Raw genomic sequence first — 235916 nt, 5'->3', positions numbered from 1 at the left:
TATTTTCATCTATTTTCATGAATTTAAATATACGCTCAGCATAAATGAGTACACACTCATGTTTACATCCCTCCCAGCTCCAATGCAAACAACAGGAGTGAGGCACTAAATGACCTGTACCTGCACCTGTACCTGCACATTAGTGAGCAGCAGACAGGCCACCCCGATGCTTTTCTCATCCTGGCAGGGGACTTTAACCATGCAGACCTTAAGAGTGTGTTTCCAAAAATACAACAACACATAGACTTTCCAACACGGGGCAATAACACACTGGACTTTGTTTACACCACACAGAGAGGAGCTTACAAAGCCCTCCCCCTCCCCCACCTTGGTGCCTCAGACCACTTAACTGTCATGCTAATGCCTGCTTACAGACCGATCGTTAAAGTCACCAAACCGGTTTGCAAGGAGATACAAGTGTGGCCAGAAGGTTCTTCAGAGGCTTTACAAGACTGCTTCAATACCACAGACTGGGATATGTTTAAACAGGCTGCCACTTACAACAACACCACTGACCTCCAGGAGTATGCTGAGACTGTTACAGCCTACATAAACAAATGCACTGAGGATGTAACAGTCACCAAAACCATCACAGTCCGTCCCAATCAGAAGCCATGGCTAACAGGAGAGGTCTTCAACCTCCTGAAGGCTAGGAACACTGCCTTTAGAGCTGGAGATGAGGCGAGCCTAAAGTCAGCTAGAGCCAACCTTTCCCGTGGCATCAGAGAAGCTAAGAGACAGTACTCCAGAGGTATAGCCCATCGCTTTAATGACAGCAGGGACACACGGAGTCTGTGGAGAGGAATACAGTCCATCACAGACTACAAACCCCAACCACAGACATGTGACAGCTCCATCCCCCTGCTGAACGAGCTAAACAAATTCTTCGCTCGTTTTGAGGTACAAAACAGCACCATTGCACAGAAGATGCCACCTCCCCCTGGTGACCAGGTGATGACTCTGTCTCCGGACAGTGTGAGGAGGTCTCTCAGCAGGATTAACGCACGCAAAGCTCCGGGCCCTGACAACATCCCAGGTCGTGTACTGAGAGACTGTGCATCAGAACTCACTAATGTCTTCACAGACATTTTTAACATCTCTCTAACCCAGGCTGTTGTCCCCACCTGTTTTAAAGCCACTACCATCATTCCGGTCCCAAAAAACTCATCTCCCTCCTGCTTTAATGACTACCGTCCAATTGCACTGACTCCTATCATCATGAAGTGCTTTGAACGGCTTGTTATGCAGCACATCAAGTCTGTCCTCCCCCCCTCCCTGGACCCGTTTCAATTTGCTTATCGGCCCAACCGCTCGGCTGATGATGCCATCTCCACTGCACTTCACACAGCACTCACACATCTGGACAAAAAAGACTCCTGCGTCCGTATGCTGTTCATAGACTTCAGTTCAGCATTCAACACTATCATCCCCCAACAGCTCTCTCAAAAACTGCTCCAGCTGGGGCTAAACACCTCTCTGTGTAACTGGCTGCTGGATTTTCTCACTGGAAGACCACAAGCAGTACGGGCCGGCAGTAACACATCGAGCACCATCACTTTAAACACTGGGGCCCCTCAGGGATGTGTTCTGAGCCCTATCCTCTTCACCCTGCTCACTCATGACTGTGCACCATCACACAACTCCAATCTGTTCATCAAGTTTGCGGATGACACAACTGTGGTGGGTCTCATCAACAAAAACGATGAGGAAAACTACAGAAGTGAGGTGAGCCGTCTGGCCGAGTGGTGCAGAGACAACAATCTCTTTTTGAATGTGGAGAAGACGAAAGAGATTGTTGTTGACTTCAGGAAAGAGCACACTCTCCATGCTCCCCTGACCATCAACGGTGCGACTGTGGAGCGTGTGAGCAGCACCAAGTTCCTGGGTGTACACATCACTGAGGATCTCTCCTGGACCAAAAACTCCACTGCACTGGCCAAAAAATCACAGCAGCGTCTCTACTTCCTCCGCAAACTCAAAAGAGCAAGAGCACCAGCCCCAATCATGTACACCTTCTACAGAGGCACTATTGAGAGCATCCTGACCAGCTGCATCACTGTGTGGTTTGGAACCTGCAATGCATCCTGCAGGAAAACACTTCAACGCATAGTGAGAACAGCTGAGAAGATCATTGGTGTCTCTCTCCCCTCCCTTCAGGACATTTACAGCACACGTCTTACCCGTAAAGCCCTCTGCATAACAGCAGATGCCACCCACCCAATGCACAGCTTCTTCAGTCTGCTGCCATCAGGGAGGAGACTGCGCAGTCTCCAGGCCAGGACCAACAGACTGAAAGACAGCTTCATCCATCAGGCTGTCAGGAAGCTGAACTCTCTCCCAGCTCTGCTCCCCGCTCCCTCCCCACGCACCTCCTCCCCTCGCACCTCTGGACTCTGACACACACACACACTCATCTGCACTGGTCACTTTATGCAGACACATATACTACCTCCCAATATGTCACTGTCACTTTATCACAATTATCATGTTTACAAGTTCTTTTTGCACTATACTGTTTTTTATCTGCACAACTCTGGTTTACTTTGCACTCATTGCTATATGCCCTTAATGTCACTGTATTGTTTACAATTTTTTTATTACATATGTATATTTCTTAGACTACATTTATGTGCAATGTGTATATACTGTAAATTTTCTAAATTTTCTTTTTTTCTTAAACCCTACTATTTTTTATATATATATTTTATATTAATGTTAAGCACCTTGGGTCTGAGAGTAACGCAATTTCGATTCTCTGTATGTCTTGTACATGTGGCTGAATTGACAATAAAGCTGACTTTGACTTTGACTTTGACACCTTTTTGAAAAGGAATATTTTAAAGTCGGTGAATATTGTGAACACGTTTAGGTGCATATAAACACAACAGTTTTATTAAACAGTTATTATATATATATATATATATATATATATATATATATATATATATATATATATATATATATTAAATTAAGTGTGGGTTACCAAACATGTTTAGAAAGATAATGCATTTAAATGAGTTATTGCAAAAATAAATAAATAAATTTGATATTTTTATGTTTGTCTTTCCCCACTTAATACATTTTTTTATTTCATATTTTTTCCCAACATATTAATTTGGGTGTTTGAACTCTGGTCTTAATATTTTTAGTTTTTATATTATTTCTAGTTTTGGCTTTGGTACTGACTAATCGCACACATATATTAATGTAAAAACATTTTTGAATATGGAATTATTGCCCTTTTTTAAATCTTTTTTTTTTCTTCAGGTGCTGTGCATATGTGTTAAATTTCAGGTCATGTATAATATTTTACAGGCTTAAATGACAAGAAACATGAAATATACTGTCACATATACAGTTGAAGTCATAATTATTAGCCCTGCTCAATTATTTGCCCCTGTTTATTTTTCCCCCAATTTATGTGTAACGGAGAGCAGATTTTCTCAACACATTTCTAATCATAATAGTGTTAATAACTCATCTCTAATAACTGATTTATTTTCTCTCTGTCATGATGACAGTAAATAATATTAGACTAGATATTCTTCAAGACACTTCTATACAGCTTAAAGTGACATTTCAAGGCTTCACTAGGGTAATTAGGCAGGTTAGGGTAATTAGGCAAGTCATTGTATAATGATGGTTTGTTCTGTAGATTATCAGAAAAAAAAAAGCTTAAGGGGACTAATACTATTGACCTTAAAAAAATTAAAAACTGCTTTTATTCTAGCCGAAATAAAACAAATAAGACTTTCTCCAGAAGAACAAATATTATCAGACATACTGTGAACATTTCCTGAATGATTCAATTCCTGAATCATTTGGAAAATATATTATCAAATTATATTACAATGTAATCAACAATGTTTCGCATACAGTTGAAGTCAGATTTGTTAGCCCTTTGAGTTTTCATTTTCTTTTTACTTTCCAAATGATGTTTAACAGATTCAGGAATTTTCACAGTATTTCCTATATTATTTGTTCTTCTGGAGAAAGTCTTATTTGTTTTATTTCGGCTAGAATAAAAACATTTTTTAATTGTTTTAAAGCCATTTTAAGGTCATTATTATTAGCCCCCTTAAGCAATATTAGTTTTGGATAGTCTACAGAACAAACCACTTGCCTAATTTCCCTAACTTTACCCTAATTAACCTAGTGAAGACTTTAAATGTCACTTTAAGCTGTATAGAAGTGTCTTGAAGATTATCTAGTCTAATATTAATTACTGTCATCATGACAAAGATAAAATACATCAGTTATTAGAGATGAGTTATTAACACTGTTACGTGTAGAAATGTGTTTAAAAAAAACCTGGTCTACATTAAACAGAAATTGGGGAAAAGATAAACAGGGGGTCTTATAATTCTGACTTCAACTATATATTTCAATGCATTGCACTTCTTTATAGGAAGAGAATAAATCACTCCAGTTCTGCTTATCCCAGTGTTTAATCAAAACCCCCTACCTGAATCTCTCAGGCCTTCATCTGAACTATAAAGCAAGTTTATTGTAGTTTATTGTAGTTTATTATTTCTTCAAATGAGTTTTTATTATTTTAATACTATTTTTAATTTGCTCAAATTTTCAGTTTAGTTTGTTTCATAAATGGGTTTGTTTTAGTTTAGTTTTTACATTGCGAACACATTTTTTATTAGTTTATTTATTTAGTTTAGTTTCTAGTTTATTAGAGTGAGCAGAACTCGTCCAGTGCTGAGTTTAATGTTTGCAAAGTTTGCATCAACTCTTATTCAAACCTCATAATAAAACTATTTAAAATGAACCTAAAACCACAAGTGCAATTTCAGTTCAATTAACTTCTTTATATAAGAGTTACATTTATATGTGCAGTTAAACATGAAAAAAGATACTTGACTGTAAATGTGATTTATAATGTCCAATTTATTAAATTAAAACTAAGCAATTACATAAATATCACATTATCTTAAGCTCAAATATTATTTTTAACTCATGCAACACAAAGTCAAGTTAAGGTCTCAAAGCACATATTTACTTCACCAGAGAAAAAGTTCCAGCATCCTAAATACAGGGTGTGGGTGGATAAATATACAAACAAAAAAAATCTATTGTAACATAAAGTGCAATAAAGCAATATCAAACAGAAGAACTCCTCAGAATTGTAATTTTAGCTAACATTTACTGCTATGCAACATTAGAAAATGGTGGTAAACAAAACATTAATAAATGCATAGATATTCCATATATGTTTTGTCAAGATTGATCTTTAATAATATCAGTCATTTACAGATAATTTCATCAGCATCATTGAATGAGCTGAGAAAACACACTGATCACTGAGTCTGCGAATCCTGAATGTTGATATCTACAGCTTTTGTAGGATCACAGCAAATGAAGAACTCAGTGCTTGTTTTAGTCTTCACATTATCACCGGTGACTCAGTCAAGTGTACTTAAAACAACAGAGCAGATACCTGAACAGCCAGGAAACATCTTTTACCATCTGCAGTGTCTGTGAATTAGTATGTGGATTACACAACAACAACAAACATTTTAATATCAGAGTACCATGTAATCCTTCAATAATATTATAAACTAAATGGCAAGTGGCAACTAAAACTCCAGTGTTTTGTCACAAACACACTCATGCTTTACTCTCACTACTATAATCTTTAGTATCAGCATGATTTGTACAAATGTCAGTCAAAATATGTCAGTATTAGTAGAAAGTGAAGTTATAGTTAGCAGAAGATGATGTACTTGTAAAGATAAAGATATTAAACAGGTAATCTACTGATACTCTAATCAGCTTGGCATGGCATTTACTTGGCATGAGGCTGCAATGTAAGGTATAATCCACAGAATGTGCAAAAGAGACCATCAAAATAAAGTGATACCAATATATTAAATACATATAGTGCTATAAATAAAGACATTTCCACTTGAGGTGTATAGTAACAATCCCTCTCTGGTTTTAAATATAGTTTGTGTATAGTAATATTACAATTATGCACTGTTTAAAGACACAGTTCTGCCAAAAAGGAAAATTGTCATGTTTTTCTATCATTTCACTTGTTCTGAGTTTCTTTCTGTTGTACACAAAAGAAGATATTTAGAAAAATGCTATAAAAAACAGCCATTGACTTCCATTTTTGTTTCTACTATGGAAGTTAATGAGTGCCAGCAACCAGCTTTCTTTAAAATATATTATTTGTGTTTAACCAAGGGAAAAGAGCTCAAATGAGGGAAAGTAAAAAATGATGAGTTAATAGTTTTTTGTAAACTATCCCTTTAAATGTATATTAGCATGTAGTTTTTTTATTAAATCTGACAAAGACTAAGAGAAGAATCAAACAGGCTGAATCCAGCATGGATTGCATCAGTGAATGTGGTGTTGAATGTGTGTAAGTGTGTGAGTGTGTGTGTGTCAGAGACACTGTAGAAGGACAGAGAACCAGACGGCACGTCCACATACACTCCTACTCTGTTAGACCGAGGTGAAGAAGCTGGTAAAATTGTGCTCTTGAACTTGTGCCATAAAGTGAACTGCTTCTCAGTGCACTCCAGCCTCCAGGAATTTTCATTGTAGCCAAAAACACATTCATTGCTTTTTCCTTTCCTGCTGATTCCCTTGTAGGTAACAGCTATATCAGCCTCCCTCCCGCTCCATTCCGCCTCCCAGTAACAGCGCCCGGTCAGACTCTCTCCACATAGAATCTGTGGATAATCCTTAAACCTGTCTGGATGATCAGGATATGCCTGTTCGTTACTCACATGTGTCACCGTCCTGTTCTCCTCAGACAGAATCAGATGAGCATTTGCTGTGTTTGAATCCAGTGTGAGAAAACAGGCATCTAAACATGTAAGATTAGAGAAGAAAATGTTCAACCATTGCGCACACTACTCTGTCATTGTTTAAGATACTAGATCAAAGCTGTTCAATTAGACATGGGTTACAAAATGAGCGATGACACAACAGCAACATGTTACCACCATAAGAATCCAAAGTAGGCTACTTTTGTCCACTAAAACATGCTCATGCATGAGCATCAATGCATATCGGAGTGGACGTGCCTTCATTGCTGGAGATCCCAGTCTTGTAATACAAAATTTACAATGCAACAATAATAATAAAATCCATGATATGCTTTTTCTACATATTCCAATTTTGAATTCTGCATACCAACAACTAAGAGACATGCAGTGCATCTGGAAAGTATTAATAGTGCTTCACTTTTTCCACATCAACAGTACATCAGTACTCACAGCCTTTGATCAGTACTTTGTTGATGCTCCTTTGGCAGTGATTACAGCCTCTAGTCTTTCTGAATATTACGCCACAAGCATGGCACACCTGTATTTGGGAATGTTTGCCCATTCCTCTTTGCATTTACTCTCGAGCTCGATCAGGTTGGATGGGAAGCGACAGTGTACAGCCATGTTCAGTTCTCTCTAGAGATGTTCAATAGGATTTAGGTCTGGGCTCTGGCTGGGCCACTCAAGGACATTCACTGAGCTGTTGTGAAGCTACTCCATTGATGTGTTGGCGGTGTGCTTTGGGTCATTGTCCTGCTGGAAGATGAAGCGTCGCCCCAGTCTGAGGTGGAGAGCACTCTTGTGCAGGTCTTCATTCAGGATGTCTCTGTACATCGCTGCATTCATCTTTCCCTCTATCCTGACTAGTCTTCCAGTTCCTGCTGCTGAAACACATCCCCACAGCATGATGCCAACACCACCATGCTGCACTGTAGGGATGCTGTTAGCCTGATGATGAGCGCCGCCTGCTTTTCTCCAAACGTAACGCCTGGCGTTCACTCCAAACAGTTCAGTTTGAGTCTCATCAGAGCAGAGAGTTTAGTTTCTGATGCTCTGAGAGTCCTTCAGATGGTGAACTCCAGGCGGGGAGTGTCTTCCGTCTGGCCACTTTACCATACAGATGCCTGATTGGTGGATTGCTGCACAGATGGTTGTCCTTCTGTAAGGTTCTCCTCTCTCCACAGAAGAACGCTGGAGCTCAGACAGAGTGACCATCGGGTTATTGATCACCTTCCTGATTAAAGCCCTTCTCCCCCGATCACTCAGCTTAGATGGCCGGCCAGCTCTAGGAAGAGTCCTGCTGGTTGAACATCTTCCACTAGCGGATGATGGAGGCCGCTGTGCTCATTGAAACTTTCAGAGCAGCAGAAATGTTTCTGTAAGCTTCCCCAGCCTTGTGCCTGGCGATAACACTGTCTCGGAGGTCTACAGACAATTCCTTTGTCTTCATGCTTGGTTTTTGCTTTGACATGCACTGTCAACCCTGGGCTCTTATATCGACAGGTTTATGCCTTTCAGATCGCGTCCAATCAACTGAATTGAATACAGGTGAACTCCAATGAAGCTGCTGAAACATCTCAAGAATAATCAGTGGAAGCAGAATGTAGCTGAGCTCAATGTAGAGCTTCATGGCAAACGCTGTGAATACTGATGTACAGGTGATTTCTAAGGTTTTTTATTTTTAAGAAATTTGCAATAATTAAAAAAACTCTTTTTTTCACATTGTCATTATGTGGGATTGTGTGCAGAATGTTGAGGAAATCAATGAATTTAATCAATTTTGGAATAATCCTGTGACATAAAAAATGAGAAAAAAGTGAAGCGCTATCAATACTTTCCGGATGCACTAAGTACACATACTAAAAAATTGCTGTGTAAAAATATGTAACACTGTTCTAGTAATTTTTTTGTATTTTTTGCAATGTAATACATTTAATTCGTTAACTAGGTTAATATTCATAACCTTGAGTATAACAGCCATCTCAATAACTAGCAAGCATTTAGGTTTTCCAGTTCTGCTCCTGCAAGAAATCTGTTATTGTTCACTTCTGCCAACAAAATCCTGCAGGTAAAAGCACACATTTCTTTACACAACACTTACTGCTTCTTCCCTCTATTTTGATATTTGGTTCATGTATTGCTTCTAAATGTTAAGAAATGAATAAAAACTAATGGATAATTAACATCTTATTTGTGGTTAAGTCAATGGAACGATCATTTAAAATCAAATAGACTACTGTCAGAACAGCCAAAAAATGGGCTAATAAGAATTTAGTAATGTATAGAGTTCAGGTTTCTAGTAATACACGGAATACATGCATAATTTCAGACATTGGGTCTGTTGTTCAACAGTATTGTATTCTAGATGTATTTTACAGATGGCGTTTCACAATACGCTACTTGTTTGCCAATTGTATAGTTCTGTACTGGATAAGGGATTTCAATGATTAAGGGATTTCAAAAAGATGCTAAACTACATTACCCAAACAAACAAACATGTCAAGTAAATAAGCTTTATAACTAACTCTCTCTCAGTTCCCGCATAGATGGAAAAAGATTTCAGCATTTAAATCAAGTACACCTACATTTTTGCAGTCCAGCTCTTATCCTTATATCTCCACCATGCTTCACACTGTGAAGAAAAAATGTCATAAAGAAAGACAAAAATATAAAACAGTTCCCAAATATTCACATTCAGTTAAACACACAGGTTGATCACTCCTGGACACTGGAGTGATTTTTTTACAACGGCTGAACAGATTAAGCAGAATTTCAGGAAGAATTTAGTCATGGTTAAATCACAACTCAGATTTTGCAATCTTGATACAGTGCGACCATTTTTAGTAGCTGCAGTTTTAAAGTACCTTATTTGATCTGATACCATATGATGGAGTCACTATTTAGTTCCTATAAAAGTTGGATAAAACAGGTAAATACAGATGATTCTGTGTTTACACTGTGACCAGTTTTAAGTTCTGCTTGCTACAGTATAATAGGACACACTCACACTCATTTTCAACATTGGGTTAAGAAGCAGACCATGCAAATAGATGTAAACATGCTGTACATACTTGAGTTTCTGCAGTGTGTAGTGTGGATCCTCCAGTGAGTGTTGGAGCAGCTGGACTCCTGATTGTCCTGGGTGATTGTAGCTCAGATCCAGCTCTCTCAGGTGTGAGGGGTTTGAACTCAGAGCTGAAGATAGAAAACCACAGCCTTCCTCTGTCACCATACAGCCAGACAACCTGCAGAGACAGAGAACAGGAGCATGGTTGTTTTAAAGTAGTCTTTTTTTCCTCTGAAATCCACTTAGGTCTATTACTTTGATCTCTTATATGTCAAAAGTTCAAGGGAATTTTGATTCCTGAAATCATGGACCCTTCCTGGTAAAATGTACTTGGAGGCTGTGCTCTGCATTTAACATATATAATTTAAGACCGGCTCACACTGTGCGATTTTGGCCATGACCTGGTGGTATGGAAAAAAAAAATGGTTAAATCGTAAAAGATTCCTGTGATCATTGGCTAAAATCTGTGGCCTGTTTTTGTTAGTTTGATATGTTCACAACTGCTACTTAATGGCAGTTGTAATAAAATGCTTCCTAAAATTAAGTTCAAGTAGGGTCAGGAGATTTCAGACACTTTCCTGTGATGTGGCTTCTTTTAGGACAATGTCAAACCAAGAACCAATGGAAGTGGTAAATCGGTTGACCCCTTCTTACAGTCTGACATGCAAGTCATGTTTGTAGTCAATGCTGAAATCCCACCTCAGTATCTCCAGCTGACAGTTTGGACTCTTCAGTCCATCAGAGAGCAGCTTCACTCCTGAATCCTGCAGGTCATTGTTACTCAGGTCCAGCTCTCTCAGGACACAGTTTGAGGATTGAAGAACTGACGACACAATTTCACAATCCTGAGTTGTAAGATCACACAAGGCCAATCTACACAGAATGGAGAAGTAACAGAAATACATTTAATACAAATTCCAAGACTAAGATTCCGATTGCAAATATGTGTAGAATTTTTTATGTAGTAACATTGACACTGTCAGACAAGACTGGTAAAGATCTACTAGAGGCTAAATTAAGTCATCGTCTACATCCTACAGGTCTATACTTTGGTAGCAAGCTAGCAGGTGGATTAAAACTTCACTGCTGAATGCTTATCAAAGAATAAACACTAATATCAGAATTGATATAGCCATATTTGATGATATATTGGGCCAGGAGGCCTTGCTTTAGTTTTCCAAATATTAGCAGACTACTATGTATTTGAAACCGCTCCTCATCCACTACCCAAAATTAGGACAGATGTATTTTTACTCCACTCAGCTCTTCAAGACATGGTGACAAGTGCATGTCTCTACCATGGAAATACTGGCCATTTAATCAGACAGTATGCCATAAAAACTCTGCGTCCAGTAAATACAGTCTACATAAAAACTGAAATAACCTCTGTCAGTTACCAGTAAAACTACTCATCCCCACATCAACACTATGTGTCTCTGCTCTTGTTGACTTAGATTCCTCTAGTGACTACATCTCTCAAAATGTCTAACGCTGATCTGTCCAGTGAAAGACTTAAATATAAACTTGCAGTTCAAACAATTCAAGGAAAAGCACTTAAGACATGGAAAGGTGAAGTTCTGTGCCCCTGCCATTTACACTAGTATTTGGATCATTCCATCGAGAGGAAATTTCGATTCTGGTACATGAAAACTCCACCGTCAACATCATCCTGGGGCACCCTGTGCTCTCTCAATATATCCCATCTGTTCTGTTGAACCCCTATGATGTCATTAGCTGGAGCAAAAAAAGTCTCTGTCTTCAAGATTTACCATGCAACTCCTCTATCTACTTTCTCTGGTAATGGAAGATCTGGAAGAACTTTGAGAAGCTCACATCTTTTCCAATCTGGACCATGTACAACCTTGTTCACATTCGAAGATGAAGACGTCTAAGATCCATCAGTGCTCTGCCCAGGTTCTGTGATATAGTATGTCATCAACACAGCCTGTGTTAAAATGGACCAGGGAAGGATGAAAGCAATCAAGCATTGGCCACAATTCTCTACTGTGAAAAAGCTTTCTTAAGATTCTATTACTGATTTATTAAGAATTTCAGTCTAATCACTGCCATCTCACTTCTTTTCCACAAGGTAAACCCAAACCCCTCTTCTCAACTCCACTGCCACAAATACTTTGTTCTTGACCTTAAGAAGACTTTTAGCACTGCCTCTTTTTATTACACCATCCAGTCTCACAGCTCTCTTTAACTATTGAGATTGATGCTTCCACCAACTGGGTATTGGGATTTGACTATCTCATCATTTATTGTCATGGCTTTAAGAATGAGAAATCTGGGCCTCTCTCCAGAATGTACTATCAAAATTATCCCACCAATCCTGAACCCATAGTCCCCTCAACCACTATCAGTCCCATCAAAAGGAGTATGGACTAGGATATATGTGCCACAACCCTTACAAGCCTGCTCTGCTAGAATGACCAGAAGGAAGGACCTACATACCATCTTCATGTCACCACCACCTTCTAAGCACAGTTCTTAAAATTTGGGCTCTGACACCTAGGGAGCTTACCGACCCTCTCACTAATCCAATTGAGTTACTGGTGGCACAGTATGACCAATGACCTCAAATCAAATCAAATCAGGCCTTTATTTGTCACATACACCTTCGTATAGTGAAATTGAACCCCCCGACCATACACAAACATCACAATTTTCAGGGGAAGACAGGTCACAGGAGGTAGAATTTAGAAAGGAAAGATACATCTGAAAAGTTAGGCCAAAAAAACATACTCTCCGATTGCTCTTAATTATGGCAAAATGAGAACAAGGGGAAAAACAGCCCAATCTTAGCATAAGCACACCGGCAAGACATTGACACAGGGGATGGGAACAGAAGATATGGAAACAATCTGATGAGTACGGGCAGCCAACTGGTCCTGCAGCCATGGAGGCACCGGTCGCAGTCCCGCCCACTCCCCTCGTGGTTGAAAGCACACAAAGGCGTTTGGATTAGGGGATCGGTGGTGAGTGTTTATCTGTAGATATGATTGTGTGTGTGTGTGTGAGCCTGTATAGTCCAGCAGGTGTCCTTTGCAAAGAGCAGGAATTTCAGAGCGTCTCCTTATTTTGTTATCCAGGAGAGTTGTTATCCTCTAGCTGAGGCCATCTGGCAGGAGAAAGAAGAGAGCAGCAAACAGTAGGAAAAATACTTCAACTTTAGGTCAATATCTGCCAATTTCACAGATATTTAATATCCATCACGCGTCTCCTGATCTGGCTTAATCTTGTTGCATAACCGCTAATTTCACCTCAATGTTTTCCAATTTGCGGTCTAGGACCATAGTCTGATTTCCCACCCTACCCATATGCGTTTCAATCAAGCCGGCCAGCGAATAGGTAAATATCTTCAATATCCTCCAGAGACAGAGCAGCCACCCGTCCATCATGTATCCAGCTGCGAACGTCCACGCAGGATAACTGGGCTCTCCGGAGCCTAAACTTCTCGTCGAGAAGATGGTGTCAATTGCATTCAGAGACCAGTTGATCAAATCCATAATTCCTTTTTTGTTAGGATAGCAGGGCACAGAGAGCCTCAGAGATAGAATAAGATGAGACAAGAGGTACTAGCAAGGAGAGATATGGGACGGACAGGGAGAAAGAGCGACCGCCTTTGCCGAGAGCCAAAGAAAGGGATCACCAGGTACATCCATATTAGCTCACTCTGTGACATATTCACGACACCAAGACATTTGCCTGTGGGAAAGCTTGAGGAAGCATTCAGCTATTTAACACAAAAGAAGCAATGCACACAGTGCTAAAAAGTGCTAAAGCTGGATTCCTGATGCTGGGCCTCCTGATTAGAATACCTTATAGATATGGAAGGTTATGAGGAGAGAACATTTATTCTTTGTAATGATAGGCCCAGCACTCCTGAAAGAATTCCATCATACACAATCCAATTGTCACTCCTAGAGGTTGTGATTGTCCTTGGCATCGCAAAAGGGTGTCAGGAGTCACAACTGGAAGAGAGGGTAACATTCACCAGCTATCATGCCCCCACGGGAATCTCAACACTCACGTTCACCTGACTTTTGATTCACAATACTGGTGCACTCCCTGGTGTAATAGTGTCTGGTCAACTTTTTACACACATGACTCACTCCTGGGTTATTCCTCATTTAACTTCTCTGTTCTCCATGTTGTCTCTTAGTTGTTACTGATATCCTCAGGGAGAACCTCAGTGTTCAATGTACCTGGTCTTCATACAAACCTCAAGATAAGGAAAGACTATATAATCTAGATCTGCACATCATATCCATTGTTGTCAGTAAACTCTTTAATAAATACAATAGATAAAGTTATATATTATATTTAAATATATTTATTTATGTTTATTACCACCTGACTGTATGTTATGCTTTATATGTGCTTATTACCTCAGTATCTCCAGCTGACAGTTTGGACTCTTCAGTCCATCAGAGAGCAGCTTCACTCCTGAATCCTGCAGGTCATTGTTACTCAGGTCCAGCTCTCTCAGGACACAGTTTGAGGATTGCAGAACTGACGACACAATTTCACAATCCTGAGCAGAGAGATTACAGAGCACTAATCTGAACAGAACAAAGTGGGGAAAGAATTATTCACAATGTAGTAGTCATAGTATTTCATCTATAGTAAATGCCAGGTTCGGTAACAAGCTGGATGGCAATTTATTCTAACATATTTTTTAAAATACCATAAATCATTTACCTCAGTATCTCCAGCTGACAGTTTGGACTCTTCAGTCCATCAGAGAACAGCTTCACTCCTGAATCCTGCAGGTCATTGTTACTCAGGTCCAGCTCTCTCAGGACACAGTTTGAGGATTGAAGAACTGACGACACAATTTCACAATCCTGAGCAGAGAGATTACAGCCATCCAGCCTAGAGGACAACATAAACAGTAATATTTTTCTTATTAACAAAAATAATACAATCCAACGGCATTTTTGTAATATGAAAAGTAGCAAAATTTACAGTGTTAGTGTGCCATAACTCACAGAGCTCTTGTGCAGTTGCTGACGGCTGGTATCAGTCTTCTCCTGCCCTCATCTGATGTGTTGTATTTCTTAAGTTCCAGCTCATCCAGCACCTCCTCTGACATCTGAAGCATGTAGGCGATTGTTGAGCAGTGAGCAGGAGAGAGATCAGTTTTTGATATTTTACTCATTTTTAAAAACTCCTGAATCTCTCTGGACAGGGTCTGATCTTTTACTTCCAACAGACAGAGGAACAGATTGATGGATCTTTCAGTGGAGAGACTGCATGGAGCACTTCTTATGTTTTTAATTTTGTCTATAACATAAGTAATTGTTTTTCTGATGCTCTCTGAGCTCTTCTCTGTGTGTGTCAGTAGATCCTGTAGGAGTCTTTGATTGGACTCCAGTGAGACGCCCAGCAGGAACCGCAGGAACAGATCCAGATGGCCGTTTTTATTCTCACAGGCTTTTTCTATCATTTCTCTATGGAGATTATGTATAACATCGAAAAAACCCAATGTGTCCACATTTTTCATTACATAATGGTAAAACACATATAATGCAGCCAGAAACTCCTGGAAGCTCAGATGGATGAAGCTGTAGACTTTCCTCTGCTGAATCACAGATTCCTCCTTAAAGATCTCAGTGCAAATCCCAGAATACACTGAGGCGTCAGAGACGTCTACGCCGCTCTCAATCAGGTCCTCCTCATAGAACATCACATTGCCCTTCATCAGCTGTCTGAAAGCCACTTCAGCAAGTTTGACAATCACTTCTCTGTTGGACTGCAGGAGTTTCTCTGGATCTCTCTCTTCATACTTCTGATTCCTCATGTTGATCTGAATCAGCAGGAAGTGGATGTACATTTCAGTCAGAGTTTGAGGGATTTCTGCACTCTGATCTTCTTCCAGGAGCTTCTGAAGCACAGTGGATGAGATCCAGCAGAAGACGGGTATGTGGCACATGATGTGGAGGCTTCTTGCTCTTCTGATGTGTGAGATGATTCTGCTGGCTTGATGCTGCTCACTGATTCTCTTCCTGAAATATTCCTCCTTCTGAGGCTCAGTGAATCCCTGAATTTCTGTCAGACGCTTGATGTATTTGGAGGGGATCTGATTGGCTGCTGCTGGTCTGGAGGTGATCCAGATGAGAGCAGAGGGAAGCAGCTCTCCTTCCATCAGCTTTGACATCAACACAGCCACTGATGAAGTCTCAGTCACATCACAAACTTGCGGAGCGTCTGAAAACATCAGTGTGATTCTGCTTTCATCCAGACCATCAAAGATGAACACAACTTTACACTCCTCATAAATCTTGGGCTCCAGATCTTCAAGTTCAGGATGAAAGTCCAGCAGAAGTGTGTGGAGACTGTACTGATGATCTCTGATCAAGTTCAGCTCTCGAAATGGAAGCACAAACATGAAATCTACATCCTGATTGGCTTTTCCCTCGGCCCAGTCCAGAATGAACTTCTGCACAGAGACGGTTTTTCCGATTCCAGCGATGCCTTTAGTAAGAACAGTCTTGATTTGCTCTTTCTCCTCTTTAAAGATGTCATTGCAGTAGATTGGAGTGTGTTGGGAGTGTTTTGTTCTGGCTGTTTTCTCCATCTGTAAAACCTCATGTTCTTCATTCACTCCTTCACTCTCTCCCTCTATGATGTACAGCTGGGTGTAGATGCGGTTCAGGAGGGTTTCATTCTGATTGAGTTTGTTTCCTTCAAATATTTTCTCATACTTGTTCTTCATGCTGGTTTTGTGCTGGTCTTTAATTTTTTGTAATTTTATTTTCAGCACAGAGTCAAATGTCACTGGTTCATCATCACTGAAGTCTGACGGTGGGGTCATCGGTCTGCTTTTCTTTTTAGAGACATCACTTGGTTCTGGAGACTGTGATCTCTGTCTTTTTCTGTCGCTGATGATTACATAAGAGCAATTTAAAACATTTTACACACACTTACTATTAAGCTTTATAATAATAATAATAATAATTCGTTACATTTATATAGAGCTTTTCTGGGCACTCAAAGCGCTTTACACAATGGGGGGGGGGTCTCCTCATCCACCACCAGTGTGCAGCATCCACCTGGATGACGCGACGGCAGCCATTTTGCGCCAGACCGCACACCACACACCAGCTGATTGGTGGAGAGGAGACAGAGTGATGATATGCCAATCATGATATGGGGATGGTTAGGAGGCCATGATGGACAGAGGCCAGTGGGCAGATTTGGCCAGGATGCCGGGGTTAAACCCCTACTCTTTTTCGAAGGACATCCTGGGATTTTTAACGACCACAGAGTCAGGACCTCGGTTTAACGTCTTATCTGAAAGACGGCGCTCACTGAGCAGTATAGAGTCCCCGTCACTATACTGGGGCATTAGGACCCACACAGACCGCAGGTTGGGCGCCCCCTGCTGGCCTCACTAACACCACTTCCAGCAGCAGCCTAGCTTTCCCAAGTGGTCTCCCATCCAGGTACTGACCGGGCGCAGCCCTGCTTAGCTTCAGTGGGCGACCATGTGAGAGTTGCAGAGAGCTAGCTGCCGGCCAATACTCTATAGTAATACTCTATAGATTAGTTTATTCATTAATAAGTGAAGAACATTTCAAAATCATGTGATGAATCCTGCAATACTAAGTTGAAACAGTTATTTAGTTTACAGATTGCAGAATTAATACAGAGATTTGTTAATGTAACTATTAATAGAGACAAGAGCTGCATTAATAGAAATTAGTTGGCTTTTTACTCATTGTGAAAAGTGCCTTTATTTCAGACAAACTCTTCTGTCAATGCTGAAAATAACTTACCCAAGGTTAGGAGGAGTTTTCTCCATAGACCAATCACTTTTTAAAGATTCACATGCTGATCCAGGAGATACAGAATTCATTTCAGAGTCAGAATCAACATCTTCACTCTTCTTTTGACTCATTTTAGTGTTCACCTGCTCTCATTTACTGAAAGAGTATTGAAGACATTATATGGAGTAACACAAGAGTTCTCCTGACACAAGGATACATCTTAATGTGAATTACACTACAGTTAAATAATTACCCACTCCATAATTACAAAGAAATTAGGGATGCATCAATAACATTTTTTTAGATCCAATCTAATCCAGATACAAAAGATTCTGAGTATGCACTGATGCAGATACTCTTTTTAAAAACTTATACAGTTTCTATAGTTCTGTGGATCATAAACACAAATAATATATTTTCTTCACAAACAATAACCCAACATTCTGAAAATGTACCAATATACATTTCTGGAGATTGCAAATTATGTAGTCAGAAGTACATATGGCTGCATTTCGTCTTTAAAACAAACGCTATGGGGCATTATGACGCTGTTCCATTTCACGCTCACTAGCTGAGCTCTTACCTTCGTATGAATGCTTTTCTGCTGTTTTCTACAAAGCATGTTGTATGCTGCTAACTCGCAGACTTATTTGTCACATCCATAACGCATGGTTATTTTCCTCATTTAAAAAAATATGTTCACAGATTGATATTTTTCTAAACCCATAACTCTTTGGCGAGTAGTTTTGGGAAATTTAAACAGATGTTTCAATATAATGTCAACGTATACTTTCTCTATGAATTTATGTTTTGAGTTTTTACTGCAAATGTCACATCCATAACGCTGATATCGCTCCTTTATATTCTATGTTTTTGTCTTTCTTTAAGCCATTATAAAAGAAGCGGTCTATTCATAACTTCTTTTGGCCTTTGCAAACATTAATGGCCTGTCTAAAATTTTACCTTAGATGAAAACAAACATCATAAAAGACTGCAGATTTTGCTTTCTTTATTATAATAATTACAAAAAAAAAATGCTAAAAGAAAAAATGACATGGATAAAATATAATTAAATCTTTATAGCATCATTATATATAGCAAATATATTTCTATTTCTGTTCATACAGAAAACGTTTATATGTATGTATGTATATATATATATATATATATATATATATATATATATATATATATATATATATATATTTACTACTTTAGAGATAAAGTTCACAAGTCTGTGACATGGAATGCAAAACTAGACATAAAAAATATTAAAATACCTTATTAAAACTCGTGGTCATGTGAATGCATTTTAACAATGATGTTGTAGTGTCGAATTTAGACATACTAGTACTACTACTAATTAATATCAAGCTTAACGACAATCCTCGATCTCTTTGGCAACAGAACTAGCATTAGCATATTTATTAAAATATCTCTGTGCATGCAAGTACACAATACTAAATTGTTTTTGAATACTATTATAAGAATGTGTGATGTTACGTACCGGAATCCTCATATAAACCTCCTCACATATAGGGTTTTGTTGAGATCATATACCTTAAATTTATGTTTAGTATTGTGTCTTTAAGTACATACATTTTATAAAACAAAGAGAGCGGGATAAAAACATTATTAACAAGTCGAACGCAAACACTTCCGCCATTTTGGTTAACGCTAGTTTGCAAAAAGAAATACCAAAGCAGGTTATATGATTCGCGTTTTGAATCCCATGCAGACTAAAATAAATAAATAAATAGCAGCACATTTTACATGACGAGATTACATTAAGTATAGGCCATTTAAACTTACCACAAAATGTGTCCGTCCAGGTTTACTGAGAGGAAAGCATTGAAATGGCGACTTTTCCTTTTCACTTTCACTTTACCTGGTTTAAGGTGTCTTTAACAGGATATAAAAATTAAACTTAGCTGCTCCCTCTAGTGGTGCAGAGCATCATCACAGGCTCAACAGAAGAACTGAAAAAAAAAAAACAGCTTAACCAGGCTGGTTGGCTGGTTTTAGCTGGTCGACCAGGCTGGTTTTTAGAGGGGTTTTGGCCATTTCCAGGCTGGTTTTCAGTCATTTCCAGCCTGGTCTTAGCTGGACAGGCTGGAAGATGACCAGCTAAAACCAGCTTGACCAGCCTAGCCAGGATGAGAGCCCAGCCAAAACCAGCTATGTCCAGCTTAAACTAGGCTGGTCAAGCTGGTTTTAGTTGGTTTTAGCTGGTCATTTTCCAGCCTGACCAGCTAAACACATTAACATCTGACTTTTTATAAATGGTTATGTGCCTTTTTATACAGTGTATAAACTTCTGAATTCAACTGTAAGCATTAATCAAAATAAAAATAAAAAAAAGAACAGTTTTTGGTCCAAGTTGGCTAAAATGACTTGAAATGCTGGTCTTCTGCACACATTTTTCAATAACGACAATTATTACTAAACTAGTACAGTCTTGTGTTTGGTTTTGAGTAAGCTCAGTCTCCACAGGTGAGGGAAATACTGTATTTTGTGGTTTTTAATTACACAGAATGAGGATGTGAAGCTGTACATTTCCTAATTTGCTTTGCTGTAAGTAGCCTGGTTGGGTTTGTACTTGACAGATTTAACATTTTACATTCACAACTACTGTGTTCATGAATGCACTTAGAGCTCCTCTTATTCATTAAGGGTGGCAAACTATCTTCTTTTCTTTATTGGTGAAAAATCATGCTGGCGGAAGCGTGCAAAAAGAAAAAAATGAGGAAAAAAGCACTGCAGGAGAGATTAAAAAAAACTGTGTGAGAGTTTACAGGAGAAACCTTTTGGGGTGGGGTTTAGGACAAAAGTACAGGGCAGTTCAGACTGAGAGTCACAAGAACACTCCTCAAGAAGCATGTAAGTAGAGCACGTTTATTTTCCTAGCGTTTTATGAGATACAGATCACTTAAAGCTGCTTTACTGTTGGTTAATGCAAATATTAATTATAATTAAAGCAGCATTACATGTACAGTACATCGCTATTAATGCACAGATATTCAGTGAGCTCAGCAAAAGTACACAGCTTGATCTTTTTGTAAGGGCAAATTCATGTGCTTGATGATTTGCTAGGCCATAACTCATATCAGAACTGAACAGAAGCTCGATTTTGAGATAAGATATAAATAGTTAATAAACAACACAATTAAAACAATTAATAAACAAAAAAATTTTAAATTAAAAAATTAAAATCTAGGCTGGGTCTGCAGGGAGTGTAAGCCTAAAGAAATGAAGCTGCTGTACATTTACTTCAACAATTTTTAATGAATTAAAAATATAATTACATGATGTATTGATCTGAAAGTCTTTCACAGATTAGTCTGTTTACTTTCACTTTATTTAATAGGTCAGTGAAATTGTGATTTAGCTTACTAAACAAAGTTTGGAAAATGCTTTCGAGGTTTATTTGGCCTCGATGTGCTTCCTTAATAGGATACAGTACAAATGTGATCATCAAGAAATTAATTTAACGTAACTGTCCATCACTGCAGTAAAACATGCACATTTTACACTTGATTAATTTAACATGAACTAATATACAGCCTACGTGCCAAATGCAGACTTGGCGTGCAGAAGAATCTCAGTGCATATCTTGGAAATCTTAGAAAAAGACTAGTCTGGACCGTATTCCATGAAGGCAAATAGTTTAAACAAGCCAAACTTGTTTTTTTCAGAAGCGTCTTTTCACCGACAGCCTGAGGCAAAACTGAAAACAGCAGTAATATGCAAATCTGATCCATGTCCGTCAACAAAGCAGTGATGCTCTTTAGCAAAGTTATTTTACACTCAGAGATGCTTGTGCTGTCTGACTGCACACACAGAAACAGCACATACAGTTCAAGTCTGAATTATTCGCCCGACGGTTTATTTTTCCCCAATTTCTGTTTTACAGAGAGCAGATTTTTACAACACATTAAAGCACATAATAGTTTTAATAACTCATTTCTAATAACTGATATATTTTATCTTTGTCATGATAACAGTAAATAATATTGGACTACACTGTAAAAATAAATCCGTAAAATTTACGGTGAAATACCGACAGCTGTGGTTGCCAGTACTTTACCGTTAAAAACACGATACAAACCGTAAAAGTAATTTCTCGTTTTTACGTTAACTACCGTATTTTATGAATTTATAGAGGTAATATGTCTGTATTTTGAATGATCAACATCTACACATCTTTTGTAACACATTTAGACATGTTAGCACATCCACACGCAGGTGGTGAGGAGGAAGTTACATAATGAGCCAATGCTCATCACAATCAACTTTTCCCACAAGCAGAGAAGAGTATCAGCATATAGAAGGTGCTCAGTGTCATTCACACAGCTACTGAACACCAGTATGGTAACATGCATAAAACTAAAGTCATGAAATAAACATTGTTTATCAACATTAGATGCAAAATAAATCTCTAATGTGCATGAATGATGGGGAAACAACTAAAAATATCCATGTTAATGTCAACAAAATGCATAAAAAGTGATGTGCCGTGCAGGGAAAAGTCAATTTACGGTTATTCGCCGTATATATTAAGGAAACATACAGTTAACCAGCTTACGTATTTGTACTGTAGCATTTTTACAGTTTTTTACTGTTAAAATCATGGACATTTTTTACAGTGTAGATACTCTTCAAGACACTTCTATACAGCTTAAAGTGACATTTAAAGGCTTCACTAGGGTAATTAGGTTAACTAGGCAGGTTAGGGTAATTAGGCAAGTTATTGTATAATGATGGTTTGTTCTGTAGACTATCAGAAACAAATATAGCTTAAGGGGGGCTAATAATATTGACCTTAAAATGTGTTTAAACAATAAAAAACTGCTTTTATTCTAGCCGAAATAAAACAAAACAAATAAGACTTTCTCCAGAAGAACAAGTATTATCAGACATACAGTGAACATTTCCTGAATCTGTTCAACATCATTTGGGAAATATTTAAAAAGGAAAAAAAAAAAAAAACGAAACAAGGGGCGAATAATTCAACTGTACATCTGAATTAGTCGCTAATCTCTCACCAAAAAACATAAAATCAGAAATCGTGTAGACACATGTACTTTTTGAAAGGGTTAATGCTCTCGTTGGTGCTGTTTTTGCCACATTGACTTCCATTATATTCAAATTCTTGACTGTAAAGCCATGACAGCAGATAATCCTGCATTCTTGAGTGTTGCTGGTTTTGTGACATTTTTGCTCTTGAACATCAGTTTCAGTGCAAAAAAAAAACAAAAAAAAAAAACAGTTTCTTGCTTTATATGGAGTATAGTGTGTGTGTGTGTGTGTGTGTGTGTGTGTGTGTGTTAGGCATGGGCGGGCATAAGATTCTGAAGGTATGATAATCTTTGATAAAGATATCACGGTTTTATGATGTTGTGATCACTGCTCTAAAATATACTCTAAAATATAAACAGCTTTTATTCTAGCCAAAATGAAACAAATAAGACTTTCTCCAGAAGAAAAAATATGATCAGACATACTGTGAAATTTTCCTTGCTCTGTTACACGTCATTTGGGAAATATTTAAAAACAAACATAAAATTGAAATGGGGGCGAATAATTCAACTGTACATCTGAATTAGTCGCCAATCTCCCACCCCAAACATTAAAATCAGAAATCATGTAGAAACGTGTACCTTTTGAAGAGGTTACTGCTCTCGAACATTTATTATTATTATTATGTTACGGTGTTGGAGTGTTTGATTCAAACGCCCAGAGTGGAAACGCTCTGGGCTGATTTTGAGTCTTAATTTGGCCTCAACTTTCTCTGTTTCAGCAAATGCAATGGATTTTGCTGATAAATCTTACTTTGACACATAATTTAGGAAAATGCTTTTGAATTTCTCAAAAATTCACCACCCCAATCTGAGCAGATTGACTCCCCTTTTGTTTATTTTAATGGCTGTTTTCGCTCCATTGACTTCTATTATAATCAAAGTCTTGACTGCAAAGCCATGACAGCAGATAATCAGGGTTTCTTGTGTGTTGCTGGTTGTGACATTTTTGCTCTTGATCATTAGTTTCAGTGCAAAAAAAGCATAGTTTCTGGCTTTTATATGCAGTATAGTGTGTGTGTGTGTGTGTGTGTGTGTGTGTGTGTGTGTGTGTGTGTGTGTGTGTGTGTGTGTTAGGCATGTGCTGTATAAGACTCTGATGGTATGATAACCTTGGAAAAAAAAAAAAACGATTTCACGATATTGCGATTTCTGCTCTAAAATATACTCTATTTTAATTTCTGGGTAAAAACTAAAACTTTTTCCCCTTTTGAACACAATTTATTTAATTTTAAGAAACATTTAAAGATTTTTTTGGGGGGGCAGTAAACATGTCAGGCTAAATAATTCAAACAAATCATTGACTTCTGCGGGCTTCATTAGTTTCCATAAGCACAGATTTCTTTACAATTTAAAACGGCATATATGCATATCTCTTCAGCTGGAGATACTTCTGTCCTAATATAAAAACCTAAATAAATAAAAAAAACCCTCACATACTTTAGGAACGATATAAAAAAAAAAAAAAAAACGTTTCCAGACCACAGCATACCTTGAAAGCAGTTATCGTCCCATGCCTAGTGTCTATATGAGATGAAGAGACTTGTGCACTTGACATGTCTGAGAAAGTCAAAATAACCCCTCAGGAGCTTCTCTGCACAGGCTTATCTAAAGCAGGCGAGCCCAAACTCGTTCACAGCATATTTTAGCTACAACTTTCCTTAAACACACCTATTTGGAAGTTTCAAGTACATCTAGAAAGAGCTTTTTGTTCTTGATTTTAGACGGCCTCGTAAACAACAGCAGGACACACGGCAGATACTGCTCCTCTTGGCTTTGTGGGTGTTCATTAAAACGACAACAAGGTGTGTTTGAGCTCAGGTTGACCATGGCTCGTTATTATATGTATATATTAGCTGTGTCTCATTTCAGAGGCTGCATCCTCTAAAGGAGTCCTACGAAGTTCACACAGGCTGAACCGAGCGTTTTGAAATGAGATGATCGAGCCTACAGAGGACAGATCTCATCACCAGGAAACCGTAACAGCTGCTGTTTATAGGCGATGATCAAAATTTGTAATGATGATTTTAAAACTTATTTTAAGTGATCTGAGGGCAAAACAGGGTTTATAAAAGCTGGAAATATAATTTATTTGATCCATACACGAACACATATTAATGTACACTGTTTATAAAATCACTCTTTAGTAAGACCCGTCATGCTCTTTTTGCTTTTTAACATGTGTTTAGATATCCAATTAAAATAAAACCTATTTCAAACATTTAGTCCGGAGTTTTCTTTTAAAACACCCTGCCGTTATCAGTGCGCAGTGAATCTTGGGACGTTCGAGGTTGCGAAGGATCCACTGGTTGGGTTCTTCATTACTTGGGACGCATTTTGAAGCTGCATTTGAAGGTGCCTTCGAATTTCTTTGAAATGAGTCAGCCTTCGTCACGCCGCGATAACGAAGCGCACTTCGAATGCACCCTTCGGAGAATGCAGCCTCTGAAATGAGACAGTGATTAGTACGGTGTAATGCCTCGGCTGTGCATTTAAAAATGGCCAGCTATCAAAATTCATGTGGCTCGAATTCGGCCCACACCAGACACTTACAACCGACCCACATACCATATGAAATGATGGCACCTGGGCGGTCCGCTCCTGTTTGCCAGATCTGAGCCACAATTAAGCCATAGCAGTATTCAGCCAGAATTCAACCTAATGAACCAGAACTGACCCTATTCCGGGCCACAGTTTGCTTTTATATTGGCCTAGATCCAGCCCACATCAGACACTTACATCTGGACCACATACTGAATGGGATGATGGCTCTAGGGCAGTCCGCTCCTGTTTGTCAGATCTGGGCCACAAATAAGCCAAAGCAATACCACATATCAGCCAGAATTCAACCTAATGACCCAGAACTGACCCTATTCTGGGCCACAGTTTGCTTTTATTCTGGTCCAGATCTGGCTTATTACTTCTAATAATGAATTAAACATTGGTAAACACCAGTGAATTATATTATTTCATTCCAGGTTGTGCCTCACTTTTTTACTTGGCTTGTTTGCTGCAATGAATAAACTTTTCAAGCAAAGTTTTTAAAAGAAAACTTATATTAAGAGGTTCAGGGCTATGAGCCCAACTAAAGCAAACACTTTTCTCCATGATAGTGACTTTAGTCTATGTGGCCCACATATGTTTTAAGGTAACTTTTGCCTCATCTCCTCTGGGCCGATATAGGCTCATAGCCACATTAGCCAGAACATTAGCCGAATATGTGGGCCACTTTTGGCGAATATGTTTTACGATAACTGGGCCACATTTTTCATATCTTCTCTGGGCCACTGTAAACAAATGGCTCCATTAGCCAGAGTTTACTGTACTGAATATTTGCCAAAAGTGGTTTTTAAAAAACCTGGGCCACATTTGCCATATTTTCTCTGGGCCACATTGGGCTCACAGCCGCAATAGCCAGAGCTAACTGTGCCGAATATTTGCCAAAAGTGGCCCACGTATGTTTTAAAAAACCTGGGCCACATTTGCCATATTTTCTCTGGGCCACATTGGGCTCACAGCTCACAGCCGCAATAGCCAGAGCTAACTGTACCGAATATTGGCCAAAAGTGGCCCACATATGTCTTAAGATAACTGGGCCAGATTACCCTTAAATGACTAAGCCACTATTTTGCCAACTGCGGCCTACTATTGTCCTCCATCATTTGGCCCAAATGTATCATTTTCCACATGGGCCACTTCAGGCTCACATTAATTTTGTCTGGGCCGAAGGAAGACCACCAGCGCCGCATAACTGCCTAAAGTGGCCCACGATCGTATGCTATCTGGGTCCTGGCTTGTACACGCGCTAATGACGTTTCTCTGTAAACCAATAGCATTCAGCTGTGCTTCAAGCTCCGCCTTTTGGTACGCATTTGTTGTGCTGGTGCCCTTTTGGAAAGGGAACCCAAAAAGTGGTACAGTACAGTTTCTGTTTTTGGTACCCCTTGACAGTGAAAACAGACATAAACGCATTCTGAACCATACTGTACCGTATCACTCAGTGGAAACGGGCCATATGAGGTTGCATGGAAAGTTCTTTGTGACCCAATTGCTTGTCGGTGTGTGTGTGTCCGAGAGCAAGGCAAAAGCAAAGCTTTATAGTTGCAGTAGGCTTTTAAGTGATGTGATTTGTCTCTGCAAAAGTGTACATCTAACAGGATGGACATGGAGCACATGACCCAGGAGTCATGCAAAAGTGTGTTGTGAGGCACGGTTTGCTGTCGAAAGGCTTGTAGAGCACCATTGTTGGTCAACCACATTACCAAATTTTGTGCCCAAATAGGGGTTCCCCAGAACATCTACTGTAGACATATCAGCAAAACTAGTCAAACAAACTAGCTCTTGGTTCTTCTGAGATGGGTTCTTCTGTGTTCTCTGTTCTTAAATGAGTGACACCAGACAATATGGCACCTGATCAAGCTTTCAGATTCAGTATCGGACTGGTTTTAATTCTGCAATCTGCCAGTGCGTCCCTACACTCACAGTGATTGTTTTTCTCCTAGTAAAAGAAAATGGAGGATATTACCCAGCTGCTGTCTGATGTGCTCGAGGATCTTGTGGAGGCAGAGCTCAAACAGTTCACCAGGCAGCTGTGGATCGGTGTGAAACCAGGCGTCGAACCCATTCCTCGGGGAAAGCTGGAGAATAAGGACCGTCAGGATGTGGTGGACAGCATGGTTCAGCAGTACAGCGAGGATGCCGGGACAATCACAGTACAGACACTGCGCAAAATCAAGCAGAACGAACGTGCAAAGCGGCTCGAGTCCAATCTGCTGAAAGGTTAAAAATAAAAATTGGTTTGGTTTTAGTTAAAGAGACAGTTCACCCAATAATGCAAACATATACGTAAAGTTTTTAGCAGCGCGGGACACATATATGACTCTCAACAGTTCAATTATTGTGTTCTGGCGTTTCGTGACCCTTTAAGCACTCTTTCCATATATACATTTACATAAATATTAATGAATAACATGCATGTTTTACAATCCACAACAACAGCTGTGCTTTCTGTCTTTAGTTCAGTCGCAGGGGCAAGAAAATAAGCAAAACTCTGAAGAACCGCAGCCCATCCCGCAGATCATCTCGCAGCCCATCCAGCAGATCATCTCGCAGCCCATCAACAATGCCGGGTCTGAGGATCTCCAACCCATCCAGGCTGACTGGCAGAGACCACGGCAGATCATTCCCTGCAGTCAAGAGACTAAAAACACGCTTCTTAAAGCACACGGAGACGATGCAAGTATTATAATAAACTTTTATAAACAGAGCACACTCAGAATCGTCCGAACTGCTTTCAGACAGCCACTTTAGTGAAGTTCCATCACAATCTCACGGCAATTCGTAACTTTTTCATTTAGTGGCTAATTAGTATGAATTCGTACGATCTAATTCGTACAATTTAGTACGATTTGCTTATGCCCCAATGACGGTTAGGGTTAGGGGTGGGGTCAGGTGCCATGCCTCCTTGTTAAAATCGTACCATTTCGTACGACTGAACTCGTACGAATTCGTACGAATTAGCCACTAAACTGTCAAAACGTAAAATACTTACATTTTCTCGTGAGTTCTGCTTTAGGTGACAGTGGGAAATGAAAACATCTTACTTTATTACTAATATTAATGATGATGATGACGATTATTACAATCATTATCAAGTAGGATATTGTTTATTTTATTTATTTATTTGGTCCCACTTTATATTAAGTGGACTTAACAAATATGTACTTACACAGGAATTAATAGTTTGTTACAATGTACTTATTGTGTAAATACATGTATTTACTGTGTACTTATGCTTGATTAAATACATGTATGTAATTACATCTGTAACTAACTTTTGTAATTACATTTGTAAATACACTGCTGACCATTCCCTACACCTTAACCCACCCTTTAACCTACCCATGCCACCAAACCTGTTCATAACCCAACCTCTATCCCAACTCAAAAGCACGACAAGTGTTCTCAAATACATTATAAACACAGTAAGTACATTGTATTTATTTTGTTGATGTAAGTACATAGTAGTTAAGGACACTTAATATAAAGTGAGACCATTTATTTTTTTGATAAGTCTACTTTTACAATTTGACACATTTAACCACTGTAGAGATGTTCTATCCAGCAGGCCCATGTCATATACAGTACAGATACTTAATAAATAACCTACTATAAATGAAAAGCATTAACATATGCTGTGTGTTTTTTGTTTTCACAAAATTTCGAGACGTAACATACATTCGGCTTTTAAATAACAGGTCACCTATAGCTTTCATCATAAGTCACGGCTGTGTTCTAAATGACATCAATGCTTTCAGAGTGCACTGCGAAGGGAGCGCAACTGTAAACATAAACTTTAAAATACTTTGAAAGCAAATTACACCTAAAAGAGATGACTTTAATGCTTTATTTAAAAAATAAACATGTTTAAATGTTAGAATGTTCTGAATGAATAGGGCATAGGGGGGATAAGTGGGAATAGAACACATTCAGGAACTCTCTTTCTAACTACAGCTCCAGAGGTGTAGTTGCAAGCGTAGAAGTTTGCGAGGCAGTTTGCGAATGTTCGTTGGAATGACGGATTTGGGAAATACTAATTCAACATAATATGTTTGTAACGACACAACTTGCGACTTTAGTTGGCTAGCGGTGGTTTTCGGAAGCGTATCCCAGCTCAAGAAAAACACTTCGGTGGACACGTGTCCTAAGAGCCAGGACACACCAAACCAACAGTCAGCCATTGAGAATTTCGCACAAAAAACATCCGAGGCAACAACACAGTCGGTTTTCATCACCATTATTTTTGTGGGTCACGCTGTATTTTGAGAATCCGGTTGGTGAATTTAAGTGACATTGCATCTACATGCCAGGTAATTCTAATTAGATTATAAGTAGAGGAAGCAAAGAATTCTGGCCAAGATTTGGCATAAAGCCGGCACAGCAGATGTTTGTCTGGCACTGGCATACAGCATGTGGACCAAACATATCCCGGGTTTGGTAGAGGTGGCGCCGTCTTTAAGGAGGCACACAAGACTTAGGCCAGATATCAAAAGTAGTATTTAGACCAGATGTTAAAAAAAAATTTAAATGTGAGTCACGTAAGTTTGACGTAGAATGACCCACTTTTCAAAAACATTTAATTTATTTTTGAGGAAAAAAAAAATTCCAATTAGGTTGCTTCGAGAAAAAGCACATCAAAAGTGAAACGCTTCATTGGTTTATCAAAATTCATTGCAATCATGGCACACCAACATATTTAGCCCAGTTATGGGTTCCCACATAGCAAAATTTCTCTGGCCCAGCTCTGGCCCACACAATCAGGTTTTGCTTGGCCCACATGCGGCAGTGAATTACGGTACATGACTGGACCAAATCTGGCTTCCAGACAAGGGCCAAACATAGACCATATCTGGGCCAAGTCTCAGCCAAGTTAATAACTCATAACTGGGCCTGAACTGGGCCAGATAGGTTGGTGTGTCACGATTGCAATGAAATTGATAAACCCATGGAGTGATGCTCTTTAGGCACACTATGGGCACACTTTTTCCTGACCTGATAGGTAGAATTTTTTTTCTTTACTCAAAAATTATTTTAGTGTATTTTAAATGTGGGTCAAGACTGGCCAAACTCACATGGCCCACTTATCAAATTTTTAAATCTGGGCCAAATACTACGTTTTTCATCTGGCCCAAATCTTGTGTGCCGCCTTAAAAACGGTGCCACCTCTGCCAAACCCGGGCCATGTTTGGCCCACATGCTGTATGCCAGTGCCGGATGAATGCCTGCTGTGCCAGCTTTATGCCAAATCTGAGCCAGAATTCTTTGCTACTAGGGTTGTTAACTTGGCTGAGACTTGGCCCAGATATGGTCCATGTTTGGCCCTTGTATGGAAGCCAGACTTGGTCCAGTTATGTACCGAAATTCACTACGACATGTGGGCCAAGCAAAAACTGAATGTGTGAGCCTGAGCAACTTTGCTATGTAGGCTGTTTAGCCTCCTTTCCACTGTACACGACAAGCGACAGATCGGAAGTCATTCATTTCCAATAGAGAGTAGTACGGGAGTTCCGATCATCATACGGAAAATTTGGATCCGATTTGATTTGCGGATTCGTTGAAATATTTGAACTCCTTCTACAAGACCGTATGCGATCGGCCGACGGGATGTGATGTATTTCAGTGTTGTCCAAGGGGATCCGTGCGCGCGAGATGAGATTTTTTTGAGTCAGAAAAAGTCTATATTAAAAACTGCATTTCTATTCATAAATGAGTAATAAAGCATATTATTTTATGTGTTGTTTCCACATTCCCTTCAATATTTTTAGCTGTTTAGTTTCTAGTATTCATTCATTCAACCATGGTGCACGCACAGAGAATAAAGGCTCTTGCTTTTGCACTCCTTTATTTCTGACACCACGAGAACAGCTTCTCTCCCATGGTGCACGACAAAACTGAAAAATCGATTGCCACAAGGGGGCGTATTCCGACAGTCATATCCAAATGTTGGAGAAAAGAAATTTATTTTTATTATTATTAGAAAAATGTTTAGACTAACAACGGATTAATCAATCTTTCTCTTTTGTATTATAAAACATCTTGACCAGACACACTTCCTCTTTTTTACTGTGCTGCATACTTAGAAGAACTGCTGACAAGTGGAAAAAGCAGAATAAGAATAAATTTAGGTTTGTTCCAGACTGCTGTCTAGACCAGTGGTTCTCAAACTGTGGTACGCGTACCACTAGTGGTACGCGGGCTTCCTCCTAGTGGTACGCGGAGGAATCGCTGAATAATGAAAGAAACAATTAACACTTTTAATCCTCAAATGTGTAATATAACATCGATGTGATCAGCATTGGCTGTTTTGTGAAGTGTACGATCACAGCGCTGTGCTTAGAGTGTTTATTTTAGTGCATTGTGTCATAAGCTGCTATAAATCAGTTTCCGAAGTTTAAGAATAGATTCTGAAGCGTGATTTGACTGACATGAAAAGTAGCCAATCACAGTCGACCTTGTCTAGTTGCGTGAAACGTAAGGGCGGGACAAATGCTTTCTGTGTTGCAGAGACAGAAAAAACTACTTAAAAACAAATGTTTTGTTGGAATAATGCTTCTCGGATGTTTTCACTATAGATATGTCTAGCAGAGTAATTAAACCGCGGACATATTTCCTGCCTTTTTGATGATCAACAAACAAGTTTCGCTCTCCGACAGCCAGTCGACTCGCCTCTGACCTGTCACTCCTCTAAATACATTCTGAATGGCGGCGCGGGAATGGAGGTATTGCGCAATTACTTATTTCTGCAAACGTGGCGAGTGCTTTATTTTAACACGAGAGCCCATTCATGTACGCAAATCACTAAAACAGATATGCGAGCTCTTAAATAGGCTTTTTTTCAAATGAACTGCAAGTCCTCTCATGATCGCCTGTGTGCTCAGATTGAATACAATCGCGATCTTTCCACTATTAAAGTAGACATTATTTATCTTTGCTCCTTGACTAAATTTAGTCAAAAGTATTTAAAGTTATGAAGTATTTAGAAATAGATTGATGCATGATCGATAACAATGCTAATGGTCTTCTTATTTGGCTGTGTTGTCAAGTGAAACTTTAGCAAAGGTGGAGCTTTTTTGTTTCTTTACGACAAAAGAATTATGCTGGAAATGTTTCTGGATGAGGTATATGTGTGATTTATACATTTAGCTGTATTCTGATCTGTCCTAAAGCATTACAGATCAAAGCAATCCATTGTTACTTATTGTTTATTTATCAAAATTTACAATAAGACTCTTAAAGCACTGCTTTGATAAATGTATTGTTGTCACATTTCAAATACCTCAAGTAAAATAAAGTCATTTGTTTTATTTTTTACTGACAGTGTACTTGTATTTTTTTTACGTTTCTATTTTAGATTAAGATCAAGTGTAAAATAAAATCTACATGTGATGTACAGCTATTGAAGAAACAAATTTGCCATATTGTAAAGAAAAATAGTGTAAAATATGTAAATAAAAGGCTAAATAAAAATCTTTTTACCATATACTTTAACCTTTCAAAGCTTAAAAATATATTTTTTAAAAAATGGGCAAAAAGTGTCTCTATGGCCTTAAAGATTATTTGGTAGTTTTACCAGTGCTATTGAAAAAGATTAATTGTCATGAAAGGAAAAATCGACCATACTTCCTTTGTTAGTGCATATTCCTATACACGTAGCTTTGGGATTTAAGCAATCAAACCATTAAATCAGGTTTACACTTAAAAAAAGTGATTTCATAATGAAAATCTGATTTTTTATTCAAAAGTAACCAACTAGTACTTTTTAAAAGAGTACTTTGTACTTTTACCAAATATTAGCATTATTTACTAAAAATGTTGTTATTTTAGCAGTGCAATAGTATTTTTACTTGAGTACAAAAAAGATTTCACAAGCATTTAGTGCAGGTTTATTATATTATTAATATATGATTAATAAATATTATTTTTAATGTTTTTTATTTGTATCTATTCCTATGCAATATTTTATGGGTTGCATACAGAATACATTTCAGGTCTTCAATACATAGCATGTCAGTCTTGAAAAAAAAGAAGGTTCTGGAATTCATTTTCATTAGGCTGTGCCTGTATGAACCCTGTCATATACATTTAACATATATTTCAAGATTTGTCTGAAAGTGTAGCAATATGACATATAGCCTATATTTATAAGGTCCAAGCAGCATTTCCAGCTTTTGATGAATAGGCTACTATGAATACTTCAGATTTAAGTACAGCAGTTTTCTTTTTACTTTTTAAGAACAGCGCCATTTTTTAATGAATTTTTAAAAGCACATTTTAACTAAAACTTTTTTTTTATCTGCAAGCACAGTTAATGTTCAGACTATTTAAAATGTTTAAAGTGACTGACAATAATACATATTCTTAATAATAGGAAGTAATCTGCATCGTTTTTAAACTGTGCACACCTGTAGCTGCTTAATTAGGCCTACGACGCTATTTTTTAATACTGGTTAAAAAAATAGCGTCGTAAGGTGGTACTTGGAGAGACGATTTTTTTCTAAGGTGGTACTTGGTGAAAAAAGTTTGAGAACCACTGGTCTAGACTATGCTTGTAGAAGTGTGAAATATATGAAAGATGCACGTAATTGTTCAGTTCTGGTATGCAGAGAAGCGTTGCAGAAAGAGAAAGTAATGTCTTGGGGTTACAAAGAGCCAAGGGACTGAACAATGACTGATAAGTGACGTTAAACCAAAACTCCACCTGTTAATATCAGTTGTGTATATATGCTGGAGTCAGGAAATGTATGTTAGTTGCCTCTTGAATGTAATTCTTGTATTGCATTGGGGTAACGTAACCCAGAGCTCTGTCATCGAATTATTCATTTGTATCTAATAAATTACTAATATTTTTGGCATTGAAGAAAACCCTCTCCAGACCTTTTCTTATTGTACACGCATGGCATTGGCAAGATATTCCAACACCAAATGTCATGTGCAGTGGAAAGCTGGCTTTAGGTTGGGGTTAGTGTAAGTTGGCATGTACTTGCAAAGTTTCTTATAGTCTGTTAAATGTCATCAGTATCAGCAGATATTAAGCCGACAGTCTACTAATACTCAAATGGACCAACAATAAAGTGATATCATTTTTTTGAGCTGGCAGATTCATCAGTAATCCGCCAGCTCTGCACACTGCCAGGCAATCTTAAGGGTTCTGATTCGGTTTATAGAATGTAATCTTGTGTAATTCTGATTTGTTTCTGTATAGATTTACACGCCGAGGAGCGGGACTCAAAGGAAAGGCTTGGCTCTGTTGATCACCAACATACAATTCGCCAATACACAACACAACCGAAACGGAGCGGACAGAGACGAGGAGAACGCGGAGTGGCTGCTGAGATCTCTGGGCTTCGCTGTTATAAAATACAGAAATCTCAGTGGAAAAGTGCGTAAGATTTATAAAGCTCCCTGATAAAAGAGGGAATGAATGAATGTTTGTTGTTAACTCCCCCTTTTAAAGTGGGCTGTTTGCTATACCAAGCATTATTAAAATATTATATTAATTTTCAGGACATCAGGAGAGCAGTCGAGAATTTCTCTAAACGTCGTGAACATGAAGACGCAGACAGCACCTTTATCGTCATCATGTCTCACGGGACTAGAATTGACAATAAAGATGCCATTGTAGGTGTCAGTGACGATGTCTACTTTATTGAAGAAACTTTCTCCCATCTGAACTCTGTGAACTGTCCGGCTCTGATCGACAAACCCAAGGTTATCCTGATTCAGGCCTGCAGAGGAGGTACGACACCGCTGATCAAACGTAGATGTTTTTTGCTTGCGCATGTCTGTGTGAACAGTAATTTTGTGAACCGTTTCTGTGTGCAGGGCAATCCAGTGGCGTGCTTGCTCAAGATTCTGTGTTCGCATCGGACTCGTGGGTGCACATGGAGAAAGACTTTGTCTGTTTTATGTCCACCATGCCTAGTAAGTTTGCTAATAACACACACTGACCGCTCTGAAAACACTGATGTGTGACGTCTGTTCATCTTGCGCATATTCTCTGCCTAAAAAAGCTTCTATTACTTTGAGTTTGGGTCTTGTTTCTAGTCCAAATATCAAACAATTCTAATATCAAGAAGCTATCAATGCTTTCCGGACGCACTGTATGACTAAGAGCAAAGTTTGCTTAGTGAATTTATTAACCTGCCGTTGTGTCATTTCCACAGATACTTTCGCATACAGGAATCCAATCGAGGGAAGTTTTTTTATCAGCTACATAGTGGATGTGTTCTGTTCGTCAGCCCACAGGGATGACATTATGGAGCTGTTTAGGAAGGTAAATGCTGAACTTGCCATCTAATTTCCCTCAGATTTCCCTTTTAGATTTTTTTTCTTCACTCCAAGTGCTCTGCTCAGGTAAAATGAATGGATTTGCTGCTTTTTAAGTCTGTGTGAAACTAAATTCAGTATGTTAGTGCGCTTCCAACTGAAACTGAATATTGAGTAGGGGGCGGAGCTTTTCTTTTGAACGTCGTTCCTTCATAGCAAACTAACAGGAAGGCCCAATCCCAATTCTACACCTTAGCCCCTACCTATGGGTGTCCGAATTCTCTTTAGCTTGAAGGTGTAGGGCTAAGGGGAAGAGGTAGATACCCCTTCGAACGAAGATTTTTCAGGACCACACTCGAAACCAAGGGGTAAGACAATTTTCCAGAATACACCAGCCACAACAGTAGAATCGGCTTGTTAAGTGTGACGTCACACTGAGCGGCTTCCGGGTCCAAGAGCTCTATTCAACTGAATGGGGAGACTCATGAAATGGTAATAATAAACGTTTACAAAGCGATTTAATACTTTCGAACATCACGATCGCAGTATATATGTCCGTGCCAATAATATCCGATGGCCAGAAAGTGATTCATTTTTTTATAAATTGTTAAAATTTTGGTATTTGTTATGCAGCAAGCCCAGAGATTGTTGTGTACACTATATAAAATTAACTTTAATGTGTGATATTAAATAAAAGTGATCATAAACGAATGATTTCTCAAATGAATGGCGGCCTGGACCCGGAAACAGTATGACATACGTCACAAACACGTCACCACTGAACAAGCGGATAGCTGCACCCGGAAGTAAGGAGATCCACACATTAGTATTTTTTGTCATTATTTTGAATGTTTACAACAAACAAACACATGTTTTAATGTATTCATAACTGTGTTTGTGCTTTAAATAAAAACACGCTAAAATAAAAATCGATATCTATAATTCCTAATCATAACTCCTGTACAGTAGTCCTACAACATGCTGACACTCGATGACACTCCAATACCCTGACAGAAAGGTCTAGTGGCTGGGAATGAGCTGTTTACAGTGTCTGCTATAATGTTAACGTTGTTTTGGTGTGTTTACATTGATGAATATGTCCACTGTGTAAAAACACAGTACAGTATTATGATCTTATTGCCACATTAGATCGTTATGATAACATGATATATGCCTTTAGTGATGTCCTAAAGATAAATACCAATAAATAAAGCAGCTGGAATATCAACAGCAGTCGCAATCGTCTGATCTCATATGAAGCAACAGATCGCGAGGACATATGATGATGTGTGCAGCTGCTGTAGTGCTGGCCCAATTCTTAGGGGTACATTTTGAAGCCCCTCCCCTTCACACTCTGTTTTAAGGGCCAAGGGGTAGAAATATAGAGTTGGGATTGGGCCTAAGAGATGGTATCAAGGACCAGGAGGTGCCAAGTCAGAGCACTCACTCTGGTTCCCTGGGCTCTGTGATTGGTTGGGGATATTCCAAATTGAATCAAAACAAACCATTTCAATTGGCTTAAGATTGGCAAACAAAATTTGGGACATTCTGCAACTTGCAGAACCTGGGAAGTTCACAAAAAAATAAGAGAGGGTATCAATCATAATAATATGCAGTCGCTATGGAAATCCTCAGGTTCATGTCAACAAAAGGACCGCCACTCCAAGTGAGGAAGCAAACGGTCAAACTGTGTTTGAAGATCACCAAAATAAACTATTAATTTTTCAGTGGATTAACTTGCACGGATTAATTATTCGCCTTAAGAATAACATTGTGATTTCGCATAATAAATGCTGTACATTTTGATTTCACCAAGCAGCATCCTCCCACTCTCATGTGAAGCAAATACGCAAGCGACTAAAACTCATGGAAGTTCCACTAGTGCTGGCTCCATATAGAGCAGATTTCTATTGAACCCACTGTTAAAATGGCCGACTTTACAGCAGATAAAGGTGTTTACAGCCCAGTACAAAGAACCATTTTGGTTCATATAGCTAATATTACCCTGCATGACAACTGTGAGGGGGGTGAATTTTCAAACTCATCCTTTTCCTTTATATTAGGTTATATTAAGTCCGCATAATTAAGGGAGTGGCCACTTGAGGGACAGCTAGGTCTGGCTGTTTGAAGTCACTTCACCTCAGCTGACTCCGGCTGATTAGTTGCTGAGCTCTGCATCTTCATCGTATTTCTGTGTTGTTTTATGTGGCTTTACACAGTCAACTACCTTTTAGAATTGTTTCCTGTATGTATCAGATGGCATGGCATGCTGTGTGCACTTAATTGTGCTCACAAACCATTCACGTGGCCTCCATTTCCCAGCTGAGTGAAATTATATGCGTATATACCATCTCTATAAATGTATACGTTTTATTTAAGATCATTTATAATGTTCTTTAGACCTGTAAAACACTCCAGAATCTGACAGATTGATTAGCTGTAGGCTCTAGATCAGTCATCTGACGCGTTGTCATACAGTGTTATGCTGGAGTTCATCAATAGCCTTGTATTAACTAACACAAACTATATCTGAAGTGTTTGGAAGTCATTTGGTTTTCCTCTTGTTGAAAAATGTCATAAGAACAATGTTTAGTGGCTCAATGTATTACAGCAGTGTTTTTAAAAGACTTAACACTTTATTAATATGGTAAACAACCAAGCACAAGTGGTCAGAACACAAGCGAGTCGCATAATCAGCGTTTCTCCCATATGAAAGCCAGTCTAAGCTAAATGCCAGCAGGTGTCTGTAGCTCTGCTCACGCTTCGCCTCTTTGCCCTTATTTGGTATCCCCTGGTTAGTACGATGACGCAAAAACAAAATGAGGACAGTTGGCCACGCCTACTGCTTCTTTTGGGTTCTTCAGCAACCTATGGGTAACGTCATGGACACTACGTCCAAATCTTTTGCAGTCTATGGATTTCTCACACACTAAAGTCTTCAAAATCTGCCCATCTGCTCCCCCTCTGGAACAGCTGTCCTTCTCTGATGATGTAAATTATGCCTAGCCACGCCCCTTTACCTGTTAATATGCTGTGAGTGAAAGAATAAAGGAGGGGCACTAAAATAAAGCCCCGCCCCCTACTCAATATTCCATTTCAGTTGGGAATACATCATCACACTGATATACAGTCTGCAGCAACTCCTGCTTCACAGACGTTAATATTAAAATATGAGTTGATAGAAACATGTTCCAATATATTTTTAATAGGTCACCTTGCGTATGGAGAAAGATCAACGTTTCAAAGGTCAGGCGAAACTCTTGCCGTGCATTGAAAGGACGTCCATTTCAAAGAGGTTCTACCTGTTTCCTGGACTGTGAAGACATGAAGAGTAAACCTGCTTCAGAGAGAAACAGCACAGGTGATCAGAGTAAAACATGTACATCACCATGCTGAAGGGCCTTTTTACCTCAATACAAGTCATTAATAAAAACACAGGTATTATCAGATTTTATATTAACATACTGATCTTTGGAAAGGTCTTAGAAGACGGTACATAACTTGATTATTCAATCTACTGTAAACACTGTAATGAGGGGCGTTCTCTATTCATCTGGGGTGTTTTCTTATTCTTTTCTTTAGTCATTTGTCATGTAATCATTTTTATTACATTTAACAGAAATTAATTCAACCATATTATCGATTCATTTAATGATCAGTAATGGTATAGCATGTGTTATCATTCACTGTGTTATGATCGGATGATTGTGTGGTTTCCAGGGGATCAGTCTGAAATCTGTAGGAAAATTACTGTACTTCAAGGTGTTTAATGGTTCTTTACTCTGTTGTTAAACAGTTTATTTGTATTGCTTGGGCTTTAATATCACTGGATGGATCTGTCCTTGTCTGCTCATTCAGTAAACTGGTAAATCAAATCAAATTGATTGGGTTTTGAATTCAGTAATACACACGCACAAACGCACAATCATTTCTTATAACTGATTTACTTTCTCTTTGTCATGATGACAGTAAATAATATTTTACTAGATATTTTTCAAGACACTGCTATACAGCTGACATTTAAATTTCACATACAGTGACATTTAAAGGCTTAACTAGGTTAATTGGGGTAACTAGGCAAGTTATTGTATGACGATGGTTTGTTCTGTAGACAGTCAAAAACAAATAGCTTAAAGAGGCTAATAATATTGACCTTAAAATGGTGTTAAAAATTTAAAAACTGCTTTTATTCTAGCCAAAATAATACAAAGAAGACTTTCTACAGAAGAAAAAAATATTATCAGACATACTGTGAACATTTCCTGAATATGTTAAACATCATTTGGGAAATATTTAAGAAAGAAAAAACTATTCAAAGGGGGACGAATAATTCTGACTTCAACTGTAGATATACACACACATAAATACATATACATACATACATACAGTATACACACACACACACACACACACACTATAATATACCAGGTGTTAAGTTTGGAGAACAGCAGGCAGCGCTCATCACCAGGCTGACAGCATCCCTACAGTGCAGCATGGTGGTGTTGGCATCATGCTGTGGGGATGTGTTTCAGCAGCAGGAGCTGGAAGACTAGTCAGGATAGAGGGAAAGATGAATGCAGCGATGTACAGAGACATCCTGAATGAAGACCTGCACAAGAGTGCTCAAGACCTCAGACTGGGGCGACGCTTCATCTTCCAGCAGGACAATGACCTGAAGCACACCGCCAACATATCAATGGAGTGGCACAACAACAACTCTGTGAATGTCCTTGAGTGGCCCAGCCAGAGCCCAGACCTAAATCCTATTGAACATCTCCGGAGAGATCTGAAAATGGCTGGACACCGTCGCTTCCCATCCAACCTGATAGAGCTTGAGAGGTACTGCAAAGAGGAATGGGCAGAAACTCCTAAAGACAGAGCTTGTGGCATCATATTCAACAAGACGTGAGGCTGTAATCACTGCCAAAGGTGCATCAACACAGTATTAAGCAAACGCTGTGAATACTGATGTACATTTGATTTTATAAATTTGCCACAATTTCAAACCCTTTTTTCACATTGTCATTATGGGGGATTGTGTTTAAAATGTTGAGGAAATCAATGAATTTAATCTATTTTGGAATAAGGCTGTAACATAAAAAAAAAGAAAAAGAGAAGCGCTATAAATACTTTCCGGATGCACTGTATATATATATGTGTGTGTGTGTGTGTGTGTGTGTGTGTGTGTATATATATATATAAATAAAATCTAACAAATTAATAAATTCCAATAAAATACCCCTTGAGATTCTATTTTAGATTTCTCAGAAGAAATGCAAGCAAAATAAAAAAAAAAGTATCACAGATGCAGTTATAGATATTTATTTGTCCTTTTTAAGTGAACTAAGAACAAAAATTAACAGCTTGATTTTATTTTAGTGCTGTGAAAACAAAGTCCCTCCTCCAACACAATGTGAAAACTGAACAGAAGACAGGATTAGACTGAAACTGCCCTGTAATGTTTGACAGTACTGAGCTGCAGCTGGAAGGGCATCCACTGTGTAAAACATATGCCGGAATAGTTGGCGGTTCATCAGGGATAGGGATGCAATTATAAATTTTGGGTATACGATTATAGTCTAAGAAATAATCACAGTTTTATGGTTATCTCGATTATTTGCATTCATTGATTTCAAAACCCCGCTAGTTTAAAATTATTTTAAATTTGGATTTGTAGTTCAGGCCTAAATAAATATTTGTTGACGTTTTTAAAGTTCATTTGATTGACTATATAAATATCAGTGAATATTATTATTATTATTATTGATGCATTTATAGGGTAAAATTGCTACTTTTTACTGTCATTCAATTTGTTTTTGGTCATTATCAATGCATTACCACTTTAATTAAGCGCGTGCAGCACGGCAAAAATAGACCAACGCCAAAACTGTCACGGCACTGCAGCTTCAGTGACGCTCACGCTGACGTGCTGCTGTGTGAAGTATGAAAGCTCTAATCTGTTAACATGAAGGCCAAAAAAAACACTAGCTTCTCACGCTTGCGTAGTGAAACAGGCTTGAGTCTTTCAGCAATCTCTCTAAAAACACTCGATTGATCTCAGCTGGTGGATCAACACACGCACATGATCGCTCTCATCGGCGCCATTATTTGTAAGTGGGTTAAAGTGGGTGTACTTTCCACTGCTTATTCCTCAAACTTCAGCCGTATGCAGTTCTCCGGTCACAAAAGCCCCCTTGTCATCGCAATTAGGTGCACCTGAAAAGCGTGAACGCGTTGCGTGCACATCCCTCCATTGGAAATAACGAACTTCAACGAGCTTGCCTTAATTAATGGCCTCAGTCATAGTTAGTCCAGTGTGGTTATTAGTCTCGATGTACAAACTAGCTTGCAGTGGGCATAACTTTGCTTAGTTGCTGCAGTTTTGTTCCGTGCAAGAACACGGTGTTGAGAAGCCTTTACGATTAATTAACCGTGACAAAGTAAATCGCGGTTAATAGTGAAATCGGTTAACCGTCGCATCCCTATTCAGGGGTCGCCAAAGGGAAATGAATGAATGAAGGCCTTGTAATAGTGACACCACATATGCGATCACATACAGTCATCAACATCAAAAAGTTTTTCCTAAATTGTCCTAAGACAAGAAACGAGTGTTGTTCGAACATTGTAGGACAACTTTGATTAAAGGTTTTGATCCACTTCAAATGCTGACTACTGTGTATAAACCAGAGGAATGCTTTAGGATTATTTTTAGGTGCAAAGCACGTCTCTTTGTAAGTTACCTGAGCTACATTCACAGTATGTGTGACTATTACAATCATTTCTTTTTTTATTTGCCTTGCTGCTCATTCTTCCATGCGATAACTATTATTATAAGCATGACAAAACCAAAACAGACCCTAATCAAGAGTTCATGTCTCTCCATGAAGGACATTTTCTTTTCAACGGTCAGAATAATGTTAGCCGGAGTGATGCGCAGCGGGATGGACTGATCTTCTGGGATCACAAAGGGAAAGAGTTTATGCTGCAGCGGCACTCTAGAAAATCTTTCAATAACCGCATCACAGCTGGCATCAAAAAAGCTCACCCTCCTCCAGCGTTGTTTTTCCATTGTGTCATCACATACATAATCAAGCTTTACTCTCACTACCTCAGGATTTCTCTTAATGTTTATTTCACACCCCTCAGCGGTCATCAAGTGGTACATGTATCTCTCACGTTTGAGACCCCAGAAGCCATTTGCAGGGATCAACGGTTGCATAATAGGATTTCCCTTCAATTCAAGACACACTCCAAGGCTCCAGTGTCGACTTTTTCCCACCTCAATCTCCCATGTGTGATCTCCATCACTGTATCCCACGCTGCCCAGCACCACACGGCTCCTGTGCAGAGGAAGATCGCTGGTTTGGTTCTGTCGATGGGTTGAAGAGGTCACAGAGGTCAGATCGTCTGACACAGAGAGCTGTGGTGCAGAAGTGTTTGGGTTCAGGATCACCGGGTCTGAAGGAAAGAGCGAACAGTCAGATATGCAAGTGCATAACTAACCATATTGAAGTTGTTAGCTCATATCGCTAGTTCTGTGGTGAAAAATTCATCTGTGCAGGCCATTAAAAACAAAAACTGTTCGCTCTTTAACTGAAATCTGAAAATGCTCACCCTGTTTGTTTACAGTTAAATTCTCAGATTAGGTCTGTCTGAGGTATTGGGTGTGGCTAACACACTTAACCACGCCCCTCCAGCTGTCAGTTTTAACATTAAACAGAAATGCAGAGCAGGAGGAGTCTGTTAGGTTGTAATAATGCTCTCCAAACCCTTTTCCCCTTCTTTCTGAATGAAACACCTACTTTACTTTTTAAGACTCCGAGGACACCCTGAACCAACAAGCGAGGTAAGCATCAACTTAGAGCCCCATGAAGTCTGGGGGTCCCTAGTAAATATCTAGAAGCTTCTATAAATGATCTATCAGATATTCTATAGTGAGGGTCTTACAAAAACAATTCTAACGTGATTACTGCGTCAATGCAAATGTGTCCCCAAACTCCCAATCATGGAGCAGTTCAGCAGTCAAAAGAGGTGAAGATTTAGTTTTAACACAGTGACTTTAGATTTAGTTAGAACACAGTGCTAAACACTGAGCAGTCCTTAAAAACGAAATAGTTAATTTAATATTTTATAGTTCGTTTTAAGAAAACAAATCATTTAAAATGTAGAGATACACGCTGAACCAGGAGACCCTTCTACTGACATGAGTCCAATGAGAAACAGACTCTTGGTGTAGCAATAACACAGCAATAAACAGTCTAGAACTCACAGTAGGGGCAGATCTCCTTCATCTTCTCCCACACTTGATACTTCAAGTTGCCCAGATGTTTGGAAACATCGATAAGACTTTCTGAACTCAGTTCCTGTTCTGGGAGTGTGTACTCACTCCTAAACACACACACACACACACACACACACACACACACACACACACACACACACACACACACACACACACACAGATGAAAGACTTAAAGAATCAGCTTTTTTATGTAAACACTCATGCACAATCAAAAGGGGAAAACAGAAATCAAAATACCTGTTCATAATCCTCTGATAATTCTGAGAAAGAAAAAAGCACAAAAATACAAAGAAGTTATATTTATTAAAGATGAAAACCATCACCTCAATGCAAGCTCATCACCTCATGCCAAAACCATTCTCTCATTGTAATACTACATATACACCAGGCCCGGATTGGCTAATCGGGAGGACCGGGAGAATTCACGGTGGGCCGGTCCTTTTTTTTGGCCGTGAGGGTCAGTGTCTCTAGCTGCTTGCACTCTCAGCAGTCACACTTTTTTCATTTATTTCTTTTTTGACCATAGCCTCACTCTTTTTAATTATTATTTTGCAGCATTTCCCCTCTTTTTATTTATTTTCTCGCAGCCACATGAGCAGAATGCAGCCTGCAGGGTAATGATGACGTAACTATCATTCCACCCCAAACAGCGGCACCTTAGTGAATATAAGAATTCGAATAATTAATATTAATGAACATTACACCTGTTTAATGAAGATCAGATGATTCACTACATTAATAAATCTGACATAACTTGATTAGAAATCCAAAAATAGGAGAAAAAGTTTAAGCCATCAATAGAAAGTAATACTGTGGTTAAAGGAGTCTTGCAGTGCAATACCTTTTTTTTATTCTAAACGTAGCAGCGTAATAGCACCATTGTGGTCCAGTGGTCAGCATGTTGCATTTACCTCACCTAAATATATATATATATATATATATATATATATATATATATATATATATATATATATATATATATATATATATATATATATACACACACACACATATACACACACACACACACACACATACACACATATATATATATATATATATATATATATATATATATATATATATATATATATATATATAAATTTTTTATTTTATTTATTTATTTTTTATTTTTTTTTTTTTTTTTTTCATTTTTAGTGTTAATACATATAAAACTGTTTGGGTTACTTATATGGGTGTAAATATTTTATTTTTATTTTTTGTGTGACCACCTTTACAAAGGACTGAATATCTATAAAGAATTTAGCACAGAATATATATTTTTGATATTGCAGGAAAGGACACTGTTGTGCTTTAAAGAATAGTGTTTGAGATTTAGCTACCTTTTAATCTTCTCATATTTCTGAAAAAATTTGAAAGTTCTTAAGAAGCTGTTTCCTTGAAAAAGACATGATAGTGTCATTGCAACTGAATTGGAAACGTCGTGAACTGAAGGGGGCCGGTCAAATGCTTAAACTCCAGGGCGGAAAAGGAGTCTCACTCCGGCCCTGATATACACTCACCATAAGATTAAAAATATATAAGAATGTAAATGTAGTATTTGCATATTTGATATATCTCTCCACTACACTTCCTAATCTGCAATTGCCTCTCTGAATATCACACTAACTGTACCAAAAATAATAATAATAATAATAATAATAATTAATAATAAAAAAAAATACTAATACTACTAATACTTCCCTTCTTAGACTTTACAGACCTGAAACTTGCCTATAGCACTTATTCATTGTTGCTCTTAGTTGTGAAAATTGCTTCCTTGTCCTCATTTGTAAGTCGCTTTGGATAAAAGCGTCTGCTAAATGACTAAATGTAAATGTAATATCTAAATGAGCTGTGCATTAAAAATAGCACTGTTAAATTGGAGGCGGTCTGAGTTTATGAAATAATTTCTTACAGTCATTAAACACTTTTTTTACATTCACAAACTAGGTCCCACTTTACAATAAGGTTTATTTACTAACAAGATCTAATTATGAAACTTTTACAGCATTTATTAATTATAGCTCAGCATTTACTAATGCATTATTAACATCCAAATTCACGCTTGTTAACATTAATGCACCACGAGCTTGCATGAATATTGAACTGTATTTTCATTCGCTAATGTTAACTAACATGAACAAACACTGTAATAAATATATTGTTCATTTTTTGTTCATGTCAGTAAATGCACTAACTGATATTAACTAATACAACCTTATCAGGTATATGCAGAAGTATGCAAAAGGACTTTTAATTTGTCAGTAACCTGGGTCAAGCGCTTCTGGTGACAGTATGCTTTTACAAAACGGCACGTTTAAGGTCTGTTTTCTTTAAAAATCAATGATCTACACTGCCTGATTCACAGGCCCGGCGCCAGGAAGTCAAAACTGAGGGGGCACTTTAAATCCATAGGGGGGCACTAGACCTGGTGACTGATTTTGGTCTCTTGTTTCTTTCATTTAGGCTATTTATTCGCATTTATTATTACTTTGCATTACTGCCTAAGTTACTGACCTAAGGCAGTAATATAGGCTACGTTTTAATAGTAATAACAATACGCAGTTTCGCTATTACGAATTTTATTAACGATGGTAATGCATACCGCTTATTATTGCAGACTGATGGTGGCTTCAGTGCCAAACGAGTGCTTTAAATCATATGTTATTCTCCTTATTTCCGTTTTATTTCAAATAACAGCCCTATGAATGTTTAAAGTTTTAGGTAAAGACGTCAAATTATGCCCACACATGCAAGCTGACCCACGATCAGACAATTCATTTAACCGGTAAATAAATATAGTGAAATCAGCTTAACCGAGTCATCACGCTTCACAACCAACATCAGTGTTGGGGAAAAGCTAAATGTGACAATCTAATGTCATTCAAAACAATTACTTAGTTACATTTTAAGGCATTAGTGTAGCCAGAAAAATACCTAAAAAAGATACAAAAATTCACAGTTATTACCGTGAAAATTGGTTAAATTTTTATATGCTGTATAACTTTTTTTTTCATCATTTTAAATGTAAAAACAAAGATTTGTCTAAGGCTATTATAAATGTGCTTTTTTCGTGATATAGTAAACCATCATAAACCATATGTACCATAGTTTCTAGGCCTACCCGTCATTTTATTTATTAATTATTTTATTTATTAGGCCTTTTTTAATAGCTTGTTTTCAGGTTATTTTCATTTTAGGGCCATGAGCTAATTCAAAACAAACTCGATGTGTTGTATTTTAGCTCTCAAAAAAGATCTACAATATATTTTATGTTGTTTAATTTTGCATGAGCAAATAGCAGTATAGCCTAAGTTACATACTTTTAAAAGATTATCATTCTGCCTACCTGCAGCGCACGAGATTTCTCGGTTGATCCGCGGTAAATCCACTTAAGCACTATACCTATTCCATTTATAACACTGCAAACTTGACTTCGCAGGCCGATCATCTTTAAACGCAAAATGCATTTATTATGTGTTATACCTTGACTGCAGTTGCATAATGGGATGTTTCTCTACGCAACTGTAAAAGTGCACTTTTCAGCAAAATGAAAGCAAACATTCAAAGGGTTCTGCGTTTTGTCAATTTTAGCTTAATTGTAATAATATTAATAATAATATTAATAAATAAATTAAAATATTATTTATAGTGTAGCCTACTGTGGGACTGTGCAGTAAACTATTTATTTTTATAAAACATTTTTATTAGGCTACATCTTCCCGAATAACTAATAAATGACTGGCAGTTGCGTCTCTGCTAAAATTAATTTAACAGCAAATTTCTTATGTGTTTTTTCCTTTTAGAGCTCAAGAGAGTTGTGTTTAAATAATTAGTTAACCAAAACATGTAATGAATTAAGCTGCTCCTATCATGTCACCCATTTTCTCCCTTGTGAGTTGAGTGCGCCTCCATCGCCGTGTGCGCGTTTTAAAGGCTATTTACGGGCGCACCAGACCTGACGCGGGGACCGGATCTCTGGACTATAGGACTATCTTTAACCTCACCATTTTCATAATTTAATTGCTATGTCATATATTTTAAAATATTTAAATGTGTGTTCTGAAGGTTGGAAGGACGGGAGTGTTAATAATTAATGACAGAAAGAATTTTCAGTTTGAGTGAACAATCCTTTATAAAAACTGGGGGGGCACAAACTCTGTCTGAGGGGGCAATGCCACCCTTTGCCCCCCCGTAGCGCCGGGCCTGCTGATTCATATACAATATAAAGTGGGTCTCAGATTGTACAAGAATCACTGCAATAAATTACCTGTCCCTGCACCATGCCTTTAAAATATGAACATTTATTTTACCTCAGTATATTCAAATGGAGCTTCTGTGCTCGCCTGCTGATCCTGACAGTGCTCGTGTGTAAACGGCTTTTCATCTTGGTTTCCATTTGATCAACTACATGAATGCTGACGTCTATTTAACTTAATTACATTTGTCACGGGTAAACAAAGATACTGAGAAGGTACCGTCATAACACGTGACCTACCATAACAAATACACACGGACGACCTAAACAAAACAAACGCACGTGACAAAACAGACACTCTGAAGGGCGTACAAACCTGCAACCGTGACAACATCACAACATGGATGCATTTTAGCTCAAGGGCCGCATGGAGTGAAATCTGTTCTCAAGTGGGCCGGACCCCAAAAGACCCCAAAAATTAAATATCAGAAAAACTAGATATTATTGCAAAAAATAATAATAATTACTAGAATAAAAAGTGTATATTATTTAAATAAGGCAGATTAGTTGATTAACCATTTCTGATGGTGTACAAATATTTTGCAGCCATTATAGATGTCATTTTGTTCTCTCCGAGTATCAAGTTTATCCGAGTCGTTTTTTTAAATGATTAATCATTAAATGTTTCTCTCGCGGCTGTGCGCGCGCAGTCAGATGTGAAATGGTAATGCAAAAACGCATACACATAACGGCAACTTTAGAATGCGAAAGTAAAACCTAAATCCCTGTCATTTTAGGAGATTCAGATTCGTCTGTATGAGTGACAGATCGCGCACACACTAAACCAGCAGTAGGAAACGTGTCGAGCGAGAGAAAATTTTCCACTGGTTAATCGATCGCGAATGTTTAGTTTTCTTGGACGGATACAAAAAAAAGGTATGAGGTCTTTCTCTCCGATTCAGGCTTCTGAGTGGGATGAAATTAAGTTTGCGCCATCCAGTGGACACAATTGGAACAGGAGTGTATTTTCTTAAAAAATTTCAGCGCACAGAATTATCTCGCGGGCCGCATTAAATTAGTTTGCGGGCCAGATCCGTCCCGCGGGCCGTATGTTTGACACCCCTGCTGTAAAAGGAAACTTATAAAATGGAAAGAAGTCACATTAATCGTTCACCGGAAGTGTTTCGGTATGGATAGAAACTCTAGCTCTGCATAAACCTTATTGTAAACTGCTCCAATAGTAATTAAATAAACCAAACTTAAAGTGGAAAAATACCTTTGCACAAATCATAAACATTAAGCGTTATTTAATAATTACGAGACTTTAAAATTTAGTCCGACTTATTATTACTGCTATTAAAAGCTGATCAAAATGAGTTTGATTGTGCGAGAACCAACCTGCAGAAAGCTGATGTCGTCGTCTTCAATTCCTGCTTTCAGCTCTTTGATTCTGTCACAAACGGTCAGTATTTCTCCTTGTATTGATCGGTCAATCGCTCCTCTTTTTTCGTCCTCTTCTTCATTCAGAGACATTATTCTGCTCTCCTCTTCCTTTCTGAGGAACTGATGGAGCTTCTCAAACTCCACCTTTATTTTCCTCTCCGTCTCCTGAACCTGAGACTGAGCATTAAGAGAAAAACTTAATAATGGACATGCAAAAAATATCTCAAAGTCAATGGTTACAGGTTTTTTAGCTTCAAAATATCTTCCTTTCTCTCTTCAGAAAAGCCGAACATCAGAGAACTGATAGATCCTTATCTAAATCTTTATTTTTAAGACTTCATTCTCACCTGAATGTACCTAGAGATTTTGGGATCCCGCGCTGTACCGTTCTGTAATGACAACAAAGTCTTTTCGGCGGATCGAAGAGCTGCTTTCTGCTTCCCCTATGAACATAACACACAGTCACAACTTCATTTGAAACCCACTATCCTTTGTATGTTGAACAAACTACCATTTTTATATGCATTTCTTTAATTTCATTTGTGTGCTGTTGGGTTGTTTTCATCCACTCTGGGGTGATTTTGAGTCTTAATTTGACCACAACCTTCTCTGTGTTTCAGCAAATGGAACGATAATTGGTATCAGTAACACATCATATTTGGACACATATTTTGGGAAAATGCTATAACTTAAACTCAACAATACACTCTAGGCAAATCGACTCCCCTTTGGTTATGTTGGGGGCTGTTTTTGCCCCATTGACTTTCACTACAAATCACATTTTTGGAAAAGCCATGACAGCATATAATCATGCATTCTTGATTGTTGCTGGTATTTCCTCTTGGAAAGAGATAAAATTCGTCATTTTTACTGATGATTATCAGTTGCAGTGCAAACAAAGCACAGTTTTTGCATTTTGTATTGAGTATACTGTGTGAGAGAAAGACATTTCAGCACGTTGATATGTTTGAGAACATCAAAATGTACCCCTCTGTATGAATGCACAGATCAATAATGAAAGCATTTCATTACTTTAGAAACTGTTTGTGCTCGTTTAAGAGAAAATTAGCTGTTTAAAATAAAACATGCAGGACGGAGATGTTTCATATTATTCAGTGTATTTGTCTGTTTAAACATACACCCGCTCCTCTGTAAATGGCGTGTACAAAAGCTGATTTGGGATCAGTTTATTGTAAGGAGCGCGTCTGTCAGTCAGCGCTTATACATGCATTCACTAGTTCAGAGGTTGCACAGTGAAAGGCGACGATTGGCGCACAGTATTAATGTAAAGAAAGTGGGATAGAATGGTAAAATACGGGAGAATTGGCAAAAACAGGAGGGTTTACGTGAGTGAAGTGAACAGGAAGTGTTTGTGGAGAAACAGTTTTGCGAGAGAACGCAAAACTTTGCGAGGGAACGCAAAAACTTAAAAATATATGTTTTCCTCCCCCCCATTTTTTTCTTTCACCCATTTTTTTTTTTTTCACCCAGCCAATTTTTTTTCTTCTCCACTACGTCCCTTCCGGGGTTCTGTAAATGTTCACAGTAGCTGCGTCCCAAATGGCACACTATACACTATGCACTCATGCACTATGTACTTATGCACTTACACACTCAACAGGAAAGTATATGTAGTGTCGTCCCAAATGGCACACTAATTTTTTTTACTAAGCGGAAATTCAAACCGTTTCCCTGATGACGTTTGACAGTTGCCAAATCAGTGAAATAAACGACCGAATGATCAAATAATACCTGCCGTGAGTATTGCCGCATTCACCATCGGGAGGCGCTATAATCACTCTCGTAGGAGAATTTTGCTTTCACCATCCAAAATAAATAAAGTTATCCAACATGTGCGTCCGATAGCTCCGCCCCTTCCGCTACGTAAGCAAACCTGCGGTCGTTGAGTGCGTGAAGTGTCCATCATTACACACTTCATTTTAGCGGCTGAATGAGTGCATCATCCGGGTAATTAAAGTGCACTTATTATTATTAGAGTTTTCAGTGTGAGCACACTACTTACTCACACTATACTTACTCACACTATTTATACTACAAAATGGCGTAGAATAGTGCATAAGTATGCGATTTGGGACGCAGCTAGTATGTCTGATAATATTTTTCTTCTGGAGAAAGTCTTATTTGTTTTATTTCGGCTAGAATAAAATAAGTTTGATTTTTTTTTTAAAAACACATTTTAAGGTCAACATTATTAGTCCCGTTAAGTTATATATATTTTCTGATAGTCTACAGAACAAACCATCGTTTTACAATAACTTACCTAATTATCCTAACCTGCCTAGTTAACCTAATTACTCTAGTGAAGCCTTTAAATGTCACTTTAAGCTGTATAGAAGTGTCTTGAAGAGTATCTAGTCTAATGTTATTTACTGTCATCATGACAAAGATAAAATAAATCAGTTTTTAGAGATGACTTATTAACACTATTATGTTTAGAAATGTGTTAAAGAAATCTGCTCTCTGTTAAACAGAAACTGGGGGGGCGAATAATTAATGAAAGTCAATGAGCCAAAAACAGCCAGGAACAAAACGAAAGTGTAAACACCACACAAGGGTTAATTATGACTAATCAGCCTCACCCTGCGTTGTCGTACAGCCTGTTGTAAGGGCATTGTCTTATGCCATCCGTGTCCACATTTCCTACACCTCGCACATAAAAGCTGCTCATCGTTTTGACAGAAGAGCTCGATCTTCTCTCCGTGTACCGGACACTGCTGTTCATCCTCATCTTTGCGGTCTGTCCTGGTGTTTTGCTCCCGCAGCAGGTAAGACTCGCAGGTGTTTCTCAGGCTAACATTGGCCACCGGGCGCTGCCGTGAAACCTGCCGACAGATCGGGCAGTTTCTGGTTCCGCTGGAGGACCAGTGATCATAGATGCACTGACGGCAGAAACTGTGCCCACAGCCCAACAACACCGGATCACGGAAGACATCAGTGCAAACCGCACACGACAGGTCATCCTCAAGCGACATTTACACGGAGAATAACGAAAGTGCGCTGAAAACTAATCGAGACTAAACACTGGCGAAGACAGAAACATGCAAACTGCTTACTGATTTCAGCATACACTTCGTATGAGGAAATGACGTGCCAAAATTCAATTGGAAGAAAGTTTGGGACTGACTCAATGGCAGGCTTGTACAGCAGAGGGCGCTGTGCAATGTTGATATGATAGTGATTTATTTTTATTAATAAACAGTTCATCATCTCAGAGAGCTAACAACATAGTATAAAACCAAGTTTTCCTAAGACCATCTGCAAATTAAACAGCAGATCAGTTGTTACTGGTTTTCTTATAGTCATAAACAATCAGGAGCCTTACCATTTAAGGTCTTAGTAAACAAAGCTGCTTAATTGTAAATACTTGTGTATATTTCTCATTTATACAATTTAAAAAAGTCAGCAATGCACATAAACCATCTGTATGCATATCATATTCTTTATTGAATAGGATATGCATCTTTGTTTACTGTATTTAACCCTCTCAAGGCAGGCGTTGCTGATTTGCAACAGTTAAAAGCATAGACTTTGCCTGTTTCTAAAATTAATTTGTGCCTGAAAGGGTTAAATGTAATTCTGTTCTTGTGTTATGATGTAATCTATACTGTGATCCTGAAAGAAAAACTCCTTGTGTTTGCACACACTTGACAAATAAAGCTGTATCTGATTCAGAGTACAACAACAGTCAGCATCAAACAGGGGCGGACTGACAATTCTGGCAAATGCCAGAAGGGCTGGACCATTTTTTTTTTTAATGTGGGCCGGTCAGCTATTTTTATTTATTTTTCATATATTGTTTTCACATGTAGGCAGCTTTTATTTCTTGCAAGATGTGAATTTTATGATGATAATGATACTAGTAAGAATAATAATAAATGTTAAGCATTGGCCCAATCGGCAACGACCGGCTGGTTTCGAGATGGGCCGACCCAATCTGAGGTTACGCGGACGTAATCAAAATCTGGCAAGAATGTCAAACAAACAGTAAGTGCAACACAACCTGATTGTCAGAAATGGACCATATAAAGGGAAAAGCAGTCAAGTCAGACACTGGGGGCAGCGCAGTGGCATAGTGGGTAGCACTGTCACCTCACAGCAAGAAGGTCGCTGGTTCGAGACTCGGCTGGGTCAATTGATTGAACGTGGGTTTCTTTCTGGTTTACTTCACAAGTCCAAACACATGCTATAGATGAATTGGGTAACCCAGTAATGTGTTGCAGCTTTGAGGGCATCCGCTGTGTAAAATACATGCTGGATAAGTTGGCGGTTCACAGGGACTAAGCTGAAAAGAAAATGAATGAAATGATTGAATATATAAATGGGTTGTTTTTGATGCCGTCACCTACATTGAATATTTAAATATCTCTTAATTTTGGTACTGCGTATACAATTTTACCATCTGTACACCAATATAAGAAGTGAATGTGTGCGTCCATGGGTGGACCTGTGTCGGTGTGGTAATGTGGGCTGGTGTGGCTACAGTGGCTGATTTTTAGACCCAGTCCACCCCTGGCATCAAACCTTAAAGGGATCTGTATTACAAGGCAATAAAACAATTAATAAAATGTTAATTAAAACACGAGACCCTTATACATGTCCGGTAATATTTTCTGGGTTTGACCATTAAATAATCTCAGTCTGGAGTAAACAAGTTTAAATTGGTTTAAGAAATGTTCAGTTGCAACAGTGTCTGTCCAGATACAAAAATGTATATGATGTTTAACAAGTAGGACAACAATATTCACAATGTCTGATATAGAGTTATCTAAACCATCCACATAGCATACACAGTAGTTGATGTTAACATCATAGTGATGATGTGCACGGTAACTTGAAGTAATGATGTTAAAGCAAGAACACAATGTGAATATTGTCTCTTCTATAATTTATGGTTGACCATATTGTTTGCACATGACTGTGACCAACGTTTACCATTGTATATTGTAATTTATATTATCCCTAACACTATTTTTGGTCTTCTCTCTCGTTTTGCTTTGTTCTGTTCTCTGTTTTTTGTTGTTGCTAGGGTTTATACATTTTCTGTATATCTTTGTATTTCTTGTTGAACATTCTAAAAACAAAACAAAACTGAGCAATGTTGCTGGGTAATTTTGTTTGGACATACATTGTTGGGTAAAGTAAAGTCAAACTTTATAGGTTATCATTAATGTATTTACTAGCATTACTTGTACAGCATTTATTAACCACAGTTTAGCATTTACTAATGCATTATTAACATCCAAATCATGCTTGTAACATTAGTTACTGTGAGTTAACATGAACTAACAAATCAATAACTGCTTTTTCATTAACTATATAATTATATGAATACTGTAATAAATGTACTGTTAATTCTTTGTTCATGTCAACTAACATAATACAACCTTATTGTAAAGTGTACTCTAAAGCCTATACCTATTTTAACCAATTTAGTAATTTTTTAAGTGTCTTAATACCGTCAAATGTTTATTATTTTCCCCAACATTCCATATAAATAAAATAGTTTTAATTCTCACAACAAAAATAATGGTTTAGGGGACATTTTATGATTTTATTTTTTTAGACATGAAAGTTGTGACCAGCAGATGTCCTCGGTTAACTCTGTAAACTCCGAATTAAAGTGTATCTCACTTTTTAAGGAAGAATTCCTTTACCTGTTGGTCGTTTTTGTCCTTTAACTATGTTCAACGCCTACAACCGATATACTGGTGCGAATCACGTTAGCTCATTACATTGACATTTAGCATTACACATCTACATTTGTTCACTTGCATGCGTGTGTGTCTGTGTGTGTATGTGTGTGAGAGAGAGAGAGCCACGCCCACAAACTTTCTGGCAGATTCCAAACGAGCGCAGTTTCTCTTAAAGGGGCCGCCGCGAAATTAAAGGCGCACACACCAGATTAGCGGTTTGTCACTCATAACTCTACATTCGCTGCAGTTCAATTACCGCATATTATAACATCTCTGTCATTTACTAGTCGATCGAGTGCAGTAAATCTTTCCGACTTCTTCCCTAAGCCAGCTTTTCTCTATTTAGAAACGGCCCTCCCCTTTAATTCTGCACCGGGGACCACCGTGAGTCTCTCTGTATTTAATGTCGGTGGGCATATTGGCCACTGGTCGCGTCAGCGCTCCACGATCAGTCTCTCTGCCAGATCTTCCGCTTTTTCTCCGGCCATGCATCTGCTGTGCTTCTTCTTCCTGCTGCTGTGGACCGGCCCGGCGCGCTCTTATTTCCCGGAGGAGCGCTGGAGCCCGGAGTCGGCTCTCCTGGCCCCGCGGGTGCTGGTCGCGCTGGTCTGCCGCAACTCCGCGCACTCACTGCCGCATGTCCTCGGCGCAATCGACCGCTTGAACTACCCCAAAGACCGGATGGCTGTTTGGTGAGTTATGGAGGATTTTATGAAGCATTCGAGTAAACAAAACAATAATAGACATCAAGTCTTTCAGATTATTATTGTAATTTAATAAATGCGCATCCACCGCCTCGACTAACCAACTCTCAAATTGGATGGCTATCTGGTTCTGGAGGTTATTTGAGTAAACAGTAAGATTGATAACATCATTTCTTTGTGATTATGATTGTAATTTAATAAAATGAGCTTCTGCAAAGCTGATTTGCAGTGATAATTATCGCGAAAAGCGCTAATAAACCTGAATTTATGCGATTATACGCTCAGAAATGCTGTTGTTAAACCAAACTTTGGGTCAAATGTTGATAAACCTAACATTAAGGTTAATAAATAAGTTTAATAAAAAATAGCAGTTGGGTTGTCCATGTTTTACGTTGGGTTATTAGAACAACCCAGCATGTTGTAGATGCGCGTGTCGCAGGAATGATGCTTCGTTGTTTAATCCACACTGAGTGCTTTGTTGTGTTTAACCTGGCGATGGGTCAAATATGGACAAACCAGAGAGCCGGGTTAAAAACGTAGTGTAAATTACCCATTTAAAGTTAACGCATAGGCTTTTTATTGTAGAAAGGTTATGCTAATACATAGTGACTTTCACACTAGTCTCTGAGAAGGTTAACAGCAGTCAGATGTGTGTTTAGGGAACTGAACTGGCGCAGCTGTGTTTAGATTTAGCTTTGAGATGCATTAAGATCAAGTGTTTCTCTGGTGACGTGTGATTTATTTCTGTTTGGAGACGAGAGAGGGAGGTCTGGATGTAGTTTATGCCGTGAATCGGGGAGAAATGAGCGCGTTCAGACGTGTCGAGGGCAGACAAACGCCCCTTCATACCCACAGATCAGCTCTGCCCCTTCCGATCCCATCAGCCGACGTGTCTCTCTCTCTCTCTCTCTCGCTGTGTGTGTGTGTGTGTGTGTGTGTGTGTGTGTGTGTGTGTGTGTGTGTGTGTGAGAGAGAGAGATCGGAGAAAACAACAGTCTCTGCATGAATGAGGGTCAATGAGCTGAAAACTTGCCCCGCGGCGACAGAATGCTTTTATGAAGCACCTCTGAGAGAGAGAATGAATGAGACTTTGTGTATTTATTACCGGGGGACGCGTCTTTAGCACGCTATAACGCATATAATACAATTATTGGTGTAGATTGGTAATTTCATTATACAGTTATAACTGCTTTATAATGAATGAATTAATGAATGGAGGAAACATGTAAAGGGTTTACGCTGTATTTACTGTTAAAACTTTTATTAATGATATTTTTATATTGCTGAATAAATGGAAATGCAGTCATGTTCCATATAAAACTGCATTCAAAGCGTTATACTGTAATGTCTCATGTTTAAGAAGGCATTTTCATTCATGATTTTATTCTGTGCATGCTAGTAATGTTACTGTTGGGGCTGTTGTTTTAATGTGTTGAAAATAAATCACACAATATACTCCTTTTTACTTAATGGGCCTCACAGCAAGAAGGTCGCTGGTTCGAGTCCCGGCTGGGTCAGTTGGTGTTTCTGTGTGGAGTTTGCATGTTCTCCCCATGTTGGCGTGGGTTTCATCCATGCTCTGGTTTCCTCCACAGTCCAAACACATGTGCTATTGGGGAACGGATGAACTAAATTGGCCGTAGTGTATGAGTGTGGGTGTTACTGGGTTGCAACTAGAAGGGCATCCATTGTGTAAAGCATATGCTGGAATAGTTGGCGGTTCATTCTGCTGTGGCAACCTCTGAAATAGAGACTAAGCTGAAGGAAAATCAATGAATGAAATGTGACTCCTTTTTACCCGTAATCCAAATTTTTTTTTGTTTATTTTTTGGCTTGTGTTTTTAATAAAGGATCTATTTTAGTTCAAGTCTTACAAAATTACTTTGTAATTTTTTAGAATAAATAAAAAATGAATACAAAGCATTTTTGGTTTTCACCCAAGTCCTTCAAGCATTTAAATCTTGTTTTCAGTGCATAGATCTTACTCAAAGGATTGTACACATCAAATCAAGGAAGAAGTTTAAGCATAAGATGACCCCTTTAAATTAAATATGACAGCAAAATTTACATCTGTAAAAAATATCTGTTAATGAACAGTTTCCATATTCTGTGATTCTGAAGTGTTTTGTGTTTATTTCCTGGTGTGAATTGCATTATGGGATGTTGATCTCTGCTCTGTCCACGTTTGATGTTAAAAATTAAACTCTACAGTTTAACAAAGTGACTTTTATTCACTTCAAATAATATTATAATGAATAAGAAATAATATCTAGAGAAATGAGTCCGTAAAATAACAGAAAATGTGCTGCAGTTTATTACAAGATTTTTGTAAAATAATAAACAACTTCAACCCAGACAATAATGCACTGCACACCATTACACGTGCAGAAAAGTCACTTTATACAACTTTAAGATTAAAAGTTGTTGGGGAAAAAAGGCCAAGATCCCAAAATGCATTTCAAAAACAGAAATAAATGAGGAAAATTAAAAACATGAATCACAAAATATGGAAAACTGCTTATTCAGAGATATTTTTTTAACAGTGTAGATCTGTAAACAGGGTTTATGCACATTTCAACTACTAAAATTACATGTTTTTTTCAAGACTTACAAGTAAATTTTCATGGCCTAATGTTTCATGCAATGTCTACATATTCATTCATTCATTCATTTTTTTTTCCGGCTTAGTCCCTTTATTAATCTGGGGTCGCCACAGTGGAACAAACCGCTAACTTATCTAGCGCATTTTTTACGCAGCGGATGCCCTTCCAGCTGCAACCCATCACTGGGAAACATCCACACACACACACATTCACTACGGACATTTAAGCTTACCCAATTCACCTGTACCGCATGTGTTTGGACTGTGGGGGAAACCGGAACTCCCGGAGGAAACCCACGCAAGTTAGTTAGTGAACCCACACAGTTAGTTCACTGTGGTCATGTGAATGGTCCATGAACATTTCCTGTTCTGTAAGAGACAATTCAATCATAACCTAATGTTAAAACAGCCATCATAACCATATCAGTCAGTCATTATTAATTTCCCGAAGGCAATTTGGTTGTAGCATGTCACACATAATACACAAAACACTTAGTACAATACAAATTGTATCCTAAATTTAAAAACTGGGGATGGATGAAGGTTTAAACAGAATTGTTTTACTAATTGGAGTTCTAAATCGAATACCAGAAGGGAGAAGATACAATTCAGGGTGTATAGGATGGGAATCATCTGACTGAGATTTACTCAAAACTTGTCTATGGTATAACTGAGCCATGCTCATCTGCTTTCCTCCTGTTATTTTCCCTCAAGGCTCACACAATTTTCTCCAAACAACTCTTATTTGTCACAATTAGAGTACTGAACCAACAAACCTATGTAATCAATAATTGTGATTAGTTTTGTATTCTTAGATGCTGTACAAATTAAAAATGTAGAACAGGAAATACGTTGTGACTAGGCTTGGGCGGTGTCCAAATTTTGAGACCGTCAAACCGTCTCCATATTTTACCCCGGTATCCGGTATTACCGGCGTAATAAAAAAAATTATGACGTAAGGCTCAGACAGCGTCACCAAACTGTTGGCTTGAGCCTAAACCATTCAGAAACTGAATACCTTCTATGCGACCTTAGGCAGAGAGAGAGAGAGAGAGAGAGAGAGAGAGAGAGAGAGAGAGAGAGAGAGAGAGAGAGAGACAGAGACAGAGACAGAGACAGAGAGACAGACAGAGACACTTTCTCTGTCTTACACAAACACACACACATCTCTCCCGCGATTTATTCAGAAATTTACTCCCACACCGTAAGAAATCTGGCCGGCTCCCGCGGGAATGCAGAGAGCTGTAATCGGGCCATAAAAATTATACCCGATAGGTCCCGAGTCCGACACGTACATTTTGATTGACAGCTTTATAAAGCCCGAGCCCTTACAGCTCTAATGCATTTTTTCAAGAATGAGTCATTTATATGTTTTAACAGCATTTATTCTTAACAAACGTAGACTATATCCCACTTGAAAGTTGGAACAAAGAAATAAAATAAGTCCTCTGTAACATCGTAACATCTCAGCACTCTATAGGTCTACATGCACTTAGCCTTTAAATTGGCCAACACACCAATGAAAAGAAATCTTGCTTAACAAATCAAATAAACTCTAAATGATGACGGGTATTTTGGCAGTAACTAAATTGAAGCTGAATATTAAAAGAATAATGCCACCATTAGTCTGTATACTCTGTCTACATTATGATTATATGGTTTAATTAATATTTATTTATAATTTAAAACCCTTTACTCACCAAGATTAGGCTACGTGTGTTTGTGGAGGAACATTATTAAATCCACTGGCTTTAGCGCAGTCTTGCGCTCATGTGCGTCCAGCAGCACTGAACACAGTTTCACTGCTACAGGCCGAGATGCAGAGTTCTGATCTGGCTGATTTTGCAAGTTTTAGGTAGGATTGTTTATTCATCTTATACCAGTCAGGAACATCCATTTAATTTTCCATGACCGTAGTTTCAGGGTAGCGAGTGGCCTCGACATTTTACCTGTCAGCTTGCGGTTTGGGGCTCTACCGTAATACGCAGTGTATGAGCGACCGCTAAATACCTGCGGCTGGAATAACCGCTCTTTCTGACTGGCTTGACCGCCGTCAAAATTCTCTTTTTTTACTACTTCGTCATAATTTGCTTCACCTTTGCAGGGATGGATTTTAATGCAGGGATTTGGATTTTTTCGGGTCTCGCCGGGTTCGGGCAAAGATCTTCAGCTCTAATGCAGACCTCTCGTTCATATTAACCACGTCTCCCTTCTGTTCAGTCTAAACCAAGTGTGCCGCAAGCCTGCGTTTGAGTGAAGGTCTCGGCCGTTAGATCGCCCCCTGGGGGCTGGCTGCAGTACAAGTCATAAAGCCCGCCTCCTCCGTGTTAATGAAGGAGACTTGAGCCCAAATAAAAAAAAATATTACACTTGTAGTAAAATGTCCCGAAAGATAGTTCTGGTCGATTAAGGCACTGGTTATTGTGCTGAAATAGGTGCAGATCTTCATTTGTGTAAACAGTTTGTTTTTAGCAGTAATTTAATGCTGGGCGTGTCATCATGATTGACAGCTGTGATTGACAGTTTCTCAAAGCGCGGCGTCTGAGCTTCGGCAGAAGACTGAAGTGTTATTACTCGATTTCTGTGATATTTTACTATGACAAAATGAGTTCAGCAGTAAACTACAGTTTCTGACATACATGATCTGGTGGAACACTGTTTATTCGCTAAGGTCAGAGCTTTTTTCGGGCTTTATTAGTTTGCTAATACACGCCTAGCCACCCAGATAGCAAAATACACTGGGGCCAGTTCTTGCCTGCTGGAGACTTACCCCTCAGACTGACTACCTCTGCTGGACCTACTCCGGATGCCTGGACTCACTGCCCGATTCCAGCCTGAGTCAATTGAGCCAGATGCGGCGGCCGAGCGAGCAGGCGCTGCCGCATGCGAGCCGGAATCAGCCCGCGACGCCGCGACTAGGTTATGCGCTGATGCCCGGAGCTGGCGCGATTGAATCTTCATTATATAAAACCCTCACATTTGTTAACGTTATTACACCCATTTTTGTTGATATAACAACAAACGCATGCTACTATGTGAACGCAAAGTGTATCACTGAGTTTAACCTTTGAAAAAAGATGCAAACAGCATAGCAGTTATTTAAATAAAGGACAAAATAAATAACAATAAACCTGTATCGATTGCACAAGTATTAAATAATAATAATAATAAATACGAAAATGACAATAAAACTGCACAATAAAATAAACCCATTTAAGTACGGGGTATACAGGAGATCGTTAGCAGTAATTCTCTTTGTGTTTAAATAATAATCTCCACGTTGATCTCCTGTAAGGTTATTTGAACTTGCTTTACAGGACGTCTCTGCATTTTAAGTTTTGGCATGTTATTAAGTGATCTACTGAATTTGCTGTTATAAATCATTATAAGGTTCTTGAAATCGAATCTTATATAACCTAATAGAGCTGTAAATGTTAGATATTATTTATTTACATCATTTACTGTTGGCGTTTTATTTGAACACTCCAGCTAACATTAAAATGAATGTAAATTCCTCGTTGCCAGATATAATGAAGGCATCGAATAAACCAAATGAAAACGGAGGCAAAAAAATTAAATAAATAAACAATTCAAGCGAAAATGAATAAACAATATACTAGTGATGTTACAGCAGATAGACGTTGTATTAATAGTGCAAAGTTTTTTTGCACAAATTGACAAATTGCAGGGTTGGGATGTGTAAATATCCTGATGATATTTAGTAATCTTGCTGTATTTATCTTCTAAACGCACGATTGTTCCCGCATGGTAAATCGTTATGGTGTGTAGGCTATATTTTGGGTTCTGTTGATGGCTAATTAAAAATAAAAACCTTTCTAAAAATGTATGTGTTGTTTATATGTTATTGTTCATATTTTACAAGTGTTATTTCTACCCCTATGAAGATAACAAATACCAACAACAAATATAACAATAAGAGAATATATTATTTGTGCTCATATTCAGGCTAGAGTGTATAAAAGATTGTTTATTTCTGCAGTCCACCATGTATTGCTTTTATTAAAGTTTAACAGCTTACATCACACCGTTTTTAAACCGTTTATTATTGTGTTTTTTTTTATGTAAGTGCTTCTATTTACATCAGTGAGCGTTTGTTATAGTGCAGACACCGGCAGTCGAGTGAGAAGTTCGGGGGGCGTGGTTGATTTTACATAAAGCGTTTGGTTGGAAGCTCGACTCCGCTCATTATCGCGGCTCCTCCTCTGGCTCCATCAGACAGTCCTTCTGCGCATGTCTGGCTCCAATTTCAGCAGTCTTTTGCGACAGTTTGTGCCCGTCAAGCAGGCGTTTTGCCCTCAAGGCGTTCAATGGCAAAAGGGGCTGTCGCGTCGTCCATATTTTTTACAGTCATTGGTCTAAACTGCCAAACTGCAGGACACTTTGAAGCGCGACTCGTCACGTCACGTCTCCCTGTCCCTCTCTCCCTCTCCCTCTCACCCTCTCCCCCTCCCTCTTCCTCTATCTCTCTCCTCCACACTGTCCCGTGATGACAACCACACACACGTTTTTTAGGCATTAAATAAAGGATATTTAATACTTTATGACGGTATAACGGTATTGAAACTGACACCGTTGCTATTTTTAGATCCCGCGGTATACCATAATACCGTAATATCGCCCAAGCCTAGTTGTGACCATTGTTTTAGTTTACATCCATCAACATAGTCTATTACAGCACACTGTAAAGCACACAACAATCTATTTAGTTTCCATTTATGTTCATTCATTCATTTTGTTTTCAGCTTAGTCCCTTTATTAATCTGGGGTTGCCACAGTGGAATGAACCGCCAACCGCCAACTCACGCTCAATCTGCCCAGTTGGTGGAATGAACTCCCTAACTGCATCAGAACAGCAGAGTCACTCGCTACTTTCAAGAAACGACTAAAAACCCAACTATTTAGTCTCCACTACACTTCCTAATCTGCAATTGCCTCTCTGAATATCACACTAACTGTACCCAAAAAAATAAAATAAAAAAATACTAATACTACTAATACTTCCCTTCTTAGACTTTACAGACCTGAAACTTGCCTACAGCACTTATTCATTGTTGCTCTTAGTTGTGTAAATTGCTTCCTTGTCCTCATTTGTAAGTCGCTTTGGATAAAAGCGTCTGCTAAATGACAATGTAAATGTAAATGTAAACTTATGCAGCATTTTTTTGTGTGCAGCGGATGCCCCTCTAGCCGCAACCCATCAATGGGAAACATCCATACACTCTCATACACTACGGAAAATTTTTGACAACCCAGTTCACCTAAAGCGCATGTGTTTTGACTGTGGGGGAAACCGGAGGACCCAGAAAAAACCCACGCAAAATCGCCAACTGACTCAGTTGAGGTTCGAACCAGCGACCTTCTTGCTGTGAGGTGATTGTGCTACCCACTGCGCCACCGTGACGCCCACTTTATATTTATATCTATGTAAAATCTATTTAGATAATGCTTACACCGCACTAATAATGTGAGAGTATGTGATTGGCCAAGGACAGAAAATAATCTTTATTAAAGAATATATTGGTTTTCCAGGCCTGGAAAATGCCATGTCAAAATTCCATGACTTTTCCAGGTTTTCCATAACCGTATGAACCCTGTAAAAATCAGGTTATATTAAACATTTATATTAAATACATTAAATGTATTTTGGCTAATAAAGTACATGACAACAAAACTTTTTTTTTTTCCCATTAACGTGATTGTCTAATTGTCATGTTTATTTATTATAGCATCCTACATCAGAGATTAGCATGTAGCATTTTGAGCTCTCGTCACCTCGTGTGGTTCAAAAAGAGTGTTGAGCAGCCAAAAGTGCAGACTCGCTCTCAGCGTGTAGTTAACAATCAAATCCGAACCGCCAGGGTTTGTATCTCTGCCACAAATAGACCAGAACCAAACCACATGCGGTCCAAGACTCCCAGAAGGCATATGGGTGGCTCAGCGCTCGCTAGGGCTTTAGCAAACCCGCTAAACATCCAAGACTCGAGTCTAAAAAAGCTGCACTAAATTAAAACAAGCCTTTAATGAACAGACGGACATCTCCAGCACACGCTAGACAAATTCTATATAATCTCAAGGTTTATTACGGGAATGCTCTCTAAGTGCGCTTGAAGCAGTTATGAGAGGCGCTAACCGCTAACAAGTAGGCGCGCTACATAAGCATAGCATTACATGTGGAGATGGCTGCGGTTCACACGCTCACAAGAGCATCTGCAAACTTGTGTTCGTCTTCATCTGCTACTCTTCTCCTTTCTCCTAAATGCTTGTTGGGCGTGTCCGTGCTTGTGGCCACGTGATTGGTTGCCACCTCGGAGCTGTGACCTCATAATGGAGGGAATCTGCGCTGTGGTTTGCCGCCTTTTTTCTACCGTGTCTTAATGACTTTAATTATCGATTGAGGGCCCTCGTTTGATGATAATCTATGAGTAAGTTGGCCACATTACAGATGTGATTCTTTACATACATGCTTGTTTTTAATCACCGTAATTATCTCTAACATATAATTATCGTATACACTGCTGCTACTACAAAACTATTCCCGTTTGGGTCTGCAAGACTTTTTCCATGTAGATTTTAAATCTCTTCAGTTTACAGATTATTTAATAAAAATACTGTAAAAATCACTAATATTATGAAATACTATTTTATTTAATTTCTGTATGATATGGCGATGCAGTGGCGCAGTAGGTAGTGCTGTCGCCTCACAGCAAGAAAGTCGCTGGTTCGATCCTTGGCTCAGTTGGCGTTTCTGTGTGGAGTTTGCATGTTCTCCTTGCGTTCGCGTGGGTTTCCTCCGGGTGCTCCGGTTTACCCCACAGTCCAAAGACATGCGGTACAGGTGAATTGGTAATTGGGTAGGCTTAATTGTCCGTAGTGTATGAGTGTGTGTGTGGAAGTTTCCCAGAGATGTGTTGCGGCTGGAAGGTCATTCGTTGTTAAAAAAAAAGTGCTGGATAAGTTGGCGGTTCATTCTGCTGTGGCGACCCCAGATTAATAAAGGGACTAAGCCGACAAGAAAATGAATGAATGAATGAATGAATTTCTGTATTATATTAGGAATGCACCAACATGGGTTTGTTTTGGCCGATATTGCTAACTGATAACTCTTAAGCTTTGGAGGCCGATATATTATAGTTAATAAATATAAATATTTTAAAATGTTCTATTTTTATGCAGTGATATCCATCTTGTGCGCTCGTTATAATCATTTTAAATATTACAATCTGATTACAATCTTACATCAACAACACGTCAAGCAACGCGTTGATAATACCAAATAATCTTATTAGATTACAAACAACCCAATGAGTTGTTTAGCACGTGTGCATTGCTGCTATTATGTTTACACATGTAATGTTTGTTCCTGGGGCGATTCAAAGCAAAATACACAATGACAATCAATCAAACACAATAATAAGGAATATGGTTGCTTACAGAGTTATTAACGCCCAGCAATACAAAACACAGATAGGACGGACTTTGAAGGAGTAAACAGTGTGTGGAAAGCTCCATTATAATGCACAGGACAAGTCTGAACAAGTTTCGTCTATGCATGTACGAGGCAGGCAGTTCTGTAAAACCCAATCAACCTAATTTTGATATCGGATCGATAACAATAACACAAAAAAATTGCATTTATCGGCCGATAATAATACGGCCGCCGATATATCGTGCATTAGTACTTAAGAATTTAGTATAATTAAAGAACAGTTTATTTCTTTAACTCCGTTATAAAATATCCATTATAATATTAGCAGTTTTCCATATTTTGCGATTCATGTTTTTATTTTGCTCATTTATTTCTGCGAGGAGTTTGGGGGGGGGGGGGGGGGGGGGGGGTTGATTTGACGTACAAGTGTTTGGCTGGAAGTTTGATTCTGCTGCTTCGCCTCTGGCTCCATCAAGTAGTCCCATCTGCGCATACTCAGGCTCCAATTTCAGCTGTCTTTTGTGCCCATTATGAGGCGTTTTGCCTTCAAAACGTTCAATGTACCGGTCTGCTGTGGTGAAGAAGGAGCTGAGCCGAAAGGCAAAGCTCTCGATTTACCGGTTAATCTACGTTCCTACTTTCACCTATGGTCATGAGCTTTGGGTCATGACTGAAAGGACAAGATCTTGGATACAATCGGCTGAAATGAGTTTCCTTCAAAGGGTGGCAGGGTGCACCCTTATAGACAGGGTGAGGAGCTCTGTAACCCCGGAGGAGCTCGGAGTAGAGCCGCTGCTCTTCAAGATCGAAAGAAGTCCGCTGAAGTGGCCCAGGCATCTGTTCTGGATGCTTCCAGGACGCCTACCTAGGGAGGTGTTCCAGGCATGTCCCACCTGGAGGAGGCCTCAGAGGAAGGCCCAGGACACATTGGAGGGACTATGTCTCTCGGCTGGCCTGGGAACACCTCGGGATCCCCCTGTAGAAGCTGGAAGAAGTGTCTGGGGAGAGGGATGTCTGGGGTTCTCTCCAAAGACTGCTGCCCCCGCGACCCGGCCCCAGATAAGCAGATTAAAATGATGATGATGATTCATTTTTGACCCCAACTTTTCAATATAGTTTTGCAATAAAACTGCACATTTATTTACTGGCAAAATTTCCCCATGCAGAAAATGTGTATCTGCTTGTAATGTAGTTAAAAGTCTCTTTTTAATGCGAACAATAAGATCACATCATGTATCATCACTATCTGTGTAGACTAGAGTGTGTTCAGATCGCAATCCTGACGGACATGAACTGACTCAGAAAAGAAAAAAGAGGGAATGGAATGTGCCTGAGGAGGTGTGTGTGTGTGTGTGTGTGTGTGTGTGTGTGTGTGTGTGAGAGAGACAGACATCCAGCACCTGTGAACCGTCTGTTCACCGCAGAACCTCCATCTCCAGCATTCATGATCTCAGTGATGATTAACTCTTGATTCCTCAAACTGATCATCTGCTGAACACACACACACACACACACACACACACACACACACACACACACACTGGTACACCACCTGTCCAGCCAGCAGTGTGATTTGCTACTGTACTGTAGCACATTCAGATAAGCAGACTGTAGGAAACTCTGTTATATACGCCTAACAAATACTGTCTCCTAAGTGAACTCTTCAGTCAGACAATTGATTCTAAAAGCTGCGTCTCAATCAGCACCCTAGCTACCAGGGTCTTCAGTACACAAATTTGTGCTCTATTAAGGGCACTGATGAGCTTGGTTTACTACACATTGGGACAGTAGCATGAGAGTGTCATTGTACATCATCAGAACTGGAGTTCGTGAACAACAGCAGAACTAATCATCCTCATACATTCATTTAAGTATGTTTTAAAAGTCTTTATGACTGAATCCCTGACTCAAACAATTCGTTCAGAAAATGATTCATTCACGAGGGAAACAGCAGTGTTGCTATCAGAGCATCCTATCTCATAGACCTCATGAACAGTCTTTAAAATCCATGGAAATGTTTCATTGCACAATGCAAATGATGCTTCGTTATCCGAGAAAACCCCCAAAGTGCACCATGTGTCGTGTTTCTGTGCGTATACACAGTGTTTCTGATTCTCATCTGCAGCCAAAACACAAAAGACAAGCTTAACCTTCCAAACTCCAGCAGGACAATTAAATATGAACTCAACATTCAGCTGAAAATGAGCAGTGAGCAGCAGTAATCACAGACATTTTCTCTCCATTCCGTCAATCTGGCAACCGATCTCTCTGTGTGTCTGCTTTATACGTGGAATTATCTGTGGTTTATAACTCATAATGTGATGTTCGTGTGCTCAGGGTGGCCACAGATCATAACTCCGACAACACCACTGAGATCCTGCGCGAGTGGCTGGTGAACGTGCAGAACTTCTATCATTATGTGGAGTGGAGACCTCAGGACGAGCCCAGGTCAGTCTTCATGCACACACTGAAGTATTTTTCAGATGTTCTGTTTAAGACTAAACTAAGATTTAGTCATTTTGATTGTGTTTTTCTCATTTTTTGTAGCTTTTTAGGGCCAATTTAGTTTAGAAATGTTTACTCTTAGTTGTATTTATTGTATTTTTTATTTAAACTACACAAACAAGTAATATTTTTTTGACGAACAATTAGTGATGAGTAATTTTTCCTATCCATTTTTTTTTTTTCATTTGAGTTACAAAAATACTTTATTTGTAGTTAGCTAAAATTGATTTTACCAATCCTGAATTCATGGTTTCTGCAGGTTTCACAGTTAAATTTAAGTCATTAAGACATTTTTAAGACCATTGTGAATGAAATTTTAGACCCATAAAGGGCAAAAATTTAAGACATCTTTCAAATGACCAAGATGGAAAAGATTTTTTATTTGCCCTATCAATTTAAAAAATAATAATTGAATACATTTAATAATACAATAATACCTTATTTTTAAAAAATAAAATATTTTACATTACATTTTTAGCAAAGTATTTTAAATATTGTGTAAAAATAAGCAAGCTCTAGTTGTATCAATACACGTTTTACCACATAAACAATCTTTAAAATAAAAGACAAATAAACAAATGTTTTGAAAGTTTTAAAAACTATAATAAACTGAATATGGACAACAATCTGTCCAGGTCAGTGTCCTCAGCAAATGCATGGAGGACTTTGAAACAAATGTTATTGTGAGGAAAATAATTAAACCATTATGATAAATAAAGTTAAAAATGACCTTTTTAAATAAAATGTTTAAAATTGTGTAGAGAAGACTGTTGATTATTGTATCGGTTTTGGCCAGATTTAGTAGAAATACATGGAAAGGAAAATTAAGACCTGTTTAAAAAAGATTCAAGACCTACAGCACAACATTTCAGTACATTTAAGACTTTGAAGGCCTAAAATTTGGATTTTAAGATTTAAGGCTTTTTAAGACCCTGCAGAAACCCTGGATTTAAAAGCTGAACTTGTTTAAACAGCAGATATGTTTGCACATCTTATATAAAACATAATTTTGTGGTCATTAATAATGTAAATTTGATTAGTACATATGTACACTATAATTTTATAGCTAAGGAATTTTTCAAATGGCCTAGATGGAAAAAAAAAATATTCGCCCTATAAAAAATATTATTAATCTAATACATTTATTTAATACAATGATAATTTAATAATAATAATAAAACAAATTTTAGGAATTTATTTTTTAGCTAAATATATTTAAATATTGTGTAAAAACAAGCAAGCTCTACTTTTATCCACACTCTTTTTCCAACATAAGTGAAGTTTATTTCTAAACTAATTTCCAGAGGATCACGTGCTTATGATTGCTTGCAGCCGGTGCTGCATTATTCAATTTATGATTGACCATTCAGAAGATTTCTAAGCCACTATAAACACCCCAAGTTCCATATAACAGCCATCTTAGTTTGGAAGAAAATTCAGCTTTACATCATAGAAAATAATGACATTTTACTATATATTTACATGGAAAGCAGCTGTTTGACGCTGTACTGTTTTTGCTGTAGTTTTTTGGGGGATATTTGGCGAATGACCTCAGAATGCATGCATCTTTTGCAGTGTGTATGAGGGTGAAAGCGGCCCGAAGCACTGGACGAATCTGCGATACGAGCACGTGATGAAGCTCCGGCAGGCGGCTCTGGAGACGGCACGCGAGATGTGGGCCGATTATTTCATGGTACCGCATCTCATCTCTGATTTGTTATACAGCTGATTGAATTTGATGATGCAGCATGGTGGCTCAGTAGTTAGCACTGTTGCCTCACAACAAGAAAGTAGCTGGTTCGAGTCCCGGCTTGGCCAGTTGTCATTTCGGTGTCGAGTCTGCATGTTTCCTCCAGGTTTCCCCCACAGTCCAAACACCACTGAATAAACTAAACTGGCCATGTTGTATGAGTGTGTGAATCAGTGTATATGTGTGTTTCCCAGTACGGAGTTGCAGTTGGAAGGGTATCTAAAGCATAAAACTGAATAGTTGGCAGTTCATTCCACTGTGACGACGTCTGAAATAGAGACTAAGCCAAAGGAAAATGAATGTATTTGATCATTTCATTTTTAACAGGCTGATTCCGAGAGCTTGTTTTTTTATTGCTGATTACTATTGACAATTACATTTATCCGCTTATACGACCACATTATATGTTGTTGTTGCTGTTTTTGTTTTTAAGGCTGATTGTGATTGCTGGTATCGCAGCTGCCTAGTTCGCCTCTATGGACGCGCCGGCCCTGCAGACAGGCTGAATAAAAATGCAGATTCAGCCTCTGCCAGTAGATGGCGTTTCTAGAAAAGTGGTATTGACATATGTTCTTTGGTTGGTGTTGTAGTCACAGCAGCTGCACTGGAAGTGATGACTTTGTTCTCTTTTAACATGACTTTAATGGACATCTTTGGATGTAAACGCAGCTAGTGGTGACCCAAACTGACCTGCGTCAGCTCTCAGTGTACTGACCGATGCGGTGATCTTCAGTTATTTCTGTGAGTGTTTATTTCTGCTGGTCTGTGATCAGCTCAATCCTCTGTCCAGCGGCTCTCGACTGTGTGTTTAACTCAAATGTCCAGTTAAACACAGTTTCTGCTGAGCCACCGGTGAATCAAACCAAACTCTGGCCGTGTAAATCATGTTTAAAACCGATTTATAAATATCCACACTGTGTTTTTACTTTCATAGCACTCATTCATTACATTGGCCACGTTTTTTTCCTCTTTCTTAGTTCAAAACGATCAAGCTTGTTTAAATGAAGTGAATGCGATTGTAAATTAAGGATCTAACCATGTAAATGAGATGTTAAATTAGCCACAGAATTGTTTTACACTTATTGAATGAAATCCCATGAACATTCAGTGATGAATGTTTAAATAAGCTGACTATGTGTGTTGTAGTTGGTGGACTGTGATAACCTGCTGACCAATCGTGATGTGCTGTGGAAATTAATGCGGGAAAACAAGACGATCGTGGCGCCGATGCTGGAATCCAGAGCGGCGTACTCCAACTTCTGGTGCGGCATGACGTCTCAGGTACTGCCAACATTAGAGAATTCGATAATATTTGCAGTAATGTTTACTTTTTTACATTTGCATTTTTTAAATAAGAAATAAAAATGTTGATTTTTATTATTTAAGCTGCACTTTTTACTCTTTAAGCTGTGAAATATTGAATTCAAGCTTATTTGTATATCGCTTATCACAATAATTATTGTTCAAATATACATTTTATAGATCTGAAAGGGTGTACAAATGGTACACTGAATTGTTGTGTGCTTTAAAACATTAAATATGCATGTTAATAGTAACCATTTTTATTATGAATATTAACCATTGTTTGTTTCATCTCTATTTGCTTTCATAAATTGTACTTTGTTAATGCTAATGGCTACATTTTATCCTCAGGCATGTATTTTTATTGGAATTTTAATAATTCTCATTATCTAATAAGGTCTCATTATGGCTGTGAATATATCCAGCTTCTAAACTTATAAATGTGATTTTTTTTTTATAATCAGACTTGATTGAAATCAGTCCGCAGAAGCACTTTGATTGACATTCTTGCCATCAGAGAGGGGGAAAGCCCCGCCCACTAGTGCCCATCTCTCCCTCATTAGCATAGAATGTCTTGTTTTTGATTCGCCACTATACTGACATTTGTAGCTCCGCCCTCTTCAAAAAGAAGCGCTAACTAAAAGTAATTCAAATGTAGATTCTGGAAAATGTGAACTTTATCTTTGCGTTTGACTAATGTAAACAAAGATTTTGTCTTGATTTTGTCTTTAGGGTTATTATAAGCGTACTCCGGCCTACATGCCAATCCGGCGTCAGGAGCGTAAGGGCTGTTTTGCGGTGCCGATGGTTCACTCCACGCTCCTGATGGACCTGCGGAAAGAGGCGTCCCGTCAGCTGGCCTTCTTTCCGCCCCATCCCGACTACACCTGGGCCTTTGATGACATCATCATCTTCGCCTTCTCCGCACGCATGGCAGGTGCGTCACACAGTCATGTTACATGTTCATTAGAGACGCACAGATCGTGTGACGATTATATAAATTTTATGACAATATATTACGATTCCGACAGACAATTTTTGATTTATTTTTTTACTGTCTGATTCAGAGTTGACAATTAAATTTTTTTAAATGGTTGATTCCGATTGACAAGGTTATTTATGATTTTACAGCGATTCTGATTGATGATTACTTTTTATTAGCACATTTGCAAACTACCAAATTCTGATTTGCATTTTTTTTTCCAATAAAAAAAATTAAACTTTTAACAAAAACAAAAACGTGACATCATTACCAAAAAAAAAAAATAACAGCAGAAATGCTGAATAAAAATACCGATTCAGTCTCTGCCAGTAGATGGCGCTTATTACATAGCAACAAAGCAGCTGCGCTGGTATTTAATGAATTATATAGAGAAAAAAAACATATAAAGAGAAAACATCATCTAATCTTTTATGAAGATTTCAATTTAAATAATTTAATAAACATTCCAGTAATTTTTTCCCCAGTATTACTAGAATCAGCAATAGTCTGCCGATGGGCTTAGTAAATAAACCCTAAAATTATTGTTTTTCCCAGATTTTTTTTTTAATGTTCAGATTTATTTATGTTGTATCATTGTATGCAATTCTTTTTGTTCAATATTACTTCTTATATGTTTTTATAATGTATAAAGTAATGAATTTTTTAAACTTATTATTTGATGCAATACTATTTTTCAGTTTTGCCTTTTAAATTTTTGTAATATTTTTAAAAAGATGGAAATTACAAAAACACATAATTGGACAAAAAAAAAAAGGTTTATCTCTAGTGTTCATGCTTGTAACTTTTGTTGTTTCAAAAATTGGTTTGTCCACAGAGGTTCAGATGTACATCTGCAACAGAGAGACGTATGGGTATTTCCCTGTGCCGCTGCGCTCCCAGAACAGCCTGCAGGATGAGGCGGAGAGCTTTCTGCACTCTCAACTGGAGGTTATGGGTGAGTTTAAGAAGTTTGGAGCTGCTCTGATAAAATCTGAGAGAGAATCTCAACGTCCTGATCCTTCTGTGTGTGTGTTTCCAGTGCGCAATCCTCCCATAGAGCCGTCCGTGTATCTGTCACTAATGCCAAAACAGACGGATAAAATGGGCTTTGATGAGGTGACCACAATTTGATTTGATTCAGTTTATTTATTTTTACTTGTATTTTGGTTTAATTCTGTATTATTTAATATTCAGTTGTAAATATTTGATGTTTTATTTTATGAAATTACTTAAATTACTGTTATTTCATATTCTCTTTATTATTTAGATTTATTTTATGATTATTGTATGCAATCCTATTTTTTTAAATATTGCTTTTATAAACTTTGGTTTTGCAATATTTTATAAAATAATAGATTTTTTCTCTTTTTTTTTCAATTTTTTGACTAAAATTTTTAAATTGTTTTTTTTTATTATAGTATGAGAATAATATTATTTTTTTTTAATTATACATATTTTTTTAATTATATTTGCCTTTTAGATTTATTTAATATTTTATAAAATAATGGAAATTGTTTTATTTTATTTAATTGTTTTATATGCAATCCTATTTCTTTCCAATTGATCTTTTTAGATTTATTTATTATAAAATATTTACAAAAAATCTATGGACCTTGCTTCATTTTATTTTTTGTCTAATTTACAATTGTATAGTATTTTTTTTATTACAGTATTATAATTTTATGAAAAACCAAATAGGGTACCATTGTTTTATGAAATACAATAAAAAATACTAAATTTATAATAAATAAATCAGTTTACAATAAATATTATATTTTAGGTGTTCATGATAAATCTCCTGAGGCGCTCAGACCGGCGCGAGCGCATGTTGAGGACGCTTTACGAGCAAGAGATCGCATGCAAGATCATCACAGCTGTAGATGGCAAGTATGTTTCAAACACACACACTATAGACACACTAACTTTTAGGACTTTGAAAAACTGGAATGCAGCATGAGTATCAGTCATGTAATGCTTGAGAGTGTGTGTGTGTGTTTCAGGGCACTGAATGCAAGTCAGGTAGAGGCTCTGGGGATCGAGATGCTGCCCGGTTACAGTGACCCGTATCACGGACGCCCGCTGACCAAAGGAGAGCTGGGCTGCTTTCTGTCCCACTACAACATCTGGAACGAGGTCTGAGAGTAACTGTGTTTAAAATGACACATAATAATAATAATAATAATAATAATAATATTTAAAAGCTTAAAAATCACTTTAGTTTTATTTTTCACCTCACCCTTGTTTATTGCTACATGCATAACCAAAGGGGAGTCAGTCTGCCCACAGTGTATTGTTGAGTTTTTGTACAATTTCAAAGCATTTCCCCAAAGTATGTGTCAAAAGATTTGCCAACAATAATCATTCCAGAGAAAGTTGTGGCCAAATTAAGACTCAAAATCAGCCCAGAGTGGATGAAAAGGACCCAACAGCAGTGGGGTTTTAATGTTGACTTTGAGTAAAACGCAGTGCTCTGCTCATTTGACAATATTGAGCTCTCTGTCCAATCACAGTGGAGGACGACCCAACTTTGCATGTTTTGTATCAGAGTGGTTTAGTATTTATACATTATCGTGTCTCTGCAGATTGTAGATCGTGGCCTGCAGTCGTCTCTGGTGATCGAGGACGATCTGCGCTTCGAGGTGTTCTTTAAGCGGCGTCTGCAGAATCTGATGCAGGAGGTTCAGTCTCAGCAGCTCGACTGGGATCTGATGTGAGCAAACACACTCATTCATCCTCACTAGCTGTTTCAATCCAACAGTTTTCATGCACATTTTGGAATAATCTCACAAAAAAAATGTTCAACAGAAAAGCAAAGACGCACCTACATTTTGATAATGTGCATGTAAAAACACTGAGTAGAATAAACGTTTTATTCGGTAAGAAAAAAAAGCATAAATAACAATGTGAATTTATGCATTTACTTTCTGCATTTAGTTAGGGGTGTCAAAATCAATTGTTTCTTCGGTGCACCGCGATGCAGATGCGGACAAAAAGGTATCGGTTCAGTAATAATCATAACCGATTATTATGTACTGACGTCATTTATCTCCTATGCGCTCTGTCGTGAGGGAGGTGAATGCGAGTTTTTACAACACTCAGCCAACTCAGGGCCGGCCCGTGGCATAGGCACCATAGGCAAATGCTAAGGGCGCTGTATATCAAGGGGGGCGCCAGAAATGAGCGCGGTTCAGTTGGTTTTGTTTTCGATATTCCTGACAAACATTCAGTTATAGACGGCAATAACTCAAAAACCTCTTACCCTAAAAAGATCTAAAGTGTGTTTCCTACAAAAAGACAAAGCTGGTTATGTATTTCTTTTTTTTCGCTCAACATTATGAGCACTGCTCCCTTTTAGCCCTCGCAATACATGTTTAGCCGGGAGAGCTCGCGGTGAGAGGAGCTCTCAGCAAGGGACTATCGGAAAAGTGCTTATTTTTTTCATTTTTTTTTTTTTTCGTTTTTCTGCTCCGCTCAGCGCGAGCTCTCGCTGTTGCAAGAGCTTAAGTGTGTGTGTGCGTGTGTGTGTGTGCGTGCGTTTGTTTCTTTGGTGCTGTCTATGTTTATGTATGTGTTTGAATGGGAGACAGTGTGGTACTGTGTCTCTGTGTGTTTATACAGACATCTTGTTATAGCCTCCCCCCTAAAATATAACACTGTATATGGAAAGCATCGTCAATGCACCGTGATGCACCGAGATATCGAATTGAACCGAAGGCATGATAATCGTAACCGAACCGAACCGTGAGACCAGTATAGGTTCACACCTCTACATTTAGTGCATAAAGTGTGTGTATGCGCTTGATCAGTCTGGATGCTGTGATTAAGTATTTGACAGATGCCGATCAGATATATAAATGTGTGGAAGGGTGTTTGCGTCCTTAATGTTGGTTTGCAGCTTTCCATGTTTCCAGCTTTCCATTGTTGCAGATCTGAAATGTTCTTTGTTTCCTCTTCTGAGGCGCAACTCATTTATTAGAGGAATACAAACACCACAGTGGCAAATCCCAACAGTTCATCAAACTACACCTCTATGGCTCAGATTAGCTCCATTTTAACAGTTTAACTCATCTTTGGATGGAAACACAGCTTTTGGTCTGTGTGTGTGTGTCGCCCCCTGTTGGACACACGCACAAACACATTTTTATTCTCTCTCCGTCTCAGTTATATTGGCCGCAAGCGGATGCAGGTGGAGCGACCGGAGAAATCAGTGCCGCGGATCCACAGTCTGGTGGAGGCGGATTACTCGTACTGGACGCTGGGCTACGTGATCTCGCTCCGCGGCGCACAGAAGCTGCTAAGAGCCGAACCGCTCAAGAAGATGCTGCCGGTGGACGAGTTTCTGCCAGTCATGTACAACAAACACCCCATGTAAGACACACAAACACTTCTGCTTGAGTTGACTGAAGTCAAAATTATTAGCCTTTTTTTTAAGCATTTCCCAAATGATATTTAACAGATAACATTTATTTTATTTTATTTTATTTTTATTTCACAGTAATATTTTGTCTTCTGCAGAAAGTCATATTTCGGCTAGAATAAAAGGTCAATATTATTAGCCTCCTTAAGCAATATTTGTGTTTGATTGTCTACAGAACAAACCACTACCACATCATGTAATATTGTACATTACTGCATGTTCAGCATCTCTATCTAATGTTGTGTGTTCTCCGTCTCGCAGTGAGGAGTACATGTCTCATTTCCCACAGCGGGACCTGCGGGCCTTCTCTGCGGAGCCACTGCTGATATACCCTACACACTACACAGGAGACCAGGGCTACATCAGCGACACAGAGACCTCCAGCGTCTGGGACAACGAGAGCGTGCTGACCGACTGGGACAGAGCGCGCTCACGAAAGAGCCGCGAGCAGGAGGAGCTGAGCAGCGAAGCCCAGAACACTGACGTCCTGCAGTCACCGCTCGACAGCACAGCCAGAGACGAGCTCTAGAGCCATAGGATATATAGACACAGAACTACAGAGACCTCTAGAGCCCAGAAATACACAGACACGCAACTACAGAGACCTCTAGAGCCCAGAAATACACAGACACGCAACTACAGAGACCTCTAGAGCCCAGAAATACACAGACACGCAACTACAGAGACCTCTAGAGCCCAGAAATACACAGACACGCAACTACAGAGACCTCTAGAGCCCAGAAATACACAGACACGCAACTACAGAGACCTCTAGAGCCCAGAAATACACAGACACGCAACTACAGAGACCTCTAGAGCCCAGAAATACACAGACACGCAACTACAGAGACCTCTAGAGCCCAGAAATACACAGACACGCAACTACAGAGACCTCTAGAGCCCAGAAATACACAGACACGCAACTACAGAGACCTCTAGAGCCCAGAAATACACAGACACGCAACTACAGAGACCTCTAGAGCCCAGAAATACACAGACACGCAACTACAGACACCTCTAGAGCCCAGAAATACACAGACACGCAACTACAGAGACCTCTAGAGCCCAGAAATACACAGACACGCAACTACAGAGACCTCTAGAGCCCAGAAATACACAGACACGCAACTACAGAGACCTCTAGAGCCCAGAAATACACAGACACGCAACTACAGAGACCTCTAGAGCCCAGAAATACACAGACACGCAACTACAGAGACCTCTAGAGCCCAGAAATACACAGACACGCAACTACAGAGACCTCTAGAGCCCAGAAATACACAGACACGCAACTACAGAGACCTCTAGAGCCCAGAAATACACAGACACGCAACTACAGAGACCTCTAGAGCCCAGAAATACACAGACACGCAACTACAGAGACCTCTAGAGCCCAGAAATACACAGACACGCAACTACAGAGACCTCTAGAGCCTAGAAATACACAGACAAGCAAATACAGAGACCTCTAGAGCCCAGAAATACACTGACACACAACTACAGAGACCTCTAGAGCCCAGAAATACACAGACATGCAACTACAGAGACCTCTAGAGCCCAGAAATATAGACACACACCTATAGAGAGTTCTAGAGTCCAGAAAAACACAGAGACACAACTATAGAGAGTTCTTGAGCCACAAAATTTACAGACACACAACTACAGAGACCTCTAGAGCCCAGAAATATACAGGCACACAACTACAGGGAGTTCTAGAGCCCAGAACAAATACAGAGACATGACTACAGACAACTGTATAGTCCAAAATATCTGAACATATACATATTGAGTGTTCTGAAGCCAAAAAATACACAAACACACAACTACAGTGAGCTTTAGAGCCCAGAAATATAGAGAGACACACAAATACAGAGAGTTCTAGAGCCACATATACAGACACATACCTATTGAGAGCTCTAGATCTCAAAATCATACATACACACAATTACAGGGAGTTCTAGAACCGCAGAATATAAAGAGACACAACAACAGAGAGGTCAAGAGCTAAGAAATACAAACACACAACTGCAGACAGCTCTAGAGCCACATATATAGAAATACAGCATCCTAGAGCCCCAGAAGAACACAGAGACCCACAACTGTCAAGAGCTTTAGAGCCCAGACACACAACGACAGAGTACTGAAATACAATAATAATACAACAGGCTAGAGCTGGGTGACGCGGTGGCGCAGTAGGTAGTGCTGTCGCCTCACAGCAAGAAGGTCGCTGGTTCGAGCCTTGGCTAGGTCAGTTGGCGTTTCTGTGTGGAGTTTGCATGTTCTTCCTGTGTTGACGTGGGTTATCTCCAGGTGCTCCGGTTTCATCCACAGTCCAAACACATGCGGTACAGGTGAATGGGGTAAGCTAAAATTGTCCGTAGTGTATGTATGTGAATGAGAGTTTATGGGTGTTTCTCAATGACTGGTTGCAGCTGGAAGGGCATCCGCTGTGTAAAACATAGAATGGATAAGTTGGCGGTTCATTCCACTGTGGTGACCCCAGATTAATATACTACATTACAAAATACTACATTAAAAGAAAACATAAGTTCACAACACAATGACAAAATATTATTTATTTAAAAAAAAAACATCAGTCTACGAATGAAAACAAGCCACAATGCAACAAAAAACAGCCAAAATACAAAATCAACCCATAACACAACAGAATCAAGAAACAATAATGAAATCAAGCCCAATCCCAATGAAATAAAGCCACAATAGAACAAAAATCAAGCCAAAACACAACAGAACAAAGTAAATGTAAATGCAACAGAACCAAGGTCAAACATGATGAAAAACCAAGCTAAAACTTTGAAAATCAAGCCATAATAACACAACAGAACTGCTCAAGACCACCAGGGCAGGTCAGCAAAAACGACAATTGCTTGCATGTTTTCCTTGAATTTCCTTGAAAAACAGCTTAATGTTGCAGTTATAGAGATAACAGGGCTTGGCAATGTGGCAAAAAAATGCAATCTTGATAATTATTTTCCATGTTGAACGATAATGATATATATTTTAAAGCAAGTTGTTAAAGCTTTCATTATTAAAAGAGGACCTTAACAATCACTGAAGCCACAATTTTTCAATGGCCAAACATCTCTAATATCAACACACTTCTAGATTCCCATCGTTACACATTTCTGCTGTGTGATTGGCTGTTAGATCAATAGTCACCTAAGAATTATAAGGTTCCACCTGACATGTTTGTCAAAATTGAGTTATTGACATATTTTTATTAAATGACAGCTTATTTACATTACGGGATGTTTTTTTATACAAGTTGTTTCCATTTTAAGCCTTTTTATTTAAGAAAAAAAAATGTTACACAAACACACACACACACTTTTTGCTACAGAATGCAAAAACTTTGACGCTCAATATCCAAAATCATTCATAATGCAGAGAGAATCTTAAAATTACAAGGTGTTGCAATATACAAAAGTCCAGACCATATTGTTAGACTAATTTTATTTGATTCGATAAAATATCGTTCATCACTACTAAAAATTAGATATTAAAAGGCACGTTTAATTATGGCACCGTCAAACACTTAACAAAACTATGTGTGTCCAATGCAAAGATGTATCTTAGTGCTTAGTAGCATTTCTGTTGTGTTCTTCCTTGATTGTGTAGCATTTTGGCTTTCCATTATGTTATGAACTTACATTTACCTTTTAAACTCCATTGTGTTGTGCACTGCTAGGCCACCATATAAATACAGTGAAATAATCTTCATGAGAACATTATCCACAGCACAGAGGATGATTTACGACACAATTGAGATAAAACCAACACTTGACAAAACGCAACACTATTAAACAATTTAGATGAGACAAAACCTCAGCTTCTCCTGAAATGCTTGACGATCTATTGGGAGCATGAACGCGAGTCGCTCTGACTTTTATGCAATATATTTCTTTCTTTTTTTATTGGGAGTCTCAAAAATAAACATCATGATCTGATGTGGTCCAGTAAGCGCTATTTCAAACCTGATCTGATGTCAAGCTTTAGTTAAACATGGATCAGTGCTCGTGATGTTAACATTCCTTTATGAGGATCTCCCTCTGAACATGACCTTTATTATGTAAGGGAAGCAGGTCGGCGTGTGAAGACAGTTTGGATCTGATGGTTTTGCTTGCTGATGACTAATTTATTGCTTGTTCAGCTTGATCATAATCCTCTGTCAGTGTAAATATGAGCCGACAGTATGTGTTATTATCCCTGATGTGAAGTGTACGTAGCTTTTTTTATTTGATGTATTTCCTCAGTTGCCTTAAGAGATTAAGAAGAGAATACATTTTAAAGCTAACACAGAGACATTTGTGTAAGGCAAACTAATGTTTACATAATGCTTACGATGTCAGCTCAATGAATGAGCTTCATATTTAGCTAAGAGGGAAAATGCAGTGTTTAATGAATCAGTTCTTCCTCCTTGCTTTTATTTCTTTGACGGATGTTGTTCATCTGTACGTCTCCTGAATGTGCCTTTTTATACCTGAGAATAAAGAATGTTTCTTAAAAGCAGTCTGATTTTATGAGGTGTCTATTGTGATGTGCATCAAACACTGAAGTTAGAAATAGCATACAATAAGAGTGAAAATGTGTTTTATTTACTACATAGTACATTGCAATGCAAATAATCATCTTTACAGCTAATCATATGGCAGCAAGTGCGCATTTAGGCAAGCAAAATCAAACCACAATAGAACAAAACCAAAGCCAAAACACACCAGAAGTAACCCTGAACACTACAAAGTCATACCACAACACAATGAAAACATGCCAAGCACAATGGAAATGATCCAGACCACTAAGGCGCAGTTGTTCAGCAAAAATGGCAACTGCGTATTTTTAGGCACGGTACTGTTCATGAAGTTGCATTATTACCTCAGGCACACCCGATTGGCTGTTTAGTAACACAAATATCTAATCAGCCAATCACAAGGCGGAAACTGTGCATGTGGATGTCAGGAAACTCTGCTGAAGTTCAAATCAAGCATCAGAAAGAGGAAGTAATGTGGTTTGCGTGAATGTGGTGAGGTTGATTCGAGTAGTTCTGAAACTGCTAAATGTTGAAGTCATTTCCAAGTACTTTTACACAGACACACATTTCTGCACATAATAGTTTTAATCATTAAAGGGGCTAATAATATTGACCTTAAAATGGCTTTTTTTAAAAGCTTAAACTGCTTTTATTCTAACGGAAATAAGACAAATAAGACTTTCTCCAGAAGAATAAATATTATCAGACATACTGTGAACATTTCCTGAATCAGTTAAAAAACATTCTGGAAATATTTAAAAAAGAAAAAAAAAAAAAAATCAAAGGGGGGCGAATAATTTGGACTTCACCTAAAATCAAATCTCTGAAAATAAGATGTACAGTTGATTATTGGTGATTATTGAGTGGTTTAGGTGTTATTGGTGTAGAGGTTTAGAATTGTATATTTTAGATTTGAAAATAAACTACATATTTGCAACAGAAAAGAAAGTTTTGGTGATTAGGTTTCAAGTTTTCCATAAGATTTTGTGTTTTGGCAACATTCACAACGAACGTACACATTTTGAGAATAGCATACTTTAGGATTTGGTAAATTTGTAGACTTAAGAAAAGTTTGGCGAATACAAACAGTATTTTTACACTGGCATAACTTGTGTTATGGCAAACAAGTAATACTTTATTTTAGTGTTGCATGATGCAGGTTTTAGTGAATACATGCATGTTATTTATTTTCAGAGTAAGATTTTGTGTTTCGGCAAATTCATTCACATTTTCCGAATAGCATAAGATTTGCTGAATACATTTTCAGAATAACACAATTTACGTTTTTTGGTGTATACGTGTACACCAAATGCATAAAATTTATTTTTAGAATAGTACACTTTAGGCTTGGGTGATTAGGTTTTTTTAAGAATAATATTTTATGTTTCTGCAAACTCGTACACATTCAGAATAGCATATTTTAGTATTTGGTAAATTATTGGCCAATTTTAAATGAAGCGTTTTAAATGGGCTGCACGATATTTGAAAACAGTCATTGCGAAGGTTATTTTTCTGCAATATAGAGTATAATATAGAGTATAACTTCAGCAGATGAGTTGAGTAGCTCTATTTGCAAATAATTCATCCTTTTTGATTGATCATGATTGATTTTATAGTGGAGCCAATTTGCATAAAATGTATTAAACTAGTCACAAGCATTAATAAATATATGGAAATATAGTAGAGGAAAGTTAGAAATGAAATACATGCTTTATGGTTTTCTGTGAGTCTATAAGCATTCAGGTACACAAACTGAATAATTAAACGTAAAATGACAGTGATTTTTTTTTTTATTTAATAATTTACACTGTACATAAATGCAATGAATCTTAAAATGACCACAAAAAAATATAAATTTCTTGTGCATGAATTCACAACAACACATAATTGTTTAGAAACTATAGTTAAACTGTGCAATTACTCCATAATCATGTGTGGTTTTAACTGTGGCTTGTAGTCAACTGTACTCCTGATTCCACTTTGCAGATCCAGCGATTTGACTATTGCGATATCGACACTGATAACCATATAGTGCAGCCAATTTTCAATATCACAAATGTGGATTTTCATGCCTCTGAACTTCTGTTTTGATTTAGTCCTGTTCATCCACTGCTGTCCTCTTTCCCGCGCTCCTCTGTCTGTGGGATTAAGGTCTGGGTGTATTTTCAGCCAAGAAGGATTATGGGATCTCTGACAATCAATTGCTATAATCCTTCGAGAGAGCGACAGGCTTCATTTCCACTGTTCGCTTTGTGAAAATCAAGTTTTTGAATGGCAGCGATGCCTCGTTCAGGTGTAGTGCGTGTTATATTCATTTTCAGTAATTATCATCTGTCAGATTAAACACCCCGGGAGCCTGTGTTAGCTGTAATCCCTCTATCCCTCACTCTCTCTCTCTCAGCCAATAGGATTATGACGGTGGGTGGGTGTGGATTAGGTGGTCTGCTCGCCGTATCGTCACGTCTCTCTCTGGCGGGACGGTAAATAAACACACTGACTGAGGTTTTGATGCGGTGTTGCTTTAATTCTGTAATCTCGGGGAGTTTGGTCACGACTATATTCATCTGAACTCATGATCGCTTCGGTTTGGTTCATTGGTGATACCGAGGACGGCGAGACTCCGTCATTGAAGGTGTGTCAGATTTAGAAATGCAATTATAATGTTTAATGCTTTTAATGTCAGTGTAAGTCCTTGAGAAAGTGATCTAGATTGTTATACTTTTACATTTGAAGAAAAAAAATAGTGTTTTTGTTTTGGGGTTTGGTTCAGTGGCTCTGTTAATGAAGCAACTTAATTAAAATTTTATTTTAATCAAAAATACTCTTAAACAGTAAAACTGTAAATATTGCAAGAATTTTACATTATGATAATGCAAATTATCTTTGCGTAGCGATGCTTTTTACATTTTTAGCATCATAAAAATTCATACAATTTTTTTCCATCGCTACACTTGACAATAATAGTATCAATGTTCTTTCTGCAGGAGCCGTCATGGTAGACTTGTTTCTGGGGAAGGTTCTGGTGAAGAACAATAAGGACCGGGATGAGCTGGACACGGAGCGCGAGATCATCCTGCGGCTCCAGAACCGAATCCTCATGTTGTTCTTCGGCTCTGGCGATAGCGAGAAGTGTCAGGATTTTGCACCGACGCTGAAAGATTTCTATAAAAAGCTGACGGATGAGTTTTATGTGGAACGTTCGGCTCAGCTGGTGCTGTTGTACATCTCACTGGACTCGTCAGAAGAGCAGCAGGAGAAGTTCCTGAAGGAGCTGCCTAAACGCTGCCTGTTCCTGCCCTACGAGGATCCTTATAGGCAGTACGTACTTGCTGTTCTCTGAAGAAAGGATTTTATGTTTTGAGGAATGCGTACAACCTTTTTTTTTCAAAATATCGTAATTTTTTTTATAATTGTTTCCAAATTTTCAGAAAATTGGGTGAAAAAAAAACGTAACCTTAGTTTTCGCAACAGTGTTTTAAGTATTGTGATAAGTTTATTTTCAGAAATTTGCATTTCAGGTTTTGGCGACAACTTAATTTTCAGAATAGCATATTTTAAGTTTTGGTCATAACCTAAAATACGAATTTCTTATATTAAGGTATTGATGAACGCATACACCTTATTTTCAGAATATCGTAATTTAGGTTTTGACGATTGTTTTCATGGTGTCAGAATGTAGGCGAAAACACTATTTTAAAAATAGCGTTTTTAAAAATGTTTTGGCAATTACCTTTTTTCAAAATTAAAATTTTAGGTTTTGACGAACACGTATAACTTATTGTCAGAATAGCAAATTTTGGAATTTGGTGAATACGTACAACTTGTTTTCAGAATAGCATATTTTACGTTTTCGTGATGGTGTACACATTTTCACAGAATCATTTTAAGTTTTGGTGGCTGCGTAAACCTTATTTCAGAATATATTTCACTTTTAGTGATTGCGTACACCCTATTTCAGAATAACACTTCACATGTTGCTTATTATGTCTATAATAATAATTTATTTTACGTTTTGGTGATAGCGTACACTATTTTCAGAATACCATTTTCTTAAATTTTGGTGATTACATAAATTATTTTTCAGAGTAGCAGGTGTTACATCTTTGATGAATACATTTATGACTATTTTTATAAAAGTGTATCTTAGATTTCGAAAAAAAAAATTTACTCAAATTATATTAAATGCTTTTTAAACCTTTAATTAATTACATTAATTACATTGTATTTTGAAATCTGTATTTTTTTTTTTGTAATACTTAAATTCAGTTTCATGTCTTAATATAATTCTGCATCAATGTTAAGTGTGTTGTCAAGCAAAGGATTTCAGTAGCAGTGTTGGGAAAAGCAACTTTTGAAAGTAATGCATTACGATATTGAGTTAATCCCCCAAAAAGTAAATAATTGCATTACTTAGTTACTTTTTATAGTAAGATATGCATTACATGACTTTTCTGAATTACTTTTGCGTTACTTTTCCTGACCTGTCTGAGGCTTGATCTCTTTCAGAACTTGCAGGTTTTTTTTTTTTCTTTTTTCTTTTCTTTTTTTTTAATAAAGGAGCTCTGCAATTAACATTCTGTATAACCTTCATTTACCTTTAAAAAAATATATTTTAATATATAAATATATTAAATAAATATATAATAATAAATATATAAATATATAAAATCATTTAGGATGTTATCTTCTAAGGACTTCCTGACCCAGGGCTCTACATGCCCTGGAAAGTATAAAGCAATGTGTTTGCTACTTTTGTACTTTTTGTCTTATTAGTTTTGTAAAATTTCTGTCCATTGAGACAGTGCCCTTTTCCTTTTCTTCCTTTTCCTTTTCTTTCAACGCATGATTCAACATGACTGTTAATTTTAATTCAGCAATATTTTTTAATAGCCAATAAAATAAAAAAGTAACTTGCATTACATTTTCAAAAAAGTAAATATTTACTACTTTCTTTTAGTAATGCGTTACTTTACTCACTACTCAGAAAAGTAATATTAACACGTAACTTGCAATTTTTGTACTGAGTTTCTCCAACACTGCTCAGTGCTGCTGGTGTGTGTGTTTATCAGGGAGCTGGGTGTGATGTTCGAGGTGCGGGATTTACCGAGGGTGGTGGTTTTGCGTCCCGACTGCTCGGTTCTCTCCCCGAACGCAGTATCTGAAATCTGCACGCTGGGAACCGACTGTTTCCGCAACTGGCAGGAGGGAGCGGAGCTTATCGACAGAAACTTCATGATGAACGAGGAGTTTGATGAGGGAAAGATGCGCAGCATGACCGACCCCATCAGAAGAATCAAATATAAAGTGGAGGATGAGAAGAAGAAGAAGAAAAAGAGGGATGATGATGATGATGACGATGAGGATGGTGGAGGTGGAGGAGGACCCTGGGGCTGAACATTGATAATGAATATTAGTGATGTGGGACAAGAGAACGAGAAACGTCGCTGGACAGATGAAAGATAGACGCAGATGTAGCAGTAGTTTTTAACTTTAAGGACCATCACTGTCCACAAAAACATCTGAAGGTCAATGGTTTAAACGGTGGTTGAGAGAGCTTAACCTGCTGTAAGGTTGCACGATACTGGAATTTGGTACCAATCGATACTGAAATTTTAAAAACATTAATTTCCTGCTGACATTCAAGCGCTGAGTGCATTCTTAAACAGCGCTGATTTGCCATTGTGTTCATGTGCTCAACAGAAATGACTGTGATTGGTTGTAAAGGTGTTCAGCTCACTGAACTCACTGCTGTTTACTGTCTCTAACCACAGATTCAGGGACACTGGAGCATTTCAAAGTCACGTCGATCAGCTGGTTCGTCTATAAGCTGACATACGAGCGATCCGCTGATGAATCACAGCTTTAAAATGCTGCAGTGTCCCTGTATCTGTGGTTAGACTCAGTAAACAGCAGTAAAATTTCAGCATTGATTAATACCAAATTCCAGTATCATGACAAGCCTAATGTGCTGTAATTTAAGAAAACACATGCTATTACAAAAATCTCACAACAGAAATGTTTAAAGGGGACCCTAAAACATGACAGACACAGCTATTTATGGTTATTTAGGCTAATATTCAACAAAAGACAAGGGAACGGTGTAATGAGGATGTTAAAATAAAGAAAAAAAAAGATCATCTGCAACTTCAGTGAGCAATAGTACTCCTAGCACAATAAACAAATCCCAGCCAGGTCCAACAGATTTTTGGGTTCCCTCGAAACATTTCTATTGCGTTCCCTGCTATTTTGCACATGTTGTTAGAAAAGGCAGTGTATTTTCTTAATTTGTTTGTGTTGTAAGGATTTGCAACACATGAAGTCAACTCGATGAGGATCTTTTCTTAATTTGCTGGCGTTTTTTTGTAAATGCACGCGTTTTTTATTTAATTGCAGCATGTTAAGCTCTCTTGACCGCAATAGTTTCCAGTGTAAATGTTTTTATTTTATATAAACTAAACGTGTCCACAGATTAAAATATAAATAAACTAATCTACTATTATTATAATTTAAATAATTTAATTTCAAATATTTTCAGAACAAAGTTTTCGGTATTTTTCTACAAATTAATCATTTTCAATGACTCTTAAAGTTCATGGTTTACTCTACAGGTTTACAGTTTGCAAGGTGCACACTTTAAAAATAAATCTTTTAACCATTTTTGATTCCCCAAATAACTTTAGCAAACAGTTCTTAGCATTTTTTCTTTGTAAAGACAATAAAAAAAAACTTTTTCCACTTAATATTTGCTATGAAAAAGTTCTATGGATGTTATTTGGAGAACTAGCAATGCCAATAAAGACCATTTATTTTAAGAGAGTAGGCATGGGCTGGTCATAGATACTGATGGTAAGATAACCTTGAATAAAAATATCATGGTTTCAAAGTATTGTGATTACTGCTCTAAAACATTTTTTTTAAATGTCTGGGTAAAAACAATATTTTTAAAACAATATATATATATATATATATATATATATATATATATATATATATATATATATATATATATATATATATATATATATAATTTTTTTTTTTTTTTTTTTTTTAATCTTTTGAACCGTTAATATGTCAGGCTAAATAATTCAAATAAATAATTGACTTCTGCTGTCTTCATGTTTCCAAAACACAGATTTCTTTACAGTTTAAAGCGGCATCTTTGGATATTTTTTTTTCTGCTGAAGATACTATCGTCTAAAAAAAGTAAATCAAAAAAACTTACACATACCTTAGGAACAGTATTACAGAAAATTTTGGCGGTTTTAAAACCTTGACTTTTCCAAATCGCGGTATACCTAGAAAATAGTTATCGTCCCATGCCTATAGGAGAGTATACAGGTTTTAAAAACATATATGACTAGTAAAATATATTATTTTAATAAAAAATGTCCATTGTATGTTATAGTTTTAATAATTTCAAATAATTTTATCAAAATTCACAGCTTTAAAATTATACAACCAAATATTTTAAGACAGTGGATGTTTTTTTTTTTTTTCAAAGCCAAACTAATTGTCGAGAGGAAGAATTGAAACAAGAATATATTGAGTTTTAGCTTTAGCTCATTTTTTACTTGTTCTAAAAAAACAACCTTGGCTTCTTCAAGTCATCAGATTTCAACAGTTAAATATGTGAAACCTACTTCTCAATTTCAGTGTCAGCTACTGCTTTTCAGATGTTTTCAGATGTATCAGATTATTTTTTTAATTCTTTATTTTTATATTTCCAGATAGGTGTACTTGCAATATTGCTTCAGATAACCTAAATGTACCAGTAAATGTTGTCTTTTTCCTAAGATGAATGCTTTTATCAACATTCTATTACAATAATAAAGTCTAACATTTCAAAGAAAAGCCTGTTTATTTGGACACTTAACATTAAGGTTGGAGTGTACAAGTGAAATTGGGGTGTTGCAAGAACTGGCAGTAGCTAGATTAATCTGAATATGAATAATCTGTTAATGCAAATATTGTGGCAAAACACTCGGATGCTAAAGCAATTTCCCACATTTAGCAAAGGCTTGATAAAACATTCACTGTTGCAGTTGGCTAAGGTAAACAAATGATAGAAAGTTAAACAAAACCCCTTAGCATAACTTATTAAAGTGTCATGAAATGGTTTACTTACGGTTTGCAGAGTAACGTTAGCTGACGTTTGCTGTAGCTGATATTAATCCAGTCTGTCGACAAAATTCCTTTACCAGATTCATTCATCTCGTTCAATCTGCAGCCAAATGCTCGGAACAAATATATAATCCTTCGTTGAGATACTGTAAAAGTTTATAATCGACGGTATACTCTATCTAAAACCTCTGTGTAGTGTATCCAAGGTTTAATATTTGACGCTAATGTTTTGTTTATTCTGACACGTTGCAGGTGTCAACCGTTAATAACTGAACGCTTGTGGGCGGGGCCTACTCACCGATAACTACTACGGTTTGATTTAATTGGCGGTTGAAGTTGATTGACAGCTATTCGTCGACAGGTGCTTTTTAAAATATAAATTAGGATGTGTAAATTATTTGTATTGATTCATATTGGCTAGTATCATCTAGCATCGACATAATATATTAACTTATTAAATTAAATGAGCATTATTACTTAAATTATTATTATCATTGTTTGTTTTTTATTTACAGTCATGTTTGCTCTCATATGCCACGTTTAGTGAACAAAAATGTTGTTGCACTGCGGATGTCACTTGAATTTCAAGTTCTTCCAATGTTTCAGTCCGTCCCTGTTCACCACTCCTTTAATATATCTCAAATGGTGCAAAATGCAATTATTAAATTAAAACGAGACCATAAAACACATGCACAATAATTATAAAATATTTTGATGATCGTTTAAAAGTAGACAGTCATGATCCTGAAGATGATGTAGCCTAAATCTAATTTAAACAACTCATTTTTAAAGCCTAATCATAATTACACGCTTTATTACAACTAGACTAGACTAGACATGATAAACATCCGAATTTATTTAAAATACTAATTTATTTGATTAATCTTTTAATTAAAATGCATCATGACCATATTTTTAATTGCTCTGGATGATGCGTGCGAAAAAAGCGAAAGTGAAAGTGGTCTGACAAACAGAGAAACATAAAGGAAGTGGTGAAACAACAACTTCGCAACGTAAGTACAACATGAATCTCATTTTAATCTCATTAGACCACATTGTTTTATATTACAAATATTTATATTGCGTTAAATTATTTTGTTATGTTATGCGCGTGCACGTGTGTGAGTTTAGGTACTTAAAGTAGGTACTTGCAAAGTTTAAAGTGTTTTCAAATGGCCGTTTCCGTTTTGCTCGAGGTTTGGAACTAAACCTATTTGCATATTAGACCTATTACAAACACATGATCTGCAGTTGGGACATACTGCATAGATGCAGATATATTATTAGAGGATTTTATATTATTTCACAAATCCGAATGATATCATTTAACTTTGTGACAGTAATGCAAATCTCCCATTTCTGCGTGTGTGCTGGCAATAGTTTAAATAGTTTCACTAATTTCAAAAGCGAAAATAAGAAATAAATGTAAATCCAAGGTATGGAACTTAAATCCATTGACACGGTGAACCAATAAAAGGACATAAAAAATAATAATCTAAATCCTGATGCTCTCTTGTGGATAGCGTCAGTATTACAGCCTAGTCATATTTTACTTTTTTTTTCGAGCGTCAAAACTGCACCCACTGCATGTTTAAAGGTGTTTTAAGTAATCTTATCTGTTATTTGAGTCATTTGAGTACATATCACAAGACAATATAAAGTCTTTAAAATTCTTATGTTTTGCAAATATCCTTGAAAGCATTGGCTTTTATTTGTCATCACGTTGTTGATCATCTGTTGTTCATCAATATAATTTTGTATGAGCTTGTTTTTAATATAAAAGTTGGTCAGAGAAAGCTTAACATTTTTAATCGAATATATCTGACGACAGAATGTTATTTTAACCATATTTTGACTTTTTCCCACAAGTTATTTAAACCATTACAATTTACTAGGCATGGGCTGGTATAAGGTTCTGACGGTATGATAACCTTGGATAAAAATATCACAGTTTGACGGTATTGTGATTACTGCTCTGATATATTCTTTTTAAATGTCTAGGTAAAAACAGGGTTTCTGCAGGTTTCACATCACATCAAATGTAAGACTTTAAGACATTTTTAAAACCATTATCAATTAAATTTATCTCAGGGCAAAACGCTAATAATTTTCTAATAATTTTCTAATTATTATTATTAATATAATTATTATTATTATTTTCAAATTTTCTAATTATTATTAATTAATTTTTAATAACCAGTGGATTTTTTTACTTGTCCAATTAAAATTAAAATTCATTTATTTCTTAGCCCCACATTTTAAATAATTTGTCAAAACAAGCAAACTCTAGTTATATACGTATATTTTTATTAGCACAACCTGTCTTTAAAAACAAAAAAGTTTTAAAAGCTATAATAAACTAAGTTTATGCACAACTTAAATTAATTTTTTTAAATGTACTTTTGTTCCCCTATGTTTAATAAAATATTTTCCGAATTCTGAGGTATAAATCAAGGTTAATATTTATTTTGAGGGTAACTACATCTTTAACTTTCTAGATTATTTGAAAATGCTATAAAAAACGGTAATTTTTGATGTCATTTATTTAATCGACACTCACAGTGAGATACTAATCTAAAAGTCTTCTGAAAATCAAACCAAAACAGAATATTTTTCACAAATGAAATGTAGCATGAACAATAATAAATAAAGACAATCAGAATGTCTCAAAGTTTTAAAAGCTGTAATAAACAACATTTATGCACAACATAAATGTTTGCATAAAAACACGAAAACATGGAGAACTTTTAAACAAATGTTATTTTAAGGATGCAAGGAAGACAATTAAACCATATTGCTAAATAGTTAATAAAGTTAATTTTGTTAAATGTTTTTTGATGGATTTGTTGGTTGTACTGATTTACTTCAACTTTACACGGACAATTAGTCAAAAATTATGACCTGTTTAAAAGTATTTAAGACCCACAACAGCATATTTCAGTGATTTTTTTTTAAGGCTTTAAATTTAATTTTTGAAATTTAAGACATTTTAAGATCCTGCGGACACCCTGAAAAAAACAACGAAAAAAACAAACACTGTTTGTACACAACATATTTTATTTTGAGAAACATTCAAATATTTTGGAGCAGTAAACATGTCAGGCTGCTGTGTTCATTAAACAGATTTCTTTACAATTTAAAAACAGCATCTTTGGATATTTCTTTTCTGCTGGTGATACTGTTGTCCTAAAAAGCTGAAAAAAAAATCATACACATACCTTAGGAACAGTATAGCAGAAAATGTTGGCGGCTTTAAAACCTTGACTTTAACAAACCGCAGTATACTTTACTTGCATTTAATATGATTTATTTATTATATCTGTTAATTTTTTTGACATGGACACCAAGTGATTCTTTACTTGTCTATGCTGGGAAAAAAAACTGCTTAAACCGGCCTAGACTGGCTGGTTGGTTTTAGCTGGTCATGCAGACTGGTCTTAAAACCAGCTACATCTAGCTTAATCCAGCCAGGTTGACCAATTAAAACCAGCCAAGAGTTTAAGCAGTTTTATTTTCAGGAGAGGTATAAAATGAAATTTCACCACCCTAAAGAGCCCCTATAATATATTAAAAAAGTGATATTTTTGGTCTCCAATAATATACTGATCTTCATGCAAGGTCAAAAGACATTTTTATTGTCTTATAATAAGCATTTATTTTTACCTAATTATCCCAGTGACTCCCATATGAATCGTTCAGCGACTCATTTGTTTCCAAACCCCTCCTTAGCCTGATGCTAATCAGCACTGATTGCTTCAATGACCAAGTCTGTTGTGACTGGTTGACTGTGTTCAGCGCGAGACAGAGAAATGCCCACCATGCCTTATCAACATTGTTGAAGTAGTCAGAGTGCAGTGTGTATGTGTGAGGCCAATTCAGGAGTGCATTAAAGCAATGCAGTTAAACACCAGCATATTGCTCTATTCTTAACCATGACACACATTTAGTATTAATCCACACAGCGGCAAAAGGCTGAACTGAGCAACGACAAATAGCAGTAGATTGCGAGTTCACAAAAGCATTTAAATCTGTAAACAAAGCAGCACAATGCAAGACGCAATATGAGAATATAGAGAGTTACCCTAATACAGTATAAGCGGTTACAAGTAATAAAACACAATTAAATACAGAATTTGCATGCTAGAGAAAACGAGGAGCCAGCCATTTTAATCACACTTACTTACACTTGTGAAATGGAGGAACAAACCGAACCAACAACTGTGTACTGATAAAGTTCCTGTCAAGTCCCATAATTCAATAGTCTTTTCTGATCCTTCCTTTTAATAAATGGCTGGCCAATCACCTGTTGCAGGTTTATTATTGCATTAATCACCAGAATATTTACTCATTAATGTTCACTCATCTTCAGTCATGGTCAGTCCCACACACTCCTGCAATCTGCTAGCATTTAAAGGGAAAGGCGCGTTCACGTTTTACCGGATCCAGCACTTCATATATGGCATTGTTTTGTGTTGATGTCAATATGAACAAATAAAAGATCCTGACGAACGACAAATCATTTAAATGATTCTAAGTTGAATCTTTTATCAAAAAAGTTTATTTATTTAAACTAGGTATACGTTTAGAATTAACCCTCAGCTGGATGTTTCCATTCACTTAGAGCTGTGTTGCTGGCAGCTAGCTCTCTGCAACTCTCACATGGTCGCCACCCACTGAAGCTAAGCAGGGCTGCGCCTGGTCAGTACCTGGATGGGAGACCACATGGGAAAGCTAGGTTGCTGCCAGAAGTGGTGTTAGTGAGGCCAGCAGGGGGCACCCAACCTGCGGTCTGTGTGGGTCCTAATGCCCCAGTATAGTGACGGGGGCTCTATACCTCTCAGTGAGCGCCGTCTTTCAGATAAGACGTTAAACCGAGGTCCGACTCTCTGTGGTCGTTAAAAATCCCAGGATGTTCTTCGAAAAAGAGTAGGGGTTTAACTCCGGCATCCTGACCTCGGTCCATCATGTTCTCCTAACCCTCCCCATATCATAATTGGCTTCATCACTCTGTCTCCTCTCCACCAATCAGCTGCTGTGTGGTGTGCGGTCTGGCGCTAAATGGCTGCCGTCGCGTCATCCTGATGGATACTGCACACTGATGGTGGATTAGGAGATTCCCCCCTATTTTGTAAAGCGCTTTGAGTGCCAAGAAAAGCGCTATATAAATGTAAGGAATTATTATTATTATTATTACAGACTGCATGAAAGGTCATTTTCAAAAACCCATAATAGGGGCTCTTTAAACTCTGCTAGTTGTTTACATTGACGTGAATTGAAGCTATTTGTGTTTCTAGACTTGTCTAGTATTGTTGTTTCTTCCCAACAGTGACGCAAAATGGCTCCAACCAAAACAGCAATTTTTGATGTGCTCAACAACCTTCTGGAAGGCAAGTTTAAAGAGTTTAAATGGCGTCTGTCGAATAAGGAGACTCCTGAAAACTCCATTCCTCGAGGAAAACTGGAGAAAGCTGATCGGCAGGATGTTGTGGAGTACATGGAGCAGCATTTCGGCACTTCAGATGCGGGGAAGGTAGCGCTCCACGTGCTGCACAGCATGAATCAAAACAACCTCGCAGAACAGCTGATGAAGACACTTCAGGAGGTGTCTAAAGGTGCAGTATAGGATTGACAGCTAGTGGTTAAACTAGGTACTGCAGTGCAAATCAAAATATTGGAGTTTTTCCATGTAGGTTACCAAATTTACGACAACAAGCTAGTGTGTCTGATAAATCAAGCCTTACATCCGCTTGTTAAGTGGTGATAAAATGAATATTGTTTCCAGGTCCAAGCCGCTACTCGTTTGATTTGAGGAAATATTCGTTTATGACCACTTTTTAATCAAATCACGTTAAAGTGATTTTTATAAAAAAATCATGACAGAGGTACTAATATTTTTACAATTTTAAGAAAAAATAATCACTTTCTGGACATCGAATCTTAGGCATGAATATATATATATATATATATATATATATATATATATATATATATATATATATATATATATATATATATATATATTTTTTTTTTTTTTTTTTTTTTTTTTTTCGCCAAACCGCACACCACACAGCAGCTGATTGGTGGAGAGGAGTGTATATATATATATATATATATATATATATATATATATATATATATATATATATATATATATATATATATATATATATACACACACACACACACACACACACACACACACACATTGCGATTGTGATTTTGAAAGTATTACAGCCCTTTGTAAACAATTATTACCATTTGATGAGCCTCCCCATACAGTTTGATATGGCGCTTGGACCCAGAAGTCACTTTGTGTGATGTCAGACTTAACAAGCAGATTGTTAGCTGCTCAGCTAATGTTTACATTTTTTATGTTTATATTATTTGCTAATTAATTATTTTTATGTTTGTCAATCTGTAGCTGCGTCCCAAAATGGCACACTATACACTATGTACTTGCACACTCAACAGCATACAGTTGAAAGCAGAAGTTTGTATACACTTTAAAAAGAAACATAACCATTTTTTTAAATGTCTGATGGTAAATCATACTAAACGTTTACTATTTTAGGTCTGTTAGGTTTACCTGAATGATTTACATTTACTAAGTGCCAAAATAATGAGAATTTTTTTTTTATAATTTCTAGACAGTTAAAAGTTTACACATATTTGCAGGAATTTTGGCCCATTCCTTCTGACAGAATTGCTGTAACTGAGTCAGATTTGTAGGCTGTTTTGCTCGCACAAGCTTCTTCAACTCTGCCCACAAATCTTCTATAGGATTGACCTAAGGGCTTTGTGATGGCCACTCCAAAACCTTCACTCTGTTGTTCTTAAAGCACATGGTAACTAGTTTGGCAGTGTGCTTAGGGTCATGGTGTGTTTGGAAGACCCATTTGTGGCCAAGTTGTAATGTCCTGGCTGATGTCTTGAGATGTTGCTTCAGTATTTCTCCATAATGTTCTGTCTTCATGATGCCATCTATGCTGTGAAGTGGACCAGTCCCTCCTGCAGCAAAACAGCCCCACAACATGATGCTGCCGCCCCCATACTGCACAGTTGGGATGGTGTTTCTAGGCTTGTGCCCTTTCCCCTTTGTCCTCTGAATGCAACACTGGCCATTATGGCCAAACAGTTCAATCTTAGCTCCATCAGAGCACAGGACATGTCTCCAAACATTAGTCTTTTCCCCAGTGTCATTTAGCTAATTGTAATCTGGCTTTGTTGTTGATTTTGGCTTGTTGATTCTCCATGTTGTCACACAAGGTAGCAGTGTGTTTGAGCTTTTCCTTCAACACTATTCTACAGTTGTGCCTCACATTAACTCAAATGTTTTCAATTAGCCAATCAGAAACTTCCAAAACCTTGACATCATCATCTGAGCTTTTTCAGAGGCAGAATAATCTGATTGTGTGTAAACTTGACTTTCAGGAAAAATACCAATTTCTCAAACAATCTCTCTCTCATTATTCTGCTATTAAGCACAACAGAAACACATCTGATAATCCTAACCTACCTAAAAGAGAAACAGTTTACTCACATTAACATCTGACTTTTTTATGGGTATGCGGCTTTTTATACAGTGTATGTCAACTTCTGCTTTCAACTGTATTCATGTAGTGTTGTCCCAAATGGAGCACTAATGTTTTTTTACTAAGCTGAAATTCAGAATTAACGCATACTCAAAGCAGAATAACTGACTTCATCACGGTTTCTCAGATGCATGTTCACTGAGCGTGTTTCTGAAATATCTGCAAGCATATAATGGTATTTCTCTAATTTAGAACGGTCAAACTTGCACACAGTAACTTTAGTTTTTGAGCTCATCTGTTCTGCACTGTGCGCTGACCTCAGTCTCTCTTAGTTTCAGATGTCGATTCTGGCTCTTCATCATCCCGTGGTAATCCTCCAACCGCTCCGAGTCCAGCTGCAGGAGTTGTAATGAACTTAAACGCTAGCGGAGGAAACATAAAGGCTCCTGTCATTCACAACTCTGTGATTAATGGCGCAGTGAACTTCAGCTAGTGCTCGAGGACACATCTATTCTATATTCAAATGTTTACCATGTATTTTAGTAATACTTTTGAATATTTTAGAGCTCCTGCATTAAAATACCACAGTAATACTATAGTAAATACTAGTGTTTTTACCATATTAAAGTCTATTGTATATAGATTTTACTACTCTTTGTTAATGAATGCGCCATCATCCTCCAGTATTATCCATAGTGAACTGATAAACTAATACATACTGTAGTATACTTTAGTTTTTACTACAGTAAACCGGTGTACTGTAGTATAAAATACTACATAGCTGTAGACAACTTCAGTATTGGGTCATTTGTTTGCATAGCTATAGTTGTTGTGTCATTAAAGCAACAACAGAATTATCACAGATTAATTACAGTACTTTACTATAGTATGCTTCAAAAACACTCTAGTATTTACTATGAATTACTATAGCATTATTTAATGTGGTTTTAAAGATCCTCCTTTTGCAAATGGAAAGTACCAGTTGTTCACCAGCAGGATTTCTGCCATTTTTATATACTTTATGAATGAAAAACATGTACATTCATTCATTAATTCATTTTCTTTTCAGCTTAGTGCCTTTATTAATCCGGGTCGCCACTGCAGAATGAACCGCCAACTTATCCAGCACATGTTCTACGCAGTGGATACCCTCCAGCCGCAACCCTTCTATGGGAAACATCCATACACACTCACTCACACGCATACAGTGGACAATTTAGCCTACCCAATTCAACAGTAGCTACTACATGTCTTTGGACTGTGGGGGAAACCAGAAATGCCAAATGACCCAGCTGAGGCTCTGAGACCTTCTTGCTGTGAGGCGACAGCACTACCTACTTCACCACTACGTCGCTAAAACATGTACAGTATACGCATATTTATACTTTGCATGATAAATTTTAAGGGGCGTCACGGTGGCTGCCACTGTCCAAACACATGCGCTATAGGGGAATTGAATGAGCTAAATTGGGTATAGTGTGTGTGATAGTGTGTGAAAGAGTGTGTATGGGTGTTTCCCAGTACTTGATTGCAGCTGGAAGGGCATCTGCTGAGTAAAACATATGCTGGATAAGTTGGTGGTTCATTACACTGTGGTGACCCCTGATTAATAAAGGGACTAAGCTAAAGGAAACTGATTGAAGGATGTATTTTATAAAATAAAAGTACAGTATGACCAAATATGATGCTTTGTTGTTTATTTCCACACATTCAGCACTACATTTTTTTTCTTTACTAGAACATTAAAGAAGATTTTTTAATTAGAAAAATATTAATTCATTCAAATCAGTGCTAAACGTCACTATGAGACACACTAAATCAGTGAGGTGTTTCAATCATTATAAAAACGGTAAAGATGTAAAAAGCACACGCTGTTTAATTAATTATAGTCTCTAAAATAGACTTTCTAAAATCGTATAACTCAAAATAGGCTTCAGCCTTTATCTACAAACAGACCCTACATTCTATAAAGCAGGGGGGTTCCCAAACTTTTCAGCCCACGACCCCCAAAATCACAATGCCAGTTACTCGCGACCCCCAATATCCTCTGAGGTGGTTATAAATACAGTGGTTATAAATGCAATGGCACACACACACCAATAGACCCAAGTCTATTCTTCATTTAATTTTTTACTGTATGTCAGTGCTGTAAATGTGCCAGAAAGTTTAACCTGGTGTTATAAAATCAATCTGCTGCTATTGCTGTGTCCTTAATATAATGTAATTACCCCAGGGGTCGCAATCAAATAGAACTAGCAACTATAACCTACTATAGTAACTATATAGTAACCATATAGTATATAATAACTATAAATGGCTATTTTTTTCTTTTCAGTAGTTTATGGATAAAATATGGTCATTCTTATGGTTTAATAAAAATAAATTGATTTTTGGAAATCACCAGGCGACCAAATTTACTTTCATGTGAATTAGATGAAGTCAAAGAGCAGAACTTAGTAAATGTTGCTCAGCAAACAGTGTAAACCCTCATTAAACCCCACATTACCCCCCACATTAAAAAACACTACAGTATAGCATTTATAGTAAAAACTACAGTATTTTTGATCCATGCTAGTAGTTTGTGTTATTTTAAAGTCCTTTAAATCCTGAATGCTCCAGCAAACCGCAGTATTAACTACAGTGAACTGATAAACAGCAATAAATACTGTAGTGTACATTAGTTTTTACTACAGTAAACTGTGGTATATTGTAGTATAATATACCCTATTGTTGTAGAAAAATACAGTACTAGGTCATTTGTTTATACTACTTTAGTTCCAGTGTTACCATAGCAACTGTGGAATCACTACAACAGATTAATTACTATAGTTGCTGTGTTACCATAGCAACTGTGGAATCACCACAACAGATCAATTACCATAGTTGCTGTGTTACCATAGCAACTGTGGAATCACCACAACACTTCGATTACAATTGTTGTGTTACCATAGCAACTGTAGAATCACTACAACAGATCAATTACTATAATCGCTGTTACCATAGCAACTGTGAAATCATCACAACAGATCAATCTTTGTAGTTGCTGTGTTACCATAGCAACTGTGAAATCACCACAACAGATCAATTACTGTAATTGCTGTGTTACCATAGCAACTGCGAAATCACCACAACAGATCAATTACTATTGTTGTGTTACTATAGCAACTGTGGAATCACCACATCAAATTAACTCAAGTAGTCTAGTATGGCTCAAAAGCACTGCAGTGTTTACTTATAATTATAACTCTGTTTACGGTATCGGACAGATGGACACAGATTCGCCGTCCACTCTGAATGCTGCATAGAGAGGCTGTGTGAAAGGCGTGAGGAATGTGTACAAGTGTGTGAGTGTGTCAGAGACGTGGTAAAAGGACAAAACACCAGCGGTTGTGTCCACATACACACCCACTCTCTTACATGAGCCAGAGGATGGAGATTTCACAGTAATATCTTCTTCAGCGTGAGAAACATGTGTGCGGAATGCAAAAGTAATTATCCATGACATGATGTTGTTTCCAAGCATGCACCTGCTTGACATAAAATCATCAGGTTTCCTCGGGATGCTTTCATACGCCACACCGACCGTGCCTTCCTGACCCGTCCATTCAGTCTCCCAGTAACAGCGTCCGGACAGACTCTCTCTGGACAGCACTTGATGATGCTCTTCAAATCTCTCCGGATGATCGGGATATGGTATACTGTTGTCTATTAGTGTCACCTTTCTGTCTCCGTCAGAGAGAAGCAGATGAACGTGAGCTGTGTTTGGATCCAGAGTGAGATCAAATGCATCTGTGAGACAGAAAACACTTCTGTTATTGCCTCAGACAGACACTTGTAGAATACATGATTGATTGAGAGGGATGATGATAAACCTACACTTCATTATCCCGGGTTTCATCAAGTGGTCACCCATAGGATCAGTTCTACAGAGGGAAAAGAATATTATATATATATATATATATATATATATATATATATATATATATATATATATATATATATATATATATATATATATATATATATATAAACATATATACACATACATACATACACACATACATATATACAGGTTAGGTTTATAAATATTTGGACAGACACAATTCTAACATTTTTGGCTCTATACACCAACACAATGGATTTGAAATGAAACAACCAAGATGTGCTTTAACCGCAGACTGTCAGCTTTAATTTGAGGGTTTTACATCCACATCAGGTGAATGCTGCAGGAATCACAACAGTTTATTTAAACGATTGACAGAAAAAAAAAAAAAAAAAAAAAAAAAAAAAATATATATATATATATATATATATATATATATATATATATATATATATATATATATATATATATATATATATATATATATATATATATATATATATATATATATATATATATATTCATTCATTAATTTTCTTGTCGGCTTAGTCCATTTATTAATCTGGGGTCGCCACAGCGGAATGGACCGCCAACTTATCCAGCAAGTTTTTACGCAGCGGATGCCCTTCCAGCCGCAACCCATCTCTGGGAAACATCCACACATAAACACACACACACATTCATACACTACGGACAATTTAGCCTACCCAATTCTCCTGTACCGCATGTCTTTGGACTATATATATATATATAAAGAGAGAGAGAGAGAGAGAGAGAGAGAGAGAGAGAGACACGCATACAAAATATGATATATTAAAATGTGCAATAATACTGATATATTTAGAATGTTGAAACTGAAGCATGGAAGTAAGTTTATTTACATGTTTTCTTTAATCACTGTATAAATATAATATAAATAATAATATTCATAATTTAGCATAAACTATAAACATTATGTCAAAATAATCAAAATAATCTGTCAATGGGGTAAGCAAAATAATCTTGCATTTTCTTTTGAAACAAGATTATTTTGCTTCCCTCATTGGCAGATTATTTTGCTTGTTGTATGGAAAACCCATTTAATTTTGATTATATTTTTTATAACAAGACAATATTTTTGCTTGTCTTGAAAATGCTTTAAATTTAAGAAGTTTTATATATTTGGAGTGGAAAAATCCTGGTAAGAAAAGCATTTTTCAATGTGGACTCAAAAATCCCACTAGGCACAGATTTTGTGTGGATTCCTACTGATCAGAGATTAATTAAACATTCAACATACTTGAGTTTCTGCAGTGTGTAGTGTGGATCCTCCAGTGTGTGTTGGAGCAGCTGGACTCCTGATTGTCCTGGGTGATTGTAGCTCAGATCCAGCTCTCTCAGGTGTGAGGGGTTTGAACTCAGAGCTGAAGATAGAAAACCACAGCCTTCCTCTGTCACCATACAGCCAGACAACCTGCAGAGACACACACAGACACAAAGAGATCATCTACAGACGTCAACATAATTACTTACTGACCGTAAATTATCCTTTGTGTGTTCTTACACACCTCAGTATCTCCAGCTGACAGTTTGGACTCTTCAGTCCATCAGAGAGCAGCTTCACTCCTGAATCCTGCAGGTCATTGTTACTCAGGTCCAGCTCTCTCAAGACTGAATCGGAGCTCAGAATCGTGGAAAGCTCCTGACAACTCATTTCAGTGAGGTTACACCAGCTCAACCTGCATCATTTCAAAATAAACCTTAAGCATAAACTCACACAAGTGTGGCTAAAATGCTGTATTAGAGAGCAGAGTTAAAACTGAAAAATTAAGCTCTTCTATCATCTCACTTACTAATTGATTTCTTCAAACTTCTGTAACGCTAAGTATCATCAATACTTTCCTCAAGACTTGAAGTCTTTTCTCTGTGTTCTCCATCCCTTGTAGGAGCTTTTGGAGTCCTGAGTCCTGCAGATCGTTTCCGCTGAGGTCGAGCTCTTTTAGATGATGTGAGATGCTCTGAAGCGCAGAGACCACCTGCATACAGCTGCCCTGCCCTAAATGACACCCAGCCAACCTGAAGGAGCATAAACGTGCATGTGATCAGCAAAAGGAAGACGAGATAATTCGCCAACCCCCCCCCTGCCAAAAATGTTTTGAATACTAAATATATAATAATCATTGGCATACACATATACAAATTTTTGAAGAAGGTCGCTGGTTCGAGCCTCGGCTCAGTTGGTGTTTCTGTGTGGAGTTTGCATGTTCTCCCTGCGTTCCTGACTGTGGGTTTCCTCCGAGTGCTCTGGTTTCCCCCACAGTCCAAACACATGCAGTACAGGTAAATTGGGTAGGCTAAATTGTCCGTAGTGTATGAGTGTGTGTGAATGTGTGTGTGTGTGTGTGGATATTTCCCAGAGATGGGTTGCGGCTGGAAGGACATCCACTGCGTTAGAATGTGCTGGATAAGTGGCAGTTCATTCCGCTGTGGCAACCCCGGATTAATAAAGGGACTTAACCAACAAGAAAATGAATGAATGAGATCAACACACTGCCACTAGATGGCGCCACTAACTCGGTTTTCATTCTCGTGTCCACAGAATATTATTGTTTTTAATACTCTATTTTTACGTAATAAAAGTCAGTCTAGAATACGAAGTGTAAAAATATTAAGTCCAGTTGAAGTGAGCAGCCTAATATACTTCAACATTCCACCTTGAAAAAATTATTCATACATGCTAAAAAGAGTCTCACTTTCCTTTTCCTTCAGCTTAGTCCCTGCTTTTTAATAGTTTTAATTATTACATTTATAAAATATATCTTTATGCATTTGTAACATCATCTAAACCCTTTGAAACTTTCAGCTATTACATGTTGGGTGCTAAGCTGTAGCACTGAACAAATTAAGCCACAAGGAGAGATGACCTGCAGAAGATAATAGCAAAAGTGCATCCTGGCTTTATTTATAATGTAAATCAGGCAATGTGGTCGTCATGCAAATCTGAGAGCAGAAAAAGTGCACAGAAGGTGTAAAGCATCAGGTCGTTTGCTTTGATGATGACAAACCTCACTGAGGCATGGCATTTGCCATTATTTGCTTCGGTCTTGTACAATTTTCTAGGGATGCACCGATATGGAATTTCAATAACTCAAGTTTGGATGCCGATTGTCAATATATTAGCTGATTATATAATAAATACTGAGAAATATTATATATTTTAAATGTTTTGCATGATTGCTGCAATGAGATTTTATTTTTTAGTCTGACCTGATCTCTAAACTTTATTATCTATTTGTTTCTATGGACAACTTTCTTTAATTTAAATAAATTTACTGTCTGACCAAAATTGCCTAATTAATTAAAATATATATGAATGCATAAATGAAGCAACCAATTCACTGAACATTAACCAAAACACCAGTATAATATAATAAAAATGGTGGGCAGTATGAAGTGGTTCAACAACAGTAATTTATCAGCCTAAAGATTTATTATTATCGGCCGATATCGGTATGGCCACCATTATATTGTGCATTCGAAAAATGCTTTTGATCTCAGGAATCATTGCACTTGTAATATCTTAGTGAAATGGTAATGACCTGAGGGTCTCCAGATGACAGTGTGGGCTCTTGAGTCCAGCACACATCACGTTCACTGCCGCCTCCAGACTGCAGTTGTAGCTCAGGTCCAGCTCAACCAGAGGACAGTTCTCCAGCTGTAGAGCCAAAGCCACTGTTTCAAAGCATGTTTCTGTCAGTCCACAGTCTGAAAACCTGAAAACAGAACACAACAAAGAGAACTTAATAAAGCATTAACTTGCTGTGTATTTTTTATCACAATAACAAAATTAATTAATGCACACTATACACACACACACACACACACATTCACACTCACTGGCCACTTTATTAAGTGCACCACCTGTCTATCTGTGTATTAATGCAAATTTCTAATCAGCCAATCACATGGCAGCAGCTCAATGTATTTAGACATGTAGACATGATCAAGACAATCTGTTGCAGTTCAGAGCGAGCATCAGAATGGGGAAGAAAGGGGATTTAAGAGACTTTGATCGTGGCATGGTTGTTGCAGCCAGATGGGCTGCTCTGAGTATTTCAGAAACTGCTGATCTACTGGGATTTTCACGCACAACCATCTCTAGGGTTTACAGAGAATGCTCCGACAAACAGGAAATATCCAGTGAGCGGCAGTTCTGTGGGTGCAAATGCCCAAATGATGAGGCCAGAGGTCAGAGGAGAATGGCCAGACTGGTTCCAGCTGATAGAAAGGCAACAGTAACTCAAATAAGCACTCGATACAACCGAGCTCTGCAGAAGAGCATCTCTGAACACACAACACGTCCAACCTTGAGGCGGATGGGCTACAGCAGCAGAAGAGCACACCGGGTGCCGCTCCTGTCAGCTAAGAACAGGAAACTGAGGCTACAATTCACACAGACTCACCAAAACTGGACAATAGAAGATTGGAGAAACGTTGCTGCTCTGATGAGTCTCCATTTCTGCTGCCACATTCGGATGGTCGGGTCAGAATTTGGCATCAACAACATGAAAGCATGGATCCATCCTGCCTTGTGTCAGCGGTTCAGGCTGGTGGTGGTGGTGTAATGGTGTGGGGGAGATTTTCTTGGCACACTTTGGGCCCATTAGCCTACCTGAGTATTGTTGCCCATGTCCCTCTATTCACTACCACCGTGTACTCATTTTCTGATGGCTACTTCCAAGAGAATAACACGAACCATGTCATAAAGCTCAATCATCTCAGACTGGTTTCTTGAACATGACGATGAGGTCACTGTACTCAAATGGTCTCCACAGTCACCAGAGCTCAATCCAATAGAGCAGCTTTGGGATGTGGTGGAACGGGAGATTGGCATCATGCATGTGCAGCCGACAAATCTGCAGCAACTGTGTGATGCTATCATGACAATATGGAGCAAAATCCCTGAGCAATATTTCCAGTAGCTTGTTGAATCTCTGCCACAGAGGATTGAGGCAGTTCTGAAAGCAAAAGGGAGTCTAGCCCAGTATTAGTAAGGTGTCCCTAATAAAGTGGCCAGTGAATGTGTGTGTGTGTGTGTGTGTGTGTGTGTGTGTGTGTGTATATAAAAATATAACATAGTTTGTTATTGATTGGGTGTCATTACGTGTCTCAACTACTGAGAACATTTGGTACGGACCTAATGCAGTACCGCGCCACTTGCACCAGCTTACTCGAGGGATGTTTTCTACTTTAAGCTAAATCTCAGCTCAAGTTGAATTACTTGAACTTGATTGCTGATTCACTAGTGTCATTCAAAGGACAAATAAACCCCATTTCTTCAGGGATTACCTATACCTGTGAACAAAATCAGGACCCCCTCTTCTCTAAGCCCCACTGCACCACACAACAACCTTAAAATATTATGCAATTCTGAGTGTGCATCACACAGGTGAGTGGGCTTGACAAACCACTGTTAGAAAACACCCTCTTTCATCTCATTTTAACCAACACTTGCACTAGTTTTGCACATTTGCACTAAACAATTTCTTACATGTCATAAACAACACCACCCATATAGCAAAATTTCTCCGGCCCAGCTCTGGCCCACCCAATCAGGTTTTGCTTGGCCCACATGCCGCAGTGAATTACGGTACATGACTGGACCAAATCTGGCTTCCAGACAAGGGCCAAACACAGACCATATCTGGGCCAACTCTCAGCCAAGTTAATAACTCATAACTGGGCCTGAACTGGGCCAGTAAGGTTGGTGTGTCAAGATTGCAATGAAATTAATAAACCAATGAAGCGTTGCGCTTTAGGCACACTATGGGCCTTGTTTTTTCTCAGTGACCTAATTGGTAGAATTGATTTATTTAATCAAAAATTATTTTTATGTATTTTAAATGTGGGTCAAGACTGGCCAAACTCACGTGGCCCACAATCAATTTTTAATATCTGGGCCAAATACTACATTTTACATCTGGCCCAAATCTTGTGTGCCGCATTATAGACGGTGCCACCTCTGCCAAACCCAGGCCATGTTTGGCCCACATGCTGTATGCCAGTGCCGGATGAATGCCTGATGTCCCAGCTTTATGCCAAATCTGGGCCAGAATTCTTTGCTACTAGGGCATGATTTGGGAATAATTATCTGGGTCTACTTACAGGGCTTTTCTGCTGCATCTCACGGCTGGCACGAGTCTCCTGCATCCCGCATATGTTTTGTTGAACAACTTTGGGTTGAATTCATCCAGGAATTCCTCCGACATCAAAAGCACATACACCAGCGCTGAGCAGTTTGATCTGGACACGACTTTCATCTGCCCAGTCTTTGACCTCAAGTAATTCATGATTTGCTGGTACAGGGTTCTGTCCTGCAGTTCCAGGATGCAGAAGAAGTGGTTGATAGATTTATCTGGGCATTTGTCATTGTTTTGCAACTGCTTGAGGTACTGAACGGTTTTACTGATGCTTTGTTTACTGTTCTTTGTTTCGTTCAGGATGCCGATGAGTAGCTTCTGATTGGACTCGAGAGAAATGCCCAGCAGGAACCGCAGGAAGAGATCAAAATGCCCTCGATCGCTCTTCTCCGCTTTATCGATCGCCTTCCTCAGCAGAACGTACAACAGCTCCTTCTGTTTAGGACGTGAATCCTCCAGGAAGAACATCAGGTCACTATCTGTCAAGTTCATGTCTTTTTCCAGCTCCAAGTAGCAAAGAAACACATGCAGCGCAGCAAGGAACTCCTGCACACTCAAGTGTATGAAGTAATACACCTTCAGCTCATGCAGGACAGAGTCTTTCTTGAAGATCTCAGTGCACAGTCCTGTGGACTCTTCATCTGCGTTAATGCCGCATGCTTCCAGATCCTCCCGGTAGAACATGACGTTCTCTTTCTTCAGCTGTTCGAACGCCAGTTTGGCCAACTTAGAAATCATGTCTCTGTTTAAGCTCAAAAGCACTGTACGATCCCGTACCTGATTTTTCTCATACTTCTGGTTCTTGATGTTCATCTGTATCAGGAGGAAGTGGATGTACATCTCAGTGAGGGTGGAGGGAATGTCCTCCCCTTTGTTCTTCTGGAGAATATCCTGCAGAACGGTGGCGGTGATCCAGCAGAACACGGGAATGTGGCACATGATGTAGAGACTGCGGGACGTCCTGATGTGGGAGATTATCCTGGAAGCTTGATCTTCATCTGGGACCTTTTTTCTGAAGTACTCCTCCTTCTGCTTGTCAGTGAATCCGCGCACCTCAGTGAATAACCCTATGTGTTCGGTAGGGATCATATTGGCCGCTGCAGGTCGTGAGGTCACCCAGATGAGAGATGAGTGAAGCAGCTTTCCTTTAATGAGGCTTGTAAATAAAGCATCGATGGAGGATTGAGAATTGACACGCTTCACTGGCCTGAGGCTAAAGTCCAAATCCAGGCGACTCTCATCAAGCCCATCAAAGATGAACGCCAGTTTGCATTTTTCATAAAACTTGGTGTTTTCAACGCCAGTGATGTCAGGGTAAAATTCCAGCAGAAGCTCATGAAGACTAACATCTCCATCTTTTATCATCAGGTTGATCTCTCGAAATGGAAGCAAAAACATACAGTCCACATCCAGATTGGTTTTTCCTTCAGCCCAGTCCAGGATGAACTTGTGCACGGAGAATGTCTTTCCAATGCCGGCGATGCCTTTGGTCAGAACAACGTTTCCGTTGTCATTCTCCCTCAATAAATTGAATATTTCATTACAGTCGATTGGTTTGTCCTCAGATCTTGGCATCTGCAAGGCTAGGTCAAACTTCTGAACCTCGTGTTCTTTGCAGACGTCTTTCATGTCCCCTTCGGTGATGAACAGCTCAGTGTACACTTTGTTGATGTCTGTTTTGTTCTCTTTCTTGCCCTCAAACACGCGTGCATTTGCCTTCATGCTTTCCTTGTGTTTTTGGAGGACTTCTCGCAAGAAGTTATCATCTAGAAATCAAAAGCACAAGAATTGTTGTGACTTTTGCTGAATTGTTGTAGACATTAGCCCCTTTACACATACAGACCTTTCCGGAAAATTACCAGCAATTTTCCGGAAAGGTCTGTATGTGTGAACAGGTCCTTTTTGAAAATACCGTTAAATTCGTTCTGGCTATTTTCCGGATAGAGAAGTTGTATCATTACCGGTAATTTGCCGGAATGCTGCTCTGTGTGAACGCAAAAGGAAGATTGCCGGAAAGAGCGCGTGCACGTCTAGAACATGCTGACTTGAGACATCTGCTTTAGCCAATCAGAACAGTCAGACGCATTCATGTCTGTGCGGTTTATGAGAATAAAAGCCTTTGAATATTTTCCCAGACACGTTTAGCTGCTAGAAATTAGTCAGATCACGTTTATATGTTCTTCTTAATGCCAACTGTGTAAATAATCATCGATAAGATGTTTATGATAAGCCGCTGTTTGTTTACCTTCAAGCTTTGCGTGTGCCCGTGAAACAGCCTGTGAGCGCCTGTACACGCACATATTATGAACATATGTGATCCTCCATATGTTTTCATCGAAGTTGTTTACAATACTGATCATCCACAGAGTTTGTGATGTAGTCAAATGTTTACAAATACAAGCGCAGCCGTTTAAAGCTCATTTCTGGTTAATGATGTCAGAATTTACTGGTATTTTGGAATGGACGTTTGAACGGTCTTTTCTAGGAAAATTCCGTAACGTCCTCGCCTGTGTGAACAGCGCTGTTTTGAAAATACCGGTAAAGTTGTTCCAGGAATTTTCCAGATATTTACCGGTATCACTGTGTGAAAGGGGCTATTGATAAAATGATGTTAATGTGAGTCCAACAACTTTTTTTGTACCTTCTTTCTGAGACATCGGTCCTTTGGGTGGAAATTCTGAGAAAGCATCAGAAAAAAGCCAAAGTAAATACACATTTTTTGAACACAAATATGTTAAGCTATTAAAGTGATAACCAAGCAAATTTATGCAGATATGTAAACTGCTGGCAGGTTGTATTGGCAAGTTTTTCTAGAGAAATAAGCAACCTGGTCCGCCAAATGACACTACGCACAAATGACCTTTTGTGTATTGAAAGAAAATATGAAACAATAATGGCATGAATCCATTGATAGGTTTTTGCACAGCAAAAATGGCAGCGCTTTTCCCAAAAACTGAGCTGTGAGTGCTTCTAAAACTGTCGGAGCTTTGAAAAAAGGCAGAGTGCTCAGTGCTCTTGCTAAATGCAAGCTTAAGGCTGATTTATACTTATGCATAGCCCTCATCATGGCCGTCGCGAACGTGCACCTCTCAAAAAATGGAACTACACGTCGCAATGACGTGTAGCGCAAGCTCTGTGATTGGTCGGCTTGGTAGCGCTGATGAGTCTGGGAGGGACCGAGAGCCGCGCAAACCTGATAGGGCGATTGTTTACAAGTGCGCAGTCCCGTGAAGGAGCTCCGGATGGAAAGTTTTGTTTTGTGTTTACCTTATGGTTAAAGTTGCACGTCCACTGGTTCCTGCCTCAAAATAAGCAAGTTTGAGCCACAGAGGAAAATAAACACCTCACTGCCAACTAGCGTTTCGTAAGTGTATTGCAAAACAACAGAAACAGTGCGCAGAAGTATGAATGCACAGTCCCTTCTGTTGATTCTGTTGGTTTCTGTTTATTTACTTGTGTAAATGTGTGTAAATGCATATTTATTCAGTTTTTAAATTAACTTCAGTAATATTGTTGACTAATATGAAAATCTTCATAAGATTTATTGTCAATAGCTTGAACAGTAATATTTTCTGTCTTTTGTTGGAGATATTCTATGAGAGACTTGCTTTGTTTACCAAATAAAGTGAATCTAATTGGATTTGCATGGAAACATTAAATATAAGTTGAAAAGGTATTACTTTATATTTCATATATTAAGGTTTTAGTTATGATACTCCCAAAATCAATCTGCATAAGTCCTCAGATTTTTACCAAAATTCTGCGCAGAAATAGCAAAAAATGTCCGCAGATTCCGTCTGGCCCTAGCTATAGCATCAAAACCAGACCCGGATCTAGCTTGGAACTTTTGGGTGGGCCAAAAAAAGTGTATATATATATATATATATATATATATATATATATATATATATATATATATATATATATATATATATATGGGCAATATCACATGAGTAGCAGTGCGATATGGCTGTATATCGGCACTGGTGGGAAGCGTGCATTGGCACAAAGCCGCAGGTCGAGTGCCTTAGTGCCCCCACCAGTGCCGATATACAGCCATATCGCACTGCTACTCGTGTGATATTGCGTTTATACAACAGTTTGACGGCATAATTGTGTATATAAAAACAAAATCAAACATGGAGAGTCTCAAAAACCCTTTGTATGAGGAACTACTTTCTTCCACGTTGGATTCAAATCATGAGCTGACAGTTAAACAGCTGAGCAAGCATCTTTTAAACTTCACATCTGTAGTGTCTGCTTTATGCTGGCTGTATGTGGGCGGAGTAATACACAAAGGGTAAAGAGGCTGTAGGAGTTCTGATATTACAGAATATCGCACGGCTATCAGCCAATCAGATTTGAGAACCAGACAGAACTGTTGTATAAATAAATAAATATATATATATATATATATATATATATATATATATATATATATATATATATATATATATATATATATATATATATATATATATGGACTTCACTACTGAAACTGCCTGTTATTTGTCAATTTTTGTGCGTCGTTCACAGATCGAACTTAATATTTGCTCTTTCTATGAGAGAAATGCTATAATGTTTAAGTGGTTTAAGCAGTCCTGCTGAACTATTTGTGTCCTTTAAGATGTTTTATTGTATGAATTAGGACTGCATGAAATGATATTAAAGGGAAGTGCGCTTGGTAATGTGTGTGTGATGCGCACAGAAATCTGCGCTCTATGCCAAATTAGGTTCTTTGTCATCTAATGCAGCTTGAATGTTTTAAAATGGATAAAACGCAAGACTTTAATCAAAATTGTAAATGAGTCTGGCTCGCCAAAACATGTTTTTAAAGACCAAGGTCACATCATAGCTATGCTGTTTTCTTAGTTATGAAACCAAAAATATGTTGTCATCTGATGTGGGGCCAGGGTGGGCCAAGCTCCTGATTGGAGCTGGGCCTGATCAGAACCATTGACATAGTGGTTGCCTAGCAACAAATAAAGCACAGCACACTGCTATACTCTATTCTAAAGTCAACATAAAGGAAGTGCGATACGGCTTGTTGGATAAACAAGCCCAGATCAAACTTGGCAACTCTCATTAACTGTATTTATTTTTGTGATCTTACCATTGGCACCAACATTTAAGCTGACATTTACTGGGCCATTGATGTTGTTTCCAGAAAGAACAGGGGAAATTAGAGTTGCACCCGTTCCAGCATTCAGATTCACACTGACGGTGTGAGAAGGGCTGATCATCTGCATAGCCTGATCCACTAATTCTGCCTTCTCCCCTTCACTTTCAGGCCTCTTTGGTTTTTCATTGTCCGGCTCTTTCACTTCTTCTAAATGATGATCACGAACAGATGCCATCTTGTCCACCTAGATCTTTTATGAGAATCCATCATATGAAAATAAGAAGGGACTATGGCTATTTATTTCAGATTCAGTGATACGGCATTTGTAAATGAATATCTGGTCAATATGCTTTAGATAGGCAACATAAGATATGACAAGAGATATTTAATTAAACAATCGCACAAATAAAAGAGGGATGGCATCTCAATAGCTTTGAATTTCAGATTCTACAGTATATTAGCCTAATATCTGGTCAATATGTTATAAAGGAGATTGCCATACTTTAAACATTATTATTAAACATTGTAATCTGGCATATACAGTAGAATATTTAGATGACTATGAATGTTACCTAAGATTCTGTGAAGCCGATTTAGTGTCATGTCAGTAATTTAAATCTGGAATACATAAACTATATTTCATAATGAAACCTACAAACTACGAGTCTAAGGTCTATCAGGAGACAACAACAGCAACAAAATCATACCTATCAACCCTCCCGTTTTTCCCGGTATTCGCCCGTATTTTACAGTTCTATCCCGCTATCATCCCGTAAAGGTATTTTCCCGTATTTATTTGCTGCTAATGTATATATATATATATATATATATATATATATATATATATATATATATATATATATATATATGTGCAAATAATAATTATAATAAAACATATTACTGACCATTTAACTGTTTATTTACAACGGAACAGCTCCAAGTGATCGTATTTAGTAATTTAGGGATTTTTAAAGGGGGGTCGGGGGAATCCCTTATTATGATGGGCATATGCCTTATTTTCACATCATAATGTTGACAGGTATAAAGCATGAACATACATTTTTTATCCCTTCTTTACAAGAATTTGGATGGTCAAAATATCTCAACTACATTAAAGTTCTTCCATCAATCCCATGATTAAACATGCTTTACCGCACCGCTCGACGCTGATCGCTTGATTTCAGTATTTGCACGTTCACGGTCGCGTGCATGAGCGACAAGCGCGTTCCCGAGTGAATTTTAAATGAACAGCGCGCCCCCTGGTCACAGTTTTTGACGGGTCACAGATTTCGCCACAACAGCTGTATCGCTGGGCGCTGCTGTTGCAAAGGAAGTGTATTGAGTGTCACCTGTTGGTGATTCTAAGCTCTTTGCCAACAGGAAGAGAAGAATACACGGTCCATTTTAATGATTACATTTAAAACAGAGGAGAAGCAGAGGGGGTTTACTATATCACGCTCGCGGTGCTAAAACGTTTGCCGTCGGTTTGCAGAGGAATGTTCAGCTCAATGCTGCAGGTGTGAGAGACGGCTGTGTGCTGAGGCGGGGGAGAGAGAGCGACGGCATCACCCTCAGCTCGTTGTGAAGAGTAAAGTTAGGCACGGTACAGCACGGACACGCGAGATTCTTTAAAAATCTCCAGTAACACATAAAAACAATCGCTGGTCACTTTTTTATTATTATTTGGTTGATAGGGGATTCTGAAAAGTCTATCTTTGCAACACTGGCTGGCAGTGTATTTGATTGAAGGGCTGCGCTCACACGCGGCATGTACAGTATGGAAGGAATGTGCCATAATTCATGGGGGCCCCTGGGTTTAAAAAATATAATAACGTTAAAATCTTCACGGTTATTGACAGAATTTACAAAATACGATATAAAATGTATAAAAGAGCTATATGAAAAATATAGGCTTTTTGGCTTGGTGGGGGCCCCTAATTCCCTGAGACCCAAAGCGGCTGCTACATTGCTTATTGGTTTAGTCCGCCAGTACTCTGTACGTGTATGTTGGTAAGCAAAGTTTGATGTAAATCCTACACGTCGCCTCATAGAATAGCGTAGTTTTATCTTTCAAATTCTAACTGTTCTTTGGCTCCACAAAGCATTTAAAAGTTATACTCACCCGGAAAATCTCTCCACCAGACAGACCGCGACGGACGGCTTTCAAAACATAGAGCACACATAAAGGTGCAGCTGTGGCCGGAGCTTAACGGGGTTGTTTTTTATGGAATCAGATTAGTCTCAAAAGAAATTCACGCAAAAGACACGATGTACACATGCGTAGCCAAATTCACGTGCATAAAACCAAATTATTAAAATATTTATTTATATTCACAAAAAAATTTCACGTGCACAAAATAAAAATACATTTTCATAAAATACGTTTTACAAATGCAAAACACCATTTGCAAATGTTTAAGAGTGTACAAAAAGTTTTGAATGTTTAAAACTTGCGAGTTCATCCTGAATGAGAATGTGCTAATCCTCTTTCACGTACATGTACGACTCCCCCTGGATACGTGTGTGTGTATTTTTGAGACTTTCCTGCCAGAGTCAGGACTACTCGTACCTTTCAGCCAATCAGATGAGAGCTGTATTCAATAAAACCAACTTTGAGCTTCTTTTGCGCAGACTGTTCTTCTCCATCATGGCGAACGGAGAAAGCAGCAGTCACACTTTTTTTAAATGTATTTATTTATTTATTATTCTCACTCTTTTTATCCATTATTTTGCCGCAGCTCTGCTCTTCTTATTTATTGTCGGGGTAATCATAAGTATCATTCCGGCCACAACAGCATTACAGCGTCATTGTGGTCCAGTGGTCAGCACATTATGTTACCATACCCTTAGTCCCGAAGTCGAACCTCACCTAAGTTGATTTCTTTTTTTTTTTACATTTTTATTGTTAAGACATATAAAACTGTAAGGTTGTTGAACATTTGAAGTTCTAAAGCAGCTGTTTTCTTGAAAATGACGTAATAGTGTCATTAGAAACTGAATGAAACTGAAAAAAATATATATTTACTCAGGTGAGGATCTTTATTTTTTTTTTTTATTTTTTTTTTTGCAGTGTGTAAACCAGTCTCCAATATTGATTCATCAAAATAATACAAAAGCTACATATTTATAATCACAAAACACGTGAGATATAGTTTACATAAGGAGATATTGGAGTTCATACATCCTTTAGACATTAACAGTGGCATAATCGCATGTGTCTAATCCACCAGAAGTCCTGTCCGAATGATGTGAAGCTGAAAACCTGACGGTGGAGTAGTTGAGATGATCTGAGGGGCTGCTGGGTAACTGTGCTACAGCATAAACAGAGGCGTCCTGTTTACTGAAAGCAGGAGAGACTGAAGAGTAGATGGGGTTATTAAGAGAAGAGCTGATCTCTTCATAATCACTGACACCATGAGTGGCCTGAGGAGAAGAAATAAACACCAGAGGAAAAACAAATCATTTTATAATACTGAAGAGGACTAGAATATATAACCATGTGGCACTGCACTGTATAAAATATCCGTAAATTAGCTGGTTTCCATATTCCTTGATTCATGTTTTTATTTATTTATGCTTTATTTATGCCTTTGAATTGCATTATGGGGTCTTAATCTTTCTTTTGATAACTTTTAACCTTGAAAAGTTGTAAAAAGTGACTTTTATGAGCACGTGTAATAGTGTGCAGTGCTATATTGTCTGTGTTGGTGTTGTATATTACGCTCCTAAAGCTTTGTAATAAACTGCCAGTGCATTTTCTGTAATTTTAGACACTGATATGTCTAGATATTATTTCTTATGCATTATATTATTTCAAACAACTAACATGTTAATAGAAGTCACTTTGGTAAAATAACCTATAATGCAATTTACATCTGTAAATAAACCCAAAACCCTAAATACTGATATTGTTATCTAACAGATATTTTTTACAGAGTGATGATGGGCAGTTGAATTATTATAAAACATGGCACACAAGAGAAGGTGAGGCAATAAAGTGGATTATTTCACAGTATTGTAATGTACTGTTAATTATTCCACTCATATTACTCATACTCATCCAATAATTCACCTGTTTAGGGTCAATTAATCTGCTTAAACTCTTATACTGTACATTCATTTCCAATAATCTAATAGACATGTGTCAGTTTTTCCAGTTATATTACTCATACTGTGCATTATTTTCCAATAATTCAACAGACCAGAGTCAATTATTATCCTTATATATATATATATATATATATATATATATATATATATATATATATATATATATATATATATATATATATATGAATAATTCAATGAGCAGTAGTCAATTATTCTAATTATAATACTTATACTGTACATTATTTTCCAACAATCCAATGAACCATATTACTCATATTGTGGATTTATTTCTAATAATTCAATGAGCTAAAGTCAATTATTCTGCTTATACTACTCATACTGAGCATTATTTTTCAATAATTCAATTGCTTAGGATCCATTATTCCACTTAAAGTACATTTACTGTGCATTATTTTACAATAATTCAGCTGACCAAAGTCAATGATTTCCCTTATGCTACTCATATTTAGTTATTTTTTTTATATTTCAGTGGGCTGGAGACAATTATTGCACTCATACTACTTATACTGTACATTATTTTTAATAATCCAATGGACCCGAGTCAGTTATTCTACTTAAATTACTCATATTGTGGATTAATTTCTAATAATTCAATGAGCTGAAGTCAATTATTCTGCTTATAGTACTCATACTGTGCATTATTTTTCAATAATTCAACTGACCGTAGTCATTTTATTACTCATATACTACTCATATTTATTTTTGTGAATAATTTAATGGGTTGGAGTCAATTATTCTGCTTATACTACTCATACTGTGCATTTTTTTCCAATAATTCAACTGCTTAGGATCAATTATTCCACTTAAAGTACATTTACTGTGCATTATTTAACAATAATTCAGCAGACCAGAGTCAATTATTACCCTTATACTACTATAATATATATATATATTATATATATATTTATTTAATAATCAGTGGGCTGGATTCAATTATTGCACTTATACTACTTATACTGTACATTAATTTCTAATAATTCAATCAGCTGGAGCCAATTGTTCCCCTTACTCAAACTGCACATTATTTTCGAATGATTCAATGGACTGGAGTGAATTATTTAGCTTAAAGTACTATAAATAAGGATTATTTTCCAATAATTCAACAGACTGGAGTCAATCATTCCCCATATACAGCTCATACTGTACATTATTTTCTAATATTTAAACAGATCTAAGTCAATTATTTTGCTTATACTCAAACTGCACATATATACATGTCAGACCGTTTTATTCTGGGTGTTTTTTACAGGATATTATATGAAATGATCATTTTTGTGTTGTGATTTGCATCTGTTTACATTGAGTGCTCCTGTGATTGCCCTAAACCATGGCCGACTGCAACAAGTAGACATACTTCGAACTCTACTTTCCAATAATTCAACTGCTTAGGATCAATTATTCTGCTTAAACTACTCATACTGTGCATTATTTTCTGATATGATCTAATAACAAAGCCTTTTTGTTGTGTTTTGATGTGATTTCTGACTGTTGTAGCAGTGAAATAACTCAAATCATTCAGCGGAGTGATATATAGCTGTAATGCGCTCTAAAGCTGCCGGAACTACTTCAGCTGTGTGTTTATCTGACAATAACAAAACACCTTAGAGTGCTCATCAGCCAATCAGAATCAAGCATTCGACAGCCCAGTAGAATAAATACAGCTGAGACTCACTTCTCTAGTTGTCTCCGTGTTTCCATTTGGCAGATTCTCAGGTTGGTAATAGACATCATCTTTGATCTGCGCTCCTGTGTAGTGACATGCGAGCTTATTAGTTTGTTTCAAAATGTATTAATCACAGAATTATTATTGTTAAATCCCTTTCAAACAGTAGCCATGGTTTTACTATAGTAAAACAGTAATAGCAGGTGGCATGGTGGCTCAGTGGTTAGCACTGTGGCCTCACAGCAAGAAGGTCGTTGGTTTGAGTAACGGCTGGACTGTGTGGAGTTTGCATGTTCTCCCTGTGTTGGAGTGGGGTTCCTCCGAGTGCTCCGGTTTCCCCCACAGTCCAAACACATGCGCTGTAGGGGAATTGGGTATACAAAAACTGGGTTGCAGCTGAAAGGCCATCTTCTGTGTAAAACATATGCTTTAATAGTTGGTGGGTCCACTGTGGCGACCTCAGATAAATAAGGGACTAAGCCGAAGGAAATTGAATGAATGAAAACAGTAGTAGCACTAGTGCATCAACTTCCAAAAAACATGGTCACTGGTCCCAAATAGCCACATTCTTTCTAGAGAGCCACGCCCCCTTGTGGCCAGAAGTGCACATAACTATAGGGTCATTTTTGTGACACTGTACAACACAAGTGTCAAGTCCAGTTCCTGGAGGGCCGCAGCTCTGCACAGTTTAGCTTTAACCCTAATTAAACACACCTGATCAAATTAATTGAGTCCTTCAGGCTTGTTTGAAACCTACAGGTAAGTGTGTTGAAGCAGGGTTGGAACTAAACTGTGCAGAGCTGCGGCCCTCCAGGACCGGGGTTTGGACACCCCTGCTCTAAGGCATAGGTCTCATACTGGATTCCTGGAGGTCCGCAGCTCTGCACAGTTTTACTCCAACCCTAATCAAACACAGCTGATCAACTAATCAAGGTGTTCAAGACTACTAGAGACTATTGAGCAGGAGTGAGTTGGAGGTGGTTGGAGCTAAACTATGCAGAGCTAAGAAACTCCAAAAATTTAGTTTAAGACCCTTACTGTTAGGGGTAGATGTAGACATGAATAAAACACAAGCCAAAGCCCTAGGGGGTTTTTGTGCAGCCCTTTTTAGATGTCAGCACTCACCGCCTCCCTGCAGCTGTTTACACCAAACTCATCTTTACCAGAACTGTATGTAAATTACCTTAAATATAGTTCTGAGTTTGCTTAGTATAACCACTAGGTGGTAGGATTTGTCATCAATATCATTTGTTGTGTGTATATTCAGATGCTTTCATTTCACCTGATTTTTGTGTACATCATACTTGTGAATATCACTGTAATAATGAGAGTTTTGTTTTGGTTTATCAGAAAAAAAAGTCAAAATTAAATGAATTTTTCTTTATAACAAGTAAAATAATAATAATATTGTATATTTTACTTACACCACGGATTATTTTGCTCTTTTTAAGGAAAAAACTCTCTAATATTATTATTCCCCCTTTGAATTTTTTTCTTTTTTAAATATTTTCCAAAATGGTGTTTAACAGATTCAGGAAATGTTCACAGTATGTCTGATCATATTTTTTCTTCTGGAGAAAGTATAACCACTAGGTGGTAGGATTTGTCATTAATATAATTTGTTGTATGCATATTCTGATGCTTTCATTTCACCTTTTTTTTCCCCAGAGAGTGTGTGCACCATGCTTGTGAATATCACTGTAATAATAAGAGTTTTGTTTTGGTTTATCAGAAAAAAAGGTCAACATTAAATGAGTTTTTCCTTAAAACAAGTAATATAAGATAGATAATAGTGTTTATTTTACTTACACCACAGATTATTTTGCTCTTTTTTAAGGAAAAAACTCTGTAATAGTAATTTGTAAAATTTTTTTCTTAAAAAAAAAAAAAAAAAAAAAAATATATATATATATATATATATATATATATATATATATATATATATATATATATATATATATATATACAGTTAAAGTCAGAATTATTATTCTGACTTATTATTATTATTATTATATAAATATTTCCCAAATAATGTTTAACAGAGCAAGGACATTTGCACAGTATGTCTGATAATATTTTTTCTTCTGGAGAAAGTCTTACTTGTTTTATTTTGGCTAGAATAAAAATGTTTTTTTTTTAATTTTTAAACACCATTTTAAGGTCAATATTATTAGCCCCTTTAGGCAAATTTTTTTCAATAGTCTACAGAACAAACCATTATTATACAATAACTTGCCTAATTACCCTAACCTGCATATTTAACCTAATTAACATAATTAAGCCTTTAAATGTCACTTTAAGCTGTATAGAAGTGTCTTGAAGAATATCTAGTCTAATATTATTTACTGTCATCATGGCAAAGATAAAATAAATCAGTTATTAGAGAGGAGTTATTAACACTATTATGATTAGAAATGTGTTGGAGAAATCTGCTCTCTGTTAAATGGAAATTGGAGAAAAAATAAACAAGGGTGAAAATAATTCTGATTTCAGCTGTAAGTGTGTTGAAGCAGGGTTGGAAGTAAACTGTGCAGAGCTGCAGCCCTCCAATAACTGAGTTTGACACCTGTGCTCTACAACAATAAATACTGCTTTTTCATTACTGTAAGGGGTAGATGTAGATGACATGAATAAAACACAAGCCAAAGCCCTAGGGGATTTGTACAGCCCTTTTTAGATGTCAGCACTCACCGCCTCCCTGCAGCTGTTTACACCAAACTCATCTTTACCAGAATTGTATGTAAATTACCTTAAATATAGTTCTGAGTTTGCTTAGTATAACCACTAGGTGGTAGGATTTGTCATCAATATCATTTGTTGTGTGCATATTCTGATGCTTTCATTTTAGTGTGAACCATAGTGTGTACCATACTTGTAAATATCACTGTGAAAATAATAGTTTTGTTAGCAGAAAAAAGTCTAAATTAAGTGGATTTTTCCTTAAAACAAGAAAAATGATCTGTAAGTATAAGTTAAGGGGCAGAACGGTGGCAGAGTGGGTAGCACAATCGCCTCAAAGCAAGAAGGTCGCTGACTCGAGCCCTGGCTGGGTCAGTTTTGGTGTTTCTGTCTGGTTTCCCCCACAGTCAGAGCCGGAGCAAGCTGAACTGCCGCTTTAGGTAAGGGACGATCACGTTGCCCTCAACCCGAAAGTTAAAACGGAACTGACCGGTTATCAAATTGAAGATCAGGGGATGTTGGGGGAGGGTTGCTGGGCGCGTACGCCGTCCTCTCTATTCTGCCGCCCTAGTGAGGGAGGTGTTGCAGACATAACTGAGGACGCAGGTGTTGAGGGAGGTGTCGAGGACGCCGCCCTCTATTCCGCCGCCCTAGGTGGTCGCCTAGGTCGCTTTTATGGATGTGCCCGCCCTGCCCACAGTCCGAACACATGGTGTATAGGTGAATTAAGTACGCTAAAATGGTATGTTGTGTATGTTTGTGAATTAGCATGTATAGGAGTTTCCCAGTGATGGGTTGCAGCTGGAAGCTGCGTAAAACATATGATGGATGAGTGAAATAAGATAATATTGCTTATTTTACTTACACCACTGACAGATTATTGTGCTTTTTATTGGAAAAACTCGCTTAATTTGGGTTATTTCTGAAAAATTGTTTTTTTTTTTTGCTTATCTGGAAAGCACTTCTTGATTTAAGACTTTTTATATATTTGGGCAAGAAACAAAACAAAACATCTAAGTAAGAAAAGCATTATTTTGCAGTGTTTAAATGAAACCTGAGCGCAGACGTTGTGCGTATTGACAGTAATTAAACTTCTCTGAATGAAGCTAGTGTAACACATAGATATATACACTAGATATCGCATAGGGACCCTGAGCATGCGTCAATAGTGCGGCCACATTGGTACAGTGCTCCCAGGACAAATGTCACTCAACCGCACTAGTCAAGACAGTGTTATTACGTGAAGATGCGGGAATTTAGCGCTGTCTACGGGTGTAGTAACGAGCAAACAAAGAAAACAAAGCACAAAGGCAGAACATTTCATAGGTAATATTAAGTTTTTTTTGTTTTTGTTTTTGTATGTTCTGAACTTTTGTGCTAATCAGGTAACGTTATTGATGATAACAGTCACTTACTGCATTCATCATAAGGCAAAGCAGCTCCAACTCGCACTAAACACTCGGCTTATGCTAGTTTTGTTGAATAAAATCAGCAAACAATGCAAAAGAAATATGACAACGAGATGCTGCGCTGCCAGAAACTTGTGTTATTGTCGTCTAACGTTAGTGAAAGAGTCGTTCGGGGGATTCATTCACAAACGAATCGCTCCCTCCATCAGTATGAGAAGTGAAAGCAGGAGAGGAGCTGTGTTTCAGGACATGATTAGATCAAATTTAACAGGGAGGGTGGATAGTACATTAATGTACACACAAACACAAGCTTTTTGTCAGGAATGCCCGTGCGATCACTGATCCATAATGTAGAAAAGTGATGTCAAATTATAATTTTCGTAATTAGAAAAAAAAATTACACACTAACATCCAGGAAAACTCCCGATCATAGATATATGTGTATATCTCTGGCTTTGGATGGCCGCAGTCCTCCACTGTACCTTGGTCCCGCATTAATTTCAAAGGAGCGCTACCCTGTAGCAAGATGGCGGCGCTATTGCTATTCCGTCCAATAGACAACAATAGGCCAGGCAACATCTAGTGTATATATCTATGAGTGTAACAGAGGCCAACTAGTAAGTGCTGTGCAGCCAAACCTAACTCCTTTGACCTCTAAAGGTTCTCTAGCAACAGACGCTAGACGCCCATGCGGAAGGTCACCGGTTTTATACCAGCTCGGAGAGGATAGGGTGGTGTTGGACCGGCGGGGTTACACTAATCAGACCTGTGTTTTGACACTAAAGTCCAGCTTTACTATGGTAAATGAGAAAATAAAAGGTTTAAGTAAGAAGGTTACCTTTTTTCTTTTGTTTTCTCTTGAGGTAGAGGAACAACGAGAGTCCAAACACCGTCAGCATCACTACGACCATCAGCATGATGAATGCTGTAAACCCTTGAGAAGCAGACAATGAAATCAGCTTAATATGAACTATTTCTGAGGGAAAAAAACTGAATAAATATTACCCAATGGTGTGTTTGATGATGCTGCATTGGTGGATGCATTTAAAAACATTGATATTGATGATGATGATGCAGATGATGAAGGTGTGACGGGTCTGCTGGATGCAGGATCTTCTGGTTTGCTGGTGTGAAATGAAGCAGCTGTGGTATTTTTAGGAAGCCTCCGCTCAGATGTGGCTAAAACAGAAATAATGATTGGGTTTACTGCATAACAGACTGTGGTTTATTCAGTTATTGCTGATATAATAAGGATACAACTAGTTGAGATGGTTTAAGCAGTGTTTCTCTGTGCATTGAGCATGCATGTCAGAATATATCTGCACGGTTTGTTTTAGTCTTATTTTGGCCCGAGATCACGTGACTCTTCACACTTCCCCTGACAACTGTGAGAAACGCTTCATTAGTGTGAAGGGTGTGGGTGTTATAGCACACTTACTGTATGTGTGAGCAGTTATGTGTTTTGTTTTTACAAGTTCTTTGCACAAAGAAACTTTAGTTCTGTCCTTAACATGTTATATTAGTATAATAAGTCTGATGTGGTCTTACCTTCACTAATTTGCAGATCTGTGGCTGAAATCCATGTGTGCTTTCGTGTTTGTTTCTCTTCAGCTCCACACCAGTATATCCCAGAATCCTCCTCTGTCAGATCTCTGATGTTTACAGTGAAATTTCTCTCAGAGTCATCAGTCAGAGAGAATCGGCCAGTTGTGTTTGTTTCTGACGAAACTTTGATCATCTTCTTACAGTCAGACGGGTCGCTTCCTTTGCAGAGGAATCTGATGAGTTCTTTCAGATCTCTTGTATAACTGCAGGTGATGTTTAGATGTTTTCCAGGTTCTCCAGACACTCGAGACACTAAATCAGCAGAAACAACAGACACTGACTGTTTAATCAGACACTGCTCTGAATAATAGCACATATTTCTGCTCTACATTCATCAGTTTTTCATGACAGCTTCGCTTCAGAAAATAAAATAATTTAAAAAATAATGTCAAGACTCTTGGTGTGACTCTGGAGTCAGATCTGAGTTTCAATAGCCATGTAAAAGCAGTCAGTAAATCAGCATACTATCATCTCAAACACATTGCAGGAATCAGATGCTTTGTTTCCAGTGAAAACTTGCTCATGCTTTTATCAGCAGCAGGGTGGATTACTGTTGTTACAAACCCCTGAGGTTAGTCTAGGGTTGTGGGGTTTGACATTTGATTAATTAAAATATATTTATATAAACAGTGAATGAGTGCAAAAGACAACCAAACTAATGCCAAAAAATATGTGCTTTTATTTACAATTCCCAAAAGTGAACAACAATGAATCAATCAAAAATAAAGAAAAATTAAGGAAGGCAAAAATATACTATTTACAATATATACAACACTGAGACAAATAAAGACGGTAAAAAACAAGAGAGCCGGCAGAAGGGACGCGAGCGGCGATAAAGAAATGAAAAAAAAACAAAATCCAAACTAAATCTAACTTCCCAGAAGCCTCTAGCTAACTAACTATATGAAAAACAGTATAATTAACATCTTCCGAGTCCCAACTATCTACTCTATCTAGCTATCCAAAAAGTACAAGGGGTGGCGCTCGCCCCTAACCTAGTGTACTAAACAGCAGAGTAGTCCTACGTGACCTTCTTACCTGTCTGCTTCATCCAAGCCCTGTAAACAACGTAAACTAGGAATGATGTACGAATAACGGACGGATAACGTGCACACAGAAACGGGCAACAATAAAATACACAGTTAGATGGATTATTTCTAAATGCACGCGATAAATACAAACAAGCGACAAAAGCAGAGAAAGAAAAAAAAATGCAAGGGACTAGCGAGTGGTCTGAGACGCGCTTTTATGACGGGTGGTCTTTGCTTATTGGATGTGACGTAAGAGTGACGTAACCGGAGAGGATTGACTGACAGCTGAATGGACCAATAAACGGAACCTGAAAATACATGAAAGCAGATATGGGAGAACAGAGCGAAAGCGAGAGAGAAAAAAAACACAGAGAAACAGAGCACAAATAACACAAATACATAACAACTGTAACGGCCTCCTCACCGGCTTTCCCAAAAGACAGTCAGACAGTTGCAGCTCATCCAGAACAGATTCTGACCAAAACACCTGTCCTCAGGTCTCTACACTGGCTCCCAGTTACATTCAGAATAGATTTAAAGTATTATTACTGCTCTATAAGTCACTAAATGGCCTAGGACATCAATACATTACATATATGCAAACTGAATACAAACCCAACAGATCACTCAGATCTTTAGGATCTTATAAACCAGAAACTCCAAGAGTTCAGTCAAAGCAGGGTGAATCAGCCTTCAGCTACTAACAACAGCGCCCCCCACTGCTGGAATCAGCTTCCAGAAATGATCAGATGTGCTCCAACATTAGGCTAATTCACATCAAGACTAAACACATGTCTGTTTAACTGAGCCTTTCCTGCTGCGTCCGACAGATCGCACTAATACAGTGTCTTTCTTTTCTTTTTCATTCTTTTATAACCTATTTTAAACACATATTAATCCGTTATTATCTGTTTTTAATCATTTTTATTATCTGTTTTTATTTTCTTATACTCGTCTCTTTTATTCTTGTTTATGTAAAGCACTTTAAATTGCTGCTGTGTATGAAATGTGCTATAGAAATACACTCTCCTTGTCTTATAAACAGTTATTTAGTGAACATGTAAAGTCAATCTTTTGAATCCCTGAATGTCAGCAGATACTTAACACAGACACACTTGATACACTTCATTGAACATCTATTATACACACAGACATCACTTTATTTTAGAAAAGACACTATATACTGTATAACTGCAAGTTCATTCTGTTTATCAGCCGTCCACCCTGCACACAACATCTTAACTTCTCTAATTCTGACTGTAATGTAGTAATAAGAGTATCAGAAAGAGGAAGTTTTGAATGCTTTTTTAACAATGCATTGCAGGAGTCTGAGAGCTGAAGTGTTTTTCATTTTAATTAAATAAGTAATAATTTAAGTAGATTAATTATGGTATCTCTTTTTTGAACTATTTCTTAACAAATGAAACCGCATGCGTGTGGTGTGAGGAAGTGATGCGGGTCAGCGTTTCTGCTGGTGCCTCATATCAGCATCAGCAGAGGAAACTGTGGTTTCTGTTCATCTCTCTGTCTTAACAGCATCATACACACACACACACACACACACACACACACACACACACACACTAAACTATTTATGTATTTAATTAGAATATATTAGTGTTATATTAAGATTTCTATCTCTATGTGTATTGCAGTATTTCATTAATATAACTGTATATTCTGACTTACCCTGTTTTATTTCCAGGTAAATCTCTTTATAGTCATCAAATTTTCCCAGTCTTGTCTTCACAGCACACCAGTATTTTCCTTGATCCGCTGTTCTGAGATCAGTGATGGTGATGGTGAAGATGTGAGCTGTCCTGTTATCAGTCAGAGAGAATCTCTTATCTTTAGGTTCTGATCCAGATTCAACAGGAATGTCTTTATAACCTATTGAGCATTTTCCTCTGCAGAGATACTTCTCCATCTTCTCAAATTTAGCATCATATGGACACTTTATCTTTACTTTCCTGCCTTCATGTCCAGTGAAGGTATTCATCTCAGAATCCACCACTAAGAAGAAATAAAGACAGAAGAGCAGCTCAGTGCACACAAGGACCTGATTGAGAGCAGTCACTGCTCTAGAAGCAGAATAAACTCTTACCTGTCATGAGGATCAGCAGAGTGAATATGAGCAGTTTATCTTCAGAGATGTGGATCATTCTGCTGTGTGTGTGTGTGTGCGTGTGCGCTGAGTGTGTGAAGCTGAAAGACAAACTTACAAAAGAGATCAACCTCTCTTTCTCACACACACTTTTTTCACTCTCTCCTCCTCTCTCTGACGTGTATTGTTTGCAGCAAGAGCGCCCTCTGCTGACCGCTACACTTAAATTCACCACTGAAATTAGTATAGGCAGTATATAACGTACACATATAACACATTTCAGCAATAATAGTACATTTTATCGTGTCCAACACTGGTTTACAAAAGACAGCAGGCATTATTTAACAGTTCTGTTAATCTCCACGCATTACAAGATGATGATCCAGTAGTAATGAACTGTCTGGCCAGTGTTTAAATTAGCATACTATACCTTCATGTGTAGTTCATCATAAAAACTGAGGAAATGAGAGAAACAGAAAGTGTGTCATTTATAAACAATCCATTATTAGTTAATTACACATGTCAACTTGGCATTCCTCAATCTACTCATTATAAACAATAGTGAGGAGGAAAAATCACATTTTAAAGGCAGCCTGTTTTTATTTTTTTATTAATTTTATTAAAATGAAGTCGATAATAACCTAAAGTATGTTTACATTCACAACAATTAATAACTGCAGTTCATCTTTATTCCTCAAGGTGTCAGTGTCTGATACACAATGATGATGTCATATTTCACTCATAAACACAAAGGCATAAAACCAGACAGATATCAAATCAGTAACCACTGATCCTGTGATAACCTGTGATATCGTTCGAAACACTCAATGAAGCCAAAATTATCCAATAGTATCTGGATGCAGCCTTTATGATGCAAGCTGAGAATGCATCACTCAGCGATGCAATGTCAGACTCAATGCACTCAATGGAGTGACGTCACTGTGACGGTTAGGGGTGGGGTTAGGTGAGCGCATTAAAAAGCATTGGATGCAGCTCAGATTGCACTGCACCGAGTCTGCAGCCAGACCCCTCTCAAGTAAACGTAAAAGTTAAAGGAACATTCATATTAATTAGCTTAATAAAAAAAATTAGATGTCATATTAACTTTTTTGGGATGATAACGCAATAAGGCAAGTAGAACAGATATCTGCAGCATGTGATCGGTAAATGTAGCTTGTGTGGACGCTACTGCTCCACTTGACTTAAATAATAGATTCGCTACAGAAATGTATTTGATTTATAAAGTAGCAACGCTACCGCCACACTACTGAAAAATATAGTTAGTAGGCTACTGAGAAAAAAAAAAGCTATTAGATACTTGTAGAGATGCTACTGCAGATTACAGTTGCTACCCATATCAAACACACCTGAACCAATTCATTAGAACCTGAACACCACATGATAGTTACAGGCAGGTGTGTTTGATATGAGTTGCAACTGAAATCTGCAGGAAGGTGGCTCTCCAGGAACAGGGTTGGCCACCCCTGAACTAGAGGATGACACAGGAATGGATTTTCACTCCTGTCCCGTCCCACTCTCACAGAAAGAAATTTAGTTCCATCCCACTCCCTGACCAAAGTTTAAGAAATAATCCTGTCCCATCCCGCTCCTGTATTTATATATTGTCATATATATTTTCTCTACTTTTATTATTTAGGTAATAGAAAGATTTTGATTTTATCTGCTCCCCATCTTGTTTTAGACCAGCTGCTGAGTCCCAGTTTCTAGATTTTCTGGAGATCAGTTACAGTAAACAGCACATAGTTCACATCATGTCTACAATAGTTTAATAAACCCAAACAGCACATGAGGCTGCATTTTACTCATTTATTGAAAAGTTTTGTTTTTTAATTAACATGTTAACAATTTTCATCCAATATGCTCATGCATGAAAGAGAGAAATGCAGCATGCACAATTTAAACATATCGAATAAACATCGACACCCTTTGAAAAATAAAAAATAAGCAAATAAGCAGAAACAAAGGATGTATACACACACATACAACACACATACAATAATTCTTCTAGTTTCAATTAATTCATTAATTTTCTTGTCGGCTTAGTCCCTTTATTAATCCGGGGTCGCCATAGCGGAATGAACCACCAACTTATCTAGCATGTTTTTACGCAGCGGATGCCTTTCCAGCTGCAACCCATCACTGGGAAACATCCACACACACTCAGACACAACGGGCAATTTAGGGTACTTTCACACTAGCACTTTTGGTCCCCACCCAGGATCGTTCAATGTCATAGTGCAGTACGTTTAGCTAGTGTCTTCTGAACTCGGGTGTGCACCCACAAACCGCACCCGAGTCCGCCTGAAAGAGGTGGTCTGGGGTACGGTTCATGTGAACTCTGGTATGGTTCACTTCTGATATGAATGCAATCGGAATGCAATCGTACCTAATAACAGAAGTGAACCGCCGACTGTACAACAAACTATCGTTTTCATAATGTTCATTTGTGTGTGTGTGTCTGTATGTGTGTGTGTCACGAATCGTACCTTGGTGACAAGTATGACTGAGCCAGGGCAAACACAGTGATAATTTCTACTTGTCTCCTTCAAAAACAGCTTCTGCAGACACTGTGTGATGTTCTGAATGTGGACACGAGTCGCTTTCTGTATGTCCAAATCCAAAAGATTCAGTAAAAGCAGAATGATCGTGATGTGCGGGCGTCTTTCCATTTAAGCGCTTTGCTTTCGTGACCGTCACCTAGCAACAGCCGTAAACAAAACAGCAGCTCGATAACGCAAGTGGACCAGGGTTCAGAAGGAAAAAAGACAGTGTGAACATAAGCCAACCAAGAAGGTCAACCCAGGCTCATCATGGAAACGTAGCCCCGCAGACGTTTCTGGAGGCCGCAAAATATGTCCTGGGAGGTACGTATTTGTGCAGTTTTTGTTTTCGCAAATCCGCGAGAGGCCGCTGTGCGCACTTTTTCACGTCTCGAAAGCCTCTTGGGAGCAAGCTCCGTTCGCGCCCACGCTGTTCTCACGCGAAAAGCCTCCAGAGGCCACTGTCGAGCGACCGTCTGTCCCAAACGTTGATTTACAAAAGCAAAAAAAAAAGCAAAAGCCCTCGTCCGATTTTGACCGCCTTTTCGGGTTTCGCCGCATTCTCGCCCTGTCCTGAACTCGTTCGTTTTTATTTTTTGGATTCTGTTTTTCATCTTACCTGATTTCTGGAACCGCTCTTCCCTAAACTCGATCCCAGTCGTCGTCGCCACGGCCGGCAGCTCCTCCTCCTCCAGGCCTCCGCCCCTCCGAGGTAACACTGCGAGCTAAACGGACAAACTGGTTGCAGCGGGAAAGCCCTCCACACAGAGGCGAGCCATCACAGCCGGCGTTACACTGCCCCACAGCGTTCGCTCGAAAAAAACAAAATTCGGCCACATGTACCTCCGGCCACTTAAATCGCAGTCTCTAGAAACATCCGCGGGGCTACGTTTTCGAAATGAGCCTGGGTTGGAGAAGGTGGCAAGGGAGGACTATCAAACTTGGGTACGATCCAGGCAATAAAACCAACTGTAAAAGCACCCTTAGCCTACCCAATTCACCTGTACCGCATGTTTTTGGACTGTGGGGAAACTGGAGCACCCAGAGGAAACCCATGCAAATGCAGGGAGAACATGCAAACTCCACACAGAAACACCAACTGACCCAGCCGAGGCTCAAACCAGAGACCTTTCTGTGGCAAGGCGACAGTGCGATTCATTCCTCAATTCGATTAATTAAATTTAATTTACTTAGGGTGAAAACACTGAACCTGTAATGGTTGCGAGCAATTTTGTCGGTCAGACGAGACTTAACAAGTGTGCCTTTTCAGATTGCTCATCCCAGAATCACCTGAACTGGTGTACTTGACTAAGATTAAGCATGTTTTACAAGCAGCATACGGGGCGTACTATCATCATCGCAGTTTACTCTCATGAACTTCATTAATATTTCCATCCTGACTAGTTCTGTTAATGTCATGACCTCTGCAAAGAATTTTTTCACCACATCAATTTCTCCGCGGGTGTTAGCAAGCGATTGTGCAGTTAGTTTTAAATTGCGTTGCATTGTATTCAACCCGGGCTCATTGTGGAAACGTAGCCCCGCGGACGTTTCTGCGGACCGCGATTTACGTCCCGGGAGGTACGTATTCGAGCGTTTTTTGTTTTCGCGGATCCGCGAGAGGCCGCTGTGCGCGCTTTTTCGCGTCTCGGGCGCCTCTCGGGAGCGCGCGGCGTTCGCGCCCGCGCCGTTCTCGCGCGAAAAGCCGCCGGATCGGAAAAAAAAAGTAAAAGCCCTCGTCTTCGATTTCGACCACGTTTTCGGATCCCGCCACGTTCTCGCCCTTATTTTTCGGATTCTGTTTTTCGTCTTACCTGATTTCCGAAACCTGCTGTTCCCCGGCCTTGATCCCGGTCGTCGTCCACCGTGGCTGGCTCCGGCTCCGCCTCCGGGGCCTCCGCTCCGCCGACGCAACGCTGTGAGCTAAGCGGACAAACTGATTGCATCGGGAAAGCCCTCCACTCGGAGGCGAGCCGTCGGCCAGCGAGCGCGAAGAGGAGGGGCAGAGCGGCACCACACCGCCCCGCAGCGTTCGCTCGAAAAAAACCAAACGCGGCCTTTACGTACCTCCGGCCATGTAAATCGCGGTCTCCAGAAACGTCCGCGGGGCTACGTTTCCAGAATGAGCTTGGGTTGATTGTATTCGTATGAAAAGGAAACTACAAAATGGCAGTGCATTTTTTTTATGTTGCCATTTTCCTATTGGTTGATTCCTGCTCCCCATCTGCTCCCATAAACTATTTTATCCTGTACCGTCCCAATCCCATGATTAAAAGTAAAGATGACTCCAATCCCACTTGAAATTCCGTGACCCGTGCGATTCCCAAAAAAATACCATCCTCTACTTCGGATTTAAAAACCTCTGTTTACGGTATCTGACAGATGAACACAGATTCGCCGTCTACTCTGAATGCTGCATAGAGAGGCTGTGTGAAAGGCGTGAGAAAGGTGTACAAGTGTGTGAGTGTGTCAGAGACGTGGTAAAAAGACAAAACACCAGCGGTTGTGTCCACATACACACCCACTCTCTTCCATGAGCCAGAGGATGGAGATTTCACAGTAATATCTTCTTCAGCGTGAGAAACATGTGTGCGACTTCCACACGTAATCTTCCATGACATGATGTTGTTTCCAAGTGTAACAGGTATTAAATTTATTTATGTTTCGTTATAAATTCACGCAAAATCTTTGTTTTGTTGGTCATTAATATGTAAGAAATAAAGAGAAAATGTTTTATTTTTGTTTTGACGCGTCGGCGCGATGACGTCATTGACGTGCGTTGCCGCGATGACGTCAGTGACATAGCGCGCGCTTTGCTTCAGTCTGTCGGAGGACAGAGCAGAGCGAGGTAGGCATTTACTTCTGTCCCGTAGAAAAGTGTGTATAAAGTACAAAAATATGTAATTTAGATGAAGTGAGTTTGTTATAATATGTTATATAACATGTACATGAGTTATATGAGTGTGTTTGGGTTCTTTATATCGTCTTTTAACCTGCCAAACTGTCGTTTCAACCAAGAGAAGTGCAGTGCACAATATTAGCATGAAATTTAGCCTGTGAAATGTGTATTTTGATTGCTGATTTTCGATTTGTTTTGTGTATGAATGTTTAGCAGTAGCAGGCGTAAGAGGAGTTTTAAGAGAAGACTAACTGCATGTTCTCTGTTTGTGCAGGTATTGTTTTTTGTGTTTTATGTGTCTGATGTTTAATGTGTTATATAAAATACTGGTAAATGTTATATATTATATATTAAGTAGAGTTTTTGTAAAGCATTGGGAAGTTAAAATATTCACTATATTAATTAACAGTTTTATAATGACTTATCTTTTTTCATTATGTAATATGTTATATTTACTGTTTTGTTCTTGCTTGAGTCTGTCGGAGGACAGAGCAGAGCGAGCAGTAGCAGGCGTAAGAGGAGTTTTAAGAGAAGACTAACTGCATGTTCTCTGTTTGTGCAGCACTTAAATAAATGAGACCGCTGAACCTGCAGACAGACTCCAGCTCTTTACTTTACACAACACAACACAACGCAGAGGGGTAGTCGAGCCGTTAAGACCGGCCCCGGCTACATTGGTGCCGTGACCTTCGAAAGGATCAACATCAGATTGACCACCGGATGTTGCTGTATGCTGCATTCTTCACACCAAGGATTCGGTTTAACTTTTCCCTTCTTGACTTATCTGCTGGAGAGAGGTACAAAGACTCATTGTGAAACATCAGTGAAGATAATTTGACAGAGACCAAAAAAAAAAAAAAAAAAAAGTTTACATAGTTTTTTTCTATTGGACACCTGCAAAGACTTTTGACAGAACATTTTTTTTTTCTCTTTTTGCTTAATCGTAATAAAATAATAGCAATATTTGAATAATAATTATAGTTATAATAATTTTAAAGAAAAGAAAATGTCATACACTTACGCTGCTGACGATGTTGAGGATGATGTGTATATTGGAGGAGGAAGGGGTAGATTTTTTAGAGATATAGTTCATGCACCAGGAGCTATGGGTTTTGTTGACTCTCCAGTGGTTAGTTCTACACGCATAAAAACTGATTGTCAAGTTCCCAGGTCAGACACACCTTCCACTGATTTGAGCCATCTCATTACACAATTAGCACATGAGATAGGACAATCAATCTCAGCACAGTTGTGCAAGGGAAATGAAAAGGGGGACAAAGTGTCGAACAATTCAAATGTAGGTTTAGAAACACCCTCAGCAGAATCACATTCTTTGAACATGACTGGTGTAAAACTAGTGATGCATTCTGACGTAAAAGAGCCACCAAGCTTTCGTGGAGATGGCACTGATAAACTTTCTATCCATGAGTGGGAAGAACAAATTGATGTTTATCTAAGAAAGAGAGGTGTGCCCAAAGGAGAGCAGGCTCAAGAGATGATATCTAGACTTGGGGGGAGAGCAAGAGACATAATTAAAGTTACATTGCGTAGTAATTCATCTTTAAAACCTGATGAAGACCCGAAAGTTGTTATTGACATTCTTAAGCAGCACTTTAGTGAACTGACATACTCTGCAATGCCACTCGCTGATTTCTATAACACTCTACCTGCAGTAGGAGAGAATGCAATGGACTATTGGATTCGTTTGAATAAGGCTGTTGATGTTGCAGAGCACTGCTTAAAAAGACAGGGACGTAACCTTGAAGATCCAAGTAAGGAGGTAACAATGATGTTCGTAAAACACTGCCCAGATCCAGCTCTTTCTGCTGTGCTAAAATTTAAAACTGCAGACAAGTGGAAAGCTTGTGAGATTCAGGAGCACCTTGATGATCATCATACGCAGTTGAAGATTCGGCAGCAGCAGGCCAAATCAAGACGTCCTGGTGTTGAGAGATATGCCACTGCGAATGTGCAGGCCACTGTAATTGATGAATCAGTGCAGGTGGGCGCATCAACAAGACTCCAAAATCAAACTGAAATGGTGGGTGATGTTCGCACAGTGTCTGATACTACAAGCTTGCAGAATCTCATTACTCAACTTGATCAAATGTTAAAGCAGAACAATCAAGCAGCAATCCGTACCCCATATATGTCAGGTGGATATCGGTCAGTCCGGAAACCATGTAGAGTCTGCAAAGCAACTGATCACTCAACTACCATGCACTGCCGACGAGAAGGTCTGTGTATGTCATGCTGTATGCCTGGCCACTGGAAAAGAGACTGCCCTAAGGCAAGATATGGAGCCAGTGTTCCCAATTTGAATATGAGTCAAGAACAACAACAGCTGTTAAACTGACGGACCTGCATATGGAGAGGGAATGTGCAGGTGAACAAAATAAAACCCTCAACCAACAATGTGAGATTGATTGGGAGCGATGGTATGAAAGTGCTTCCTCGGCTCAATATGAAGATAGTCAAGTAGTCATGCAAAATTCACAAAAAATTGAACTGTTTAGTGAACTGTTTTATGCTCCAGTAATCATAAACAAAACGTTCCAAGTAAAGGGAATGCTGGACTCAGGCTCCATGGCCTGTACAGTAAGCGAAGATACAGCGTCTCGATTGATGGAAAAAAACATACTCACCTATGACAAACAACTAACTGAGCGAGTCGTCCTGGTTGGGTGTGGAGGTCATCAAACCCGCCCTAAGTGCATGTATGAAGTGGAGATAGAAGTGTACGGTGTTCAGTGCATTGTTCCCATTCTTGTGGTCCCAGGACAAAAAGATGATCTCATCCTTGGATCTAATGTCATAAAGTACCTCATGCATGAGATGAAAAGCAGTGATGACTACTGGAGAGTGGCCACTCAGAGCTGTGATTCCTCATTGGCCTCTGATGCTTCTCAGTTTCTTGATATGATGGCTGGATTGACACGATGGCAAGGTGCTGAAACTCCTAATAAGATTGGAACTGTGAAACTGACACAAGCTGTGACCCTCATGGCGAAACAGGAGTATCTTGTTTGGGGCAGACTCCCGAAAAACACTCCTATGTCTCCAGGCAGCACAGTGGTTGTTGAGCCCACGTCCTCAAAATCCATGCAACGAAACATTCTGGTTGCCCGCATTATCACACCTATGTGGGGTGATGGATATATCCCTATGAAAATTATGAACCTTTCCGATCAGCCAGTAACTTTAAAGAGAAATTGCAAGCTAGCAGATGTTTCGCCCTGTGTAGCTGTTGAAGATTTCACAGCTTTCCAGAACACTAGTCAGGTTGATAGGAAGGAACAAGTGTTAGCTAACACTGAATCTAACTCTGAGGATCTCAAGAAAAAACTTGTAGAGGTTGGCCTTAAGGATTTAGACATTGATTTGTGCCAAGTAAGCAACTCTACTAAGCAAGAGTTAGTTCAGCTATTAGTTAATTATAATGACATCTTTTCGAAACATGCTTTGGACTGTGGCGAGGCAAAAGGCTTCTCTCATCGGATCCGTCTGACAGACGAACGCCCATTTCGCCTTCCTTACAGAAGAGTTCCTCCTGCTCATTACGAAAAACTGAGACAAGTCTTGACAGAGATGGAAAATCAGGGCATAATAAGGAAGTCCATTAGTGAATTTGCCTCACCACTAGTCATGGTATGGAAAAAAGATGGCAGTTTGAGAATTTGCACCGACTTTAGATGGCTCAATGCCAGGACTTTAAAAGACGCGCACCCACTCCCACATCAGTCAGACTGTTTGGCATCCTTGGGTGGGAATGTCTATTTTAGCACAATGGACTTGACTTCGGGTTTCTATAATATACCCATGCATGAGGAAGACAAGAAATTTACTGCATTCACCACCCCACTTGGTCTGCATGAATACAACCGCATGCCACAAGGCTTATGCAATAGCCCCGCTTCGTTTATGCGGATGATGCTGAGTATATTTGGTGACCTGAATTTTACTAAGCTATTGTGCTATTTAGACGACCTACTAGTTTTTGCAGCCACTGAGAAGGAAGCATTGAGTAGGTTGGAGGAAGTATTCCAAAGACTTCGCCAGAACAATCTGAAACTGAGTCCCAAAAAGTGTCACCTATTGCGAACATCAGTGAAGTTCTTGGGGCACATAATCGGAGGGGGTGGAGTTTCTGTTGACCCAGAAAAGGTGGATGTAATCTCCCGTATGAACAAGTCAGATCTTATGGACAATGACGGAGTTACTCCTTCTGTTAAAAGAATAAAATCCTTTCTGGGAATGGTCTTTTATTATCAGCATTACATAGCTAATTGCTCTGCCATTGCAAAACCTTTGTTTGCCCTCACTGCTGGACAGAAGAGGAAAGGAAAGGGAAGGATCACAAAACAGGCTGGTACCTATAGGAAACTAAAATCTTCCGATTGGACGGCAGAGTGTGATGCAAGTTTCAACTCACTGAAAGAGAAGTTGTTAAACTGTGTAATACTGGCACATCCTGATTTTTCGAAACCCTTCATCCTGTCCATAGATGCTTCTTTAGATGGGTTGGGGGCAGTATTAGCTCAAATACCTCAGGGGGAAGACAAAGCTAGGCCTGTTGCATTCGCAAGCAAAACACTCAGTACCTCACAGAAACGATATCCAGCCCACCGCCTTGAATTTTTGGCCTTAAAGTGGAGTGTTTGCGAGAAGTTTAGTCATTGGCTTAAGGGGAACACATTTACCGTATGGACGGATAACAATCCGTTGACATACATAATGACTAAACCAAAGCTAGATGCCTGCGAACAACGTTGGGTCGCCAAGCTAGCCCCATATACCTTCGATATACGTCACATAGCAGGAAGTAAGAATGTGGTGGCTGATGTTCTTAGTCGTGATCCTTTTGCAAAGACAGTCAGTAATAGGCTGCTCAATGAGTTCTATAAGTGCTTGCTGTCTGAGGCTGAAGAAGTTTGTGAGGAAAGGATCCAGGATGCATTCAGACTGAAAGTTCAGTGTCACCGCAAGGAGTCTGAGTCTGACCCCAAAGAGATTCTTTCAGTAGCTAATTCAGATTCTTGTGATGCTAATGAAGTTAATGCTCTTTGTGAAGCTCATAATAACTGGGAACAAGCAGCAGAGTCTAGGGCAATGCATTTAATTCAATCTGTTCAGCAGTTCACACCATCTAATCTGGACACCTTAACGGAACTCTCCTTACAAGAACTTCAACAACGACAGGAACAGGATACCAGTATAGCCACAATTGCCCCTTTTGTGTCCCGCAAAAGAAGGCCTTCAAGGCGAGAAAAGGCTAACTTCAACCTGGGCGCACTGTTTCTCAGCAAACAGTGGGAGAGACTTACAATTCTCGATGGGATACTTTATCGAGTGTCTAAGGACCCTACATGCAAGCAGAAGCGATATCAGTATGTGCTGCCCCAGAGTCTCAAGGCTAAAGCATTGAGTGGTATTCACGACCTTGCAGGACACCAGGGTCAAGCAAGAACACTTTATTTGGCAAGGCAGCGATTTTTTTGGCCTAAGATGGAGCAGGACGTCAAGGCCTATGTCAAATGTTGCCAAAGATGCATTCTTGCTAAATCACCTGAACCATCCGCTAGAGCCCCATTGGAGAGTATCAGAACTTCGTCACCCATGGAACTTGTATGCCTGGACTTTTGGAGTGCAGAAGACTCAAAGCAAAACTCTGTCGACGTGTTAGTAGTTACGGACCACTTCACCAAATTAGCCCATGCGTTTCCGTGTGCCAATCAGACAGCTAAGCAAGTGGCAAGGAAGCTGTGGGATCATGTTTTTTGTGTTTATGGATTCCCGGAACGTATACACACAGACCAAGGTGCTAATTTTGAGAGTGGTTTAATCGCAGAGTTGCTTAAGTTGTCAGGAGTTGTTAAATCACATACCACAGCATATCATCCAATGGGCAACGGAGGAACTGAACGATTTAATAGGACTTTAGGAGCAATGCTGCGCTCTTTGCCATTAAAAGCTAAACATCAATGGCCTCAACAAATTCAGACCCTAACATTTGCCTATAATGCCACTGTACATGAAACAACTGGGTTTCCGCCGTTTTACCTTATGTTTGGCCGCGTGCCAAGACTCCCTGTAGACGTGATGTTCAAACAGGTATTACGGGATCCTGTAGTAGTGGATTATAGTACTTACGCCAAGACGTTACTCTCTCATCTCCATGAAGCAGCAGCCATTGCCCAACAGCATTCTGCTAAAGAGCAACAAAAACAAGCTCAGGGATATAACAAAAAAGTAAAGGGCACGCATTTGAACATTGGAGATCATGTACTGATCGCTAATAAGGGAGAGAGAGGAAGGAGGAAACTTGCTGATAAGTGGGAGTCCACTATCTATAAAGTCATCAAACGGAACCCTCGGACACATACATATGTGGTACAAGACAATAACGGAGCTAGGAGAGTTGTACATCGCAATCTTTTATTGGACATCAGCTTTTTACCTGCTCAGATGGAGTTTGGAGGAGCCAGTGATTTGTGGTTAGAGGAACGTGATGAGGAAGAGTCCGTTGCTACCTCAAAGACTCAGGATCTCTCAGTTTGTTTGGAGAGCAGTTGTTCAAAGGAACGAACAAGTCTTTGGGTGCTGGATGGAACGGAACATTCAATGGATCATAGCACACCAAGTGAAACTGGATCTGGGTGGTTCTACACTGATGGAGGACAGCAAAGTCAGGATGATGATTGCTCTGAGAAGTTCTTTGAGGATGAAAGTCATGTTACAGAGCCTCGTGATAGTCAGACAGACTGTTTCAATCTCGATAGTGACAGAAACACATCCATTGTTAACACAGTAGAACTGCCTAATCATGAGACTGAAGATCGAGACACTCAGAACATTGTAAACACACAAAGACAAGTCACACGTGCTGGTAGAGTAGTCAAAAAGGTTAATCGTCTCATTGAGTCTATGGCACAGAAACAGTTCAACTTTAAATCAATTACAAACACCTTGGGTAGAAAGTCACAGTCATTACTTACCTTGTTTTAGACATTTATTTAATCGTCCAATTTTATGTCCTCTAATACACACTTGAGAAATAGCTTGATCCCTATAAATGTAAATTAATTCATTTGACATGGTTTAAATAGGCATAATATTGTTGACTTAATGATTTGGTATTTGGAACCTGGTATGGTGTAAAAGGCATCATTTATTCTGAGAGGCTTTTAAAGGTCTGATCACCCTTTAAAATTTTTCTCAACCTTTTTGTAAGGTAGCATTTTCAAGCTGAGTAGGTTCAGAGATTGTTCGAATAATTTAGTCAACTATTTTTAAATGCTTAAGTTTTAGGGATTTTGGTGAATTTAGAAGGGGGTGAATGTAACAGGTATTAAATTTATTTATGTTTCGTTATAAATTCACGCAAAATCTTTGTTTTGTTGGTCATTAATATGTAAGAAATAAAGAGAAAATGTTTTATTTTTGTTTTGACGCGTCGGCGCGATGACGTCATTGACGTGCGTTGCCGCGATGACGTCAGTGACATAGCGCGCGCTTTGCTTCAGTCTGTCGGAGGACAGAGCAGAGCGAGGTAGGCATTTACTTCTGTCCCGTAGAAAAGTGTGTATAAAGTACAAAAATATGTAATTTAGATGAAGTGAGTTTGTTATAATATGTTATATAACATGTACATGAGTTATATGAGTGTGTTTGGGTTCTTTATATCGTCTTTTAACCTGCCAAACTGTCGTTTCAACCAAGAGAAGTGCAGTGCACAATATTAGCATGAAATTTAGCCTGTGAAATGTGTATTTTGATTGCTGATTTTCGATTTGTTTTGTGTATGAATGTTTAGCAGTAGCAGGCGTAAGAGGAGTTTTAAGAGAAGACTAACTGCATGTTCTCTGTTTGTGCAGGTATTGTTTTTTGTGTTTTATGTGTCTGATGTTTAATGTGTTATATAAAATACTGGTAAATGTTATATATTATATATTAAGTAGAGTTTTTGTAAAGCATTGGGAAGTTAAAATATTCACTATATTAATTAACAGTTTTATAATGACTTATCTTTTTTCATTATGTAATATGTTATATTTACTGTTTTGTTCTTGCTTGAGTCTGTCGGAGGACAGAGCAGAGCGAGCAGTAGCAGGCGTAAGAGGAGTTTTAAGAGAAGACTAACTGCATGTTCTCTGTTTGTGCAGCACTTAAATAAATGAGACCGCTGAACCTGCAGACAGACTCCAGCTCTTTACTTTACACAACACAACACAACGCAGAGGGGTAGTCGAGCCGTTAAGACCGGCCCCGGCTACACAAGCATGCACCTGCCCGGCAAAAGATCATCAGGTTTCCTCGGGATGCTTTCATACGCCACACCGACCGTGCCTTCCTGACCCGTCCATTCAGTCTCCCAGTAACATCGTCCGGACAGACTCTCTCTGGACAGTACTTGATGATGCTCTTCAAATCTCTCCGGATCATCAGGATACGGCTGTTTCTCTTTTAGAGTCACCTTTCTGTCTCCATCAGAGAGAAGCAGATGAACGTGAGCTGTGTTTGGATCCAGAGTGAGATCAAATGCATCTGTGAGACAGAAAACACTTCTGTTATTACCTCAGACAGACACTTGTAGAATACATGATTGATTGAGAGGGATGATGATAAACCTACACTTCATTATCCCGGGTTTCATCAAGTGGTCACCCATAGGATCAGTTCTACAGGGGGAAAAGAATATGAATAATAATAATGATAATGTAATAAATAAACATTTGTATACTATCTATCCAATAATATTACTGAAACTAATATAAATATATAATTGAATAAATAAGCATATTTGCATAAGTAAACAAATAGACCGAATGATGCAAAATCTCTTCCTAGGGCGTACTCACACTATGTACAGTTGCCTTGAACCGGGCTGAAGCTTGCTTGTACCACATCCATCTCCCCTGACGGCCCGCACCCACATTGGAGGGCGCACAGTGGACATTTTTTTGTAGTTACATGACTTTAGAGGTTTGGGATGCAGTGACACACAGTCAAATATTTCCCAGAACAGATCAGCCACTTTTGACGCTCATAAACAATCACAAAGTCCTCATGCTGCAGGAATTTGGAGGTTTGCTGAAGGTGCAGCTGTTGTGCAGTGAGGGCTTTACATCTGTATTAAACTACGACAGTGTGCGTTCATCGAATAATAAGAATGATTGATAAATCCATATGAAACAGTCCCTTAAAAGTCACGTTTCGTCTTCAATTTCGGGCTCAGGAGCGCTTTGCGCTCACACTACAAGCGTACCGCGACTGATCCCAAATGAACCACGCTCTGGCACACCTCTTCCAACCACGCCTGAGCCTGATTCAGAGCACACACACTTCTTAAACAATCTGGGAAACGGGCCTGTGCACGGTTCAGATAGCATAATGTGGATACGCCCTTACTTAATATTTCTGTCTTCTTTCTAGTCCAAATACCCCAAAAATTCTGTGGATTGCATGTGGATTCCTATTGATAAGATATTAGTTAAACATTTAACATACTTGAGTGTCTTCAGTTTACAGTGTGGATCCTCCAGTGTGTGTTGGAGCAGCTGGACTCCTGATTGTCCTGGGTGATTGTAGCTCAGATCCAGCTCTCTCAGGTGTGAGGGGTTTGAACTCAGAGCTGAAGATAGAAAACCACAGCCTTCCTCTGTCACCATACAGCCAGACAACCTGCACACACACACACACAGATTGCCTACAGACATCAACAAAATTACTTACTGACTGTACATTAACTTTCATATGTTCTTACAAACCTCAGTATCTTTAGTTTACAGTTTGGACTCTTCAGTCCATCAGAGAGCAGCTTCACTCCTGAATCCTGCAGGTCATTGTTACTCAGGTCCAGCTCTCTCAAGACCGAATTGGAGCTCAGAATCGGTGAAAGCTGCTGACAACTCATTTCAGTGAGGTTACACCAGCTCAACCTGCATAAAAATTAAGCTCTTCTATCATCTCACTTACTAACTGATTTCTTCAAACTTCTGTAATGCACAGTATCATCAATACTTTCCTCAAGACTTGAAGTCTTTTCTCTGTGTTCTCCATCCCTTGTAGGAGCTTTTGGAGTCCTGAGTCCTGCAGATCGTTTCCGCTGAGGTCGAGCTCTTTTAGACAGTGTGAGATACTCTGAAGCGCAGAGACCACCTGCATACAGCTGTCCTGCCCTAAATGACACCCGGCCAACCTGAAGGAGCATAAACCAGGATTTGGCAGAGACATTTGTAATTATATTTGCAGTGTAGAATGACAGCTCTAGTGACTGTTTTTCTCAACACTTATGGCATTATTTGCTTCCGTCATTGGATTTTGCAGTTAAAATACACAGAAAATATATTAAAATGTTCTAGATATGGAATTTTAATCACTCTTTAGATCTGGAGGCTGGTAGTCGATATGATAGCTGATAATAATTAGATTAAAAGAGCCCCTATTTTGCATTAAAAAGGTCATATTTTGGTTTAAGAGGTCTCCAACAACATGCTGATATGAGTGTAAGGTCAAAAACACTTTCATTGTCTTATAATCTGCATTTATTTTTACCTAATCATCCCAGCGGCTCCCATATGAATAGTTCGGCGATTCATTTGTTGCCAAAGCACTCCTTAGCCAAAGCTAATCTGCACTGATTGGTCTGATGACCCAGTCTGTTGCGATTGGTCAACTGTGTTCAGCACAAGACCGAGAGAAAAGCCCATCATGACTATGAAGTAGCAGCCAGAGAGTACATGAGAGCCCAATGCAGGAATGCAATAAATGAATGCAGCTAAACACCAACATATTGCTCTACTCTTAACCCTAACCCCAAGTAATAACAAAACGCATTCAGTATTAATCCACACAGCGGCAAAAGCTGAACTATTCTGAATATTGACTGTGCCGTACGTGTGAGGAACAGCTAATGGTGGCCACAGCAAAGGCAAACAGCAGAGGATCGCCAGTCCAGAAACGCACTTAAAATCAGCAAAAGAAGAAGCACGTTTCACGTTTTTAACATGGTTTTGGACGTGATATGTGAACAGCCCCATACAGATTTAATCTGAGGGATACATCTATAATAGATACGTGATCACAAGCCATGCTTAGTGATTACAAGTTACAACACACAATTAAATACATATTTTGCAAACTACACAAAATGAGGCAACAATTTTAATGACATTTAGCATGCGAAGGGGTTCAGAAAGAGTAATTTATCAGTCTAAAGATATTGGGATAAATATATATGACCGATAATGTTAACATAATAAAATACCATGTGTTGGCTGATATTGCTATGGCCAATCATTGCACTTGTAAAATCCAGAAGGGACTGATAAACGTTTGTATATTAGTGGAATGGTAATAACCTGAGGGTCTCCAGATGACAGTGTGGGCTCTTGAGTCCAGCACACATCACGTTCACAGCCGCCTCCAGACTGTAGTTGTAGCTCAGTTCCAGCTCAACCAGAGGACAGTTCTCCAGCTGTAAAGCCAAAGCCACTGTTTCAAAGCATGTTTCTGTCAGTCCACAGTCTGAAAACCTGAAAACAGATCACAACAAAGAGAACTTAAAAAGTAAGCTAGAAACACCCTTAAAAACCCTCCTCACTCCTAATTTTGGCACGTAATTCTCTGAGCACAAACAGTTCCTTTGTATAATCAGCACTTGTTGTCTGTATTGCATTTTCTTGTTGAGTTGCTGTATGCTTCCTCAACTGCAAGTTGCTTTGGACAAAGCATCTTCCAAATGACTAAATGTAAAGGCCGCTGAACATGCAGCATTTGTCTCAATAGCTTCTTCTGCATATTCACAGCAAATACGCTACCTGGAGAAAATTCACCTCTATTTGCATGTTTGTATTGTCTTTGTATGTAATCTAATCTAATGCATTTAGCGCAAACCCAGCATAACGATTTAGGAATAATTATCTGGGTCTACTTACAGGGCCTTGCGGCTGCATCTCACGGCTGGCACGAGAATCCTGCATCCCGCATATGTTTTGTTGAACAACTTTGGGTTGAATTTGTCCAGCACTTCCTGTGACATCAGAAGCACATACACCAGCGCTGAGCAGTTTGATCTGGACATGACTTTTGGCCGATTTGTCTTTGACCTCAGATATTTCATGATTTGTTGGTACAGGGTTCTGTCATGCAGTTCCAGGATGCAGAAGAAGTGGTTGATAGATTTATCTGGGCATTTGTCATTGTTTTGCAACTGCTTGAGGTACTGAACGGTTTTACTGATGCTTTGTTTACTGTTCTTGGTTTCGTTCAGGATGCCGATGAGTAGCTTCTGATTGGACTCGAGAGAAATGCCCAGCAGGAACCGCAGGAAGAGATCAAAATGCCCTCGATCGCTCTTCTCCGCTTTATCGATCGCCTTCCTCAGCAGAACGTACAACAGCTCCTTCTGTTTAGGACGTGAATCCTCCAGGAAGAACATCAGGTCACTAACACTCCAGTTCATGTCTTTTTCCAGCTTCAAGTAGCAAAGAAACACATGCAGCGCAGCAAGGAACTCCTGCACACTCAAGTGTATGAAGTAATACACCTTCAGCTCATGCAGGACAGAGTCTTTCTTGAAGATCTCAGTGCACAGTCCTGTGAACTCTTCATCTGCGTTAATGCCGCATGCTTCCAGATCCTCCCGGTAGAACATGACGTTCTCTTTCTTCAGCTGTTCGAACGCCAGTTTGGCCAACTTAGAAATCATGTCTCTGTTTGAACCCAACAGCTCTCTTCGATCCCGTATCAGTTTTTCATCATACTTCTGGTTCTTGATGTTCATCTGTATCAGCAGGAAGTGGATGTACATCTCAGTGAGGGTGGAGGGAATGTCCTCCCCTTTGTTCTTCTGGAGAATATCCTGAAGAACGGTGGCGATGATCCAGCAGAACACGGGAATGTGGCACATGATGTAGAGACTGCGGGACGTCCGGATGTGGGAGATTATCCTGGAGGCTTGATCTTCATCTGGGACCTTTCTTCTGAAGTACTCCTCCTTCTGCTTGTCAGTGAATCCGCGCACCTCAGTGAACAACCCAACATGGTAGGAAGGGATCCGATTGGCCGCTGCGGGTCGTGAGGTCACCCAGATGAGAGATGAGCGAAGCAGCTTTCCTTTGATGAGGCTTGTAAATAAACCATCGATGGATGCGCAAGAATGGACATCGTTCACTGAACTAAGGTTAAAGTTCAAATCCAGGCGACTCTCATCAAGCCCATCAAAGATGAACAGCAGTTTGCATTTTTCATAAAACGGTGTCTTTTCCACGCCAGTGATGTCAGGGAAAAGTTTCAACAGAAACTTGTGAAGACTAACATCTCCATCTTTTATCATCAGGTTAATCTCTCGAAATGGAAGCAGAAACATACAGTCCACATCCAGATTGGCTCTTCCTTCAGCCCAGTCCAGGATGAACTTGTTCACAGAGAACGTCTTTCCAATGCCGGCGATGCCTTTGGTCAGAACAACGTTTCCCTTGTCCTTCCCCTTTAACAAATTGAATATTTCATTACAGTCGATTGGTTTGTCCTCAGATCTTGGCATCTGCAAGGCTAGGTCAAACTTCTGAACCTCGTGTTCTTTGCAGACGTCTGTCATGTCCCCTTCAGTAATGAACAGCTCGGTGTACACTTTGTTGATGTCTGTTTTGTTGCCTTTCTTGCCTTCAAACACATCTACACTGGCCTTTATGCTTTCCTTGTGTTTTTTGAGGACTTCTCCTAAGAAGTCATCATCTAGAAATCAAAAGCACAAGAATTGTTGTGACTTTAGCTGAATTGTTGTAGACATTGATACAATTATGTAAATGTGAGTCCAACCCTTTTTTTTTAAGATTTGCCAATTGATTTTGTACCTTCTTTTTGGGACATCTGTCCTTTGAGTGGATTAGGTGAAAAAGCCAAAGTAAGTACACAATTTGTAAACACAAATATATTTATCTATTAAAGTGCTAACAAAGCAAACTCATGCAGACTGTAGGCAGGTAAGGATGACAAGGTTATTTGGAGAATTTGCACGTGCACACATAGGGCTCAACCTGTGCAGTGCACATGCCCTTTTTAGTCTCGGATAGAAAGTGCCCTTCCAAAATGGTCAAAAGTGCCCCCGCGACGCGACACATCCTCCATCCGCGACGCGACACACCCTCCATCCCCGCACGACAACACCGTTCTTGAGTGTGCACGCTCACCCCCCCCCGTGCTTTACAGTACGCGCGCAACAACAACCCCCCCACCCAACCCCCCCCACGCGCTCTTCAAAAAATTTATCCTGCACATGCCCGTTGTGGACGGTCTATGCACGGGCCTGTTAAGCAACCTGGTCTGAAAAAATGACACTGTCAATAAATTACTCCAGGTGAATAGGAGGAAAATATGGAACAATAAGGCCACGATTCCATTGAAGGGTTTTTGCACAGCAAAAAATGGCAGCAGTCTTCAAAAAACTGAGCTGTAAGTGCTTCTTCAACTGTCAGAGCTTTAAAAACAGCAAAGTGCTCAGCACTTTTTGTTAAACGTCTCACCATGTTGCCAGCTTTGTAAAACAACATGGCAGTCCCATTGACAACAACAAAAAATGCACTCAGCTTGGGAAAAAAAGCTCCACTGGACATGTAGCCCTAATCACACTGGATAGATTTTTCATGGTGAGAGCCACCTTTTTAAAATGGGTTTCTATTGGTTTCTAATGCTGTTTATGTGTGCTGGGTGCATCATGTTGCTCTGTGTTTTTGACAGAGTGCTCTGTGTGCCTGCAGTTGCAAAAAGTCCCCTGATGTCATGTACTCCAGCATCAAGACCATTGATACAGTGGTTCCCTAGCTACATAAAAAGCACAGCACACTGCTCTTTTCTCAAGTCAACAAAATGATGCAGTGCGTCTCACTTTTTCAGAACTGAAAAGCCGTGTGATCAGTCCTCAAGAGTTTGTTTACATTTTCAACTATAAGCAGAAACCTTTAGGCCATTTGCTTTTGGGTTTCTGAAAATAAAACTTTAAAACTATTTTCAAATATCTAATATAAAACCATATACCCGTACAGTTTCATTTTCCATTTTTGGTAAAAAGTTTCCATTTTAAAATGGATTGTTAAAACTTTAAATACAAAAATAAATTAGAAAGTGTTACAAAATGAAGTGAAGTATTAATAATTCAAAAAAATAACATAACTAAATTTGGGGAGACACTAAACAAGCCCAGAGTCACCTAAGCAAACTTGGAAACTCTGTTATTAACCATATTATAGCTCACACTGCAAACAAGCAAAGCAACCTGCCAATGGATTAGGCAAAATAACCTTATGTCAAAAGGAAAATATTATTTTGCTTATTTCATTGGCAGATTATTTTGCTTGTTTTACGAAAAAACTCACTTAATTTTGACATATTATTTCTTAAAACAAGTCAATGTTCATTATCTGTCCTGAAATTGCTTCTTGAATTAATAATTGTTATATATTTGGACTAGAAACAATCCAGCTAACAAATTTAGGTTGTAAGAACGTTCTCTTAACGTTATCTGTAACGTTCCAAGAATGTTGAAATGTCCAGTTTGCTTAATGTTGCTAGAACGTTTTTTATGGTTAGGATAACGTTGTTACAATGTTTGTAAAACCAAAATTTCCACCAAAATATAACGTTCTTAGAACGTTTAATTGGAATGTTCCAAGAACGTTGAAATGTCCAGTTTGCTTAATGTTGCTAGAACTTTTTTTATGGTTAGGATAATGTTGCTACAACGTTTTTAAAACTAAAATTTCCAACAAAATATAACGTTCTAAGAACGTTTTCCATCAACATTATGACAACGTTTTTGAAGTACAAATAAAGTTCTGAAGACGTTCCAAGAACTTTGTTCTAAGAACGTTTTTTACAACGTTACAAGAACGTTAACAACGTTATGAGACCCTTCTAAAAACAATCTATTGATAACGTTTTGTGCTAACATTTCCACAACTTTTAAAGAACGTTAGTGAATGTTCTGGGAACGTTCCCTGTTAGCTGGGAAGACAAAAAGTAAGAAAAGCATTTTTTTTTGCAGTGTGTAAGTCTCCATACTGATTCAAAATAATACAAAAGATAAATATCTAAAAATCACAAAACAAGTGAGATTAAACCTAAAGCTTTTTCAACCTTTCCGCAGATTCAACTCGAGACGATCTGCACGCTCGTTCTGCTTGATGCTGCGCAGTGCCTGTACAGCGATTTTCCCAGCATCCTTGCTGTAATGCTGCACCATACAGTCCACCACATCCTGACGGTCCTTATTCTCCAGCTTTCCCCGAGGAATGGGATCGACCCCTGGTTTCACACCGATCCACAGCTGCCTGGTGAACTGTTTGAGCTCTGCCTCCACAAGTTCCTCAAGCATATCAGTCATCAACCTGTTCATGGCCTCCATTTTCTGTTACTAGGAGAAAAACAATCAATGTGGGTGACATTAAAGTATACAATGATAATCATCCCCTTTAACCCTTGTGTATTGTTCCAATTGACTCCCCTTTCATTATGTTAGTGGCTGTTTTTGCCCCATTGACTTCCACTTTAATGACATTTTTTGATTGCAAAAGCCATGACATCGCATGATCATGCATTCTTGATTGTAGCCCCAATTAGACACACCTGAACCAGCTAATCAAGCTCTTTCTATGTGTACAAGAAACTTTCAAACAGGTATATTGAAGGAAAGTGAAGCTAAAATATGCAGGACACCAGCGCCCTGGGAACGAGTTTGGGCTCGCCTGCTTTAGATACTGTAGGCCAGTGTAAATAAGTGTCTGTCTTTTATATGGAGTTCAGTGGAGTAAAAACAGCAGAGTATAGTGTGTGTGTGTGTGTGTGTGTGTGTGTGTGTGTGTGTGTGTGTGTGTGTGTGTGTGTGCAGAAATACGCTTACTGTGTTTACTATGCTCTGAGAGCTGAGGGGATGATTTAGATTTTCTCAGACATGTCAAGGTAAGTGTGCAGCGGTCTCTTTAAAAGGCATTTTACCAAAATATGTGTCAAAATCAGATCTGTCAGCAAAAATCATCACACTTGCTGAAACACAGAGGAGGTTCTGGCCAAATTAAAACTCAAATCACCCCAGAGTGAATGAAAATGACTCCAATAACACAAAGGTTAAACGCTCAAAAAAGAAATGTTCGAGGACATTAACCCTTTCAAAAGGTACACATTTGTACATGATTTCTGGTTTTATGTTTGGGGTGGGAGATTGGCAAATAATTGAGATGTAAATGCAGTCAGACAATACAAACATCTCCAAGAGAAGTCAAGGGCACTTTTGTCAAGTGATCGTTATCTTTTTGCTAACTGACTTGGATCAGGTTTACCTACAGTATAAGTGCTGCTTTCAGTTTTGCTTCAGGCTAATGGTGAAAAGTCGCTTCTGAAAAAACAAGTTGGGATTCGTTTAAACTATTTGCATTCGTGGAATACAGTCCAGACTGTATTAATATTTTGATTTAGATACGTTTCTTCTGGTCACTAAGTCACGCAAGACATGCAGGCTGTATTAATTAACTTAAAAATGTACATTTAACTGCTGTGATGGAAAGTTACATTCAAATCATTTCTTGATGATCACATTTGTACTATATTATTGATCTTATACCTCGAAAACATCTTAATTCGTGAACTTTCCAAACTTGTAAAGCAAGCTAAATTGCATTTCTACTATAAAACAAAGCAAATGAAAATAGACTAATCTGTAAATAATGTGCAGATCGATACGTAATGTAATATTATATGTATATATTATATGTAATGTATAATAATGTGTATTTTTTTATTCATGGACAGTAGTTAAAGTAAAAGTACAAGTACTGTTTTGTTTCCTTCGCACTGTAGGCTTACACTCCTGCAGACGCAGCCTAGAGAAATATTTCACTTACTTTGTTTATTAATTATTATTATTATTTTTTTTTAGCTTTATAGAAAAATTAGATTCTGTAATTTCTCTTCTGATATTAGTTTATTAAGCCTAACGTTACTCGAAATTCACTGTAACCTGAAGTGGAGATCAAAACGGTGGTATTTTGTTCAGATGTTTATAATTATTTTAAACATGCTTAAATGTTAACCTTGTCAAAGACTCTTATATCATCATCATGTTTATTCATGACACAAACGGCAGCGAAAAAATAGCGGAAGAAAGAAACGAGTGAACAACGGAGTTTAAACGGCAAACAATTAATAATGCATGCATTTTTATTATTAATCACACTGATGGCGTTTAGTCGTTTAAAACTTGCAGCATGGCGGATGCCAACAGCATTATAACTGTAATTTGGTTCTACAAAACAATAAAAGTTTTACTCACCCGGAAACCTTTCTACCACACAGACGGCTTTCAAATGAAGGGGAAAAAACCAACTCAATACCAGAAAATAACAGGGTCCGGATGTTAGCGTTACTTTCACTTTGGTGTTACTAGAAGGGATACAGCTGCGGCCGGAGGTTAACGAAAATTGTTTATACTATTTATAAAATTATCGATTATTTTATATTTTTTTATATTTTATTTTATTAACGTCTACCTCTACCCCAAACATAACCCCAGCCCTCACTGTAATGTCAAAATGTAAATTGTTGTTGTACAGTGTCACAACAATGATGCTGATGATGCGAGTATCCGCAGCTGTATCCCTTTTAGACTTGCGTTGTTAAGAGGTGCGTTCGACTTGAACCATTGCTGCAGCCCGAGATCAGTGGATTATTTAGTACAGATATTAGTATATACTGTATATAACGTGCAAGAATAACACATTTAACAAAAATAGTATTTTGTCAAGTCAACACGGATATCCTTAAGTCAGCAGGCATTATTTAACAGTTCTGTACTATTTAATGCTCAATAAAGGGTTCATACAGTGTGCAGCTATTATAATGTGTTACCTTTCATAATTGTAAAGATCTGATGACCAAATTCAGGCATTTTGGAGCAGTCATGTCTTTTCTTATTTCATTCCTTTTAAAGCTATTTTATCTCGTTTTAATTTGTTTTAAACTCTGTGTTTGCGGTCACTTGCATGAATTGTGTGAATTGTGCTATATAAATAAACTTGCCTTATCTTAATGGTTAGTTGGACTTGTAATGCAATTGTTGGTTTAATTTCAGGTAAAATCAGGAAAAAACTGTAAAATCAACATATTTTTTGACAGAATTGTTGGTAGCTTTAAGACTGTTGAGATGCTCGCCAAAAAAATGAGATGCCATATTTATGTTTTTGGGATGATAAAGCAATGCAGCGAGTAGAAAATATTTCCTAGCATGTGAAATGAACATAATAATACAGGTATCATGGCTATGAAATAAGAACATCCTCAGATATTCATCATGTTGAGCTGTTTAAATGGTTTAAATGTCTTCTCTGAGCTCACTATAGCACAGACTGATGTTGAAGGTCAGTCAGAAGTCATGTCTGAATGGAGTCCAGTGTTAAATATGATGGTGGAGCAGGTCAGAGGATCCTGTTCACCAAATACAGGACGACCCGAACCCAGTCCAGCAGGATGATCATCAGTGTGAGTGAGCTCTTCATAATGACAGACGGTATAAATGTCCTGAATGAAGAGAGAACAGAGCGTCAGCAGAATATACACACATGTCAGAGATGGTGATTGTACAGATGGAGGTCAGACTCACTCCTGGAGCTTCTTCAGTGTTGAGCAGTTTCTCCGTCAGGTCATGAGCAGCATTTCTGCGATCGGCTCCTGATTCAGGATAAAATACATTGAGACCAGTCCAGTGAAAACACTTGAAAACAAGACCTTGAGTTACCTTTTGTCTGTGGTTTCCATCTGAGGAAGATGTACACTGAGAGTCCAAACACTGTCAGCATCACTGAGGTTATTAATATGATGAACACTGTACACACTGGAAAAGCAGACAATAAAACCATGTGTATATGCCTTAAAATGTCATAATTCTGAGGAAAACAACTAAATTAATCATACACAGCCTTTTCCATGATGACAACATTGATGTTGATGATGATGATGATGCAGGTGATGAAGGTGTGACGGGTCTGCTTGATGCAGTATCTGCTGGTTTGCTGGTGTGAAATGAAGCAGTTGAGGTATTTTTAGGAAGCCTCCGCTCAGATGTGGCTGAAACAGAAATAATGATTGAGTTTATTGCATTACAAGACTGTGATTTATTCAGTTATTGCTGATATGATAGGAATACAATTTAAGATGCTTTAAGCAGTGTTTCTCTGTGCATTGAGCATGCATGTCGGAATATATGTGCACAGTTTGGTTTTTACAGTCTTATTTTTGCACGTGACTCTTCACACTTCCTCTGACAGCTGTGAGAAACGCTTCATTAGTGTGAAGGGTACTGTATGGTGGTGCAAGTAGTGTGACCAGAGACGTGTTTCAGTGCTTTCATTAGTGACATTCAGACAATTAAACACTCTTTAGTAAATCATGTCCTTCAACATCACATATATTGTCATCTTACCATCAGTAATGTGCAGATCTACAGCTGAAATCCATGTGTACTCTTGTGTTTGGTTGTCTTCAGCTCCACACCAGTATATCCCAGAATCCTCCTCTGTCAAATCACTGATGTTTACAGTGAAATTTCTCTCAGAGTCATCAGTCAGAGAGAATCGGCCATTAGTTTTTGTTTCTGATGAAACTTTGATGATGTTCTTACAGTGGGACGGGTTGCTTCCTTTGCAAAGGAATCTGATGAGTTCTTTCAGATCTCTTGTATAACTGCAGGTGATGCTCAGATGTTTTCCAGGTTCTCCAGAAACTCGAGACACTAAATCAGCAGAAACAACAGACACTGACTGTTTAAGCAGACACTGCTCTGAATAATAGCACATATTTCTGATTCAGTTTGTCATGACAGCTTTGCTTATAAACACTGTCATTAGTCAACATGTAAAGACAATTTTGAATCACTAATATTCTGCATCTAATATTGTGAATGCCTTGGAGGAGTCTGATGGCTGAAATACTTTTCATCTTAATAGTAAAACAATTAACTTTTAAGTAGATCAGTTATTCACAACCGCATGTGGTGTGAGGAAGTGATGCGGGTCAGCGTTTCTGTTGGTGTGTCATATCAGCATTAGCAGAGGAAACTGTGGCTTCTGTTTCTCATCTCTCTACAACACTATACAGTACACTTAAACACACTACATTATATATGTGTATCTTATTAGAGTATAGTGTTATGTTAGATTTCTATCTCTGTGTTTATTGCAGTAATTCATTAATATAACTGTTTATTCTGACTCACCCTGTTTTATTTCCAGGTAAATCTGTTTATAGTCATCAAATTTTACCAGTCCTGTCTTTACAGCACACCAGTATTTTCCTTGATCTGCTGTTCTGAGATCAGTGATGGTGATGGTGAAGATGTGAGCTGTCCTGTTATCAGTCAGAGAGAATCTCTTATCTACAGGTGCTGATCCAGATTCAACAGGAATGTCTATATTCTGGAATAAAAATGGCTTTATTGGACATTCTCCTCTGCAGAGATACTTCTGATTTCCCTCATATGCAGACTCTGAATATGGACACTGTATCTCCACTTTCCCTCCTTCATGTCCAGTGAAGGTCTTCATCTCAGAATACACCACTAAAAAGAAATAAAGACAGAAGAGCAGCTCAGTGCACACAAGGACCTGATTGAGAGCAGTCACTGCTTTAGAATCAGAATAAACTCTTACCTGCCATGAGGATCAGCAGAGTGAATATGAGCAGTTTATCTTCAGAGATGTGGATCATTCTGCTGTGTGTGTGAAGCTAAAAGACAAACTTAGAAGAGCTCTCTCTCTCTCTCTCTCTCCCTCTCTCTCTCTCTCTCTCTCTGTCTCTCTCTCCCTCTATGACGTATACTGTGTGTTTGCAGCAGGAGCGCCCTCTGCTGACCGCTACACTTTAAAACAATCGACTCCAATCAATTTAATAACTGAAGGAAACTGTTTAATTATTAGGAAATAATGCACACATTAGATGGTAAAGCAGAGTGGCAGAAACACCTCAGGTGTGCAATATTGTCTAATAATCCTCCAGCCTGATCTCTAATAACTCTGCTTATACACCGGCGGTTCCCGAAGCTGTTCCACCGTTGAGATGTTCAATATGAGACTTTATTAGTCAGGGTTTTCTCTTGTGTTTTGTTATAATTTCTGACTGTTGTAACTGTGAATAAACTCAAATCATTCAGCGGAGTGATATAGAGCTGATGTAATGTGCTCTAAATCTGCTGGAGCTACTTTATTTGTGTCTTTATCATTATAGGCATGCCTTAGAATGCTCATCAGCCAATCAGAATCAAGCATTCAACAGCCAAATAGTATAATAGAAAACACATTTATAATAGAAAAAACATTTTACCACCCTGGGTGTAGATTATTTACAAATAATTCAACAGTTCGTCATCATTTATTCCTTGCAAAGGCAACACAAACAGTTCATTTTCTATCAAGACAATTTTATTTTGATATATCCGCCTAATAAAGTGATCAAACAATCACCAGCAAAAATACAAACAGATGTACATGTTTTCATACAAAAAGTGGCCACATATATAAACAGAGAGAGTGTATTGCTGATTCAGCTCTTCATAGCGAGTGTGTAGGGATCACTGTCAGAGAGGACTGTGGGTAATTGTGCCGTGGCATAAACCATGTTCATACTCACAGGCTGCTGAGCACACTGCTCTTTGATTGATGAGTAATAAACAGAGGAGTTGATCTGAAAGTGGAAGATAATAGCATTTGTGTTGTGTGTTTAACTGAGCATGATGTAACACTGAAAAAAATCCTGGTTGCATTAAATCTAGGAGCTCAATCAAATTAACATTATGAGTCCAATGAACTCACATTCAACTGAGTATGATGATTATCTTTCTGAATCAACACAAATGTAATTATAGATGGTGATGGCGACAGCAGGAGTCATATAAACAGATAAACAGCGAAGATGAAGAGTGAAAGACAGATTTACCTCATCAATCTCTACTGTGCTTCGCTGATCTGAAGAATCTGAACCTGTGGATAGACAAGATAATGAAAGTGAACACACAAGAATACATGCTAACATGTTAACAAAACTATTAACTAAGACTTTTAGCTCATAAACAACCAATTCACTGCTTATTAATAGTTAGTAAGGCAGTATTTGTGTTTAGGTATTGTGTACACTGAAAAAAAAATCCTTGTTGCATTCATTTTTTAAGCTGAATCAAATTAACCGTATGAGTCCAATGAACTTATATCATGTTAAACTGACTTAAAACAGCTTGCATAACAGAAGTTAAAACAAAATTAACATAGTTTAGTAAGTTAGCATGACCTAAAACATATGCTGTCAAGATTAATTGATCATGGAATGTTTTACAGTGTAGGATAAGAGATGCAGAACCAGCAAATACTTTATAACTACTAATGAAACAGTTAATATCTCAATAATAGGCGGGTAATAAGGCAGTTAATAGCATGGATTCTGACTTAAACTATAAAGTCCTATCCAGAACATTACAGAAACATGTCTGGGTTCAGTTTATAAACCCAGTGTGTGTGTTTGCACCTTTTGTCTTTGTGCATCTCCGCCGGAGCAGCAACAGACTCAGTCCTGCAGCGAACAGCAGGATCACACACACAGACACTGTAATGATGAGGACGGAGAGATCTGGAAAACACACATACAGCATTAAAAACAGACCGATCTCACAAGAAAATAGCTAATTAATGTATATTCGCAGAAAAGTGGTTGATTTGTACAAATTCATGATTTATAAATGAAGGCATGGCCCCAAACCCCACTTCTAACAATACCCCATTGGTAGGCCCACACGGAATCTGCATAAGCATTTTTAGCCCATAATTAATTCTATTTATTTAATTGAGTAAATGTGTGTAAATCTATATTTATACAGTTTTTAAATTAATTACAGTATAATATTATTTACTAATATGAAAATTTTCATCTGATTTATGTACAATGCTGTTTATAAAGGAATATTTTCTGTCTTTTATCGGATATATTACATGAGAGACTTGCTTTGTTTACCAAATAAAGTGGATAGCACTGAAAAAGAATAATCAAAGATGATTCCTTGGATTTACTCAATTTCTTTTTAACGTGAAATGGTTGTAAACAATTTATTTGGGCTAAATTTAAACAAATAAATTAAGTTGAACATTATTAGATTTAATTTGTTTGTTTAAATTCAACAGAAATATATTGTTTGCAACAGTTTTGCATGCAACACTTTTTTCAGTGGGATTTGCATTTTAAGCAATAAATAAAATAAAAAACTTAAAATTACTTTTTATTTTACATATTAGGGTTTTAGTTATGATACTCCCAAAATAATTCTGCATAAATCTGCAGATTTTTACCAAAATTCTCAGCAGAAGTAGCAAAAAATGTCCGCAGATTCCATCTGGCCCTACTCATTGGGGATGGGCAAATCACACTATAATGCAGGGATCACCAAACTTGTTCCTGGAGGGCCGGTTTCCTGCAGATTTTAGCTCCAACCCTAATCAAACACACCTGAACAAGCTAATCAAGGTCTTACTACGTATACTTAAAACATCCAGGCAGGTGTGTTGAGGCAAGTTGGAGCTAAACCCTGCAGGGACACCGGCCCTCCAGGACCAGGATCGGTGACCCCTGCTATAATGTATGAAGGGAATTATTAATTTAATTTAAATTAGCCAAAAAATAAAAAAGTTACTAATCGAGTTACACTGAGATTGTGTTGGATATACAGCTTTGTCATAAAGAGCAGTAAATATTTGCAGTTATTGTTAACAAATTCAGGATTTATTAATCTAGAGAGACATAACTTTGCCACCATGACTTTTCCATAGATTTTCAATCAGGTTTAGGTCAGGACTCAAGGTTGCCTTTTTATTATTTCGGTATTTTCAGCTTCAGGAACTGCTTTTGCTGTTGGGGTATGCTGTTTTGCTGTGTTCAGGGTTCATTATCCTGCATTATAGCCCTAGCTATGTTTCCATCCAAAAATGTGAATTAACTTTATGCGAAAACTGGGAATATGGCACAAAGACGTGCGAATAAAGCAGCGTTTCCATCCAACGAGTCAAAGAGAACAAAATCATCACGTCCTGATTAACTGGTGCCAAATATCAACAGTAAGAACAAGTTTTGCTTTAATAGAAGAAGCTGCGTGAATCTTTTGTTCATTTAATAAATGACTTGCGCCTCAGTGAACGGGCAGTGGCATTTGAGGTGTGAGACATAGAACACAGACGCACTTGATTCTGGAGGTCATTAATAATATGATAACACTAATACTGAACCGGTTAAAACATTTTAGAATGACCAAAACAATATTTCAGATGTTTTACAGTGTGCTCAGCCTGTTGTTTGTATCCAGAAATGTGCATAAAATAGGTTGATGGAAACGTAGCCACTGTCAATTCTGTGATGAACACTGGGAAGAAGCTGATGCTGTTAAATGATCTTCTGATAAATATTCTCAGATTAAAAAAAGACTCAAATTTTGATTCACAACATATCTTCAAGAGCTTAACTGTTTACAAAGACAAGCCTATAGTTTGTATACATTTTTATAAAAGACCTATAAATCTTAAAAGTAAAGACTTTTTGGAGATATGCAACAGGCTACTAATCTATATATATTCTCAAGACAAAGATCAGATTGGCCCAAACTGTGCATGATTGGTTCCCTTTTAAAATATAAGATATCCAAATTTTTGTTCAACAGTAGAAAGAAACAATTGGAACAATTGAAGGCAGTAAATGATGACGGAATTTTCAGTTTTGGGTGGACTGTCACTTTAAGAAATTGTAGGTAGCTCTCTTATATACATTTTCTCACTGTATACACATTGTGTGTTAATAAAGTCATTTTGAGCTGGATGTTGCTGCAGACTTTAATTTGAGTATGATGAAAATTAAGTAGAAACTTGAGAAAATAGAATAAATAAATATGTTTGCTTTCCAAAAGAATGTTGAGTAAGGGGCGGGTTTAATTTTTTTTAACTCCGCCTCTTATCTATTACTCATAGCAAATAAATCGACACAGGCTTATTCTGAAAGCGTAGCCCTATATACATTTCTGGAGATCGCAAGTTATGTAGCCAGAAGTACAAGAACGTTACCAGTTTGTCCGGTAGCTTGCTATGTACGCTGGTGGACATGAGATGCAGAGTAGCTGAAAATTACAACGGGGTTCGAGTCTGGTTCAGAATGAATTAGTGGTTTAGTTGGTTAGGATGGTCAGTTGATTGGTCAATCAGTCAGTCAGTTGACAGTGGCCTCTGGTGAATTTATGCTAGAACAGCAGGCACGAACGGCACTAATGAGAGAAATTTGAGATCTAATAAAGCGTACACATCGGTCTTTGGTGGATTCAGTAAAAAAAAAAAAAAGTAAAGCTCCTGGGATGTATTTGGTGCTCTCCACGTTGTATATATGCTGACACATCCCCTTTTTAATTGAATAAATGTGTATTTTTGGAGCCTTGGTGTTGCCCCCTTTGATTTACATTTAATTTGCACTTTTTGCGGTTTTGGCTAAGCACCCAATTAAGAGAGATGTGCGTGCTTTTGTACAGTTTTTTCACTTATTAATTGTTCACCTTAAGACTAACAATGTGCACTAATAAACTAAAAAGATGTTGATTTTATGCAGACTTTAAAGAACTCACCAGACTGGACTGGAGCATCTGTTTGTTCCCGAGTGTCCATTGTTGACCACAGCAGATGTATTCAGACATTAAAATGACATTGTTAGTTCGTTATTAATTGTGCATTCAATGTTTGCTTTGTTTAAAAATAGTTTCTCACCTGTAACCTTCAGTTGAATCTCAGTGAAAAGCAGACTGTAGCTAATTGTCATGACTCCGTGAGCTGCACAGAAGTAAAGTCCTTCATCATGTCTGCTCACGTTAATAAGAGTCACAGTAAAGAGGTGCTCCTCGCTATGATTCACGTTCATAGAAAATCTTGGATCGATCGAAATCTTGGTTTGTTTAGATGAAAATACACTTCCATATGTAAATATAGCCTGCAGTGATCCATTCTGCTCTTTAAACAACTGCTTGGGAAAATCATGAAGTGTACTTGGATATTTGCAATGGATGACAAAAATTCCCAGTTCATACGCAGTCTGTTCCTCTGATCTCCCACAACACGGCTCTGAAACACATCAATAGTCGTTTGGTTATATAAATGAAGTAATAATAGCAACCCAGGCTCATTTCGAAAAAACGTAGTCCCGTGAACATTTCTGGAGACCATGAAATACGTAGCTGAAGGTACGTACGGCTGCATTTAATTTTTTTAAGTGAAAGCTACAGGGCGGTGTGACGCCGTTTCTTTTGGCACTTACCGGCTGACTGCTTACCTCCGTGTGGAGAGCTTTCCCACTGCAACTAGTTTGTCCAGTTAGCTCGTCGTGTATGTCAGGGGACTTAAGGCGCAAATAGGAGTTGACCACGATGATGACGACTGGGTTCGAGTCCGGGGAAGAGTGGTTCCAGAAATCAGGTAAGACAAAAACAGAATCCAAAAAAAAAAAAAAATTACAGGGTGAGAGTGTGGTAAAATCCGAAATCGTGGTAAAAATCAGACAAGGGCTTTTCTTTTTCTGAACGGCTTTTGTAAATCGACAGGTTGGGTTAAAGGAAGTAAGTGGGTGTGTGGGTCAATTGGTAAAATTGGTTGGGTTTAAGGAAGTAAGTGGGCGGGCGGGTCAATCGGTAAAATTGGTTGGGTTTAGGGAAGGAGGATGGTGCGTCGGTCGATTAGCCGGTTGCCGAGTCAATTATTCAGTCATTCAGACAATCGATCACTCGAAAGCGGTCTCTGGTGGGTTTACGCGAGAACATCGTGGGTGCTAACGGCACTCGCGAGAGACATTCGAAATATGAAAAAGTGCGCACAGCAGCCTCTCGTGGATTCGCAAAAACAAAAACTGGAAAAATATGTACCTCTCGGGATGTATTTCACAGTCTCCAGAAATGTCCACGAGACTACGTTTTCAGAGCCTGGGTTGAACAATAGCATACCAGGTCATGTTTGAGTAAAATTAGGTCTTAACGATCAGTTATTATTAATGTTATTTTTCTTATTTATTTTTGTTGGTTGTTCGTCTTTGTGTTTATGTTGTCACTAGTTGCTCTTTTGATGGCATTCTTTGAGCTTAAAAATTCAAAATGACAATAAACATAATATAAAATAAAATATCAGCATTAATAATAAAACATGATAGGCCTCATTTATGTAACATTCATAAATATAGGAATACATTATGCGTAATGTGTAAAACAGGCTTTCCTGAAAACTCTCTATGATGTCAGATTTTGGACTCACATTTAAAGGTTTGGTCTCAATATATCCCGCTTCAAAATGCCAGACACTCTAGTAAGATCGTCCAGCAGGGGGTGCTTGAGATTATTTGTTTTGATGGCACAGAGTTTTTCAAGCTGAGATGCTTTCAACACAGGCTCATTCTGAGCCCCATATACATTTCTGGAAAGCGTGAATTATGTAACCAGAGTTACATAGGGCTGTATTTCGGCTTTAAAATGAACACTTTGGGGAGGTATGATGCCGTTTCTTTTCGTGCTTAACAGCTGACCGCTTACTTCCATATGAACGACTTTCCTGCTGTTACCAGTTTGTCCACTTAGCTCGCTATGTTTGTCAGTGGACTTAAGATGCAGAGAGAAGTTGACCACGACAACAGGGTTTGAGGCAGGTGAAGAACAGTTCCAGAAAGCAGGTAAGACAAAAACAGAAGCCAAAAAATAAAATAAACAAGTAAATAACACGGTGAGAATGTGCTAAAATCTGAAAATGTAGTAAAAATCTGGCGAAGGCTTTTCTTTTTCTGGGTTTCTTTTGAAAACACTGTCGGTTGGATTTAGGGAAGTGGGTGGGCGGGTCAATTGATGCTTTTGAAAACATTATTGGATGGGTTTAGGAAAAGAGGAGGGTGAGTCAGTCAATCGTTCAGTCAGTCGATAGCAGCCTTTAGTGGATTTACGCGAGAAGAGCAGGCGCAAATTGCACTCGTGTAAAAAGAAAACTGCAAAAAAAAAAAAGAAAGAAAAAAAAAACGTAGCTCCTGGGATGTATTTCGCGATCTCAGAAATGTATATAGGAGTATAATTTCAGAATGAGTCTGGGTTGGATGTTTTGGTTAATATGATTTGGAATTTACATCAGTAATTTATTTTAGAATTATAATTAAAAATGTATATTAATTAATCTAAAAATGCAATAATCAGTAATATTAACTCTCTTTTGTTATTTAGTTCTATAGTAAGAGGACTGGTTGATATATAAGTCCCTCCCTTCTTCTACTGGTTGGACATGATAAAATATGATGGTGATGGTGAGTGCTGTTTTTTTTTTTTTTAATGAAATAAATACATTTGTAATTACTTTTTAGGTTTATTTCTCCTTTATTAGATTGGACAGTGGAGGAAAGACAGGAAAGCATTGGAAGCAGAGAGAGGAGGGATCGGCACAGGACCTCGAGCAGGAAATCAAACATATGTCGGCGTCCTAAACCATTAAGCTATTGGTGCCGACAACGAATGCTGTTTTACCTAGAGCTAAGCATTCATCCATTCTCAACTACAAAATAATACAGACCAAATGAAAAAAAATATAATATATTTTACGCCAGTCCATCAAAATTAAGTGTAAACAGACTGCAATGTTTCTTTAGAAAAAAATAAAATCACAATAAGGGACAATGTACATTAATCAACCTTACCAGATGTTAGAGGCATATACCTAAAAAAGGTCACACTTTATTTTGATGGTCCGTTTGTTGAATTTAAGTTACATTGCATCTACATGCCGACTAATTGTCATTGGATTATAAGTAGACTGCTAGCTTGGGGTTAGGGTTAGCGTAAGTTGACATGTACTTGCAAAATAGTCAGTTAAATGTCTGTTGAAGAAGCAGTATCAGCAGATATTAAGCAGACAGTCTACTAATACTTAAATGAACCAACAAAATAAAGTGCTACCAAAAATAAATGCAGATTCAACCTATAAACAATCCTAGCAGACACACAATGCCATATTAATATAAGGTTATATTTAGGTTGCAATGTCAAAAAAAAAAAAAATTGTGACCAAAATTCAATGTCTAGCCAGTGTCTAAGGATAATAGCAAGATCCAATAACTACATTGATATTGGGTTGTTTTTTGGTTGTGTTGAAAAGTGACTAAAATCCAATGTCAAGCCAACATCTTAAACCAACGTCATATCGATGTCAAATACTTACATCTATTTATTTGGCAACCACAATCCAATGCCTAATAGACGTTGGTGGTAACATCCACAAAATGTAAAGCTATACCTTCATTAGACGTTGATATTTGGTTGAATTCAGGACATTGGACAAACATTGAACATTGGGTTCTGACGTTACCCACAGCAATAGTAAAAAAAAAAAATCTAGTGTTCGCAATGTTGATTATTAAGAAGCCATGTCATATAATTACACATTCTCTAACAAACTGTGGTATCAAAGACCCACTGTGAATATGTGAATATTCTTACCTTGATTTATTTCTAACTTCACCTCCTCAGACCCTTTATTGTTGGCTTTCCATCTGTACATTCCTCTGTCATTGATGGTCAGGTTTCTGATAAGCACACTGAGAAAGTTAATAGATTTATTCTCAGTCATGGTGAATTTCTCCTCTGGTAGATATAAATTATTCCGTGCTTTGGTGCATTTGTCATCTGAGACTCTGCAGAAGCTCTTCACACTTTCTTCAGTCATTTTGTCTTTATATAGAAGATTGAAGATGACACTTCCTCCTGCAACGCCAGTCACACTATCATCGCCCATGTGACCTGTCAATCAAAATACACTTCCTCTATTAAGAGCCTCATGACCTAATAACAATGCATTTAAAAACAATGCACAATAAGACAAGACACACACACACACACACACACACACACACACACACACACACACACACACACACACACACATGATTTGAGCTCATTGAGTAAATAGAAATTTGTCTTCATACAAGACGTGATGCTGTACATGAACATGCATCTTACCTTTAATCAGGAAGATAGTAAATAAGAGAAATGTCTTCATCATCATCATCATCATCATCATCTTCGTCATCATCATATACTCCAGCTCTTGTAAATTAGTGAGTTCTTCTGCTGTCAGAAGTTTTCTGGCATGAGTTTATCTGCTGCTTGTCTCTGCTGTCTCGTACTCTTGCAGTACACTAGATTTATAATCGGCTCCACCTCTTCCCTTTCCTCCTCTCGACTCACTGCTGTGATGAAATAAACTGCTGCTGATTCTGACTCACTAAACCACCGACTGTTATCGTGCTCACGCAGTTTTAAAAATAAAATATAAAATTCATTTTCATTCATTCATTTTACTTTGGCTAAGTGTCTGATTTAAGGTCACCACAGCGGAATGAACCGCCATATATTAAATAATAATAATAAAGAAAAAAAAATAACAAAAAAAAAAACCTGTTAAAATCCAATTAAGATATTCCTGAAAATATATATATATATAATTTTCTGCTCAAACTGTTGACATTGACTGGTTTATTGGTTTGTATCCCTGATTGTCTCAGTCTTTAACAATTCTATCAATAGGTGTCAATAATGAAAGCGTGAAATCAAAACTCACAATGTTTATTTTGCTAGTGCACACTGATATTCTTTAGTTAAACAGATAATCTGTGCAAGTTAATTCACTGAAAAAACAAATGTGTGGTAAGTGTTTTACTTTGGATTGGCTCCGTCTCTGTTGACGTCAGCTTGACGCTTCAAATGCAATATTTTTAGCCACGCCCCTCTCATCTTTAGTTTGATATATGAGGGAATGCTATGCAAAAAGAAAGCCCCGCCCCCTACTCAGTATTCAGTTTAAGTTGGGAGATAAAATGAAATAAAAAATACATATAGAAAAATTTTAATAGAAAAAAAAAAAAAAAAAAAATATATATATATATATATATATATACATTAATTCATTCATTTATTTTCTTTTCGGCTTAGTTCCTTTGTTAATCTGTGGTCGCCACAGCGGAATGAACCGCCAACTTATCCAGTCTATGTTTTATGTAGCGGATGTCCTTACAGCTCTAACCCATTACTGGGAAACACCCATACACACTCATTCACACTCATACACTACAGACAATTTAGCTCACCCAATTCACCTATAATGCATGTGTTTGGACTGTGAGGGAAATCGGAGCACCAGGTGGAAACCCACACCATCACAGGGAGAACATGCAAACTCCACACAGGAATCCCAACTGATGCAGCCGAGGCACGAAATAGCGACCTTCTTGCTGTGAGGCGACAGCACTACCTACTGCAGTGGCAGATTCAAAACAGGACTAGCATAATCCGTGCTGGTCTGGTCTGCCTGTGTGCTTCATGCTTCTGTCAGCTCCTGTCGCTGTTTATCTAAAGTTACAAATCTATAATGCTCTTAGTCTATGCTGAGATCATCTTCAGCAGCTCACACACTCTTATGGTTAATGGACAGACGGCTGCTTCTCACTCAGGGCTGCCGTTTATGCTAATGAGATGCAGAGATGTGCACTAGTGGGCGGGGCTTTCCCCCTCTGATGACACGTACAGCCGGAGAATGTCAATCAAAGTGTTTCTGCAGACTGATTTGATCAAGTCTAATTAGAACAAATACAATTCATTACTGTTATCCATTAGAGGTGCTGGAGAGATTCACACACTGTAGACACACACTATAGGAATTAAATCCCTTTAAGTCTTGAAAATTGATTAATTATTTTTTTTTATGTTAGATGAAAAGCTAAGTGAGTCTAATAGGTTATGCAGTGTAAAAAAAGTCATTTTTTACGCATGTTTTGCTGTATTTACAGGGTTTTGTCCAGCAGGTGTCTCTAGTGTTCATCAAATCAGACTGTGATCAGGACTGCTGTCTGACCGTGGTGTAATCACAGTAAAGCTCATCATTCAGGAAGACTTCCGCTTCACTGTCAGACTCTTTGTGCTTCTGGAAATGGACAGAAGAGTACAGGATCTCGTCAGAGGAGTTTTTGGGAAGCTGTACTGTTGAATAGAGCATTTCGTGTGCGTCAGAAGAGTCTGTGGGACGATTAACAGTGGAATATAACACAGTCTCCTCAGTTCCTGATGCTAAATGCTGTTTGACGTATGTGATGTTCTCATATTTACACGCAGCTTGAGAAGCCTGAAAACAAAGGACAAAGGGAAACTGATGCACAAATTAAAGGGAAATCGCAAAGTCTGTGATTTATATTACAATAAATATGTGCTAAGAGAGAAGCACAGCATTGATTTTCATCAACACGTCAGCAAATTTCAGTGTTGTGTTATCTTAATTGCTAAATAAAGATTATAAATGAATTAATTTTGTTAATTACACTTTATTTAACTGATTAATATAAAATGTAATAGAATTATTTAGAATGCAATAATATACATTTTAATCATTTGTATATTTTGATTTATTATTAATATTACTAATATTATTATTAATAATAATGATAATAGCAATAATAATGATAATAGCAATATAATAATAATAATAATAATAATAATAATAATAATAATAATTATTATAATAATATCATCAATAATAATACTACTAATAATAATAATCATAACAATAATAAAAACTATAACAATAATAATAACAACAATAATTATAATAGTAATAATAATTCAAATAATAATATTAATACAAATAATAGCTATACTTATAAAAATGTGATAAGGGATCATTTTGTGATTATTCTTTTCATCCTTTTTATGCACGTCACTTTGAATTACCACTTTATAAGAAATTTGCTTAATAATAATAACAACAACAATAATAACAATAATAATAATAATAATAATAATAATAATAATAATAATAATAATAACAATAATAATAATAATAATAACAATAATAATAATAATAATAATAATAATAATAATATCAATAATAATAATAATAATAATTATTATTATTATAATAATTATAATAATAATAATAGCAACAATAATAAAAAATAATATTAGCAACAACAACAACAACAAAAACAACAACAACAACAACAACAACAACAACAAACATAATAATAAATAATAATATTAATAATAATAATAGCAACAATAATAAAAATATCAACAACAACAACAATAATAATAATAATAATAATAATAATAATAATTATTATTATTATTATTATTATTATTATTTAATTACAACAGTGTTATAATTAAGTGTTACAATAATAATAATAATAATAATTATTATTATTATTATTAATATTATTATTATAATTATTATAATTTTGCATAACAAACTCTGATTTCGTAATTGTTCAAAGTGTATAATATTATGTTTTTGTTTTGCATTGTAAATGATCAAACATTTACCTCTTATTTAGTTTTATTTTGAGTGTTTTTTAGATATTTTCATTATTTTCAAGTACATTTCAATGTATTTTATTATTATTATTTCATTGCAATGTTATGTTATTTAATATATCATAATAGTATTTATTCTAAATTATTATCTTTTTTTTTTTTTTACAATTCTCTGCTTTAGCTTTTTTTTCTTTTTCAGACATTTTAAGCTTTCTATCTGCACTACTTTAAATGAGCACTGCATATGAAATGTGCTTTAAAGCAAACCACAAGATCTGCAATCTGAAATCTAGTTCTGCTTCAAGTGGAAAGCACAGTCAGCAAAATATACAATGAACTTCATTATAAAATCAATCCTCACCTCTCCACGGCTCGTCTCTGTCACTGAGGACGAATGACGATCTGTGGAATAAAACCAGAGGAAAACTGATATGAAAAGCCAGAATATACAACAATACAGTAAAGCTGCATTAATCAGATGGGATTGGGTTGGGATGTTTTTGTCAGATTGGAATGGTACTGATGGGTCTTCCAGAATTATTCATTCATTCAATTTTCCCTGGCTCAGTCTTTATTTTAGACTACGTTGGTGAACCAGCATATGTTTTACACAGCGGATGCCCTTACAGCTGCAACCCAGTTCTGGGAAACACCCATACACACTCACATACTAACACTAAGGCCAATTTAGTTCATCAATTCCCCTAAAGCGCTTGTGTTTGGACTGTGTGGGAAAACAGAGCCCCCTGGAGGAAACCCATGCCAACGCAGGGAGAACATGCAAACTCCGCACAGAAATGCCAACTGACCCAGCCTGAACTGACTAGTGTCCTTCTTGCTGTGAGGCCACAGTGCTAACCACTGAGCCACCATGCCACCCTCTTCCCGAATTAGAACGGAAAAAACTCAAATTAGCTGCTGTACATATAAAAATAAAAGCAACTCTTCCAGGAAATCAGATGAGAATGTGCATGAACTGATGACGATGATATTTAAATATGAGAAAGTAAAAGAGCAGCAGGTCACAGAAGAGCAGCAGAGCGTTAACTCTTCACCTCGTTTCTTGATGAATCCTGATATATAAAACAACAGAACTGAAGCTCCTGTCAACAGCAGAGTCACGCTGACACAAGAGATCAGGGTTCTGGCAAAAACACCTGCAAATACAACAATAAACACATTTAATCACACATAAATATGCATATAAATAAAGTCTGCTGGATTTTTTAGCTTGAAACAATGAAACATCTTTTGCATCTGTGAGTTTCCAGTCGTCTATTTGTGGCTGTTGTGTTTGTTTCACTTCTGCTTTTATAAACGGAGGAAATCCAAAACAGCTCAACCGCCTGCTGAACGGTTTAATCTTTAACCTAACATTATCTGTGAGGTCAAGAGTCATACTGATGCTAATCATCACCAAAACCAATAATATAGTCCAGAATGGACAATAGAGAACTAGTGACTATTAACTATTATCTATTTGTTGCATTTTTTAGTTAAATTTGGAGTTTTCCCTCATTTTAACTACGGTTACAGTAAGAAAATCAAAATAAATAATAATAATAATAATAATAACAATAATAATAATGATAATAATAATAATAATCCCATATATTTATATAGTGCTTTTTCTGGGCACTCAAAGTGCTTTACACATAGGGGGAAATCTCCTTCATCCAGCACCAGTGTGCAGCATCCACCTGGATGACCATTTTGTGCCAGACCGCACACCACACACCAGCTGATTGGTGTAGAGGAGACAGAGTGATGAAGCCAATTATGATAAGGGGAGGGTTAGGAGGCCATGATGGACAGAGGCCATTGGGCAGATTTGGCCAGGATGCCAGGGTTAAACCCCTACTCTTTTTCGAAAGACATCCTGGGATTTTTAATGACCACTGAGAGTCAGGACCTCGGTTATCTTAAGGGATTGTGATGACATAAGGGTGAGTAATTAATTACAGAATTTTCAACTACTTAAAGAAAAATCTGACATAATCTGCAGCATATCAGTATACTTTAAAAGTAAAGACAGTACTTACTCTTTTTAACCGTGAGGTTGACTTTAGTGATGACGTGAGCTCCACACCAGTAAACCCCAGAGTCGTCTGCTCTCAGATCAGTGATGTTGACAGTAAAGACTCCAGCAGACGCTTCATCACTGATAGAGAATCGAGCATCTCTGATGGTCTCCAGTGAATCTCCATCCTTCACACACGCGGAGGCTTCATGTGCTCTGCAGAAGCTTTTCTGATCTCCATCATGATGTCTGCACTGGATGGACACGTCGTCTCCTTCATACTTAGTCAAGCTCAGCTCTGGAAATGAGCAGAAACGCAAGAACATCAGTGGACAGGCCTAGTTTTCCACATTCAGACGTGTGAAGCTTCCTCACCCTGCTTGATGATGACCATCAGATGAGTGTAAAGATAATTCAGCTCTCTGTCTAATGTCACTGCGCACCAGTATTTCCCAGCATCCTCTGCTGTCAGTCCAGTGATGGTCCCGGTGAAGACGCTTGCTGTGACGTCTTCATGCAGAGTCAGTCTCTCTTTCTCTTCTCTCACAGTCTCATCCAGAGGACGTGTGTCTCTAGTGGAGCACTTCCCCTTACAGAGAGACTTTGACTTTGATTGATAGATTGAATTATAAGGGCAGAAGATCTGAGCAGATTCTCCTTCACGTCTCACTACTGGAGACACTGCACACAAACACACACATTTAACACACAGATGATGGTGAACAGACTGTATTCACTCCAGGATCATCTGAATGGACTCACTGATGACGCTGAGCTGGATTTTAGTGGTCAGGGAGATGAAGGTCAGATGTGTGTCTCTGGTTTCTGCTCCACACCAGTAAACTCCAGCATCTCTGACACTCACATTACTGATGCTCACAAATTCTGCAGGATTCATCTGTGGTTCTTCAGCTGAGCTGAAGTTTTGCCGGATGCGATTATAGCAGTCATTATCATCCTCTTTACAAAAATAAGCAATATGCTCTTCTGGGGTCTGACAGCTGATGTTCACTTCTCCACCAAGACGAGTAGTTTTATTTATGAAGATTGCATCTTTAAATGATTAGAAATAAGAAAATAATACAAACAGTTCAGAACAATTATTTTACACACTCAATAGCCACTTTATTTGGTACACCTTGCTAAGATCAAGATTTGCTCTGTATTGTCATGAGAGCATCAAGTAGTTGCAGCACCTAGTGAATCTGTTATTGCTGCACATCTCAAAGTTGCTATGCTGGATTGAGGTCTCGAAACTGGAAACTTGTGATCTCACAGTCAGACTGAGAGTGTGTTTATTGCTACATTCAGCTGAGCATCCTCATCCTGAAAAGTCTCCCAGTTCCTGATGCTGAAAAACACACCACAGCTGATGCTGCATTACCATGATCACTGTAGGGATTGTATTGGTCAGCTGATTAACCATCACTGGTTTAATCCAGACCAAGGCTGTTTCTCAATTCCAAGAATGCAGACCTGCGTTCTTGTGGAGAGCGGTCTTGCCAGGTCATCTCGGAACAACAAACTCAGGAGACCGTGAGAACAGAGAACGCGTCCTGTGAGAAATGAGATGCTGCGTTCTTCCTGATGGTCACATGACCTTCACATGTTTTTAATGGTAAATTATTTAAACATTACAGCATTCATACAACGATTTATTGTTTTACCCCTTTTCACAATATATACTCTGCATAAGGACTTTACAAATATACGCTGCACAATACAAAATAAAACAGATTTTAAAACGAATTTCAGCAAACAAACATCCTTAATGTGTTCAATCCTTTATTAAGATGTCCATGGTGATGTTTATATTCACTGTTTCATTTAGGGAAACTCCTGTGATAAATAAGTTAAGTCTCTAAACTTTAATAATAAGTCTATTGACCTTATTCTTCGCAGACGAGTGGGCGCTGCCATTTGAACGTTTTTGGCTTGAGACTTCCGGTCTCATTCACTTCCATTCATTTTTAGACATTAAAAACTGCTCGTTACGCTGCTTGATGTTGCAATTTGATATTTTCTTATTATATTATTCTACTTGGTCTGTGTAGTCATGCAAACATTTGTTCGTGGGGCAAGTAGTTTGACCGTTTTCTGCCGTTTATTATTCCTAGTCATTTCTCCGATGGGCGACTGAATCGGAAGTTCTAAGCCAATCGCGAAAACAGGCGCACTTCCGCATTTTAGAATGAGGTCAATATGACAAGCTGCGCTTCCCATCTCCAGTCGCAACGACTTCGTGGACTTTTATAAAAGTGTATGTTCAGTGCTCAAGTCTGCATTGGTGCGTTCTCGATATCCAGATCACATCCGGGAAAGTACACGTGTCCTCCGTTCTTATGGTCTTGAGTATTGAAACTGAACTTTGGCAACTGATAATGAGTTTACACGAGAACACGAGGACGCAAGACCACTGAGGAACGCAAATTGAGAAGCAGCCCAAGAGTCAAGAGAAGAGCTCAATTATAGGTTCATCAGACCAGAAAGATTTGTTTCTTATGGTCTCTGGCGCTCTTTCAGAGTCATTAGGCCTCCATCAAGTCTCCTACCTGACTGAGGCCACTCTTTCTATGGCTCAGTATTGCCATTGAAAACTCTAAGAAGAGACTTGGTGCTTTCATACTTGCATTTATTCTATTCATTGGCACCTTTAATGTTGTAGAAGTTTTCCATACCCTTTCCCAGATATGTGCCTCTGTTGTGTCGCAGCAGAAATTAGACTCCTCAACCCAGGCAACCTCTTTACTTTTGGTCAGTCTTCTATTGTCCAGGTTGTTGAGTCAGTGTGAACTGACTGAAGTGGCATATGTGTACTACGGCATTTACTACTGCTTCAAGGCTGGAAAAGCTGAGCATCTAAGATGCCCTTATTTGAGTAACAGACAACAATTTAACAACTGAACTAGTCTTCATTTCTGAAATGCTCAGACCAAAGTATCCAACACCATTCGTTCGTTTTCCTTCTGCTTAGTCCATTATTTTACCACAGAAGAATGAACTGCCAACTATTCCAGCATATGTTTTACACAGCGGACGCCCTTCCAGCTTCAACCCAGTTTTGGGAAACACCCTTACACTCTCTCATTCACACACACACTCATATAGTACGGCCAGTTTAATTAATCAATTCCCCTATAGCGCATGTGTTTGGACTGTGGGGGAAACCTGAGCACCAGGAGGAAACCCATGCCAACACGTGGAGAACATGCAAACTCTGCACAGAAACGCCAACTGACCCAGCCGGGACTCGAACCAGCGACCTTCTAGCTGTGAGGCGGCAGTGTTGAACTAGTCTTGAACCAGTCTACACTTCTGAAATAATCAGACCAAAGTATCAAATTCATTCATTTTCCTTCTGCTTAGTCCATTATTTTACCACAGCAGAATGAACTGCCAACTATTCCAGCATATGTTTTACACAGCGGACGCCCTTCCAGCTGCAACCCAGTTTTGGGAAACACTCTCTCATTCACACACACACACACACTCATACAGTACGGCCAGTTTAGTTCATCAACTCCCCTTTAGTGCATGTGTTTGGACTGTGGGGGAAACCGGAGCAACCGGAGGAAACCCACTCTAACACAGGGAGAACATGCAAACTATACACAGAATCGCCAACTGACCCAGCCGGGACTCGAACCAGTGACCTTCTAGCTGTGAGGCGGCAGTGTTAACTACTGAGACTTTCAGCAGGTCATGTTGATCACTTCCACAAGCCGCTTTTCCTTTTTTCCTTTCTACATGCCTAAATGCATTGATATACTATTCAGACTGCATGATTAAATATCTGTGTTAAAAAGCAGATAAACAGGTGTACAGTACCTAATAAAGTAGCTGATAAATGTATTTACACAAGTTAAAGTATCTGCTGTTTCCTCACCGTGTCTGACTTTGAGCTGAAGTTGAGTGAATCTCTCAGTATATTCAGAGTCCTTCACTCCACATCTGTATGTTCCTGCATCTGCAGCTTTCAGCTCTCTAAAAAACACCATCAAGACTCCTGCTCTGCTGTCGTCATCTACAGAAACATCTCCATTCTTCCTCCATTCTTCTGAACATCCAGCTGATGATTCTTTACAGATGTATTTGGTGTTGGTTTTGTGTTGAGGATGTTCACACTTGATCATCAGAGTAGCTCCTGAGGAGCCAATTACTGTAGACACGCCCACTTTAGCTGTCAATCACAAATATTAGTTCAACATCCATGCCAATATGACCTCTATACACAGTAAATGTTTGATGGCTTCATTACTCTTCATCTGAATGGACTCACTGATGATGCTGAGCTGGATTTTAGTGGTCAGGGAGATGAAGGTCAGATGTGTGTCTCTGGTTTCTGCTCCACACCAGTAAACTCCAGCATCTCTGACACTCACATTACTGATGCTCACTGTGAAAACTCTCTCTTCACTTCCCACAGATCCTGCAGGAGTCCTTTGAGGCTCTTCAGATGCTCTTGTTTTCTGGCACTTTTTATGATCATCCTCTTTGCAGAAATAACTGAAATGAACTTTCTGTTCCTCTAGGATCTGACAGCTGATCTTTACTTCTCCATCAAGCTGAACAGATTCTTTCATGACTTTGGGATATTTTGCATCTACAAATCAAAATAAAAGGAAGTGAGAACAGATTCTCAAAACATGCAGGTTAGAAGTCCCGAGAAGTGCTTTGAAATGTGTATTTTTATTCAATGTTTAATGTAATCTCCACTGAAACATAAAGACAACATGACAGGAGACTTCATTCACCTCAAAGGAAGTCCTATTTCCCTACCTGGGTCACCAAATGAGTATACACACTGAATTTTGGTTCTCTTTGTTCACTGCATGCTAACTTTGTATGTTCTTAGGCAATTTTCCCATGAGGGCTAGACATGGCACATGCCATTTTAAAAATAAGATGGAGGCCAGATCATTTATTATTGTCTTATATTTGCAAGTGTTTACGTTTGAGCACTATCTGATGTGAATAAATGGCTGATTTCAGCATTTGAAATTCTTGAAGAGGATGGGACTTATCCAATACTAGAGGTCAGAAGATTTCATTAGAAACTGAGGTATGAGGTAACGTCAAAACATTTGTTGATTCATTTTGCCGGAATTGACAAATCTTAAGATCTTCTAAATGCCCCTAACCGCTGTTTTGGAGCCCACTAGATTATAGATTACCTTAAGACCAACATATTGATACTTACACCTAAAGAACATACATTTTGATTTTAAAGGGATTTGTCATTAGTATCTGTATTTTCCTCACCGTGTCTGATGTTGAGCTGAAGTTGAGTGAATCTCTCAGTATATTCAGAGTCCTTCACTCCACACCTGTATGTTCCTGCATCTGCAGCTTTCAGCTCTCTAAAAAACACCATCAAGACTCCTGCTCTGCTGTCGTCATCTACAGAAACATCTCCATTCTTCCTCCATTCTTCTGAACATCCAGCTGATGATTCTTTACAGATGTATCTGGTCTTGGTTTTGTGTTGAGGATGTTTACACTTGATCATCAGAGCAGCTCCTGAGTAGCCAATCACTGTAGACACGCCCACTTTAGCTGTCAATCACAGACATCATCAAATCACATGCAGATTTCAGAAATTTAAAACAAGATGTAATTTTATTTTACTTACTAATAACATGCAGTTGTACAGTATTAATATTGTAGTAACTGTATAATTGGTGGTATTGGTGAATTCCACATAAATAAACTGCTCCATCAAATGAATTAACAGCAGTAATTTTCACACTGAAGAGGTTTTTCTCTCTGTCATTTGAAATAGTAAACTTTGCTCCACTGTTCCATCTGGTGTACTTAAGCTCTTCAATTGAACTTTGTTGTGCTTTGAATATGACTTCAGAATTAAAACGACTCTGTGAATATTTACAGTTGAAGCTGGCAGTTTCTCCACTCTTCACCATCACTCTCGTGGGATCTTTGCAACAAGAATCTGTAATTTCCACAATAAAGATTTTTTTTTTAATATATATTAAAGATTTCATCAGTTATTATTCAAAAATTCTGATCCTAAACTGACCTTCTTTAATTTTCAAAGTCATATAAAAGTCATACTGGTCTTGAACTCTAATCCTGTATTCTCCTTCGTCAGATAGATTCAGATCTCTGATGAAGATCATGAGATATCCATTATTGCCAGAAAACAGAGTGAATCTTCCTTCATTAATCCATTTAAGATGTTTCTTATTATGTATTATTGTTCTCCACTTCGCTGGTCTCCACTCTTGTAATTTGGCCATATATTTAGCAAAGTCACTGAGCCAAGGTTTCCTAGAATCTAGCAGCAGGTTTCCTCCAGAGTATCCAGTGACATCAATATATCCTACCGCAGCTGTGGATCAGATTGATAATCAGAAAACAGTATCATTACTGCCGGGACTGAAAGAGAAAATCTCTGACCTGAGATCAGCTGTAAAGTCAAGAAGATGATGAGCGGGATCTTCATTGTAACTTCAGTGTGTTGTTGATGCTGAATGATGTGTGAATCTGTGTGTGTGGATCTCTCTGTCTCAACATCAGTCTGCTTTACTGACTTCCTCTTTCTTCAGTTCTTAATCAGTAATGAGCAGCTTGACTCACTCACACAGCAACACCTACTGGACAAACACTGACTGATCAACACATTCAGCACATACACAGTGACACCTACAGGAAAAACACTGACTGGACATCAGATTCAGCACTAACACAGCGACACCCAGTGAACATGATGAGGTTTACAAGACACATATGTATTCATTCTGTATTTTACCCTGTTTACAAGATGTAAGATTAGCCTTTGGCATCTCCAGAATGTGTCTGTAAAGTTTCAGCTCAAAATACCCATCAGATCATTTATTATACCCTGCTGACAAAATACATTTCGGAGTAAAATTACATTGTAGCTGTTTCGTACCCTGTGCCTTTAAATGCAAATGAGTTGGTTTCTTCCCACCCACCATTCCCACATGCGTGTCTGTCTCTGTTAGATAAAGAGCAGTCAGTGACAGAGACAGCAATGAAGCAGAGATCTAGTTTATGAGTCAAAATACCAAGTGAGTTTATTTGATGTATTTGTAATGGAGTTTATTCAAGCCTTTCTGCAGTGATGAGTCCCACACAATGCCATTACAAAGTTCGCAGAACACACACGTACACACCAACTTAACTTTGCACTGTCTTTGCACTTCTACTTGAAGCAAATATGACAGGATACAAATTAATATACACTACTATATCCATTATGCAAGTGGTTCCCAAAGTGGCGGTCGGGACTGCATGGGGGGTTGTGGGGAGGGCTTGGCAATTTCCAAAAATCAAATAAATTTTATTCAACTATTAGAATTACCATATTTTATCCATAACCTCCTGAAGCACAACATAGTATTTAATAGTAACATTGTTAACAATAAACATTGAAAAACAACATGCAAATAAAAGCCATCATCCTTACGATTTTTCCCCTGGAGTGATTACGCTATATAGCGTCAGATGCAGCACATTGATTTTATAGCACCAGGTTAAACTTTCTGACACTTTTACGGCACTCACGTACATTAAAAATAAATACAGGCCACAACTGAACATGGAGGATGGTCTCCAAGTGGCATTTGCCAAAATTAAACGATGAATAGACTTGGGCTTATTGGTATATGTGCAAAGTTTTTTTATTTCTAACCACCTCAGAGAATATTGGGGGTCGTAAGTCACTGGCATTGATATTTTCGCGGGCTGAAAAGTTTGGCCTTTTGTACTGTACAAAAACAACAGGGTGGCTCAGTTGTTAGCAATGTCACCTCACATCAAGAAGGTCACTGGTTCGAGTCCTGGCTGGGTCAGTTGGTGTTTCTGTGTGGAGTTTGCATGTTCTCCCAATGTTGGCATGGGTTTCCTTCGGGTGTTTAGGTTTCCCCCACAGTCCAAACACATGCGCTATAGGGGAATTGATGAACTTAATTAGCCATAGTGCATGATTTAATTAGCCAAAGTGTGTATGAGTGTGTATGGATGTTTCTCACTGCTGGATTGCAGCTGAAAGGGCATTCGTTGTGTAAAACATATGCTGGAATAGTTGGCGGTTCATTCCGCTGTGGCGACCCATGATGAATAAAGGGACTAATCTGAAGGAAAATGAATGTTGTTTTCAACTAAACTCTTAACACCTCATGAACCTAGCATTATTATGCTTCAGGATTGCTTATGCCATGAATGATAAGCTGAATAATACAAAAAATCATCTTATTAACACTTTAGATTAGAGTGCAAGTGATTATTCTCAAGCCCAGCCTGATTAACCACAACACTTGGTTGAACTTGTGTCTGTTTGAGAGCTGTTATTATGTGGAGTGGAAACTGAAACGTCTAGAAACGTCCTTTTGGGGTTTTATTTCTGTCTTCATCATGACCTCAGAGCACATGAGATGGCAAATTATTTTAATCATGTAAAAGAAGCAACACGAGCAGCAGTGGAAACTTTAAAGCGCCTCGACAGACCACAAGACATCTGTACAATAATACATGTGTATAAAAGTCTGAGTGAAACTTTATAATAACTGCATGAATAATGATGCATTAATATGTAAACTAAAGTGTTAAAAACTCTGGTGTAAAGCAACTAGCTCAGTTCAGCGTAGTAAATGACCATGGTGTAATCAGAGTAAACCTCGTCTGTCATGAAGGCGTCTGCAGCTTCACTGAGAGTCTCTGCGTGCTTCTGGAAAATGACGATTGTTTCATCAGAGGGGGTTGTGGGTAACAGTGTGTGAACTGCAGCATCGCTTTGTTTCTCCTGTCCTAATTTACACACAGCCAGAGTGAATGCACCAATCAACAACACAGTCACACACACAATAATATTGAAGATCATGGAGACATCTGAAAGAAAACACACAAACAAAGTAGTATTACATTTTCATTGTTTACACTAGAGGTGTCCACACTCAGTCCTGGAGGGCTGGTTTCCTGGAGAGTTTAGCTCCAACCTTAGGCCCTGTTTACTCTAATGTGTTTTCGTTTTAAAACGCATACGTTTTGCTATGGTTACGCCATCCGTCCACACTACACTGAAGTTCTCAAGCGCTGAAAATGGAGCGTTTTGGAAACACTGGAGAGGCTGTTTTGATTCTGAAATGCTGCTGCTCAGTCTCAGTGTGGATGAAGGAAAACAGGGACATCTAAAAATGGAGGCGGGGCTGCTGAGATTCGCTAGCTGATTGGGGCTTTTGTGTCATTGCTTATCCTTCCCTTATTCGTCAAGCCCCTATCACATGACTATAACACATGGCTTTAACGCTAGCGGAAGACAGCACATTTACATTTACATTTAGTCATTTAGCAGACGCTTTTATCCAAAGCGACTTACAAATAAGGACAAGGAAGCAATTTACACAACTAAGAGCAACAATGAATAAGTGCTGTAGGCAAGTTTCAGGTCTGTAAAGTCTAAGAAGGAAAGTATTAGTAGTACTAGTATTTTTTTTTATTTTATTTTATTTTTGGTACAGTTAGTGTGATATTCAGAGAGGCAATTGCAGATTAGGAAGTGTAGTGGAGACTAAATAGTTGGGTTTTTAGTCGTTTCTTGAGCAGCAGACCAGCCTTCACTGTAAACAACGACACGGACACAGAAATGGGAGCGTTATTTGCACTATTGTCTGTTTTAGGCGCTTTACGGTTAGTAACAACTCGACCTCGTCGTCTGTCCACAAAAATACGTCTCTTGCTTTCTTTGCCATCGCGTTCATTGCTCAACCTGCGTTTGTTGACTAACAATAACCAAATGCCGAGCGAGACGCATGCTTCCTGTTTATACTAGAGCGCACATGCCCAGAGTGCGCGAATGGTCACGTGATATACGTTTTTGGTGGTGTAGATATGTTCAGAAATGCTAGGTGAAACGCTAGTGTGGATGCGGATCGTTTTTGATCTAAAAAGCCGTTTTAAAACTAAAACGCACGAGTGTAAACGGGGCCTAAATCAAACACACCTGAATTAAGCTAGTCAAGCTCTTACAAGAAACTTCCTGGCAGGTGCATTGAAGCAAGTTGGAGCTGAACTCAACAGGACAGCGGCCCTCCAGAACTGAGTTTAGACACCGCTAGTTTACACAGTTGTTATTTGTTTCCGTTTCATTTGATTTTTGGTAAAAAGGGATCATGACTTTTAAATTCAGCAGCAGAGCAAAACTTTTTAGGATGACACCAATCACAAACACAAGACTTTTATATGTGACATGAGAGAAAGTTTGATCTACTCACCCATAATCTGCAGATGTACAGTATTAATAATGTAGTAACTGTACGAGTGTTTGTTGACCCAAACTCCACATAAGTAAACTCCTCCATCATCTGCTGTCACGGCAGTAATGCTCACACTCAATGAGTTTCTCTGTTTGTCATCAGAAATACTGAATCTGTCTTGCTTATTTAATGTGCTGTAAATCATCTCAATGGAGTCTCTTCCTGGCTTCAATATGACTTTTGCATGGTGAATCTGATTGTGTGAATATTCACAGCTGAAGACAGCAGTTTCTCCACTGTTCACCGTCACTCTCTTGGACACATCACAGCATGAGTCTGAAACATTACACATCATTAAAACCTTTAAAAGTATTAATAGATTTATTCAGAAAACTTTGATTTTAAACTGACCTTCTTCCACATTCAGTATCATATATAAACGCTTCCCCTGTTCAACATCAACTGCGTATCTTCCAGCATCATCTGTGTTCAGATCTCTGATGAAGATCATGAGGTTTCCATCAGTGTTTTTAAACAGAGTGAATCTTCCTTCATTAATCCATCTCTCATGTTTCCTGTCATTGATTATTGTCCTCCAGTCTGGTAATTTGGCCAGATATTTAGCAGAGTCACTGATCCAGAGTTTCCCAGAGTCCAGCATCAGGCTTCCTCCAGAGTATCCAGTGGCTGAAAGAGAAGAAATCTGACCTGAGATCAGCTGTAAAGTCAAGATAAAGATGAGGAGGATCTTCATTGTGACTTGAGTTGAGTGTGTTGTTGATGCTGAATGATGAGTGTGTGTGTTGATCTACATCAGTCTGCTTTAGTGACTTCCTCATTCTTCAGCTCTTTATCAGTAATGAGCAGCTTTACTGGCGTTACTCACACACACAGCGACACCTACAGGACAAACACTGACTGATCATCACATTCAGCACTCACACACAAACACTAAGGGCTCTGTTTTGACGATCTAGGTGCAAAGTCCATAGTGAAGGGTGCAAAAGCATTAATAGCATGCCCAAATCCACTTTTTAAGGACGGATACGCTCGGATACACTCTTTAAAAGTTAGCAAATAAAACCTCATATGGTCTTAAACCTGACAGGTGGACAAATCCACGCTTGTTTTTAATAAAGCAAATATAAATCTGCATATAATAAATAAAACTGCTAATAATAATAGCATTATACAGATGCAAGGTGTCATGCATAAACTGAAAAAGCCCCCCGAGATGGCATGGAGGCAGTGTTGTTTATATTTATGTAGAAAATAATAATGTTTGTAATATTTTATTCCTTTAATTCATTATTATCTGTAAATATATTTGTGTTTTGCTTTACATCCAGTGTGCATTAAGCGATGTGTAAGTGAGGCGCACAACTAACGTGCTCTGCGCTGGGCTTTAGATCTGCTCTCTGCTGGTCTATTGAACAGTCTATTTTAGTTCCTCAAAATAACAACGCGTCAGCAGTGCGCCTCAACCCACCTCCTTTTTAGACCAAAACACATATGGGCGGACATATGAGTGCAAATGCATTTGCTATTTAAACAGCGTGGTGCAACACGTCAAAACGACTCTTGCGCCAAGCTGAGACTAGCAAACAACAATTGCGCCGGGCATCGAGCCGGGTGTATGATAGGGCCCTAAGGCTAAAGGGATAGTTCACTCAAAAATGAAATCTCTATCATCATATAAGCTACCCGCCCTTTACTTGTTTCAAACCTTAAAGAGTTTTTTTTTTTTTTTTAACCTGTAACCATTGACTTTCCTACTACGGAAGTCAATCGAAACAGGTTTCCAACATTCTTCAAAATATCTTATTTTGAGTTCAGCAGAAGAAAGCAACTCATACATTTATTAAACAAGTGTGAGTATATCATGACATTTCCTTCACCTTGACTAAGCCAAAAATCCTTGTAAATAGTACATTTAATAATAATCAATAATAAATTACTAATTTTAAGCATGTAAATTAATAAAAACAGTTGAACATAATTATTTTAATGAATCTGGTGTAATTTAGAATCATTTTAATGAAACTAGTATAGTTTATAATAATTTTAATTGATGAAAACTAAACTTTGACTAAAACACAAGAAATATGAAACTAATAAAAATGTAGCACTCATATCAAGTATTTTAATGAACTACATAGACATGTACACTAGATGGAGACAAAGGATTTAATACGTATTATGTATTTTTTAATTTATTTTCCAAATGTTTATTATTATTATTATTAATAATATTTATTACGTATTTTAAACATTAATTAAAATGTTACCCTGTTTTACCATTAATACCCAAAACTACATCTAGTTTTACATTCAAGCATTTGCTTTTTAAAACTATTCTACTAGTTTTTTTGTGAATCTTTTTATTTATTTTTTTATTTATTTTTTAAATAATTAATTAATTATACAGAGTTCAGCATAATTGATTACAGCCCATTTTATAAATGAATATTTTCCTCCATTTCTCAGTGAATATAGGCAGTGTATTTTGGTGCGTTTGAACAAAACAGATTTATTAAACAAATATATTTATTAAAATAATATTTTAGTCATCAAACATAATTAGAAATTGAAAGAGAATACATTTAAATTCAAGCAAAATATTACAAAAATAAACCACAATCTAGAAAATTTCAACAATTTTTTTTTCTGTTTTAAATTTGTATTTAACAAATCTATAACATTTATTTAAAATGTACAAAAAATAACATTGTATTTAACATTCTCCTATAACATATAAATTTGGCTGTACAAGTGTTTGGACCGTTATTTTAAGTTATTTTCTTAGATAAGCTCCAGATTTGACATCAGTACTAAACAATCTATTGTGCATGCACTAATATTGTAGAGCTTCCTACTGAAAAAGGAATTTAAAAGAGAGATTTGTGAGGAGTGAACTAATATTTTCTAAGCACTATATATCATTGCATGGTGAATGCAAATATTTTTTCATTGTCATACAACAGTGTTGTTAAGAGTTTGTAATACTCTTACTGTGAGGAATTGAGGAGTCCTGCAGCGTGCAGTTTCTTTGTTCTTTGTAACTGCGGGTGTCTAAAAGACAAATGAGCTCTGTGTGAAGATCAGCTGTAAGTTGTAATTAATACGTAATATTAACTCCTCTCTAATGTTTACGAACACCTCAGAGCTTCACATGAACATCCTGTGCCTAGTGCTATATAAAGGAAAAGGGAAGGAGTTTGTTCCTGTTTGGCTTTTGTGGGTTTTGTTGTGGTCATACCATAATATAATATTCAGAATCTCAAAAAGAAAGGCCTAAATAAAACACTTTATAGACAAAACGGTTTGTTTATTTTATTATTTTTTTTACTGGTTATCACGTGTACAATAGCCTTTATTTGAATGAAGTTGAAAATTTAAGTAGGCATCACGGTCGCGTAGTGGGTAGCATGATTGCCTCACAGCAAGAAGGTGACTGGTTCAAGCCTTGGCTGGGTCATTTCTATATGGAGTTTGCATGTTCTCCTTGTGTTCCTCCGGGTGCTTCGGTTTCCTCCACAAGTCCAAAGATGTGGCACAGGTGAATAGTGTTCATAGTGTATGTGTGTGAATGAGTGTCTATGGGTGTTTCCCAGTGATGGGTTGCAGTTGGAAGGGCATCTGTTGTGTAAAACATACAGCGGATAAGTTGTTAGTTCATTCCGCTGTGGCGACCCCAGATTAATGAAGGGACTAAGCTGAAAAGAAAATGCCTGAATCAATGAAAATTTAAGCACTAAAAAAAAAAATCCTGTAAGTGATTGAAAGGTTTATTGGTTTGGACTTAAAATATCAAAATACAAGAACAAAATGTTTTTAATTTTTTATCTTTTAATCAGAATAACACTGCAAACACAAAACACTGGAGCATTTACAAGAAAAGACAGAATAATGGAATAATACTAATGATACGTTTATATATATACGTTTTCTGAAATTGCACAGCCTTGAGTGATAACAAATAAAAGAAAGATATTGCAAGATTAAACAATGCTATTCCTTTGGGCAAATTCTGAAAAACAGTACTCATAGTTACTGATGTAACCCCACCGGTCGTACACCACCCAACCCACTCTGAGCTTGGATTGAACCGGCGACTTTCCACATGAGAGTCAGTTGCTCCAACAAAGAGGTTAAAGACCACGGTCTCTAGCAATGCATATACTGTGTGCAAATATGATCACTCAGAACACTTCAGAAGGTGGTTTGTAGGTGAAACTGTACAGATCTAAACACATCTGGTTATTAAAACCACATATGTACATTTTACCCCTTATTTAAAAATATAAACATGGGAACAGATGCGTTGAGGGCTGCAAGAGCAAGAGCAACAGAAAGATGTTTATTTAGCCTATAATGAATGTGATCATTGAGCCTCCTTGTGTGCTTGTCATAATGTTTTACAGCCTGCATATAAAATAATTTAAAGGCAAAAATAGATAAACAGCTTACGCTTCTGTAAATAATAATTTAACTAAAATGCAATGTATCTGATGCTTTAGTTACAGTAACCTAATTAAATTGGCAAAGAAATTAAAAATTTAACATAATTAAAACATATGAAGTGACCAGACATAAACAGGTTCAGTCTTTGCCTTCTGCTCTTCAGTCTCACTGTGAGTTTTACTGACTGAACACAGAACTGAGAACTGAGAGTCTGACCCTCCACCTGCTTTCTTTGGCTTTGAGCTTGACATAAAAATAACACAGACACACATACAAACACAAAACACACTGACAATGTTCCAGAGAAACTTTCAGACAAAGCTAAAACTCCTTACAAATGATGAATACAGGGAGAAATAAAGAATATATGACCTTCACATGAATACGCTATAGGAGTATGAGAATATTTAGACCTATCCTAAAAAAATAATACAAAAAAATCACGTGAAATCATCTAATTTATATTTCACAGTAGAAAAGCATAATATTAATGTGTTAAACATGTGAAAATGTAACCTCACTTATTATTAGACTAACAACAACATCAAGAAATGATGACAAAAATTGCACAATAAACCTGCGTTGATATCAGAAACACTAACTAAGAGTAAACAACAAGAATGAACTAAAACAATTTTTTTAAATGAATAAATGAGAAGTTAATGCATAAAGTAATTCGGTAAAATAATAAGGGTATTAAAATTATTTATGTCATAATTAATATTCAGATATTCAGAAAACACATTAATAATTTTAAAAGCTCTTAAAGTACAAATGATGATTGTCAATTATTATCATGAAGGATGGCTAAACTTGTGTCTGTTGAGAAGCTGCGGTTTGTTTACTGTAAAATGCTACTGCTGTGTTTGAAGTGGAAACTTTATAGTTTATTCTAGAAATATCTCTTTGGGGTATTATTTCCTGTCTTCACCATGAGCTCAGATAAAGCGAGATGAAGAACTATTTTAATGGTGTGAAAGAAGCAACACGAGCAGCAGTGAAACTTCAACACAATGAGCTAAACAACAATCAAACCCAACCCAGCCAAATATCAACTAATATATGAACCACTGCTGTACTGTGATGATCTGTAATGGGTGAGTTTACTGTGGTAAAACGACTGTGGTATAATCAGAGTAAACCTGACTTGTCCTGAAGGTGACTCCAGCTTCACTGAGAGACTCTTGATGCTTCTGGAAAGTGACGGATGCGTACAGAAGCCCAGCAGAAGATGCTCCATCAGGACTGACTGTCTGATCATGTCCGCTGTCTGATGACTGAACATGTGGAAATCAAGAGAAAATGAGCTGAGAAACAAGAAAGCAAAGCATTTTGTATGTGTATAATATCACACTTTCTCTCTCTTTGACATCTTCACACACACACAGACTTGTTTCTATATCCCAGTAGTGACTCTCATAGACGCAATGATGTTTCTACTGTATATACTGTATATTCCTTTCTACAGTGACACAGGTCTGTATGAGTCTGTGTGCATTTGGTCCCCACAGAGATATAAAAACAAGTACACACACAGTAACTCACAGTAGTTTTCTCCCTTGTTTTCTTCTCTGCTGTACAGGTTTTTCCTATTGTACCCAAAAGGAAAACAAATTCATCAGTATGATGAAGACAGACAGACAGACAGACAGACCCAACAAGACTAAGGAGACTGATTGTTCAATATTCATATGTTATGAATATTCATGTCCAATATGTCTCATATTCAAGAGAGAAATGATCAGACCTGTTTGCTTGTGTCCTATTATACACACAGTCAGAGGGAATCCAACTGCGAGCAGCGCAATCACACACACACCAGTAAGGATGATGATGGAGATTTCAGGTTTCATGGAGAAATCTGAAAGAAAATACATAGATAAAATAAATAGATGAAATCATAATGACAGACGGCCATGAAAAATATATGCCATAATGAATTATATGAAAACAAGTGAGTGATTTTTTTTTTTATTGAGGACAGGCAGAGGAAAAAAACACCAACAAGGATGGAAAGTGTAAGACTCCCCAGAAGGGGGGTTTATTTTAGGTGGAAGTGAAGGCATGCATCAAGAAAGTCCTGGCCCAGAAGGTGAGGGTGCTCTGCGGAACAGGTCATTAAGCTCCAGGACTGCCCTCTTAATGCCATGACCTCCTTTTCGACAGCAGCATAGTTGGACTCTGCAGGGGAAAGCTTCTAACCATTGTAGATGATGTGTTCCTCACCATTGTGGAACTGGGACTAATGCCAGGTCGGAGTCGGAAGCATTGGTCTGGATGATGAAGAGGTAGCTGTAGTTTGGTGTATGTAGGAGCAGGTATGATGCACGGACTAGAGGGACTGGCAGGGGTGGACTGGGATGGTCATTTTGCCTGGGACAGTTATTGAACATCAGGCCACTTGAGTGAGAGTGGTGGGGAAAGCGATTGGTAAGTGAGGGGGATTCATGTTGGCAGGCCACATTGTCCATCAGGCCACTGGGAAATGTCCCAGTGCTCCCTATGGCCAGTCCACCCCTGGGTACTGGAATGCTGGTTCAGCTGCTGGGTTCCAGGGGATCTTTTCTGGCTGCCCCTTCTTTATCAGGTCAGTTAGTGGGATGGGTATGTATGAAAAGGTGAGGACAAAAGATTGATAGTAGCCAGCTAACCGCAAAAAGGTATGTACCTGGGTCCTGGGCAAGAGATATTCTGCAGCACCTCCTCTTTGCCTGCTGGGGTTGAAGCCCCTGTCTGATGTGGTGCCCTAGGTACTTTGCTTCAGTGAGTCCCAGATGACATTTCCTGGGGTTTGCAGTGAGCTTAGCTTACCGTAATTCCAACAGCACCCTCCCTAGTAAGATGGTCCTGCCAAGACCTTGAGAGGCGACCACATCGTCCAGATATGTGGCTACATATGCTTTGTGTATGATGTCCATCATGCGCTGGAATGTTGCCCTGTGGAGCGTCATGGGAAGAACTCGTTAGTGCCACTGTCCACCAGGTTGGAGAAAGTGGTCTTCTCTTAGCCATACAGGGAGAGATGCACTTGTCAATGATCTAACATTGTGATAAATCCGGCTCCACCGTACCAATTCAGGAGTTTTTCCACTTGAGTACCTGTTGAAGATGGAGACCTCATAGAGCTCCCAAAAGTTGTTAAAGAATTGGAGGGTGTCATCAAGCTTCTGGAACATCATTACAGGGCTGGAGCACAGGCTACAACATGGTTCGATGATCTCTAACGTTACCATCTTCTGGATTTCCTCGTTGACAGCCAGGCAGTTAGCGTCTGGTGCTTGATAGGACCTCTGCTGTATGATGAGCCCAGGTGGAGTAGAGATTTTATGCTGGATTACTGTTGTCTACCCAGGCTTCTACAAGAACACATTCTTGAACTGACCACCCAGGGCTTAAAACTCCACCTTCTGTGTGGCTGAGAGTTGCTCTCTGAAGTGGACAATAGGATCGATCGTCTATCATGTGGCATAATTGCTGATGACCAGAATGTGTTCATGCCTACGAGCGGACTTTGGTAGCGTCTCAAACAGGTCCAGGCCAAATAGGTCAAAGGGCACCTCGACAATGGGAGCAGGATCAATGGGCTGGGGGGAGGCAGCTTCAAGCCTGGTCCAATGGAACGGATCTTGGGTCCGCTGGGTTGTGTTGCAGTCCCCAGGGTGACCAGCCATCAGGTGTGGGTTATCTCAAGATCCCTATTTTAAGATACACAGTACAGCAGACCATGTTAGAAGACGAAGTGTGGGAGAGGTGAGGCGCAGGTGAATGTTCTACTCCATCCACCATTCTCACAAGCAGTGTTTAAACCTGTTGCAGGAGTTTAGAGTACAGGTTAGCTGGTGACACTCTTTCCCCTCTGTTGCTTTCGATAGCCAGCATCATTGGCTGGTGTTTAATTGGCATCATTTTCAGTAGAGTAAATCTTCAAACTGCAGCCAATCTCCTCCCAGGAGGAGGGGGACTGGTAGATTGAGGACAATGCCAGCTTCCGGTGACCATGCTCTGGAGCCAGCTGCAACGATGATGTGTTGGGCCACCACATAAGCGATATCTCCATGTAGGCAGGTTATTTGGAGGTTGGCTTTGCTCAGGGACTATGGTGGGATTCACTATGCAGCCGGCCAGCCAGCTCTTGAGGTGGGATATGGATCGGGTTAGGGACAGGTTTGGTGGTATGTGTAGGTTTCAGGGTGGGTTAGGGTGTAAGGAAAGGTCAACAGTGTAATTACAAATGTAATTATAGAAATTAAGTTTTTAGAATATGCTGCAGGTTTTTAACCTAAAAGCGTGAATGTCGCAAAGGCCTACATAGGATTGTGCGAACTGCTGGACGCGTAGTAGGAGGGGAGATTCCCTTCCTCCAGGACATCTACAACAGGCATTGCATGAAGAAAGCCAAAAAAATTATCAGCGACTCCAGCCACCTAAGCCATAGACTTTTCTCTCTGCTACCTTCAGGCACATGGTTCCGCAGCATCCGGTCACGCACCAGCCGACTGAAGGAAAGCTTCTTCCCCCAGGCTATCAGGCTGATGAACACTTAACACACCCCACACTCCATACCCCTTACTGCACACCATCAATATGTAGCATGCACTGCACTTTAACCAATCCATACTTGAAACAATACTGCCTACAACTATGGGTACACCTATTCATTGTACAAATCGCTGTAAATTTTACATTGTCCTGTTTTTTTGGGGGAGTATGCTGTTGTATTTGCACTGTCTGTATTTTGCACTGTCGTTGTATTTGCACTATATTTTGTACTGTCAGGAGCCAGCACCTAAGCTTTTCACTCATCATAGCACACGTGCTGCTGATGATGTGACAATAAAAGTGATTTGATTTAATGGTGTGTAAAGTGAAAGTGGTGGGGTGGTACAGTGGTGCAGTGGGTAGTGCTGACGCCTCACAGCAAGAAGATCACTGGTTCGAGTCCTGACTGGGTCAGTTGGCATTTCTGTGTGGAGTTTGCATGTTCTCCCCGTGTTGGGGTGGGTTTTCTCCAGGTGCTCCATTTTCCCCCACAGTCCAAAGTCATGCGCTATAGGTGCACTGGGTTAGCTATACTGTCTCTAATGTATGTGTGTATGTCCTGGTCTTCCAGGTTGGAAGTTGAGCATTGGGCTAATGACCCACCTTGTAAAAATGAAATGTAATGTAACACAAACATAGTACTGCTAAATTTTTAATTCAATATAAACGGCCCTGGGAGTAAGTAAGAGATAATATTTGAATTAATAAACTTGAGCTCTTGCTAACTCATGTGTTATTATTAAGTGCTTCTGGACAAATGGACAAATGCAAGAGTGAGGCACAAAAAAAAAACCAACAACAACAAAAAAAAAAAAAAACGAATGAATAAACAATCTAAAATGCAAGACACAAATAAACTGCACTTTTTAATATATTATTATTGCTTTTTAGCTGTTAATCGACCTTTAATTTAAATACTTTCAAGTTAATCAATACATCAATGTTCTGTAGAAAAAAAAAATAAAACTCAATTACCGTCACTGATGACGCTGAGCTGGATTTTAGTGGTCAGGGAGATGAAGGTCAGATGTGTGTCTCTGGTTTCTGCTCCACACCAGTAAACTCCAGCATCTCTGACACTCACATTACTGATGCTCACTGTGAAAACTCTCTCTTCACTTCCCACAGATCCTGCAGGAGTCAGTTGTGGATCTTCAGATGCTCTCCTGATCTGGCAGCTCTTATGATCATCCTCTTTACAAAAATAATTTTTATTCTGTTCTTCTGGGATCTGACAGCTGATCTTCACTTCTCCACCAAGATGAACAGATTCATTCATGACTTTTGGATATTCCCCATCTGTTATGCAAGATAATAGAAAGTCAGAAGAGGCATCTTATATATTCAGTTTAAAGTATCTGCTGTTTCCTCACCGTGTCTGATGATGAGCTGAAGTTGAGTGAATCTCTCAGTATATTCAGAGTCCTTCACTCCACACCTGTATGTTCCTGCATCTGCAGCTTTCAGCTCTCTAAAAAACACCATCAAGACTCCTGCTCTGGTGTCCTCATCTACAGAAACATCTCCATTCTTCCTCCATTCTTCTGAACATCCAGCTGATGATTCTTTACAGATGTATTTGGTGTTGGTTTTTTGTTGAGGATGTTCACACTTGATCATCAGAGCAGCTCCTGAGTAGCCAATCACTGTAGACACGCCCACTTTAGCTGTCAATCACAGATATAACAACTGATCACATTTTTCCACAAACAGAACACTTGTATAATCAGAGATTATTTGACTTACTGATAACATGGAGATTAATGGTGTGAAGAGTTGAGTAATTGTAAGAGTTTTCTCTGACCCAAACTCCACATAAGTAAACTCCTCCATCATCTGCTGTCACTGCAGTAATGCTCACACTCAAGACGTTTCTCTGTCTGTCATCAGACATATGGACTCTTCCTTCTTCTCTGATTCTGGCCGTTGTGTGTATAACAGATTTAACAGAGTCTCTCTCTTCTTTAAATATGACTTTTGCATGGTGAATCTGATTGTGTGAATATTCACAGCTGAAGACAGCAGTTTCTCCACTGTTCACCGTCACTCTCTTGGACACATTACAGCATGAGTCTGAAACATTACACATCATTAAAACCTTTACAATTATTAATAGATTCACACAGAAAAGTTTGATTTTAAACTGACCTTCTCCCACATTCAGTATTATATATATACGATTCCCCTGTTCAACATCAACTGCATATCTTCCAGCATCATCTGTGTGCAGATCTCTGATGAAGATCATGAGGTTTGCATCAGTGTTTTTAAACAGAGTGAATCTTCCTTCATTAATCCATCTCTCATGTTTCCTGTCATTGATTATTGTCCTCCATTCTGGTAATTTGGCCAGATATTTAGCAGAATCACTGAACCAGCGTTTCCCAGAATCCAGCATCAGGCTTCCTCCAGAGTATCCAGTGGCTGAAAGAGAAAAGCTCTGATCTAAGATCAGATGTAAAGTCAAGAAGATGAGGATGATCTTCATTGTGACTTGAGTTGAGTGTGTTGTTGATGCTGAATGATGTGTGTGTGGGGGTCTGTCTCTACATCAGTCTGCTTTACTGACTTCCTCATTCTTCAGCTCTATATTAGTAGTGAGCAGCTTTACTGGATTTACTTACTCAGACAGTGACACCTACAGGACAAACACTGACTGATCGTAGGAGACACCTAGAGGACAAACTTCATTTATTTATTCATTTTCCTTTGACTTCCTTTTTCCTTAGTCCCTTATTTATCAGGGGTCACCTCAGCAGAATGATCTGCCAACTATTCCAGCATATGTTTTACACATTGGACGCCCTTCCAGCTGCAACCCAGTACAGGGAAACACCCATACACACTCACATTTACACACACACTCATACACTACAGCCAATTTAGTTAATCAGTTACCCTATAGCACATGTGTTTGGACTGTGGGGGAAACCAGCACCCGAAGGAACCCCGTGCCAACACAGTGAGAACATGCAAACTCCACAAAGAAATGCCAACTGGTCCAGCCAGGAGTCAAACCAGTGACCTTCTTGCAACAAACAATATTTTATATACATATATGTATACATATATATATATATATATATATATATATATATATATATATATATATATATATATATTAAATCTGATGTCTAAAGAATCCAAATGTTTGTTAATCTGAGCATGTGAATGTTTCTTTCATACCTGAATCAATGTGATTTCCAGCTTGAGAGCTGTAGATTCAGCACCTCGGACAGCAGCCACAGATCAGACTTAAACACCACTGATGAACTGCACAAACACAGAAAGGGAAATGTGGAGACCAGGTCATCATCCTTTTATCATTCTTATAAGAACATCTATATGAAATTGCTGGTTTTATTAAAATGATCCCTGTTGTTATCAAATGTGAAATTAAATGTAGAAATGTCCATTCCTCTGGGATTACTCTAACATTTTTTTAAAGATCCTCTACTATGGGTTTTTGAAAAAGAGTTTCCATGCAGTGTGTAACACAGCTCTAAGTGCATAACAACATCCAGCTGAGGGTTAAACCTGAAAGTGCAGCATGTTTAAACTATTAATTCTCCAGCAAAGTAGTTGACTTAGATGCAAATTAATGAAGTGAGTTGGGTTCGGATCTTTTGTTTGATCATATTGATGTCGACATGGTACAGTACCAAATATGTACTTCCAGTTCTGGTAAAACATGAACACCCCTTTCGTTTCAGACACTGGCGGAGGCGCAGAAGATGTGACTGATCATGACTAAAGATGAAGATCACTGACAGATGGAGATTCAGGTAAGGGGAATAAAAAGTTTAAGTTTATTTTCACAACACCATAGTATAGCCGACCGGGGCTGTTCACATATTGCGTCCAAAACCACGTTAAAAACGTTTACCAATGTAAATGCGTTTCTGGACTGGTGATCCTCTGCTGTTTGTCTTTGCTATGACCACTAGCAGCCGTTCCTCACACATGCAGAGCAGTCAGTTTTCAAAATAGTTCAGCTTTTGCCACTGTGTGGATTAATACTGAATGTGTGTCTTCATTATTACTTAGAGTTAGGTTTAAAAGTATATGCTGGTGATTAACTGCATTGCTTTAATACAGTTCTGCATTGGGCTCTCCACATACTTTCTGCTACATCATATTGTAGCGGTGCTGGGCATTTCTTTCTGTCTCGTGCTGAACGCAGTCAACCAATCACAACAGACTGGGTCATCGGTCCAATCAGATTGAGGATTAGCTTCGCACAAAGAAGGGGTTTGGGAACAAATGAATCGCTGAACGATTCATATGGGAGTTGCTGGGATAATCAGGTTAAATAAATGCAGATTATAAGACAATAAAAGTGTTTTCTGACCTTTCTGATCAGCATGTTGTTGGAGATCCCTAAAACCAAAAATATGAGTTTTCAATGAAAAATGGGGGCTCTTTAAAAACGTAAGGAGTTGTGTAAATTAGTGTGACAAATCATTTAAACAGAATTACGAACGAGATTAATTTACTTAAATAATTACCATACTATACAAATACACACACAATCTCTAGTAAAACCCAAGAAGCATATGCACTTGCTCATATCTGCCACTAGGTAGAGCTTCAGGCTTCAGTCTGAAGTGTGTTCCCCTGGAAGCTTAGTTAACCAAATATGGTCAAAGAAGGAAGTTACATCATGCTGGTGACTTGAGAATGGCAGAACATTGAAGGTTTTAAAAGTAAGCTGTTACCGAGATCATTTCTTCCTTCCTTTCTTTCTTCCTTCTTTCTTCTTACTTCAGATGATCTTGGATCTTTTGTAATAAAAGCTAAGATATTAAATACAGCACAGTTGAGAGTTAAAAGTCTGAATGACCAAATAAACTGTTTCCTGTTTCCATAGGTGGAAGAAATGAACACACATGGGGCAAAAGCAAACCACAAGTTGAAGAGCAACTCATGCTGTTGATCTTTATCACACAGGACACTGTCAAACATACCCTGCAAACACAAAACACTGACACGTTCACAAAAAAGTCTTTAAACTAGAGAAAGTACAAGACTTATAGCATTTTCAAAATACCAGCATATCTGTAAAACAAAATGAATGAATGAGAGGGACTCAATTTGGGGTTAATTTCATTTTCTTGAGAGGAAACTGCTACACGTATATATTTCCTATGAGCAGATCTGCTTTCTGTCTGCCGAATGTGATGTGGTCTCCGTGTGGGTTTCCTGAACACGTCTAAATTACCTTCACAGTCAAAGTAAACTGTGACCCTCGAGTGACAGAAAAATGACAGTCTCATCACACAAACACCACTGCTAAATAAAATAAAAATACAATCTCATTTTAAACAATGACTAAATAGTCTGATTAATGGAATCTTCAAAATAGCTCAGAGGTTGATGCAAGTGAAAATAAACATTTATGCATTATTAGCAGAAATCAGGTCTTACACTCTTGTTATCTGATAAACAGATTATTATTATTATTATTATTATTATTATTATTATTATTATTAGCTTGTTAAGTGTATGTATATATATATATATATATATATATATATATATATATATATATATATATATATATATATATATATATATATACACATGCATACACACACACACACACACATATACACATATATATGTGTGTGTATATGTATATGTGTGTATATATATCTATATATATATATACATATATACATATATATATATATATATATATATATATATATATATATATATATATATATATATATATATATATATATATACGTATACATATATACACACATATACACATATATACACACACACACACACATATATATATATATATATATATATATATATATATATATATATATATATATATATATATATATATATACACACACAACAATTTTGTCTAGAACAGGGTCGAGGTAGGTCAATGCAACAGATCTGGAGGTCTCAAGCCCAGGACACACCAAGCCAATACCCAACACTAGCACTGACAAAACCCAACTGTGTTGTTGTCTCTGCACGTTAGATTACATTTGGACCAAAATGGACACACCAAACCAGGAATGGACAACTTCAGTTCTGGAGGGTTGATGTCCTGCAGAATTTTGCTCCAACAATAATCAAGCACATCTGAACATGATACTCTTCAGGATCACATGTGTCCCATAAGCAAGTGTCTTTGTTTAAAGTTGGAGCTAAACTCTGCAGGACCCTGATTCTCCAGGACCGTAATTACCCATCCCTGACCCAAACGAATGAAAGCTGACTGAAACGAGAGCTGCGTTCTGTGCCTGCCTGAGATGACGTGTCTTTCCACAATCGTGGGTGGCAGTAATCTGTTTTCTAAGAAAACTGAACATCTGACGTGCATGTGCAAACAAAGTAGCATTTAGTACTATTATCACAGTAATTTTCAGTCACTACAGAGGGATTTACTCCTGCAAATATATCGGATAACAACCTCAGTTTCTCAACTAAGTTCCTAGAGGACCAGCAGCACTGTATGTTTTGGATGTCTCCTTTGTCTGTCACACTCATTTCAGGTCTTTCAGTCTTTGCTAATGAGCTGATGATTTGAATTAGGTGATTTTGTTTAAGGAGAGATGGAAAATGTGCAGAGCTGGTGCTCCTCCAGGAACGTGGCTGTGAAACACTGTCATTTGCAAATATTTGAGAGATGTAGCATGCATACATTTCTAAAGATTAGAACTGGTCATGCCCAACTGAGCCTGGTTTCTCTCACGGTTTTTTATTGATTCACTTTGATCAATTGGTGAAGTTTGTTCCTCCACTGTCGCCACTGGCTTGCTTGGTTTGGGATTTGTGGAGCTGCGTATCAATGGATTTGCTCTTCAGTGTTTGGACTCAGCAGTGAAAATCAAACCACACTGAACTAAACTAAACTGAATCTCTGAACTGGACTGACACTGTTTCAGTTTACAAGAACTTCTATGTTCAGCTGCTTTGACACAATCTACATTGTAAAAGCGTTAGAGAAATAAATATGAATTGAATTAAGGCAGCCAGCCCAGCTAAACAACTATCTCTGACAAAACACAACAGTGTTGTTAAAGCGTGAGCCAATCAGATCGCTGTATGCAAATACACCAGCTCAGACAGTGGCCTATTGCTGACTAACTTCATTGGCTGACGCTGCTATGATGATTGTGTCAGCCCCAACTTCAGACACGCCCTTTGTCAAGCGTTGACGCTGAAGCCCCGTGTGAATGGGGCGTTAGCGTCTTCAAGATCACTAGAAAGTTACAGGTAGATGTCTTTGATTAGGGTTGAGGCAAAACTGCCCCTTCATGACCCAAATGGATGAAAGCCAAATGAAATGAGAGCTGCGTTCTGTGCCTGCGTGAGAGGATGTGTATGTCCACACCAACAGGTGGCAGCAATCTGTTTTGTAAAGAAACAGACATCTGATGGGCATCTGCAAAAAGTAAACAAGGTAGCGTTTTATCACAGTAATTGTCAGTCACTACAGAGGGATTCACTCCTGCAAATATGTTGCATAATCTAATAACCCAGGATTTCTCAAGCGAGTTCTTTCATGATCTCAATCAGGTGTGTTTGTTTAGCATGGATCCAAGTAGCATGGGACTAAAAAGTAGTTTGGACAGAGGAGAAATGCATGTACTGAGACTAGGTTTCCAATAGTATCTAAAAGCAGCCTTTATGATGCAAGCTGAGACTGCATCACTCAGCAATGCAATGTCAGATACAATGCACTCAAATGGAGCTAGTGACGTCACTGTGAAGGGTAGGGTTAGGTGAGCCCATTAAAAAGCATTGGATGCAACTCAGATTGCACTGCACCAGGTCTGCATCCAGACCCCTCTCCAGGTTTCTCTTGAGTTTTTTTCCCTTCATCATTTCCCTAACCTTTCATCAATTGTTGAGGTTTGGGACTTGTGGAGATGTGCATTGAAGGATTTGCTCTTCAGTGTTAGGACTTTCAGCAGTGAATATTAAACCACACTGAACTGAACTATGAACTTCAGCTCTGAAAACTGAACTGACACAGTTTCAGTTTACTAGAACTTCTATGTTCAGCTGCTTTGACACAATCTACATTGTAAAAGTGCTTGAGAAATAAACATGAATTGATCTGAAACATGAATTAAAAAGGAATAGGAATCATTTAAGCCTTTCTGTAACCTATCCTGCGGTTAAGTCGTGTAAAAAGACAAACAACTCAAACACAAAGACTCGAGAGATGAACGGATCAAACATTCCAGCTTTTGTCTTTCAAGTGATGAACGAACAACTCAAACTGACAGAGGAATCAAAAAAGGAACTACATCTACATTTAGTCATTTAGCAGACGCTTTTATCCAAAGCAACTTACAAATGAGGACAAGGAAGCAACTTACAAAACTATAGGAGCAACAATGAATAAGTGCTATTGGCAAGTTTCAGGTGTGTAAAGTCTAAGAAGCAAAACATTAGTCATTTTTATTTATTTATTTATTTATTTGAGTACAGTTAGCGTGATATTCAGAGAGGCAATTGCAGTTTAGTAGGGGAAGTGGAGACTAAACAGTTGAGTTTTTGGTCGTTTCTTGAAGAAAGTGAGTGACTCTGCCGTTCTGATGCAGTTAGGGAGTTTATTCCACCAACTGGGCAGATTGAATGCGAGAGTTCGGGAAAGTGATTTCTTCCCTCTTTGGGATGGAAACACGAGGCGACGTTCATTCACAGAATGCAAGTTTCTGGAGGGCACATACATCTGCAGAAGCGAGAGCAGATAAGAAGGAGCAAAGCCAGAAATCGCTTTGTAGGCAAACATCAGAGCTTTGAATTTGATGCAAGCAGCAACTGGCAGCCAGTGCAAACGGATGAGCAGCGGAGTGACGTGCTCTTTTAGGTTCATTGAAGACCACTCGTGCTGCTGCATTCTGGAGCAGCTGAAGAGGTTTGATAGAGTTAGCTGGAAGCCCGGCTAGTAGAGAGTTGCAATAGTCCAGTCTGGAGAGAACAAGAGCTTGAACAAGGAGTTGAGCTGCATGTTCAGATAGGAAGGGTCAGATCTTTCTGACGTTATAGAGTGCGAATCTGCAAGATCGAGCAAATCTAGAAATGTGGTCAGAGAAGTTTAGTTGGTCATCAATCGTTACTCCAAGGCTTTTCACCATTATTGATGCAGTAATGGTTGCCCCATCCATCTGGAAGAAAAGTTATGATGTTCTCCACTTTCACAAATGTGCACACGAGGGAATGAACAAATCACAAACTACAGAGAAGACTCATTGCTCTTGAGTCACATTAAAGATTTGTTCAAAATGAAGGAATTGTTCTGTTTCTGGTGAGGTAGCTGCAGTATTGAGTGTGTATCAGAGGGGATTGTGGGTAACTGTGCAGTAGATTGACCTTAATGGAGCATCACTTCGTCTCTTGCCTCTTGATTTACGTTTAGTTAGAGTGAATCCACTGATCAGCAGCACAATCACACACACAACAATAATGATGATGATGATGATTCTGGAGAAGTCTGAAAGAACACACACAAACACAGACTTAAAGACAAACCAACAGATCACTTGAACACTTTTCCAGATTTGTTTTCAGCTTTTCTTCTATCCAATATAAAGATTTAGCAAAAACTTTCAGGTTAAGTTGGCAGAGTGCTTAGCACCGAGGCTAAACCAAATAAACTAAATGAGGATATTTCACCTTGTTTGATGTTTAGATGCACTTTAGTGACAGCATGAGCTCCACACCAGTACACCCCAGTGTCGTCTGCTCTCAGATCAGTGATGTTGACAGTAAAGACTCCAGCAGACGCTTCATCACTGATAGAGAATCGAGCATCTCTGATGGTCTCCAGTGAATCTCCATCCTTCACACACGCGGAGGCTTCATGTGCTCTGCAGAAGCTTTTCTGATCTCCATCATGATGTCTGCACTGGATGGACACGTCGTCTCCTTCATACTTAGTCAAGCTCAGCTCTGGAAATGAGCAGAAACACAAGAACATCAGTGGACAGGCCTAGTTTTCCACATTCAGACGTGTGAAGCTTCCTCACCCTGCTTGATGATGACCATCAGATGAGTGTAAAGATAATTCAGCTCTCTGTCTAATGTCACTGCGCACCAGTATTTCCCAGCATCCTCTGCTGTCAGTCCAGTGATGGTCCCGGTGAAGACGCTTGCTGTGACGTCTTCATGCAGAGTCAGTCTCTCTTTCTCTTCTCTCACAGTCTCATCCAGAGGACGTGTGTCTCTAGTGGAGCACTTCCCCTTACAGAGAGACTTTGACTTTGATTGATAGATTGAATCATAAGGGCAGAAGATCTGAGCAGATTCTCCTTCACGTCTCACTACTGGAGACACTGCAGATGAAGAACAAGGAAACGGTACAGTCATTATTATGGTGATAAAAATATTTCTGTATTTGCTACATAATGCAACTTCTCAGGTTCCTTACAGATGTAACCACACACAATGTTTGTTGTACTCACTCATAATCTGTAGATGTACAGTATTAGTAATGTAGTAACTGTACGAGTGTTTGTTGACCCAAACTCCACATAAGTAAACTCCTCCATCATCTGCTGTCACTGCAGTAATGCTCACACTGAATGAGTTTCTCAGTCCGTCATCAGATATATTTAATCTGTCTTTCTTATTCAGTGTGCTGTAAATCATCTTAATGGAGTGTTGTTCCTCTTTGAATATGATCTTGGGATCATTAATATGATAATGAAAATAATCACAGCTGAAGCTGCCAGTTTCTCCGACAGTCATGATCACTCTTTTTGACGCACAACATGAGTCTGTATATAACAAAATGACTTCAATTAAGGCTTTAAAATCATCATTAATTTTCTATTCAGAAATGTTTGTATATTATTAGATCACTGACCTTCTTCCACATGTAACGTCAGATCTGCACCCCAATTATAAAGAGCACCGAGCCAGTATTCTCCAGCATCATCTGTGTGCAGATCTCTGATGAAGATCATGAGGTTTCCATCATTGTTTCGGAACAGAGTGAATCTTCCTTCATTAATCCATCTCTCATGTTTCCTGTCATTGATTATTGTCATCCAGTTTGGTAATTTGGCCAGATATTTAGCAGAGTCACTGAACCAGAGTTTCCCAGAATCCAGCATCAGGCTTCCTCCAGAGTATCCAGTGGCTGAAAGAGAAGAGTTCTGACCTGAGATCAGCTGTAAAGTCAAGATGCAGAAGATGAGGAGGATCTTCATTGTGACTTGAGTTGAGTGTGCTGTTGATGCTGAATGATGTGTGTGTGTGGTTCTCTCGGTCTCTACATGAGTCTGCTTTAGGGACTTCCTCATCCTTCAGACTTTGCTCACTTACACAACGACACCTACTGGACAAACACTGAATCTGCACTATATAAAGACTAACTCACACTCAATTTCACCACAACTGCATTGTTTAAATATTCCACTAGAGGACGACTGTTAACTGAGCATTTATCTCATCACTGAGGTCATATTCAACTTTGCTGCATCCACATTCACATACTTATACCACATACTTAACTTATGCGAAGCTTTACAAAGTAAATTAGAGGACCACATGCTATGATTGAACACGGCTGGTATCACATCAACAGTCCTCGATAAACCAACTAAAGGAATTCAAGCCCGTTTTCTTACTTCCCTTATCTTCATTTTTAAAGAATCCCCCATCCACCCCTTTTCCTCCTATACCCCTGGGAGCTCTGAAGACCTATCTTGGAACCCCTTCTATGCTAAAAGACCAGGTGGTGAAATACAAAGTATTTTCAAGCTCAGGGTTTTCTCCTGGACAGCATGCCATAATCAGATACAACATAGTGGCACAGTTGGTAGAATGATCACCTCACAGCAAGGCCACTTTATTAGGTACATCTGTCCAACTGCTCGCTAATGGACATTTCTAATCAGCCAATCACCTGGCAGCAACTCAATGCAACTGCTGCAGTTCAAAGCGAGCATCAACATAGATAAGAAAGAGGATTTAAGAGACTTTGAACATGGCATGGTTGTTGGTGTCAGACGGGCTGCTCTGAGTATTTCAGAAACTGCTGATCTACTGGGATTTTCACGCACAACCATCTCTAGGGTTTACAGAGAATGCTCCGACAAAGAGGAAATATCCAGTGAGGGGCAGTTCTGTGGGCGCAAATGCCTTGTTGATGAGGCCAGAGGTCAGAGGAGAATGGCCAGACTGGTTCCAGCTGATAGAAAGGCATAAACTATAACTTATCAGAAGTTGTGTTTTTCCCACACACGGACTTCCGACAATCACACACTTCATTCTCATCAGTTCGTCTTGATTTGACATGCTCTTAACAGCACTTGTTGTCTGCTTTAACCAGAAAAATAAATAAATACTGTAAATAAATCACACAAACAGAAGTTCCAGATGAAACAGGAGATGAAGTCAATAAAAGTTCAAGTAAAGTGAAACTCAGCCAAGAGTCCAAATTGCATTCAACTAATGCTGAATTTCCAGTTCAACAGTTAGATTAAAAACACCACCCAAAAACTCTCTGAGGTTAAATCAGGTCAGAAACTTAGAGTGACTGTGTATTAATAATTCAGCATACACTTCATTTCCATAGCTGCTGTTTAAATAATACTATTATTAGCACATGTGGGTTCTTTTGTGATGCAGCTCTAGAAGTTAAAAATTACTTTGGTACACTAAAAAAGGCTGGGTTATTTCAAACCAAGTTCATTCATTCATTTTCCTGATGGCTTTGTCCCTTTATTAATTTGGGGTCACCACAGCAGAATGAACCGCCTCAAACCAAGTTGTGTATAATCCAATTTCAGTATACAGCCTAATTTTAACCAAATGGTTAGTTTAACTTATACTCAACTCAAACTAAGGTTGACATAACCCAGCATTTGTATAACCCAGCACAAGTAGAAATGTACTTCTTTTTGCTTGATTTACTGTAAATGCTCAGCAATAGTCAAGATCCATGACATCTGATCATGAGAAAACTCCTAAATATTATTCTATACTTTAACATAAAATATACAAACATACTAATAGGTATTTCAACCTGTATATACTGTAGGTAATTTATGAACAAACCTGTCTGCTGATTTAATTGTATTATTATTATTATTATTATTATTATTATTATTATTATTATTATTATTACAACTACTACTACTACAAATATAACCCAAGTTTGCTTTGCCACTGCACCCAAATTTGTATAGAAATTACCAATTAATTCTGTATTTACTTTAAAGTAAAAGTAAAAAATGTAAAGTTTTTGCTGAAAAAAGTCTTTATAAAAGGTGTGAAAGGACCAGCGAGAGAGCATGATGAAAGAGAAAGAATAATGCATTCCTTATTATTGTTTTTTTTCTTTCAGAAGGAAGTAAACCACATTTAAAGCACTGCGTTTGTTTTGCAGAGCAGAAAGATTTGAGCAGTCGTGTCTAGACCTGCATGAAGTCTCTGTTCAAGTCAAAACAGCAGACAAACACACCACACAATGACTTTGCTTCAAAACAAGACCTGTTCCTCTAAAATAATTGTGCCTTTCTGTGCTTTATTTTTTTTATTATTCCTCCTTTTTAATTTTAATTGCTCTCTTTTTTGTATTTTAAAGCACTTTGGATCAACTATGGTTGTTAAACTAGTGCTCTATAAATAAAGCTTTTCCTTCTGCCAGCCCAGCACTGACATTATTCACTGTCACAGAAAAATCTATATTCTTTAATGCACAACAACGCTGATAAAAGGAAAACAGCAATACAAGTTTTATCTAAATATGTAAAGAGAATAGACTGCACTGGTTGGCTTGCCTTTTTTAGATTTTTAACAGATAAAAAAAAATCTTGCATCTGTCTCCTGGCATGTTCGTGCATGTTGATAAGAATGAAAAAAAACCCAACAATAACAAAACAGGAAGCTGAAAATTTCACATTTATTCATTGTATAATTAAATTTTATTATAACTAGACCTGATTTTACTTATGTCTTCACATATATGATTGTTTGGTGCCATATTGCAAGTCAATTAATCAATATCTAGTGTCTAAAAGTCTGATTTTGCGGCCAGCAGCCATGTAATAATCAGGATAAAGTACATCCCGCCGATTGCTATCAGAATAAAAAAACAATAAATAAATAATAAACTGAGCCTGGTTTCTCTCTGGGGTTTTTTCCCCTTCACTTTGGTCAATTGGTGAAGTTTGTTCCTCGCCGCTGTCAATACTGGCTTGCTTGGTTTGGGACTTGTAGAGCTGCGCATCGATGGATTTGCTCTTCAGTGTTTGGACTCTAAGCAGTGAACCACACTGAACTGAACTCTAAAAAACTGAAAGGACATTCATTAGAACTTTTATGTTAAGCTGCTTTGACACTCTCTACATTGTAGAATAACTATAGAAATAAAGATGCATTGAATAAACCCTTCAGTATTATAAAACAGCTGATATTTTGAGATAACCACCGTCTGGATGTACATTATCCCTTCTACAGCGGAGGGAAAACTATACAGATTTTGAAAAACAAAAAAACAAAACTACTGTATCAAGAAACAACTGCAAAGTTGCAATCATCATTAATTTACTATTACCATCATTATTATCATCATTCATTCAGTTATTCCAACACAATCTCACGGCAATTCGTAACTTTTTCATTTAGTGGCTAATTCGTATGAATTCGTACGATCTAATTCATACAATTTAGTACGATTTGCTCATCCCCCAATGAGGGTTGGGGTTAGGGGTTGGGTCAGGTGCCACGCCTCCTTTTTAAAATCGTACCATTTCGTACGACTGAACTCGTACGAATTCATACGAATTAGCCACTAAACTGGCAAAACGTAAAATACTTACGTTTTCTCGTGAGATCAGGCTGGTTATTCCTCAAAAAATAATGCAGCACTACTATATTATCACCCAGTATATTGTGTCTGTTTGAGAATAATCTTTGCATTTTTAATGAAGTGAAAATGAAACTAAACAATTTATGCACTTTCCTGCAAGAAATAGTTTTATTGTCACCATAAATTAGTGGAAATAATATGGAAATAGTCATAACATCTCATTTAACACAGCATCTGTTATCATGCCTTAGCAGCAGATATCATGTTGAAATAATTTTTTTTCTTCATGTAAAATTTTAATTGGTTGAGCCATCTGTGTACACACACACACACACACACGCACGCACGCACGCACGCACCACACACACAGCATATAAAGTCATCATTCCAGCTTGAGCGAAACTGTTTTTCTGCTTCACAAAGCCTGTGTGCATGATGATAAGAAACTAGTTATTTCCGATAAACCAAGCAGAAGCAAGATGAGTGAAAAAGGTGAGTACATCTGCATCTTTACACACTAAAGTTTACATTAAATATTAAAGTTATCAAATTAACACGAGTCATTTTAACTTTAATGAAACAAAAATTAAAGAATTAAGCTGAACCATGATACACTTAGTTCAATAAGTTAAGGTTGGGATAAAAGCATGTTGACACATGTTTACAGTAAAATCTAGAAATAAGCTGTATTTTAATGTATTTAATTTATAGTATCTATAAAATATCACATCTGTTTTCTTGTAGAACGTCTAATTTCAAAAGAAGATGGCATTCATCCAGCAGGTAAGACAGAACTGAGTGTTTCCAACCATTTCTATATACACATCTACAGTATCTGCCTGTGAAAGAGTCTTTTTTTTAATTTCTGCTGTTATTTAAGTGGCTGGTTTCACTTAATTACGTGTTAATGATTCAAAAATTAATAAAAATAATAATAATCTGCGGTAGCAAAATAAAAATAAAAAGTTGATGCATAAAATTTTTATCCCCAGTTGTGTAACAGAAACTTTCAAACTGGCTTTTCCTGTAGGAATTAAAGACTGTAAACAAAAAGTTTCTATTTCTTTTTCGGATTAAAAAAAACAAAACAAAAAACAGACACATTCCTCTGCAGACGTGTACGCACATGAAAACAAGGGCACATATTAGAATTTTTAAAACACTAAGTCTAAAGAGAGTCCTCATAAAACACGAAAACCCAACATGTGTAAATAAATAAAGGTATAAAAGATATCAATGTGATAACTAGCTATTCAGAAGGTCTATTTAAGTACCTTAGAGATACATATAAGAACACAATTTATCCATATTGTACCCTAAAGGTACATATCATATATAGTGTGTTTTTAATATCTGTCATTAGTCAGCCATATTTAAGAGCAGAACATAAACACTACCAATAAACAAAATATGAATAACATGGCTATTTTTCTAATTACCGCTCAATTAAAAACTCAATGTTGTCATATTTTAGGCTGAAATAGTCAGTCAGACTAGAATACAATCATTTGCAGTACTAAAGACTGCCGAAAGCTACAACAATGCAAACAGAAGAGTCTAATGAATTATGTCAAAATATTACACATTTACAGCTTTCTAAAGAGTCGTTCACACTAGGGATGATAAATTTAAATGTAAATATAATGATGATTATATTTGTGTTCACACCAGCAAACAATAGCAATCTGTTTTTTTTTTTTTTTTGCCTTATAACCAGCAGGTGTCCTCAGTGTGCTATTGTGGCACATCTGACCAGTGATTCCAGCTCGTGTAATCTAATCAAACAGTCAATTTAGCCATCGCAGTCAATCCAGTGGAATAAAAACCACAATTATTTGTTATTTATTCATTCATTTTTATTTTTTCCATGGTTTTTACAAAGCATATATATGCAGAACAGTGTATTAAGCACATTAACCATGCAATCTATGCTTCTTTTTTTTTTTTTACATTCGATCATCGCCAGTATGGCTGCACATACAGATGACTAAAATGTCACAAGTGAAAACATTGGCCCAATGTGTATCAAAGTTTTATTTGAAATGCTCGATATCATTTTAAAAAGTTCTGATTTGTTCCTAACATGCCAAATGACTTTGATTTCAGAGAGAAAACCATCTGCTGCACTTAAGCAAATTAAACAAACATCGCTGAAACTCTCTCACATACACCGGAGTGCTGAGGCTCATGGGGGGACAGAGAAAACGACAGAGGAAGACACCACAAGTACAGATTTTAAATTACAACTAATTGACTCATTGATTCATTAAAGAAACACTACACTTTTTTTTTTTTTTTTTGCAAATAGGCTCATTTTACAGCTCCCCTAGAGTTAGACAATTTTACCATGTTTACCATATATCGTTGAATCAGACTAGACCATTAGCATCTTGCTCAAAAAATCATTCATCGTGAGCTTCGTTTTGTACAAAAAAATGAAAAGTTGACCATTTCTAGGCCAAAATGGCAAGGCACTTTACTCTCATTCTGATAATATATAAAATACAATTCTACTGTATACGTCAGTCTTTGTACAAGATAAAATGTAAGTAGAGAAGAGGCAAGCTTTAAAAAGGAAAATTAACTAAACTCTTTGGTAATTTATGAGAAAGATGCTAAGAGTCTAATCCAATTCAATGGTCTATGCTAAGCTAGGCTAACAGTGTTCCTGCCAGAAGCGGAGATAATCTGACTGGATAACAAATGATAAAACCCAACTATTAAAGACCCAAACCACATGAACACAGATATTTTTAAATGAGCAAAAACAATATTTACACAGATTAGCCCTTCATCCACACAAACGCTGCATTATCTGAAAATAATCTTTATGGAAACAGTTTTGCGGTTGGTGTGACCACTAAAACAAAAGTTTTGGCCTCATGACATCAGTGTACACTGTTTTCCTTTTTTTCTGATTGGCCAACCTGACTCGGTTCACACCAAAGTCCCTTTAAGGCAAGTCATTTCACTCAGTGTCTGTCTTTGAAACGCCTCTCGGGCAGTATGCTCTGGCATTCTGTCTGAAAGGGAAAACATCCGATTCTCCAAAACTGTTTGTCAAGCTTACAATTACATTTCACATTTAGAAGCACAAATAAAACTAACCAACATCGGTCTCATAAGTTTAGTTTATAAACATCAGAATCAAACAATAGTCTGCATATTTTCAGGTTGCCAGGGCTAATGTGTATGCGCACTCAAAGGGAACGAGATCACGACACCAACCTCATTTATGGCAGTTCTACACACGATCATCCTCTGGATAATGATTGTCTGATCGCGCTGCTCTTCTGAAGTAATTCACAACTCAGTCTTGATGGCAAATCTCCTCCAGAATGACAGCGACTCTTTGAGGATCATTTCAGTAGTTGCTGTCACATGATGCATGTTTGACAGGATGGACTGCACCTCACGTTTTTTTCCATACAGATTATAAAACCAAAAAAATTTTGTTTTCAAGTATAGTTGAGTCATTTAAAAGTAGAGATTTCGAGCTTTAAGTGGATATAGTTCTCATGTCTGTCAAGCAAGTATTCGCTGAGAACCCACCATGTATGTTGACTACCAAAGTAAAAGTCCACACTTCTGGTTTGAGTTTCTGCCCGGATGAACGTCAGTATATCGTGCTCAACAATTGGCTCCTGTACTAGTATGCGGGGTTTCATTTGCCATATTGACTGTTACACTTTTCCCTATTTTAAAACTATACGAGTGACATGTCATGTGTATTCTATAGTCTTTGGTTCACACCAATTAAGGTACACAGAATTAAGGTGAATTACAACATGGTGGTTTTTTGCCTCTGTTTGTGTGCTTTCTTCCAAATTGTATGTAACTTACTTCTGAAAGTACTTAATTACACATTTAGGGTCAATTGAGCAAAAAAAAAAAAAAGAAGCTTTTATCGCCACCTGTTGGTTCGGCAATCCCTTGACAGTGCATTACAGTGTGTTTTGCATTTTTACATGGACAGTTATTTACAGTTGAAGTCATAATTGTTAGCTCCCCTAGAAGCACAAATAATATTTATATATGAATTTATATATATGTATATTTCCCCCAATTTCTGTTTAACAGAAATATTTTTTTTAACACATTTCTAATCATTCATACAATTTTTTGTCAGCTTAGTCCATTTATTAATTCGGGGTCGCCACAGCAGAATGAACCGCCAACTTATCCAGCAAGTTTTTACGCAACGGATGCCCTTCCAGTCGCAACCCATCTCTGGGAAACACCCAAACACACATTTACACACACACTCATATACTATGGACAATTTAGCCTACCCAATTCACCTGTACCACATGTCTTTGGACTGTGGGGGAAACCGGAGCACCCGGAGGAAACCCATGCGAAGGCAGGGAGAACATGCAAACTCCATACAGAAACGCCAACTGACCCAAGGTTTGAACCAGCGACCCAGCGACCTTCTTGCTATGAGGCGACAGCACTAACTACTGCGCCCCTGCCTCGCCCACATTTCTAATCATAATAGTTTTAAAAACTCATCTCTAATAACAGATTCATTTTATCTTTGCCATGATGACAGTAAATAATATTAGACTAGATATTCTTCAAGACACTTCCATACAGCTTAAAGTCACATTTAAAACCTAAAACAGGGTAATTAGGCAAATGATTGTTTAATTGGTTTGTTCTGGTGACAATCAAAACTAAAATTGCTTTAGAGGGCTAATAATATGGATTTTAAATGGCTTTCAAAAAAATTTAACTGCTTTTATTCTAGCCAAAATAAAACAAAGACTTTCTTTAGAAGAAAAAAAATGTTAGAGGACATACTGTGACATCTTTATAGGCAAATAAAAAAAATGCTTTTTATAAAATTGCTCATGTATGTTTGGAAATAACTCTGGGAGAGTACTAAAATGAGCCTTTTTCCTAAACAAGTAGATTTTCCCCTTTAAGATAACTTCATTTACATTCTCTGTTCAATTAAACTCACAGGATCAACTTCACCTGATCTGCGAATCATTCTTCTGGGTAAAACAGGATCTGGAAAGAGCTCAACAGGAAACACTATACTGGATAACAAATATTTTAAGGCAGACTTTTCAGCAGTTTCAGTGACTAAAACCTGCGAGAGTGGAAAGCTGAAGATTGGGGAGCGGATCATCTCAGTCGTCGACACTCCGGGTCTGTTCGATACGACGATGAGCAAACAGAAGATGAAGGACGAAATCGTGAAGTGCGTCTATAAGTGTCTCCCGGGTCCACATGTGTTTCTGCTGGTGGCCAGACTGGGCGTGAGATTCACAGATGAAGAGAAGAGCGCGGTGAAGTGGATTCAGGAGAACTTTGGAGAAAAAGCTCCTCGTCACACTATCGTTCTGTTCACTCATGCCGATCAGCTCAAGAGGAAAACATTAGCTGCGTATATTAGGGAAAGTGATGAACTCCAGGCTCTAGTTGACGAGTGTGGAGGCAGAGTTCACTCATTCCATAATGAAGATACCAGTGATCGAACACAGGTCAACAAACTGATGGAGAAGATTGAGAAGTTGGTGGAGGAAAATGGAGGTCAATATTATACAGATGAGATGTTTCAGGAAGCGCAGAGAAAAATACTCAACAGAGGACAGTTTTGTAAGTGAGTTTTGTTGCATCCCGATTCAAGTGGTGCTCACTGCAGAGCCATTTGGGCAGAGCTGAGCTCCAGCGAGGGGGAGCTTGAACTCTTGCTCCTGCTTTCTTGCACTTCTTCTTCGAGTGATGTCACTGAGGGTTGGGGGTAAGGGGTGGGGTGGGTGTACACATTAAAACACCTTCTAGGAGGAGGAGCAAGAGCTCAAGCTCTCCCTCGCTGGAGCTTTGCTCTGCTCGATTGGCTCTGCAGTGAGCAGTGTCTCTCCCAATTTGCCTACCTATACTACGTTCTAAAAATATGTAGTGTTTTGTCTAGAAAAAAGACATTCTTTTGAGAAGAGTTTGCAAGCTTTGAGACATACTACTCTCAAAACATTCTCCTTCACCAAACTTGACTGATTTATGTGAGAATCTTGGCTCCACGTGGGTTCCAGGAGGTCTTCTACAGTATTTGTGATTGTTTGAGATGCAGACCAACAGAGGATTCACCAGAAAACCTTCTGATACTTTAAATGATCAACTAGAAGTCAAGTTAATATTGGTTGCTCTTACAACTGGGATTCACGACAAGATTTCTGTCAGGCATTGTCCTTTAACATCTGAATTAAAACCATCTTTGATTTGTTTTTACATTTTAATTGTAGGGTCTGGAAAGCCAAGGATCGTACTGCTGGGTAAAACTGGATCAGGAAAGACCAGTGTTCTGGAAACCATCGTAAACAAGGAGTGTTTTGAGTGGAAAAATCCCCCAAACACAGAAACCAGTGAGCTCCATGAAGCGCACGTGTGTGGAAAGAGCATCACCATAATCGACACTCCGGGACTGACTGATGCGTCTCAGAAGACGACGAAAAAGGAAATCCAGAAGTTGGTCGTCATGTCAGCTCCAGGTCCTCACGTGTTCCTGCTGGTCATCAAAGTCAATTCAAGGTTCATAGAGGAAGAGAAAAACATCATGAACTGGCTTCAGGAGAACATCGGAGAAGATGCTGCACATTACTCCATCGTACTGTTCACTCATGGGGATTTGGAGAAATTGATCAACAAAAATAATGAAGACAGTCCTGATTTTCATGCGTTTGCAGAGAGTTTTAGTAGCAGATATCACTTGTTTAACAATCAAGACTCTGACAACTGCACTCAGGTAAGCGCACTACTGGAGAAGATCGAGAAAACGGCAGAGGGAAACAGATGGCAGTACTACACGAATGAGAAGTTTCAGAAAATAATAGAGAGAGATGTGTATTTGGAGAAAGTCAAGGAAACTCTGCATAAAGTAGCATTGGGAGTGGGGCCGGTGGGAGCAGCGGCGATTGTGACCGGAGGTGTGGTGCTGGGTGTGACAGAGCTAGTGCTAGCCCCGGCGATAATGTTGGCCGGAGGGGGACTGTTCATAGCTGGAGCAGCTGGACTGTACTTGGGGAAAAAACTGATCAAAAAATGATCAGGATACTTTTAAACCAGGGTTGCTTCCTGTTTAAAGGAGGGAGATCTACCTGTTCCTGGTGATCTACCTTCCCGCAGAGTTCTGCTTCATTCCTGATCCAATTCAATTCAATCCAATTCATTCTTGATGTGAAGAGATGATGCTAACCACCCAAGAACAACACATACACTAACTTCACTTCATTGAACATGTACTCATAGACATCACCTATATACTATGTGTCAGGGCTAATGGATCATGGGTGTAATAGATCATGGTTGATTCGTTATGTACAGATCACAAGCCACTGTTCAAAACACGTGACCCTCGGATTTATACATTTTTTTTTTACTTGTAGATTATTCCTACATTTTTTACGATTGCAGAAAGATCGCCTTATTCAAATCACATGCATGAAAACATTTAGGCTTTCCTGTAAAATATGATGACGGAAGAAGTTGTGGGAGGTTAATCGGGATGTGGTGTTTTCTCTCACTATTTGTTTAGCATGCATCAGTGTAATTCAGCTGCATGATAAATCATTAAAAGAGCTCCACGCACACATAAATTATAAATTGTATAAAAAAAGAATGGCTAGCCGCAAACTGAATCCAATATAGACCAAGAAAGCATTCACAAACTTACTTTACAAGCTGAAAAATACAAATGAGTTAAATCAAACGAGATCCAGCTGACATTTCAGCAAATTGCAATCTTTAATGCTCACTGTAACTAATGGCCCGTTTCCACTGAGTGGTACGGTACGGTTTGGTACACTTTTATTTCCACTGTCAAAAGGCGTACCGAACCAAACCGTACCGTACCACTTTTCGGGACCCTTTCGAAAGGGTCCCAAACTGCAGAAAGGGTCCCAAAAGGTAGAGCTACACGCGCAGCTGAACGCTATTGGTTTACAGAGATACGTCATTCGTAGACGCAACAAGCCAGAATGTAAACAAAGGACCCGCCATGTTTGAAATACACAGCGAGAGATTACAGCGGAATTATAAATACATATGCAGCCATGGTCGATCCTGCAAACAAACCCTGTCGTCGTCATGATAAACAGCCACAAAGCCACGGAGAAGAGCGGATTTACCCTGTGCCGCTTAGTTTTTTACAAGCCAGTCTGAACCCCGAGTGGTTTCGCTTTCTTTCTTGCTTTCGCCGCGCATCTCTATCTGAAATAACAAACTTCTTGATCTGATAATAATAACATGCACTTGATTATTGACAAACTTTTGAAAACCCGATCCTGTGAGAAGCTGACAAACGAGAGTGACACATTCAGAAAGAAAAGGACAAACGCGAGAGTGGAGCGCGGAAATAAAGGCGAAGCCTTGTTTTAATCTTTATTAACACCTTTTGGACTAATATGAACTGGGAATGATGAAATGACTCTCTAACAGAGGCTTCATGTGCTGCTGAAGATTACAGACACAGATGAGAGGTTTTCACTGACTGTAGGCTATACTTTGTGTTTTTTTTAACTTAATTAACGATGAAATGTCTGCTTTGTGTAGTTCTTCTGTAGTAGGTAACATATCGGGACTGTAAGGGTCTGTATGTGTTCATATATGTTCATTTATTTATTTTATATAATTACAGACATTACAGTAGGCTATTTTGCACCGTCATTGATCTGCAGTTATAATCAACTCCTGTTTATAGAAAAGTTAGTAATAAACATTTATACACAAGTATGTGTGTAAAGCGTCTGTTTTGTGAGAAGTGCTTTTCATTTGATATGTGAACGACCTGTGCAGTTTTATTGTAGACATTTTCGAGCGAAAATGACGTCAACTGAAACTTTGTCATACACCACGCCCACCAAAAGGGTACCCTTGGTGGTGGAAACGCAAGCCTGATAAAGGTGACCTGTACCGACCCGAACCGTACCGTACTGTACCAGTCAGTGGAATCGAGCCATAAGGTCTTGTTTAAATGCAAAGTCACGTTCAGCATTGATGAGCAGAAGACGGGCAAATTAACAGCAATCATTTCGATTTTGGAAAACCATCCTTTAAGTAAAAGTTTTACAAGAATTACAACCAGCCTAAGGTATGGTTACATAAAAATAAGTTCAATAAAATGTACTTGTTTTAAACAATCAAGCAATCATTACTTAAATTCAAACAGTGCAAACTTCCCAAGACTCATTTGTAACCAATGATTGTATTAAAAGTCCAAAAGTTCCAAAAATTAATTGAAGTTCCAAGACCAAGACAGTTCAAAGGATCTGTTACTTACTTCAATAACTACAGAGGTCCCGTGATTAAATTCAAACAGTACAACAAAAGATCAATGCATCATAGCTCCAGCTTCAAACCTCTTCACTTATCAATTAAAAACTCATTTCTCGGGCCTCAATCCCATGTTCTCTATTGCTGAAAACAGTCACACTCATTAGAAGCTTAAGCACAAGTAGCCAGCACTTAAAAGAAGAATAAAGAGCACAGTACTTGTTTATCTTGTGTGCGTTTATCCTGAAGCACAGGATCCCACTGCAATCTGGGAACTCCACTCATGTTTGATGCAGACCTGTGGCATTTCTCATCCATAGCGAGAAGATAGTCCTTTATCAATGTACTGAAATCCAATAAATGATGAAGTAAAACTCTTCATCAAGAATCACAGATTCAAACAGAAAGCAGACAGGCTCTGGGGACGCGTTTTCCAAACACAGATGCTCATGTGCTCTTTTACTCTTGACTCTCTCTCACACACATATCACCCTCTGGTGGACATTACAAAATATTACATTGATAAGTTAGTAAATACTATCAAAAGCATCACTGAAGCATCACAAACACAAAAAAAATGTTAATTCAGATTCTCCATTGCATCTCCTCAAATTAAACTAACAGAAACTTCCATGATTAAATTCAAACAGTCTGAAAGTTGAAATATACAGCAATGGAGCATCACTGAAGCATCACACTGTGGGTTAAAATTAATTCACACTCTCTGCTGAGTCTCTTCAAGCAGTGAGATGAGGATTGACAGCAGCATATTCACTGTAATATTCACTGCACTCCTGATGATTCCTCAAACTGACACTGTCAGGACAGTCTGGTGTCTTGTGAAAATTCACCACAGAGTAATTCATATCTTCAGCAGACGAGATGCAGATCTGAGAGTCACCAGAGGCTTCCTGAACTGTTGAGTAAATACAGGAATCAGAGGGGTTTGTGGGTAATTGAGCAGTGGCGTAAACAGTGCTAGAAGAGTCAGAGGGGCTTCTGGGTAATTGCTTGTGAGTGTCTTTAATCTCCTCATAATCACAATCAATATTAGAAACCTGAGGAGGAACAGAGACATGATTTAGAGCTCTGATGATCTTCAGGATGGAACGTAATACACTTAATTCTCATTATGATCAGAAATAAAGGTTTCCTGCAGTGATAATAACTCACCGCTTCAGTATTTCCATGTGCAGTCTGAGATGTGGAGTCACCACCTGCTGAAAACAAGTCTTTAATGACAGTATATCTCATTTCAACACTGATCTGTTGTGTGTAATGAAGTATCTGCATGTTCCTCATGTCTAGTTGCAGCCTTTAGGTGGCGATATAATCTAATCTGAGTTGTAAACTCTGTGAACAGAGAGTTTCTGCATCTGTAGGAGAGAAGCAGGAGGTTTACCTTTAGTCTGGTGCTTCTTATAGAGAAACAGTAATAAGAGAGCAGCGATGATCAGAAGCAGAAGAACCAGAACCAGAGGGATGATCAGAGAAGATTCTGGAAACAGGAGATTTAAGAATCAGAACCACTTTGAGCCAAATATCAGATGCATGATTTATTCAGCACATGAGTACCTGTTATGGTGTTGAACTGTGATGTGAGGGTAGAATTTTCTGAAACAGTTGTGCTCAGTGGAGTTTGTAATGTTGAAATGTATGATGATGATGGTAATGATGATGATGATGATGATGTAATGTTTGGAACATCTAAAACAAATACACAAAAAAACAGTAGTTTTACTAAAAAATACTTTGTTTTTTCGCCACACAAACACACACAGGAGCATTTACCTTAACGTACCTAATATAATGCTAAATATTACGTATTCAAACTGCGAATCATACCCTGCTAAAACAATGCATGCTGAATTAGTCTAGTCTGGTTCTGCTCATCATTGATTTTGTGAGAGAAACTCTAACTTACAGGCTGTGTAAATCAGCGAGATTGTGTTCAGAGTACCAAAACGGCAAAACGGTCTACTAGAGTCAACAAGTAATTCTTCATATATATATATATATATATATATATATATATATATATATATATATATATATATATATATATATATATATATATATATATATACAGCTGAAGTCTTGAAGTCAGAATTATTAGCCCCCCTAAATTATTTCCCCCCTGTTTATTTTTTCCCCAATTTGTGTTTTACGGTGTGGGGATTTGATTATCTGTTTTTGTTGTTGTCTGCTCTCGAGAGGAGCAGAAAAGGGGGAAATTGTGGAGAAAAAATGAATTAGATTTTATTACTTTTGTGTCTTTATTTTTTATTTAAAAATGTTTGGACTAACAACAGATTAATCAATTTTTCTCTTTTGTATTACATTACATATTGACCAGACACACTTACTCTTTTTTACTGTGCTGCATACTTAGAAGAACTGCTGACAAGTGGAAAAAGCAGAATAATAATAAATTTAGGTTTGTTCCAGACTGCTGTCTGGACTATGCTTGTAGAAGTGTGAAATATATGAAAGATGCACGTAATTGTTCAGTTCTGGTATGCAGAGAAAGGTTGCAGAAACAGGAAGTAATGTCTTGGGGTTACAAAGAGCCAAGGGACTGCAGAATGACTGATAAAGTGACGTTAAACCAAAACTCCAGCTGCTAAGATCAGTTGTGTATTTATGCTGGAGTCAGGAAATGTATGTTAGTTGCCTCTTGAATGTAATTCTTGTCTTGCATTGGGGTAACGTAACCCAGAGCTCTGTCATCAAATTATTCATTTGTATCTAATAAATTACTAATATTTTTGGCATTGAAGAAAACCCTCTCCAGACCTTTTCTTATTGTACATGCATGGAATTGGCAAGATATTCCAACAACAGAGAGCAGATTTCTCCATCACATTTCTAATCATAATAGTTTTAATAACTCATCTCTAATAACTGATGTATTTTATCTTTGTCATGATGACAGTAAATAATACTAGACTAGATATTCTTCAAGACACTTCTATACAGCTTAAAGTGACATTTAAAGGCTTAACTAGGTTAATTAGGGTAACTAGGCAGGTTAGGGTAATTAGGCAAGTTATTGTATAACGATGGTTTGTTCTGAAAACTATCAAAAACAAATATAGCTTAAGGGGGCTAATGATATTGACCTTAAAATGTTTTTTTTTTTTTTTGTTTTAAACAATTAAAAACTGCTCTTATTCTAGCCGAAATAAAACAAATAAGACTTTCTCCAGAATAAATAATATTATCAGACATACTGTGTAAATTCCCTTGCTCTGTTAAACATCATTTGAGAAATATTTAAAAAAGAAAAAAAAAACTACAAAGGGGGCTATTAACTCTGACTTCAACTGTATATATCATTTATTTATTTTTTGTTCAACTGAAAACGATACACAAATAGGTTTGGACAATTGAAAAGTATTCAATAAAGAATATTTTTGGGGTACATTTTTTTTAAGAAACACTGCGTGCACATGAACACACAAATGATGCAACACTAAACACTACAGAAATTACAAATGATCCCACACACTCTCAGAATATGCGCAGACATTCAGTTCCTGTATTCAAACACTGCTGTAGACCAACAAAACTACATCCATATCCTTTATACGCTGTTGATCTAGGTATCCGAACTCGGTCCTGGAGGGCTGGTGTCCTGCATTTTTTTAGCTCCAACCCCCATAAAACACACCTGGACCAACTAATCAGGCTGTTTCTAGGTGTACTAGAAACATACAGGTAGGTGTGTTGAAGAAAGTTGGAGCTAAACTATGCAGGACACCAGCCCTCCAGGACAAAGGGACCACATACTAATTTGCATAAAAAAACAAATCCTTTATTAAGAGAATTAAAACATTCATCTGTGCAAACAAGTTAAACAAAAAAGGATATACAAGTATAAAGGCAGTTGTGGGGACACTGCCTTTTTTTTTTATTTTCTTGCTTTGTCAAACACACTGGCGCGCTAGAAATAACCCTGCATAATAATATATACACAGTAAAAATTAAAGGTGCTTCAAATACATAAATAAATATGTATTTATAAAATGTTGAGTACTCAAGGAACTTCAAAATATATTTTAAGTGCCTCAAAACTCTTTCTCTCATAAAGAGATTCCTGGCGAAACCACTGTCAGTCTTTGTAGTACTTGCAGGATCCTTTTGTTGTAATTGGGACCCTTCAAGCACGTTTTTTTAAAACTGAGGTTCTGGAGTCGCTGTTACCTTACATTGAGACCTCGGAGCACTTTGAAAATTATTAGAGGAACTCATTCATTCAATCATTTTCTTTTTCAGCTTAGTCTCTTTATTAATCAGAGGCTGCCACAGCTAAATGAACCGCCAACTTATCCAGCACATCTTTTACGCAGCGGATGCCCCTACAGCCATAACCCAACCATGGGATAACCCATACACTCTTGCATTCCCACACATACACTATAGCTAATTTACTTTATTCATTTCACACTGTATAGCGCATGTCTTTAGACTGTGGGGGAAACCGGAGCATACCGAAGGAAACCCACGAAACACGGGGAGAACATGCAACTCCACACAGAAATGCCAACTGACCCATCCGGGGCTCGAACTAGCAAACTTCCTGTGAGGCGATCATTCCCTAGTAGCAAAGAATTCTGGCCCAGATTTGGCATAAAGCTGGCACAGCAGGCATTCATCCGGCACTGGCATACAGCATGTGGGCCAAACATGGCCCGGGTTTGGCAGAGGTGGCACCGTTTTTAAGGCGGCACACAAGATTTGGGCCAGATGAAAAACGTAGTATTTGGCCCAGATTTAAAAATTTGATAAGTGGGCCATGTGAGTTTGGCCAGTCTTGACCCACATTTAAAATACACCAAAATAATTTTTGAGTAAAGAAAAAAAAAATTCTACCAATCAGGTCACTTTGAGAAAAAGCATGCCCATAGTGTGCCTAAAGCGCATCACTCCATGGGCTTATCAATTTCATTGCAATCGTGACACACCAACCTATCTGGCCCAGTTCAGGCCCAGTTATGAGTTATTAACTTGGCTGAGACTTGGCCCAGATATGGTCCGTGTTTGGCCCTTGTCTGGAAGCCAGATTTGGTCCAGTCATGTACCGTAATTCACTGCCGCATGTGGGCCAAGCAAAACCTGATTGTGTGGGCCAGAGCTGGGCCAGAGAAATTTTGCTATGTGGGTTGAGTTAGAGGAACTCAAATTCCAAAAAAAAAAAAGAGTTACTGTAAAATCTGTAAACTTATAAAATGGTTCCTGGTCATTTTTAATAAGAGGGTTTCTCCAGGAACCTTTGAAGTTCCTAAGAGAACCACCCCTTTTGATAGTGTCCCTAGAGGCCCTAAAGAGGGCCAGTGTGGCAAGCTGAAAAACCCCAAAAGGTGCCTCCGGGAACCTTTAACTTTTACAGTGTATAAACATTCCACAGTTAAGCAACACACTACTGTAAAACAAACACAGATATCAGATATGATCAAAGTATTTGACTGCATATAATGCAGAGAGTTGCGGCCCAGTATCAGGTCATGAAAGAGTTACAACTGAGCCACAAGAACACAAAACTACATGCAATCACATTATTATGAGGTTTTCCTTTAAGAACCAACATCCATATTTGTGCACATCACAAGATCTTTAGCACTTCTAGCACATCAACAAATGCAGGAATGACTGAAAGCGGCTCACCGTCTGTGACGACCAGCTCAAACTCAGAGAACAAACTGTAGTCTTCAGATTCTCTGACTATAATCCTGTATCCTCCAGAATCCTGGACATTCAGCTCTCTGATAAACACACGTAAGAGACCTGCAGATCTGTCATCATGAATGGAGAATCGGCCGCTGTCTTTCCATTCTGCCGCTGCATTAATGTTGATCAGAGATAAACAATGATTTTCTCCAGTTTTACAGACGTATTTCTGACTGTTCTTGTGTTGTATCTCATAGCTGTAGTTTATAATGATGTTTCTTCCTGAATATCCTCTCACTGTCCCGATTTGTGGACCTGCTGAACACAGATTTTGACATTTAAAACTCAATGAACACAGATCTGGTCAATGTGCCTCAAAACCAAGCACATTAACAATGTCAATATTGTACAGTTTATCAATTTAAAGTGTAATCAACAACTGATCGAACATTGATTAATCCTGGCCGTCCTGCAAAAACGTTGTACAGTGTGTTACAGGGTAAATACAACATTAGTGGATGGAAAATAATTTACTCCCTTGTTTCTGCAAACCTTTAAAGAGCCCATATTATGGGTTTTTGAAAATTCCCCTCCATGTAGTGTGTAACACAGCTTTAAGTGAAGTGAAGTATCCAGCTAAGGCTTAAATCTGTAGGAGTACAGTGTTTAAAACTGTTGATTCATCTATAAAAGAGTTGACTCATAGTGCTTCAAACGAGTCGCCTTGATACCGAGTCATTAGGTGTTTCGCCATGACGTACGAACGAAACCAAGTTATTCACGTGCACGCGCAAACCCGGGAGATTTCAAACCTGAGGCCCCACCCTCTGACACAGAAACCCAGACATACACACACACACACACACACACACACACACACAAACATATCGGTCGATTGAAGTCACACTGCAGATGGACATTATCAAGTCTCTACACAAAGATGAAACCTCAGTATTATAGCCAAGCAGTTGGAAACTACTGGAAATTTCGGGAAACTACATGCTACAAAGAATACTTCGTTTGTTAAAGGAAGGATCAGTAAAGACTGGACATGTCAGGACATGCATCGGTTTCTTCCTCCATTTTCAAGTGTAAGTACGTGCGATTAAAGTTGTTGCCTCGTTTACTCTAGCTTGCAAATGTATTTAACTGTGATTTGTTACTTGTAACCGTGTGTACTGTCCAGGTTAACTGGCTATATTCTCATATCACGTGCAAAGCCAGGTTAAAAACGCGACGCGTGCTGCTTTGTTTACGTTCCCGTGGAGTGTAATGTGTGATTACACATTATTATCCCATCCCGTGTAATGTGTGTGTGTGTGTGTGTGTGTGGGTGCGTGCGTACACGTTGTCGTCCGGATTAGGTTTATATGTGTGTGTGTGTGTGTGTGTGTGTGTGGACGCGTGCGCGAGAATGAGGGCAATATATATATGTGTGTGCGTGTGTGCGTGTGTGTGTGTGTGGATGCGTGCGCGAGGACGAGGGCAATATGTGTGTGTGTGTGTGTCTGTAAAAAGAGCAGAATGTGACAAGCTAGGAGATCTCCTCGCCAGTTCGTGGGAGTTTTTGCTCAATAAAATAGTCAGTCGTCTGAATTTTCAAGTCCACCGTCTGTATTTACATTCATCCACTGGCAGCTAAACTCCACGCCTTACACTATCGAGCGTGTATGAACTGTGAATACTTCTACTTTGTTGATTAGCTGCTGGGCATTCACTCTGTCTCTGGCTGAAGGTCTGGCTGAGTCAACCAATCGCAGCAGACTGTCATCGGTCCAATCAGCGCAGATTAGCTTCGCGCTAAGGAGGGGTTTGGGAACAAATGAATCACTTGACGATTCATACGGGAGTCGCTGGGATAATTAGGTCAAAATAAATGCAGATTATAAGACCATGAAAGTGTTTTTTGACCTTGCATGCATATTAGACTTTTGTTAGAGACCCTTACAACCAAAATATGACCCTATTTCATGTATAATATGGGCTCTTTAATCTTGCTTCCCCTAACTTACACATGAATACAGTATAGATTCACTATTATCATAAAACAGTGTGCAATAAGTCTGCTTTACATAATAATCCAAATTGTGGGACGTGATCTAAAGTTTTATGATTGAATATGTGTACAGTAATGTCAGTCAGTGTTGAGTTTGGTGATGTTGTGGATCTTCATGAGTTTGAAGTTCTCATTTACTTACCTGTTATGACCTCTAGATTCACTTTAGTGCCGGGATCAGGTCCATATGTTTCAACTCCACAGTGATAAGTCCCAGAATCCTGTTCTGTTAGATTTCTGATGGTCACAGTTAAACCTGCTGCTGTTCTGTTATCAAACAGAGAGAATCTTCCAGACTGAACCCATTTCTCTTCACTATTAATCCTGATGAGCTCAGAGCATGGTGATATCCACTGTTCTTTACAAAAATACTTTGCACTTGTCTTATATTGTTCATCATATTTGCATGTGATCATGACTCCGCCTCCTGAATATCCGATGACACTCATGGAGCTCACCACACCTACAACAAACCAACATCTATAACAACACTAATATAATCATTTCAATGTGTTTTTAAAGGTCGTTTCACCATATCAGTTGATGATAAATAAGTCTAGTCATAATATTTAACCCATGTTTGGTTTATCAGTGATGTGATTGTTGGATCAGGATGTGATCAGACTCTTACCAGGAATCATGAGCAGAGTGAAAGTCCAGATGATCTTCATTCTTCTCTCTTATTCACTGGTCTTCTGTTATTAGTAGATTCAGCTCTCCTCAAACTCTCCTGTTCAGATCAGCTTTGACTCTTTCCTTCCTGGTTGAACATGAAGAGATGAACATGAGAGAGAGATGCTCATTTCCTCTAAGAGAGAGAGAGACTGAAAAAGAGGAAGTGAAAGTAATTTTTTAGACAGGCTCTCTAAACAGACCCAGACAGATCTGACGTAGGTGTGAAAGAGTTTAGGAGGTCAGAGTTAAATAGCCATGAATCCCCCCTCCCCCACCCCCACCATAGAAGAACTCACACTAACCTTTAACTGATCAATGATTACATTAAGATGAACATTTCTGCCATGTTATTAATGACCTCCTTTAACTTTGACTAAAATTATCTCTGAAAATGATTGTCTACTATCGTCTATTTTAGCAGTAAAAAAATGAGTAAATAAATACATATATTTTTTTATATTCAAGTTTTTATTGTTTTCTTCTGGTTCATGGAACAAATAATACAAACACATATAACAAATGATCACTTGTGGCCTACTACATGTAAAGCCAGAATGAATACAGTGGTTACTAGGACAGAAGTACAATATTATTAGGAAAACCTGGTGAGTAGTTTTACATTGCATTACAAGGCATTGTCACATAAGACCAAAAGCCTTCCCATACTGGGATACATACAGGGACCCCTGCTTTGTCCTTATTATGTCATTTGTAAAGTAAACGTTCATACGAGGCTGTTTTAGTCATTATATTGGCCCACTCTTTTAACACTGGAATTTTGGGAGTTTTCCAGCATTTTAAGAAGACTCTAGCTGTCACTGAGATCCCCTCATGAACTTTCCTTTTGTAGTATTTGGCATCTGTTCCCTATCTCCCAGTAAGCATAACCTTGGTGACAGTGATATTAATGTTCCAAGTCATTTACTCAACATATTTAGGGTTTGGTGCCAAAAAGGCTCTAGTGAACAGTCCCAGATACAATGAATAAATGTGCCTCTCTCTTTTTTGGCATTTCCAACAAACATTAATATTTGCCAAACCCATTCTATTGAGTTGGACAGGTGTGAAGTAAAACCTGTGTACAATTTTATACAGAGTAAATTGTCCTCTCGCTTCTCTTATGTATTTACCAGTGTTTGACAAAATACTTTTCCATTCCTCATCCCCTATAGCATTCTGGAGGTCCTTTTCCCAAATTGTCTTTAAGTGTATGCAGTCATTGCCAAGCACATGATTGATCATCCTGTAGAAAACAGTGGCCTTTTGTTGGAGATGAGGCAGTGTTAAAAAGTCTAGGATATGATTTCCATCTGTGCGTTGGATTTTTGTGGAGACACAGTTTCGTATTTGGAGGCATTTCCAAAAATTGTCTTTTCCTTTTAAATTGTACTTTGTCACAAGATTGCTGTAGGACAGGAGTGTCCAAACTTTTTGGGGCGAGGGCCAGATGCAAAAAAACAAACGTTGTTGCGGCCAAATTTTACATACATCACACAGACACGCATATATATATATATATATATATATATATATATATATATATATATATATATATATATATATATATATATACAGTTGAAGTCAGAATTGTTAGCCCCCCTAAATTATTAGCCCCCGTTTATTTTTTCCCCAATTTCTGTTTAACGGAGAGAAGATTTTTTTCCACACATTTCTAAACATAATAGTTTTAGTAACTCATTTCTAATAACTGATTTATTTTATCTTTGCCATGATGACAGTAAATAATATTTTACTAGATATTTTTCAAAACTCTTCTATACAGCTTAAAGTTACATTTAAAGGCTTAACCAGGTTAATCAAGTTAACTAGTCAAGTTATTTTAAGGTAACTAGGCAAGTTATTTTATAACAATGGTTTGTTCTGAAGACTTAAGGGGCTAATAATTTTGACCTTAAAATGGTTCATAAAAAATTTAAACCGCTTTTTATTCTAGCCGAAATAAAACAAGTCTTTCTCCAAAAGAAAAAATATTATCAGACATACTGTAAAAATGTCCTTGCTCTGTTAAACATCATTTGGGAAATATTTAAAAAAGAAGAAATAAATCAAAGAGGGGCTAATAATTCAGACTTCAACTGTGTGTAGATAGACAGACAGACAGACAGACAGATAGATAGATAGATAGATAGATAGATAGATAGATAGATAGATAGATAGATAGATAGATAGATAGATAGATCATAACAAGAACTGCTGCTTAATTGAATGCATGTAATAGTGACACCCGGTGGTTATTTATTGAATTACGTTCATTTTTGTATAGCGGGCCAGATTCTATTGATATTTATAAAAAGCCTCGCGGGCCGCCACAAAACTGATTGCGGGCCGCAGATGGCCCGCGGGCCGTAGTTTGGACACGCCTGCTGTAGGACATAAATACACCTTGTTCATAAATAAATATTCATTAAACCTTTGAGATAATACATGGATTATAGATCAATCTAAAGTTTTCACAACACTTTTTGGAGCAGTTTGGGACAGGACTGACTGAGCAATAGGAAACAACAGCAGTGTTGAAAGCATGTTTTGTGACTGTAGGTGCGTCCCAAATCGCACACTTATGCACTATTCCACGCCATTTTGTAGTATAAATAGTGTACCACAAACTGAAAAATCAAAAAATAATAAGTGCACTTTAATTACCCGGATGATGCACTCATTCAGCCGGTGAAATGAATGATGGACACTTCATGCACTCAACAGCCACTGCTTTGCACATGTATAGGAAGGGGCGGAGCTATCAGGCGCTCGTGTTGAATTACTTTATTTATTTTGACAGAAGCAAAATTCTCCTACGAGAGTGATTATAGCGCCTCCCGATGGTGAATGTGGTTATACTCATGGCAGGTATTATTTGATAGTTTGGTCATTTATTTCATTAATTTAGCAACCGTCACACATCATCAGGGAAACTTTTTGAGTTTCCGCTTAGTAAGATAACCCTTAGTGTTCCATTTGGGACGCCACTACATACATATACTATGCTGTTGAGTGTGTACGTGAATAGTGCATAAGTGCATAGTGTGCCATTTGGGACGCAGCTCCAGTTGTAATGATGTTGCTAAGGATACATTCGATAAAACTTTACTGCTTAAATTAAATACATGGTTTACCTTTGATTAAACCTGAACGCTAGAGAGTTTTTAAGAGGGTTTTATTCATAATTTGCTTTTTCACATTTAAATTTCACAACCAAGTTTCAAAGGACCTGTACAGAAAAGTCTTAAATGCAAAACTGACAAGTCATGGAAAGCAAAACAACAACAACAGGCATCAGTCAGAACAACATGCTGCGGTCACACTGGACTTTTCTCACCACAGGCTTTTATTCATACGCACGCGAATGCGTCAGATCGGAAACGCGAGCTCGTGCAGCAAGTTTTGCAGTTCGCTGCATTGGAAAGGTCAAGCTTGGTGAACTCTGACCTGCGAAATTGCATCATGTGACTGCATGAGACCAATCATAGATCAAAATATGACCTCTCTAGACAGATGTAAAACAATTGCTTGTTTTTTAAAATGTCTAATCATATTGTTTAATCCCGCCCACTTTTGCAGCACCATACAACAGAAGTTCGCATGCTCAAACTATAGTGTGACCGCATCTTTATGATGATTGAAAGAACAATGGAGTATTAGGCAGGGCAATCTTGGTCCTGGAGGTCCGGTCTCCTGCAGAGTGTTGCTCCAACCCCAATCAAACACCTGCCAATAGATTTCTAGTGATCTTGAAGCAACTAAATTGCATGTTCAGGTGTGTTTGATTAGTGTTAGAACAATTAACTGCAGGACACCAGCCCTCCAAGACATACAAGCAAGGTTAAACAGGAGCAAACAGTAATAAAAGAGCTAATCCAATAAGCAGGCGACGGTCAGGGCAGGCAAAAAACACTCAATAAAATTTATAGGCTAACTGATGTTTCGACATGATGTTAAAATCCCAAAGTGTAGATGTTTTAATATGCTGCTCTGAAGAGTTTTAAAACATCCAGGTCACGTGACTAAAGTGATATAAAGCATCTGCGTTTGATTGACAGGGTCAAACATAAACAAATAAAGGTCACACTTTGCTTTGATGATCCGCTTGTTAAATATAAGTTACATTGCGTCTACATGCCAACTAATTCTCATTACATTAAAAGTAGACTGTTAGGGTTGGGGTTAGGGTTAGCGTTAGTTGACATGTTCTTGTAAAGTGTCTTATAGTCAGTTAAATGTCTGTTGAAGGAGCAGAATCAGCAGATATTAAGCAGACAGTCTACTAATACTCAAATGGACCATCAAAATACAGTTACTAAACTAACTTACACATAGCATAGTGGATTGTGTGGCAGTATATAGTGCAACTGTGCTGCGGAGTTCAAACCCCAGATTGCACATCAATTCAAAAATTGTGACTTCATCCCCCGGTTTCACAAACAAGGTTTAAGGCTAGTCAAGATTAAATTGCATGTTTGAGCTGTATGAACTCAAAATAACTTGCGGTGAGATGTCTTAAAATATGTCAGTGTCGTATTTTATCACCAGGTGCACACCAGTAGTATATTTTTCTGAGGCCATTTTTATAAATGTGGCTTATATAGCCTAATTTAACTAAGGCCTAGTCCTGGCTTAATCTAAGCCCTGTTTGTGAAACTGGGCCCATGTCTTTTAATAATGTTCATTTTAGGACTAATGTTAAAACTAAACACATTATAAGAGCAGAGCAATAAAAACCCAGACTTTAAATGACTGTAGTTGTTTCCCCCTGAATTCAAACCCAACATATGGTGTCTGTATGCCAGTGAGCAACACTAACCGCTTCACTAAATCACTTGATATCTGCATTATACAACTTGGATTTTAATTGCTCGATTTGTTTAACTGTTACTTTGTTGAAGTTGTTTCACCCTAAAATGACCACTAAGCGTGACTGTAGAGATGCGTTTTGAAATGTTTCAAAGCCTCGACACATTTCCTTTGACTATTTCAGTGTTTCAGCTGCAGCGTGGCTAAACTGAGGGCTTAAATGAGAAGATCTGGTGAAACACAAGTTTATTTCGGAACGAACAATGGTCACGGAATTTAAATAGTAAGTGAATTAAAATTCATTTGGTTCGCAAAACTTATTGTTAGAATTTTTTCAGATCATGGTGATGTTTCATTTGACTGAAATTATGATTTCTGACTATTTATTTTTGATATCTTGAGTCCAAACATTGGAGGATTGTCATTATGTTATTACGTTGCAGCGTAAAAGAATGGAAATTAAAGCCTTGCTCTGCCCACCACCAATAAAACACAAAAATAATCCAAGATAAATACACAGAACTCCAGAAACAGGGAGGATACTAGTAATAACACACTAAACTGTAGAAGAAGACTGAGCAATGGTGTGTACAGTATGTGAATGGCGTATGGTTGTTATATAGTGAGTGATATCAGTGTAAATGCAACTGCAACTGTGCATGTGTTGGTGTCCAGATTGATATCAGCTGTAGCAGGTAGTCAGAGTCTGAGTCAGCGCAAAGCATGATGGGATGTGTAGTCCATGTGAATGGCTGGTGGAGTGTACATTTAGCTGTGTAAGGTTGGTACTCCAGCTGATAACCGTAACACTGATCAGCAGAAAACTTTTCCTCTGATATTCCAGCCATCGTCTGTTTAATATACTTTAAATGCTCCATTCACATAAGGGTCAGTGTCTGTTTAGGGCTCTAAACACATGGACATCTCAAACTCCTTTAATATGCATCAGAGTCTAACACACATTCTCTGCAGTGGAGATTCCACCAATGATGATGATGATGATGGTGGTGGTGGTGGTGATGATGAAGAAGTAGTTTCTGAAGCATCTGTATATAAAATAGCACAAGAATAATCTTACACAGAGAACTAGACCTCTTATAGTAAAAATAAGCGCTTTTGACATCATTCACACATTTATGTCTGCTAATGCTCGGAAAACTAAGCTGTGAGTTTCCAAAACTGAAGCCTGTGGTTTCACAGTGAATATTAATGTAGAGTTGCAGAAAGAGCATCTTTAACTGCAGCTTCTGAACTGAAGAAACAACTCGCTGAAATTGAACACTGTAGAGAAACCAAACGATGACAGAAAGTTTAAACTATATTCACACATGACTGGAGCTCATACATATAGGCCAATATACTGCAGTCTCTTGACCGGGAATAGGCAACCTTGATACTGGATTGCCGGTGCCCTGCAAAGTTTAGCTCCAACCCTTATCAAACCCACCTACCTATAGGGTTCTAGTGATCTAAAAGACAAGTGTGACATTTTTTGATAGACTGATGCTCTTCTGACAGCAAGCAGCTGCTGGAGACTCAGATCAACAGTTAAAGCAGATCTTCAGCACTTCTAGCACATCAACAAATGCAGGAATGACTGAAAGCGGCTCACCGTCTGTGACGACCAGCTCAAACTCAGAGAAGAAGCTGTAGTCTTCAGAAGCTCTGACTATAATCCTGTATTCTCCAGAATCCTGGACATTCAGCTCTCTGATAAACACACGTAAGAGACCTGCAGATCTGTCATCATGAATGGAGAATCGACCGCTGTGTTTCCATTCTGCTGCTCCACTAATGCTTATCAGAGATAAACAATGATTTTCTCCAGTTTTACAGACGTGTTTCTGACTGTTCTTGTGTTGTATCGCATAGCTGTAGTTTATAATGACATGTCCTCCTGAATATCCTCTCACTGTCCCGATTCGTGGACCTGCTGAACACAGATTTTGACATTTAAAACTCAATGAACACAGATCTGGTCAATGTGCCTCAAAACCATGCACATTAACAATGCCAATATTGTACAGTTTATCCATTTAAAGTGTAATCAACAACTGATCGAACATTGATTAATCCTGGCCGTCCTGCAAAAACGTTGTACAGTGTGTTACAGGGTAAATACAACATTAGTGGATGGAAAATAAAGTTTTATTTACCCCCTTGTTTATCCAAACTTTTAATCTTGCTCCCCCTAATGTACACATGAATACAGTATAGATACACTATTATTATAAAACTGTATGCAATAAGTTTGCTTTACTAATAATCCAAATTGTGGGACGGGATCTAAAGTTTTATGATTAAATATGTGTACAGTAATGTCAGTCAGTGTTGAGTTTGGTGATGTTGTGGATCTTCATGAGTTTGAGGCTCTCAGTTGCTCACCTGTTATGACCTCTAGATTCACTTTAGTGCCGAGATCAGGTCCATATGTTTCAACCCCACAGTAATAAGTCCCAGAATCCTGTTCTGTCAGATCTCTGATGGTCACAGTTAAACCTGCTGCTGTTTTGTTATCAATCAGAGAGAATCTTCCAGACTGAACCCATTTCTCTTCACTATTAATCTCAGTCCTGATGAGCTCAGAGCATGGTGATATCCACTGTTCTTTACAAAAATACTTTGGATATGTCTCAAATCCTCTGTCATATTTGCATGTGATCATGACTCCGCCTCCTGAATATCCGATGACACTCATGGAGCTCACCATACCTACAACAAACCAACATCTATAACAACACTAATATAATCATTTCAATGTGTTTTTAAAGGTCGTTTCACCATATCAGTTGATGATAAATAAGTCTGGTCATAATATTTAACCCATGTTTGGTTTATCAGTGATGTGATTGTTGGATCAGGATGTGTTCAGACTCTTACCAGGAATCATGAGCAGAGTGAAAGTCCAGATGATCTTCATTCTTCTCTCTTATTCACTGATCTTCTGTCATTAGTAGATTCAGCTCTCCTCAAACTCTCCTGTTCAGATCAGCTTTGACTCTTTCCTTCCTGGTTGAATATGAAGAGATGAAAATGAGAGAGAGATGCTCATTTCCTCTAAGAGAGAGAGAGAGACTGAAAAAGAGGAAGTGAAAGTAATTTTTTAGACAGGCTCTCTAAACAGACCCAGACAGATCTGACGTAGGTGTGAAAGAGTTTAGGAGGTCAGAGTTAAATAGCCATGAATCCCCCCCTCCCCCAACCCCGCCATCGAAGCACTCACACAATACATTAAGATGAATATTTCTGCCATGTTATTAATGACCTCCTTTAACTTTGACTAAAATTATCTCTGAAATTGAATGTCTATTGTCGTCTATTTTAGCAGTAAAAAAATGAGTAAATAAATATATATATATTTTTATATTCAAGTTTTTATTGTTTGCTTTTGGTTCATAAAAAAATAATACAAACACATATTACAAATGATCACTTGTGGCCTACTACATGTAAAGCCAGAATGAATATAGTGGTTACTAGGACAGAGGATCCAAATGCAGTTCATTATGAGTGAATTCTTACACACCAACGCTGTGGTCAAACTACACTTTTCTTCCCATAGACATCCATTCAATCCTACTATAAATTGTCTGATTTTACCCTACTGCCTTATCTTTGTTTTGGAAAAATCCCCCCTTCCACTCCATCTCCTCCTTTTCCTCCTTTTACCAAGGGGAGCTCTCAAGATCTGATCTTGGACCCCCTTACATGCTTACTGACCAGGCAGGAGCCCTGGGCTCAATTATCACCAAGCTCATGGTTCTCTCCTGGAACAGCATGCCAAACCTGCTAATAGAATCAAGCAATATCTATGTGTGAACTCTTGAAATAAAGATGATCGAAACATAAAGATTAAAACAGGCAAACAACAATAATAATGATAAATCCACAAGACAAATCTGGTTTGAGTAAGCTGTGCAAAGAGTTATGGTTATTGTAGTCCGGGTGGCTCGTGGGATCTCCTACAAGTGTCTGTTAATTAAAAACTCAACTGTTTTCTAATCTGAGCATTGGTGTTCAGTCTACAGTGTCTGTGGTACTTGATGTCAGTCCTCCATCAGCTGTACTCTGCATGATTTAGTGCTCCTGTCACTTTAAGAGATTCAGCACCATGGACAGCAGCTGCCAATCAGACTTCAGCACCACTGATGACAGCTTAACAACAAACTGAGCTGAGTCAAAATCTGCATCCTCACTTTTACATTCCTGACTTTGATCATGAAAACTAATGAAATTGAGGCATTGTGATTACTAAAAATTAAAATAATAAAATATAATCATTGATAATAGCTAAATCATCCAAGCTTACTCTTACTTTCCAGACAGGAATCATGGAAATCAGAGTCATGTGTTGACCGTATTCTGCAATGTGAATGTAAGTTCTTTTTTCCCTGATTATTTTAGGACTTCCTGTTGTCTATTAGTAAAAAACTAGGAATTACAAATGGCAATAAACAAACTACTAAATAAACTACTTGCTCTAAAACAAGTGTTGTTTAGACTATACATACCATTTATATAAACAATGTGTTGAAGAAATAACAGTTTGCAACAATGAGCAACATACGATGCTGATGTTCACTGTTAAAATTACTGGAAGTAAATGAGACCACTAGTATTAGGTTCCAACGACTGCATCCGGTCTTACAGTATGTGAAAGAATAAGGACCATATTTATGTAAAATGTTTTCCAAATTCTACTTTTAATGTTGAAGTATGATTAAAATGTAAAACCCATCTATATTTTAGCAATAATAAGACCATATTAGGTTTATTTCCAATAAAAATTATATTGTCCACTAGATGGAGCAAGAGGTTTCCGCTTTGATGTGTGATTATGAACAGAAAGAAGAGGAAATCATAAACACAAACTCCAGAGAGTCTGATAGAAAAATCTGATCAATTTAATAACTGGAAGAATATCTAATATCTTACAGACAGCTTAAATCCTGCCGTTAACAAAAATGTCACACTGACATGTCTTTTGGATCAATCAGAGAAGACCTCATAAGCCTTAAGTCAGGGATGTCAAACTCAACTCCTAGAGTGCTGCAGCTCTGCACAGTTTAGTTCCAACCCTAATTAAACACACCTGATCAAACTAATTGAGTCCTCCAGGCTTGTTTGAAACCTCCAGATAGGTGTGTTGGAGCAGGGTTGGAACTAAACTGTGTAGAGCTGTGGCCCTTCAGGAATTGAGCTTGACATCCCTGCCTTAAGTCATTGGAGAGGGGTGTGGCTGCAGACCTGGTGCAGATGCAATGCTTTTGAATGGGCTCACCTAACCCCACCCCTACCCCTACCCCTCCTAGTGATGTCACTAGCTTCCTTGAGTGCATTGTGTTTGACATTGCAATTTTTTGCATTTCTTTGAATTGGAAAGTTAGTGTCCATCGTTGCTAAAGAAACCGTTTCCTGTTTTTATCACACTTGCTATAGGTGTCTGAAGCGCATTTTGCGTCGACCATAGGAAGATGAATAGCAAGAGCCTCAGCAAACCACAAGCAGCTCAAACCAGTTTCTCTTTAGCAAACTGACCACATGTTAAACAAACCTGCAAAACGCGAGCAAATACAACATGCATTGCTTCTCTAGATCATGTAAAATCTACAGTCTGAAATTAGTCATTTGTCAAACATATAACTACATAAAATATCATATAAGAATTGTATTTTATGATTTCAAATAAGATTCACTTTTGACCTTTATCATATTTTGGGAATATTTACAGTATGTATGTTTCAACTGTGGTCTCATTTAATGCACTTTATTTAATGTTATTTTTTTTTATATATGTTTAACTTTTACTCTGTCTCTTTTGTCTCACTGTGGGTTTCCTGAACACGTCTATTTTCTGAGAAGAGAGAATAGAGACCCTGAACCTTCACCTGGTTTCTGTGGTTTGAGCTGGCTGAAAATATCCTGTTCATCACACAAACACAAAACCAACCAGTGTTCATGAAACACCATGAGAAAAAGAACAATAGAGGACTGTTTCCATTTTGAAACTCTTTTAATAATTAAATTTAAAAAATTTGCAATTCATATATAATACTGGTGGTTAAAATCTCCACTTTTTACAGATCAACACATGAAGCCAGCAGAGGATTGTAGACAAATAAAGCAGATCTGCTCCAGAAGAATCTGTGTAAGAAATTAACTTTAGTGCACTTTAGTGCATGAAGACACACACTTGCCACTTCACTGTGTCATCTGGTAATGATGATGAGTTCATCCTTAAGATCAAGAAACTAAATCAAACATTACAGTGAGAAAAATATGGGAAAATGGCATTGTAAATTGTTTGTGTGTGTACCTTGTAAACCAAATGTCCCCACAAGTACAGCAATATCAGTAAATTTGGACATTTTTTTTGGTCCCCATGATGAGGAAAACGGCTTACAAATCAGTCAAAATTAAGGATATTGAATATGCACTAGTGTGTATTTGTATGGTATTTATATAGTGAGTGTAATCAGTGTAAATGATCTGCTACTGTGCGTGTGTTGGTGTCCAGATTAAAATCAGCTGTAGCAGGTAATCAGAGTCTGAATTGGCACAAAGCATGATGGGATGTGTAGTCCAGGTGAACAGTTGGTGGAGTGTATATATAGCTGGAATGCCCTCTCGTCAGTCTGGCTGGTTCTCCAGCTGATGACCGTAACACTGATTTGCTGGAAATTTTTCTCTGATATTTCAGCCATTGTTCTTTTAATAAACAGTAAATGCTCTATTCACATAAAGGTCAGTGTCTGTTAGGGGCCCTAAGCACATGGACATCTCAGACTCCTTTAATATGAATTATTTCCTGACACACATTCTCTGCCGTGATGAAGACGAGGATGATGGTGATGATGGTGAAGTTCTTTCTGAAGCATATGTATAAAAAAAGCACAACAATAATCTTACACATCTCTTTTCTTATGGTAAAAATATGTGTTTTTACATCATTCACACATTCACACCTGCTAATGCTCAGAAACAAAGTTGTGAGTTTCCATAACTGAAGCCTGAGGTTTGCTTAGTGATTCACAGTGAATATTAACTAAATACTGCATTTCTACTGCATTCAGTGACTACACTAGTAATAAAGTTAAAGAACTATTTAAAGGAATACTCTGAAAACCTTAACACATCAATCAGATCTTTAAGACCACATTAACTAGAAATTCACATAGTTCATTCAAAGCAGGGTGAATCAGCTTTCAGCCACTATGCCCCTCGCTGCTGGAATCAGCTTCCAGAAATGATCAGATGTGCTCCAACATTCGGCACATTCACATCAAGACTGAACACACATCTGTTCAGCTGTGCCTTGAAGGATTCGGATTTCTGCTTTCCAATTCGTCTCATCATGGACCACCGTTTATCCTTTTCATCATCCTGTTTCTCAGTATTTAACTGTGAATTGATTTTAACTAATGAATAAGTTAAAACTGCTTACTGTAAGAATGTTCTGTGTCCTTGTTTCTCTTTTTGCCTGTCTATTTTAACTTTGTTTTCAGGAGACACACAGACCAGGTCATAGGTCATGGAGACCTCTCTCTCTCTCTCTGTCTGTTCCTATGACTAGAGGTCCAATACAGAGGATAAGAAGACAGCTGTTTTATTGTCCTGGTATATTGCCTATAATTTTATAGCTGTTTGATTGATCTGTTTTTGAGTATAATTAATAGTAATGTAATTCCTTTTTTGTGTGGAGACAGACTGTGTGTAGCCAAGATATTGCAGCAGACTGTTGATGGAAACAGTCTTGAACCAGCCTGATAACACAGCTGAACGTACAAGAAACATCCTTGAGTCTTAAACACAGATGGTCGTTTGTGTCTATTGTGTTCCTGGTTTAGCTTTTTACAGGTTGGAGATCAGCTCCTAATAACTTAGGGCGACCTCACCTCTAGGCATCAGGTCGCCATCCATATCTGGATACAAATACAAGGCTTTCTTTGACGCACGCATTAAGGCCATCCATGTCTGGAAGTAGATACTATGTTTCTTTGACGCGTGTATTTAGAATTGTCTATTTCTGTTGTAACCAATGAGAACTGTTTACCTGGATCCCACCCTTTCTGGACTTGTGTAAAGAGTATAATTGTTCGATTGTTGAAACTGTAAGCAGAGCGGCCTAGGAACTCATTGAGAGTGTTGAAGCTGGCTTCTGCGAATGAAACTGCAAACTATCTTGAGTAAACTTGATTTATTTATTTAAATCTCTGACTCCGGCTCTTCTTCATCTACCAGACTGGTCATTCTTTGGGTTAAACTGTAAACTATCCCTAGAGCCTTTACTGAATGAGCACTGTGCTGCGTCCGACAGATCGCACTATCATGTTTTTCTTTTCTTTTTCATTCTTTTATAACCTGTTTAACACATTTTAACCTGTTTTTAATAATTAATTTTTTTCTTATACTTGTCTTTTCTTATTCTTGTTTATGTAAAGCACTTTGAATTGCAACTGTTTATGAAAGGTGCTATAGAAATAAACTTGCCTTGCCTATAGCGCATGTGTTTGGACTGTGGGGGAAACCGGAACACCCGGGGAAACCCAAACCAGCACGGGGAGAACATGCAAACTCCACATATAAATGCCAACTGACCCAGCCGAGGCTCAAACCAGCAACCTTCTTGCTGTGAGGCAACAGTGCTAAGCACTGAAGCACTTTGCCACCCTAAACAGCACCATAGTATGTGTATATAGGTTACAGAAAATCGAAGACCTACCTATTTTAACCGTGAGGTTGACTTTAGTGATGAGGTGAGCTCCACACCAGTAAACCCCAGAGTCGTCTGCTCTCAGATCAGTGATGTTGACAGTAAAGACTCCAGCAGACGCTTCATCACTGATAGAGAATCGAGCATCTCTGATGGTCTCCAGTGAATCTCCATCCTTCACACACGCGGAGGCTTCATGTGCTCTGCAGAAGCTTTTCTGATCTCCATCATGATGTCTGCACTGGATGGACACGTCGTCTCCTTCATACTTAGTCAAGCTCAGCTCTGGAAATGAGCAGAAACGCAAGAACATCAGTGGACAGGCCTAGTTTTCCACATTCAGACGTGTGAAGCTTCCTCACCCTGCTTGATGATGACCATCAGATGAGTGTAAAGATAATTCAGCTCTCTGTCTAATGTCACTGCGCACCAGTATTTCCCAGCATCCTCTGCTGTCAGTCCAGTGATGGTCCCGGTGAAGACGCTTGCTGTGACGTCTTCATGCAGAGTCAGTCTCTCTTTCTCTTCTCTCACAGTCTCATCCAGAGGACGTGTGTCTCTAGTGGAGCACTTCCCCTTACAGAGAGACTTTGACTTTGATTGATAGATTGAATCATAAGGGCAGAAGATCTGAGCAGATTCTCCTTCACGTCTCACTACTGGAGACACTGCACACAAACACACACATTTAACACACAGATGATGGTGAACAGACTGTATTCACTCCAGAATCATCTGAATGGACTCACTGATGACGCTGAGCTGGATTTTAGTGGTCAGGGAGATGAAGGTCAGATGTGTGTCTCTGGTTTCTGCTCCACACCAGTAAACTCCAGCATCTCTGACACTCACATTACTGATGCTCACTGTGAAAACTCTCTCTTTATTACCCACAGATCCTGCAGGAGTCAGTTGTGGATCTTCAGATGCTCTCATTATCTGGCAGCTCTTATGATCATCCTCTTTGCAGAAATGAACTTTCTGTTCATCTGGGATTTGACAGCTGATCTTCACTTCTCCACCAAGCTGAACAGATTCATTCATGACTTCTTGATATTTTCCATCTGTTTATCAAGATAATAGAAAGTCAGAAGAAATATTTTATGTACTCAAGTTAAAGTATCTGCTGTTTCCTCACCGTGTCTGACTTTGAGCTGAAGTTGAGTGAATCTCTCAGTATATTCAGAGTCCTTCACTCCACACCTGTATGTTCCTGCATCTGCAGCTTTCAGCTCTCTAAAAAACACCATCAAGACTCCTGCTCTGGTGTCCTCATCTACAGAAACATCTCCATTCTTCCTCCATTCCCCTGAACATCCAGCTGATGATTCTTTACAGATGTATCTGGTCTTGGTTTGGTGTTGAGGATGTTCACACTTGATCATCAGAGCAGCTCCTGCGAAGCTGCTGACTATAGACATGCCCAATTTGGCTGCCAATATATAACATATCAGACTAAATCAACATAGAAACACAAAATATTGCTTTATTTTTGGATTATTTGCTCTACTCACCCATAATGTGCAGATAAACAGTACCAATAATGGACGAGTATCTGCTGATTGAAACTCCGCATAAATAAACTCCTCCATCATCTGGTTTCACGGTAGAAATTCTCACATTGAAGAAGTTATTACGTCTGTCATCAGAAATACTGAATCTTTCTTTATTTCTTGTGCCAGTGGAGTGTATCACCTCTTCAATTAAGTTTTGTCTCTCTTTGAATAACACTTTAGCATCATAAATATGATTCCGGGAATAATCGCAACTGAAGACAGCAGTTTCTCCACTATTCACTTTCACTTTCTTTGACAGCGCACAGCATGAATCTGTCATTTACATTTACAAAAACAAAAA

The 235916-nt window shown here is 38.3% G+C and overlaps 20 protein-coding genes and 1 long non-coding RNA gene across 39 annotated transcripts in view; 7 read left to right on the top strand and 14 right to left on the bottom strand.

Moving 5' to 3' along the window:
• Positions 1–4879: 4879 nt before the first annotated feature.
• On the bottom strand, positions 4880–19565 carry nlrc10 (NLR family, CARD domain containing 10). Its single transcript, XM_087237836.1, has 9 exons — positions 19449–19565; positions 17646–17792; positions 14856–16748; positions 14566–14739; positions 14253–14426; positions 10558–10731; positions 9863–10036; positions 9377–9423; positions 4880–6829 (listed from the first exon to the last, which is right to left on the bottom strand). Exons 2-9 carry the CDS (start codon positions 17765–17767, stop codon positions 6297–6299), a joined length of 3291 nt encoding a protein of 1096 aa, XP_087093962.1. The 5' UTR covers positions 17768–17792; positions 19449–19565; the 3' UTR covers positions 4880–6296.
• Positions 19566–20488: 923 nt separating this feature from the next.
• caspb (caspase b) lies at positions 20489–39419 on the top strand. 2 transcript variants are annotated; one of them, NM_152884.2, is given in 8 exon segments: positions 20489–20516; positions 27217–27493; positions 27732–27949; positions 34476–34652; positions 34778–35009; positions 35096–35194; positions 35437–35546; positions 38749–39414. In NM_152884.2, coding segments are annotated over 7 exon segments (1215 nt in total). In that variant the 5' UTR covers positions 20489–20516; positions 27217–27225; the 3' UTR covers positions 38860–39414.
• Positions 39420–40849: 1430 nt separating this feature from the next.
• Positions 40850–52573, bottom strand: trim35-1 (tripartite motif containing 35-1). Its single transcript, NM_001018146.1, is given in 6 exon segments — positions 40850–42997; positions 43809–43927; positions 44079–44101; positions 49441–49662; positions 49833–49928; positions 52086–52573. Coding segments are annotated over 6 exon segments (1524 nt in total). The 5' UTR covers positions 52479–52573; the 3' UTR covers positions 40850–42326.
• Positions 52574–55623: 3050 nt separating this feature from the next.
• On the top strand, positions 55624–81438 carry colgalt1b (collagen beta(1-O)galactosyltransferase 1b). 2 transcript variants are annotated; one of them, XR_015475859.1, is made up of 13 exons: positions 55624–55891; positions 68290–68400; positions 70033–70150; positions 71354–71488; positions 72242–72446; positions 73327–73446; positions 73531–73607; positions 74272–74378; positions 74492–74624; positions 75074–75201; positions 76653–76859; positions 77170–78114; positions 78492–81438. XR_015475859.1 is itself a non-coding variant. In NM_001110522.1 (12 exon segments), coding segments are annotated over 12 exon segments (1815 nt in total).
• Positions 81439–83628: 2190 nt separating this feature from the next.
• nxnl1 (nucleoredoxin like 1) lies at positions 83629–87954 on the top strand. Of its 3 annotated transcripts, none has more exons than XR_015475860.1 (4): positions 83629–84089; positions 84442–84775; positions 86527–87214; positions 87334–87954. XR_015475860.1 is itself a non-coding variant. In NM_001110760.1 (3 exon segments), coding segments are annotated over 2 exon segments (651 nt in total). In that variant the 5' UTR covers positions 83959–84089; positions 84442–84449.
• A 2561-nt stretch (positions 87955–90515) lies between these two features.
• On the top strand, positions 90516–98790 carry si:ch211-114l13.9. 2 transcript variants are annotated; one of them, XM_087236424.1, is made up of 3 exons: positions 90516–90591; positions 94905–95190; positions 97443–98790. In XM_087236424.1, exons 2-3 carry the CDS (start codon positions 94914–94916, stop codon positions 97601–97603), a joined length of 438 nt encoding a protein of 145 aa, XP_087092550.1. In that variant the 5' UTR covers positions 90516–90591; positions 94905–94913; the 3' UTR covers positions 97604–98790.
• A 1-nt stretch (position 98791) lies between these two features.
• LOC147847101 (NACHT, LRR and PYD domains-containing protein 12-like) lies at positions 98792–112538 on the bottom strand. Its single transcript, XM_087237951.1, has 9 exons — positions 112286–112538; positions 109814–109849; positions 107138–108938; positions 104572–104745; positions 102877–103048; positions 102541–102713; positions 102273–102446; positions 100987–101033; positions 98792–100899 (listed from the first exon to the last, which is right to left on the bottom strand). Exons 1-9 carry the CDS (start codon positions 112527–112529, stop codon positions 100361–100363), a joined length of 3360 nt encoding a protein of 1119 aa, XP_087094077.1. The 5' UTR covers positions 112530–112538; the 3' UTR covers positions 98792–100360.
• A 2776-nt stretch (positions 112539–115314) lies between these two features.
• Positions 115315–129769, bottom strand: nilt79 (novel immunoglobulin-like transcript 79). 2 transcript variants are annotated; one of them, XM_087238167.1, is made up of 7 exons: positions 126917–129769; positions 126502–126825; positions 123725–124033; positions 123182–123355; positions 123015–123110; positions 118098–118171; positions 115315–115717 (listed from the first exon to the last, which is right to left on the bottom strand). In XM_087238167.1, the coding sequence occupies exons 1-7, from the start codon at positions 126972–126974 to the stop codon at positions 115481–115483; spliced, it is 1272 nt and encodes a 423-aa protein (XP_087094293.1). In that variant the 5' UTR covers positions 126975–129769; the 3' UTR covers positions 115315–115480. The 2 variants fall into 2 exon arrangements, with proteins under 2 accessions (XP_087094293.1, XP_087094294.1); XM_087238168.1 differs by lacking the exon at positions 118098–118171 and having other exon boundaries at positions 126917–128903.
• A 677-nt stretch (positions 129770–130446) lies between these two features.
• Positions 130447–146248, bottom strand: nlrp3 (NLR family pyrin domain containing 3). The gene is made up of 10 exons (XM_087238384.1): positions 146233–146248; positions 144313–146113; positions 143737–143910; positions 142383–142574; positions 142144–142314; positions 141884–142057; positions 141008–141054; positions 140652–140920; positions 138568–138581; positions 130447–132114 (listed from the first exon to the last, which is right to left on the bottom strand). The coding sequence occupies exons 1-10, from the start codon at positions 146246–146248 to the stop codon at positions 131844–131846; spliced, it is 3129 nt and encodes a 1042-aa protein (XP_087094510.1). The 3' UTR covers positions 130447–131843.
• LOC147837555 (uncharacterized) lies at positions 132849–140569 on the top strand. 2 transcript variants are annotated; one of them, XR_015477155.1, is made up of 3 exons: positions 132849–132879; positions 132939–140250; positions 140539–140569. XR_015477155.1 is itself a non-coding variant. In XM_087238194.1 (2 exons), exon 2 carries the CDS (start codon positions 133383–133385, stop codon positions 134730–134732), a length of 1350 nt encoding a protein of 449 aa, XP_087094320.1. In that variant the 5' UTR covers positions 132849–132879; positions 132939–133382; the 3' UTR covers positions 134733–140569. The 2 variants fall into 2 exon arrangements, 1 of the variants encoding a protein (XP_087094320.1); XM_087238194.1 differs by having other exon boundaries at positions 132939–140569.
• A 1963-nt stretch (positions 146249–148211) lies between the features above and the next one.
• LOC100537163 (polymeric immunoglobulin receptor) lies at positions 148212–154222 on the bottom strand. Of its 2 annotated transcripts, XM_087238182.2 has the most exons (8): positions 154069–154222; positions 153636–153977; positions 152844–153152; positions 152336–152488; positions 152160–152255; positions 152025–152092; positions 151760–151942; positions 148212–148787 (listed from the first exon to the last, which is right to left on the bottom strand). In XM_087238182.2, the coding sequence occupies exons 1-7, from the start codon at positions 154124–154126 to the stop codon at positions 151784–151786; spliced, it is 1185 nt and encodes a 394-aa protein (XP_087094308.1). In that variant the 5' UTR covers positions 154127–154222; the 3' UTR covers positions 148212–148787; positions 151760–151783. The 2 variants fall into 2 exon arrangements, with proteins under 2 accessions (XP_087094308.1, XP_087094307.1); XM_087238181.2 differs by lacking the exon at positions 148212–148787 and having other exon boundaries at positions 151462–151942.
• pydc1 (pyrin domain containing 1) lies at positions 148506–148778 on the bottom strand. Its single transcript, XM_087238383.1, has one exon. The coding sequence runs from the start codon at positions 148776–148778 to the stop codon at positions 148506–148508; it is 273 nt and encodes a 90-aa protein (XP_087094509.1).
• A 596-nt stretch (positions 154223–154818) lies between the features above and the next one.
• nilt55 (novel immunoglobulin-like transcript 55) lies at positions 154819–163678 on the bottom strand. Of its 2 annotated transcripts, XM_087238190.1 has the most exons (7): positions 163449–163678; positions 162930–163229; positions 159190–159540; positions 159051–159068; positions 155933–156034; positions 155351–155394; positions 154819–155098 (listed from the first exon to the last, which is right to left on the bottom strand). In XM_087238190.1, the coding sequence occupies exons 1-7, from the start codon at positions 163522–163524 to the stop codon at positions 154958–154960; spliced, it is 1032 nt and encodes a 343-aa protein (XP_087094316.1). In that variant the 5' UTR covers positions 163525–163678; the 3' UTR covers positions 154819–154957. The 2 variants fall into 2 exon arrangements, with proteins under 2 accessions (XP_087094316.1, XP_087094317.1); XM_087238191.1 differs by lacking the exons at positions 162930–163229; positions 163449–163678 and adding an exon at positions 160413–161067 and having other exon boundaries at positions 159190–159597.
• A 707-nt stretch (positions 163679–164385) lies between these two features.
• nilt48 (novel immunoglobulin-like transcript 48) lies at positions 164386–181212 on the bottom strand. 2 transcript variants are annotated; one of them, XM_087237862.1, is made up of 12 exons: positions 180936–181212; positions 179460–180639; positions 179067–179384; positions 174076–174369; positions 173093–173416; positions 172700–172993; positions 169576–169866; positions 169189–169494; positions 168836–169111; positions 167849–167950; positions 167155–167195; positions 164386–165606 (listed from the first exon to the last, which is right to left on the bottom strand). In XM_087237862.1, the coding sequence occupies exons 2-12, from the start codon at positions 179800–179802 to the stop codon at positions 165322–165324; spliced, it is 2874 nt and encodes a 957-aa protein (XP_087093988.1). In that variant the 5' UTR covers positions 179803–180639; positions 180936–181212; the 3' UTR covers positions 164386–165321. The 2 variants fall into 2 exon arrangements, with proteins under 2 accessions (XP_087093988.1, XP_087093987.1); XM_087237861.1 differs by lacking the exons at positions 179067–179384; positions 179460–180639; positions 180936–181212 and adding exons at positions 174446–174763; positions 174851–175162; positions 175231–175419.
• Positions 181213–182877: 1665 nt separating this feature from the next.
• Positions 182878–191324, bottom strand: nilt40 (novel immunoglobulin-like transcript 40). 4 transcript variants are annotated; one of them, XM_087238054.1, is made up of 8 exons: positions 191238–191324; positions 190200–190496; positions 189798–190124; positions 189425–189718; positions 189027–189350; positions 185260–185373; positions 185058–185101; positions 182878–184789 (listed from the first exon to the last, which is right to left on the bottom strand). In XM_087238054.1, exons 2-8 carry the CDS (start codon positions 190447–190449, stop codon positions 184616–184618), a joined length of 1527 nt encoding a protein of 508 aa, XP_087094180.1. In that variant the 5' UTR covers positions 190450–190496; positions 191238–191324; the 3' UTR covers positions 182878–184615. The 4 variants fall into 4 exon arrangements, with proteins under 4 accessions (XP_087094180.1, XP_087094181.1, XP_087094179.1 ...); XM_087238055.1 differs by having other exon boundaries at positions 190200–190475; XM_087238053.1 differs by lacking the exon at positions 191238–191324 and having other exon boundaries at positions 190200–190590.
• A 5894-nt stretch (positions 191325–197218) lies between these two features.
• LOC141375282 (polymeric immunoglobulin receptor-like) lies at positions 197219–199427 on the bottom strand. Its single transcript, XM_087238099.1, has 5 exons — positions 198904–199427; positions 198500–198814; positions 198065–198370; positions 197712–197987; positions 197219–197529 (listed from the first exon to the last, which is right to left on the bottom strand). Exons 1-5 carry the CDS (start codon positions 199340–199342, stop codon positions 197372–197374), a joined length of 1494 nt encoding a protein of 497 aa, XP_087094225.1. The 5' UTR covers positions 199343–199427; the 3' UTR covers positions 197219–197371.
• Positions 199428–203178: 3751 nt separating this feature from the next.
• Positions 203179–213304, top strand: si:dkey-1c7.3. Of its 2 annotated transcripts, XR_015477119.1 has the most exons (6): positions 203179–203349; positions 203602–203640; positions 204964–205083; positions 207829–208467; positions 209112–212104; positions 212158–213304. XR_015477119.1 is itself a non-coding variant. In XM_087238066.1 (5 exons), exons 1-5 carry the CDS (start codon positions 203337–203339, stop codon positions 209909–209911), a joined length of 1611 nt encoding a protein of 536 aa, XP_087094192.1. In that variant the 5' UTR covers positions 203179–203336; the 3' UTR covers positions 209912–213304. The 2 variants fall into 2 exon arrangements, 1 of the variants encoding a protein (XP_087094192.1); XM_087238066.1 differs by having other exon boundaries at positions 209112–213304.
• LOC108179133 (uncharacterized) lies at positions 211894–220609 on the bottom strand. 4 transcript variants are annotated; one of them, XM_087238163.1, is made up of 7 exons: positions 220494–220609; positions 220005–220325; positions 217804–218124; positions 213712–213843; positions 213539–213634; positions 213310–213356; positions 211894–213194 (listed from the first exon to the last, which is right to left on the bottom strand). In XM_087238163.1, the coding sequence occupies exons 1-7, from the start codon at positions 220531–220533 to the stop codon at positions 212874–212876; spliced, it is 1278 nt and encodes a 425-aa protein (XP_087094289.1). In that variant the 5' UTR covers positions 220534–220609; the 3' UTR covers positions 211894–212873. The 4 variants fall into 4 exon arrangements, with proteins under 4 accessions (XP_087094289.1, XP_087094291.1, XP_087094290.1 ...); XM_087238165.1 differs by having other exon boundaries at positions 213310–213353; XM_087238164.1 differs by having other exon boundaries at positions 217804–218121.
• The window catches only part of LOC148679747 (uncharacterized), an 80354-nt gene continuing 63112 nt past the window's right edge, over positions 218675–235916 (top strand). Inside the window, exon 1 of the long non-coding RNA XR_015941922.1 lies at positions 218675–218897. This is a non-coding gene — a long non-coding RNA (uncharacterized LOC148679747). The remainder of the gene's footprint in view (positions 218898–235916) is intronic.
• LOC147847100 (polymeric immunoglobulin receptor-like) lies at positions 223695–228342 on the bottom strand. 2 transcript variants are annotated; one of them, XM_087238275.1, is made up of 4 exons: positions 228227–228342; positions 227732–228058; positions 226959–227279; positions 223695–226392 (listed from the first exon to the last, which is right to left on the bottom strand). In XM_087238275.1, the coding sequence occupies exons 1-4, from the start codon at positions 228264–228266 to the stop codon at positions 226292–226294; spliced, it is 789 nt and encodes a 262-aa protein (XP_087094401.1). In that variant the 5' UTR covers positions 228267–228342; the 3' UTR covers positions 223695–226291. The 2 variants fall into 2 exon arrangements, with proteins under 2 accessions (XP_087094401.1, XP_087094402.1); XM_087238276.1 differs by having other exon boundaries at positions 223696–226392; positions 226959–227276.
• The window catches only part of LOC147847099 (uncharacterized), an 11409-nt gene continuing 7856 nt past the window's right edge, over positions 232364–235916 (bottom strand). The window contains exons 9-13 of the mRNA XM_087238360.1: positions 235574–235888; positions 235198–235491; positions 234809–235123; positions 234422–234727; positions 232364–234344 (exon numbers count right to left, since the gene is read on the bottom strand). Coding sequence (XP_087094486.1) covers positions 233992–234344; positions 234422–234727; positions 234809–235123; positions 235198–235491; positions 235574–235888 — 1583 coding nt within the window. The 3' untranslated portion in view covers positions 232364–233991. The remainder of the gene's footprint in view (positions 234345–234421; positions 234728–234808; positions 235124–235197; positions 235492–235573; positions 235889–235916) is intronic.

Source organism: Danio rerio, chromosome 1, assembly GCF_052040795.2.
Source record: "Danio rerio strain M-AB ecotype USA chromosome 1, GRCz13ab, whole genome shotgun sequence".
Lineage (NCBI taxonomy): Eukaryota > Metazoa > Chordata > Actinopteri > Cypriniformes > Danionidae > Danio > Danio rerio.
Note: the sequence above shows the minus strand (reverse complement) of the source record. Positions and strands in the feature narration are given on the sequence as shown.

Coding starts and splice junctions, on each gene's coding strand:
- nlrc10 (XM_087237836.1), bottom strand. CDS start 17,767: ATGAGTCAAAAGAAGAGTGAAGATGTTGATTCTGACTCTGAAATGAAT. Junction 14,740..14,855: donor AGCAACTGCACAAGAGCTCT/GTGAGTTATGGC, acceptor GTTGTCCTCTAG/GCTGGATGGCTGTAATCTCT. Junction 6,830..9,376: donor AAGAGCTGGACTGCAAAAAT/GTAGGTGTACTT, acceptor TTACATGTTTAG/ATGCCTGTTTTCTCACACTG.
- caspb (XM_087235090.1), top strand. CDS start 27,226: ATGGAGGATATTACCCAGCTGCTGTCTGATGTGCTCGAGGATCTTGTG. Junction 34,653..34,777: donor ACAGAAATCTCAGTGGAAAA/GTGCGTAAGATT, acceptor ATTAATTTTCAG/GACATCAGGAGAGCAGTCGA. Junction 35,547..38,748: donor TTATGGAGCTGTTTAGGAAG/GTAAATGCTGAA, acceptor TATTTTTAATAG/GTCACCTTGCGTATGGAGAA.
- si:ch211-114l13.9 (XM_087236424.1), top strand. CDS start 94,914: ATGGCTCCAACCAAAACAGCAATTTTTGATGTGCTCAACAACCTTCTG. Junction 95,191..97,442: donor ACTTCAGGAGGTGTCTAAAG/GTGCAGTATAGG, acceptor AGTCTCTCTTAG/TTTCAGATGTCGATTCTGGC.
- LOC147847101 (XM_087237951.1), bottom strand. CDS start 112,529: ATGGCATCTGTTCGTGATCATCATTTAGAAGAAGTGAAAGAGCCGGAC. Junction 109,850..112,285: donor CTTAAATGTTGGTGCCAATG/GTAAGATCACAA, acceptor ATGCTTTCTCAG/AATTTCCACCCAAAGGACCG. Junction 101,034..102,272: donor TACACACTGCAGAAACTCAA/GTATGTTGAATG, acceptor TTCCCTCTGTAG/AACTGATCCTATGGGTGACC.
- nilt79 (XM_087238167.1), bottom strand. CDS start 126,974: ATGATCCACATCTCTGAAGATAAACTGCTCATATTCACTCTGCTGATC. Junction 124,034..126,501: donor TTACCTGGAAATAAAACAGG/GTAAGTCAGAAT, acceptor CTGCTGATTTAG/TGTCTCGAGTGTCTGGAGAA. Junction 123,111..123,181: donor ATCATCAAACACACCATTGG/GTAATATTTATT, acceptor CTGCTTCTCAAG/GGTTTACAGCATTCATCATG.
- LOC147837555 (XM_087238194.1), top strand. CDS start 133,383: ATGTCATACACTTACGCTGCTGACGATGTTGAGGATGATGTGTATATT.
- nlrp3 (XM_087238384.1), bottom strand. Junction 143,911..144,312: donor AGATGCAGCCGCAAGGCCCT/GTAAGTAGACCC, acceptor ATCTGTTTTCAG/GTTTTCAGACTGTGGACTGA. Junction 141,055..141,883: donor TGTAAACTGAAGACACTCAA/GTATGTTAAATG, acceptor TTCCCCCTGTAG/AACTGATCCTATGGGTGACC.
- pydc1 (XM_087238383.1), bottom strand. CDS start 148,778: ATGGAGGCCATGAACAGGTTGATGACTGATATGCTTGAGGAACTTGTG.
- LOC100537163 (XM_087238182.2), bottom strand. CDS start 154,126: ATGATCCACATCTCTGAAGATAAACTGCTCATATTCACTCTGCTGATC. Junction 152,256..152,335: donor GTCATCATGGAAAAGGCTGT/GTATGATTAATT, acceptor CTGCTTTTCCAG/TGTGTACAGTGTTCATCATA. Junction 151,943..152,024: donor ACACTGAAGAAGCTCCAGGA/GTGAGTCTGACC, acceptor CTCTTCATTCAG/GACATTTATACCGTCTGTCA.
- nilt55 (XM_087238190.1), bottom strand. CDS start 163,524: ATGATGATGACGAAGATGATGATGATGATGATGATGATGAAGACATTT. Junction 163,230..163,448: donor TACTATCTTCCTGATTAAAG/GTAAGATGCATG, acceptor TTTGATTGACAG/GTCACATGGGCGATGATAGT. Junction 155,099..155,350: donor GCACAGTAGAGATTGATGAG/GTAAATCTGTCT, acceptor TTCCACTTTCAG/ATCAACTCCTCTGTTTATTA.
- nilt48 (XM_087237861.1), bottom strand. CDS start 175,276: ATGAAGATCCCGCTCATCATCTTCTTGACTTTACAGCTGATCTCAG. Junction 167,196..167,848: donor AGGATTCATCAAGAAACGAG/GTGAAGAGTTAA, acceptor TTTATTCCACAG/ATCGTCATTCGTCCTCAGTG. Junction 165,607..167,154: donor CAGAGACGAGCCGTGGAGAG/GTGAGGATTGAT, acceptor CTTTGTTTTCAG/GCTTCTCAAGCTGCGTGTAA.
- nilt40 (XM_087238052.1), bottom strand. CDS start 190,539: ATGAAGATCATCCTCATCTTCTTGACTTTACATCTGATCTTAGATCAG. Junction 189,351..189,424: donor TCAGCTCATCATCAGACACG/GTGAGGAAACAG, acceptor CTTGCATAACAG/ATGGGGAATATCCAAAAGTC. Junction 185,102..185,259: donor AATAGGACACAAGCAAACAG/GTCTGATCATTT, acceptor TGGGTACAATAG/GAAAAACCTGTACAGCAGAG.
- LOC141375282 (XM_087238099.1), bottom strand. CDS start 199,342: ATGAGGAAGTCCCTAAAGCAGACTCATGTAGAGACCGAGAGAACCACA. Junction 198,815..198,903: donor GACGTTACATGTGGAAGAAG/GTCAGTGATCTA, acceptor TGTTATATACAG/ACTCATGTTGTGCGTCAAAA. Junction 197,988..198,064: donor GATGGTCATCATCAAGCAGG/GTGAGGAAGCTT, acceptor GCTCATTTCCAG/AGCTGAGCTTGACTAAGTAT.
- si:dkey-1c7.3 (XM_087238066.1), top strand. Junction 205,084..207,828: donor GACAGAGGAAGACACCACAA/GTACAGATTTTA, acceptor TTAAACTCACAG/GATCAACTTCACCTGATCTG. Junction 208,468..209,111: donor ACTCAACAGAGGACAGTTTT/GTAAGTGAGTTT, acceptor TTTTAATTGTAG/GGTCTGGAAAGCCAAGGATC.
- LOC108179133 (XM_087238163.1), bottom strand. CDS start 220,533: ATGAAGATCATCTGGACTTTCACTCTGCTCATGATTCCTG. Junction 220,326..220,493: donor CACTCTGCTCATGATTCCTG/GTAAGAGTCTGA, acceptor GGTTTGTTGTAG/GTGTGGTGAGCTCCATGAGT. Junction 213,195..213,309: donor CACATGGAAATACTGAAGCG/GTGAGTTATTAT, acceptor GTTCCTCCTCAG/GTTTCTAATATTGATTGTGA.
- LOC147847100 (XM_087238275.1), bottom strand. CDS start 228,266: ATGAAGATCATCTGGACTTTCACTCTGCTCATGATTCCTG. Junction 228,059..228,226: donor CACTCTGCTCATGATTCCTG/GTAAGAGTCTGA, acceptor GGTTTGTTGTAG/GTATGGTGAGCTCCATGAGT. Junction 226,393..226,958: donor TGAGCTGGTCGTCACAGACG/GTGAGCCGCTTT, acceptor TTTTATATACAG/ATGCTTCAGAAACTACTTCT.